Here is a 288,358-nt window from a genome sequence, read left to right as displayed (position 1 = left end):
ACATGTGTGCTTCTTGAGAGTTCAGACCCCCCCGCCTTGTCCCCTAACCTGTTGCATATGCATTGTTTCGCAATAGGTCCATGCATATTAATTTACTAGCCCTGCTTCACATTAAAATTAGTCCTTATCAGTCCTGATCCTGTGCAGAGAGCTCTCTGGTCATCTGTCAGTCCATTCCTCTCCCCGGTATCTTGGCAGCCTCAGTTTTGGTCTGCTTCTAGTTTCTAGGTCCAAGAAGCCCCTCTTATCTCCCTCTAGCTTGGAAGCTCACATTCCTTCCACCTTGTTTGGGAAAACTGTTCTTACCAGAGTCTTGCATTCTTTTGTTGATCTCTGCAGACCTCTGTGAGCACAGCAAGTTACAGACTAAACAAAAACTGCACACTTCATCTAAATCTGAAAATTAATTCATACTCTAAGTTAATTTTTTGAACCCCTCCATGTCTCAGTTAGTGGAGATTGCTTTCTTATATCTTGATTGGACGTCATGTGTTTTTACACCGTGCCTCCTGGTAACAAGCTGGCCTTCTCCGAATGTCCTGGCTACTAAGGCAATTACAAGGGGGAGGGGAAAGAGGACTATGGGAGGACATATTACCATAACATTACTATACATTTTAACATCCACATAATATCTATCTCTTGATTGTGAGAGCAAATTATTATATTACCCATCTATAACACTCCTCAGCAGGGGAGAGCCAACCCAAACAGCGGTTGGGAAAGAATCAGTGTGTTATCAGAGGGACACTGGAAGCAGGAATGTCTGCAAAACCAGCTAGATACTCAAGAGGAGGAAGTCCAGAGGATAATGGAGATGGATTGTTCAAGGTGTCAAGGGCTCCCATTATACCAGGGACCCACCACACTGGAGCCCTTGTTAACTTTTAAGGTGGATCGGGATCAAGAGGAAGTACGTTTCCTGGTAGACACATTTTGAATTTTATCCCTAAAGGGGGAATATTGTCAAAAAGATATTTTGATTATTCAAGGGATTGTGGAAATTGTGTTTTCTTCTGTAGGCTTAGAAGTTTGAATGAGGGAATTGTGGTAAATGGATTTGGGGATTTAATTCCTTTGTCTACATGGGGTTTTGTGTGAAGTCGAAAGGCTCCTGTTTGGAGGGGACCCACACCCCTGTGCTTTTGTGTGTTTTGTTGTGAAAAGCCAGAACTGGCAGGTTTCAGTCCTGAAGCAAATTCTGCCACTCCTATCTTGTGGGGAACCCCCCCCCCCCCCCACCAGTCTGGGGTTTGTTGTGGAGAACTAGAATTGCAGGTACTAATCCTGAGGCCAATTCTGCAGCTGCTGCCTTGTGGGGATGGTGTTGTCCCTATGCAGGCCTAGGTATTTATCATGCAGCATCCTCTCTGGGGCTATAGGGAAACTTTAGGGGAAAATATTTTGTTATCCTTCCTTGGTTAATTTTTAGTCGCCTCCCTACCCCTGGAGTGGACTTGATGCAAAAAAAAATTGGGTTAGGGAGCAGTTGATTACTAAAAGATGACTGACTACTGAAAAAGTGATTGGTTATTAAAAAAGGCTTTGGGCAGTGGCACTGCTTGCAGTCGAACTTGATCATCTCCAAAAGGAAAATCACTGGAACAAAAGGAGCAAACTGATAAGGAGAACTGCTCCAGGAGGAAAAGCAGAAGCCTGATAAAACCCTGACCAAAAAGAAGCAACTCAAATGCCTAATTCACAGACTGCAACTCTTGTAAAACTTTTTAAAAGCAGTCTCACTCCCTCTGCTGAACAATCTGTTGGCGGAAACCCCACTGAAAACCTGTGAGAAACAACAGAAGTGTAGCAACAAGCACTTCATAGTGAAGCCCAAAACTGGGTGTTGTGGTTTGACATTGGTCCAGTGCCAGGCACCCATGACAGTTGCTCACTTACCCTCCCCTGCCACTGCTGGGCAAAAGAGGGAAATGGGAAAAAAAAGTTAACGAAGGCTTCATGAGTGAGATAAGGATCAGGAGAAATATTTCAAGGGCAAAACAGGCTCAACTTTAGTTGCAAAGTGAAATTTATTATAACAGAATCAGAGGAGGATAATGAGAAGTAAAATAAGCCCTTAAAACACCTTTTGCCCCCAGCCCCTCCCTCCTTCCCACTGACATCACAGGGAGACGGTGTGTCAGCAGCTCTCTGGCTACAGAGAGCAGTACAACTTTCCCAGGCATTGTCCTGGGGAAGGCTGTGAGAAGATCAGAGAAAAGAATGATAAACAATTCTTATCTTCAGTTGCTGCACCTGTTGTGAACATATGGAATGTGTTATGGAGATTTGTTACCAAAGGGTGATTTCTTAATTGGCCAATGGTGATGGTGTTTGGATTCAAGGACCAATTAGGAAAAACTGTATCGGACTGTCTGTAAGGGCGATGAGTTTCTTAATGAGTATAGTATAATAAAGCGATTGATCAGCCTTCTGGAATCATGGAGTCAATGCTAATTATTACCCGGCGGGGACGCCGTGCAATGACAAGTGGTGAACCCCGATACTCAGTGCAGGCTAGGCTGAAGAAAAAGGACCCTAATGGATCTGGCTGAGTTCACAGCTGAGGCTGAACCCAGAGGGGTCTGCTGACCCCTCACAGAAATCACATCCAGCAACTCTTCATGGAGTCGCAGGATGGGCGGAGCTGCCTCGGGACCCCGCTGACATCCCACTGGGACCCACCCAGGACTCCGCCGGGACTTCATCGGGATTTCACCGGGACACCGTCGGACCCCCGCTAGGACCCACGGCACCCCACGTAGCCCGCTCATAACCAGACACCTGCTTCCCTGGAAAGGTAACATTAACCTTTCCCCGTGTCTTCCTGGAGAAGATCTGTCCCTTGGGTCCGCGTTTTGGCCTTGTAGCCTAAAGGCTGGGGCGGAGAACAGATTTCCCAACAACAGCACTGCCTGTGAGCCGGGGTGGGCTTGCAGTTGGGAAAAGGTGCCTGCAGGAATGGACATCCCATTTTCTATGTCAGAAGATGAAACCCTTGCAGTGTGGAAATTTATGATTCGTCATAAGAGACTCCCTGTGTCAGAATAGGCTCTCTACAGGCTTTTCAGTTGGGCAAAACTTCATGGTTTTCCTGTGGATGTGGAAACCTCACTGCATCCACGGGCCTGGGACTCACTGGGTCTCTGTCTCTGGGAGGGACTCAGGAGGGGAGATGCGAGCGTACCTCGACTACTACCGATCTGGTCAATGCTTTCCAGAGCACTAAGGGCCAAACCCCATGGGAAAGCAAATCCACCTTGGTAGGCACGTCCCAATCGGACTTGGAGGAGCACCTCCCCCGGGCAGGTGGCCATCAGCCTCTCCGTTGCAGCCAGCCAGGGAACGATCCTTTCATGGACAGCCACCGCTGGTTCCTTCCCCTGAGTTGCGGAGAAAAATCAAAACCTTACAATTCCAATAGATTTGTAAGATTTGGTATGTATTTTCTAGTACAGCGCGGCCGTATGCCTTAAATAAGCATACGCCCCTTGAGGATTCCCGATCCTTTTTATTACCCCATACAATTTACATATACATAGGATCTCACAATAGGTTCATGCATATTCATTCTGCTGATTTCGCGTTACAATTTGCAGATGGCCCTTTGTACAGAGAACTCTCTAATCCCTTTGTTCATTTCTTGCAGACTTAGCTTTGGTTTTTTCTTCTTAGTTTTCAGAGTTCAAGGGGCCCCTCTTATCTCTTCACCTTGGAGATTACATTCTTTCTTCTTGGCTGGGATGGTTTTACAAGCACAGCATAGTTAACAGACTAAACAACATATTTTACCTATGTTAGCAAGCTACTACACAGCACATTTCACCTAAATCCAAATGGATTTCTACCCTGTTAAATTTTATTCTGTTTCACCCCCCCCCCCCACTCCCGCACGGGGGGAGGGGGGGAGCGGCATTGCCCACTGAGCACTCACAGCAGCTCTCTCCTGGCTTCCTGGTGCATGCGCAGGAAGGACTGAAGCCTTCAGTGTCTCCGCTTCCATGGTCAGCAATTGCTCTGACCATGAAATGAACAGGGCTAATGCCTTTATTAATGTTCAGCTCTTTATTAAAAAGATCAGCTGGGCAGGGGGCTCGACGCAGAACTCGCCCCCGTGGTCGTAGCTTTCCCAGGCAGCCGGAAGGAAGGCGGCGTGCAGAGTCGGTCACTGGAATCCCGAGCAGCAGCTGTCCTTTCTCCTTTCCTTGTGGCACACTGGTGGCCCGAGGATGAGGAGGCGTGGTGTGCAGAGTCTGTTGCTGAAGTCCAGAACAACAGCTGTCCCCGCTCCTTCCGTGGTGGCAGCACCAGGGCTCTCTGTCTCTATCGCCCTGCTTCTCAGAGCCTAATATAGTCTGTTCTTTCTTAGGTGATGGCGACGGTTAAAAGCCAGTCAGGGGATGTGTTTCCCTCTTCCTCAGCTAGGGCATTTGTCTAGACTCCTCTATTGTGTTCAGTTTTTGATTTATATTCATTTTTATCTCCTAAAAATACTCCCATGATCCTAAGGGGTTTTTATTTGCATGTTAGTCCCAGAATGGCAGCGTGGAGGGGTGGGAGGCCAGGTAGTTTAGAGAAAACAAACAGAGCAATTAGCTAATTAGCATTTCAATATCGGTACTTAGCTAGAGTTAGTAGTTTTCTTTTAGTGTTGCCATGGGAACTAGGAAAGCCCTGCCCGCGTCTCTGGGGAACACCTGGAAACTGTTCATAACAAATCCCTCCTCTATTTCTTTGTTCGGGCTTAAGTCCGCATCAACTTACAGTCTTTGGCTTTTGAGGGCTAACTTCTTTTGGCATTTGTATGCTTTTACTCAGGCCTGAGGGTAATTCTTGTGTCCTTTAGAAACCAAGTTTTTTTTTAGGTAACTCCTTTGGCTAAAGGACACTTAGTCTTATTAAACAATTACCAAGTACTTAAACCTTTTCTACGGTACTTTAACTCAGAAACAGTTATTAACACCTTACTGTATATCAGCCTCTAGCAAGTCTTCTTTAAAGTTAATTTTAAGTCCTCTGGTTTCTTAATTACTGTCCATGCACAAGAGGAGGCGGGTGACACTGTTGGGTCTGGTCTGGCGTCTGGGGGTGGCACTGGTCCTTTAACTCTGGTGACGTGGGTCCAGCCTTTTTCTTGGGTCCCTACCGCAGTGTGTGTGGTGAGTAGTACCTGGAAAGGTCCTTCGAATTTGGGGGTTAATGGAGTGGTAGTGTACCAGGACTTTATCAGCACCCAATCCTCAGGACTGATGTGGGCATTGGCATCCAGAGGGGAAGTTTGGGAGAGATACCCCTTCTTTTGGAGGCCTTCTAGGGATTTTCCTATGACCTCTAAATATTTCTGAGTTGCTGCCTCCCCTTCCAGATAATCTGCTGTACTGAAAGGGGTGATTTAAAAAAAAAAAGGGAGTCCAAACATTATTTCATAGGGAGAGACCCCTATGTCAGACCGAGGTCTGGTTCTGCTGCACAAGAGAGCGAGAGGTAAACACCTAAGCCAATTCATCTTTGTTTCCTCAATTAATTTAGTTAACACATTTTTAAGAGTTCTATTCATCCTTTCCACTCTCCTAGAGCTTTGAGGATGCCATGGGGTGTGCAATCTCCACCTTATCCCCAGGACTTCTGTTACTTGATGTAAAGTTTGAGTGACAAAATGTGGACCTTGGGCTAAGTCAATGTTATTGACTAGCCCATATCGTGGTATGATGTTTTCTAAGATTATTCTTGCAACTTCCTGCACAGTTTCCTTTTTGGTTGGGAAGGCCTCCACCCAGTGAGTGAGGTGATCTACAATCACTAGTATGTTTGTGCTTGAATTTTCCCATGCAGGATCAACTTTTGGGCTTCCCTTATCAGGATAACTGCTGCTGCTGCGATTACTTTCCCACTTAAATACATTCTTAGGGCTTCTTTGAGCAACTCATTGATGTTCTTTTCTTGCCAGTCCTCTATCTTTTCTAGTTTTTGTCTAATATCAGGTCAGGATTTGGTGACAAACTAGACCTTTAAGAGGACTTGACCCTCTGGGCTATCTGGGTCTCTATTTGAATATAACTGGAAATTTCGTTTTAGTTGGTTAAGCCAAATTGCCGGGGTCTCATCCTTCTCCTGAGTACCATCAAAGGCCAATTTCGTATTGCTTCCCCTATGGATACTCTTTGATCCCTCTTATCATGAGGGACCTATAGTCTCTCATGTTTTGCCTACCTTCTTGTTGGCTGGGACTCCAGTTGGGGTCCACCAAGGGCATCCCCTGGTTCCCTGGGGGTCCCAATCCACCCTCTCTTTCCCATATCTTCACCCCTGCCGCTCAGATCATCTGGACCTTTCTCAGAAAGAACAGAATGCTTAGAATAGCTCAGGTCTCCCCAGGTACAAATACTCAGCCCTCGAAATTGGTCCAACTGGCTAGATATTCCAACGGGGTCTTCCACTAAATTTCTTAGCTCTTTCCCAAATCCCCGGACTTCGGAAGCTGCCAAAGGTGCATCCACAAACCTAACTCCCCCAGCTGCTCTACCCATAGGAACCCCTCTAAGGGGAAAGAGCCCCTCCACCCTTGGTGCTTTGGATTGGGTGCCACAATACGGCCCTTTTTCTAAGACACCAGGCAGGGAAATAGTAGTGGAGACAGACACTGGAGGCCAGGGGGCATGCCAGGTGATGAACCAACCCTGGGCAAAGGTGGCCTCAGCTCCCAAGTGGGAGGAGGCAAGGAAACTCCAGCTGGAGAAGGGGAAGAGGGAGTTGGGGAGATGGTTGAGGAAACTAGGGGAAGGGACGATGAAACAGAGGTGGGAAAACGGGGGAAAGGAATCAGGGACTCAATAGGAGGGGCTGAAGGACCAACTGGGGAAACTGTTGGGGAAGTAACAGGAGCAGAAGGGGACAGGCAATCGAGGGGGTCTCATTCCTTTATTTTTCTAGTCGCCCCCTCTCTATTCCCTTTGTCTTCCTCTCTATTTCTTTGTAACTTGCATATTCTCACAGTCTCATTATTTATAGAATTCTCCAGCCAGCAAGCTGCATGAGATAGTTGTTCTATATCAAGGCCCTCTCAGTTGTTTTTTTTTTGGTGTTGGTTTAACTGATTACACATCCACTGATCTTGGGTTCCATACCACGGCCACTCTCCCTGTAATTCTAACTATGGCCATACTTCCTATACTGTAATGTATCATCTTACTCTTGTCAAGACCCTTCATAGTCTCCCGAGAATCCCATTAGTCTAACAGTTGCCCCAAGGGGCTGTTAGGGGGAATTCTCTTTGCTTTGGAAGGATTTGCTCCTTTACTATAACCTCTTCCCATTTTCAGGCCTCAAAAACAAAACAAAACAAAAAAAAACACAAAACAAAAAAAAAATATATACCTTAAATGGTGCATCTATCTAAAACGGAATATACTGACAGGCAGCTAAAGCGCATCTGGCCCCTCCCAACTTCGTATTTTGAATCACTTGACTAAACTTAATCTCTTTTAACTAAATTCCCACTCTTGGTCCTACCCTCTTGGCACTTTACATTGTCTCTTGGCCAGGACAATCACTAGTCACACTCTCATCTATTGCCGTCTGTTCTTTTTCTCTTTGGCCTAAGTTTTGAACTTCTTGATGGTCTTTCTAGGCTTGTACCCCTGCTAAGTCCTGCCCAAACTCTTACTCGGCCTTTTGCCTAACCTTCTTACTAGGCTTGGGAAGCTTGGTCTCCCTGCCGAGGTAAGGTCGAATCTCCTGCCGAGCCTTACACTCGAACTCCGGCCAAGTCCCCTTGCCTGACTCTCCTACTAGGCTTGGGAAGCTTGGTCTCCCTGCCGAGGTAAGGTCGAATGTCCTGCCGAGCCTTACACTCGAACTCCGGCCAAGTCCCCTTGCCTGACTCTCCTACTAGGCTTGGGAAGCTTGGTCTCCCTGCCGAGGTAAGCTCGAATGTCCTGCCGAGTCTTACACTCGGACTCCGGCCAAGTCCCCTTGTCTGACTCTCCTACTAGGCTTGGGAAGCTTGGTCTCCCTGCCGAGGTAAGGTCGAATGTCCTGCCGAGCCTTACACTCGAACTCCGGCCAAGTCCCCTTGCCTGACTCTTCTACTAGGCCTGGGAAGCTTGGTCTCCCTGCCGAGGTAAGGTCGAACGTCCTGCCGAGCCTTACACTCGAACTCCGGCCAAGCCCCCTTGCCTGACCCTCCTACTAGGCTTGGGAAGCTTGGTCTCCCTGCCGAGGTAAGCTCGAATGTCCTGCCGAGCCTTACACTCGAACTCCGGCCAAGCCCCTTTGCCTGACTCTCCTGCTAGGCTTGGGAAGCTTGGTCTCCCTGCCGAGGTAAGGTCGAACGTCCTGCCGAGCCTTACACTCGAACTCCGGCCAAGCCCCTTTGCCTGACTCTCCTGCTAGGCTTGGGAAGCTTGGTCTCCCTGCCGAGATAAGGTCGAACATCCTGCCGAGCCTTGCACTCAAACTCCGGCCAAGCCCCCTTGCCTGACCCTACTAGGCTTGGGAACCTTGGTCTCCCTGCCGAGGTAAGGTCGAACGTCCTGCCGAGCCTTACACTCGAACTCCGGCCAAGCCCCCTTGCCTGACCCTCCTACTAGGCTTGGGAAGCTTGGTCTCCCTGCCGAGGTAAGGTCGAACGTCCTGCCGAGCCTTACACTCGAACTCCGGCCAAGTCCCCTTGCCTGACTCTCCTACTAGGCTTGGGAAGCCATGGACATCCTACCTGCCCTGTTATCCTGTCCTGCCTGCTGGGGACATGCCCTCTGCCTGGCGGGACTTGCTGCTTCTGCTTGCTAGGACATCCCGCCATACATGCCCTGTTATCCTGTCCTGCCTGGCGGGGACATGCCCTCTGCCCGGTGGGGACATGACGCTCCTGCCTGCTTGGACATCCCACCTGCCCTGTTGTCCTGTCCTGCCTGGCAGGGACATGCCTTTTGCCTGTCGGGGACATGCTTTCTGTCTGCCAGGTACATGCCCTCTACCTGCCAGGTACATGTCACTCCTGCCTGCTAGGACACCCCGCCCTACCTGCCAGGGATATCCCACCTGTCGTCCTATCCCATCCTGCCAGCGCCGGGGACATGTCCTCTAGGACCTCCACATCCCACCGGCCCTGCTGGGGACATTCCCCTTGCCCTGATTACCAGGGACTTACTTTGCCCATAGGGCACCTCCACACGCTCGGAGGAGGGCCTGCTTTACTTCTAAGGAGACGCCTCAGTCACTCCTCTATTCCACTTGCTTCCCCCCGTTCCCGGCCGGCCCCTTCGCAGGAGTCCGGAAACGCGGTACTAGCGGGACCCTCTCGCTTCGGGGATCCAAGCTGCCGGCCCCCGTTTCAGTCACTCACTCATTCGCTCGTCTCACGGTTTTTCTTACCGATCCGATGCTCCTCTGCGTTGCTCGTCTCACGCGGATCCTAGGGTCCGAAGGTAGACAGCAACTCCCGAGGGTCCCTCGAAGCAGGTGGTCGAGATGTCCAGCTGTCCGGGGGTCCTCTTCGGGCGTGGCTATCCCGGACGAGCCCCCAAATTGAAATGAACAGGGCTAATGCCTTTATTAATGTTCAGCTCTTTATTAAAAAGATCAGCTGGGCAGGGGGCTCGACGCAGAGCTCGCCCCCGTGGTCGTAGCTTTCCCAGGCAGCCGGAAGAAAGGCGGCGTGCAGAGTCAGTCACTGGAGTCCCGAGCAGCAGCTGTCCTTTCTCCTTTCCTTGTGGCACACCGGTGGCCCGAGGATGAGGAGGCGTGGTGTGCAGAGTCTGTTGCTGAAGTCCAGAACAACAGCTGTCCCCGCTCCTTCCGTGGTGGCAGCATCAGGGCTCTCTGTCTCTATCGCCCTGCTTCTCAGAGCCTAATATAGTCTGTTCTTTCTTAGGTGATGGCGACGGTTAAAAGCCAGTCAGGGGATGTGTTTCCCTCTTCCTCAGCTAGGGCATTTGTCTAGACTCCTCTATTGTGTTCAGTTTTTGATTTATATTCATTTTTATCTCCTAAAAATACTCCCATGATCCTAAGGGGTTTTTATTTGCATGTTAGTCCCAGAATGGCAGCGTGGAGGGGTGGGAGGCCAGGTAGTTTAGAGAAAACAAACAGAGCAATTAGCTAATTAGCATTTCAATATCGGTACTTAGCTAGAGTTAGTAGTTTTCTTTTAGTGTTGCCATAGGAACTAGGAAAGCCCTGCCCGCATCTCTGGGGAACACCTGGAAACTGTTCATAACAGACTGGAGCCGCGGTCGCTCCTGCCCCTTTGCCTTCACCAGTGCAAAAGGGACCATCTCTCCCTCCTCCTCCTCCTTGTGCGGCATGTGGATCAACCCTGCCGCTGGGTTTCCCCCACCCTGCACCGCAGGAGGGGGCAGAGCTGCCTCCACTGCCAACAAGGGAGGCAGCCGGTTCTGTGACAGTGGCCAGCCCTCCGTGCTGGAGAGCACATCCAGCCCCCCTGCACCGCAGCTGGCAGTTGGTTCATCAGCAGTGGTGCCTGCATTGCCAGCCGGGGATGCCCCCCCGCTGGCTCTGCCGCCTCCAGCTGCCCCGGTTCCCATCCGGGACGCGAGTTGTCACGCTGAATAAGTTCCCCAGCCCGCCTCGCTCCTCCCAGCTTGTCTGCCCTCTGCTGTTTCCCTCAGGTTGCCAGGAAACACGGACAGGGACAGCAGTGAGCACCAACAGCCTGTCCCTCAGCAGGGACGTGCCCTCGTAGCTGGGCGCCGGCCCGACCGTGATGCGAAATCTGAAGATCAACATTCCCCTAGAACCAGCACCTTCCCTGCTGTGCCTTGGGGCACCCCGTGTGTTTCACTCCCATTCACAGGGCGGGAGGAGCGGGATCCTGAGAGTCTGTGTCTTGGTCCATGCCCGAGGGGGGCCGGGGAAGGGCGAAACGCCGGCGGGGATTGCCGAGACATTGGCTGCTTGGTGGGGGTGGGCAGTAAAGGAGAAGGCGGAAGTGAACCCCAGATCCAGGGGCCCCAAATGACACCAGTGCAAAGCTGGGGGAAGGGAACAAGCCGAATGAATCTGGGCTCGGCAGCGGGGGTGTCGCCGCCCCACCCGCTGAGTCTGGGTCCCTTGGCCCACCTGCCGGGGCCGGGTCCCCCGCCCACCTGTGCTGGGTCCTATGGCCCGCTGCTGCTGGCCTTCTGAGAAAACAAACAAACAAACAAAAAAAAAAAAAAAAACCAAAAAAAACACAACAAAGAGGGAAAGAGCTACCATCTTCACTGACTGCTCAATGTGCTGGAAGGCCACGAGTCAGCCTCGGCCCAAGTGGTTGAATTAAAGGCTGTGGCCATGGCATTCCAGAGATTTTCTGAGTACCTCTGAATTTGATAACAGTTTTACACAGAAAAGGTAATCCTGCAAACGCTCCAGTTAGAGCTTGGGCTGTGGCCAGGTCCTTACTCTACCGGGATGGGGATGATTGACAATCAACCCAGATGTTTTCTGCATCCAAAGGATTCAAGTCATTTTGGCTTGGCAATTTGACCATATATATATATGACAGCTGAGCCTACTTTCAAAGGAAGTTTGGAAAATCATGATTCGGACATGATTTCCAGCTCTGCTGAGTTGAGGTTTATCAGCTGTTGCAGACTCTGGGATGATGGTCAGTGCTGATAATTATATAATGTCACATGTGTTACTGATTATGTGTGTTATCTGATTGATTTCTAATTGTTCTTAGTAACCTTCTTCAGCTGTTCTCTATTTCAGGATTCAGCAGTTCTCTGTTTCAAGACCAAGAAGGACATTCAGTGATGTTGATAGTAAAAGGGTTTTAAAATCATGGGGATTTGGGGAGTTAGAAGGAAAATTAAGCTTAGTAGGCCCTGGGAAAATACCCTGGGAAAGTATAGGCCTTGTACTTGCTAGAACTGCACCTGAGTAGCTAGTATATGATAAATGGTATAATTGTTAGATGTGATGATTGTTTAGTAATTAGATATAATTACTGTTTAATCATAAGAATAATCATGAGAAACTGTGGTCACGGGCTTGAGAAAGACCACGAGAAACTCATGCTTGAATAAAGTCAATGTATACAATAGAAAAATATAAGTTTAATAATTAATATGCAAGTTATATAACGATAGAATATAAAACACATTCAGCTCGAAAGCCATGTCGTCTTACGGCTTGGTAGTCCCCGGGGGTCCGTCTGGCCCCCGGGGCAGCAACCGCCGTAGGTGTCCCGGATAGCACTGTGCTGATGAGGCGCAGCCTGTCTGGGCTCCTCGGCTAGCTCCGAGCCGCTGGCTACTTTGGTGAGCACTTGTGGAGTGATTTCAGCTCTTAGTGATTTCAGCTCTTAGTGATTTCAGCTCTGTGCTTGCAAAGTGCTTCGGCAGACGCAGGGATGGAGAGAGGTGAAGGCTGTGTGGAGTTCTGCGGAGATGTCTTTATTGGCAGCTTCTGCAAAGGGTTCCAGTGACAGCTCTTCCATCTGAACTGGGCAATGGTATGGGTTTATATAGGCTGTTGAGGGATCAGGATTTGTCCTGCGGCTGAGGTCAAGGAGCATACGACCTATAGCCTTACAGAGAGATAACAGGGGTCTGATGTGCGGAAGAGGGGCAGCTCTGTTCCACTCATCATGACTCTGCATTTCTTATCTTAGGCTAGTGACCGCCATGGAGGCCTTGCAGGGCCTCTGACTGCTACATTATACAGTGTGAAAAATGCCAATCACTTGTTTAAAAAATTTAAAAGTTTCATAGTAATAAAATGGTTATAAAAATAGAGTAATAAGAATTTGGACAATCAGAGTTAGGACAATAAAGGACAATAAAAAGCAAGGAATTACGGACACCCAGATGCTTTGCTCAAGAAAGCATGTCTGCTAACAAAGGAATAACCCTTAAAAGCCATAGCCTGTTGCATATTCATATATCTCATACATGATGCAAATATTGCCTTCAAACTAGGAATTTTTCTGTTTTCTCTCAACTCTCCCCCTCATCCTATAAATCAATCCTTTTGGCTCTGGGGTGTCTAGAAGAAGTCTGCACAGTCCAATAAAGAGGCCATAAATCCTTGTCTTGAGATTTTTTTTTTTTTTTGTGTCCTGTTGCTGCTATCTCTATGTTAAGAATTTCTTGGTTATCTTATCCATTCCTTGTGCTGGTCACAAAAAGGTATCTTACATCACATAGCTTCTATTTTAATATTATGCTATAGCGTAAAACTATATTTAACACACTACTTTAAAAGGATTAATACAGCACTACAAAATAACTTTAAATTATAACACATATAGTATTCAATTTAATATTTGCGAAGAGCCAATCATTTAATATGCATTTTTCAAAATCCCCCCTCTTATTCTTTATAAATCAGTTGGCTTGAGCAATATTTCTTGTCCACTTGCATTATTTGGACTATGTTGGTAATCAAATAAAATATGGGATTAAACAAGGAAGAAACATCAAAACATCAAAAGTTGTAACACATAAAAGGAAGAATCCTGATTTCTTCCACCATCCTATTCCCAAAACATAACCCCACCAGCTGGTTTCCTAACATTGCTTTTCAATTTTGGACCAGAACCTGGGTTATTTTTCTGATATCTTTTGTTTTTTCCAGGATGACATCCCCATTGTAATCTATTTTCAACAATCTGATTTATTAAACTTTCCACAAACACTCCCTTCTTTAGCCAATAAATAGTCTAAAGCCAACCGATTCTGATACACTACAGGTTTTGTTTGGCTTTGCTGACTTAATATTAATTCCAATGCCTGAGCAGCTTTCTTTGTTATCTTCTCTAAACCTGCTTGGAGTCTTATAATACAATTCAGTATATAATTTGGGACCAATACAAAGTTTGATTGCTGTGCTGGTTTTACCTTTTTGTTTACTAATTGCTTTTTTACTTAATTTTGGACTATATCTCTAAGATCAAATGTAAAACAAATCCATCTCTCTCTTTTTGGACATTCAGTTCCCCATATATTACCACTTTTTCCTAAGTTCCTTGTAACCCAGTATTTTTCCCCATTTTGCCTGCAGGTACTTAATTTGGATGGGTTATAACAGTGGCTGTTGACATGGGTATGTGTAATAAAAGAGGAACTTTGGTTTCTTTCCATGAATTGCTTTCTGTAGCAATTGTGACACGATCTTGCCGGTATCCCAAAAGGGAAAAGACATCGAATAAGTGACTGAAACAGGAATAACAGAGGTTTGGTATTGCTTATACCTCCACCTCCCCTGCCTATGGAGTTGCTTCCCATAGCAGGTGTGTATGATCTTCTCGGTGGCGGGTACAGTGGTCAACCCAGGCTTGTCCTCTTTTTCTTTTGTCACTTCTTTTTTACTAATTTTTAGGCAAATCATTTTTGACACCCTTTAACTGTGATTTTTTACTGTTCCTCAGGTATCTCTCATTCAATAGGCACTAATAATTTTCATCCACAAAACAAAGTAATTACTCCAGTTGTTTTCGGTTCTATGTGGATAGGATAGATTTAGTACTCAACACTTCCTGCAACACAAGTATAGATTTTGTGACCTACAGTATTAATTATTCCCACAATTTAAACATTTATTTATAACCCAGCTAACATGTCCAGTATGCGTTTGAATCAAAGAAAGTATACAGTATGGCACTTGTGAAAAATGCATATTAAATGACTGGCTCTTCGCAAATATTAAATCGAATACTATATGTGTTATGTTGGAAAGTTATTTTGTAGTACTCTATTAATCCTTTTTAGGTAGTGTGTTAAATAGAGTTTTAGGTTATAACATAATGTTAAAATAGAAACTATGCAATGTAAGATATTTTTTTAACTAGCTCAAGAAAGGGATGAGATAATCAAGAAATTCTTCACATAGCGATAACAGCAACAGGACACCCAAAAATTCCAATACAGGATTTTATGGCCTCTTTATAGGACTGTGCAGACTTCTTCTAGACACCCCAGAGCCGAAAGGATTGATTTACAGGATGAGGGGGAGAGTTGAGAGAAAACAGAAAAATTCCTAGTTTGAAAGGAATATTTGCATCATTTATGAGACATATGAATGTGCAATGTTATATGGCTTTTAAGGGTTATTCATTTGTTAGCAGACATGCTTTCTTGAGCAAAGCACCTGGGCATCCGTAATTCTTTGCTTTTTATTGTCCTTTATTGTCCTAACTCTGATTGTCCAAATTCTCATTGCTCTAATTTTTATTACTGTTTTTTTTAATACCTATTTTATTACTATTAAACCTTTACCATTTTAAAAGAAGTGATTGGTGTGTTTCACAATTTTGGTGCTGAAACCCTGAAATAACACCTTGCTACTGAAGCCCATGGGAATTCCGAGTGAGGGAGGCACGCCCTGCCCATTTGGCAGCCCCGCTCTGCTTCTTCTGGGTGGCTGACAGATGCAGGTTGGAAGCCGTGGACAAAAAGAGACAATAAAACAAAGGGGAAATTTCCCCAAAACCGCGGTACTTGGCCCCTAAGACTAAAGTGTACACGAATCCCATGGACAAAGAATAGGTAAGTATTTGTTTGGATGGGGCAGATAAGGGCGGGGGGGCTGAATGTGTGTGAATGAGAGGTGGGCTGGTTATCCCAGACTTGCCAAGTGAGTGATGGGTCTCCCATGCTGCGGTTTCGTCTTTTCGCGAGAAAAGAGGCCAGTAAAGAGATGAAGCGAGTTGCGGCGTCACACTCTTTCTCCTGGGTCCGGAGCAGCTCCGGCGTCCTTCAGCACCGCCTCCCCTCCCCCCGGACGCCCGGGTCTGCCGCTTCTCTTTCGCGTGCTGCTGCTGCTGGCACACCGGTCGGAGTCTGCCGGGTTCTGTTGCCCGTGCGAGGGTCCGAGGCAAAGAGGGAAGGAATGTCCAAATCACCCACGAAGGAAAGCGGGAAGGCTTTATTGTCGTGGAGAGCTGCAGTGGGGGGGTAGCGACCCGCACTTGCCACTCCACATGGGGGAAATGGCGCCGGGACCCGGGAGGGAGCGGGATAATACAGGGGATGTGATAGGGAGGGCAGACACCCCCTCCCCCCCCTCCGCCCAATCCGTGCGGGTGCCGCGGTGATGACGTAAGACAGCGACCAACCAGGACACCACAATGGCGGACACCGAGCCTCGGGCTGAGTGGGATCGTGGGGATGGGGCAGCAGACACGGGGTTCCCGGGGCCGGACGGGAGAGTGGTCACAGGAGTGGCAGGGAGGAAAGCCCAACGGCAGGCAGCCTGGGGCCAGACACCGCGGGGTGGGGGGGAAGACACAGGTGAAGCACGGGGGTACACAGGACTCAACTAGCAAACACAAATAAGAACCCCTAAAACCCAATCCCAGGATGCAACAGCAAGTGAAAAAAAGAGTGAGAGAACCTCCCCCAGGGAAACGGGGACTGAGTCTCAGGGAAGGGCTGGGACCCCTTGGAGAGAGGGAGCCGAGGGTTTTCCTGGCATAATTCACTGGGAAAGCAGAATAAAATAAAGCAACAAGTGTAGAAGGGGCCCCTAAAAATTCTGCTGGGTTGAGGGATGAGAATGCCCGAGAGCATCCAGGATTAAACCTGATGGGTTGAGGGACTGATATTCCCAAGATCATCCAGGGTTGAGCAAAATTCTGCTGGATTGAGGATAATGCCCAAGAGAATCTGGGATTGGACAACACAGCTGGATTGAGGAATATCCAAGAGTACCAGGGCTGGCCAGTATCATCTGAAATTGTAACAGGTGATTTGAAAGTAAAAGGTACCTTATTGTTGTCTTGTTTTGTGTGAGAGTGAGTCACACACAGAATAAGCCTCAGCTTCTCAGGTGGGTGGGGCCTATGGCAGAAGGTGTATGTGACCAGCAAACAAGCCATTGATCCCCCGGGCGTGTGGAGGGGGCCATGGTTAAAGAGTGTGAGTGAGACAAAGACAGCCTCACAGCTGAACTGACATCAGAGGCAATCAAATTCAGGGCACTTCCCAGAGGCCACGCGGTACTGAAGCCCAGAGAGGCTGACCCCAAAGCAAGGGGGGGCTACAGTATCGTAGGACCTTTTAGCACCACGGTTGCAAGGGGTAAACGTGAGACCCATTCCTCATGGTAGGGGGGACGGGGAGTCCAGATCGGGCAAGGTGCGGAGGTCCGAACCCCTGACTCTGAGGCTATCTCTAGGGAAGAGGGATAGCCAAACCTCGGGGAGATGGAAGGGGTCAGGGTGGGGGCCTACACGGACCAGTGATTCTCTGGCAACAGGAATCCACTTTGTGTAAGTCTAAGAGGTTTCCTAAGGTTTCCTTCCTCTGTCCAATAAAAAGGAAATTTACGGAGTGCTGAACCTAAGTCAGTGGGGAAACTTAGGGGTGTCAGTACTTAAGGTTCTGGGATGTTGAATAAAATCTTACACAGTCCAGGTGGGCGAGACACAAGAACCAAAAACTCGGTTAAGCAGAAGTCGAGAAGTATGAATGAACAGGCCTGAGGGTGTGAATGTGAGAGTGAGTGAGAAATAAAGGTGAGTAAATGTAGATGAATGGAAGTATATGTAATGTAGATTGTTTATTTTGAGCTTCACTTTATCTCCTTGGAGGGAGCTGTATTGTATTGAATAGTATTGTGAGAGAAAGGATTTTTTGTGTGGGTAGTTGAAAGAAGGTGGTATTCAGGTTGTTAGAGAAAGTGGGAAACAGAGGCATGGGACGAATAGATAAGATGTTGAAAAATGGGACAGAAAACCAGTAAGTTGGGTACAAAAAAAAAAAAAAAAAAAAAGGCGGGCTGTAAAAGGGTACCAGCAGAGATACCTCAAGATAGCCCTTTGGGGAGTTATGTTAGCTAACAGAGATACATATCCCTATATAAAGAGAAAATACAGGGTATGCAGTTGTTGATGGGAAAAACATGCAAACTATTGAACTATTGAAAAAGGGAAATTAACATTAAACTGGTAAGTTCAAACTTGTGAATTATATGCTCTAAAAAGAGCACTGGAATATGTAGCACACAAGAAAGGAGCTATGGATGCATTGGGATTTTTTTTCGAGTAGCAAGGCAAGTGACTGAAAGTTATATAACTTGCCAAAGGATAAATAAAAAGGTGATGAGAAAAACAACATTACGAGGTCGTGGGTTAGCTCTTCGACCATTTCAAAGTATCCAAGTAGAAGTTTAGATTTGTTAAACTCTAAAATTTATTTATAAATTCAAAAGAACCGTTCAATCCAGATGAATATGCCATATGCTGGACTGAGATTTTAGGAGAATAAAAATCTTTGAAGTATCAGAAACCACTGAGACAATGCAAGAAAAGAAAAAGGGGGAAGAAAAGGGCTGGGAACAGGAGGAGGGGAGGAAAGAAAAAGATTGGGATCCTTTGCAAGTGTTGCCTCCTCCGTTCCCACGCGCCCCAACCACCGCCCGCGGCTAACCCGCCGGTCCCGGTTCCTGTCCCGGCCCCCGTCTCGCCGCTCGGGGTTGCACCGCCAGTCCCCGCCCCCATCCCGGCTCCGGCTCCGCCGGTGAATTTGTCTGCCCCGGTCCTGGCCGCCTGGCCCGCGGCCGCTCCGCCGGCCATGCCGGGGGTCCGTCCTGCCGCATGGTCTGGGGTCACCGCGCTGACCGCGCCGGGGGGGTCCCGTCTGTCCCGGCAGTCCCATCCCCGGCTGCCCCGCCTGTGCTGGCTGCGCTGGGCACCGCCGCTGCTGCCGGGGCCGCCCCGCCTGCTTTGCCTCTGCCGGGAGCTGCGGAATCAGCCGCCATCAGCCATGTGTGGCTCGGTCTCCACCAGAAGATCCCCCTTTGGCGGTTCCGGCAGCGGACCCCGCCTGCGCCTTGGAGGACTACGCCTCGGCGCGGATCCCTCCCCTACACCCCCCTCCTGCCCTGCGTTCCGTTCCCTCGGTAACCACAACTCCGGCTGTTCAGGGAAACTCTCTCTTGAGAAAGCACCTCCTGAGTGGGGTCAAAATTATGAGGAGGGGAGTGTTATAAATTGAGGCGAATAATTTGATTCAGCCTTTTTAAGGTCAATTAGAATTTTATTAATTACAGCAAGCAGTAGCAAGCAAAACAGCGCTGGGTGGGTAGGGGTCTCCTAACTGCCCCTCCTGCAGTGTCCCACACTGCAGTGCCCCACACCACACTCCCTTATTCAGTTTCTTTTTATAGTTTCTTGGAGGTTTCTTCATTCGTGTCTTTTGCGATAGCGGTGTGCGTAGCTTGAGCATCTCTCTGCGTCGTTTCTGCGTTGTGTCGAGGCAGGTGATCGCTGATTTCACAATCGGTTCCGGACAGTGATGGGCGTACCTGGAGCACTCCTACGTTGTCTAGTCCGGTAGCCGTTGCCTGGTGGTCGCTGATTTCATAATCAGCTCCGGCCATCCCCCGACATCCTTAGCCTGTGTCTGCAAAAAAAGCTACAAAAAGCTCCCTATATGGTGATTAATCATACTTGTGATCTTGTGGTTTTGCAATATGTCTATAGCCTTGGGGTTTGTAGCAGTTGCTACAAGCTAGTATAAGGCTAGTCCCTTATACTTTAATTTTTATATTTCCTCCTTTAATATTCCAATTCTTTTGATGAACAAACAAGTTACCACAGTTTATCACAGGAGGAAACCCAAGAATAATTATCGTAATTTGATAATCAAGATGAAACTCCAACTGAATAGTTAGACCGACTTAGGACATTATAACAGAAATTCCACTAATCAGGTAAGGGATCTAAAAATCTTCCGAGAGATCGGCACAGAAGAGGAATAGAGAAGTCATAAGCTCTATAGTTTAGGTTACAAATTTAGGGGACAAATACCATCTGGAGCCAGTGATAACTTAAAAAGTGTGTCCCCAAGAAGAAGAATTAGAAATTGTGGTAGACAGGTGTTATAAATAGAGGCGAATAATTTGTTCAGCCTTTCAAGAGTCAATCAGAAATTTAGTGATTACAGCAAGCGATGGCAAGCAAACAGCGCTGGGTGCAGCCGGGGAGTCTCCGCTCCGCCTACGGCTTACCCCGTTTCCCCCTTCCCGCAGTCTTTTTATACTCTTTCTTCCGTGTCTGCTGTATCTCTGGGTGTACTCTGCGCTTGCGCCCTCTGTTGCTAGGGGGTCGTCTTCTACTCTCTGGTGGTCGTTTGACGAAGGCTCCTCTCTTCTTCCTTGGTGAAAGGCCACGGCCCTGTAATGGTCTTTTCCACCTAAGTTCTAATTACACAACTAGCTTAAGTAATCAACATATTAGCTAGTTTCTGTCTGGCAGTTTTCTGTTATCTACACAAGGCTTCTCCTTTGGCTCTCTGTTATCTTACACAAGGCTTCTCCTTTGATTTTCTGTTATCTACACAAGGCTTCTCCTTTCTGTCTTGATGAACAAAGAGTCTTCTCTAACTTATCACAACAGGGGCAGAAAGAACCTGCCCGTTTAAATATTGCAAAAGGTTATAGTGTGAGCAAAGGTACTGTAAAGGTAGTAGGGGCAAAAGGAGAGAGTTTCACAGTTCCTGTCGTTAAAGATGTGGTAATTGAGGGAGAAAACTAAAATTAAGATAGAGGATGTTATAAATGAAAAATGATCCAGCCAAATTAAAAAAAAAAAATTATTTTAGCAATAGAGATCTAACTTAGCCAGCCACAAGGAAAAGGACAGTGCCGAGCTCGGGATCGGCGCTGGGTGCAAGACACAGAGATCAGCCTCAGCAGAGGTTTCACTCTATGCTCCCACACCACCATCCTGGTACAAGCGATTTTTATAGGGAAAATTTTGCCTGAAGCCATGATTTCGGCATTCAGTCCTTTGTTTCATTCAAAGTCCGATAAGTTTATGAGATTTCCTTCTCGGCGACAAGGCAGAACAATTCAAAGTCCGGTGTCGTTGAAACTCTTGATGAAATTTACGGGAACATGGTATTCACATGTATCGGCCCGGGGGATGTTCCTGATGTCCATCTCGGGTCGTTCACACGATGATCAGTGCCTGGGTATCTTCATATAGCCTCAGATAAGGCCCATCTCCTGGCGAGCCACATCCTTTTGCTTGTAAATCGGGTTTCAACACACACCTGGTTTTGCCTGAGAAGGGGGGCTTCTAATGCCAAAGGGTACATTCTAACAACTATTTAATATTATATATATATTATGCAAAAAAAATGGCGCGAATTATACCTGTTACATATAACAGAGGATGTCTTATTGGTTCCTGGGGTAGGTAGCAACTTATTAAGAAGAAACTTACAGCTAAAACTAGGAATAGGGGTTATACCAGAAGAAGGGAAAATGACAGCTAGAGTTTTAAAACTTGGCCAGGAAGATGGAAAAAAAAATAACAAGGAAATCTGGGCTGGGGAAGGAAATAGGGGAGGTTTAGATATAGACCCTATAAGGGTCACAGCTGAGAGAGAAGATTGTCCCATATGTGTCCTACATCCTTAGAAGGACGGGAAGGTTTGAAGCCAGTAATAGAAGGAATAATAAAGAATGGGACATTAGAACCCTGTATGTCTCCTCATAATACCCCTACTCTCCCAGTAAAGAAGCCCAAGGGGAACTATCTTTTATTATCCGGGGAAGCTGAAGTTGAGGTTAGAGATGCTATTATAAAACTTTTGAATTTTCTGAGGGAAAAAGGATTAAGGGTATCAAGAGGGAAACTGCAATTTGTAGAACCAGAGGTAAAATATCTTGGACACTTAATAAGTAGGGGTAGCTGGAAACTCAACTATGAGAGAATTTCAGGAATTTTATCTCTTCCCCCTCCCTCTTCAAAGAGGGAAATGTGAAGACTACTTGGATTATCAGGATATTGCAGATTATGGATTAATGGGTACACAAAAGCAATAAAATTTTTATATAGAAAATTAACAAAGGAAAATGATGCTAAATTAGAAGAGTTGAAGTTAAAACTGGCCTAAGTACCAGCTTTAAGCTTACCCTTGTTAGAAAAACCCTTTTCATTTACACATAAATGTAGAAAATTGAGTAGCTCATAGAATTTTAATTCAGGAGTAGGGAGGAGTAAAGAGACCAGTAACTTGTTTTTCAAAGGTCCTAGACCCAGTAAGCCACGGCTGGCTAGTATGTATTTAAGCTATAGCAGCTACTGTGATCCTAGTAAAAGAAGGTCGCAAGCTTACTTTTAGAAGTAAACTAGTTGTGTGTACACCTCATGCGGTCCGAGGTGTGTTGAATCACAGAAGGGAAGGAAGAAAGAAGTTGAAAAAGGGGGGAGGGGTGATTGGCAGACTCACCTCTCCAGGATGTTGGAATGTGGAGTGATGATGTCTTGGTGCTAGAAGAGGAGAAGGGTTTGAATGTAGTCTCTCCATAAAGGGCAGAGAAGTGCCTTAGTATATGGTTGTTAGGAAGTTGTTCAATGCCGAACTGGGGTCCAGAAAAAGTTTAGCAGAATGGGCCCTCCTTGAAGGGAAAAGAAGATATGTAGACTAAGGAAATAGAATGTCAAAAGCACCTGGGGACACCAGGTTTAGAGCTGTCAAAGTTGGGAAGTGTTTGGCCACTCTCGTACAAGCAGCGGGGTCTCAGGAGATGCGGCAGGAGCTGATTCATGGGGGTGACCCAGCGCAGCAACTCCCAGTGTTTTGCCCACCCGGTGGAAGTTGCGCAGGGCACGGTTTGCGTGAGGTGCCGCTGGGGTTTGGGGGCTGGCTGGGTTGTGTCAGGGTCCCAGACAGCGAGGGGTTGTCGGATGCGCTCACCAGCCCAGTAGCGGTTCTGGTTGCAGATAGTGTGGGTTTGCCACCCAGGAGTGGGCTGGCTCACTGGCGGAGCTGCCGGGGGCTGCTCCCAGCCTGCCAGGGTCCTGAGTCCAGGATGGTAGCCTCAGCCCCAGCAAGTGAGTCGAGAGAGAGAAAGAGAAAAAGAGTTTGAAAGGGAGGCGAGGTATGCCCCCAGGGTCCCCATGACCATGGCTGTCTATAAGTTCTCCCCTATTGTAAATGCAGGTGAACCCGGTAGGAAGAAATTATGATGTCTGACTCCAGTTCAGAAGGCTGAATGATCTCTTTATTATAACTATACTACAATACATTAATATACTATTTAAAGGAGATACTAAAAATACATACCTAATTTTCTAACTGCCATATCTAACTAACTCACAACTCGTGACCCTCTCGCGAGAGTCCAGACACAGGTGGATCTGATTGGCCATCAGGCTCAAACAATCATCACCAGAATCCAATCAAGCAATCACCCCAGGTAAACAATTCTCCAAACACATTCCACATGGGAAAAACAAGGAGCAGAAATAGAAATTGTTTTCTCTTTCTTTCCTCTGTGCTCCTCTATGAAAAATTCCGGAGAGAGAGAAGAATGTGCCTGCCACACTCCCCCCTCTCCCCCTGCCCTGCTCCCACAGCGGGGGAAGGGCAAGGGACAGGATTGAATGCAAAGCTGTGAAAAAGAGGGAGAGAGGGACCACCACTAGAGATAAGATCAAGGCAGAGATAGCTAACTCTCAAACCTCAATAAGAGGTTTATTTTCTTTAGCAAGATTTCTTTATTCTTTCTGGTTTATTTTTGTTTGGTTTTTTTTTGTTTTTATTTGTTAAGTAGAGGAGGCTTTTGTTCTGAAGAATAGGTCTGTAAGGCTAAAACAGTTAAATGTGGCCCAAAAAGTAAAAAGCAAGAGATGTGATACATCTCGGGTTAAAATTGGCCTGGTCTTTCTTATTTAACTAATTATAGCTCACAGGAAGAAGAATTTGCCTCTGCAGCTATTAGCACAGCTGGATACAAGAAAAAGAAGTGGCTGTAGAAAAAGCTTTTAGTTAAACCCAGAAAGTTTTGAAGAAAACTAATGGTAAAAGTTAATGCATTATTGTCTTTCTTTTATCACTGTGTTATTAAGAAGTCCTTTCCAGGTACTACTAAAGCAGCAATCTGAACCATGGAAAGAGGGTGAATTCATGCCAGCAAAATCAAAGGACTTGTGAAGAAATTGAGGAATGGACTATTAATGTTTTATCTATTCGAGCGAGGTCTTATAGGCTCTCATAGACAAACATCATACCCTTGATAGCTCAGCTACCTCAGGTGGCATAAAAGTAGCAGGATGGCTCCTGTGACAGTGTTGGAAACAAAAAAGTTTTAATAAAAGGCAAAAAAAAAAAAAAAAAAGCTCTTTACAGAGAAATCTGAGCCAGAGCAAAAGGTTCTTGCTCCTGCTAAAACACTTCACAAAAGCGATTTATTTCTTTTGTTCTCTTCTTTTTCTAGTGGATTGCTTAGGCATGACTTTTTGGCTTCTGTCCAGTTAGGTATCCTTAAGTTTGAGGTGAAGTCTCCAAGGTCCTATGAGGTGTCTTTTAACCAAATTGAGGAGAGAAACTTCTGGGCTTTTGTCCTTTTTAAGGAGACAAAGGGTAACTTGTTTACTCTGTCAATATGGGTATTCTCAGTTCAGTCAGAGAGAAAAAGAGTCATTTCTACCAGGCTGGGCCAGGGAGAGAATTGGAAAGGGATGTAAATAATTCTCTATTTCTGTTGTTGTTCACATTGTTTATAGATATGTTCTGCCACTGTGCATCATTCAGAGCGCACCAATGGTGTGAGATCTTTTTACTCTAAGACCGATGAAATTGGTCTGCACGATGTTCCCTATAAATAGAGTGGTGCATTTGAAATAAATCAATTCATTTCTTGCCTTCTGACTTGGAGCCTGACTGTTCCCGTACTGCCTCAACAGCGACATGTCAACAGGGGGCACATTCCTACAGACTATCACATCTAAACCAGGTGATACCAAATTGACTTTCAACTGGGATTGGGTGGTAGTAATGGTTTGGGAAGACCCAAATGATCCAAGGAAGGTACAAAGAATAACACCTAACTGAGAAATAAGGCAAAGCTTACATCACTGCTTTTAACCACTGCCTGAATAAGCTCTGAGATGCCTCCAACACCTCCTTGGGAGAGGAATACTGCCACTTCAAACAGGAGGTATGGGACTGTTTTAGTCAAAGAGTTCTTATATTCTGTCCTTAGCCTGTGACTTGTACAGGGAAGAAGGGAAATTACCATTACTGCTATACTGTATACTTTATTTGATTCATCCCAATACTGGACACGCTAGCTGAATTATAAGTAAATGTTTAAATTATGGGAATAATTGGTATTGTAGTTCACAAAATCTATGTTCTCATTGCAAGAAGTATTGAGTACTGAATCTATCCCCTATACAGATGGAACTCAAGACAACTGAAGTAATAACTTTGTTTTGTGGATGGGAATTATTAGTGCCTGTTGACTGAGAGATACCTGAAGAACAGTGGTAAACTACAGTTAAGGAGTGTTGAAAATGACTTGCCTAAAAAAATTAGTAAAAAAGGAGTGACAAGGGAAAAAGAGGGAAAAATTCGACACACAATTATACAAGCTAAAATTTAAATGCTTAATTCATATTGCTAATGTTATGTGTATCTTGGATAATTCATGCATATAAAAAGATATATATATAAAATATGTTATGCTGATGAGACATATTCTTATAAAGATTTTAAGCACGCAAACCAGAGTCGGGAGATTGCTTCACAGGTGTGTCGAAACCACCGCGGACAAGAGGGAGGAGAACCTCATTTGCAAACGAATGAACGTAGCAGGCCTGGAGATGGGTCGTTCTCCAAGGTGATCCGAGCAACTCCCGGGATGAATACTTGATAAATATCTAAGATTGACATAGCCGGAGCCATCAGAGAGATACATCTCAATACCAGATTTCGGTAACTCAATCATGGATGTACATTGCTCCCCGGACATGGTTTTGTGGAGAAAAGAAACCACATGAATATGTGGGACTCTGAAAGGAAGAAAAGGAACTTCTACCTCAGGCAGAATAAACTGTATAAAAACTGCTCAGACGGGATGGTCAGGGTGAACATAGGAGACCCTATGCTGTAGAAGTCGGACCTGTGTCTCACTGAGCGCTGATACCCAGGCTCGGCACTGACCTTTTGATTTGATTGTGGCTATCTTGGACTGAATCTCAGTCACAAAATAAAAATCTATTTTTATTAAATATTAAATTTGGCTAGATTAATTTTTACCTATAACAATCTTGGTGACCCCGACGTGATCTGATTTAGGGGTCCAGGGAGTCTGCCCCTTTAGTCCGGGCGGCGCCCCGCCAATTTCGGTGGCCAGACAGGATTGGGACACCCCGTGGAACCAATCAGATCTCAAACTCAGAGCCAGAGCCACAATCAAAAATGGGATAAAACGGGCCCAGAGCTCTTGGGAACTTGGAGCAGAATCTCCAAGGCCGCAGTTAATTTTTCACTCTTAAAATCTACATGCACAAAGAATCCACGTGGGAAAAGGACCGTAAGTATCACATGGTTGAGTGAGGTGTGATTGAGCGCGTGTGTGAGACGTGGCAAGTGCAGACCACAAGATCGCAGTTCCACTCTTCCGCAAGGAAAGTGTTCGGTTGTGGGAGAAGCGTACGAAACCGGGTAAACTCATCTCATGCATAAAGCCTGTAACTCGGGGAGTTCAGGGGTTCGATCACGGGCGGATTGAGGAGGGAGGGTACGTTCTCGGGCGTTTGAGAACTGGTAAACCTCTTCGATCCAGGACTTTGGAAGTCCAGAAAGGAAAAAGGTAAGAGAGCTCATTATCAGCCAAAAATCCACAGATCGGTTTGCTGTGCGACTAATAGGCTGGTAATATTAGATCGGAATAGGGATTAGAATAAAAAAATACGGCTAGAATTGTTTTGAGGGCTTCGTTTGAGACTCAGTGCAGAGTTACGGTAAGAGAATTCTAAGAAATGGGCCAGAGGAAGAGTAAGATTCAGGGAAAAACCCAGGGTAAACCTGTAAAAGGGCAGAGGAACTGTTTGCCTGAAATCCCAAGGGATAGCCCATTGGGATGGATGCAAGAACATTGGGAAGACTGCCCTGAAAGACGGAGGAGATCTAAGGAGAAACTGATTCACTATTGTGTGGAAATATGGGGGAACAGAGAAATTGGGAAATATCTAATTTGGCCTATGTTTGGCACTTTCGATACGAGGATGTGTCAAGCATTACATGATTATGTATCCGAAGAGAGTGGGCTGACTAGCGAGGAGAGGGACTATGCCAGATTGTGGGAATATGCCAGTGCGAGACTATTCCTGGTCAAAACTCATGGAGGTACAACAAACCAGGGTGAAACATGGGAGCATTTAGACAACCTTCCACCCTCGTATCAGATTCCTCCCCCTCAAGCTCAGGCTCCTTTGCCCACACCGGCGGGTCACCCGCCTCAATCCGTACGGGCACAGGCACCGCCACTTATCACACAGCCTTCAGCCCCGGCGGTGCCGAACCCACAGGGTCCTTCCCAGCCCCCACCTCCACCGCAACAGACAGATGATTTAGGGCACACACTTCCCACCGGGGAGACCACTTCTCCCCCAGCCAGCAGAATGCGGCACAAGACGCGGAGGGAAAATAATGATGATAGTGAGCAGGAAAGAGACATAATCTTTACCCGCTAAGGGAGGTACCAACCGCTCCTGGGATCATTGGGTATGTAAACGTGCCAATTAACACAGGGGACCTGAGAGCCTTTAAAAGGGAAATGGGAAAATTAATGGACGACCCACTGGGGGTAGTGGAGAGGCTGGATGAATTCTTGGGGAATTGCAACTATTCATATGATGATATCAGCTCTATACTGAGGTTGTCATTCAATGCCGAGGAACAGGACATGATAAGGCAAGCCGCAATAAAAGATTGGGAGCACAGGAACCCCCAGGGAGGGAGTGGCGCCAAGAAATGGCCTGAACAGAGGCCATCATGGAACGCCCAGACAGAGGAGGACAGGCATAAAATGATAGGATTAAGGAATATGGTAACACAAGGTATGCGAGGGGTGGTACCAAAGGGGCAGAATATTACTAAAGCACTAGGAGAATGCCAGGGGAAGGATGAAACACCCACCAAATGGTTAGAAAGGCTAAGAAAAAGCCTCCAAATGTATTCAGGAACAGATCCCAACTCCCCCGTAGGGGGAATTCTATTCAAAACACAATTCATTGCTAAATCATGGGAGGATATGCGGAAAAAGGTAGAGAAAATAGAGAATTGGCAAGAGAAAAGTCTGCAAGAATTGCTCAGAGAAGAGCAGGTCTATCTGAGAAGGGATGACCAAAAACAGAAAGCACAAGCAAGGGTGTTGGTAGCTGCGGTGAGGGAAGCGCAGAAACAGGAGCGGGCACAAAACCCTGGAAAGCCCATGCAAGTACAAAGACCTCAGGGGAAACAGAACCCCTCCCAGAGGAAGAACCCGAACAAGCAGGTAAATGGCCCTGAGTGCTTTTACTGCAAACAGAAAGGGTACTTTAAGAGGGAATGCAAAAAGAGGATGAAAGATGAAAGGATCTTTCAGGAGGAGTAGAGGTGTCAGGGGCTTTATAATTTGGGGTCCGGAACATCCAGAGACCCCTTAATAAAGTTAAAAATAGGACCCCAAAAACAAGAGCTGACATTCCTGGTCAATTCAGGGGCAGAACAGAGCACTGTTCAGCAATTACCACCCGGGTGCACTAAAAGTAAGGACTCAATGGTGGTCATCAGGGCTAAGGGGGAACCCTTTAAGGTGCCAATTCTAAAAAATGTAGAAATAGAATCAGAAAATAAGTTCTGCCTGGGGAATATGCTACTAGTCGAAGAAGCGGATTATAATTTACTGGGAAAGGATTTGATGGTAGTCCTGGGGATAAGTCTAATTGTGCAGGATTCCCAGCTCATGGTGAGTTTATACAAACTGACCACTGAGGATGAGAGCAAAATAAACCCTAAAGTCTGGCACACTCAGGAAGAGGCTGGAAGGCTAGAAATGGAGACAATCCACATTGAAATTGAGAGACCGGAGGATCCTATTAGGATTCAGCAGTACCCCATTCCCATGGAAGGTAGGAAAGGATTAAAACCTGTAATTGAGGACCTAGTAAGAAAAGACACGCTGGAGCCTTATATGTCGAGGCACAACACGCCTATCTCAGCCGTGCAGAAAACGGATGGGAGTTACAGGTTAGTGCAGGATTTGAGAGCAGTGAATCAGAGGACTAAAACCCTATTTCCTATGGTCTCAAATCCTTACACACTACTAAATAACATCTCTCCCGAGGACACCTGGTATAGCGTAATAGACTTAAAGGATGCCTTCTGGACGTGCCCGCTAGCCAAAGAAAGTCGGGATTATTTTGCATTTCAATGGGAGGACCCAGAGACAAATAGAAAACAACATCTTAGGTGGACGTCTTTGCCTCAGGGCTTCGTAGACTCACCAAACCTATTCAGCTAGGCCCTTGAACAATTACTAAGTGAGTTCGTGCCAGTGAAAGGGACTAAACTACTGCAATATGTGGACGACCTACTGGTGGCTGGTCCTAAAGAGGATGATGTACAGGCAGGTACCATAGCATTATTAAACTTCCTAGGGGACAAAGGATTAAAGGTCTCAAAGTCTAAGTTACAGTTCACCGAGCCTGAGGTTAAGTACCTAGGACACTGGTTAACGAAAGGTAAGAAGAAATTAGACCCCGACAGAGTAGCAGGGATTATCACCTTACCCCCTCCACGAACGAAAAGGGAGGTCAGGCAGCTGCTGGGACTCTTAGGGCATTGCAGGCAATGAATCGAGGGTTACAGTGAGAAGGTAAGGTTTCTTTATGAAAAGCTTACCACAGACAGACAAAAATGGACAGAGCAGGATGAGGAGGGTTTCAAGGAGTTGAAAGAAACCCTTATGGCAGCTCCATTATTGAGTCCCCCTGATGTAAAGAGGCCATTTCAGCTATTCATGGATGTCAGTAACCACACTGCCCATGGAGTGTTAACTCAAGATTGGTCAGGTGCGAAGAAGCCAGTGGGGTATGTATCAAAACTTTTAGACCATGCTTGCCACACCCTGTGAGCAGGGGGTGGCCTACTTGTTTGCAAGCAATCGTGGAAGTGGCAATATTAGTAGAAGAAGCCAAAAAGGTGACCTTTGGGGCACCGTTGGTAGTTTACACTCCCCACAGTGTAAGGAGTATTTTGCAGCAAAAAGCGGATAAATGGCTTACGAACACCAGGCTTCTAAAATATGAAGCTATATTAATCCACTCCCATGATTTAGCGTTACAAACAACCACGTCACAAAACCCAGCTCAGTTCCTGTTTGGGGAGGTCTCAGGAATACCTACTCATGATTGTGCAGAAGTGGTGGAGCTGCAAACTAAAATAAGACCCGATTTAGAAGAAGAAGAGTTAGATGAAGAAGAGAAATGGTTTGTGGATGGGTCAGCAAGAGTCATAGATAGGAAAAGGAAATCGGGATATGCAGTAGTGGATGGCAAGACAGGGGAAGTAGTGGAATCAGGACCCCTGAATGCCAGGTGGTCAGCACAGGTTTGCGAACTATACGCAGTATTAAGAGCCCTATGGAGGTTAAAAGGGAAAAAGGGAACAGTTTATACAGACTCAAAATATGCATTTCCGGTGGTACACACTTTCAGAAAGATTTGGGAAGAAAGAGGGTTACTTAATACTTTAGGATGAGGATTAGTGCATGAGGAAATGATAAGACAAATCTTAAAGGCTATCAGGGGATCAGAGGCAATTTTGATTGTCCACGTGAAAGGACACCAAACAGGGATGCAGTTCAAAACATGGGGGAATAACTTAGCAGACAAAGAAGCTAAAAACATGGCTTTACTGAAGTACTCCAGAAATCGGGGAAGGTGAGGTCTGGGAATATCTTCCGCATCCCTCCCCAAAGGAAATCGAAGGATACAGAAAAAGAGGGGGTAGATTAGAAGGAGGTAAGTGTAAATTGCCAGATGGGAGAGAGCTATTGTCTAAGGACTATGCTAGAAAGATCCTGGGGAGATTACACCAACAGACACATTGGGGGGCTCAGGCCCTGGCAGAGCAATTCCTGAAATGCTTAGGGTGTAAAGGGATTTATGAATTGGCTAAACAAGAGGTGCAAGGGTGTATGATTTGTCAGAAGGTCAATCGGGCAAAAGCACAACAGGTAGCATTGGGAAGCCGCCCAGTAGCATACCGACCTTTTGAAAGGATTCAGGTGGATTTTACCGATCTGCCCAAGGCAGGGAGATATAGATTTCTGCTGGTAATAGTGGACAAGCTAACCCACTGGGTAGAAGCCTTTCCAAGCTCTGGGGCTATGGCTCAAGCAGTATCAAATTTTTTACTAGAGGAAATTATACCCCGATATGGGTTAGTAAAATACATAGACTCGGACCAAGGGACATGCTTTACCTCGAAAATCATTAGGCAGCTAGCAGAGGCCTTGGGGATCTGGTGGGAATACCACACCCTGTGGCATCCTCAAAGCTCAGGACAAGTTGAGAGAATGAATCAAACATTGAAAGCCCAATTGGCAAAGTTAATTTTAGAAACCAAAATGTCCTGGATAAAGTGTCTCCCTCTAGCTCTGTTAAATATCAGGACAATGCCTCATTCCGAAACGGGGTTATCGCCTTTTGAAATGCTGTATGGGATGCCTTATGAACATGGTATGCCGGTGGGACATCCGAGAATAGAGGATGGACAGATACAGCCATATCTCATAGCCATAAGCAGGAACCTACAGGAGTTGCGAAAACAAGGGATAATAATGCAAAGTACCCCTTTGGGTTTTGCTATACATAAAATCCAACCCAGGGACAAGGTGCTTATAAAAACTTGGAGAGATGCTCCTCTCTCTCCTCACTGGGAAGGCCCCTTTCTTGTACTTTTGACTACAGGCACAGCAGTTCGAACAGCGGAAAAAGGTTGGACACACACGTCCCGAGTGAAGAGGATCAGACACCAGGAAGAAATGCTGGAGTGGAAAGTCACTTCGCCCCCTGGAGACCTAAAGATAACCTTGCGTCAGCCAAGTAAATGACTGAGGGAGACCAGATAAGGTGCACAGAACCTGGTTGTGAATGTTACCCGTTAGTGAATTTTTGCTGCATCTCGTCCCCACCTCACAAGAGCCGATCTCTTGCCAGCCCTGGCTAACTCCACGGGGAGATAGAGCAGCGAGAGGCACTCTCTTCTGAACCCAACAGGGCTTTAGAGAGTGCCTTCGTGGGTCCGAGGACACTGCTGATCCCACCAGCAAGGAAGGAGGCGACACCCTTCTGGGGATAGGTCCAAGATTTATCGTGACTCCGAGGAGAGCCCCAGAGCCCAACAGCACTTGAATAGGTCCCAGAAGAGAGTGAGCGCTGAGCCTCGAACAGGCCCTGATATAGGGAGGGCGGGGAAACCCAATCAGCCAATGGGAGAAGACATGGGAGTGGCCCTCCGAGGGAAGGACAACCGGGGTATCCACTTAGGAGGGAGGAGGGGAGAGACCCCAGGCCATTGTCCAGTCACCCAGCGAGCCTGGCAGAAGCCTCCAGACAAAGGGGAAGGATGGACAAGTCACCTGGGAGGGGTCAGGGGCATGAGTCAGGGTTTTGGGATTGATGGACACACAGGTGCTGATGGGATAAACCTGGGATGAACCAAAAAGGCACAAGGGGGGGTACAGAGGGATAAACCATTTTGAACATACATACAGTGGAACCTAAAATCACAACTCTACACATTTTAAATGCGAATACTGTAACGAAGTTTGGGTTATGCACTGTAGAAGGGGATATTGGCTGAAGGGCTTGTGTGATAAGTGTCTAGAGGAAGAACTTTGTCTGACTAACCATGTCTTAGAGCTTGCCACCAGTCTGGGTATAATTGAAATAGACTCCTGGCTGTGGTTTCGCCTATTCCAAAATGGGTTGGGAGGAAAACTAAGATCAAAGGCTCAAATTATAACAATAGAGTGCTGGAGATTAAATAAAGTACCCTGCAGCGCTGATGCAGTTAAGCTATCAAGGTGGGGCATCTTTAAAAGGAGGTATGCAGCTCGGTCCAGGTACGGAACCCTGGAAGAAGATTCTTGCTGCCAAGAAGATGGCTGTCGTGGTTTGACATGGAAGTGAATGAGGCTTACCTCATTCACTCACCTCATTACCTCAGTGGTGAGGCTTACCTCACCACTGGTGGCAACCCAGTGGGCATAGGCAAAGGCAGAGGAATACTAATATGGGGGATTCTGATGAGCCTGAGTCTAGCCATGTGCCATACAACTAGTATGCACTTGGAAAACCCGCCCAGCACGGAGTGGCGGAGCCTCAGCAATGAGTGCAGACAGTACAAACAGACTGTCCTGGGAGGACAAGGAGAGGCGGAGGCCCTGGCATACCCAGCCCCAAGAAACTGCAGTAAGGGTAAGCAAAGCAGGTACTGTTCTGTAAATGGCACTCAGCAGGGGATATGTGAATTAAAGGAAAAGATAATGTGTTACTTAAAAAGGGCGACCTCTAAGGACGGGCAGTCAGAGCACAAAATACATGAGGGATATTGGGCAAATATCTATCCCTGTCTGTGACAAATGCAACTGCACGGTATGGATTGGAGGGAAGATGGAGTCAGTATTTGTAGCTTCAGGCTAACCCACTGTGTTATGATAATGATCAACTGGGAATGTCTGTAATGGGGGGGGAAACGTACTGGGTCGGAAGGAATTTGAAATATGAGAACAAACTATCCTTCAAAGATGAGCCTGTTATTCTTGACCTCCTTGAGGATCACAATGACAGAGCTTGTCTACAATTTGATAGGGTATTCTGCTTTTCAAGAAATAAAGAGGGAGTAGACACCAGCTGGAGAAACAATATACCGATTGGGGGTTGCCTGCCTCAGACCAAAACCTATTTGTAGACTTGATGCAGGAAATTGCAAGAGAATTGGGATTGTCCAATTTTTGGATTTGCGGAGGGCTCAAGTCCCCTGAGAAATGGCCTTGGAAAGGTGAAAGTTTAGCTCCAGAGCAGCTTCTAAAATGGGATAATGCTAAAATTTTGAGAACCATCCAGAGACCTGAGGGATGGATTTTAGATAAGAAGGTAATTGGAACGTTTTGCATTAGCAGGGAGGGAAAAGAGTATACTGAAATAGTGGGATATACCCCGTGAGATGGGTCGTTCTCCAAGGTGATCCGAGGAACTCCCGGGCGATGAATACTTGATAAATATCTAAGATTGACATAGCCGGAGCCATGAGAGATATACATCTCAATGACGGATTCCGGTAACCGAATCATGGACGTACATCGCTCCCCGGACATGGTTTTGTTCAGTTCATCGTGGAGAAAAGAAACCACATGAATATGTGGGACTCTGAAAGGAAGAAAAGGAACTTCTACCTCAGGCAGAATAAACTGTATAAAAACTGCTTGGACAGGATGGTCGGGGTGAACATAGTAGACCCTATGCTGTAGAAGTCGGACCTGTGTCTCACCCAGCGCCGATACCCGGGCTCGGCACTGACCTTTTGATTTGATTGTGGCTATCTTGGACTGAATCTCGGTCACAAAATAAAAATCTATTTTTATTAAATATTGAATTAGTCTCGATTAATTTTTACCTATAACACTAACTTAAGCAAACCCCCAAAACCTCAATTTCAGAGTAAAGAGACCAGTAGCTTATTTATCAAAGATGTTAGATCCAGTGAGCCACAGCTGGCCAGTATGTATTCAAGCTATAGCAGCTACTGCAATCCTGGTAGAAGAAAATCGTAAGCTTACTTTTGGAAGTAAACTAGTTGTGTGTACACCTTGTGTGATCTGAGGGGTGTGGAATCAGAGAAAATAGGAAAAGATAGGGAAAAGAAAGTGAGAAGGGAAGGAAGAGAGAAGTTAAAGAATGGTGGTAGGCAGACTAGGATGATTGGAATGTGGAGTGTCTATGTATTGGTGCTAGAGGACAACAGGAGTTTGAATGCAGTTTCTGTATAAAGGGCAAAGAAGTGTCTTAACACATGGTTGTTTAGAAGTTGTTCAATACTGAATTGGGGTTCAGGAAAGTTTAGCAGAACAAGTCCTCCTTGAAGGGAAAAGAGGATATGTTAACTAAGAAAAAAAGAATGTCAGGAGCACTTGAGGTGCCGCTGAGAGTTGAGAGCTGGCTTAGTTATGCCAGGGTCCCAGAAAGTGCAGGGTTACCAGATGCTCTTGCCAGCTCAGCGGAGGTGCCGGGCACAAACTGCACGGGTTCGCTGCCCAGGAGCAGGCATGTTCAGGCAGCTGCTGGGGGCAGCTTCCAGACTGCCGGGGGTCCCGAGTCCAGGATGACAGCCTCTGCCCCAGCGAGTGAGTTAAGAGAGAGAGAGAGAAAAAGAGAGAAAGAGAAAAAGAGAAAGAGAAAGAGAAAGAGAAAGAGAAAGAGAAAGAGAAAAAGGGAGCCGGGGAATGCCCCCAGGTTTCCCCACCCTCGTAGCTGTCTGCGAGTTCCGCCCCCCGTTAGGGCAGGGTCTGCCCTGGATGAAGCCACGGCAGTGCAGTGGTCGCAGCAGGGGAAGGGGGAGGGACAGCATTAAAAGCAGTGCTGTGAAAACAGAGAGAGAGGGGTCAGCACTAGAGATAAGATCAAGGCAGATGTGAAAAACACCAATCACTTGGTTTTTAAAATTTTAAACGTTTATCAGTAATAAGATAATTATTAAAAATAGTAATAAAATTAGAGTAATAAACATTTGGACAATGAGGATTAGGACAATACGAAACAATAAAAAGCAAAGAATTATGGACATCTGGATGCTCTCAGTCACTAAGCCATGAAAAGCATGCCTTGTGAACAAAGAATTAACCCTTAAAAGCAATAGCCTGTTGCATATTCATATATCTCATACATGATGCGTAAATTCTGTCGAAACAAAGAACTCTGTCTGAACAGTGTCAACGTCTTCTTGAGAGCATAGATTTTGTGAACTACAATACCAATTATTCCCATAATTTAAACATTTACTTATAACCCAGCTAGCGTGTCCAGTAATGGGATGAATCAAATAAAGTATGCAGTATAGTACTAATGGCAATTTCCCTTCTTCCCTGTACAAGTCACAGGCTAAGGACAGAATATAAGAACTCTTTGACTAAAACAGCCTCATACCTCCTGTTTGAAGTGGCAGTATTCCTCTCCCAAGGAGGTGTCAGAGGTGTCTCAGGGCTTATTCGGGCAGTGCTTAAAAGCAGTGATGTAAGCTTTGCCTTATTTCTCAGTTAGGTGTTATTCTTTACACGTTCCTTGGATCATTAGGGTCTTCCCAAACTGTTACCATCCAGTCCCAGTTGAAAGTCAATTTGGCATCACCCGGTTTAGATGTGATAGTCCATTCCTCAAGTTTCTTCACAAGTCCTTTGATTTTTGCTGGCATGAATTCACCCTCTTTCTGTGGTTCAGATTGCTGCTTTAGTAGTACCTGGAAAGGACTTCTTAATAACACAATGATAAAAGAAAGACAATAATGCATTAACTTTTACCATTAGTTTTCTTCAAAACTTTCTGGGTTTAACTAAAAGCTTTTCTACAGCCGCTTCTTTTTCTCGTATCCAGCTGAGTTAATAGCTGCAGAGGCAAATTCTTCTTCCTGTGAGCTATAATTAGTTAAATAAGAAAGACCAGGCCAATTTTAACCCAAGATGTATCACATCTCTTGCTTTTTACTTTTTGGGCCACATTTAACTGTTTTAGCCTTACAGACCCATTCTTCAGAACAAAAGCCTCCTCTTCTTAACAACAAAAAAGAAACAAACAGAAAGAAAAAAGGAAATCTTGCTTAAAAAAATAAACCACTTTGAAATGAACAGGGCTAATGCCTTTATTTATGTTCAGATCTTGATTAAAAAGATCAGCCGGGCAGGGGGCTCGACACGGAGCTCGCCCCCTCGGTCGTAGCTTTCCCAGGTGGCCAAAAGGAAGGAGGCCTGCAGAGTCTGTCACTGATGTCCAGAGCAGCAGCTATCCCTTCTTCTTTCCTTGTGGCACACTGGTGGCCAGAGGGTGAGGAGGCGTGGTGTGCAGAGTCTGTTGCTGAAGTCCAGATCAACAGCTGTCCCCGCTGCTTCCCTGGTGGCAGCACCAGGGCTCTCTCTCTCTATCTCCCTGCTTCTCAAAGCCTAATATAGTCTGTTCTTTTGTAGGTGATGGCGACGGGTAAAAGTCAATCAGGGGATGTGTTTCCCTCTTCCTCAGCTAGGGCATTTGTCTAGACCCCTCTACTGTGTTTAGTTTTTGATTTTGGGGCGTCTTTAGCTCCTAAAAATATTCCCATGATCTTAAAAGGTTTTTTTTTTATTTGCATGTTAGTCCCAGAATGGCAGCGTGGAGGGGTGGGAGGCCAGTTATCTCCGGGTAGTTTAGAGAAAACAAACAGAGCAATCAGCTAATTAGCATTTCAATATCGGTACTTAGCTAGAGTTAGTAGGTTTTTTTAGTGTTGCCATGGGAACTCAGAAGGCCCTGCCCGCATCTCTGGGGAACACCTGGAAACTGTTCATTACAAATCCCTCCTCTATTTTTTTGATCGGGCTTAAATCCGCATCAACTTACAGTCTTTGGCTTTTGAGGGCTAACTTCTTTTGGCATTTGTATGCTTTTACTTATGTCTGGTGGTAATTCTCCTGTTCTTTAGAAACTAAGACTAAATAATATTCTAATTAAATTTTTTTTTCAGTTAACTCCTTTGGCTAAAGTACACTTATTAAACAATTACCAAGTACTTAAACCTTTACTATGGTACTTTAACTCAGAAACAGTTATTAACACCTTACTGTATATCAGCCTCTAGCAAGTCTTCTTTAAAGTTAATTTTAAGTCCTCTGGTTTCTTAATTACTGTCCATGCACAAGAGGAGGCGGGTGACACTGTTGGGTCTGGTCCGGCGTCTGGGGGTGGCACTGGTCCTTTGACTCTGGTGATCTGGGTCCAGCTTTTTTCTTGGGTTTGCACTGCAGTGTGTGTGGTGCATAGAACCTGGAAGGGTCCTTCAAATTTGGGGGTTAATGGAGTGGTAGTGTTCCAGGACTTTATCAACATCCAATCCCTGGGACTGATGTTGTGGGCATTGGTGTCCAGAGGGGAAGTTTGGGGGAGATACCCCTTCTTTCTGAGGCCTTCTAGGGATTTTCCTGTGACTTCTAAATTTTTCTGACTTGCTGCCTCCCCTTCCAGATAATCTGCTGTACTGAAAGGGGTGATTAAAAAAGGGAGTCCTGAATCAGGGACTCATAAATTCCGGGAGGCTGGACAGGACAAACGCAGATCCGCACCAATGTGGTGAAACGTATGTTCTCCATTTATTGTTTGTAAGATGGCAGTTTATATACACTTCACTATAGTTTACAATTGTGAGTACAATCTCATTGGCAAGCAAACATTGTTTGTCTTTGTCTTAAGGTGGTTAAAATTTCACACTGCAGACCTATACTACTTCACACCCAGAAAGCTCAATTACGCTGTGACTACCTTAACATAATTTCTAACTGCACCACAGACTGAATTTCCAACTGCGTCAGAGGCTTCAAGGCCGCACCAAGGCCTGTATCTGAGGCCTAGGCTGGGGTAGCTCAACCTTCTAAATGTAAATCATGCCCTCTTTCTCTCAGAAATTCTGCTACAGTGTCCAAACATCATTTCATAGGGAAAGATCCCCTATATCGGACCGAGGTCTTGTTCTGATGCGTAAGAGAGCGAGAGGTAAACACCTCAGCCAATTCACCTTTGTCTCTTCAATTAATTTGGTTACCACATTTTTAAGATTTCTATTCATCCTTTCCACTCTTCCAGAGCTTTGAGGATGCCATGGGGTATGCAATCTCCACTTTATCCCCAGGGCTTTTGTTACTTGATGTAAAGTTTGAGCGACAAAATATGGACCTCGGTCCGAGTCAATGTTACTGACTAGCCCGTATCAAGGTATGATGCTTTCTAAGAATATTCTTGCAACTTCCTGTGCAGTTTCCTTTTTGGTTGGGAAAGCCTCCACCCAGTGAGTGAGGTGATCCACGATCACTAGTAAATGTTTGTACTTTAATTTTCCCATGCAGGATCAACTTTTGGGCTTCTTTTATCAGGATAGCTGCTGTGCGATTACTTGCAGGCAAGTTGGCCATCGTCTGGCTACTGGGTCTAGTAGTTTTGACAGGTAGGCTATTGGCTTTTTTTGTCTTCCCCACATAAATACACTCTTAGGGTTTCTTTGAGCAACTCATTCATGTTCTTTTCTTGCCAATCCTCTATCTTTTCTGGTTTTTGTCTAATATCGGGCCAGGATTTGGTGACAAACTAGACCTTTAAGAGGACTTGACCCTCTGGGCTATCTGGGTCTATATTTGAATATAACTGGAAATTTCGTTTTAGTCGGTTAAGCCAAATTGCCGGGGTCTCATCCTTCTCCTGAGTACCATCAAAGGCCAATTTCGTGTTGCTTCCCCTAGGGATACTCTTTGATCCCTCTTATAATGAGGGACCTATAGTCTCTCATGTTTTGCCTACCTTCTTGCTGGCTGGGACTCCAGTTGGGGTCCACCAAGGGCATCCCCTGGTTCCCTGGGGGCCCCAATCCACCCTCTCATTCCCATATCTTCGCCCCTGCCGTTTGGATCATCTGGACCTCTCTCAGAGAGAACAGAATGCTTAGAATAGCTCAGGTCTCCCCAGGTACAAATACTCAGCCCTAGAAATTGGTACAACTGGCTAGATATTCCAACGGGGCCTTCCACTAAATTTCTTAGCTCTTTCCCAAATCCCCGGACTTCGGAAGCTGCCAAAGGTGCATCCACAAACCTAACTCCCCCAGCTGCTCTACCCATAGGAACCCCTCTAAGGGGAAAGAGCCCCTCCACCCTTGGTGCTTTGGATTGGGTGCTACAATACGGCCCTTTTTCTAAGACACCAGGCAGGGAACTAGTAGTGGAGACAGACACTGGAGGCCAGGGGGCATGCCAGGTGGTGAACCAACACTGGGCAAGGGTGGCCTCAGCTCCCAAGTGGGAGGAGGCAAGGAAACTCCAGCTGGAGAAGGGGAAGAGGGAGTTGGGGAGATGGTTGAGGAAACTAGGGGAAGGGACGATGGAACAGAGGTGGGAAAATGGGGGAAAGGAATCAGGGACTCAATAGGAGGGGCTGAAGGACCAACTGGGGAAACTGTTGGGGAAGTAACAGGAGCAGAAGGGGTAGGCAATCAATGGGGTCCCATTCCTTTATTTTTCTAGTCTCCTCCTTTCTATTCTCTTTATCTTCCTCTCTATTTCTTTGTAACTTGCATATTCTCAGTCTCATTATTTTTAGAATTCTCCAGCCAGCAAGCTGCATACGATAGTTGTTCTATATCAAGGTCCTCTTGGGTTTTTTTTCGTGTTGGTTTAAGTGTCATAGCACAATGCCAGCGCCCCCATGAAAATGCACCTTCCCCAAATAATTTTTTCCTGGAAAAAATTCACTTCCATGTCAAACCACGACATTAACTGATTACACATCCACTGATCTCGGGTTCCATACCATGGGTACTCTCCCTGTGATTCTCGGCGGGTGGTTTTTCCGCGGTACACTTTAACATCTTTCAGCATGGGTGCTAAGCTGACAGTGCTGCAGAGGAGGCTTCATAATCAAGTTTTAAAAAAGGGATGTGAAAAGGTTTACTCAGTGGCTGTTGCAGTGCTTCCCAGATATTTCGTCTTCCAAATTGTTTCAAACCCCTTTTTGGGATCAGGTCGGCAGGGAAATTTTGAAACAGGGAGACCCCTCCCTCTCCAAATTTACCTATTTGGCCCTCCAAATTTGTGATATTATTAAAAATAACTATGAAGCACCGCCATAGCCATCGCTAGATCAATCAAGGCCCAACTCTGACCCCAGTTCTACAAATCTTACTCCTGTTTCCTCTCCCTCTACCCCAAAACCAGGAATTCTTAGACGAGCATCCCGGCTAAGCCCGCAGGATTCTTCTGGCTCCTTTAAGAATTCCCAGGACTGCTGTCAGAACAGTGCAGGCCACACTGCTCTGAATCCTTCCCCTATCCCTATTTCCCCACTCTGTTCAGCCCCATCCGATGTTAGTTTTAATTTCCCTGACCCTGTTTCTCCGAAAAATTCCTTCCCCTTGGAGGCACAAAATGGCGACTGCCACGTGGTGGCTCTGGCCATGTGCTCTCCTCACCATGTGGCACAAGATGGCGGTGGCCACATGGTCTTTCCTGCCGCTCATGCTTTTCCTTCCCATAATCCCCTTCTCGCTTCCTCCCTAAGCCCCGCCCCTCCCCCTGGCCCCTCGCAAGATGGTGGCGGCCACATGGCTTCTCCCAACATGTGGGCTCCTTCTTCCCACAATCTTTTTAGCGTTTCTTCCCGAAACCCCTTCTAGTCTCCAAACCCTCACCCCAGTCCCTCCTCCCCTAATGAATCATGCATGTCCTTGCCCTTCGACTCCACCCCTTGGGGGAGTTCGTCACCAGCCACTCCCCCCAGTCCTGACTCATCTCCCTCTGCCCCCTCCCCCGATCCCCACAACCTCTCTCCCGGTTCCCATGGTCCGGGCTCTGGGGGGAGGGAGGAGGGGGGCGGGGGGGGGGGGGGGGGAGCCACGACCCACCTCATTCTCTGCCTACCTTCACTGCTGCTCCAGTTACCTACACCCCGCGGCGGGGGGGGGGTAGGCCCCTTGTATAGTGGTCCCCCATCCCCCAACAAGTTATAAAGGGTTTATGTAAAGCGCAAAAGGAATTTGGCCAGGAGAGTGAATACTTTCGCGGTCTCTTGAAAACAACGCTGTCTTTGGCAGAGTATGTGCCGACAGATATGCGAACTCTTTTTTCATGTTTAATAACTCAGGCAGAGTTTTTGGTGCAGGAGTCCGCATGGATAAGGGCTTTTGGCTAATCAGGATACCTCGCATGATTCAGATGGGTCAATGATATCTGTAAACCACTTGTGCGGCGCAGGGGGCTGGGATTTGGGTCAAAAGCAGGCAGAAAAGATATCAAGGGAGGCTTTGCTCCAAAGTGCAAATGCGGCGGACAAAGCGTTTTTTAAACTAAAACCCAGTGGTCCAATTATAAACTATTTGTCTATTAAGCAGGAACCGTTAGAGTCTTTTGTGAGCTTTGTAGATCGGCTGCATCGGGCAGTAGATTCACACATGCCAGACGAGGGGCTTCGTTGAGGATTTATTACCGAGATCGCGCGACAAAATGCGAATGAAGCCTGCCGAAATGCCATCTTCAGCCTCCCCCTTGATCCGGACCCCACCCTACAAAACATGCTAGACGTTTGCGCGCGGAAGGTCTCCATCCCTGCAAAGGACTCTAGAGAGTTTCGAGCGGCACCTAAGAGGGTTTCCATCGTTGAAGCCGCTGCACCACCGACACCGAAACCTGCCTCACCGCACCGCTTTCTGGGACTGCCCCCAAAGGGACCGAGACAAGGAACACCGTGTCATCTCTGCCATCAGAAGGGACATTGGGCACAACACTGCCCAATGAAGGACGAATTTTTATAATTTAAAAATCAACAACAGGGGCGAGGGATTTCCCACCAGCAGGGAAATCCAAAAAACTAGATCGCCAGCGCAGTCCCCCCCTGCATGCAGACACAAATGAGGTGGGACAAGTACCATCACTGGAGGGGGAGGGAAGAGACTTGCAGCACCCACCTGAGGACACAGACAATTATTCACCAGACATGACTTTACCAAATGAGACTAATAACCCGGGGGATGATGTGCCTTTTATTTCCAGGTTTTGGTTGGGTCGGGACACCGACCATCCAAAACCCATTCTTAACACCTGTTCCAATTTTTCCCCTTTTAGGCAGGCATTAACTGAGCCTCTGCACCTCAAAGACACAGATTGGCAGTTCATCACAGTCGACACCGAGAACCCTGGAACCTGGCGAAATATTCGCAGTAGGTACATCGTTCTTGGGGACACTCAACACACGCCAGTCGACATAACCATTGCTCCTTGTTTAACCACCACAGACCCAAAACATTTGGTAGTGTGGCTGCACTGCACTCACCCCCCAGTGTTCCTTCCCAAAGGGCAAATCATTGCACAGGCTATCCCAGTGACTGGTCCTCCAGTACATCCAGAGCATCTATGGAAGCTGTCACTGAAGAAGATTCACAAGATATGTCAAGCCCAGGTACTGGGAAAAGATTGCCCAAAAATTGACTGTTATTTGTGGAAAGGGGGTGAGTGCAAACACATGAATAGACTCCTAGACACAGGGGCAGATGTGACAGTCATTCCTTCACGGAATTGGCCGTCTCATTGGGAGTTGCAGGACGTGAACGGCCGCATTCAAGGTGTAGGGCGTGTGCAATTGGCTAGGCAATCAAAGAACATTGTGAAATTCGAGGGGCCAAATGGGCAATCGGCACACTTACGTCCATTGGTTTAGATTATATGGAACCCCTGTGGGGGAGAGACCTGATGGCCCAGTGGGGAGTCACAATTGACATCCCGACCCCCCAGGTTTTTCGGGCAGCGGTCGCTGAGGGGCATCCTACCCAGAAATTAAATTGGCTAACTGATACTCCAATCTGGGTAGAGAAGTGACTGCTCAACAAACAAAAATTAAAAGTGCTCCAGAAGCTTGTGGCAGAGCAATTAGCCAAAGGGAACATCCAGGAAACAACATCTCCCTGGAATTCCCCCGTCTTTGTCCTCAAAAAACCTGGCAAGGACGAGTGGCGGCTCCTCCACCACCTCCGAGAAATTAACAAAGTAATTGAAGATATGGGTCCTCTCCAGCCAGGGATGCCGTCCCCTACAATGTTACCCCAAGATTGGAATCTGGCAGTTATTGATATAAAAAAATTGTTTTTTCCAAATTCCTCTGCACCCTGAAGACGCGCCACGTTTTGCCTTCTCGGTTCCCTCCATCAATCGAGAAGCCCCAGTGAAGAGATACCATTGGAAAGTCCTTCCTCAGGGCATGAAAAACAGCCCGACTATCTGCCAGTGGTATGTCTCCTCATTGCTGGCCCCGGTCCGTGCAGCCAACGATGGCATGATTATCCACCACTATATGGATGATATTTCAGTTTGTGCCCCCAGTGACGATCTACTTACACACGTGCTTGACACGACAACTAATGCATTGGTTGTTGCAGGGCTCGAGCTTCGTGAGGACAAAGTTCAGAGGATGCCGCCTTGGAGGTACCTGGGACTGGAAATTAGTAAGCGGACCATTGTTATGCAAAAATTGGCAATTAAAAATAACATTGAGACTTTAGCAGATGTCCAGCAGCTGTGTGGATCTTTAAACTGGGTAAGGCCCTGGCTGGGTATTACAAACGAAGACATAGCCTCCCTCTTCAATTTATTGAAAGGGGGAGAGGAGCCTAGCTCTCCTAGGGTTCTTACCCCAGAGGCTAGGGCTGCGCTGGAGAAAGTCCAGGAGACAATGTCTGCCCGGCAGGCTCATAGATATGATCCAAACCTGCCCTTTAAATTTCTAGTGCTGGGCAGACTGCCACACCTCCACGGAGGCATCTTTCAGTGGAAAGACACTCGCAGGGAAAAGAACGACCGGGACTGGAAGGATCCCCTCCTGATTATAGAGTGGGTCTTCATAAGTCATCAAAGGTCCAAAAGAATGACACGGCCACAGGAGCTGGTAGCAGAATTGATCCGTAAGGCCAGAGCCAGGATCAGGGAGCTGGCCAGATGTGACTTTGAGTGCATTCACATTCCTTTGAAATTAGAATCGGGCCATTTTACCAAGGCCATGTTGGAACATTTATTACAAGAAAATCAGGCTCTGCAATTCGCTCTAGATAGCTACACCGGTCAACTTTCTGTTTTGAGACCGGCCCACAAAATTTTTAATCTGGATGTTCAATTCACATTGTTAACCAAAATTATTCAAAGCAAAAAACCCTTAAAGACTCTGACCGTCTTTACTGACGCGTCCGGAGGGTCCCACAAGTCCGTAGTGACTTGGAAGAATCCTCAGACTCAGCAGTGGGAGTCAGACATTGCTGAGGTGGAAGGCTCGCCTCAGATAGCTGAGTTGGCTGCAGTCGTTAGAGCTTTTGAGAGGTTCTCTGAACCTTTTAATCTGGTCACTGATTCGGCCTATGTAGCAGGTGTAGTGTCTAGAGCTCAAGATGCGGTTTTGCAGGGGGTTTCCAACCTTGCCTTGTACAACTTGCTCTCAAAGTTAATAAAATTAGTCTCCCACAGAGAGCAACCTTTCTATGTAATGCACATCAGGTCACATACCGACCTGCCGGGGTTTCTGGCAGAGGGTAATCGGCATGCTGATTCCCTTGCAGCCGCCCCCGTGCAGATGGCTCCGCTACCAGACAAATTCCAACAGGCAAAAATCAGTCACCAGCTCTACCATCAGAATGCACCCAGCCTGGTGAGACAATTCCAGCTCACCCGTGACCAGGCCCGGGCCATTGTAGCCACATGTCCTTCCTGTAAGTCGCTCCCAATACCAGCAGTGAGTGCAGGGGCCAACCCTAGAGGGCTGAGAAGCTGCGAGGTGTAGCAAATGGATGTAACACACATCCACTCTTTTGGCAGATTTAAGTTCGTTCATGTCTCTGTGGATACTTTCTCTGGAGCTGTCTTTGCTTCTGCCCACGCAGGGGAGAGAGCTGCTGATGCTGAGAAACACCTGGTACAGGCTTTCTCCACGCTGGGCGTCCCTAAAGGGATCAAAACAGACAATGCCCCAGCGTATACCTCCAAGGAACTCGAGAGCTTCCTGCAACAATGGGGAATAGAACATAAGACTGGTATCTCCTATTCCCCATCAGGTCAAGCCGTGGTGGAGAGGACCCACCAGAGCTTAAAAAGAGTTCTCAAACAACAGCAGCCAGTGATGAAGGCGGAGTACCCCCAGGTCCGGCTTGCTAGGGCACTTTTCACAATCAACTTCCTGAACTGTTCCTTTGAAAATTTAAACCCGCCAATCATCCGGCATTTTCACACCTACCCAGAAGCCAAATTCAAGGAGAAACCCCGTCATGATAAAAAACCCAGAAACGTGGCAGCAGGAGGGACCCTATGACTTAGTAACCTGGGGTTGTGGGTATGCTTGCGTGTCCACACCCTCAAGCCTGAGATGGGTCCCCTCAAAATTCGTGCAACCACACATCCCCAAAGCACAACCAATCATTGTCAGTCCTCAGGTGGAGAATGCAGCCCTGAGAAGGCGGTGGAAACCATCCCTTTCAGATTCATCCTCTCTCTCCAGCTCCCTCAGCTCTCTGTTTCCTTTTGATCTAGACCACCCCTACCTAAATAATTGATTTATATCTCAGTTACTTTGCAGGTTTATGTTGTTTAAATTAAAGTTCAAGGGCTGAGGACATCCATGCCACAATACAAAAGATGCAGAACCTGATCAGCGACCTAATGAAAGAGTCATCGGACTGTCTGGTGTCTCTTTTCCAAGGATGGGGACTCTCGGGTTGGATCAAATCAGTAATTCAAACTGGACTGTTACTTATATTATTTCTTGCTGCATTTATCACTGGTTTTAGTATTTTAAAGGGACTTATCCTGAAGGCTCTGAACTCCACCATCACAGTTAATCGAGTCTGCCTCCCCATCAATGAAGATGAACATCCTGCTCCAGAAGAAGAGCCTCTGAATCAAGATCCCTGGTTCAAAGATCAGATGGACTCAGAAACCCCCGTTTAATCCATTTCCTTCTTTTCTTTTTAAAACAAAAAAGAGGGAGATGTGGAGTTGTGTTTTTAAGTTCCACTGTATGTATGTTCAAAATGGTTTATCCCTCTGTACCCCCCCTTGTGCCTTTTTGGTTCATCCCAGGTTTATCCCATCATCACCTGTGTGTCCATCAATCCCAAAAACCCTGACTCATGCCCCTTACCCCTCCCAGGTGACTTGTCCATCCTTCCCCTTTGTCTGGAGGCTTCTGCCGGGCTCGCTGGGTGACTGGACAATGGCCTGGGGTCTCTCCCCTCCTCCCTCCTAAGTGGATACCCTGGTTGTCCTTCCCTCGGAGGGCCACTCCCATGTCTTCTCCCATTGGCTGATTGGGTTTCCCCGCCCTCCCTATATCAGGGCCTGTTCGAGGCTCAGCGCTCACTCTCTTCTGGGACCTATTCAAATGCTGTTGGGCTCTGGGGCTCTCCTCGGAGTCACAATAAATCTTGGACCTATCCCCAGAAGGGTGTCGCCTCCTTCCTTGCCGGTGGGATTAGCAGTGTCCTCGGACCCATGAAGGCACTCTCTAAAGCCCTGTTGGGTTCAGAAGAGAGTGCCTCTCACTGCCCTATCGCCCCGTGGAGCTAGCTGGGGCTAGCAAGAGATCTGCTCTTGCGAAAATGGGGACGAGACGCGGCACTGAGTGTTCTCAGCCTTTTCTGCTCCATCTTTCTTTTCCTCATTTCTGCTTCCTGTTTTCTCAGCTCTTGTGATACCTGTTTCATTTTGCTCTCTGGGTCCACTCTCTCTTTGTTCCTTGCAAAGTAGAACATTCGGTCATATTGTAAGGAAACTCAGTCATCCTGATCCTCTAAAAGGTCTAAGATAACCGGCTCACCTTTGAGGGATGTCTTAGTTTCATATTTTAAGTTCTCCCCCACCCAGTATGTTTTACCACTCATAACACACATTCTTAACCGGTTATTGTCATGGCATAACAGGTTGGCCTGAAAGTATGCTACAAACACTGACACTATTTTTCTCCCAGTCCATACTGTTCGGTTACATTTATCACAGATCGAGACAGGTACCGGTTTAATATTTCTTTTATGTACCTCGTGCTCTGATCGCCCGTCTTTAGGGGTCACCTTTTGTGTGTAACACTGTTTCTGTTGAGGCAGGACGGGAGCGAAGAGCTCCAGTTTAGAAGGCAAGAAGAAAAACTGATTTATTTCAAATGCACCGCTCTATCTATAGAGAACATAGTGCAGACTAATTTCACTGGTCTTAAAGTAAAAACATCTGCCCTAGGGTGACATTATGGTGCTTGTATCCCCAATTGTGTGTTTTGTTTATGCCTGATATTATGTTCTGTGCCTTCACGACTGACTTTGAAATGTGAAGGTTTATTTTGTTTTGTTATCAGCCGGCTCACCTCCCTCCATGGTCTGTGTCTAGGACAGGTTTTTTGGTTGCTGGCTTGCTTGCTTGCTTTTGTTTTGCCCTTGCTTTTGCTTTTGCTTTTGCTTATTAGTTACTTTAGCTAGGCAGTCCAATTTTTACCCTGGACTGTTTCTTTTTCCCTTTCCCTTTCCTGAATATCATCTAAACCTGCTCCAGACTGGGACCTGGGAAACACGAAGAAACAGCAAGAGCCTGCATTTTGTGACCTGCAGCAGCCATCCCCAGAGCCGGAGACTGATAGCTGGGCGACCCCTCCCAGGAGAGACTTTCTGAATTTGTCATCTCTTCAGAGTGGTGAAAGAGTTTTGTCATCTGGTGTTGTTTTTTTTTTTTTTTTTTTGTATTGGGGAGTGTTTTGCTTGTTAAATAAACAGGTTTTTTTCCACTTCTCTCTGAGGAAATTCTTCCCAAACCAGGTGGGGGAGTGGCCGTGGGGGGTTTGCTTTCTGGGGGCTCCTCCTGGAGGTTTTCTCCCAAATTTGCCCTAAACTAGGACAAATATTTTGGCACCCGAAAGGTGGAAGAGAGAGTGGAAAAAACCCTGTTCTAATCATATTTTGATTGTAATTACTCTGGGTTGGTATAGAGCAGTTACTGGCTATGTTGTTTGAATTCATAATGTCTCTTGGGGTGCAGGCCTGCATGTGTTTCTGGTCCCTAGGGTTTTTTGAGGTCATAATACCTCTATGGTCCCTAGGTTTATTTTCTTATCCAGAAATAGCTCCAGTATTGTCCCTAATACCTAGTTTTTGCAGTAGAGGGGCACTGACCAGAATATCCATCGGGCTAGGCTTGGTTGTAATGGCTTGCAGGAGGTTTATAAAGGTGCTGGAGTCTGTTCCAGGAATGTATGGTTCATGGTTATGGCTGTGCACCCAGTTTGTTAGAGAAGCAGGAGATGAGGCTTTTCAGCCTTTGCTTTCCTTCTTCTCCTCTGAATCTGTTACATCCCTATCGGAGAATGCTCAGTTTCCCCTGAATGTTAAAAAGACCATCTTTCTGGTATTCAATTTGGTAAGCTTTCTCTATACAGTCTGCAGGTTCTCTAGAATGAGGGCTGAGATTTCTAGAGGGGCTGATGAGACCCCTGACCCAGGAGTAGACCCAGGTGTGAGAAATCCTGAGTGGTGTGGGAAATGGGAGGATATGGCCCAAATCTTAAAGGAGTTTTCTGACCCTATAGTCTGGGACTTTTCATGTGAACCCAGCTGAGGTGGCAAAGTACCTGAAAGAGAAGTGCCATGACAACCCTAAGGAGAAAAAGATCATTGCAGTGAGCTGGGCCCTGGCATATGCTTATCGCACCCTGCTAGATACTGTAGGGCAGCAGACAGAGGAAGGGGGGCAGGGAGATAAACCAGCAGCTATCCCAGTCACTCAGGTTGCAGCCAACAGCCCAGGCTTGAAGCCAGCAGCTAAACCAGACAGTAAGCCTCAACCAATGGCTGTTGCTACTAGCACAAGAAGTGGAAAGTGCACAGAGAAGACCGATCGACCAGTGGATGATGAGGATGATTATGATGCAGGAGAAGGACCCTCAACGCCTCCTGACATAAAATCAGAAGTCAGAGCAACTGGTACAAGATCAGAGGCCAATACTGAGTCCTTTTCCCTAAAGGACCTCCATGGCCTAAGAAAGGATTATACTCGACGACCTGATGAGTCTATAATTAGTTGGTTAGTCCGCCTTTGGGATGCTGCAGGGGAAGCTACAATTCTGGATGGCACTGAAGCAAGGCATTTGGGATCCCTGTCACATGATCCCATCATTGACCAAGGAATGATGAGGGGGGCTAACCCTCACAGCCTCTGGGCACGGGTCCTGGACAGTGTAGTACAAAGATACCTGTGTGCAGATGATCTTTATATGCAGCAGACCCAGTGGAAGACTATAGAACAAGGGATCCAATGCCTGAGACAAATGGCAGTGGCAGAGATTATCTTCTCTGATGAAAGAACAACTAGGAATCCGGTTTGGTACCATGTACATCTGTGATGTAGCAAAAACTTGTACGGCTTGGGCCACATGAATACGCTTCTGCTTTAGCAATAATGAAGCAGGACGACAGGGATGAGACCGTGCTTGACATGGCGAAGAAGATCCAAGCATATGCAGATGCTGTGCATGGCCCAACACATGCCAGAATTGCAGCAGTGGAAACATGTCTGCAGAAATTAAAAGATAGAGGATAATCACAAGAAACTCAGGGAGGAGATTAAAGAGGACCTTCTCCAAATCTCGGCAGTACAAATTAGTGGCCCTGGTATCCAATGCAGAGGTTCCCCAGATGGGGAGAGAAGGTACACCCCACGAGCTGAGCTGTGGTTCTTCCTGTGTGATTGCGGAGAAAACATGAGGAGATGGGACAGAAAATCTACTGCTGCTCTGGCATAATGGGTGCATGAATTGAAGGAAGGCAAGACTCAGAAAGGAAGTTCCACCAAAAGGAAAGCAGCCCCAGTTACCCATAGCCAAGCCTCCAGGTATGATGATGATGATGATGACGTCTGATCCTCTGGAAGGAACCTCTAAGACATATGCCCAAGGAAAGAAGGATAACCAGGCTTAGAGGGGCCCTGCCTCTAGCCAGGTAGAGGCGAGGGAAAACCGTGTTTTCTGGACTGTGTGGATTTGTTGGCCTGGCACATCAGAACCACAACAATATAAGGCTTTGGTCGATACTGGTGCTCAATGCACATTAGTCCCATCAAGACATGTGGGGGCAGAATCTGTCTCCATCGCTGGCGTGACAGGGGGATCACAGGACTTTACCTTGGTGGAAGCTGAGGTGAGCCTGACCGGAAATGAGTAGAAGAAACACCCTATTGTGGCTGGCCCAGAGGCCCCATGCATTTTGGGCATAGATTACCTCTAAAGGGGGTATTTTAAAGACCCAAAAGGACTCAGGTGGGCATTTGGGATAGCAGCTGCAGTGACAGAGGGCATCCAGCAATTGAACACCTTGCCTGGACTGTCCGAGAATCCAACTACAGTAGGACTTCTGAAGGGAGAAGAGCAAAAGGTACCAATTGCCACTTCAACAGTGCATCACAGACAGTACAGAACAACTCGAGATGCTGTGGTTCCCATCCATAAGATGATTCGAGAGCTGGAGAGCCAAGGGGTGGTCAGCAAAACCCACTCACCCTTCAACAGCCCCATTTGGCCTGTGCATAAATCTGAAGGAGAATGGAGATTGACTGTGGACTACTGTGCATTGAATGAAGTGACTCCACCACTGAGCGCTACTGTGCCAGACATGCTGGAACTCCAGTACGAGCTGGAGTCCAAGGCAGCAAAGTGGTATGCCACTACTGATATTGCTAACACGTTTTTCTCCATTTCTCTAGCAGCAGAATGCAGGCCTCAGTTTGCCTTTACGTGGAGGGGAGTGCAGTATACCCGGAACCGACTGCCCCAGGGGTGGAAGCACAGTCCTACCATCTGCCATGGACTGATCCAGACTGCACTAGAAAAGGGTGAGGCTCCAGAACATCTACAGTAAATTGATGATATTATTGTGTGAGGGAACACAGCAGCAGAAGTGTTTGAGAAAGGAGAGAAAATCATCCAAATCCTCCTGGAAGCTGGTTTCGCCATCAAGAAGAGTAAAGTTAAGGGACCTGCTCAAGAGATCCAGTTCTTGGGAGTGAAGTGGCAAGATGGACGGCGTCAGATTCCGACGGATGTCTTCAACAAGATCACAGCTATGTCCCCACCAACCAATAAGAAGCAAACACAAGCTTTCCCAGGCGCCATAGGGTTTTGGAGAATGCACGTTCCTGAGTACAGTCAGATCGTGAGCCCTCTTTACCCGGTCACCCACAAGAAGAACGATTTCCATTGGGGCCCTGAGCAGCAACAAGCTTTTGCCCAGATTAAGCAGGAAATTGCTCATGCAGTAGCCCTTGGCCCAGTCAGGACGGGACCAGATGCGAAGAACGTGCTCTACTCTGCAGCCGGGAGCCATGGTCTGTCCTGGAGCCTTTGGCAGAAGGTGCCTGATGAGACTCGAGGCCGACCATTAGGATTTTGGAGTCGGAGCTACAGAGGGTCTGAAGCCAACTGCACCCCAAGAGAGAAGGAAATCTTGGCCGCCTGTGAAGGAGTCCAAGCCGTCTCAGAGGTGATTGGTACAGAAGCACAACTCCTTCTGGCACCTCAACTACCGGTGCTGGGGTGGATGTTCAGAGGAAAGGTTCCCTTCACCCACCATGCCACCAGTGCTACATGGAGCAAGTGGATTGCTCTCATCATGCAGCGTGCCCATATTGGTAAACCGAATCGCCCTGGGATTTTGGAAGTAATTACAAATTGGCCTGAAGGTGAAAGTTTTGGTGTCACAGATGAAGAACAAGAGCCAGTGACACGGACTGAAGAAGCTCCACCCTACAACCAATTGCCAACAGAGGAAACACACTACGCACTTTTCACTGATGGTTCCTGTCGCATCGTAGGGATGAATCGGAAGTGGAAAGCAGCTGTATGGAGCCCCACATGACGGGTCACAGAGGCCACTGAAGGAGAGGGTGGATCAAGCCAACTTGCTGAACTCAACGCTGTTCAACTGGCCCTAGACATTGCAGAAAGGGAGAAGTGGCCAAAGCTCTACCTCTACACTGATTCATGGATGGTAGCCAATGCTCTGTGGGGATGGCTGGAGAGATGGAAAGGGGATAACTGGCAGCATAGAGGAAAACCAATTTGGGCTGCTGAAGAATGGAAAGACATTGCTACCCGGGTAGAGAAACTACCTGTGATGGTTTGCCATGTAGATGCCCATGTCCCCAAGAGTAGAGCTAAATGAAAAGCACCAAAACAATCAGCAGGTAGATCAGGCTGCAAAGATAGGGGTGTCAAAGATAGACTTGGATTGGCACCACAAGGGGGAGTTTTTCCTAGCACGATGGGCCCATGATGCCTCAGGCCATCAGGGTAGAGATGCCACCTATAAGTGGGCACGAGACCGAGGGGTGGATTTAACCATGGACAGTATTTCTCAGGTTATCCATGACTGTGAGACGTGTACTGCCATCAAGCAGGCCAAGTGAGTAAAGCCCCTATGGTATGGTGGGCGGTGGTCCAAGTATAAGTATGGGGAGGCCTGGCAGATTGACTACATCACGCTGCCCCAGACATGCCAAGGCAAGCGTTACGTGCTCACAATGCTGGAAGCCACCACGGGATGGTTGAAAACCTACCCTGTGTCTCATGCTACAGCCCGTAACACCATCCTGGGCCTTGAAAAGCAGGTCCTTTGGAGGCATGGTACCCCTGAGAGGATTGAGTCAGACAATGGGACTCATTTTAAGAATAGCCTTATCAACACCTGGGCTAGGGAACATGGCATTGAGTGGGTGTACCATATCCCCTACCATGCACCAGCTGCAGGCACAGTGGAGAGGTACAGTGGACTGTTAAAAACCACCTTGAAATCATTGGGTGGGGGATCTTTCAAAAATTGGGAGCAGCATTTAGCAAAGGCCACCTTGTTAGTTAACACCCGAGGTTCCACCAATCGAGCAAGTCCTGCCCAGTCTGAGTCCCTGAATATAGTAGACGGAGATAAAGTCCCGGTGGCACATATCAGAGGTTTGTTAGGGAAGACAGTGTGGATCACTTCTGCCTTGAGTACAGACAAACCCATTCGTGGCATTGTTTTTGCTCGGGGACCAGGTTGCACATGGTGGATAATGCAGAAAGATGGAAGAACACGATGTGTACCTCAGGGAGACCTGATTGTGGGGGGAGACTCATATGCAAATATCACTGTTTGCTGGATGTTACTGCCATTGTTTGTACATTAAACCACACAGACATGAGACAGAAGGAAATGTGTAAGCGTCGAAGGTTTGAGCAAGTGAGATGGAAGGAAATGTGTATGAGTAAGTGAAAGATGGAAGTTTTTACTTGATGAAGTTTTTACATGATGTTTGGAAGTTATGTTGACAATTTGGAGATAAGGAGTGGAATGTCCTAGGGTGACATTATGGTGCTTGTATCCCCAGTCGTGTGTTCTGTTTATGCCTGATATTATGTTCTGTGCCTTCACAACTGATTCTGAAAAGTGAAGGTTTGTTTTGTCTTGTTATCAGCTGGCTCACCTCCCCCCATGGTCTGTGTCTAGGAGAAGCTTTTTTGCTTGCTGGCTTGCTTGCTTGCTTTTGCTTTGCTCTTGCTTTTGCTTATTAGTTAGTTTAGCTAGGCAGTCCAATTTTTACCCTGGACTGTTTCTTTTTCCCTTTCCCTTTCCTGAATATCATCTAAACCTGCTCCAGACTGGGACCTGGGAAAGACCAAGAAACACCAAGAGCCTGCATTTTGTGATCTGCAGCAGCCACCCCCAGTGCCGGAGACCGAGAACTGGGCGACCACTCCCAGAAGAGACTTTCTGAGTTTGTCATCTGTTGCGGTGTGTCTTATCCCTCCTAGATGTATAAGCCCTTCCCCTTTCCCCCACTCCAACCCCTGCTGTGAGCCCTACTTGTCAATCTTGGAAGAGGTAGATTCAAAAGATTCCCCCTGCCCCCCAGGGAGTATTGGGCAATCTAGGTGCCTTTTTCTCCCGGGGACCTGAAATGAACAGGGCTAATGCCTTTATTAATGTTCAGCTCTTTATTAAAAAGATCAGCTGGGCAGGGGGCTCGACGCAGAGGAAACTGTTCATTACAGGACCCATCTTCCCTCACCTGGTTGGTTAATCCCCTGCCACTGCCCTCCCCCCTGCCCCCAGGATAAAACCGGGCACCGGCCATGCGGTCGGTACTTCTGTTGGAGCTGTTACTGGGTTCAGAAGCTCGTAGCTGGAATAAACACTCTGGATTTAACCCTCTGGCAGAAGTGACTCCTTCCTTCACCATAGCCCAAAGTCTCTCCACTGAGGAATACCGTCCGCTGGGGTTTCTGGCAAGCTTTCAGCCACCTGCAGCCTCTGGGTGAGCCAAAGAGTGTCGCTGGGGTTAAACCACCCCAGCTGCCGCCATTGAGCTCAGCAACGGGGCAAGCCCGGGCGTGTTCCCGCAGGAAACATTGGTATCGCCAATATTTGGCGCCCAACTGTGGGGCAAATTCGGCCCTGCGACCAGACGGGGACACACTTGAGCTTCACAAGACCACGGAGAGACTTTTTGGCAGCTTGGCGTCCACTGGGGGAGCTTTGAACTCTTAGCTCGCCAGCAGAAACGTGGGATCTGTCCTGGAATCAGTTTCGTGGACGTTTTGCACCTCTGGGAAGAAAAGCTCCTTTCTGGTGAGCCACCCTTCCGAGAGGCTGAACGGGGTAGCCTCCACAGCCCCGGAGGTCCTGTTCCGGTGAAGAGAAAACCCCGCCACACCAAGGAGCCTTTCGCATTGATTGGTGAGTATTCCTGCTCCACGGGGGGGGGGGGGGGGGGGGGGGGGGGGGGGGGGGGGGGGGGGGGGGGGGGGGGGGGTGGGTGTGGGAAGCTCAAAGGGACGTCCCTGACAAGGGATCCCGTCTTTTTCGCCCTTACTGTGATAAACTGTGGTAACTTGTTTGTTCATCAAAAGAATTGGAATATTAAAGGAGGAAATATAAAAATTAAAGTATAAGGGACTAGCCTGCTTGTTTGGAGATAGGGGAGGACAATAAAAAAAAAGCAACTGCTACAAACCGCAAGGCTATAGACATATTGCAAAACCGCAAGATCACAAGTATGATTAATCACCATATAGGGAGCTTTTCGTAGCTTTTTTGCAGACACAGGCTAAGGATGTTGGGGGATGGCCGGAGCTGATTATGAAATCAGCGACCACCAGGCAACGGCTACCGGACTAGACAACGTAGGAGTGCTCCAGGTACGCCCATCACTGTCCGGAGCCGATTGTGAAATCAACGATCACCTGCCTCGACACAACGCAGAAACGACGCAGAGAGATGCTCAAGCTACGCACACCGCTATCGCAAAAGACACGAATGAAGAAACCTCCAAGAAACTATAAAAAGAAACTGAATAAAGGAGTGGGGTGTGGGGCACTGCAGTGTGGGACACTGCAGGAGGGGCGGTTAGGAGACCCCTACCCACCCAGCGCTGTTTTGCTTGCTACTGCTTGCTGTAATTAATAAAATTCTAATTGACCTTAAAAAGGCTGAATCAAATTATTCGCCTCAATTTATCACACTTACTGAAATGAACAGGGCTAATGCCTTTATTAATGTTCAGCTCTTTATTAAAAAGATCAGCTGAGCAGGGGGCTCGACGCAGAGCTCGCCCCCGCGGTTGTAGCTTTCCCAGGCAGCCGGAAGGAAGGAGGCGCGCAGAGCCGGTCACTGGAGTCCCGAGCAGCAGCTGTCCTTTCTCCTTCCTTGTGGCACACCGGTGGCCCGAGGATGAGGAGGCGTGGCGTGCAGAGTCTGTTGCTGAAGTCCAGAACAACAGCTGTCCCCGCTCCTTCCGTGGTGGCAGCACCAGGGCTCTCTGTCTGTCTATCGCCCTGCTTCTCAGAGCCTAATATAGTATGTTCCTTCTTAGGTGATGGCGACGGTTAAAAGCCAGTCAGGGGATGTGTTTCCCTCTTCCTCAGCTAGGGCATTTATCTAGACTCCTCTATTGTGTTCAGTTTTTGATTTATATTCATTTTTATCTCCTAAAAATACTCCCATGATCCTAAGGGGTTTTTATTTGCATGTTAGTCCCAGAATGGCAGCGTGGAGGGGTGGGAGGCCAGGTAGTTTAGAGAAAACAAACAGAGCAATTGGCTAATTAGCATTTCAATATCGGTACTTGGCTAGAGTTAGTAGTTTTCTTTTAGTGTTGCCATGGGAACTAGGAAAGCCCTGCCCGCGTCTCTGGGGAACACCTGGAAACTGTTCATAACAAATCCCTCCTCTACTTCTTTGATCGGGCTTAAGCCCGCATCAACTTACAGTCTTTTGAGGGCTAACTTCTTTTGGCATTTGTATGCTTTTACTCAGGCCTGAGGGTAATTCTAGTGTTCTTTAGAAACCAAGTTGTAACTCCTTTGGCTAAAGGACACTTAGTCTTATTAAACAATTACCAAGTACTTAAGCCTTTTCTATGGTACTTTAACTCAGAAACAGTTCTTAACACCTTACTGTATATCAGTCTCTAGCAAGTCTTCCTTAAAGTTAATTTTAGGTCCTCTGGTTTCTTAATTACTGTCCATGCACAAGAGGAGGCGGGTGACGCTGTTGGGTCTGGTCCGGCATCCGGGGGTGGCACTGGTCCTTTGACTCTGGTGACGTGGGTCCAGCCTTTTTCTTGGGTCCGCACTGCAGTGTGTGTGGTGAGTAGTACCTGGAAAGGTCCTTCGAATTTGGGGGTTAATGGAGTGGTAGTGTTCCAGGACTTTATCAACACCCAATCCCCAGGACTGATGTTGTGCGCATTGGTGTCTAGAGAGGAGGTTTGGGGAAGATACCCCTTCTTCCTGAGGCCTTCTAGGGGTTTTCCTATGACCTCTAGATATTTCTGGGTTGCTGCCTCCCCTTCCAGATAATCTGCTGTACTGAAAGGGGTGATTAAAAAAGGGAGTCCAAACATCATTTCATACGGAGAGACCCTCATGTCGGACCGAGGTCTGGTTCTGATGCGCAAGAGAGCGAGAGGTAAACACCTGAGCCAATTCATTTTTGTTTCTTCAATTAATTTAGTTAACACATTTTTAAGGGTTCTATTCATCCTTTCTACTCTTCCAGAGCTCTGAGGATGCCATGGGGTGTGTAATCTCCACCTTATCCCCAGGGCTTTTGTTACTTGATGCAAAGTTTGAGCAACAAAATGTGGACCTCGGTCCGAGTCAATGTTATTGACCAGCCCGTATCGTGGTATGATGTTTTCTAGGATTATTCTTGCAACTTCCTGCGCAGTTTCTTTTCTGGTTGGGAAGGCCTCCACCCAGTGAGTGAGATGATCTACGATCACTAGTAAATGTTTGTACCCCTGCACAGAGGGCATTTCAGTGAAATCTACTTGTATGTTTTGAAAAGGTCTCAAAGCAATTTTTCCTCCCCCATACGCAATTTTTCTCATTACCTTTTGGTCAGTTTTCAGGCAAATCGCACACCCTCTTGTGACTGCTTTTGCCAGATCATAAACTCCAAGGCATAAATTTTCCCGTAAAAAGTGGTCGCACAAACCTTGGATTCCCCAGTGGGTTAATTCGTGTAACTCTACTAGCACCCTTCGAGCTAGGGCTTTATTTAGGAACCTACGCCCATCAGGAGTTAACCATTCTCCTTGTTTCCCTTGATGTAATTCTAGCTCTTTTATTGTTTTTAATTCTTTTTCACTGAATCTCGGCTCTTTTTTTCTTTCTCTACTTGGTCCTACTTCTATTTTAAAGGCTTTTACTGGGTTTCTTGGGTCTAAGGCTGCTTCTTTAGCGATCTGATCTGCTAATCGGTTTCCCTTTTCTTCACGTGTGTGTCCTTTCTGATGTCCGTTTATATGCACCACAGCTATCTCTGCGGGCTTTTGTAAGGATTCTAATACTAGTTTTATCAGTTTCTCATGTACTAGGTTCTTCCCTTTTGAGTTTAAGTAGCCACGTTCCTCCCAAATTTTTCCAAAGGTATGGATGATCCCAAACGCATATTGCGAGTCTGTGTAAATAGTTCCTTGATCTCCCTTTAACAGATCTAGTCCTCTTTTCAAAGCATAGACTTCACAACACTGGGCTGACCAGTTCGAGGGCAGTTTCCCTTTTTCCGTGACTTTCATGTCCTCCCCATCTATGACAGCATATCCTGAGGCTCTTTTCCCTCCTACTACTCTTGAGGACCCATCTATAAAAAGGGATCTCCCGTATGGCAAGGGTACATCTTCTAAATCCTCTCTCACTTTGGTCTGTAGATTTATGAGTTCAACACAATCATGTTCTAGATCTGCTAGGGGTTCTCCGGTAAGAAATTGTGCAGGGTTTAGACATTTGGAGGTGACTAACTCTAAGTCCCCTGTGTTCATTAAGATGATCTCATACCTCAATATTCTAGAGTCAGTCAACCATTGCTGAGCTTTTTGGCTTAGCACTGTTTTGAGATCATGGGGGGTGTGGACTTTAATTTTCCCTTGCAGAGTCAATTTTTGGGCTTCTTTTATCAGGATAGCTGCTGCTGCTGCGATTACTTTCCCACTTAAATACATTCTTAGGGCTTCTTTGAGCAACTCATTGATGTTCTTTGCTTGCCAGTCCTCTATCTTTTCTGGGTTTTGTCTAATATCGGGTCAGGATTTGGTGGCAAACTAGACCTTTAAGAGGACTTGACCCTCTGGGCTATCTGGGTCTATATGTGAATATAACTGGAAATTTCGTTTTAGTTGGTTAAGCCAAATTGCTGGGGTCTCATCCTTCTCCTGAGTACCATCAAAGGCCAATTTCGTGTTGCTTCCCCTATGGGTACTCTTTGATCCCTCTTATCATGAGGGCCCTATAGTCTCTCATGTTTTGCCTATCTTCTTGTTGGCTGGGACTCCAGTTGGGGTCCACCAAGGGCATCCCCTGGTTCCCTGGGGGCCCCAATCCACCCTCTCTTTCCCATATCTTCACCCCTGCCGCTCGGATCATCTGGACCTTTCTCAGAAAGAACAGAATGCTTAGAATAGCTCAGGTCTCCCCAGGTACAAATACTCAGCCCTAGAAATTGGTCCAACTGGCTAGATATTCCAACAGGGTCTTCCACTAAATTTCTTAGCTCTTTCCCAAATCCCCCGGACTTTGGAAACTGCCAAAGGTGCATCCACAAACCTAACTCCCCCAGCTGCTCTACCCACAGGAACCCCTCTAACGGGAAAGAGCCCCTCCACCCTTGGTGCTTTGGATTGGGTGCCACCATACGGCCCTTTTTCTAAGACACCAGGCAGGGAAATAGTAGTGGAGACAGACACTGGAGGCCAGGGGGCATGCCAGGTGATGAACCAACCCTGGGCAAAGGTGGCCTCAGCTCCCAGGTGGGAGGAGGCAAGGAAACTCCAGCTGGAGAAGGGGAAGAGGGAGTTGGGGAGATGGTTGAGGAAACTAAGGGAAGGGGCGATGAAAGGTGGCCTCAGCTCCCAGGTGGGAGGAGGCAAGGAAACTCCAGCTGGAGAAGGGGAAGAGGGAGTTGGGGAGATGGTTGAGGAAACTAAGGGAAGGGGCGATGAAACAGAGGTGGGAAAACGGGTGAAAGGAATCAGGGACTCAATAGGAGGGGCTGAAGGACCAACTGGGGAAACTGTTGGGGAAGTAACAGGAGCAGAAGGGGACAGGCAATCGAGGGGGTCCCATTCCTTTATTTTTCTAGTCTCCCCCTCTCTATTCCCTTTGTTTTCCTCTCCAATTTTTTTTGTAACTTGCATATTCTCACAGTCTCATTATTTATAAATTCTCCAACCAGCAAGCTGCATGAGATAGTTGTTCTATATCAAGGGGCTGTTAGGGGGAATTCTCTTTGCTTTGGAAGGATTTGCTCCTTTGCTATAACCTCTTCCCAATTTCAGGCCTCAAAACTAAAAAAAATAGGGTGCTTCTATCTAAAATGGAATATACTGACAGGCAGCTAAAGCTCATCTGACCTTTCCCAACTTCGTATTTTGAATCACTTGACTAAACTTAATCTCTTTTAACTAAATTCCCCTCTTGGCACTTTACATTGTCTCTTGGCCAGGACAATCACTAGTCACACTCTCATCTATTGTCTTCTGTATTTTCTCTTTGGATTAAGTTTTGAACTCCTTGATGGACTTTCTAGCCTTGTACCCCTGTTAAGTCCTGCCCAAAGTCTTACTTGGCCTTTTGCCTAACCTTCTTACTAGGCTTGGGAAGCTTGGTCTCCCTGCCGAGGTAAGGTCGAACGTCCTGCCGAGCCTTACACTCGAACTCCGGCCAAGCCCCCTTGCCTGACCCTACTAGGCTTGGGAAGCTTGGTCTCCCTGCCGAGGTAAGGTCGAACGTCCTGCCGAGCCTTACACTCGAACTCTGGCCAAGCCCCCTTGCCTGACTCTCCTACTAGGCTTGGGAAGCTTGGTCTCCCTGCCGAGGTAAGGTCGAACGTCCTGCCGAGCCTTACACTCGAACTCCGGCCAAGCCCCCTTGCCTGACTCTCCTACTAGGCTTGGGAAGCTTGGTCTCCCTGCCGAGGTAAGGTCGAACGTCCTGCCGAGCCTTACACTCGAACTCCGGCCAAGCCCCCTTGCCTGACTCTCCTACTAGGCTTGGGAAGCTTGGTCTCCCTGCCGAGGTAAGGTCGAACGTCCTGCCGAGCCTTACACTCGAACTCCGGCCAAGCCCCCTTGCCTGACTCTCCTACTAGGCTTGGGAAGCTTGGTCTCCCTGCCGAGGTAAGGTCGAACGTCCTGCCGAGCCTTACACTCGAACTCCGGCCAAGCCCCCTTGCCTGACTCTCCTACTAGGCTTGGGAAGCTTGGTCTCCCTGCCGAGGTAAGGTCGAACGTCCTGCCGAGCCTTACACTCGAACTCCGGCCAAGCCCCCTTGCCTGACTCTCCTACTAGGCTTGGGAAGCTTGGTCTCCCTGCCGAGGTAAGGTCGAACGTCCTGCCGAGCCTTACACTCGAACTCCGGCCAAGCCCCCTTGCCTGACTCTCCTACTAGGCTTGGGAAGCTTGGTCTCCCTGCCGAGGTAAGGTCGAACGTCCTGCCGAGCCTTACACTCGAACTCCGGCCAAGCCCCCTTGCCTGACCCTACTAGGCTTGGGAAGCTTGGTCTCCCTGCCGAGGTAAGGTCGAACGTCCTGCCGAGCCTTACACTCGAACTCCGGCCAAGCCCCCTTACCTGACTCTCCTACTAGGCTTGGGAAGCTTGGTCTCCCTGCCGAGGTAAGGTCGAACGTCCTGCCGAGCCTTACACTCGAACTCCGGCCAAGCCCCCTTGCCTGACTCTCCTACTAGGCTTGGGAAGCTTGGTCTCCCTGCCGAGGTAAGGTCGAACGTCCTGCCGAGCCTTACACTCGAACTCCGGCCAAGCCCCCTTGCCTGACTCTCCTACTAGGCTTGGGAAGCTTGGTCTCCCTGCCGAGGTAAGGTCGAACGTCCTGCCGAGCCTTACACTCGAACTCCGGCCAAGCCCCCTTGCCTGACTCTCCTACTAGGCTTGGGAAGCTTGGTCTCCCTGCCGAGGTAAGGTCGAACGTCCTGCCGAGCCTTACACTCGAACTCCGGCCAAGCCCCCTTGCCTGACTCTCCTACTAGGCTTGGGAAGCTTGGTCTCCCTGCCGAGGTAAGGTCGAACGTCCTGCCGAGCCTTACACTCGAACTCCGGCCAAGCCCCCTTGCCTGACTCTCCTACTAGGCTTGGGAAGCTTGGTCTCCCTGCCGAGGTAAGGTCGAACGTCCTGCCGAGCCTTACACTCGAACTCCGGCCAAGCCCCCTTGCCTGACTCTCCTACTAGGCTTGGGAAGCTTGGTCTCCCTGCCGAGGTAAGGTCGAACGTCCTGCCGAGCCTTACACTCGAACTCCGGCCAAGCCCCCTTGCCTGACTCTCCTACTAGGCTTGGGAAGCTTGGTCTCCCTGCCGAGGTAAGGTCGAACGTCCTGCCGAGCCTTACACTCGAACTCCGGCCAAGCCCCCTTGCCTGACTCTCCTACTAGGCTTGGGAAGCTTGGTCTCCCTGCCGAGGTAAGGTCGAACGTCCTGCCGAGCCTTACACTCGAACTCCGGCCAAGCCCCCTTGCCTGACCCTACTAGGCTTGCTTGCCTTCTTGCCTTTCTGCTTACTCGGGTTAATGCCTGCTCTGACGGGGACATCCTGCCCTGCCTTCCAGGGACATTCCCCTATCTGCTCTGATGGGGACCTCCATCTATGCCTGCCATGGACATCCTACCTGCCCTGTTATCCTGTCCTGCCTGCTGTGGACATGCCCTCTGCCTGGCAGGACTTGCTGCTCCTGCTTGCTAGGACATCCCGCCCTACATGCCTGTTATCCTGTCCTGCCTGGCGGGGACATGCCCTCTGCCCGGGGGACATGATGCTCCTGCCTGCTTGGACATTCCACCTGCCCTGTTGTCCTGTCCTGCCTGGCAGGGACATGCCTTTTGCCTGTCAGGGACATGCTCTCTGTCTGCCAGGTACATGCCCTCTGCCTGCCAGGTACATGTCACTCCTGCCTGCTAGGACAGCCCGCCCTACCGGCCAGTGATATCCCACCTGCCGTCCTATCCCATCCTGCCAGCGCCGGGGACATGTCCTCCAGGACCTCCACATCCCACCTGCCCTGCTGGGGATATTCCCCTTGCCCTGATTGACAGGGACTTACTTTGCCCATAGGGCACCTCCACACGCTCGGAGGAGGGCCTGCTTTACTTCTAAGGAGACGCCTCAGTCGCTCCTCTATTCCACTCGCTTCCCCCCGTTCCCGGCCGGCCCCTTCGCAGGAGTCCGGAAACGCGGTACTAGCGGGCCCCTCTCACTTCGGGGGTCCGAGCTGCCGGCCCCCGTCTCACTCACTCACTCATTCGCTCGTCTCCCGGTTTTTCTTACCCATCCGATGCTCCTCTGTGTTGCTCGTCTCACGCTGATCCTAGGGTCCGAAGGTAGCCAGCGACTCCCGAGGGTCCCTCGAAGCAGGTGGTCGAGCTGTCCAGCTGTCCGGGGGTCCTCTTTGGGCGTGGCTATCCCGGACGAGCCCCCAAATTGAAATGAACAGGGCTAATGCCTTTATTAATGTTCAGCTCTTTATTAAAAAGATCAGCTGAGCAGGGGGCTCGACGCAGAGCTCGCCCCCGCGGTTGTAGCTTTCCCAGGCAGCCGGAAGGAAGGAGGCGCGCAGAGCCGGTCACTGGAGTCCCAAGCAGCAGCTGTCCTTTCTCCTTCCTTGTGGCACACCGGTGGCCCGAGGATGAGGAGGCGTGGCGTGCAGAGTCTGTTGCTGAAGTCCAGAACAACAGCTGTCCCCGCTCCTTCCGTGGTGGCAGCACCAGGGCTCTCTGTCTGTCTATCGCCCTGCTTCTCAGAGCCTAATATAGTATGTTCCTTCTTAGGTGATGGCGACGGTTAAAAGCCAGTCAGGGGATGTGTTTCCCTCTTCCTCAGCTAGGGCATTTGTCTAGACTCCTCTATTGTGTTCAGTTTTTGATTTATATTCATTTTTATCTCCTAAAAATACTCCCATGATCCTAAGGGGTTTTTATTTGCATGTTAGTCCCAGAATGGCAGCGTGGAGGGGTGGGAGGCCAGGTAGTTTAGAGAAAACAAACAGAGCAATTGGCTAATTAGCATTTCAATATCGGTACTTGGCTAGAGTTAGTAGTTTTCTTTTAGTGTTGCCATGGGAACTAGGAAAGCCCTGCCCGCGTCTCTGGGGAACACCTGGAAACTGTTCATAACACTTACTAGGGCAAGGGAAGGCTGCGCGGCCCCGCGGGATCGGGAACGGGAGCACGTGTGGCACGGCTTTTTGCGGCGCGGCTCCGTCGTTTTTAAAAGCGGCAAGCGGCTTTGCTGACGCGGCGCGGCACGGAGAGGCGGCAGAGCCCGCCCAGCCCTCTCTCGGCGCGAGTTTCAGTGCGGTGGCAGCGGGGGCGGCAGCTGAGAGGCTACGGCTCATGTTTCTACCGCGTGCCGAGGCGCGGCGGGCGGTGGCAGCTCCCGGGGGCGGCGGGAGGGCGCGGGCAGTGGGGGGACCGCGGCTTGAACTTCCTCGCTGCGCGCGGGCGGCGCGCCTCGGCCATGTGGCGCGCGGGAGTCGGCAGGAGCTGCCGGCGGCAGTTTTAAAGCTCGCAGAGGCTGCTGCTTTGTGCAAGGCTGAAAGCCAGATGTGTTTTTGCTTCCTAACCGCGGTTTTTTGGAATTCGTCTGCGATTTTGGCTTTGTTTTAGGTCGGCGGGAGATATGTGTTGTGCCTGTAACATCTAAGATGGGGGCCAAACTTAGCACTGCACAAAAAGGAGTGTATTATCAGATTTTAGGAATTTTAGTCAGTGGAAATGTGTCGTTTTCTAAGGGAAATTTGAAGCAGTTTATAAGATGTTTTTTTCTGCACTTCCCACAAGTTTCACCCGAGGATGTCCACAGCACCCAGTTCTGGGACAATGTTGGACGCAAATTGGTAAAAATGGTAAAGTCTGGAAATACTTCTGCAAAATTTGTGTTTTGGAGTTTGCAAATCCGATCTGCTTTGCTCAAACAAAGGGAAGTGAAGGAAAAGCCAAACAGCAAAGAATGTGCCTCTGCTCTCAATGTTCCCCCTCACCCCAGTACTCAACCCTGTACCCCAAAGCTTGGTATTTTAAAGAGAGCACAATCTGCTCATGCCCAGGGAGCTGGTCTTCCTGAGCACTTTAAAGTGTCTGATGAAATGAACAGGGCTAATGCCTTTATTAAAAAGATCAGCCGGGCAGGGGGCTCGATGCAGAGCTCGCCCCCGCGGTTGTAGCTTTCCCAGGTGGCCGAAAGGAAGGAGGCGTGCAGAGTCTGTCCCTGAAGTCCAGAGCAGCAGCTGTCCCTCCTGAAATGAACAGGGCTAATGCCTTTATTAATGTTCAGCTCTTTATTAAAAAGATCAGCTGGGCAGGGGGCTCGACGCAGAGCTCGCCCCCACGGTCGTAGCTTTCCCAGGCAGCCAAAAGGAAGGAGGCGTGCAGAGTCGGTCACTGGAGTCCCGAGCAGCAGCTACCACCGCATAACCTGATTTCTTTTTCTCGTCTATGACTTTTGCAGAACTATCCACAAACTATTTCTCACCTTCTTCTAATTCTTTCTCTTCTAAGTCTGGTCTTATTTTGGTTTGTAGTTCCACCACATCGGCACAGTCATGGAAAGGCACTCCTGCTGCTTCCCCAAATAGGAATTGTGCGGGGTTTTGTGCCGAGGTAGTCCACAACTCCAAATCCCAGGAGTGGATTAATATAGCCTTGTATTTTAGGAGCCTGGCGTCAGTCAGCCATTTACCAACCATTTGCTGCAGGATGCTCCTTACACTGTGTGGGGTGTAAACTACCAGTGGTGCCCCAAAGGTTACTTCTTCTACTTCTTCTATCTTCTTCTACTAATATTGCGACTGCTACAATTGCTTGTAAGCAGGTGGGCCACCCCCTGCTTACAGGATCTATAAGCTTTGATACATACCCTACTGGCTTCCTGGCCCCTGCCCAGTCCTGGGTTAGAACCCCATGGACAGTGTGATTACTGACATCTACGAACAGTTGAAAAGGTTTCCTTACATCAGGAAGGCTTAACACTGGGGTAGCCACAAGAGTTTCCTTTATTTCCTTAAAACCTTCCTCATCCTGCTTTGTCCACTTGAGCCTATCCGTGATAAGCTTTTCATAAAGAAACCTTACCTTCTCGCTGTATCCCTCGATCCACTGCCGGCAGTATCCTAGGAGCTCCAGCAGCTGCCTGACCTCCCTCGTTGTCTGGGGAGGGGGTAAGGTGATAATACCAGTTATCCTGTCCGGATCCAACTTCTTTTCACCCTTTGTTAACCAATGTCCTAGGTACTTGACCTCGGGCTCTGTGAACTGTAATTTGGATTTTGAGGCCTTCAACCCTTTCTCCCCCAGAAAGTTTAATAATGCAATTGTATCTGCCCATACATCCTCCTCCCTGGGTCCGGCTACCAACAGATCATCCACATATTGTAATAACGCAGTCCCTTTGACCGGCACAAACTCACTTAAGAGTTTTTCAAGGGCTTGCCCAAACAGGTTGGGTGAATCTACAAAGCCCTGAGGCAAGGATGTCTGCCTTAATTGTTGCTTTCTATTTGTGTCCGGGTCCTCCCATTGAAATGCGAAATAGTCCGGACTTTCCTGGGCTAGCGGGCAAGTCCAAAAGGCATCCTTTAAATCTATTACACTGTACCAGGTATCTGCCGGGGATATGTTATTCAACAGTGTGTACGGGTTCGAGATGGTAGGAAACAAGGTTTTTGTCTTTTGATTTACTGCCTGCAAATCTTGCACCAGCCTGTAACTACCATCCGCCTTTTGTACTTCTAGGATAGGAGTATTATGTCTTGACATACACGGCTCTAATGTGCTCTTTTTTATTAGATCCTCTATTACAGGTTTCAGTCCCCTTCCTACCTTCCATGGGAATGGGGTACTCTTTAATCTTGATTGGATCCTCCGGCCTCTCGATCTCAATGTGAATAGGCTCCATGTTTAACTTCCCCGCCTCTCCCTGTGTGTGCCACACTTTAGGGTTTATTTTATTCTCATCCTCTGCGGTTAGTTTGTATAAACTTACCATTAGCCGGGAGTCCTGTGCTATCAGGCTTATCCCCAGGACTACCATTAAATCCTTCCCCAGCAAGTTATAATCTGCTTCTTCTACTAGAAGTATGTTCCCCAGGCAAAACTTATTTTCCGATTCTATTTCCACATTTTTTAAAACCGGTACCTTAAAGGGTTCCCCTTTAGCCCCGATGACCATCACTGAGTCCTTACTTTTAGTACATCCTGGTGGCAGTTGTTGAACTGTGGTTCTTTCTGCGCCTGAATCCACCAAAAATATCAATTCTTGTTCCTGGGGTCCAATTTTTAACTTTATCAAGGGCTCTCCAGATGTTCTGGACTCCAAATTATAGAGCCCCTGACACCTCTAATCCTCCTGAAAAATTTGTTCATCCTTTATTCTTTTCTTGCACTCCCTTTTGAAGTGCCCTTTCTGTTTACAGTAAAAGTACTCAGGGCCACTTATCTGTTTGTTTGTGCCCTTCCTTTGAGAGGGGTTAGGTTTTCCTTGGGGCCGTGGTGTTTGTGCCGGCTTTCCGGGATTCTGCAGCCACTCCTGTTTTTGCGCTTCCCATACCGCTGCCACTAACACCCTTGTTGTGCCTTTTGTTTTTCGTCATCCCTCCTCATGTAAACCTTCTGTGCCTCTCTTAGCAATTCTTGGAGGCTTTTCTCCTGCCAATTCTCTATTTTTTCTGGCTTTTTACGTATGTCCTCCCACGATTTAGCAACAAATTGTGTTTTCAACAAAATACCCCCGACAGGAGAATTAGGGTCAATGTCCGAACACATCTGGAGACTTTCTTAGCTGCTCCAGCCATTTGGTGGGTGTTTCATCTTTCCCCGGCATTCCTCCAATGCTTTACTGATGTTCTGCCCCTTTGGTACTGCCCCCCGAATTCCCTGTATTACCATGTTCCTTAGCCCTATCATTTTAAGCCGATCCTCCTCCGCCTGGGCATTCCATGATGGCCTCTGTTCAGGCCATCTCTCGGCCCCGCTCCCTCCCTGAGGATTCCTGTGCTCCTAATCCTTTATTGCAGCCTGCCGTATCATGTCCGGTTCCTCGGCGTTGAACAACGACCTTAGAATGGTGCAGATATCATCATATGAATAGATACTGTTCCCCAAAAACTCGTCCAGCCTCTCCACCACCCCCAGAAGGTCATCCATTAATTTCCCCATTTCCTTTTTCGAAGGCCCTTATGTCCCCCATGTTGATTGGCACATTTACATACCTAATGACTCCGGGAGCGGTTGGTACTTCCCTTAGGGGTTAGACACCGGGTCTGTCCCATTCCCCCTCACTATTGTCATGGTTCTCTGTCCACATCTTGCACCGTGTCCTGATAGCTGGAGGAGAGGCAGTTTCCCTGGCGGGGAGTGTGGGCCCAGGATCATCTGCCTGTTGTGCTGCAGGCAGAGGCTGAGAGGGACCCGGCGGGTCCGGCACCGCCAGAGCCGAGGGCTGTATGTTACGCGGTGGTGCCTGTGCCTGTGCGGGTTGAGGCGGGTGACCCGCTGGTGCAGGCACTGGGGCCCGGACTTGGTTTAGGTACAGGGGTGGAAGGTTGTCCAAGGGCTCCCAGGTCTCACCCTGGTTTATTTTACTGCCCTGAGTTCGGACTGGGAATAGCTTGGCACTAGCATATTCCCACAATCTGGCATAGTCCAGCTCTTCACCTTCTGGTCCGCTTTCTTCATATATGTTATCATATAATGCCTGACACATTCTTGCATCAAATGTGCTAAACGTGGGCCAAAACTGATATTTCCCAATTTCCATGCTCCCCCATACCTCCACACAGTAATGAATCATCTTTTCCTTAGATTTCCTCCGTCTCTCGGGGCAGTCTTCCCAATGCTCCAACATCCATCCCAACGGGCTCCCCCTTGGGATTTCTGGCAAACAGTCCTGCTGCCCTTTACCAGGTTTTCCCTGGGATTTTCTCTGAATTTTACTCTTTTTCTGCCTCATACCTCAACAAGCCTGCTTACCTTAATTCCTTGAACGAAGTCCTTAAATCAGTCCTGGTCGATACTGTGGTTTTAGCCTGTTCCGATTGAATGTTACTAGCCTATCAGTCACACAGTGAACCGCTCTGTGGACCTATGACTGGTGGTGAGCTCTCTTACCTTTTTCCCCGGACTTCCAAAGTCCTGGACTGAAGAGGCTTGCCAGTTCTCACACACTCGAGAACGTACCCTCCCTCCTCGATCCGCCCGTGATCGAACCCCTGAACTCCTCAAGTCACAGGCTATACGTGAAATGAGTTTTCCCGGTTCCGTCCGCTTGCCCCGCGACCGACCACTTTCCTCGCAGAAGAGTGGAACTGCGATCTTGTGGTCTGCACTTGCCTTGTGACAATGTCACATCTTACACACACGCTCGATCACCCCTCACTCAACCACGCAATATTTACGGTCCTTTTCCCGCATGGATTCTTTGTGCACGTAGATTTTTATGAGTGAAAAATTAACCGCAGCCTTGGAGATTCTGCTCCGAGTTCCCAAGAGCTCTGGGCCTGTTTTATCCCCTTTTTGATAGTGGCTCTAGCTCTGAATTCAAAATCTGATTGGTTCTACGGGATTCCCCAATCCTGTCTGGCCGCTGAAATTGGCAGGGCACCGCCCGGACAAAAAGGGGGGTCCCTGGACCCCCAAATCAGATCATGTCAGGGTCACCAAGATTCTTATAAATGAATGCTCCAATTTATTAATTAAAGAAAATTTATTAAATGGTCCAAATATAAATTTAGAGAATAACAACGAAAAGCCACTATCTAATAAAAGGGTCAGTGCCGAGCCCGGGTATCGGCACTGGGTGAGACACAGGTCTGACCACTACAGCACAGGGCCCCTGTGTTTCACACCGACTGTCCTGTCCGAGCAATTTTTATATGGTTTTTCTTGCCCGAGGCAGAGTCCCTTTTCTTCCTTTTCGGACTGCACATATTCATGTGGAGTTCTTTCTCTGTGGCAAGTTGAACAAAAATGTCCGGAGAGTGATGAACACCCATGATCGCGTTCCCGGAATTCGGTATTGAGATGTATCTCCCTGATGGCTCCAGCTATCTCAAGCTCAGATATTTATTGTGTATTCATCGTCCGGGCCTTTGGATCACTTTGATGGACAATCCATCTCCGGGCTGGCCACGTTCATTTGATTGTAAATTAGGTTCTCCCTCCCTTGTCCAGGTGTTTTCGACATTGTGTTGCAATCCCCATCACTGGCTTGTGCATTTTAAAAACTTCTTATAAGAGTATATCTTAACAGTACATAACTATAAAATATATGACAATTTTCTTTGCACGAATTATCATATACACATATAACACTCACGACCTCCTAATGTTGTTTTTCTCATCACCTTTTTATTTATCCTTTGGCAAGTTATACATCTTTCAGTCACTTGCCTGGCTACTCCAAAAAATCCCAATGCATCCATAGCTCCTGTCTTGTGTGTTACATATTCCAGTGCTCTTTTTAGAGCATATAATTCACAAGTTTGATTTTACCACTTTAAGGTTAATTTCCCTTTTTCAATAGTTTGCATGTTTTTCCCATCAACTACTGCATACCCTGTATTTTCTCTTGGTACAGGGATTTGTATCTCTGTTAGCTAACATAATCCCCCAAAGGGCTATCTTGGGGTATCTCTGCTGGTACCCTTTTACTCCCTTTTTCTTCTTTTTTATTGGTTTTCTGTCTCATTTTTCAAGATCTTATCTATTTGTCCCATGCCTCTGTTTCCCACTTTCTCTAACAACCTGAATACCACCTTCTTTCAACTACCCACGCAAAAAATCCTTTTTCTCACAATACTGTTCAACACAATACACCTCCCTGCGAGGAAATATAATAAAGCTTAAAATAAAAAATCCACATTACATATACTTTCATTCGCCCGCACTCACTCACTTTTATTTTTCACTCACGCTCACACACAACAAAACAACAACAACAAGATACCTTTTAACACACCCATTACACTTTTAGGTATTACTGGCCAGTCCCGGTGTTCTTGGATATCCCTCAATCCAGCTGTGTTTTTCAACCCCAGATCCCCTTGGACATTTTTATCCCTCAGTCCAGCTGTGTTGTCCAACCCCAGATCTTCTTGGGCATATCCTCAGTCCGGCAGAATTTTACTCAACCCTGGGTGCTCTTGCAATATTAATCCGTCAACCCAGCAGGTTTGAATCCTGGATCCTCTTGGGCACCCTTATCCCTCAATCCAGCAGAATTTTTAGGGGCCCCTTCCACACTATTTCTTCTTTTTTCTTTTTTTTATCTTTTTTTCCCCCCGTGGATTATGCCAGGAAAACCCTCGGCTTCTTCTCTCCAAGGGGTTCCGCTTCTTCCCTAAGACCCAGTCCCAGTTTCCCCGCGGGGGAATTCTCTCACTCTTTTTTCTCTTGCTTTGTCTCTTTACTGGCCTCTTTTCTCACGAAAAGGACGGAAACGCAGCATGGGAGATTCCGCAATCACTTGGCAGGTCTGGGATAACCAGCCTGCCACTCATTCACACACATTCATCCCCCCTTATGTGCCCCATCCAAACACTTACCTATTCTTTGCCCTTGGGTCTTTGTTCTTCATGTACACTTTAGTCTTAGGGGATAATTACCGCAGTTTTAGGGAATCCTTTCCCTTTTCTTTGCTTTATTGCCTCCTTTTGTCCATTGATGGTAACCTGTGTCTGTCGGTCACACTAGGGGAATAGAGTGAGGCTGCCTAACAGGGCAGAACGCATCTTCCTTACCCTGGCTCTCCTAAGGCACTGGTAGAGAGGTGTTAGAAACCATCCTCTGCTACGATAATTGTGAAAAACACCAATCACTTGGTTTTTAAAATTTTAAAAGTAATAAAATAGTTATAAAAAAATAGTAATAAAATTAGAGTAATAAAAATTTGGACAATGAGGATTAGGACACTACAAGACAATAAAAAGCAAAGAATTACAGATGTCCGGATGCTTTCGGGCACTAAGCCACAAACAGCATTCCTAGTGAACAAAGAATTAACCTTTAAAAGCAATAGTCTGTTGCATATTCATATATCTCATACATGATGCATAATTTCTGTAGAAACAAAGAACTCTGTCTTACCAGTGTCAACGTCTTCTTCTTAATCCTGTGGCACCTTCCGGGCTGAGTGAGGCAAGAAGAAGTAAGTTTCTTCTAATTAGGGAGCCATAAATTCTTTTTATCTGAAAGATTTAGGCGTCCTGCGGCTACTATCTCGATGCAAGTGCCTCATTCCTTTCTTCCCACGTACATAGTTCCTATTTTAACTACAAAAGCTCTATTGTAACTACAAAACTACATTTACCGTAGTATTAAAATGTTAATACAGCACTTCTAATCAATATAACATAATACATATAGTATTCAATTTCATATTTGTGAAAAGCCAATCATAAAATATGCATTTTTCACAGCAGAGATAGCCTTAATCTCTCACTAGCTTTCAAAACCTCACAAAATGGTTTATTTTTTAAAAGGCAAGATTTTTCTTTCTGTTTTCTTGCTGTTAAGAAGAAGAGGCTTTTGTTATTAAGAATGAGTCTATAATGCTAAAATAGTTTTATGTTGCCCAAAAAATAAAAAGCAATAGGTGTGATTAATCTTGTGTTAAAATCAGCCTGGCCTTTTTTTTTTGTTTAACTAATTGTGGCTCACAAAGAAGAGGAATTTGCCTCTGCAGCTGTTAGCACAGCTCTATACAAGAAGCAGCAGCAGCCGTGGAAAAAAACTTTTTGCTAAACCCGGAAAGTTTTGAGGAAAATTGATCGAAAAAGTTATTGTGATTTTGTTTCCCTTTTATCACTTTCCCTGTGCTATTAAGAAGTCCTTTTCAGGTACTACTGAAGCATCAATCTGAACCAGGAAAAGAGGGTGAATTCATGCCAGCAAAATCAAAGGACTTATTAAGAAATCTGAGGAATGTGTAATATATGATTTAGAATAAATTCGTGCTCTGGACTGAAAAATACAGTAGCATTCTTAATAAAACCAAGTGACGGGAAAGAGCAATGTACACAGGATTAATTCCTGTCTCAAAAGATGGTTATTCTGAAGGATTATTATGTCTGGAAGATATGCCTTGAACAATAAGATGAATATTCATCACCAGAACAAGATATTCGAGGGGATTACCGTCTAACAGGATTTCAGTGATCAGAGTATTTCGGGAAAACCTCCGTTTAGAAGCACCACCAGAAAAGAACATGCATGAATATGTGAAAAAGGACAAAAGGAAACAGGAGGGCCCCCACCCCCAGAATCCCACTAAGTCTGGAAACAGTATAAAAAAGATCCTGTGAAATCAGTACCTTGTGAACTGCTAGGGTACGGTGCTGCATTAGTCTGGACCCAGCTCACCCAGCACCGATCACCTGGCTCGGTGCTGATTTGCTTGTGGCTTTTCCAATTTTACTTTGATTTAATTTAATAAATTCCTTTAATTATTAAATTAACTGATTCATTTATAACAATGGACTATCACATCTAAACTGGGTGATACCAAATTGAATTTTAAACAGGGACTGGGTAGTAACGGTTTGGGAAGACCCAAATAATCCAAGGAATGTACAAAGAATAACACCTAATTGGAAAATAAGGCCAAGCCTACATCACTGGTTTCAAGTACTGCCTGAATAAGCCCTGAGACGCCTCTGACATCTCCCTGGGGGAGGAATACTTCCACTTCAAACAGGAAGATCAGGACTGTTTTAGAAAAAGAGTTCTTGTATTCTGGCCTTAGCCTGTGACTTGTACAGGGAAGAGGGGGATTTACCATTTTCATCAGTGCTATACTGTATACTTTATTTGATTCAAACCAGTACTGGACACGTTAGCTGGGTTATAAATAAATGTTTAAATTGTGGGAATAATTGGTATTATAGTTCACAAAATCTATACTCCCATTGCAGGAAGTGTTGAGTAATAAATCTATCCTATCCAGATAGAACCCAAAACAACTGGAGTAATAACTTTGTTTTGTGGATAGAATTTATAAGTACCTGTTGAATGAGAGATACCTGAAGAACAATAGAAAACCACAGATAAAGAGTGTCAAAAACAATTTACCTAAAAAATAGTAAAAAAGAAGTGACAAAAGAAAAAGAGGCCAAGCCTGGGTTGACCACTTCTTCTGCTTTGAAAGCAAAACCAATGATAGACTCCAAGTCAGAAATACAATTTATTAGGAAAAGGAAGAAAAAAACAAAATACATGCAATAATTCAAAAGAAAAACCACGGACAGAGTGAGAATACAACCTGACACCCTTTTGGTCAGGGTGTTGGTAGCAGTCTAAATTGGAATGGCTGCAGTCCTCCTGGAGTGGCAGATGTGGTTCTGTTGCAGCAGTGATCCTGTAGAAGGGTGTAGTCTTCCTCTGAAGGTCCCGTCGAAAGACCCCTCTGTTCCTCTGGGAATCCAGTGGAAAGGCTGAGTCTAGTGTCCCAAAAACTCAGATTATATCCAGTTAGGAATGCTTGGCTCCTCCGTGTGGGTGGAGCATCTCACAATGGGATGCTGTAACTTGTATCAGTCATGCAGTGACATTCAATAGGCCATTAACAGCAGATGTCTCCCCGGAGGGAGGATTGGTGTGTGGAAGAGATAAAGAAAACTGCCCAATTAACAGAAGATAACTGCCACACCTCCAACAGATGGCAAATAGAATACATCTTGCCTTGCAATCTTGGACATTATCCACCCCTTATTCTATTTCCATCTGCATCATGATGAAACCTTACACATAGTTCTCACTTAAGACTAGGTTTCCCTGTGGTACACAAGGGGTTTCCCCATCCTTCTGCATTACCCACCAAGTGTCACCAGGTCCTTGAGCAAAAACAATCCCACGGATGGGTTTGTCTTTGCCTGAGGTGGGATTAATCCAAACCGTCTTTCCTAAAATACCTTTCATATGTACCACAGGGACTTTATCTCCATCCACAGTGTGCAAGAGTTCAGACTGGGCAGGACCAGCTCCATTGATGGACCCTCAGGTGTTGACCATCCAGGTGGCTTTTGCTAAGTTCATTTCCCAATTTCTAAAAGTTCCCCTGCCAAGTGCGTTCAGGGTAGTCTTAAGCAGTCCATTGAATTGTTCAACTTTCCCAGCAGCTGATGCATGATAGGGGATATGATATATCCATTCAATACCATGTTCTCTGGCCCAGGTGTTTATAAGGCCATTCTTGAAATGGGTTCCGTTGTGTGGTTCAATTCTCTCAGGTGTGCCATGCCTCCACAGGACTTACTTTTCTAGTCCCAAGATGGTGTTCCGGGCAGTGGCATGAGGCACAGGGTAGGTTTCCAACCATCCTGTGGTTGCTTCCACCATGGTCAGTATGTAGCGCTTGCCTTGGCAGGTTTGGGGAAGCATGATGTAGTCAATTTGCCAGGCTTCCCCATACCTGTACTTCAACCATCACCCACCATACCACAGAGGCTTCACCTGCTTGACCTGTTTGATTGCAGTGCAGGTTTCGCAGTTGTGGATGACCTGTGAGATGCTGTCCATAGTAAGCCCCACCCCTCGGTCATGGGCCCATCTGTCACTGTTGAGCAGGACGGGAACGAAAGACTCCAACTTAGAAGGCAAAGAGAATGAACTCCCATTTATTTCAAATGCACCACTCTATATATAGAGAAGATAGTGAGGACTAATTTCATTGGTCTTAGAGTAAAAACACCTCACACCATTGGTGTGCAGTGAATGATGCACGGTGGCAGAACATATCTATAAACAATGTGAACAAGATAGATTAGAGAATTATTTACATTCTTTCCCAACTGCTTCCCAGGCTCTCACCTGGTTAGAAAACCTTTCTCTTTCTCTCTGACTGAGCTGAGAATATCCACACCCATCGGTATGTTGCATCTCTCCCTTGATGACCAGAGGCATCATGGGCCCAACAAGCAAGGAATAATTCTCCCTTATGCTGACAGTCTAGATCCACCTGCAATACTTTCACCTTGGCAGCTCGGTCCACTTGCTCGTTGTTGTGATGCTCTTCATTAGCCCGACTCTTGGGTACGTGCGCATCCACGTGTCAAATCTTCACAGTCAGCCTCTCTACTCGGGTTGCAATGTCCTGCCAAATCTTGGCAGCCCGGATGTGTTTCCCTCTGCACTGCCAGTTGGCCTTTTTCCAGAGACCCAGCCATCCCCAGAGAGCATTAGCTACCATCCATGAGTCGGTGTACAGATAAAGCCTCAGCCACTTGTCTTGTTCGGCAATATCCAAAGCCAGCTGGATGGCTTTAAGCTCTGCAACCTGATTTGATCCACCTTGTCCCTCGGTAGCTTGTGCAACTCGTTGTGTGGGGCTCCATACTGCAGCTTTCCATTTCTGGCTAGTGCCTACAATTCGGCAGGAACCATCAGTGAAAAGGGCCTATTGTCTTTCAGTCTCCGGTAGCTCATTATATGGTGGGGCTTCCTCGGCATGTGCCACTTGCTCCTCTTCTTCAGAAGATAATCCAAAAGTCTCCCCTTCAGGCCAGTTTGATATAATTTCCAGAATCCCAGGGCAATTCGGATTTTCAATACGGGCGCGCTGGGTGATGAGGGCAATCCATTTACTCCATGTGGTGTTGGTGGCATGATGTGTGGAAAGAACCTTTCCTTTAAACATCCACTCCAGCACTGGTAGCCGGGGTGCCAGAAGCAGCTGCATTTCAGTGCCAATTACTTCTGAGGCAGCTTGAACTCCTTCATAGGCAGCCAAGATTTCCTTCTTAGTGGGGGTGTAGTTTGCTTCAGAGCCTTTGTAGCTCCAGCTCCAGAATCTCAGCGGTCGACCCTGAGTCTCCCCAGGCACCTTCTGCCAAAGGCTCCAGGACAGACCATGGTTCCCGGCTGCAGAGTAAAGCATGTACTTCACCTCTGGTCCCATCCTGACTGGGCCAAGAGCTACCACATGAGCGATTTCCTGCTTGATCTGGGTGAAGGCTTGTTGCTGTTCAGGGCCCCAGTGGAAATCGTTCTTCTTGCGGGTGACCAGGTAGAGAAGGCTCACAATCTGACTGTATTCGGGAATGTGCATTCTCCAAAAGCCTATGGCACCTAGGAAAGCTTGTGTTTCCTTCTTGTATGTAGGTGGAGACATAGCGGTGATCTTGTTGATTACCTCTGTTGGGATCTGACGACGTCCATCTTGACACTTGACTCCTAGAAACTGAATTTCTTGAGTTGGTCCCTTAACCTTGCTTCGCTTAATGGCAAACAAGCTTTCAGCAGAATCTGGATAATCTCTCCTTTTTCGAAGACTTCCCCTGCTGTGCTCCCCGATACAGTGATGTCATCAATATACTGTAGATGCTCAGGAGCCTCGCTGATTTCCAGTGCGGTCTGGATCAGTCCATGGCAGATGGTGGGACTGTGCTTCCACCCCTGGGGCAGTTGGTTCCAGGTGTACTGCACTCCTCTCCAGGTGAAGGTAAACTGAGGCCTGCATTCTGCTGCTAAAGGAATGGAGAAGAAGGTGTTGGCAATATCAGTGGTCGTGTACCACTTTGCTGCCTTGGACTCCAGCTCATACTGAAGCTCCAACGTGTCTGGCACGGCAGCACTCAGTGGTGGTATAACCTCATTCAGGCCGCGGTAATCCACCATCAGTCTCCATTCTCCACTGGACTTACGCACTGGCCATATAGGGATGTTGAAATGTGAACGAGCCTTGCTGACCTCCCCTTGGTTCTCCAGTTTACGAATCATTTCATGGATGGGGAATCACAAAGTCTCTGTTGGTACGATATTGCCAATGGTGTACTGTTGCTGTGGCGATTGGTACCTGTTGTTCTTCATCTCTCAGCATTCCCACAGCAGAGGGGTCATCTGAGAGGCCAGGTAAGGTATTCAATTTTCTGATGTCTTCTGTCTCTACAGCAGCTATCCTGAAAGCCCAACAATGTCCTTTTGGGTCTTTGAAATATCCATTTCTGAGATAGTCTATACCAAGGATGCATGAGGCCTCTGGGCCAGTTCTCGGGGTCTGTGTCTCTGTGAAGTCTTGACAACCCCAAGATTGTAAAAGCCCTTTTTCTCCCAGCCCGAGCCACCAATGAAGAGGTCTGGAATGCGTCCAATTGCTTTTTCAAGGTTGTTTATTTCTTCTTATCTAAACATTCTTTCTCTGATCCGCCGAGCTCTGGCTAGCAAGGAGGCCATGGCCATCTGCCCCGAGTCTTGAGCGGCTCCCACATTATATACTCAAAACTACATGTACCATGTTTACAGTTCCTGTACTAATACCTAAGATCTGTGTTGGACAGTGTGTCCCTACCTTAAACCAATAGAAATGTGTCACTATCACAGCAAGATATGGAGGACAAGAAGAACAAGAAGAAGGTCAGGACATGCCCAAATCCCTCCATCTTGTCCCCTGAACCCCTTATCTTAAAAACCCCAAAATTCTACTTTTCCACCCTGTGTTAGTTCAAATATCACACAACTAAAACCCTTGTGACTTGTAATTCCTCATACAAAATTGACAGTTTTCCACAGGCTAAAATTGAAGCCACAGGTGTTTTTGACTCCTTGACAAGGTCTCCAAGACCACTGCCAGGGTCTCAAGACAGCCAGGGCAGCCAGAGGGATGTCCTGGACTCTGAGAGCCAGTCATGATGGGGTGTTTCTGCCACCCGTTCCCAGTTAAACTCACTTTGGCCTCCAATACAGTCAGCTGCTGGGATCCTCCTGTTACCCCAGAAATAGAAATGGATTCTGCTCCTACATACCTTGATGGCATCAGGGTACATTGGGCACCGGTGTCAACCAAAGCCGTATATTTTTGTGGGTCAGATGTGTCAGGCTATCAGATCCACACAGTCCAATAGATCCGATTGTCCCTGTCCTCTACCTGGCTAGAGGCAGGGCCCCTCTATTCCTGGTCATGGTACACATTGCTGTCTTCCTGTAAATAGGTTCCTGAGGTTCCTTCAAGAGGATCAGTCATATCATCATTCCTGTATTGTCTGGAATTCTCTGTGCGAGAGACTGGAGCAGCATTGACTCTAGATGAGCTTCTTCTGTTAGGTGTTCCTTTTTCATTTCACGTACTTGGGCTGCTAAGGAGGAGGTGGGTTTTCCATCCCACTTCCTCATGTCTTCTACATGCTCCTGAAGAAAAAAACAGATGTTACCTCATGGAGTGTATCCTCTCTCCTTGGCTGGGGAATGCCGGCTCTTAATGGCAGAGAGTTGGTTCTGGTGAGATGTGGTAGATTTCTTCCTTAAGTTCCTTTTTTAGTTTCTGATGGCTCTCTTCAATCAAGCTCCGGACTTGCTCAGCCAACCTTGTTTCCACGGACGAGACATGGGTACGAAATGGGGCGGTGACAGTGTCCTCATAAATTCTTAGTTTATTGACCAAGACTCCCACCCTGTCCTCGCCTTCTCTCCCAAATTTACCCTGAACCAGGACACCTCCATTGCTGTGTTGCCAGGTAACGGGAGTACATCTCTGGTCCAAGCTGCGCAAATCTCAACCACATTTGTGATGTGCACTGGACACAATCTGGACTCTTAGGAAATCTCTCATCTTCTGAGAAAATTATCTCCAGCACAGCCAATTCCCTCCGGCATTGGATACCTTGTTTCATTGTGCTCCATTTTCCTTGGTGCACCTGGAGGTCTTCTTTACAAAGGTATCTGATCCTCACACTTGTCAGCAGTAGCCGCCAGAGGCTGAGAGTTTCTTGGGTTCTCCGGATCCCCTGGTCAATGACCACATCTCGGGACAGCAATCCCAGTTGCCTGGCCTCACTTCCATCCAGAATGGTGTTATTGGCTGCAGCGTCCCAGATGCGGAGCAGCCAGGTCAGGATGGACTCGTTCGTCTAGTGGATGAATTCCTTCCGCAGGTCATGCAGCTCACCCAGGGATAGAGACTGAGTGATGATTTCTGGCTCTGTCTCTTCTGCTGGGTGCGAAGGTCCTGCCGCATCCTCATAAGTCACTATGCGGACTGATTTGCTTTTTGATTTCTTCTTCTGAATGGGGGCAACTGCTACTGGTTCAGGCTGTTCTGGTTTGGTGACGGTTGGTGTGGAGATGCTGCCAGTGCTTTTGGTTCCTTCCTCCTCTGTGACAGTCTGCGTAGACATGGATGCTGTTGTTTTGCTTTTGGTTCCTTCCTCCTGTGTGACAGTCTGCATAGACATGGATGTTGTTATTTTGCATTGGGTTCTTTTCTCCTCTGTGGCATTCTGTGTGGACACGGATGCTGTTGCTTTGCTTCTCTTTTCTTCTTCCTCAAGAAAACACTGCATCACACTATGTAGTGTTTTGTTTCTAAGCATGTTGCAGACTGTGCAAAGAAGACAAAGCAGAACTAACAACAACACTGTGCTGTCCGTGGCATCCAGAGGGAGCTCAACATTTTCAAAAACTGCTCTGTCAAGCCTGAAAGGTCGGAAAAAATAATTCCTTACCCCTCCCCCCAGGGGCTGGGTGCGATTGTTGAGGCCCCAGACGTAGCAGCCTAGATTAGGACAGGCAAACAAAATTGGGTACATATTCCAAAAAATGTTCATTGCCTCAGAGGTTATAATGCAATAGACATAATAGACCAATAAAGCAATTTTTATACCATACCCTGGACTACACAGGAGCATTAAAATTGTCAGATAATTCCCTATGAGTGGAAAAATATAGAGAGCTAGGTATAAGACCCATGTAAGCATGTTGAGCATCATAGCGAATAGGTACCTTCTACAATACAAAATTGTAATTCTGACTTTTCTCAGTACCTTGCAGCCTCGTGCTGGGCGCTAAAACCACTGTACTTGCCACCGAGAAGATCACATACACCTGCCATGGGAAGCAACCCCATAGGCAGGGGAGGTGGAGGTATAAGCCATACCAGACCTCCGGTATTCCTGTTTCTGCCACTTATTTGTCTTCTTTTTCCTTTTGGGATACTGGCAAGATCGTGTCACAAATGCTGCAGAAAGCATTACATGGATAGAAACCAAAGTTCCTCTTTTATTACACACGCCCATGTCAACAGCCACTGTTAAAACCCAGCCAAATTAAGTATCTGCAGACAAAACGGGGAAAAATATTGGATTACAAGGAACTTAGGAAAAAGTGGTAATAGATGGGGCATTGAATGTCCGAAAGGAGAGAAATGGATTTGTTTTACGTTTCATCTTAGAGATATAGTCCAAGATTCAGTAAAAAAGTAATTAGTAAACAAAAAGGTAAAACCAGCACAGCAATCTAACTCTGTATTGGCCCCAAATTATATGCTGAATCATATTATAAGACTCCAAGTAGTTATAGAGAAGATGACAAACAAAGCTGCTCAGACACTGGAATTAATATCAAGTCAGCAAAGCCAAACAAAAACTGTAGTGTATCAGAATCGGTTGGCTTTAGACTATTTATTGGCTAAAAAAGGGGGTGTTTGTGGAAAGTTTAATTAATCAGATTGTTGAAAATAGATGGCAACGGAGATGTCATCCTGGAAAAAGCAAAAATATCAGAAAAATAACCCAGGTTCTGGTCCAAAATTGGAAAGCAATGTTAAGAAACTAGCTGGTGGGGTAATGTACTAGGGATAGGATGGTGGAAGAACATAGGATTCTTCCTTTTATGTGTTACAACAGTTTTGATGTTTCTTCCTTGTTTAATCCCATATTTTATTTGATTACCAACATAGTCCAAAGAATGCATGTGGACAAGAAATATTGCTCAAGCCGAATGATTTATAAAGAATAAGAGGGGGGATTGTGAAAAATGCATATTAAATGATTGTCTCTTCGCAAATATTAAATTGAATACTAGATGTGTTATGTTTGAAAGTTATTTTGTAGTACTCTATTAATCCTTTTTAAGTAGTGTGTTAAATAGAGTTTTAGGTTATAACATAATGCTAAAATAGAAACTATGCGATGTAAGATATTTTTTTAACTAGCTCAAGAAAGGGATGAGATAATCAAGAAATTCTTCGCACAGAGATAACATCAACAGGACACACAAAAATTCCAAGACGGGATTTTATGGCCTCTTTATCAGACTGTACCAAATTCTTCTAGACACCCCAGAGCCAAAAGGATTGATTTACAGGATGAGGGGGAAAGTTGAGAGAAAACAGAAAAATTCCTAGTTTGAAAGGAATATTTCCATCATGTATGAGACATATGAATATGCAACAGGCTATGGCTTTTAAGGGTTATTCCTTTGTTAGCAGACATGCTTTCTTGAGGAAAGCATCCAGGTGTCTGTAATTCTTTGCTTTTTATTGTCCTAACTCTGAATGTCCCAGTTCTTATTACTCTAATTTTTATTACTGTTTTTAATAACTATTTTATTACTATTAAACTTTTAAAAACTTTAAAACAAGTGATTGGTGTTTTTCACAGCACTGATGAAAATGGTAATTTCCCCTCTTCCCTGTAGAAATCACAGGCTAAGGCCAGAATATAAGAACTCTTTTTCTAAAACAGTCCTGATCCTCCTGTTTGAAGTGGAAGTATTCCTCCCCCAGGGAGATGTCAGAGGCGTCTCAGGGCTTATTCAGGCAGTACTTGAAACCAGTGATGTAAGATTTGCCTTATTTCTCAATTAGGTGTTATTTATTTACATTCTTTGGCTCATTTGGGTCCTCCCAAACCATTACCACCCAGTCCCTGTTTAAAATTCAATATGCTATGACCTGGTTTAGATATGATAGTCCATTCCTCAAGTTTCTTCACAAGTCCTTTGATTTTGCTGGCAGGAATTCACCCTCTTTCCGTGGTTCGTGAAATGAACAGGGCAAATGCCTTTATTAATGTTCAGCTCTTTATTAAAAAGATCAGCTGGGCAGGGGGCCTGACACAAAGTCACCCCCGCTGTTGTAGCTTTCCCAGGTAGCCAAAAGGGAAGGAGGTGTGCAGAGTCTGTCGCTGAAGTCCAGAGCAGCAGCTGTCCCCTCTCCTTTCCTTGTGGCAACACCAGGAAATTCCATCTCTTTGTCTTTGCTTCCCACAGCCTACTCTAGTCTAGTCTTTTGTAGGTGATGGTGACAGGGCAAAAGTCAATCAGGGGATGTGTTTCCCTCTTCCTCAGCTAGGGCATTTGTCTAGCCCCCTCTACTGTGTTTAGTTCTTTATTTATGGGTGTCTTTATCCCCTAAAAAACGCTCCCATGGTCCCAAGGGTTTTTATTTGCATTTTAGTCCCAGAATGTCGGCATGGGTGGGGGAAGCAGGTTATCTCCAGGTAGTTTAGAGAAAACAAACAGAGCAATTAGCTAATTAACATTTCAATATCGGTACTCAGCTAGAGCCAGCAGCAGGTCCAGTGTTGCCATGGGAACTAGGAAGGCCCTGCCTGCATCCCCAGGAACACCCGGGAACTTTGTTCATTATGGTTCAGATTGCTGCTTTAGCAGTAGCAGGAAAGGACTTCTTAATAACACAATGATAAAAGAAAGGCAATACTGCATTAACTTTTACCATTAGCTTTCTTCAAAACTTTCTGAGTTTAGCTAAAAGCTTTTTCCACAGCCGCCTCTTCTTCCTGTATACAGCTGTGCTTATAGCTGTGGAGTCAAATTCTTCTTTCTTTGAGCTACAATTAATTAAACAAGAAAGGCTAGGCCAATTTTAACACGCAATGTATCTCATTTCTTGCTTTTTACTTTTTCAGTAACATTTAACTGTTTTAGCTTTACAGACCCATTCCTCAGAACAAAAGCCTCCTCTTCTTAACAACAACAAAAAAAAAAGAAAAAAAACTTGCTTTTTCTTTTTAAATAATTATTTTTGTGAGTTTTGGAGAGCTAGCCATCTCTGCTTTGATCTTTTCTTTAGCGCTGGCCCCTTTTTTTTCTCCCCCTTCCCCGGCTGCTGCCACTGCACCGCAGGGGTTCTGGCCAGGGCAGATCCTGCCCTAGCGGGAGCAGGGCTAAAACTCACAAACAGACATGGACATGAAGACCCTGGGGGAATGCCTCAGCTTCCTTTCTCCCTCTTATTGGCTACCCTGGACCAAGTCCCACAGGGTAACCCTCAGTTAGCTGGTCAACGGGTGCCTGGATAGCGTAATTAAAATCCCCACCAGGAAGACGGAAGGACTCTTGAGCTGCTGGAATCTGAGTGGGTTTATTGAGGATTGATTGACGGAGTAGGGAGGCAGAAATAGGAGCAGGGAGACAACCACACTCAGGGGAAGCAGACTCCGAAAAGCCCCGGGGAAGGAGGGGCCAGAGTATATAACTGGGGAGGGAAGGAGTAACTAGGGTACAAATGATCCAATGGGAAGAGGGTATAAGGGATGGGGTAACATAAACTGGGCCAATGAGGGAAAAGGGAAGGAGTGGTTTACAGAGGGAATCATTAGAAACAATGAGAATGGGGAACTTTCCAGAACTTGGGGAGATGACAGCCACAAACTGACAGGTGATGGGCATGTGCTCATTTGCACTGGGGGGCAGAGGACTCTGGGGAATTGCCTTATGCTAAATGACTGTAGTTTCCCATGGCATTCCCACACTGTCCTCCCCATGGGCACATCCCACATCTCCCCCTTGTATGTTTATTAAATAAACGTCCCCCAAGGTTTTCACAAGAGTCTTTTTGAAGAGAGAGCAATGGAAACAATAAAAATTATAAGTACAATCCAGAGCAGTCCTCTTAGGATGGAGGCCACCCAGCTATGAACACCCCATTGTGTGAGTATCTTATTTATTGCATCCACAGCCTGGTTTTCAGTCTTAAGGTCTTGTATTTGTGATTGGAGTCTCTTGATGTTGGCTTGTATGGAGGTGCTTCTCGAGGAAAGGTTAAAACAACACAGTCCTTCAAAGTCTTCAAAGCTATGGCCATGGGCCATATATACCTCAATAATTTGAGTAGGGGTTTTTTGGTTTGGTTTGGTTTGGTTTGGTTTGGGTTTTTTTTTTGTTGTTGTTTTTCCTCTTTGAAGAGGGAGGGGGAAGAGATAAAATTCTTGCAATTCTCTCGGGGTTGAGCTTCCGGCTGTTATGAACAGTTTCCAGGTGTTCCCCAGAGACGCGGGCAGGGCTTTCCTAGTTCCCATGGCAACACTAAAAGAAAACTACTAACTCTAGCTAAGTACCGATATTGAAATGCTAATTAGCTAATTGCTCTGTTTGTTTTCTCTAAACTACCTGGCCTCCCACCCCTCCACGCTGCCATTCTGGGACTAACATGCAAATAAAAACCCCTTAGGATCATGGGAGTATTTTTAGGAGATAAAAATGAATATAAATCAAAAACTGAACACAATAGAGGAGTCTAGACAAATGCCCTAGCTGAGGAAGAGGGAAACACATCCCCTGACTGGCTTTTAACCGTCGCCATCACCTAAGAAAGAACAGACTGTATTAGGCTCTGAGAAGCAGGGAGATAGAGACAGAGAGCCCTGGTGCTGCCACCAGGGAAGGAGCGGGGACAGCAGTTGTTCTGGACTTCAGCAACAGACTCTGCATGCCACGCCTCTTCACCCTCGGGCCACTGGTGTGCCACAAGGAAAGAAGAAGGGACAGCTGCTGCTTGGGACTCCAGTGACAGACTCTGCATGCCTCCTTCCTTTTGGCTGCCTGGGAAAAGCTACGACCGCGGGGGCGAGCTCTGCGTCGAGCCCCCTGCCCAGCTGATCTTTTTAATAAAGAGCTGAACATTAATAAAGGCATTAGCCCTGTTCATTTCACGGCTACTCTTACTTATTAAGTGTCCAAAATATTTTACCTCTAGTTTTACAAATTGCATTTTCATTTCTTCTGGTATGACCCCTGTTAAAAACGGGAACACAGTCCCGGTACTAAAAGTGATTTCAGCACTTATTGTAATAAAAAAAGAATGGCCTAAAGCATGGCGGCCTGCGGGCTGAGCAGGAGCATTCCTGTCAAGGATGCTGGAGCGCCAAGGATGCTGCAGCGCTGGCCCTGGGTCTTCTGATCAGCGATGTCCCCGATGTTCCAGGTGGAGTGGCACAGGTTCAGTGGGTCAGAAGCCCCCTTTTCATCCTGTTTTCTGTCTGTTTGGATTGGTTTCTTTTTGGATCCTTTATTTTCATGAAGGTTTAAGGTGTATGATTGGCCCATTACAGTTCGGTGCAGGCTGGCTCGTTCCGCTGGGGGGGTGCACTTTACTTAGGTGTAATATGGTACATTAGAGTACCGTATTTCTGACAACTACCCCTTTAAACCCCTTTTACCACAACCAAACTAACAGTACATGCTTAACAAGTATCAACTACTTTACAATAGTTTCTAACCTATTTTTAACAACCCCTATTCCTAGTTTTACTTTTAAGTCTCTTCCCAGTAAGTTGCTACTTGCCCCAGGGACTAATAAAACATCCCTTATCTAAATTCTAGTTTCTCCCTCGATTACCACATCTTTAATGACAGGAAGGGTGAAACTCTCTCCTTTTGCTCCTGTTATTTTTACAGTATCTTTGCTTACACTATAACTTTTTGGAATATTTAACAAGCAGATTCTTTCTGCCACAAATTCTAATTTTTCTTCTTGGGGACCCACTTTTAAAGTTATCACAGGGTCCAGATGGTATTTGTCCCAAAAAAAATAGAGCTTATGAATTCCCTATTCTTCTTCTGTGCCCATCTCTCGGAAGATTTTCAGATCTTTTATTTGATTAGGACAATTTCTCCTATAATACCCTTCAACCCCACAGTAAAAACAGACATTTCTGGAATGCCTCTGAGATTTGGTTTGTATTGGGGTCCTGTTCTTTTCCTTTCCCCTGTCTCCCTCAAAAGCCTTTTTAGCATTTTGCCTTCAAGGTGCTGCCTCTTTTATTCCCTTGATTATCTTGAGAAAAACAGCTGCCGTTACCAAGGGAACGGGACCCAGGGCAGGAAGGAGTTTGAGGGGAGGAGTTCGCACCGAAACTTGGTCCTCCAAGGCGCAGGCGGGGTCGGCTGCTGGAACTGCCAAAGGAGTGGAGGTCTTCTGGTGGAAACCAAACCTTGGCGTGGAGAGTGCGTACGTGGCTAATGGCGGCACCTCCCGGCGCAGACAAAAGAAGGCGGAGTGGCCCCTGCAGCAGCGGCGGCGCCCAGTGCAGCCGGCATGGGCAGAGCAGCTGGGGATGGGACAGCGGGGACAGCCGCGGGAGTAGTGGTCGGGGAGGGGACAGCCGAGACCGGCAGTGCAGCCGCGAGCGGCGAAACCGAAGCCGTGACGGGGGCTGGGGGGGGTGGTGCAGCCGCAAACGGTGGGGGAGCAAGCGGGAACCGAGGAGGTAATACTTGCAAAGGATTCCAATCCTTTTCTTTCCTCCTCTCCTTTTTTTTCTTTTTCCTCTTGTTCCCAGCCTTTTTCTTTTTTTTGCTTTGTCTCGGGGGAGTTTCTCATATTTTAAAGATTTTTATTCTCCCAAGATCTCCCACACAGCATGCGACAAATTCTCCTTCTTCTGGATTAAACTGTTCTTTTGAATTTACAAATAAATTTAGAGCCTGACAAATCTAAATTTCTACTTGGATACTTTAAAATGATCGAAGAGGCAACTCACGACCTCCTAATGTTGTTTTTCTCATCACCTTTTTATTTACCTTTTGGCAAGTTATATATCTTTCAGTTACTTGTTTTGCTAATCTAAAAATCTCAATACCCATAGTTCTATAAAGAACAGTTTCCACGTGTTACCCAGAGATACGGGCAGGGCCTTCTTAGTTCCCATGGCTACACTAAAAAAACTACTAACTCTAGCTAAGTACCGATATTGAAATGTTAATTAGGTAATTGCTCTGTTTTCTCTAAACTACCTGGAGATAACTGGCCTCCCCCCCCCCCCCCCCCCCCCCCCCGCTGCCATTCTGGGACTAACATGCAAATAAAAAAACTCTTAGGATCATGGGAGTATTTTTAGGAGATAAAAAGGACCATAAATCAAAAACTGAACACAGTAGACGGGTCTAAACAAATGCCCTAGCTGAGGAAGAGGGAAACACATCCCCTGATTGACTTTTATGCGTCGCCATCACCTAAGAAAGAAAAGACTAGGTTAGGCTTTGAGAAGCTGGGCAACAGAGGGACAGAGAGAGCCCTGGTGCTGCCGCCATGGAAGGAGCGGGGACAGCTGTTGATCTGGACATCAGCAACAGACTCTGCACACCACGCCTCCTCACCCTCTGGCCACCAATGTGCCACAAGGAAAGAAGAAGGGAAGGCTGCTGCTCTGGACTTCAGTGACAGACTCTGCAGGCCTCCTTCCTTTCGGCCACCTGGGAAAGCTACAACCGCGGGGGCGAGCTCCATGGCGAGTCCCCTGCTCAGCTGATCTTTTTAACAAAGAGCTGAACATTAATAACATTACCCCACTTCATTCCAGTTCCTTAAAGAAATAGTCACACAAAGCCTGAGTACGCCAATGGGTTTTCTGATGCATGTCTTCTAATTTTTCCTATTAAGTGCTTTATTAAGCAATTGTCTTCCATCAGGAAGTTTCCATTTCCCTGATTCATCTTGCTCTCCTTCTATCTTGTTTAATTCTTTTTCCTCTGCTTCACTAAACTTTGGAATTTCTAATTTTTCCTTATTTGGAGTTAAAATTAACATAACTCTTTCGGCCCCATTTTCTGCTGCATCTTTAGTTTCTTGATCTGCCAAATTATTTCCTCTTATTTCTGGGGTCATTCCCTTTTGGTGTCCCTTTGTGAAAAACAACAATTTTTAAAAATTTTTAAAGGTTAATAATAATAAAATGGTTATAAAAATAGTAATACAATTAGAGTAATAAAAATTTAGAGTTAGGACAATTACAAGACAATAAAAACAAAGAATTACGGATGTCCGGATGCTCTCGGCCCTTAAGCCCAATAAGCATGCCTTGTGAACAAAGGAATAACCTTAAAAGCAATAGCCTGTTGCATATTCATACATCCCATACATGATGCATAAATTCCTTCCAAATTAAGAGCTTTTCTGGTTTTTGTCAACTTCTTCTCCTTAATCCTGGTGGTTCCGTAAAAACGGAGATAAGGTGGAAGAATGTTTGTCTTTTCCGATAAGAGGCCGTAACTCTTTATGGGCCCCGTCACTGACATCTCTGTGCGAAGAATTTCTTGATTATCTCATCTCTTTCTTGAGCTAGTTAAAAAGTATCTTACATAGTGTTATAAATAGAGGCGAATAATTTGTTCAGCCTTTCAAGAGTCAATCAGAAATTTATTGATTACAGCAAGCGATGGCAAGCAAACAGCGCTGGGTGCAGCCGGGGAGTCCCCGCTCCGCAAAACGGCCCACACACCGTTTTCCCCCTTCCCACAGTCTTTTTATACTTTTTTTTTTTTTCCGGGGCCGCGGTATCTCTGGGTGTACTCTGCGCTTGCGCCTTCTGTTGCTAGGGGGTCGTCTTCTACTCTCTGTTGGTCGCCCGAGGGAAGCCCCTCTCTTCTTCCCCAGCGAAAGTCCACGGCCCTGCAATGGTCTTTTCCATATGCACCTAAGTTCTAATTACACAATCAGCTTACGTAATCAACATACTAACTAGTTTCTGTCTGGCGGTTTTCTGTTATCTACACAAGGCTTCTTCTTTCTGTCTTGATGAACAAAGAGTCTTTTCTAACTTATCACACATAGTATAGTTTCTATTTTAACATTGTGTTATAACCTAAAAATACATTTAACACACTACTTGAGTAATTACTACAGCATAACTTTCCAACATTACACATATAATATTCATTGTAATATTTGCGAAAAGGCAATCATAAAATATGCATTTTTCACAATCCCTCCTTATTCTTTATAAATCATTTTGCTTGAGCAATATTTCTTATCCACTTGCATTCTTTGGACTCTGTTGGTAATTAAATAAAACATGGGATTAAACAAGGAAGAAACATCAAAACAGTTGTAACACATAAAAGGAAGAATCCTAATTTCTTCCACCATCCCATTCTCAATACATTACCCCACCAGTTAGTTTTTAACATTGTTTTCCCATTTTTGGACTGATACCTGGGTTATAATTTTTTCTGGTATCCTTTGTTTTTTTTTTGCCAGGATGACCTTCCCATTGTCATCTATTTTCTACAATCTGATATATTAAACTTTCCACAAACATCCCCTTCTTTAGCTGTGAAAAATGCATATTATATGGCTCAACGCAGATATTTACTATATGTATTATGCTAGGTTGGAAAGTTATGCTGTATTAACATTTTAATAATAGAGTAAATGTAGTTTTGTAATTAAAATTAAGCTTTAGTAGTTAAAATAGAATCTATGTGTGTGAGATATTCTTTTTATTAGCACAAGAAAAGGAGAAGATAATCAAGAAATTCTTTGCACAGAGATAACAATTACAGAAACCCCTAAATTTTCCAAAGAAGAGAGGAATTTATGGCTTTCCTTATCAACAGAAACAAACTTCTTCAAGCCTGACTTAGACTCGAAGGCGCCTGGGGATTAACAGAAACTTTTTGACAAGTACCAGACGAATTTCTTGTTTTAAATAAAATATATGCATAATCATGAAGTGTTTTGTATATGCAACAGGTTACCCCTCTTAAGGAGTAAATTCTCTTTTAACGGGGTCCTTTTCCTGGCTCATTTTTGTCCAGAAAGAGGTACCCAGCCCGGGCTGTAACTCTTTGCTGTTATTGTCTCATTAATTGTCCTAACTCTAATTGTCTAACCTTTATTACTATACTTGTATTATTATTTTTATAACAATTTTATTTTTATTAAACTTTTATAAATTTTTAAAACAAGTGATTGGCGTTTATTACAACATTGTAGCAGAGGATGGTTATTAATACCTCGCTGTGGGTGCTGTAGGAGAATTAGAGTGAGAAGACTCGTCCTGCCCTGATTAGGCAGCCTCGCTCTGTTCCCCTGGTGTGACCACAGAACGCAGGTAATGATCCAGGGACAAAAGAGACAATAAAGCAAAGAAAAGGGAAAGAATTCCCTAAAACGCGGTAATTAGCTCCTAAGATCAACGTGTACTGGAAGAACAAAGACCCAAGGACAAAGGAGAGGTGAGTAATTGCTTGGATTGGGGGGGCGGACGAAGGAGGGGGGAATGAGTGTGTGTGTGTAAGAGAGGCAGGCTGGGTACCCCAGACCTGCTAAGTGAGAGCGGAGTTTCTTATGCTGCGTTTCCGACTTTTCGCGAGAAAAGCGGCCAGTACAGAGACGAAGCGAGTGATAACAAAAGAGTGCGAGAACCCCCCGGGGAAAATTGGGATTGGGTCTCAGGGAAGGAGTGGGACCCCTTGGAGAGAAGAAGCCGAGGGTTTTCCTGGCATAATCCATTGGGGAAATAATAAGGTAAAATGTGTGGAAAGGGCCCCTAAAATTTGCTGGATTGAGATATTAATATTCGAGAGCACCCAGGATTGAGTAAAAATTTTGCCGGTTTGAGGATAAGCCTGAGAGGATCTGGGGTTGCGAACAACACAGCTAGATTGAGGGGTATCCAAGAACACCGGGACTGGCCAGTGATGCCTAAAAGTGTAATAGGTGTGTTGAAAAATAAAAGGTACCTTGTTGGTTGTGGTTCTTTTGTTGTGTGTGAGAGTAAGTGAAAAATAAAGTTGAGTGAATGTGGACGAATGAAAGTATATGTAACGTAGATTGTTTATTTTAAGCTTTATTATAGTTCCTCGGAGGAAAGTGTATTGTATTGAAAAGTAGTGTGAGAAAAAGGAGGTTTTTTGAGAATATAGTAGAAAGAAAAGTGGTATTTAGATAGTGAGAGGAAAGTGAAAAACAGAGGCAGGGGGTGAATAGATAAGATCTTGAAAAATGGGACAGAAATCCAGTAAGGAGAATACAGGAAAGAAAAAAAGGCGTAAGAAATTATCAACAGAGATACCCCAAGATAGTTCCCTGGGAGTTATGTTAGCCAACTGGGAAAAAAACCCTTGTACAAGAAAAAAGGACAAAGTAAAGAGGATACAATTTTGTATGCTTGAATGGCCAACAAAGGAAATAAGATCTGACCACGTTTATTGGCCTAGATATGGTTCTTTTGAAAGATGGATTTGTCAGGCTCTAAATGTATTTGTAAACTCAAAGGAACCGTTTAATCCAGAAGAAAGAGAATATGCCACATGTTGGACAGGGGATTTTAGGAAAATAAAAAACTTTAAGGTATCAGAAATCCCCGAAACAAAACAAGAAAAGAAAAAAGGGAAAGAGAAGGGAGGAGAGCAAGAGGAAAAAAGAGGAAAAGAAAAAGAATGGGATCCTTTACAAGTTTTACCCCCTCCCTTCCCATTCGCGCCTGCACCACCTGCGGCCCCAGCGCTGGTTTCAGGTCCCAGCGAGCTGCTCCCTTCAGCTGCGCCGGCCCCGGTGTCGGTGCCTATCCCGGTCCCAGCGCCTACCCCAGGTCCTGGCTTGCCGCGTGTTCCTGCCCCGGTTTCCGTCCCAGGCGCGAGTTCGCTGCCCGCGGCGGCGGCTCTGCAGGTTCCCGCCACGCTGCCCGCAGCAGCTACCACGCTCTCTCTTTCGCCGCCCGCCGCTTCGGTACCGGCCCCCCCCGTCGCTGCTCACGGCTGCCCGACCGGCCCCCGCCCCCATCCTGCCCAGCTGGTCCGCGGCTGGTCCGCTGGCCGCGCCTGGCGGGCTCCCGTCGGTCCCGGCCGTCCCGTCTTTGGCCGCTTCTCCCGCAGCAGTTTTCTCGGCCCCATCCCCAGCGGCTTTGCCCACTCCGGCTACGCTGAGTGCTGCTGCCGCCGCTGCCTTGCCTCTGCTGGGAGCGGCTGGCTCTGCCGCCATTAGCCACGTGGAGGCTGACCGCGCTGCCGTCCGGCACCCCCCGGAAATGCTCCCTCCTTCAGCAGTTCCAGCAGCAAACCCCGCCCATGCCCCGCCTCTGGAGGACCAAGTCTCGATGGTATGCCCTTCTTACACCCCCCTCCCTGCCCGGAGTTCCGTTCCCTTGGAAACCGCAGCTCCGGCTCAAAGGAACTCCCTATCCCTAGAAGATGCTCCTTATAAAAATACTAGAAGTGCAGTTAAGAGACAACTTTCTCCTGATTCTTCCTCACCACACGAAAATAAGGCTACAGAAAAAGACTGGGATAAAGAAATTGGTCTATTTCCACTGAGAGAGGTCCCGATGGGAGGGGCTGGGACTGGATTTGTGAATGCTCCCCTGACTTCTTCTGAGGTCAGGAATTTTAAAAAGGAAATCAAAGGGATTTTAGAGGACCCCATAGGCACAGCTGAACAACTTGACCAGTTTTTAGGTCCAAACATTTATACTTAGGAAGAGATGCAGTCTATAATGAAGATATTATTTTCTCAGGAAGAAAGGGAAATGGTTAGAATTGCAGGAATAAAAGCCTGGAATAAAGAACACCCACAGGGGCCCTCTGGAGAAGACATAATGCCAACTGCACCCCCGGAGTGGTGTCAGAATAATGAGGAAGGGAGAAAACATATGAATGACTATCGCAATACAATAATCAAGGGAATAAAAAGGGCAGCACCTCGAGGGCAAAATGCTAAAAAGGTTTTTGAGGCACAGCAGGGGAAAGAAGAGACCCCAACCGAATGGTTAGACAGACTCAGGAGAAATATAAAACAATATTCCGGAATAGATCCTGAAACTGATGTGGGAAAAGCTTTGTTGAGAATTAACTTTGTTACAGATGTTTGGCCAGATATTAAAAAGAAATTAGAAAAAAATTGAGGGTTGGTATGATAAACCATTAGATGACTTATTGAAGGAAGCTCAGAAAGTTTATGTCCGGAGAAATGAAGAAAAAGCTAAACTGAAGGCAAAAATTATGGCAGTCACCATGAGAGAAAACAATTACAAGAAAAATCAAAAACACACAGGCACTACTCCTAAATATGACGGTCATAGAGACAGGGGAACAGAAAAGAATGAAACCCCAATACAAACCAAGCCTCAGGAGCATTCCAGGAATGTCTGTTTTTACTGTCAGGGCGAAGGACATTATAAGAGGGACTGCCCTAAACGGGCAAAAGATCTGAAAATCTTCAAAGAGATTAACACAGAGGAAGAACAGGGGTGTCAAAGGCTCTATTTTCTAGGGGACAAATACCATCTAGAGCCTGTGATAACTTTAAAAATAGGTCCCCAAGAAGAAGAATTGGAATTTGTGGTAGATACAGGAGCAGAAAGAACCTGTTTGTTAAATATTCCAAAAGGTTATAGTGTAAGTAAAGATACTGTAAAAGTAACAGGAGCAAAATGAGAGAGTTTCACAGTTCCTGTCATCAAAGATGTGATAATGGAGGGAGAAACTAGATTTTGGATGGGGGATGTCTTGTTAGTCCTGGGAGCAGGTAGTAATTTATTGGGATGAGATTTTCAAGTGAAATTAGGAATAGGAGTTATGCCAGAAGATGTGAAGATGACAGCTAAAGTGCTAAAATTAGACCAAGAGGATGAAAAGAAAATTAAAAAGAAAGTTTGGGCTGGTGAAGGAAATAGGGGAGGATTAAATATTGATCCCATAAAGGTTACAATTGAGAGAGAAGATTATCCCATACGTGTGCGTCAGTATCTTATCTCATTAGAAGGACGGGAGGGTTTGAAGCCAGTAATAGAAGGGCTAATAAAGGATGGGACATTAGAATCTTGTATGTCTCCCCATAATACCCCTATTCTCCCAGTAAAGAAGCCTGATGGGAGTTACAGACTAGTACAAGATTTAAAGGAGGTAAACAAAAGGATTCGCTACCCAGTGGTACCAAATCCCTATACTCTCCTAAGTAAGGTCCCTCCCCAGCATCAGTGGTTTAGTGTAGTGGATCTTAAAGATGCTTTTTGGGCTTGCCCATTAGCCAAGGAGAGCCGAGATATCTTTGCCTTTGAATGGGAGGATCCACAAACTGAGAGAAAGCATCAATTAAGATGGACGAAATTACCACAAGGCTTCACAGAGTCCCCAAACTTATTTGGACAAGCTTTAGAAACAATATTACAAGCTTTCCCCACTCCTCCTGGGATACAAATTATCCAGTATGTGGATGATCTTTTACTATCGGGGGAAGTTGAAGCTGAAGTCAGAGAGGCTACTATAAATCTTTTGAATTTTCTTGGGGAAAAAGGATTAAGGGTATCAAAAGGGAAGCTGCAATTTGTGGAACCAGAGGTAAAATATCTTGGGCACTTAATAAGTAAGGGTAGTCGGAAGCTCAACCCAGAGAGAATTGCAGGAATTTTATCCCTTCCCCCTCCCTCTTCCAAGAGGGAGATCAGAAAACTACTTGGGTTATTGGGATATTGTAGATTATGGATTGAGGGATACACACAGGCAGTAAAATTTTTGTATGAAAAATTGACAGAGGGAGATGATATAAAATGGACCAAGGAAGATGATGATAAATTAGGAGAACTGAAGTTAAAACTGGCCTCAATACCAGCTTTAAGCTTACCTTCACTAGCGAAACCCTTTCATTTGTATGTGAATGCAGAAAAGGGGGTGGCTCATGGAGTTTTGGTTCAGGAGTGGGGAGGAGTAAAGAGACCAGTGGCTTATTTATCAAAGATGGTGGATCCAGTGAGCCACGGCTGGCCAGTATGTATTCAAGCTATAGTAGCTACTGCAATCCTGGTGGAAGAAAGTCGTAAACTGACTTTTGGAGGTAAACTAATTGTGTGCACACCTCATGCAGTATGAAATTTGTTAAATCTAAAGGCTGAAAAATGGTTGACAGACTCTAGGATGTTAAAATATGAAGCAATCTTGATAGACAGTGACGACTTGACACTAGAAGTAAATGGAAGTTTAAATCCAGCTCAATTTTTACATGGGGAACCAACAGATAATCTAATACATGTTTGTCTAGAAATTATCCAATACCAAACAAAAGTTCGAGAAGACCTTGAAGAACGAGCCCTTTCAGAAGGGGAAATAATTTATGTGGATGGTTCCTCCAGGTGTCTACAAGGAAAAAGAATGTCAGGGTATGCAGTAGTTGATGGGAAAAACATGCAAACTATTGAAAAGGGGAAATTACCTTCAAACTGGTCAGCTCAAACCTGTGAATTATATGCTCTAAAAAGGGCACTGGAATATTTAGCACACAAAAAGGAAACTATATCTACTGATTCAAGGTATGCCTTTGGAGTAGTACATACCTTTGGGAAAATTTGGGAAGAAAGAGGATTGCTTAATTCAAGAAGAAAAGGATTAGTACATGACGGGCTCATTTTAGAGGTTTTAGAAGCATTAAAATTACCGGAAGAGATAGCTGTAGTACATATTAAGGGTCACCAAAAGGGAGTGACTCCAGAAGTAAGAGGAAATAATTTGGCAGACCAGGAAGCTAAGGATGCAGCAGAAAATGGGGCCGAAAGAGTTTTGCTAATATTAACTCCAAATGAGGAGAAATTGGAAATTCAAAAATTTAGTGAAGCATAGGAAAAAGAATTAAACAAGATAGGAGGTGAACAAGATGAATCAGGGAAATGGAAACTTCCTGATGGAAGACAATTACTTAATAAAATACTTACTAGAAGAATATTAGAATACATGCATCAGAAAACTCACTGGGGTACTCAGGCCTTGTGTGATCATTTTCTAAGGAACTATGGGTGTATAGGGATTTTTGGGATAGCAAAGAAAGTAACTGAAAAATGTATAACTTGCCAAAGGATAAATAAAAAGGTAATGAGGAAAACCAAATTGGGAGGTCGGGAATTAGCTCTTCGACCATTTCGAAGTATCCAAGTAGATTTTACTGAACTTCCTCAAGTTCAAAGATGGAAGTATTTATTAGTAATAACAGACCATCTAACTCATTGGGTGGAAGCGGTTCCCACTGCCAAGGCCACAGCCAACGTGGTAAGTAAAACCCTTTTGGAACAGATTATTCCAAGATATGGAATAGTTAATAGGATAGACTCGGACAGAGGAACACATTTTACGTCAAAAGTGTTACAACAATTAATTCAGACCTTGGGGATAAAATGGGAGTTACACACCCCATGGCATCCACAAAGTTCTGGCCGAGTAGAGAGGATGAACCAGACTCTAAAAAGAACTTTAACTAAATTAATAGTTGAAACCCGAATGTCGTGGGTACAATGCCTACCTTTAGCCTTACTCAGGATCCGAACACAACCCAGGTCAGACCTGGGAGTGTCACCTTATGAAATGATGTTTGGGTTACCATTTTTGACCACTCAACATGAAAATGCTACCTATGAGGTAGGGGAAAAGAGTGTTAAAGGATATATTAACACCATTGCAAAAACTCTTGAAAACTGGCAGTCAAAAGGGATAATCCCTCAAACCACACCTTTAGACTTTAAAATCCATAATATTCACCCAGGGGAATGGGTGTTGGTAAAAACATGGAAAGAACAATCTTTAACCCCACAATGGGAAGGTCCTTTTCAGGTATTGCTGACAACCGAGGCTGCGATCTGGACCAGGGAACGAGAGTGGATCCACGCCAGCAGAATCAAAGGACCTGTGGAAGAACCTAAGGAGTGGATGATAACATCTGAACCGGGTGATACAAAGTTAACTGTTAAACGGGGAATGGGTGGTAATGAACTGGGAAGACCCAAATGATCCAAGAAATATACACAGGATCACACCTGACTGGGAAGTTAGACCGAGCTTACATCAGTGGTTTCAAATACCGCCTGGACAAACTTTGAGGCGCCTCCGGTACCCTCCTTGGGAAGGAATACTGCCATCACAGACAGGAGGATCGGGACTCTTTCGGACAGAAAACTCCTGTATTTTGGCCTTAGCCTGTGATTTATACAAAGAGGAGGGTGAATTACAACCTCAAGTCAGTGCCACGTAATATACCCTGTTTGATTCACCCAAATACTGGGCACGTTATTGGGTTAAATGTAAATGTTTGAATTGTGGGAAAAATTGGTATTGTAGTTCACACAATCGACGCCCTTGTTGCAGGAAGTGTTGAGTGCCAACTAGATCCCCTATCCAAGTAGAACTCAAAGCAACTGAAATAATAACTTTGTTTTGTGGATGGGAATTATTAGTGCCTGTTGAATGGGAAATAGCTGAGGAACAGTGGGAGACCACAGTTAAGGAGTGTCAAAAACAATTTGCCTGGAAATTAGCTAAGAGGAAGTGATAAGAGAAGAGAGGGCAAGACCAGATTGGCCTCTATAATCGCCACCAAGAAGATCACATACACCTGCTGTGGGTTGCAACCCCATAGGCATGGGAGGTGGGAGTATAAGCCATACTGGACCTCTCCTTTTTCTGTCACTCATTTTCTGTCTTTTCCCTTTTGGGATATTGACAAGGCCATGCTACAGGTGTTACCGGAAGCTGTATATGGAAAGACACCGAGGCTCCTTTTTTATCTCTCACACTCATGTCAACAGTCACTGTTATAACCCATCCAAATTAGGAAACTGCATGCACAATGGACAAAAGTACTGGATTACGGAGAATTTAGGAATAAGTGGTAACAGTATGGGAAGTGAATGCCCAAAAGGGGAGAAATGGATTTGTTTCACATACGCTATTGGGAATAAAGCACAGGATTTGGTAAAAGAGCAATTGATAAACAAAAAGGCTAATCCAGCAGCACCACCTAAACCTGTACCAATCTCACTTGACGATTTGTATACAAAACTGGAACAACAATTAGAAAAAGAAATAGATATTTCAAGGATGGGTAAAAATCAGTTTGTGGAATTGGGAGAAAGAATAAGTAAGGAACTTAACATAACCAATTGTTGGGTCTGTGGAGTGGCTTTGATGTCAGAAGAATGGCCATGGAAAGGCAGCAGCTTAGGCCCAATTGAGCTCCTTAAGTGGAACCAGACAAGTATAAGGGGAGAAAACCGACCAGAGGGGTGGATTTTGAGTTCAGTATTCATAGGGGAAGAATGTCTTCGTCGCAATGGGAAAAAGCTCCTTCATGAAGTAGGAAAAATTCCCTGTAAAAGATATAAGGTTAGTAATGGAACTTCTGTATAGTGGGTCCCAGAAGAACCTACCATGTATTGGACCCAGGAAAAAATAAAAAAAGGAAATTGTAAGTATAATAATAAAATCAGACTTTTTCAATGTAATGACACAGGCAAAAATCCTTACGTTGGCATCCCAGAGATTTCTAAATTTTGGGAGAATATAGATGAGCAAAAATTTGATTATTGGAAAGCTCCAGGTGGCTTATTCCGGATATGTGGAAAAAGGGCATACCCAAAACTCCCCTCTCAGTGGAAAGGGAGCTGTACTCTGGGAGTCATACAGCCAGGATTTTTTCTTTTGCCAGGGCCTGAAGGGGATCACTTAGGGATACCAGTTTATGAGGATCTAAAAAGAAACAAGAGAGACTTAATTGGAGGATTCCAAAAATGGGGAGACAAGGAATGGCCCCCTGAACATATATTGGAAACATATGGGCCAGCCACCTGGGCACAAGATGGGAGTTGGGGATATCAAAGTCCAATTTATATGTTAAATCGTATTATAAGACTCTAAGCAGCTGTAGAGATAATAACGAACAAAACTGGTCGGGCAATGGCATTAATATCAAGACAACAAACCCAAACCAGAGCAGTCGTGTATCAGAATAGGTTGGCTTTAGATTATCTATTAGCTGAAGAAGGGAGTGTTTGTGGAAAATTCAATACATCAGATTGCTGCTTAAAAATAGATGATAATGGGGATGCTGTCCTGGATATAGTCAATGATATCAGAAAAATTGCACATGTACCAGTTCAAAGGTGGGAGTCAATGCTAAATACTAGCTGGTGGGATAATGTGTTGGGAATAGAATGGTAGAAAAAACTAGGCTTCTTCCTTTTATGCGCTACAGCTAGTCTAATACTCCTTCCTTGTTTAATCCCCTGATTCATTCGACTTATCAACAGTGTAGTTCAAGGCATGCAAATAGTGACCATGGATCAATAGTTGGATACAACAAAAACGGTGCAAAGGATTATGGTATTAAAGAAACAAAATAATATAGAAGACCCCTTTCAAGAAGCTAGATTGATTTATGAAGAAAATGAATGAAAAATGAAGGCTAGAAAGCAATAAATATTGCTCAAGCCAAAGTAATTATAAAAAGAAAGAGGAAGGATTGTGAAAAATGCATATTATATGGCTCTACGCAGATATTTACTATATGTATTATGCTAGGTTGGAAAGTTATGCTGTATTAACATTTTAATAATAGAGTAAATGTAGTTTTGTAATTAAAATTAAGCTTTAGTAGTTAAAATAGAAACTATATGAGTGAGATATTCTTCTTATTAGCTCAAGAAAAGGAGAAGATAATCAAGAAATTCTTCGCAGAGATAACAATTACAGAAACCCCTAAATTTTCCAAAGGAGAGGAATTTATGGCTTTCCTTGTCAACAGAAACAAACTTCTTCAAGCCTGACTTAGACTCGAAGGCGCCTGGGGATTAACAGAAACTTTTTGACAAGTACCAGACGAATTTCTTGTTTTAAATAAAATATATGCATAATCATGAAGTGTTTTGTATATGCAACAGGTTACCCCTCTTAAGGAGTAAATTCTCTTTTAACGGGGTCCTTTTCCTGGCTCATTTTTGTCCAGAAAGAGGTACCCAGCCCGGGCTGTAACTCTTTGCTGTTATTGTCTCATTAATTGTCCTAACTCTAATTGTCTAACCTTTATTACTATACTTGTATTATTATTTTTATAACAATTTTATTTTTATTAAACTTTTATAAATTTTTAAAACAAGTGATTGGCATTTATTACATTAGCCAATAAATAGTCTAAAGCCAACCGATTCTGATACACTACAGTTTTTGTTTGGCTTTGCTGACTCGATATTAATTCCAATGCCTGAGCGGCTTTATTTGTTATCATCTTTATAACTGCTTGGAGTCCTATGATACGATTCAGTATATAATTTGGGGTCAATACAGAGCTAGATTGCTGTGCTGGTTTCACCTTTTTGTTTAATACTTGCCTTTTTTCCGAATCTTGGACTATATCTCTGAGATCAAATGTAAAACAAATCCATCTCTCTCCTTTCGGACATTCAATGCCCCATCTATTACCACTTTTTCCTAAGTTCTTTGTAATCCAGTATTTTTCCCCATTTTGCCTGTAGGTACTTAATTTGGATGGGTCATAACAGTGGCTGTTGACATAGGTGTGTGTAACAAAAAAGGAACTTTGGTTTCTTCCCATGTAATACTTTCTGTAGCATTTGTGACACGATCTTGCCGGTATCTCGAAAGGTAAAAGACAACAAATGAGAGATAGAAACAGGAATAACAGATGTCTGGTATGGCTTATACGCCCACCTCCCCTGCCTATGGAGTTGCTTTCCATAGCAGGTATATGTGATCTTCTCGGTGGCGAGTACAGTGGTCAGTCCAGGCTTGCCCTTGTCACTCCTTTTTACTAATGTGGTTTTTTTTTTTTTTTTTGGCAAGTCGTTTTTGACACTCCTTAACTGTGGTTTCCCACCGTTCCTCATGTATCTCTCTGTCAACAGGGACTAATAATTTCCATCCACAAAACAAAGTTATTGCTTCAGTTGTTTTGAGTTCCATCTGTATAGAGGATAGATTCAGTACTCAGTACTTCTTGCAATGAGAACATAGATTTTGTGAGCTCCAAATCATAATTTGAACTTTTACTTATAACCCAGTTAGCGTGTCCAGTATTGGGATGAATCAAATAAAGTATACAGTATAGTACTAATGGTAATTTCCCTTCTTCCCTGTACAAGCTAAGGCCAGAATATAAGAACTCTTTGATTAAAATAGTCCTGATCCTCCTGTTTGAAGTGGCAGTATTCCTCTCCCAAGGAGGTGTCAGAGGCGTCTCAGGGCTTATTCACGCAGTGCTTAAAACCAGTGTTGTAAGCTTTGCCTTATTTCTCAGTTAGGTGTTATTCTTTGTACCTTCCTTGGATCATTTGGGTCTTCCCAAACCATTACCACCCAGTCCCAGTTGAAAGTCAATTTGGTATCACCCGGTTTAGATGTGATAGTCCATTCCTCCAATTTCTTCACAAATCCTTTGATTTTGCTGGCATGAATTCACCCTCTTTCTGTGGTTCAGATTGCTGCTTTAGTGGTACCTGGAAAGGACTTCTTAATAACACAGTGATAAAAGAAAGACAATACTGCATTACCTTTACCATTAGTTTTCTTTAAAAGTTTCTGGGTTTAACTAAACTCTTTTTCTACAGCTGCCTCTTCTTTTTGTATCCAGCTGTGTTAATAGTTGCAGAGGCAAATTCTTCTTCCTGTGAGCTATAATTAGTTAAATAAAAACACCAGACCCATTGTAACACGAGATGTATCACATCTCTTGCTTTTTACTTTTTGGGTGACATTTAACTGTTTTAGCCTTACAGACCCATTCTGCAGAACAAAAGCCTCCTCTTCTTAACAACAACAAAAAAAAAAAAAACAGAAAGAAAAAATCTTGACAAAAAACCTACTTTGTGAGGTTTTGGAGTACCAGCTGTTTTTGCTTTAATCCTTATCTCTTCTTTTTCACAGCTTTGTGTTTAACTCTCTTCTTGGCCTCTCCCCCTACCCTGTTGTCACTCTACCTAGTGGGGGAGAACTTACAGACAGCCATGGGCATGGTGACTTTGGGGGCTTATTTCACTATCCCCTTTGCTCTCTCTTTCTCTTCCTCTCCCTTTCTCTCTCTTTCTCTCCCTTTCTCTCTCTTCACATTTCAACATCTACATTCCAACATCAGTCCACCTTCCAACATCAGTCTACATTCTAACATCTCGGAGAGGTAAGTCTGCAAATCACCCCTTTCCCCTTTTTCAACTTCTTTACCAATTAAATTACTTTTGTTATGTGCGTGCAATTCACAGCACCCTTCACTAAGGCTACTAGCTAGTCACAGCTGACACAGTGCCAAAACTAAAGACTTGCTTTGCTGTCACATTTTTTTCCATTCACAAGCTTGGAAAGGTTGCAGGAACAAAGTAAAGAGCAACTTAGTTCTAAAGTGACCCTGCCTGCACCAAAAAAATTTAAGGCAATGCTAGTTAGTACAATGCAATTTGCAACGAAGCCAAGGTTTGATTTGGGAAGGGCATCTGAGGACACAGAGCATGAGTTTTACAATTCTATAATTTGAAGAGGGAATGGACAAAATATGGATACAGTGGTTGGGACAGCAAGTAAGGGATTTGTCTCTGCAATATTTTCTCTTTGACTGCTAGGAAGAGGCACTCTTGAATTACTCATTTAAGAAATAAAACTACAGCAAGCAGAGACCCCACCCCCACCCTCTTTTTCATGTGTATGTGTCACACATCCACAGTGATGCTGAAAGTAACAAATTAGCAGCTTACATTAGAAGATACTGAAAACTTTTCTTCATCTAGCTTTGTAGGTTCCTTTTTTTTTTTTTTTTTTATGTAGCCACCTCCAATTCTGGGTCAAAAAATGAGCCCTATTTTTTTTTTTTTTCAGAAGTGCTATGCATGTACAACTCTAGCTGTTGTTCTAGGTGCACTGCAAGTAGTCAGCGCTTCCAGAAGCACTAACAAACAAACAAAACAAAAACTAAGAAAACAAAAAACCACCTTTGGGTACATGAAAAAGGACTGGCTGGAAGGAAAAATGTTTCTCATTGACCTACTAATCAGCTGGTGTTACTTTTAGTTTAACTTTACACACTGAGAACCACTTGATTGAATAACCTGGCCTCAAAATAAAATAAGACTAGGTTTTCCTATGTCACAGCTGTAAACTAGTTTTTCAGTCTTAGAGTACAGCAAGTTACGTATTTGAAGATGAAAAATCACAATGCAAATTGGAATAAATAGTTTAAAGTACTTGTACACAGAAAAGGGAAAAGAATTAGCTGAATCAACAGCTCAATGAAGCCATCTGCTCCGTATGAAGCATCCTCCCCTATTTCCTTCCCCAGCCCAAACTTCCTTGTTAATTTTTCTTTATCCTCTTGGCCTAATTTTAAAACTCTAGCTGTCATCTTCCCATCTTCTGGGATAACCCTTATTCCTAATTTCACTTGTAAATCTCATCCTCATAAGTTGCTACCCTCCCCTGGGACTAATAAGACATCTCTTATTTAAAATTTAGTTTCTCCCTCAATTGCCACATTTTTAATGACAGGAACTGTGAAACTCTCTTCTTTTGCTCCTGTTACTTTACAGTATTTTTGCTCACATTATAACTTTTTGGAATATTTAACAGACAGGTTCTTTCTGCCCCTGTGTCTACCACAAATTCCAATTCTTCTTCATGGGGACCCACTTTTAAAGTCATCACAGGCTCCAGATGGTATTTGTCCCCTAAAAAATAGAGCCTCTGACATCCCTAGTCTTCCTCTGTGCTCATCTCTTTGAAAATTTTCAAATCTTTTACCATCTTAGGACAATCTTTCCTATAATGTCCTTCACTCTTACAATAAAAGCAGACACTCCTGGAATGCTCCTGAGACTTGGTTTGTATTGGGGTTTTTATTCCTTCCTCTTCTCCTGTCTCTACAACTGCCATATCTAGGAGTAGTGCCTGTGTGGTTTTGATTTTTTTTTTTTTTTGGTAATTGTTTTCTCACATGGTGACTGTCACAATCCTTGCTTTTAGTTTGGCGTTGGCCACAGACTTTCTGAGCCTCCTTTAATAAACCATCTAATGATTTATCATGCCAATCTTCATTTTTTTCCCATTTTTTCCTAATATCTGGCCAAGGACCAGTAATAAAGTTAATCCTTAACAAAGCTTTTCACACATCAGTCTCAGGATCTACTCTGGAACGTTGCCTTATATTTCTCCCACGTCTGTCCAACCATTCAGTTGGAGCCTCCTCTTTCCCCTGCTGTGCCTCAAAAGCCCCTTCAGCATTTTGCCCTCGAGATGCTGCGCATCCCCCCCCCCCCCCCCCCGCACATTCTCTTGATCATTAAATTCCTGACCCCGCTCAAGAGGCACTTCCTCTAGAGTTTCCCTGAACAGCTGGAGTTGGGGTTGCCGAGGGAACGGAACGCAGGGCAGGAGCGGGGTTTCGGGGAGAGATCCGCGCCGAGGCTTAGTCCTCTAAAGCGCAGGCGGGTCCCGCTGCCGGAACCGCCAAAGGGGGATCTTCTGGTGGTGACTGAGCCGCACACGGCCGATGGCGGCTGATTCGGCAGCTCCTGGCAGAGACAATGCAAGCTGTGCGGCCCCGGCAGCAGCGGCGGCGCCCAGCGCAGCCGGCACGGGCAGGGCAGCCGGGGATGGGACCGACGTGACTCCCCTGGCGCGGTCGATGGAGGACGACCTTAGAAGGACGGCGACCCCAGACCACGCGGCGGAGTGGCCGCGGGCCAGGCGGCCAGGACCGGGGCAAATTCACCGGCGGGGCCGGAGCCGGGATGGGGGCGGGGACCGGCGTTGCAGCCCCGAGAGGCGAGACCAGGGCCGGGACGGGTACCGGGACCGGCGGAGCAGCCGCGGGTGGCGCGCTGGGGCCGAGTGGGAATGGAGGAGACAACACTTGCAAAGGATCCCACTATTTTTCTTTCCTCCCTTCCTCCTGTTCCCAGCCCTTTTTCTTCCCCCCCCCCCCCCTTTTTTTCCTCTCTTGTGTAGTCTCTGATGGTGGTTTCTGATACTTTAAAGATTTTTATTCTCCCAAAATCTCCCGTCCAGCGTATGGCATATTCTTTCTTCTGGATTGAACGGTTCTTTTGAATTTATAAACAAATTTTACAGCCCAAAAAAACTAAACTTCTACTTGGATACTTTGAAATTATTAGAGAGCTAACTCACGACCTCCTGATGTTGTTTTTCTCATCACATTTTTATTTATCCTTTGGCAAGTTATATAACTTTCAGTCACTTGCCTTGCTACTCAAAAAAAAAATTCCCAATGCATCCATAGCTGCTTTCTTGTGTGTTATATATTCCAGTGTTCTTTTTAGAGCATATAATTCACAAGTTTAAGTTTACCAGTTTAAGGTTAATTTCCCTTTTTCAATAGTTTGCATGTTTTTCCTCATCAACTACTGCATACCCTATATCTCTCTTGGTACAGGGATTTGTATCTCTGTTAGCTAACATAACCCCCCGCAAAGGCCTACCTTGAGGTATCTCTGCTGGTACCCTTGTACTCCCTTTTTTTTTTTTTTTTTTTTACTGGTTTTCTGTCTCATTTTTCAAGATCTTATCTATTTATCTCATGCCTCTATTTCCCACTTTCTCTTAACAACCTGAATATCACCTTCTTTCAACTACCCACGCAAAAATCCTTTCTCTCACAATACCATTCGACACAATACACCTCCCTCCAAGGAAATAAAGTAAAGCTCAAAATAAACAATCTACATTACATGTCTTCCACTCATTTCCATTTACTCACCTTTATTCTCCACTCACTCTCGCACACACATTCACACCCTCAGGCCTGTTCATTCACACTTCTACATTTCCCTTTATTTTATTGCACAGAGGAAGGAAACGTTAGCAAACCTCTTAGAGTTACACAAAGGGATTTCTGTTACCAGGGAATCGCGGATCCTGTAAGCCCCACCCTGACCCCTTCCACCTCCCCGAGGTTTGGCTATCCCTCTTCCCTAGAGATAGCCTCAGAGTCAGGGGTTCGGACCTCCGTACCTTGCCCGATCTGGACTCCCCACCCCCCCCCCCCCCCGGGGGAATGGGTTAGACGACTACTTTACGCAGCCGCGGTGCTAAAAGGTCCTACGATACTGAGCGATCCTTGCTTTGGGGGCAGCCTCTCTGAGCTTCAGTACCACTAGGCCTCTGGGAAGTGCCCTGAGTTTGGTTGCCTCTGGTGCCAATTCACCTTTGAGGCTGGCTGCATTTGACTTACACTTGGTGCGAGTCACAGCTTCCCCCTCCTGCCCGGGGGAACAAGGCTAGGTTTGCGGGTTTTGCCTCAGCTCCCACCCGCGGGGACTTGTTGGTGCGGAACCCACCCTCGCATACACAACAAGACAACAAGGTACCTTTCTCTGGCCAATCCCAGAGCTCTTGGATATCCCTCAATCCAGCTGTGTTTTCCAACCCCACATCCCCTTGGACATTTTTATCCCTCAGTCCAGCTGTGTTGTCCAACCCCAGATCCTCTTGGGCATATCCTCACTCTGGCGACCCTGGGTGCTCTTGGAATGTTAATCCCTCAAGCCAGCAGGTTTGAATCAACCCTGGATGCTCTTGGAATATTAATCCGTCAACCCAGCAGGTTTAATCCTGGATGTTCTTGGGCATTCTTATCTTAATTCTTGTCTCAATCCAGCAGAATTTTTAGGGGCCCCTCCCACACAGTTTACCTTTTATTTTTCCCCAATAGATTATGCCAAGAAAATCCTCTTTTTACCTTTTATTTTTTTTTCCAATTAATTACCTTTTATTTCCCCCCCCACCAAGGGGTCCCACTCTTTCCCTGACACCCAGTCCCGGTTTCCCCGCGGGGGGGGGGGCGGATTCTCTCACTCTTTTTATCACTCGCTTCGTCTCTTTACTGGCGCTTTTCTCGCGAAAAAGACGGAAACGCAACATAGGAGACTATCGCTCTCGCTTAGCAGGTCTGGGGCAACCAGCCCGCCTTTCATTCGCACACATTCATGCCCCCCTTATCCGCCCCGTCCCAACAAATACTTACCTATCCTTTGTCCTTGGGTCTTTGTTCTTCGGGTACACTTTAGTTTTAGGGTCTAATTACCGCAGTTTTAGGGAATCCCTTCCCTTTTCTTTGTGTTATTGCTCCCTTTTGTCCATCAGATAGTAACCTGCGTCTGTCGGTCACACCAGGGGATCACAGTGAGGCTGCCTAACAGGGCAGGACGCGTCTCCCTCACTCTGACTCTCCTAAGGCACTGGCAGAGAGGTGTTAGAAACCATCCTCTGCTACCATAATTGTGAAAAACGCCAATCACTTGGTTTTTAAATTTTTTTTAATTTAATAATAATAAAATGGTTATAAAAATAGTAATACAATTAGAGTAATAAAAATTTGGACAATGAGGACAATTACAAGACAATAAAAAGCAAAGAATTACGGACGTCCGGATGCTCTTGGGCCCTTAAGCCCGATAAGCACGCCTTGTGAACAAAGGAATAACCTTAAAAGCAATAGCCTGTTGCATATTCATGCATCCCATACATGATGCATAAATTCCTTCCAAATTAAGAGCTTTTCTGGTTTTTGTCAACTTCTTCTCCTTAATCCTGGTGGTTCCATAAAGATGGAGAGAAGGTGGAAGAATGTTTGTCTTTTCCGATAAGGAGGCCGTAACTCTTTATGGGCCCCGTCACTGCCATCTCTGTGCGAAGAATTTCTTGATTATCTCATCTCTTTCTTGAGCTAGTTAAAAAGTATCTTACATAGTATAGTTTCTATTTTAACATTGTGTTATAACCTAAAAATACATTTAACACACTACTTGAGAGAATTAATACAGCATAACTTTCCAACATTACACATATAATATTCATTGTAATATTTGCGAAAAGCCAATCATAAAATATGCATTTCTCACACCTTAATATGTACTATAGCTATCTCTTCAGGTAATTTTAGTGCCTCTAAAACGAGTCCCTCATGTACTAATCCCTTTCCTCTTGAATTAAGTAATCCCCTTTCTTCCCAAATTTTTTTTCAAAGGTATGTACTACTCCAAAGGCATACCTTGAATCAGTACATAGTTCCTTTCTTGTGCTAAATATTCCAGTGCTCTTTTTACAGCATATAATTCACAAGTTTGAGCTGACCAGTTTAAGGTTAATTTCTCTTTTTCAATAGTTTGCATGTTTTTCCCATCAACTACTGCATACCCTGTATTTTCTCCTTGTACAAGGATTTGTATCCCTGTTAGCTAACATAACTCCCAAAGCGCTATCTTGGGGTATCTCTGCTGGTACCCTTTTACTCAGTTTTTTTTTTTTTTTCCCTGTACCCAACTTACTGGTTTTCTGTTCCGTTTTTCAAGATCTTATGTATTCGTCCCCTGCTTCTGTTTCTCATTTTCTCTAGCAACCTGAATACCACATTCTTTCAACTACACACATAAAAAAAAAACCCTTTTTCTCACAATACTATTCAATACAATACACCTCCCTCCAAGGAGATAAAGTGAAGCTCAAAATAAACAATCTACATTACATATACTTGCTTTCATCTACATTTACTCACCTTTATTTCGCACTCACTCTCACACACATTCACACACTCAGGCCTGTTCATTCATACTTCTCGACTTCTGCTTAACCGAGTTTTTGGTTCTTGTGTCTTGCCCACCTGGACTATGTAAGGTACTTTTTTTTCAACACCCCAGAACCTTAAATACTGACACCCCTAAGTTTCCCCACTGACTTAGGTTCAGCACTCCGTAAATTTCCCTTTTCTTGTATTTGACAAAGGAAGGAAACCTTAGCAAACCTCTTAGACTTATACAAAGTGGATTCCTGTTGCCAGATAATCATGGATCCGTGTAGGCCCCAACCCTGACCCCTTCCACCTCCCCGAGGTTTGGCTATCCCTCTTCCCTAGAGATAGCCTCAGAGTCAGGGGTTCGGACCTCCGCACCTTGCCCGACCTGGACTCCCCATCCCCCCTACTTTGAGGAATGGGTCACACGACTACCCCTCGCAGCCGCGGTGCTAAAAAGTCTTACCCCTTGCTTTGGGGTCAGCCTCTCTGGGCTTCAGTACCGCGCGGTCTCCGGGAAGTGCCCTGAATTTGGTTGCCTCTGGTGTCAGTTCACCTGTGAGGCTGTCTTTGTCTCACTCACACTCTTTAACCATGGCCCCCTCCACACGCCCGGGGGAACAATGGCTTGTTTGCAGGTCACCTACACCTTTTCCATAGCCTCCACCCACCCAGGAAGCTGAGGTTGATTTTGTGTGTGACTCACTCTCACACACAACAAGACAACAATAAGATACCTTTTACTTTCAAATCACCTGTTACAATTTCAGATGATACTGGCCAGCCCTGGTACTCTTGGATATCCCTCAATCCAGCTGTGTTGTCCAACCCCAGATTCTCTTGGGCATTATCCCTTAATCTAGTTGTGTTGTCCAACCCCAGATTCTCTTGGGCATTATCCTCAATCTGGCAGAATTTTGCTCAACCCTGGATGCTCCTGGGAATATCAATCCCTCAACCCATCAGGTTTAATCCTGCATGCTCTCGGGCATTCTCATCCCCCAACCCAGCAGAATTTTTAGGGGCCCCTTCTACACTTGTTGCTTTATTTTATTCTGCTTTCCCAGTGGATTATGCCAGGAAAACCCTCGGCTCCCTCTCTCCAAGGGGTCCCACCCCTTCCCTGAGACCCAGTCCCAGTTTCCCCGGGGGAGGGGGGATTCTCTCACTCTTTTTGTCACTCGCTTTGTCTCTTTACTAGCCGCTTTTCTCCAAAAAGACAGAACCGCAGCATGGGAGACTCATCACTCACTTGGCAGGTCTGGGATAACCAGCCCACCTCTCATTCGCACACATTCATCCCCCCCCTTATCCACCCCGTCCAAACAAATACCTACCTATTCTTTGTCCTTGGGCCTTGTCTTTGTGTACACTTCAGTCTTACGGGGCCAATTACCGTGGTTTTAGGGAATCTTTTCCCTTTTCTTTGTTTTATTGTCTCCTTTTTGTCCACTGGTTGCAACCTGCGTCTGTCAGCCACCCAGAAGAAACAGAGCAGGGCTGCCAAATGGGCAGGGAGCACCTTCCCCACTCGGAATCCCCTAGAGCCCCGGCAGCGAGGTGTTACTTCCCGGGTCTCAGCACCAAATTGTGAAAAACGCCAATCACTTGTTTAAAAATTTTTAAGTTTAATAGTAATAAAATAGTTATAAAAAAAAACAGTAATAAAAATTAGAGCAATAAGAATTTGGACAATCAGAGTTAGGACAATAAAGGACAATAACAAGCAAGGAATTATGGACATCCGGATGCTTTCCTCAAGAAAGCATGTCCGCTAACAAAGGAATAACCCTTAAAAGCCATAGCCCGTTGCATATTCATATATCTCATACATGATGCAAATATTCCTTTCAAACTAGAAATTTTTCTGTTTTCTGTCAGCTCTCTTCCTCATTCTGTAAATCAATCCTTTTGGCTCCAGGGTGTCTGGAAGAAGTCGGCACAGTTCAATAAAGAGGCCATAAATCCTTGTCTTGAGATTTTTTTTGGTGTCCTGTTGCTGTTATCTCTATGAGAAGAATTTCTTGCTTATCTTATCCATTCCTTGTGCTGGTCACAAAAAGGTATCTTACATCACATAGCTTCTATTTTAATATTATGCTATAGCCTAAAACTATATTTAACACACTACTTAAAAAAGTATTATTACAGTACTACAAAATAACTTTCCAACATAACAAATATAGCATTCAATTTAATATTTGTGAAGAGCCAATAATTTAATATGCATTTTTCACTTAGAGGGGGTATGAATTTCCCAGGCTTAGACAGCCAATTGGTTGGGATCTCTGCACTGCTCAGCTCCTTGACCAGTGGTATGTCTGCATTCTGGATTGAACATGATTGGCTTAGGTCTCTGTTTGAGTTCAGATTTATCCTATGATTGCTCACTCAGGGACTTGTGTACTTCTGAACTAGGCAAGCCAAATTGGATTTATGTTATGGCCAGATTTATCTTGTCCAACTACAGACCGGAAATACTGTGACAGGAAAAGAGATAAGTTTAACCATATTTGGATGTGGAAACTACTGGTGTTGAAGTCCTGACCAAAAAAAAAAAAAGATAATTTTTAACGAACTACCCAGTAGTAAGAGATTATAGCAAAAATTATGTCTGTGTGTGTGGGAGAGGGCAGGTCAGGCCTTGCTCTGGCGAGACAGTGTCCTGCCCCACACCCCCCAGCCCTAGAGCATCCCAGACCCACAGTGCCTGTCAATAATTGGCCACACCGGAGGCAGTGCTCCACTCTGCCTAACCCAGCTCCTGAGTGGCCGGATGACCGGAAGTCCCACCTGGGAAGGGGCGGGCGGGGGGGGAGAGGGGCCACAAAGGCCCAGAGGTATTTAAGGCTGCACATGAGACAAGCACATGTCTTGACCCTACCCTGCTCTTGGAGTTTCTATCTGGACAACACCTTAACCCAGGAGTTGGTTGCTATATGTGTGTTTTTCTATCTCTTTTCTTTCTCTTCTTCTAATTCCCTCTTCTTGGAATATTTTGGGTAACTTAACATTGAATGGGTTTAAGTTTAGAGTTTGCTTAGTTGAATGAGCCAAAATATAGCTGTGAGAAGTGTTTTATGTTGATTGGATGTTGTACTAAAACTTTTGACAAAGTTTCTTGATTTTCTATATTTTGCCAGTAAAGTAATTTTGACCTCTTGAGAATATCTAGACGATATTTCTCCCATGCATCTAACCCAGAGTATAGGAACCTCTGTAAGCCCCTTTCAGCGAGTTGTTTGGGGCCTTACACCATGCTGTTTTGGAGCTCAGCTTACAAGTCCAACAAGTACCAAAAATGGCTTTATTAAATTGTCTAATCCTTGATATTAATGAGCAAGGAATATGTAAAATACTAGACCTCACTGAAGAAGAATACAATATCAAGAAACATGAAGGAAATTAACAACCAGTCTGCTGGACTCCTTGGTCATTGCAGCCAAAAGAGTGGTTTAATGAACTCTCCCCCTGGATCCTGGTTAGCACCACATAAAATTGCCTGCAATTTTAGAGACTCACAGGATGGGGAGCGATGACTTGCATAGAAGGAAATTTTTATATTGACTAGACTTATGCTCTTGATTACTGAAATAGCAATTGTCCGTTATATGATTTCCTGTATGTGGGAATCCAGGGCATCCCTCTCTGGCTGCCCTGGAAAGTCTGGGACCCTGGCAGGGGGTCAGAAACCCCCCTGTACAGAGCCCCAAGAGACACTGTCTCTGATCTCTGTCCATGGAAAAGAGTTTTCAATCTCACAGGATGAATTACAAGCTCTGAGTGTTTGACATAAGTAGTAATTAGTGTGGCATGGGTGCAAAAGTAGAATTTTAGGATTCTAGATAAGGGGTTCAAAGGGGGCAAGATGGAGGAAAATTGGGCATGCCTTGTCCTTCTTCTTCTTCTTCATGCCCTCCATGTTTCACTGTGGTGTTGGCATTTTTCTATTGGTTTACTGAAACAGAGATTTTTAGAGTTAAGTTAACAAAATGAATTAAGCATTTATAATTTAGCTTGTAGAGTTATGTGTTGAATTTTCAACCTTTTAATTAAGAAACCTCTGCCTGGTACAAAGGGCATAGGAAAATGCAAATTTCTAGAGCTTCTTGCATAAAGAACAATACCAGAAGAGGCAAAGAACCCAGACAAAGAAGCTCCTCTGTCTCCAAGCCTATCAAGACTGAAAGACCTACTCAGATAAGCACCAAAGGACCAAAAGCGCACGTGCAGAGAGGAAAAGGTCAAAAGTTCAGCCATGAAGAAGACCACAATCTTCAGCCTCAGGACCACCGAGAGACCCCCGTGCGACCACCACAGCAAACCATGCGTGCCCAGAAGGGCGTGGACTTATTTAGCATGAGAGGCGAGGACAGGCGGGGCCAGGGGTTGAATATGCATGGAAAAGTTGTGCAATGTATTGCGTATGGAACGTCTTTGAGAATAAAAGTGTGGGTCAGACTGAGGCTCGGGGCACAAGTTTTGGAGAGCTATCTCACTTGTGCCGGGCGCTGACATAAATACCCACTTCATAACTACTCCAAGTTATGGAGTCTATTTATTTATTCCGCGTATCGCTTCATTAGGCTGGGGACACACTGTTCAACATGGGTGATAGATATTAACACGTTATTGTAAATATAGCACACGTAGTTTCTAGTATATAATGTTTGTAACATCCCACTGAGGGGCATGCTGTCCTGCAAGACAGACCTGCTGCAGATCAGAGAAAAAATATTTTAGATAAGAAGAAATAAACAACCTTGAAAACCAGCACAGATTAATTACGACTCCTTCTTTGGCAGCAGGGCTGAAAGACAGAGACTTTCTACAATCTCAGGAGCATTTAAATATCACAGATCCCGACATAACTGGCGTCCCTTTGGATGGGCAGTCTGAGGGGCCACAAGCCCGGAGGACTTGAGCCCGGACCATCGAACACCTGGCATCGACCCAGCCTGAGCACCAAAGGGCCCGATTTCCAGAAAGGGCATGAACTAGACACCGAATCCCAGACTGAGGAGAGAAGCATGGCCAGAGAAGGATTCCTGAACAGATAGCTTAAATCTCTGCAGAGATGAGTCGCCTCAACTTCGCCCTGGAAAGGAGAAGAACCCAAGGCGCCTGGCGTTATAAATAGAGGCGAATAATTTGTTCAGCCTTTCAAGAGTCAATCAGAAATTAATTGATTACAGCAAGCGATGGCAAGCAAACAGCGCTGGGTGCAGCCGGGGAGTCCCCGCTCTGCAAACGGCTCACACTGTTTCCCCCTTCCCACAGTCTTTTTATACTCTCTTTCTTCCGTGTCCGCGGGATCGCTGGGTGTACACTGCACTTGCGCCCTCTGTTGCTAGGGAGTCGTCTTCTACTCTCTGGTGGTCGTTTGACGAAGGCTCCTCTCTTCTTCCTTGGTGAAAGTCCACGGCCCTGTAATGGTCTTTTCCATATAAGGTTATATGTTATATGCACCTAAGTTCTAATTACACAACCAGCTTAAGTAATCAACATACTATTTAGTTTCTGTCTGTTGGTTTTCTGTTATCTACACAAGGCTTCTCCTTTGGTTCTCTGTTATCTTACACAAGGCTTCTCCTTTGATTTTCTGTTATCTACACAAGGCTTCTCCTTTCTGTCTTGATGAACAAAGAGTCTTTTCTAACTTATCATACCTGGGAGCTTCCCCATTTGAGACCTCTCCAGATTGAGTTTGCAGACAACACAGTTAGTGGTAAGACCGGTCAAAAGCAAGAACACTTATCCCCAGAAGATAAAATGACCTTGAAGCTTCAAGATCCAGCAAATATTATGCTGGAGGCAACTTTATAACAAACCACGGGGGCTGCTCATTGTTATGAACAGTTTCCACGTGTTCCCCAGAGACGCGGGCAGGGCCTTCCTAGTTCCCATGGCAACACTAAAAAAAAACTACTAACTCTAGCTAAGTACCCATATTGAAATGCTAATTAGCTAATTGCTCTGTTTGTTTTCTCTAAACTACCTGGAGATAACTGGCCTCCCACCCCTCCACGCTGCCATTCTGGGAAAAACATGCAAATAAAAAAACCCCTTAGGATCATGGGAGTATTTTTAGGAGATAAAGAGGAATATAAATCAAAAACTGAACACAATAGAGGAGTCTAGACAAATGCCCTAGCTGAGGAAGAGGGAAACACATCCCCTGATTGACTTTTAACCGTCGCCATCACCTAAGAAAGAACAGACTATATGAGGCTCTGAGATACAGGGAGATAGGGACAGAGAGCCCTGGTGCTGCCACCATGGAAGGAGCGGGGACAGCTGTTGTTCTGGACTTGAGCAACAGACTCTGCATGCCACGCCTCCTCATCCTCGGGCCACCAGTGTGCCACAAGGAAAGAAGAAAGGACAGCTGCTGCTCGGGACTCCAGTGACAGACTCTGCACGCCTCCTTCCTTTTGGCTGCCTGGGAAAGCTATTACCGTGGGGGTGAACTCTGCGTCGAGCCCCCTGCCCAGCTGATCTTTTTAATAAAGAGCTGAACATTAACAAAGGCATTAGCCCTGTTCATTTCAATTGGGGGCTCGTCCGGGATAGGCACGCCTGAAGAGGACCCCCGGACAGCTTGACCACCTGCTTCGAGAGACCCTTGGGAGTCGCAGGCTACCTTCAGACCCTAGGATCTGCGTGAGACGAGCAACGCAGAGGAGCGTCAGATGGGTAAGAAAAACTGGGAGACGAGTGAGTGAGTGAGTGAGTGAGACGGGGGCCGGTAGCTCGGACCCCCAAAGTGAGAGGGACCCGCTAGTACCGTGTTTCCGGACTCCTGCAAAAGGGCCAGCCGGGAACGGGGGGAAGCGAGTGGAATACAGGAGCGACTGAGGCGTCTCCTTAGAAGTAAAGCAGGCCCTCCTCCAAGCGTGTGGAGGTGCCCTAGGGGCAAAGTAAGTCCCTGGCAATCAGGGCAAGGGGAATGTGCCCAGCAGGGGAGGTGGGATATGGAGGTCCTAGAGGGCATGTCCCCGGCAGGCAGGATGGGATAGGATGGCAGGTGGGATGTCCCTGGCAGGTAGGGCGGGGTGTCCTAGCAGGCAGAAGTGACATGTCCCTGGCGGGCAGAGGGCATGTACCTGGCAGACAGAGGGCATGTCCCCGCCAGGCAAAAGGCATGTCCCTGCCAGGCAGGACAGGATAACAGGGCAGGTAGGGTGGGATGTCCTAGCAAGCAGGAGCAGCAAGTCCCGCCAGGCAGAGGGCATGTCCCAGCAGGCAGGACAGGATAACAGGGCAGGTAGGATGTCCATGGCAGGCATGGATGGAGGTCCCCGGAAGAGCAGATAGGGGAATGTCCCTGGAAGGCAGGGCAGGATGTCCCCATCAGACCAGGCATTAACATGAGTAAGCAGAAAGGCAGGAAGGCAAGAAAGCTAAGCCTAGCAGGGTCAGGCAAGGGGGCTTGGCCAGAGTTCGAGCATAAGGCTCGGCAGGACGTTCGACCTTACCGCAGCAGGGAGACCAAGCTTCCCAAGCCTAGTAGGGTCAGGCAAGGGGGCTTGGCCGGAGTTCGAGTGTAAGGCTCCGCAGGACGTTCGACCTTACCTCGGCAGGGAGACAAAGCTTCCCAAGCCTAGTAGGAGAGTCAGGCAAGGGGGCTTGGCCGGAGTTCGAGTGTAAGGCTCGGCAGGATGTTCGACCTTACTTCGGCAGGGAGACCAAGCTTCCCAAGCCTAGTAGGGTCAGGCAAGGGGGCTTGGCTGGAGTTCGAGTGTAAGGCTCGGCAGGACGTTCGACCTTACCTCGGCAGGGAGACCAAGCTTCCCAAGCCTAGTAGGAGAGTCAGGCAAGGGGACTTGGCCGGAGTTCGAGTGTAAGGCTCGGCAGGACGTTCGACCTTACCGCAGCAGGGAGACCAAGCTTCCCAAGCCTAGTAGGGTCAGGCAAGGGGGTTTGGCTGGAGTTCGAGTCAAAGGCTCGGCAGGACGTTCGACCTTACCTCGGCAGGGAGACCAAGCTTCCCAAGCCTAGTAGGAGAGTCAGGCAAGGGGGCTTGGCCGGAGTTCGAGTGTAAGGCTCGGCAGGACGTTTGACCTTACCTTGGCAGGGAGACCAAGCTTCCCAAGCCTAGTAGGAGAGTCAGGCAAGGGGGCTTGGCCGGAGTTCGAGTGTAAGGCTCGGCAGGACGTTTGACCTTACCTCGGCAGGGAGACCAAGCTTCCCAAGCCTAGTAGGAGAGTCAGGCAAGGGGGCTTGGCCGGAGTTCGAGTGTAAGGCTCGGCAGGACCTTCGACCTTACCCTGGCAGAGAGACCAAGCTTCCCAAGCCTAGTAGGAGAGTCAGGCAAGGGGACTTGGCCGGAGTTCGAGTGTAAGGCTCGGCAGGACGTTCGACCTTACCTCGGCAGGGAGACCAAGCTTCCCAAGCCTAGTAGGGTCAGGCAAGGGGGCTTGGCCGGAGTTCGTGTGTAAGGCTCGGCAGGACGTTTGACCTTACCTTGGCAGAGAGACCAAGCTTCCCAAGCCTAGTAGGAGAGTCAGGCAAGGGGACTTGGCCGGAGTTCGAGTGTAAGGCTCGGCAGGACGTTCGACCTTACCTCGGCAGGGAGACCAAGCTTCCCAAGCCTAGTAGGAGAGTCAGGCAAGGGGGCTTGGCCGGAGTTCGAGTGTAAGGCTCGGCAGGACATTCAACCTTACCTCGGCAGGGAGACCAAGCTTCCCAAGCCTAGTAAGAAGGTTAGGCAAAAGGCCAAGTAAGAGTTTGGGCAGGACTTAGCAGGGGTACAAGCCTAGAAAGTCCATCAAGAAGTTCAAAACTTCGGCCAAAGAGAAAAAGAACAGAAGGCAATAGATGAGAGTGTGACTAGTGATTGTCCTGGCCAAGAGATAATGTAAAGTGCCAAGAGGGTCGGACCAAGAGTGGGAATTTAGTTAAAAAAGATTATGTTTAGTCCAGGGATTCAAAATACGAAGTTGGGAGGGGCCAGATGAGCTTTAGCTGCCTGTCAGTATATTCCATTTTAGATAGAAGCACCATTTAAGGTATATATTTTTTCGTTTTTGAGGCCTGAAAATGGGAAGAGGTTATAGTAAAGGAGCAAATCCTTCCAAAGCAAAGAGAATTCCCCCTAACAGCCCCTTGGGGAACTGTTAGACTAATGGGATTCTCGGGAGATCATGAAGGATATAGACAAGAGTAAGATGATACATTACAGTATAGGAAGTATGGCCGAAGTTAGAATTACAGGGAGAGTGGCCGTGGTATGGAACCCAAGATCAGTGGATGTGTAATCAGTTAAACCAACACCTAAAAAAAAAAAAGAAAAAAACGGAGAGGACCTTGATATAGAACAACTATCTCATGCAGCTTGCTGGCTGGAGAATTCTATAAATAATGAGACTGAGAATATGCAAGTTACAAAGAAATAGAGAGGAAGACAAAGAGAATAGAGAGGGGGAGACTAGAAAAATAAAGGAATGGGACCCCCTCGATTGCCTGTCCCCTTCTGCTCCTGTTACTTCCCCAACAGTTTCCCCAGTTGGTCCTTCAGCCCCTCCTATTGAGTCCCTGATTCCTTTCCCCTGTTTTCCCACCTCTGTTTCATCGTCCCTTCCCTTAGTTTCCTCAACCATCTCCCCAACTCCCTCTTCCCCTTCTCCAGCTGGAGTTTCCTTGCCTCCTCCCACTTGGGAGCTGAGGCCACCTTTGCCCAGGGTTGGTTCATCACCTGGCATGCCCCCTGGCCTCCAGTGTCTGTTTCCACTACTATTTCCCTGCCTGGTGTCTTAGAAAAAGGGCCGTATTGTAGCACCCGATCGAAAGCACCAAGGGTGGAGGGGCTCTTTCCCCTTAGAGGGGTTCCTATGGGTAGAGCAGCTGGGGGAGTTAGGTTTGTGGATGCACCTTTGGCAGCTTCCGAAGTCCAGGGATTTGGGAAAGAGCTAAGAAATTTAGTGGAAGACCCCGTTGGAATATCTAGCCAGTTGGACCAATTTCTAGGGCTGAGTATTTGTACCTGGGGAGATCTGAGCTATTCTAAGTATTCTGTTCTCTCCGAGAGAGGTCCAGATGATCCGAGCGGCAGGGGTGAAGATATGGGAAAGAGAGGGTGGATTGGGGCCCCCAGGGAACCAGGGGATGCCCTTGGTGGACCCCAACTGGAGTCCCAGCCAGCAAGAAGGTAGGCAAAACATGAGAGACTATAGGTCCCTCATTATAAGAGGGATCAAAGGGTCTATCCCTAGGGGAAGCAACACAAAATTGGCCTTTGATGGTACTCAGGAGAAGGATGAGACCCCAGCAATTTGGCTTAACCAACTAAAACGAAATTTCCAGTTATATTCAAATATAGACCCAGATAGCCCAGAGGGTCAAGTCCTCTTAAAGGTCTAGTTTGTCACCAAATCCCGACCCGATATTAGACAAAAACCAGAAAAGATAGAGGACTGGCAAGAAAAGAACATCAATGAGTTGCTGAAAGAAGCCCTAAGAATGTATTTAAGTGGGAAACGAATCGCAGCAGCAGCAGCTATCCTGATAAAAGAAGCCCAAAAGTTGATCCTGCAAGGGAAAATTAAAGTACAAACATATACTAGTGATCATAGATCACCTCACTCACTGGGTGGAGGCTTTCCCAAACAAAAAGGAAACTGTGCAGGAAGTTGCAAGAATAATCTTAGAAAACATCATACCACAATATGGGCTAGTCAATAACATTGACTTGGACCAAGGTCCACATTTCGTCGCTCAAACTTTACATCAAGTAACAAAAGCCCTGGGGATAAGGTGGAGATTGCACACCCCATGGCATCCTCAAAGCTCTAGAAGAGTGGAAAGGATGAATAGAACTCTTAAAAATGTGTTAACTAAATTAATTGAAGAAACAAAGATGAATTGGCTCAGGTGTTTACCTCTCGCTCTCTTGCGCATCAGAACCAGACCTCGGTCCGACACAGGGGTCTCCCCCTATGAAATAATGTTTGGACTCCATTTTTTTCAATCACCCCTTTCAGTACAGCAGATTATCTGGAAGGGGAGGCAGCAACTCAGAAATATTTAGAGGTCATAGGAAAATCCCTAGAAGGCCTCCGAAAGAAGGGGTATCTCTCCCAAAATTCCCCTCTGGACGCCAATGCCCACATCAGCCCTGGGGATTGGGTGTTGATAAAGTCCTGGTACACTACCACTCCATTAACCCCCAAATTCGAAGGACTTTTCCAGGCTGGACCCACGTCACTAGAGTTAAAGGACCAGTGCCACCCCCAGACGCCAGACCAGACCAAACAGTGTCACCCGCCTCCTCTTGTGGGTGGACAGTAATTAAGAAACCAGAGGACTTAAAATTAGCTTTAAAGAAGACTTGCTAGAGGCTGATATACAGTAAGGTGTTAATAACTGTTTCTGACTTAAAGTACCATAGTAAAGGTTTAAGTACTTGGTAATTGTCTAACAATACTAAGTGTCCTTTAGCCAAAGGAGTTGACTGAAAAAAAATTAATTAGAATACTATTAAGCCTTACTTGGTTTCTAAAGGACACGAAAATTGCCATCAGACATAAGTAAAAGCATACAAAAGCCAAAAAAAGTTAGCCCTCGAAAGCCAAAGACTGTAAGTTGATGCGGGCTTAAGCCCGATCAAACAAATAGAGGAGGGATTTGTTATGAACAGTTTCCACGTGTTCCCCAGAGACGCGGGCAGGGCCTTCCAAGTTCCCCTGGCAACACTAAAAAAACTACTAACTCTAGCTAAGTACCCATATTGAAATGCTAATTAGCTAATTGCTCTGTTTGTTTTCTCTAAACTACCTGGAGATAACTGGCCTCCCACCCCTCCACGCTGCCATTCTGGGACTAACATGCAAATAAAAAAACCCTTAGGATCATGGGAGTATTTTTAGGAGATAAAGAGGAATATAAATCAAAAACTGAACACAATAGAGGAGTCTAGACAAATGCCCTAGCTGAGGAAGAGGGAAACACATCCCCTGATTGACTTCTAACCATTGCCATCACCTAAGAAAGAATAGACTATATTAGGCTTTGAGAAGTAGGGAGATAGGAACAGAGAGCCCTGGTGCTGCCACCAGGGAAGGAGCGGGGACAGCTGTTGTTCTAGACTTGAGCAACAGACTCTGCACACCATGCCTCCTCACCCTCTGGCCACCGGTGTGCCACAAGGAAAGGAGAAAGGACAGCTGCTGCTTTGGACTCCACTGACAGACTCTGCATGCCTCCTTCCTTTTGGCTGCCTGGGAAAGCTACGACCACAGGGGCGAGCTCTGCCTCGAGCCCCCTGCCCAGCTGATCTTTTAAATAAAGAGCTGAACATTAATAAAGGCATTAGCCCTGTTCATTTCACAAGGAGAAACATTACCCTGGCGGCAGAACACCTTTCACCCTGCCTTCACAGTGTGATAAGTTAGAAAAGACTCTTTGTTCATCAAGACAAAAAGGGGAAGCCTTGTGTAGATAACAGAAAACCAAAGGGGAAGCCTTGTGTAAATAACAGGAATCCAAAGGGGAAACCTTGTGTAGATAACAGGACTTGAGCTTAGGCGCATATAACATATAACCTTATATGGAAAAGACCATTACAGGGCCGTGGACTTTCACACAGGAAGAAGAGAGGAGCCTTCCTCAAACGACCACCAGAGAGTAAAAGAAGACCCTCTAGCAACAGAGGGCGCAAGCGCAGAGTACACCCAGAGATACAGCAGACACGGAAGGAAGAGAGTATAAAAAGACTCTGGGAAGGGGGAAACGGTGTGAGCCGTTTGCGGAGCGGGGACTCCCCGGCTGCACCCAGCGCTGTTTGCTTGTCATTGCTTGCTGTAATCAATAAATTTCTGATTGACTCTCGAAAGGCTGAACAAATTATTCGCCTCAATTTATAACACAGGGAAACAGGCAGAGAGGCGGCGGGGGTGGGCAGAGACAGCGCCGGGAACAGGGGTGCAGGCGGGCTCTGTAGCCCCCAGGGTCGCGGGGGAAGGGCGGGAGCTGCCTTTCCGGGGGCCGCGGCACCGCGGGGACAGTGCGGGGCTGGCCGGGGAGATCGCGAGGGTGCGTGGAGCTGCGGCGAAAAAGCGCGCGTCAGCGTCCGTAATGGCGGGCGCGGGGTCTGGGGCGGCAGGAGGGGGCGGAGCGACCGAAGCGGCCGGGGCCACAGCGGCGGCGAGTGCCGCCGCGGGGAGGCCCGGAGGGCGCACGGGGAACGCCGAAATGGACCGGGCGGGGCCGCGGGCACAGTCAAGGCGGGCACGGCCGCAGGAGCCGCGCTGGCGTCGGAGGGGGCGGCGGACGCCAGCCAGCCGTCCGGAGACTGCGCGGCGGCCGCGGGGGCAGACCCGAGTGGCGCCGGGCCGGGCAGGACGCGACGCGCGGCCATGGTCGCGGCGGCAGCGGCGGGACACAGCGAACGCGCGCTGATGACGTCAGCGGAGCGCGGAACCGCGCCGGGTGCCGGCATTGCCATGGAGCCCGAAGGGAGCGGCCGAGAACGGGACCAGGGCGGCGCGAGGCCCGGATGGGGGAAGGAAGAAGGCCTTCCCGAGGGCGCGGCCGCGCCAGAGCCGGTGCAGACGGGGCGTGGTCAAGGCGAGGGCGTTCCTTCCCACATCCCCATGGCGACGCAGAGAGGGGTCGAATCCAGACTGCGCATGCGTTTGCGAGAGTCATGGCGACCGCGAAAGTGGCTGGGAATGTGAGCGCTGGTTTCGGAGAGGCAAATCCCAGGCGCGAGCTAGGCACAGCAGACACCGGGCATGAGCGGGGAGGAGGCGAGCAAGAAAGAGGCGCAGCCATGCCAAGGCAGGCAGAAGCGGGGCGTGACTGCACCGGAGACATTCCTCTCCACACCCCCATGCCAGTGCAGACGGGCTGAACAGAGCCAAGGCAGGGATTCCCTTTGGTCACCGCCCTTCCACAGCAAGTGCGAGCAACGCACTGCCCATTTCCTTTCATCAGCAGTGGCGGGCAAGCAACAACAGAGCTGCATTGTGGCAGCGGCAGAGCAGCGGTGCCGCAATTTTTCCGCGGCATCGGTGAGCCTGCAATCACATGGTTCAACTGCAGTGCACGTCCAAAAATTAACAATAAATACACAGCGGTGCCCAGAAACCACAGCAGCCAAAGCAAACAACTTTTTACAAGCACACGCATTGCATCGAATGTCCTGCGGCAACGCTGAGCGATTGGACCTCAGCATTCACCCCGAAATGAGATTCAGTCAGTTGTCTTTTGAAACCAGTGCAACACAAAGCCTTCTCCAAACTTCTCCAATGTTTCTAACACCAATCCCAGACTCTTCAGTTAGGTCGACACGACCTGGTCAGCAGCCGCACTCAGCAGGTGTGGCGACAGCGTCATCCAATGACAGAATGGCCAAATCACAACGGTTTTTTCATATCATTGATAATGAACAGATTTCCAGAGACACTCATCTGCCACAGTTTCAAGAAGAACACCAACGGAAAGACAACAGAACTGATGACATTTCTTCTCAAGAGCAACAACAACCTGTGTCATCTGAGATTCCACCGGAATCTTTTCCATTTACAAGAGACTTTTTGTTACAACCTTTCCTCCAATTAACAGGCTATGCTCTGAAACTGTGTTTGCATTTGGCAATGCATTTTTCCCAATCGTTCCTTCCAGCAGAAGGTAGCCACACCCTTCCCATATCATCTGTAAATATTCCTTCTTCATCAGCACCCAGGCTACCTGCTGGATGAACAGCGATTTCGGCCATGGTTTCCCCTGACTGTGCTGCACAGGGACTGTGTGCTGCACAGGGAAGGCAGCTTCCCCTTCCTCAGCCAGGAGGAGAAGAAATGCCAGTGCAGATTCCCACTCATCCAAGAAGGAAAGAGATACTTAAGGTGTCAATACCCCTTGGGAACAGAGGGCACATCTTGGCAAGGTGCAGAAAGGCCAAGAACTTCAGTAGCCCTCAAAGATGAAAGAACCACATCTTGGCAAGGTGCGAAAAGGCCAGAAATGTCAGCGAACTCCGGGATGACAGAGGATGCATCAAGACAACAATTTGCACAAGTGTCTGGTGTCACAGACTGGGCAGAAATCAGAAAGAGGGCATTGAAAGACAAAAACGTTGCTATAGTGAACACAGACAGCATCATATTACCAGTGACTTGTAGTCCGCTGCAAACACGAGATGGAAAAGACTGGACTATGAGGTTGTGAGAGACTTAAAAACAGCACTGCGAGAAGATGGATTGGATTCTAAATATTTTAAAAAGTTATTAAAGGGTACATTTGAAATATATGATCTAACACCGCACGATCTCAAATACCTCATTTCAGTGATTTTCACTGAATCACAGATTTTTATATGGGAAGCGAGGTGGAGGAGGGCTCTTGAGGAGCTCAAAAACAGATATCAGGGAGGACTAAATGCAGCCATCTCCATAGCGCAGATGGCAGGTGAACCCCTGGGACCAAATGATAATACAGGACAACAGATTAAAGAGCTACCACGGGATGTGTTGACTGGCATCAAGAATGCAGCATGCAATGCAATTTTACAAACTCCATCAGCAGGAACACCTGAAAACATCTACACAGGGATCAGGCAAGGACCTTCAGAACCTTTTACTTCATTCCTTGAGCATCTCACACAGGCAGTGAACAGGCAAGTGAATGAAGAAACAGCAAAACCACACGTGATTCGGGGTCTTGCATTTGCAAATGCCAACAAAAAATGCAGACAAATCATCAACACACTGCCTGGTCAACCCTCGTTGGAAGAAATGGTGAGGGCCTGCAGCAAAAATGATACACCTCAACACACTGCATCAATTCAGGCAAACATCTGGGGAGAGCAACTTGAAAGTATCCTCCAAGTTTGGGATGGAAGATTTCTCGCAGCACTTCAACTACTGTTTCAGTGAAACAACTTCACAGAAGACACATGAAGATTGTGGAAGAGGACCAGAAGAAAGAATCACAATCACTTGTTCCTTTGTTGTGTGACAGGTCATCATTGTGTGGGATACACAATGTGAGAAAAGGACATTTTATAATAATGAAAATTGAAATAGAAAATTAAATAGCATGAATTTTTAGTAATTTATTATATTAAGGTTTAAGTTAGGTTGTATTTTAACATTTTATTAATGATGGGATTGATTTTTATATAGTTTGGTTTAAGTTAAGTATTTTTTAATTAGAGTATATCACTTTAAGTTTTATTTTAGGTTTGGGCCCTGAAGAAGTTAAGCTTTATAAAGGTTTAATTGATAATGAATTTATATATTATTAATTTGATACATATGGATTTTATAAAGTTAATATAATTTAGGATTTTTTACAAAGTTTTTTTTTATATTGAGTTTAAGTACTGTTTGATTTAAAAATTGTTTTAAGTTTTTCAAAGATCAAGTTTATTTAGCTAACAAAGTTTAGTTGTTTTTCTTTAAGGATGGGAGGATTTCGACTGAAAAGGAGGTCATGAAACACTGATGAACACTGATTTAAGGAGAAGACACAGTTTGTTGGATCCTTGGTTTTGTTTCAGTCTTTCGTGTTTTACTATAAGTTTATCAATATATAAGAGTTTTAAAGGAATTTGTTTTGGATTTTCTGAGATTGATTTCATTGTTTAATAGTCAGTTTTTATAGTCTGTTATTTCTTTGTATAATGATACAAAAGGTGTTTTTGTTTTCAAATAATTTCTTTTAATTTTTAACTATTTAAGTGTTTTATAAATGTTATTGTTAAGAAAATGTATCATATTATTAGGTGAAGCCTTGTGCTTTGTTTTTTCATAGCAAATTTTCGTATGTTTTATTGTCCTTTATGCAATCTTATCCAGGTTGCATGCCATTTTGAAGTCTCATTTTGGTTTCTAACTGTATTGTGCATTTTTCTAGGTGGACCTTCTGGTTTGTTTTTATATCTCTTGTGAGTGGAATCATTGCATTTCTATTTTTTCTCATTCTCAAATGTTTTTCAGAAGATCTCAGAGGGAGATGCCTGAAACATTTTGACAGCGTTTTGTCAACTGTTGATCTTATGATTCCTTCTGATTGACATCCTTTTTCCCTCAAAGAAGTTTCAAGGAAAATGAATCCTTGTGTCATCTGATCGATTTGTCATCTTGAACTTCAAGTGTTTATTTTATGTGAAAATGTTATGATAGGTTGTTATGTTTTAAGTATCATATATGTATTGTTGGTACAAGCTTTGTTAGGGGACATCACTCCAGTTTAAAGTTTGGGTCCTGGCCAGGCCCTGATTTTAACTTGGACAGATGGGTTTGCCAGCAAAATCCAGAGGTTTCTGCACAAAAATAAATAATATGCAGGTCATTTTGACCTACCGATTCGATCCTACAGATGTAACAGCTGATGCAGCTTTGAAGTGAAACTTGTCAGCCTTGCCTGGGAAAGGATGCCAAGGATTTTCACTGGAAACAATTGTTTCAGCTGTTTGCAGCCTCTGAAGTGCTGACACAATGTTTCTAATGATTGTGCTTTGTTCAATTTTACATATGTTATTTAGAATCTCTTTCTTTTGAACCTTATTGAATTGTTGGCAGTTTTGATAAGTTTTATGCATTTTATCATTGAGGTCTTTTGTCTTATTTTATATTATGTTTTATATTTTTCAACCTTCCTGTTTCAAAAAAGAAGGAAAAAAAGGTGAAGTGCCTGAAATAAGGCTGGAATGAGGCTGGAGATTTTGTGTATTTTAATCTTTTGAAATAATTCTTTTGTAAAGCCCACTTCACTGATCATCGAGTGAAACGTGAGGAGAGTCCCAGACACTGGACAGATCAAATTGAAAAAAACATTCAAATTAATAACTTTGGGCAAGGATTGTGTTCATGTTTTCACAGAGGTTGAAAGTGGGTGTCAGCATGATGCGTGAGATCTTGTCGAGTTCAGAGGAGAGCAGGTCCTGACTCCAGAAGCACAGAAGTCAGCACGCAGACATGAGCAGGTGTCAAGACAGTGGACATCTCTTCGTTCTACGTGCAAAAAGAGGACTCTGGGACTTGGGTTTCTTTTGGGACTCAAGTTGTCGTCTTTCCATTTCAGGAAAGGGAGATGTTGATGTTGCATTCCAGATTCCCACAGGGAATGAGGCCTGCAGTTTGATCAAGTGTTATACTTGTGCCTCATCTTCTCACTGATTGCCTTGGGCAATGGGGTGGTTTTGTCCATGTTTCAACCAAGGGAAATGTTTGGGAAACTCTGAGCAGCACATCAGGGTTGACACCATCAGTCTGAAACACTCAAAGCCAGGAAAGCCCTTTTCAACATGTTTGATTTTGCCAGTGAACAAATGGCTGATTCCAAAAGACACCCCTCCAACAATTTTGCAAGTGCATTCTCAATTTGGAGAATGGAGGTGGTGTTTGGATGAGATTTTTTTCTGTGGCTCCTTATGAGCCTTGAGAACTGGAAAGTTGCTGCAAAAATAAATTTTTATATAATAATTCAGCTTTTCGGAGTGGCACAAAACAAAGACAAAAACATAGAAGTCACTCCAAACCACAGAATTTGTAAAGAAGCATCATCTTGGTGTATCTACACTAAGATGTCGAACAAACCATCCAACCAGGTTTCAAAATAATTGCCATGGGAGATCTTTTTCATTTGTAAGAACACAGTTTGATTTGCTATCCCTACGGATGTCAGGGACAGTCCATGCAGCATTGGGAGATCTTTTGTTAACATGCAGCATGACTTTGATAAAAGAGCAAGAAGGAAAAAAATCTAATGAATGAAGTGATCCAGATTGTGACAATGATAATGTTAACACATGGAAAAAAGGCTCGGAAAACTGGAATGGTTCTGCTTTCACAGCAGGTGGCATCAAAAAGAGCCTTGGCACAGTTGGATCAAAAGAGGTTGTGGGCGGAGTAAAGATGCCCATGCCGTTTCTTTTGCATTGAATGATTTGTTAGCTAACAGTGTGAAATGAGAACAAAGCAGCAATTGAACATCTATTGCAGACACATGGACACAAGAGTGATAAATTTGAAGAGGTATCATGAGAGAAAACACACCTGAAGGAAAACTAAATCTTAGATGGATGGGGTGTTCAATTTGTTTTACCTTTCACAGTTGTAGAAGGAAATTTGAAAAACAGTTATATATATTTATAGGGTATTGTAATTCTCCTGATACTTGTGCCGTGCTTGCTTAAGCGCATGCAGCAGACCATGGACAGAGTTGTCAAAGAAGTGTTCTTGGTTTAAAAAGGAGTGGGAAATGTGGGAATCCAGGGCATCCCTCTCTGGCTACCCTGGAAGGTCTGGGACCCTGGCAGGGGGTCAGAAACCCCCCTGTACAGAGCCCTGAGAGACACTGTCTCTGATCTCTGTCCATGGAAAAGAGTTTTCAATCTCACAGGATGAATTACAAGCTCTGAGTGTTTGATATAAGTAGTAATTAGTGTGGCATGGGTGCAAAAGTAGAATTTTAGGATTCTAGATGAGGGGTTCAAAGGGGGCAAGACGGAGGAAAATTGGGCGTGCCTTGTCCTTTTTCTTCTTCTTCATGCCCTCCTGACATTATCTGTGGTGTAGCATACAAGCAATTCCTCCTCTAACTGAAAAGCTTTAAATATTATCTGACGCTATCCAGCTAGGGACCTGTGATGGTTTTGGCTGGGGAAGAGTTAATTTTCTTCATAGTAGCTAGTATGAAGCTATGTTTTGGATTTGTGATCAAAACAGTGTTGATAATTCAGGGATATATCCACCTCAGGGTGTTAAGAGCTGGCTGACATTGTTGTGAGGCCACTCTCCATGATCTTTGTGAAGTTGTGAAGACTGGGGAATCTGAAGAAGGCTAATGTCACCCCCATCTACAAGAAGTGCTTAAAGGAGGATCCAGGAAGTTATAGGCCCATCAGTCTTACTTCAGTTCCTGGGAAAGTTATGGAACAAATCCTTCTGGGGCCTATCACAAGTCAGATGAAACATGTGATTGGGAAAAGCCAGCACAAGGGCAAGTTGTCCTTGACAAACATGATAGCCTTCTATGACAAAGTAGCCCGCTCAGTTGATGTGAGGCAAGCAATGAACACTGTCTACCAGGATTTCCCCAAGGTTTTCGATACGTTTTCCTAGTCTCTTCCTAGAGAAACTGATGCGTTATGGTCTAGACAAGTGGTCTGTGCGGTGGGTGGGGAACTGGCTGACAGGCCACACCCAGAGGGTGGTGGTAAATAGTTCCTTTTCAAACTGGCAACCTGTCACAAGTGAGGGCCCCCAGGGATCGATATTGGGCCCATTGCTGTTTAATATCTTCATAAGTGATCTGGAGGATGGGATGAAGTGTACCCTGATGAAGTGTGCCAATGATACCAAACTGAGTGGGGAAGTGGACACTTGGGAAGGGAGAACCACCCTGCAGGAAGACCTGGATAGGCCAGAAGAGTGGACTAACAAGAACCTTATGAAGTTCAACAAAGACAAATGTAAGGTCTTGCACCTGTGAAAACATAATCCAGGAGTGCAGCACAGGCTGGGAAAGGGGCCTGGGCGTCCTGGTGGGCAATGAGCTCAATATGAGCGAACAGTGAGCTGCTGTGGCAGAGAGTCAACAGGATGCTGGGTTGCATAAACAAGGGCATCACCAGCAGAGATAAAGAAGTCATTAACCCACTCTACTCAGTGCCTTGTCAGGCCTCACCTGGGATACTGTGTTCAGTTTTGGTCCTTGCTATATGAAAAAGATGTGGACAGGCTCAAGAAGGTGTACAGAAGGTCCACAAAGATCATCAAAGAACTGTGAAACCTGCTAGATGAGGAAAGGCTGAGAGAACTGGCTTCTGAGGAAAGGCTTAGGGGGAGACCTTATCACCATGTTCTAGTATTTAAAGGGTGGTGACAAAGAAAACAGAGACTCCCTTTTTACATGGAAAAGAGGAGGGGGGGTAATGGGTACAAGTTACTCCTGGGGACATGCTGATTGGATGCAAGAGGAAAATTTTTCACAATGAGAACAATCAGCTACACCATGTCAATTCACCACCAGAGCATCTCTTTTTAGCAGTTTGCTTATGCAGCTATATCTTCACTGGGATATATATGTACTTGGCTTTTTATTTTTGTTTCACTTGTCTAGTGCTGACCTAGTAAAAATTTAACAGTCATTACCTCTTAGTATCACCTAAGCAGGGCCCAGATTCCCCTGTCTCAGGACATGATTGTAGCCTTTTTTTTTTTTTTTTTTGGCTACAGTATTTTAGCTAATGAATTCGTGAACGAAAAACAGAATTCTCCTCCCCCAGCCTCCCCACATTTTACCACAAACACAAAATTACTGGCACACTAAGGGGTAAAAAACAGTAATGAAGAGCAGCCTTCTTTTCTCCCTAACACAGATACATTAAGCAACCCTTAGTTATTAAAAATGAATATATATCTCTAATCCCTGTCAGGGGATTACTTAAGAACCTCTACCACATGAGCAGTAATTCCGGTGCTAACCCTAGGAGGAAGGAGGGAATTATTTAAGAAAAGGTATACAGTTACACACATGCATGTGTTTATAAAAAGCCCTTACATCTATCACCTCCTTACAAATAGAGGAGTAATTAAAGAAGCAGCAATTTCAAAACTTCACTTTAAATGCTACTACATTCATTTTGAAATTCTTTGATTTTCACACAATTCAAAAAATGGTACAAAGCAGCAGTATGAGCTATCACAGCTGAAGCCAAGCACTTTGAAAACAGTGTCTTGGTCCTCAAACAATATATTTGCCTGCTGGTGAGTGATGCTCCACAAGAACAGCTTATTTTGACATTACTACTAATGCCCTCTCCAACCTTCCCCCAACACAGTACACCCTTAGTGCTGTCAGTGCAGTCTGTAGAAGAAACAGATTCAGCTTTTAAAAAACATCCTACCAACTTACAGACACCACACAACAGTGCAACAAGTGAGCACAATTGAACAGGACAATATTTCTTAAGACTGCTGTCCTGAAACAAAGTATAAACCAGTTCAAAACAATACAGAATTTAGGAAAAATAAATAAATACATTTCAAGCACAAAGTGGTTTTGTTGGTGGATTTTGGTTTTTTTCAATTTTAGTACATGCATAAACATTCCACATTGCATCATGACAGACTTCAGTTGCTTTTCCAAGTGCTTAAAATGCTACACAGTCTAATACCTTTTCCCCTTTCTTCAAGGAAAATTACTGACATAACAACAACCAAAAAACCCAAACCCAAACCACCACCAAACCAAAAAAACACAACTACTCTAGAACCCATTACACTGCAATATCTATCAGCATCACTCTAAGTTCAGAGAACTTATTTGCCATAGCTTTAAAAATCTGTTTGAGTTTTTAAAGCTTGTAGGAAAAAACATACAAAATCCTCAAGTCCAACCGTTAAAACAGCGCTGCCATTTAAAAGGTAAATTCATGGAAACAATAGCTGTGAGGTAGTCATATTTTAACATCCTTGTCACATTTTCTTTTCCTCCTTTGCCTATGGGCTTCTTTGATTTTCCTGACATTATCTGTGGTGTAGCATACAAGCAATTCCTCCTCTAACTGAAAAGCTTTAAATATTATCTGACGCTATCCAGCTAGGGACCTGTGATGGTTTTGGCTGGGGAAGAGTTAATTTTCTTCATAGTAGCTAGTATGAAGCTATGTTTTGGATTTGTGATCAAAACAGTGTTGATAATTCAGGGATATATTTGTTATTGATGAGTAGTGCTTATACAGAGTCAAGGCCTTTTCTGCTTCTAGTACCACCCTGCTGGTGGGAGTGCACAAGAAGTTGGGAGGGGACACAGCCAGGACAGCTGACCCCAGCTGACCAAAGGGATATTCCATACCGTATGACATCATGCTCAGCAGATAAAGCTGGGGGAAGAAGGAGGAAGGGGGGATGTTCAGAAGGATGGTGTTCTGTATTCCCAAGTCACCATTGCACATGATGGAGCCCTGCTTTCCTGGGGATAGCTGAACACCTGCCTGCCCATGGGAAATGGTGAATGAATTCCTTGTTTTGCTTTGCTTGTGTACGTGGCTTTTCTTTCCCTATTAATCTGTCTTTATCTCAACTGATGTGTTTTCTCACTTTTACCCTTCTGATTGAAGCCCCCATTCCAGGGAAATGTGAGCCAACAACTGTGTGGTGCTTGGTTGTCAACTGGGGTTAAACCACAACAGTCCTTTCTGATACCACACGTGGGGCTTGAAGGGTTTGTGATAATGACAGATTGACTAGGATATGCTAGATCAAATTTATAGCTGTTATTGCTGTTTAGTTATTGATAGACAGGCTCCTGTGCTTGCCATGGTACTTGTTTGCCTCACTGTATATTAGTCTACTGCTCATTAGTGGATGCTTTTTCATAGAATTATATAAACATTTAAGTTGGAAAATACTTCAAAGATCATAGAGTCCAACCATTAACCTAACACTGATCAGTCCACCACTAAATCATGTCCTTAAGTGCCACATCCACAAGGCTTTTAAATACCTCCAGGGATGGGGACTCAACCACTTCCCTGGGCAGCCTCTTCCAATGCTTGACCACCCTTTCAGTGAAGAAATTTTTTCTAATATCCAATCTAAACCTCCCCTGGCACAACTTGAGGCCATTTCCTCTTGTCCTATCCCTTGTTACTTGAGAGAAGAGATCAACTCCCACCTTGCTACAGCCTCCTTTCAGGTAGCTGTAGGGAGCAATATAAGGTCTCCCCTGAGCCTCCTTTTCTCCAGGCCAAACACCCCCAGCCCCCTCAGCCACTCCTCATAAGACTTGTGCTCCAGCCCCTTCACCAGCTACATTACCCTTCTGTGGACACACTCCAGCACCTCAATGTCTTTCTTGTAGTGAGGGGCCCAAAACTGAACACAGGATTCGAGGCATGGCCTCACCAGTGCCAAGTACAGAGGGACGACTGCTTCCCTAGTCCTGCTTCCCACACTATTTCTGATACAAGCCAGGATGCCATTGGCCTTCTTGGCCACCTGGGCACACACTGGCTCACGTTCAGCTGGCTGCTGACCAGCAGCCCCAGGGCCTTTTCTGCCAAACAGCTTTCCAGCCACTCTTCCCCAAGCCTGTAGTGCTGCAGGGGGTTGTTGTGACCCAAGTGCAGGACCCAGCACTTGGCCTTGTTGAACTGAATACCATTGGTCTTGGGCCATCAATCCAGCCTGTTCAAATCCCTCTGCAGAGCCTTCCCACCCAACTTGGCGTCATCTGCAAACTTACTGAGGGTGCACTCAATCCCCTCACCCAGATCATCCATAAAGATATTAAACAGGACTGCACCCAATACTGAGAACACAACTAATGACTGGCCACCAGCTGGATGTAACTCCATTCACCACCACTCTCTGGGCTTAACCATCCAGCCAGTTTTTTACCCAGCAAAGAGTGCACCCGTCCGAGCCATTGAGCAGCCAGTTTCTCCAGGAGAATGCTGTGGGAAACACTGTTAGAGGCTTTACTAAAGTTTAGATAGACAACATCCACAGCCTTTCCCTCATCAACTAAGTGGGTCACCCTGTCAAAGAAGGAGACCAGGTTACTCAAGCCTTTCATAAACCAATGCTGACTGGACCTGATCACCTGGTTGCATCTGACATGATGGCACTCAAGATGATCTGCTCTATAACCTTCCCCAGCAGCAAGGTAAGACTGACAGGCCTGTAGTTCCCTGGATCCTCCTTCTGGCCCTTCTTGCAGATGGGCATCACATTTGCTAACCTCCAGTCAATTGGGACCTCTCCAGATAGCCAGGACTGCTGGCAAATGGTTGAAAGTGGCTTGGCGAGCTCTTCTGCCAGCTCCCTCAGTACCCTTGGGTGGATCCCATCTGGCCCCATAGACAAGTAGTGTAGCAGGTCACTGACCATTTCCCCTTGGACTATGGTGGCTTCATTCTGCTACTCATCCCAGCTGAGTACCTGGAGAACAACTGGTCTTACTATTAATGACTGAGGCAAAGAAGGCATTAAGTACCTCAGCCCTTTCCTCATCCTTTGTCACTATGTTTCCCCCTGCATCCAATAAAAGATGGAGATTCTCCTTAGCCCTCCTTTTGTTGCTGATGTATTTGTAAAAACATTTTTATTGTCTTTTACGGCAGTATCCAGATTAAGTTCTAGTCAGGCTTTGGCCATTCTAATTTTCTCTGTGCATTACCTCACAACATCCTTGTAGTCCTCTTGAGTTGCCTGCCCCTTCTTCCAAAGTTCCTAAACTCTCTTTTTGTTCTGAGTTCCAGTCAAAGCTCTCTGTTCAGCCAGCCTGGCCTTCTTCCCCACTGGCTCATATTTCAGAACATAGGAATGGCCTGCTCCTGAGCCTTTAAGATTTCCTTCTTAAAGCACATGGATGTGTCCTTCCTGAACTCCTTTGTCCTTCAGGACTGCCTCCCAACAGACTCTGTCAATCAGGCCCCTAAACAGGCCAAAGCCTGCCCTCCACAAGTCCAAGGTGGTAGTTCTGCTGACCCCCATCCTTACTTCTCCAAGAATCAAAAACTCTTATCGTTTTGTGACCGCTGTGCCCAAGACGGCCTGCAACCATCACATTGCCCACCAGTCCTTCTCTGTTCACATACAAGAGGTCCAGCCTTCCCTAATTGGCTCACTCACCAACTGTGTCAGGAGGTTCTCTTCCACACACTCCAGGAACCTCCCCTAGACTGTTTCCTCTTTGCTGTATTGTATTTCCAGCAGACATCTGGTAAGTTGAAATCCCACATGAGAACAAGGGCTAGTGATTCTCAGACTTCTCCCAGCTGTTTATAGCATATTTCATCTGCCTCTTCATTCCATAACAAACTCCCATCAGATCTGCCTTGTTGGCCTTTCCCCTTAATACTGACACTTAAATGCTCAACCCTATCAGTGCCATCATTAAGCTCTAGACAATCAAAACACTCCCTAATATACAGGGCTACCCCACCTTCCTTGCCTGTTCCTTCTGAAGTGTTTATAGCCATTCATTGCAGCACTCCAGCTGTGCAAGTCATCCCATCATGTGTCCGTGATGGCAACTATGTCATAGTTTTCCTGCTGCACAACGGCTTCCAGTTCCTCCTGTTTGTTGCTCATGCTGTGTGCATTGGTGTAGATGCACCTCAGTTGGACTATTCTCAGGCACATCTGTAGTTTATAACACATCAATAACCCTCGTGTCTTTGCTGCCACATGGATCTCCATCCCCTACCTCCACTAAGACTGCAGACCAAAGGACCTCACTAGTTTCTTAAACACTGGCATGCTGCCTCCAGACTTACCTCTAGTGAGCCTGGGTTTATCTCTTTCTCCCCTGCAATCTAGTTTAAAGCTCTTTCAATGAGCCTTGCTAACTCCTAGGCAAAGATCTTTTTTCCCCTTTGACACAGGTGTACCCCATCTGTTGCCCACAGGCCTAGTGTCACATAGACCGACCTGTGATCAAAGAACCCAAAGTTGTGCCAGTGACACCAGGCTTGGAGCCAGGTACTGATCTGCTGGCTCTTCCTTTTTCTTCCCTCATCATTCCCTGCAACTGGAAGGATAGAGAAAAATATTACTTCTGCTCCTGATCCCTTAACCAGTCATCCCAAGGCCCTGAAGTCTCTCTTGATTGCCCTCAGACTTCCTGTTGCAACTTCATTGCTGCCTACCTGAAAACTTAATAATGGGTGATAATTTGAGGGCCGTACCAGGGTAGGAAGCTTTCTCTTCACATCTTTAACCTGGGTCCCAGGGAGGCAGCAGACTTCCCTAAGAAGTGGGTCTGGTCTGCATATGGAGCCTTCTGTTCCCTTCATAAGGGAGTCTCCTATGACAACAACCCGTTTACTTTTCTTTATGGAAGCAGTTTTGATTCAGGGCATAGGCTGACTTAACCTCAGCAACACCTCCATGCTAGATGAACTATTGTTCTCATTATCGTGCAGCTCCACTTGCAGAGCCTCATATCTATTATGCAATGGCACTTGGGAAGGTGGGGCAGTCACAGAGAAGATGCACTTGCTGCGCTGGGCAGGCACTTGCCTCCATTGGCCCCTATTCCTTATGTCGCCATGTTCAGCTGGAAGGAGAGAGGATAGGGAATCCTCCATATCATGCACCCTGTCTACCTGTCAGGCCTATCCCAGGGAAGGTAGGGTGCGATTCCAGTAATCTCTCTCTCACTCCCTGATACTCCTCAACCTATTCACTTCCTGCCAGCGCTCTGCCACTAAGTAGAGGAGTGCCTTTACCTGGGCTCACCTCCCACAGGTGTGCTCACTACTGATTCCCAGTACTGGCATAAGAGCAGGGCACACCCTGCAGCCTGATACATGTTCCCACCGGAGCTCTGGGCAGCTGTGTCAGTCACAGTGGGTGCAGAGTTTAGAGAGGCCATAGCTTTCTGCCAGGTAGTACGATTGCTCTCTGGAGCACCTCAAAGCATGTAGCCATGGATGAGCTCACAAAAGAGCAGGTACACCCCTGGAGGACCTGCAGCCATGGGTAAGGCTTTGTTGGAACAAGTACACCCTTAAGGGACTGCAGTTCGTGGATAAGTCCAAGCCAGAACAGGGGCAAGGGGAGGAGTTCATTGCAATATTAAACCCTAGAACCTGGTCCAAAGGGACCAGTGGTGGAGACTGTAGCGGAAATACCTTTAAAATGTTGCAACCAATGATTTGAGTTGCCTGTTATAGGAATTACTATAGCAGGAATCACCTGAACCAAGATGGACAAGATGGAGGAAAATTGGGCATGCCTTGTCCTTTTTCTTCTTCTTCATGCCCTCCATGTTTCACTGTGGTGTTGGCATTTTTCTATTGGTTTAGGCTGGGGACACACTGTTCAACATGGGTGATAGATATTGGCACATTATTGTAAATATAGCACACGTAGTTTCTAGTATATAATGTTTGTAACATCCCACTGAGGGGCAGAGCCCTGCACACTGTCCTGCGAGACAGACCTGCTGCAGGTCAGAGAGAAAATATTTTAGATAAGAAAGAATAAACAACCTTGAAAACCAGCACAGACGAATTACGACTCCTTCTTTGGCAGCGGGGCTGAAAGACAGAGACTTTCTAATATCTCGGGATTGTTTAAATATAACAGATTCCGACACTTTTTATCCTTACCCAACCTCCACATACATAATTTTTTGTTGATTTTAGTTTTGGATTGATTTACTTTAGATTTTAGTCCAATTTTTTCTCAGTGTACTTTAACCATCTAGCAAGTAGTAGAGTCAACCTTGACAATGAACTTTGTTGTGCTTTTGCTTTTATATTAAACCTGATATCGTTGCCAGCAATTCTTTGAATGTGACCTAACACACTCATTTGTGACAAATGTCTATGGAATAAAATCGGAGTATGCTTTGGGGAGATGACAGGAGAGACAGACTTAAAGAAAAACATCACTGGCAAACATTAAAAACAAATGTTCTGTCACAGAGTCACTAGCTCTTTTCAGTAGTCTTAGGTTTAGCTTCACTAGCTTACCTCTTAAGAAAAGGCCCCCCTGATCAGAACACACAACTAGGAAAAGTCAGCTAATTTATACAAGGCACTAGGAAGAGAAACTTCATGACAGACAGTTATACAAGCCATGCTGCAAAAGCACTGTTAGAGCATTTAGACCCCTGTATAAGGTCTATGTTGATAAAGGACCAAAGAGAGGATAATTTATCACTGCTGATTTAGAGGGCATTCATTACATTAAACTGCCTTAACAATCTCCCAATTCAAAACCAACAGGAAACAGTATTATTTTGAGCAAAATAAAAGTTTAACCCATTAAAACCAGAAAAGATTAATTCCTGCAAGGTCTTTGAAAAGCATCTGAGATTACAGTCCACCCTATCTTAATAAACAAGAAGTCCAAGGAAGGTCATGTATTTGAAGAGCCCCTTCCAGAATGAATAGAAGTAACAGACAGTAAATGCCAAGCTCTTAAAACTGAAAGTTTGTAAGTAAGTTTATTTAGCCAAATACAATTCAAGTGAGCTTTTGTTTTCTTAAAAAAAATCAGAACTACTCAATCTGATTTATATGTGTGAAAGACATTCATCTTATTCATCACCACTAATATAAAGCAAAGGGAACAAAGAGTATTACGTTTAGGCTACCAAGAAGTGTTATTTCCTGTCCTCATCTATTCTGAAACATGAACTCTTTTCCTTTTCCCTGACTTAGACTGACAACTCAAATTCGTTTCTTGCCAATTAAAAATAAAGTAGGATGCTGAGACACAAAGACAAAACTAAAACACCTTCCTCCCTCAACCCCCTTCTTTCCAGGCTCACTTTCACTCCTTCATTTCCAACTTTCTACCTCTTCCCCCCCACTTCAGGGGTGGGGAGAGAATCATAGAATGATTTTGGTTGGAAGGGACCTTAGAGATCTTCTAGTTCCAACCCCCTTGTGGAATGGGAGGTTGCAGTCAGTTCTTAAGAGCTTATCTGCCACTCCTTCCTCTTCACACTTTTTCCCCTGCTCCAACATAAGATATCTCCCACAGGATAGTCCTTCACTAACTGCTCCAGCATGTGTCCTCTCCATGGGGTACAGTCCTTCGGGAATGGACTGCTCCAGTGTGGGTCCCCCAGGGGCTGCAGTTCATGACAGAAAACTTCCTCCTCTCCAAAGGTGCGCTCTCTAGAGGCTGCAGCTTCCTCCAGGTCACATCCACCTGCTCTGTCATGAGGCCCTCCATGAGCTGCAGGATGGTTATCTGCTCTGGAGTGGTCTCCACAGCCTGTAAGGAAATCTCTGCTCTGACACCTGGAATACCTCCCACCTCTCCTTCACTGACCTAAGTGTCTGCAGAGCTGTTTCTCTTGCATTTTTCTTACTCATACCTCCCTCCCTTCTCACATGCACACACTGTGGAATATGTAAAAATTTCTTAAGAAAAGATATTTGATCTTTGTAAGCTTTCAAGCATAATCAACAAGATGGGAGATTTAATCTGTGAAACAGGGCACCTTATAAGCTCTAAGTTATGTCCAGGTGTTAGAAAAACAAATTAAAGTTTAGGGCTAGACATGCTTCAGTGATTTCAGACCTAGGGGGGAGGCTAACAAAGATTGGGAAGAAATGCAGAATTTATGGGCTACAAGGACATTTGGCAGAACTCCCAAGATATAGAAGAAACTAATAAATCCAACTCAGCAACTGTGCCCAAATCAGCTCAAACTGGGTAAAAGGTAATTCTAGCAGGGGGAGATCACAACCAGCAACCCAGAGACCACCAACCCAAAAGAGGACAGCAACTGAGCATGTGGATTAATTAGCATGAGAAGCTAGAGAATCATTAACCAGTACAAGATAGAATGTTAATTAATAAGAGAACTATGCAACTTACAGCAAATGAACACTAATTCCTTTGTTTGCTAAATTTTATAAATAATGAAACGTTTTGATAGTTGGTGTGCGTGTGTTAGGAGGAGTGATTACGCCACACACCCGGCACCAAAATAAAGTAATGCCTTCTCTCTGATACTGAAATTACAGTTTTAGAGAGTTTTATTTTCCTGATATTTTCAGTGATAGGGTGGGGGAGAGAATTGGAAAAGTGAGAAAACTCATAGGTTGAGCTAAAGACAGTTTAATACGTAAAACAAAAGCTGTGCACACAAGCAAAGCAAAACAAGGATTTTCATTCAGTGGCAGGCAGGTGTTCATCCATCTCCAGGAAAGCAGGGCCCCATTACATGTAACGGTTACTTGGGGAAGATTGATGCCATAACTTTGAACATCCTCCCCTTCCTTCTTCCCTCACCTTTATATGCTGAACATGATGTCATATGGTCTGGAATATCCCTTTGGTCAGTTGGGGTCAGCTGTCCCAGCTATGTCTCCTCCCAACTTCTTGTGTACCCCCAGCCTACTCCCTGGTCGGGTGGTGTGAGAAGCAGAAAAGGCCTTGGCTGTGTGTAAGCACTGCTCAGCAATTAAAAAAAAAAATCCGTGAATTCTGAACACTGTTTTCAGAACAAATGCAAACCATAGCTTCATACTAGCTACTATGAAGAAAATTACCCCAGCCAAAACCAGCACAATATGCAGGATTCCAAAGAGGACAAAGCAAGTAAATTACTTCATCTTTCCAGCACTCTGTAATTGTGTTGCTCAGAGCTGTCTTTTACTCAGCAGCCACTACTTTTCTTTTGCTACTCTGGGAACAGGCAGACTCTAGCAGTAGGACTTTTAAAATATTTTTTTTTCTGAACATGAGCCACCTTAAACAGTTTTCTCATTAATCACTTCAAAACAACTCGAGTTAGATATCAAGAGAAAGAAAGGAGTGTTCTGCCTCCAGCTAGGGGATGCTTTCTTCATGGAGGCAAGTGTTCTTTGTGCAGCTGCATGCCAAGCCTTCCTAAATATGCCCTAATGCCAACTGTAACTGCATAGGAAGACTAAGAAATGCATATGTGCTTGTTAGGGGGCTCTCATTTTAGACAGGAAAAACCTGAAACAAACAAACAAACAAACAAAAAACCCGCACTGCTCTAAACAGTAACGTGGGGCTTAGGCCAGGTTCCCTGCTATACTGGGTGGGTCATGGGCGCCCCTCAGGCCGGGCCGCGCCCTACCCCCTCACATAGGAGCTGCAAGCGGGCACCAGGAGCGGCACTGGCCCCAGCACCCGTTCGCTGCTGCGGCGGGCAGGCGAGCTCCTACTGCCTCCGGCCCCTGCAGTATCCAGCGCAGCTAGGAAACCGCTTGGGTTCCGCCATGCCCTCCAAGTGGCCCTTCCTGCCGCTATGTCCCGGCGGCGCTGTCCCCTCTCGGCTGTTGCTCCTCCTCCCCGCTCTGTCCCAGGGCGCAGGACTGACATCACGCCCAGGGTTTCCATCCAATTAAGGGAGGAGGAGGTTGAGCGGAGTGGTATCGTGATGGCGGTGGTCGAGAGGACGTAGGGAATAGCGACGGAGCAACAGAGCACTTACCAGGGTTCTCCCTGCCCGGTTTGGGGCCCTAGTGTTCAAGCCGGTGGGGGCTGCAGGCGAGCCCACTGCGTGGGGCTGTAAAGAGCCGGCGGCCCAGGCCTTGTGGTGGCCGCAGGAGCAGTCTTCGACCTTAGGTTGCAGCACAGACCTCTTTGTGGAGTGTAGCGCCGTCTCGGACCAGGGCAGACCTAGGAAAGTCGGGCCGAGTGCACACACGCAGGTAGGCAGAGGCCCGCCATGGCTCCTTTCTCTTTCCCTGGTCCGGAGTTGTGCGGTGATTACCGCTTTCAAAGATGGATGGAGAGGCGACTGGCGCTGAGAAGGAGTTGGATGCCTAGCGTGCCGCTGGGCTCCTAGAGCCGGTCGCTGTTTTCCGAAGAGGGAGGGAGCGAGCTGTGCGAACTGAGGTGGGCAGTCGGGGTTGAGCCTCTTTCGCTGGGTCCAGCGGGGTCTGTGACGAACTGGCTGGGAGGCCTTCGCTCTTCTCTGGCCAGGGGGGGGGCGCTGGAAGAAGCGAGCTCAGAGGACAGCGGCCGCCTTGCTAATACTTCCCGGGAGCCTTGACCAGGAGCAGCGCCTGTGCAGGTCGCGCTACCAGCAGAGGGCCATTTTCGGGGGCGGGAGGTGAACTCGCGAGAGGTAGGGAAGAAGCCCTGGCCTGGACTCTCCTCGGGAGCTGGCAGTCACGGGAGGCCGCGACAGCAGGGTGCGGGTGGTCGAGGAGGATCGTCGCAGAGCAGGGAGTGGCCGACAAGGAGAGTTTCATGACCACTAAAGATCTTTCCTAGGGCCCAGGAAGTACCGGTCCCAGAGGAGGCAGAGTGTTCGTACTCTGGGCGTGGGAGGGCAGCCAGCGCGGATCTTGGCCTCGTTGGGCAGCCAACGGCCTATCTGCGAGGAACCACCAAGCTGCCTAGCTCGCCGCCGCGGAGGCCCCAGCCTAGCTTCGCGGCCTCTCTGCGGTTACAAGGCTCATTCCTATATTTTTTTCCGTCACTGCTTTTGTTTGTTGTCTGGAGTGGCCCTGGTGTCTGAGATAGTCCTTGAGCACAGGGCTTTTACCATCCCGGTACGAGGCGGCCTCCACCTCCATCATGAGTTGGAGCTTGGGCTGTATTAGAGAGCACCTTAAGGCAGGCAACCTGCATGCGGGCCCCTAATCGCTTTCACACCACTACATCTGTGAGAGGTGCTGCTCTTTAGCTTATTACCAGTGAGTTTATACTTGCACTCCATTTAATGTCAACCTAAACTTTTTCTAGGTGCATCTGACACGGTAGAGATCTGATCTGAAGACATTTGAAATAGTGATCACTCCATCTGTAGCATCTTGTTAGCTTGATGTAGTTGAGCCATTTTTTAAAAATGGGACAGTCTATTTTCTTGACTCTACCCCCAACAGAATGTAAACTTTGCGTCTAGAACTGCTTATGATATGTGTTTTGTGCATAAAATGATTTTGCTAATCATATCTTAGAGCATTAATAGTTATAATTTTTATTTATGTGTTTGGGGAGGCTGTTTTCCTTTAAAAGTAAGATCGGGTTGTTCTTAAGACAGGACTATGGCATACCAAAAGCTATTTTTCAGTTAAAAAGAAGATGCCAGATGTGATAGATACTCCCTTTTGGTGGTGTTATTACAGGATAAGTTATTTTCAGTATCTTTGAGTTGCAACCATCAAATATTTCAAATTATGTCAACATTTTTCTTTACTGCTTTAGGCGATTTCAGAAACATCTTGCAGAGTCGTCTGGAAAACAGAGTACCAAGAAGTAATTTCTTGGCATCTGCCTTCTAACCTGAGTGGACTTCTATTTATCTTTTAAACTTCTTAATATTTAAAATGAATGGGCACAGTGATGAAGATGTAAGAAACAGTAGTGGAGAGTCAAGGTAAGCACTTTCAGTCCTTGGTTACATATTCTCCTGTATTTTGTTTTTTAGAACTGGTTTACATTTTAACTTTGTGCTAAAACTTCCTGGTGAGCAAGTGGACTGACCATGCATTTTTACAGATGCTTAATCTGCTTGTTAAAATCAGATAGTTTAATTTAATGACTGTAACAATCGTGTATATACCTCACATAATACAGTTTTAATTCTGTTTAAGCTCTATCAGCATTACTCTTTTTCCTCAAAAGTTGTCTGAAGTGTCAAAAGCTGAAACAGATTAGATTGAAATGATAATGTAAAACTCATGTCTATCTATAGAGGGCATGGCATGCATGCATAATACGTGCTGTATAAACCCTAAACTATGCTATCTCTAAAGTTGGAACAGTGGACTGTTAATTCCAGTGAAGCTTCCTTTTTTTTTTTTTTAATTGAGTTGTCAAAGCATTGTAATGGAAAGTGTTAACTTCGTGTTTGTTTTCCAAAGTGAAAGTACAGTTTTCCCAGCTGTTATCTTAATTTAAAAAGAAATCCACTCCTCTAATGTCGATGCTGGTGTTCTAGGATGTGTAAAGGGTTCACTTGGTTGGAAAAGCCTGGTTAGAACTTTCCTGCTGCAAGATAAGGATAACAGTGAACTTGTAGGGGTGGAATTGAATTCTTGTTCAACTTAGAAGTGTTCTAGAATAAGTATCTACTGCACTAGGAAGTTAACATTTCTAAAATTGGGAATATGATGAATGCTTCAGATTTAAGAAGGCAAGGTAAACTTACAAATAGAAGCTGTTGTGATCATGCTGTCAGTCTACCCATCTGTCTTGTCTGTCTCCTCTTTCTGATCACAGCCTGTTGAACCTGTTAGTTAATTTCATGAATTAGAGGTCATAAAGAAAACTGAGTTCTGTGGGCTTTATGAAAACAGCCAGTTGGGTAAAGGGGGTAGATCTAAATTATTGCCCCAAGTGAAAAAAAATCCAAGAACATAATGGCCAGCTGATCATTCAGCACATGCTGGCACAAGCTTGCATGTAGCATAGTGTGAGTAATGGAGTGGGAAGAAGGGGGAAGAGAGAAGTGTTTAGGTGATATTAGGTGTAAATTTGTAGGAAACCTATGAACAGTAAAACTAAAGAAACTTAAAAAATACACAAAAGTTGTTAATGTCAAGCTTTGATGTTATGCCTAGAAATATTCTAGAAAGTCAGTAAACTTTGAATCTTGTGAATAATTTGTAAACTTTCTTTGCTGTAATTTCTACTTCTAGTAAAGATGGTACTTGTTTAGTTAGTAAACAAATTTTGGGTTTCTTCTAGTAAGTGGCAAAAATATTCCTAATTACTTACATTTAAAAAGAAACCAAAAAACCAAAACCAAACCAAACAAAACCCCCCCAACCAAACCCAACAATAACCTTTCTCAGTTGAGTAGAGGAGCATGAACAAAATAAAAGTGTGACCAAAGCTAGACTTTTGAAATTTTAGTTATAACTAAAGACATCCAATAAACATTAACTTACTGAGGACCCTGACATCATTAACCCTGATGACTTTGTATTTAAGAAGTTTTTTACTACTTTAAATGAGCCACCTAGCTAAAGATAATGTTTGAATAATACTGTATATCAAACTATGACCACTTGTAAATACCAGTATAACAAAGTTACTCAAAAGCTGTAGCAATTATCAGAAGACTAAACCAACTAAATATCAAAAAAGTATTCAGACAACTTTATTATAAGCAAATATCAAGAAGATGCAAATTACTTAAAACATGATAGTTGCCTCTGAAGTAACACTTTGTTATGCATCTTAAATTTGCTGCTGAACACAAAGCTTTAAAAAAGTTTTAAAATGTTAAATGTTTTTTCCCCGTAGGCTTGTATCAGTCAGTAACCCTGTAGCCTAATTCACAGACAGATCTTGGAAAACCTATTTGTGTGCTTGCCATTTGCTATCAATAAACTCTTGAATGGACCTTACTTCTCTGTAGGTAAAAAAAGAGTGTGGTCAGTAGAGCTTATATGGAAAGTAGCTGGCTGGGGTGCAATTGTACTTCCTTTTTCCAATAAGCAGAAAGTGGCTTCTTGCACCAAGGTCCCTTACCATTGCTTATGTTCTTAAAAGCTGATGTTAGTGCAAGACACTAATTTCTGTGGATTGAATTTGCTTTGTTGATTCAATAGTCTGTGGACCATAAAAGATGGTTAAGTAAAGCCAGCTCTTTGTCAGTAAGCTTGAATTTGCTGTATAAACTCGTACCTTCCACAGAAGATTAAAAAGGTAAGTTGGAAGCCACTATTCTAAGTTCCTGCTTTCAAGAAACCTAATTGGGAGTTAAAAACAAAGATTCTACAAGCATAATTAGGGAAGTATTTTCACCTATTGGTTTCTTTTTGGCAGAAGTATGTAATACAAATTAGAAAAAAAAAAGGAAAAAGTGCATATGTATAGATAGAGTTGTATTGGGTTTATGTGGTGAGGTTTTAGTAGTGAGGAGACTGCAGAGGCAGCTTTCATCAGAAGAGACATGGGGCTTCTGCTGTGCTGGACAAAGCCAGTTCCAACTGGCTCCAAAATAGATTTGCCACTGACCAAACATGAGCCAGTCAGTGAAGCTGGGGCACCTTCATGATAACATATAAGAAAGGCTGTGCAGCAGTGTGTGTATGTGAGAAGGGAGGGAGATATGAGTAAGAAAAATGCAAGAGAAACAGCTCTGCAGACACTTAGGTCAGTGAAGGAGAGGTGGGAGGTATTCCAGGTGTCAGAGCAGAGATTTCCTTACAGGCTGTGGAGACCACTCCAGAGCAGATAACCATCCTGCAGCTCATGGAGGGCCTCATGACAGAGCAGGTGGATGTGACCTGGAGGAAGCTGCAGCCTCTAGAGAGCGCACCTTTGGAGAGGAGGAAGTTTTCTGTCATGAACTGCAGCCCCTGGGGGACCCACACTGGAGCAGTCCATTCCCGAAGGACTGTACCCCATGGAGAGGACACATGCTGGAGCAGTTAGTGAAGGACTATCCTGTGGGAGATATCTTATGTTGGAGCAGGGGAAAAAGTGTGAAGAGGAAGGAGTGGCAGATAAGCTCTTAAGAACTGACTGCAACCTCCCATTCCACAAGGGGGTTGGAACTAGAAGATCTCTAAGGTCCCTTCCAACCAAAATCATTCTATGATTCTCTCCCCACCCCTGAAGTGGGGGGGAAGAGGTAGAAAGTTGGAAATGAAGGAGTGAAAGTGAGCCTGGAAAGAAGGGGGTTGAGGGAGGAAGGTGTTTTAGTTTTGTCTTTGTGTCTCAGCATCCTACTTTATTTTTAATTGGCAAGAAACGAATTTGAGTTGTCAGTCTAAGTCAGGGAAAAGGAAAAGAGTTCATGTTTCAGAATAGATGAGGACAGGAAATAACACTTCTTGGTAGCCTAAACGTAATACTCTTTGTTCCCTTTGCTTTATATTAGTGGTGATGAATAAGATGAATGTCTTTCACACATATAAATCAGATTGAGTAGTTCTGATTTTTTTTAAGAAAACAAAAGCTCACTTGAATTGTATTTGGCTAAATAAACTTACTTACAAACTTTCAGTTTTAAGAGCTTGGCATTTACTGTCTGTTACTTCTATTCATTCTGGAAGGGGCTCTTCAAATACATGACCTTCCTTGGACTTCTTGTTTATTAAGATAGGGTGGACTGTAATCTCAGATGCTTTTCAAAGACCTTGCAGGAATTAATCTTTTCTGGTTTTAATGGGTTAAACTTTTATTTTGCTCAAAATAATACTGTTTCCTGTTGGTTTTGAATTGGGAGATTGTTAAGGCAGTTTAATGTAATGAATGCCCTCTAAATCAGCAGTGATAAATTATCCTCTCTTTGGTCCTTTATCAACATAGACCTTATACAGGGGTCTAAATGCTCTAACAGTGCTTTTGCAGCATGGCTTGTATAACTGTCTGTCATGAAGTTTCTCTTCCTAGTGCCTTGTATAAATTAGCTGACTTTTCCTAGTTGTGTGTTCTGATCAGGGGGGCCTTTTCTTAAGAGGTAAGCTAGTGAAGCTAAACCTAAGACTACTGAAAAGAGCTAGTGACTCTGTGACAGAACATTTGTTTTTAATGTTTGCCAGTGATGTTTTTCTTTAAGTCTGTCTCTCCTGTCATCTCCCCAAAGCATACTCCGATTTTATTCCATAGACATTTGTCACAAATGAGTGTGTTAGGTCACATTCAAAGAATTGCTGGCAACGATATCAGGTTTAATATAAAAGCAAAAGCACAACAAAGTTCATTGTCAAGGTTGACTCTACTACTTGCTAGATGGTTAAAGTACACTGAGAAAAAATTGGACTAAAATCTAAAGTAAATCAATCCAAAACTAAAATCAACAAAAAATTATGTATGTGGAGGTTGGGTAAGGATAAAAAGTGTCGGAATCTGTTATATTTAAACAATCCCGAGATATTAGAAAGTCTCTGTCTTTCAGCCCCGCTGCCAAAGAAGGAGTCGTAATTCGTCTGTGCTGGTTTTCAAGGTTGTTTATTCTTTCTTATCTAAAATATTTTCTCTCTGACCTGCAGCAGGTCTGTCTCGCAGGACAGTGTGCAGGGCTCTGCCCCTCAGTGGGATGTTACAAACATTATATACTAGAAACTACGTGTGCTATATTTACAATAATGTGCCAATATCTATCACCCATGTTGAACAGTGTGTCCCCAGCCTAAACCAATAGAAAAATGCCAACACCACAGTGAAACATGGAGGGCATGAAGAAGAAGAAAAAGGACAAGGCATGCCCAATTTTCCTCCATCTTGTCCATCTTGGTTCAGGTGATTCCTGCTATAGTAATTCCTATAACAGGCAACTCAAATCATTGGTTGCAACATTTTAAAGGTATTTCCGCTACAGTCTCCACCACTGGTCCCTTTGGACCAGGTTCTAGGGTTTAATATTGCAATGAACTCCTCCCCTTGCCCCTGTTCTGGCTTGGACTTATCCACGAACTGCAGTCCCTTAAGGGTGTACTTGTTCCAACAAAGCCTTACCCATGGCTGCAGGTCCTCCAGGGGTGTACCTGCTCTTTTGTGAGCTCATCCATGGCTACATGCTTTGAGGTGCTCCAGAGAGCAATCGTACTACCTGGCAGAAAGCTATGGCCTCTCTAAACTCTGCACCCACTGTGACTGACACAGCTGCCCAGAGCTCCGGTGGGAACATGTATCAGGCTGCAGGGTGTGCCCTGCTCTTATGCCAGTACTGGGAATCAGTAGTGAGCACACCTGTGGGAGGTGAGCCCAGGTAAAGGCACTCCTCTACTTAGTGGCAGAGCGCTGGCAGGAAGTGAATAGGTTGAGGAGTATCAGGGAGTGAGAGAGAGATTACTGGAATCGCACCCTACCTTCCCTGGGATAGGCCTGACAGGTAGACAGGGTGCATGATATGGAGGATTCCCTATCCTCTCTCCTTCCAGCTGAACATGGCGACATAAGGAATAGGGGCCAATGGAGGCAAGTGCCTGCCCAGCGCAGCAAGTGCATCTTCTCTGTGACTGCCCCACCTTCCCAAGTGCCATTGCATAATAGATATGAGGCTCTGCAAGTGGAGCTGCACGATAATGAGAACAATAGTTCATCTAGCATGGAGGTGTTGCTGAGGTTAAGTCAGCCTATGCCCTGAATCAAAACTGCTTCCATAAAGAAAAGTAAACGGGTTGTTGTCATAGGAGACTCCCTTATGAAGGGAACAGAAGGCTCCATATGCAGACCAGACCCACTTCTTAGGGAAGTCTGCTGCCTCCCTGGGACCCAGGTTAAAGATGTGAAGAGAAAGCTTCCTACCCTGGTACGGCCCTCAAATTATCACCCATTATTAAGTTTTCAGGTAGGCAGCAATGAAGTTGCAACAGGAAGTCTGAGGGCAATCAAGAGAGACTTCAGGGCCTTGGGATGACTGGTTAAGGGATCAGGAGCAGAAGTAATATTTTTCTCTATCCTTCCAGTTGCAGGGAATGATGAGGGAAGAAAAAGGAAGAGCCAGCAGGCTCCAAGCCTGGTGTCACTGGCACAACTTTGGGTTCTTTGATCACAGGTCGGTCTATGTGACACTAGGCCTGTGGGCAACAGATGGGGTACACCTGTGTCAAAGGGGAAAAAAGATCTTTGCCTAGGAGTTAGCAAGGCTCATTGAAAGAGCTTTAAACTAGATTGCAGGGGAGAAAGAGATAAACCCAGGCTCACTAGAGGTAAGTCTGGAGGCAGCATGCCAGTGTTTAAGAAACTAGTGAGGTCCTTTGGTCTGCAGTCTTAGTGGAGGTAGGGGATGGAGATCCATGTGGCAGCAAAGACACGAGGGTTATTGATGTGTTATAAACTACAGATGTGCCTGAGAATAGTCCAACTGAGGTGCATCTACACCAATGCACACAGCATGAGCAACAAACAGGAGGAACTGGAAGCCGTTGTGCAGCAGGAAAACTATGACATAGTTGCCATCACGGACACATGATGGGATGACTTGCACAGCTGGAGTGCTGCAATGAATGGCTATAAACACTTCAGAAGGAACAGGCAAGGAAGGTGGGGTAGCCCTGTATATTAGGGAGTGTTTTGATTGTCTAGAGCTTAATGATGGCACTGATAGGGTTGAGCATTTAAGTGTCAGTATTAAGGGGAAAGGCCAACAAGGCAGATCTGATGGGAGTTTGTTATGGAATGAAGAGGCAGATGAAATATGCTATAAACAGCTGGGAGAAGTCTGAGAATCACTAGCCCTTGTTCTCATGTGGGATTTCAACTTACCAGATGTCTGCTGGAAATACAATACAGCAAAGAGGAAACAGTCTAGGGGAGGTTCCTGGAGTGTGTGGAAGAGAACCTCCTGACACAGTTGGTGAGTGAGCCAATTAGGGAAGGCTGGACCTCTTGTATGTGAACAGAGAAGGACTGGTGGGCAATGTGATGGTTGCAGGCCGTCTTGGGCACAGCGGTCACAAAACGATAAGAGTTTTTGATTCTTGGAGAAGTAAGGATGGGGGTCAGCAGAACTACCACCTTGGACTTGTGGAGGGCAGGCTTTGGCCTGTTTAGGGGCCTGATTGACAGAGTCTGTTGGGAGGCAGTCCTGAAGGACAAAGGAGTTCAGGAAGGACACATCCATGTGCTTTAAGAAGGAAATCTTAAAGGCTCAGGAGCAGGCCATTCCTATGTTCTGAAATATGAGCCAGTGGGGAAGAAGGCCAGGCTGGCTGAACAGAGAGCTTTGACTGGAACTCAGAACAAAAAGAGAGTTTAGGAACTTTGGAAGAAGGGGCAGGCAACTCAAGAGGACTACAAGGATGTTGTGAGGTAATGCACAGAGAAAATTAGAATGGCCAAAGCCTGACTAGAACTTAATCTGGATACTGCCGTAAAAGACAATAAAAATGTTTTTACAAATACATCAGCAACAAAAGGAGGGCTAAGGAGAATCTCCATCTTTTATTGGATGCAGGGGGAAACATAGTGACAAAGGATGAGGAAAGGGCTGAGGTACTTAATGCCTTCTTTGCCTCAGTCATTAATAGTAAGACCAGTTGTTCTCCAGGTACTCAGCTGGGATGAGTAGCAGAATGAAGCCACCATAGTCCAAGGGGAAATGGTCAGTGACCTGCTACACTACTTGTCTATGGGGCCAGATGGGATCCACCCAAGGGTACTGAGGGAGCTGGCAGAAGAGCTCGCCAAGCCACTTTCAACCATTTGCCAGCAGTCCTGGCTATCTGGAGAGGTCCCAATTGACTGGAGGTTAGCAAATGTGATGCCCATCTGCAAGAAGGGCCAGAAGGAGGATCCAGGGAACTACAGGCCTGTCAGTCTTACCTTGCTGCTGGGGAAGGTTATAGAGCAGATCATCTTGAGTGCCATCATGTCAGATGCAACCAGGTGATCAGGTCCAGTCAGCATTGGTTTATGAAAGGCTTGAGTAACCTGGTCTCCTTCTTTGACAGGGTGACCCACTTAGTTGATGAGGGAAAGGCTGTGGATGTTGTCTATCTAAACTTTAGTAAAGCCTCTAACAGTGTTTCCCACAGCATTCTCCTGGAGAAACTGGCTGCTCAATGGCTCGGACGGGTGCACTCTTTGCTGGGTAAAAAACTGGCTGGATGGTTAAGCCCAGAGAGTGGTGGTGAATGGAGTTACATCCAGCTGGTGGCCAGTCATTAGTTGTGTTCTCAGTATTGGGTGCAGTCCTGTTTAATATCTTTATGGATGATCTGGGTGAGGGGATTGAGTGCACCCTCAGTAAGTTTGCAGATGACGCCAAGTTGGGTGGGAAGGCTCTGCAGAGGGATTTGAACAGGCTGGATTGATGGCCCAAGACCAATGGTATTCAGTTCAACAAGGCCAAGTGCTGGGTCCTGCACTTGGGTCACAACAACCCCCTGCAGCACTACAGGCTTGGGGAAGAGTGGCTGGAAAGCTGTTTGGCAGAAAAGGCCCTGGGGCTGCTGGTCAGCAGCCAGCTGAACGTGAGCCAGTGTGTGCCCAGGTGGCCAAGAAGGCCAATGGCATCCTGGCTTGTATCAGAAATAGTGTGGGAAGCAGGACTAGGGAAGCAGTCGTCCCTCTGTACTTGGCACTGGTGAGGCCATGCCTCGAATCCTGTGTTCAGTTTTGGGCCCCTCACTACAAGAAAGACATTGAGGTGCTGGAGTGTGTCCACAGAAGGGTAATGTAGCTGGTGAAGGGGCTGGAGCACAAGTCTTATGAGGAGTGGCTGAGGGGGCTGGGGGTGTTTGGCCTGGAGAAAAGGAGGCTCAGGGGAGACCTTATATTGCTCCCTACAGCTACCTGAAAGGAGGCTGTAGCAAGGTGGGAGTTGATCTCTTCTCTCAAGTAACAAGGGATAGGACAAGAGGAAATGGCCTCAAGTTGTGCCAGGGGAGGTTTAGATTGGATATTAGAAAAAATTTCTTCACTGAAAGGGTGGTCAAGCATTGGAAGAGGCTGCCCAGGGAAGTGGTTGAGTCCCCATCCCTGGAGGTATTTAAAAGCCTTGTGGATGTGGCACTTAAGGACATGATTTAGTGGTGGACTGATCAGTGTTAGGTTAATGGTTGGACTCTATGATCTTTGAAGTATTTTCCAACTTAAATGTTTATATAATTCTATGAAAAAGCATCCACTAATGAGCAGTAGACTAATATACAGTGAGGCAAACAAGTACCATGGCAAGCACAGGAGCCTGTCTATCAATAACTAAACAGCAATAACAGCTATAAATTTGATCTAGCATATCCTAGTCAATCTGTCATTATCACAAACCCTTCAAGCCCCACGTGTGGTATCAGAAAGGACTGTTGTGGTTTAACCCCAGTTGACAACCAAGCACCACACAGTTGTTGGCTCACATTTCCCTGGAATGGGGGCTTCAATCAGAAGGGTAAAAGTGAGAAAACACATCAGTTGAGATAAAGACAGATTAATAGGGAAAGAAAAGCCACGTACACAAGCAAAGCAAAACAAGGAATTCATTCACCATTTCCCATGGGCAGGCAGGTGTTCAGCTATCCCCAGGAAAGCAGGGCTCCATCATGTGCAATGGTGACTTGGGAATACAGAACACCATCCTTCTGAACATCCCCCCTTCCTCCTTCTTCCCCCAGCTTTATCTGCTGAGCATGATGTCATACGGTATGGAATATCCCTTTGGTCAGCTGGGGTCAGCTGTCCTGGCTGTGTCCCCTCCCAACTTCTTGTGCACTCCCACCAGCAGGGTGGTACTAGAAGCAGAAAAGGCCTTGACTCTGTATAAGCACTACTCATCAATAACAAATATATCCCTGAATTATCAACACTGTTTTGATCACAAATCCAAAACATAGCTTCATACTAGCTACTATGAAGAAAATTAACTCTTCCCCAGCCAAAACCATCACAGGTCCCTAGCTGGATAGCGTCAGATAATATTTAAAGCTTTTCAGTTAGAGGAGGAATTGCTTGTATGCTACACCACAGATAATGTCAGGAAAATCAAAGAAGCCCATAGGCAAAGGAGGAAAAGAAAATGTGACAAGGATGTTAAAATATGACTACCTCACAGCTATTGTTTCCATGAATTTACCTTTTAAATGGCAGCGCTGTTTTAACGGTTGGACTTGAGGATTTTGTATGTTTTTTCCTACAAGCTTTAAAAACTCAAACAGATTTTTAAAGCTATGGCAAATAAGTTCTCTGAACTTAGAGTGATGCTGATAGATATTGCAGTGTAATGGGTTCTAGAGTAGTTGTGTTTTTTTGGTTTGGTGGTGGTTTGGGTTTGGGTTTTTTGGTTGTTGTTATGTCAGTAATTTTCCTTGAAGAAAGGGGAAAAGGTATTAGACTGTGTAGCATTTTAAGCACTTGGAAAAGCAACTGAAGTCTGTCATGATGCAATGTGGAATGTTTATGCATGTACTAAAATTGAAAAAAACCAAAATCCACCAACAAAACCACTTTGTGCTTGAAATGTATTTATTTATTTTTCCTAAATTCTGTATTGTTTTGAACTGGTTTATACTTTGTTTCAGGACAGCAGTCTTAAGAAATATTGTCCTGTTCAATTGTGCTCACTTGTTGCACTGTTGTGTGGTGTCTGTAAGTTGGTAGGATGTTTTTTAAAAGCTGAATCTGTTTCTTCTACAGACTGCACTGACAGCACTAAGGGTGTACTGTGTTGGGGGAAGGTTGGAGAGGGCATTAGTAGTAATGTCAAAATAAGCTGTTCTTGTGGAGCATCACTCACCAGCAGGCAAATATATTGTTTGAGGACCAAGACACTGTTTTCAAAGTGCTTGGCTTCAGCTGTGATAGCTCATACTGCTGCTTTGTACCATTTTTTGAATTGTGTGAAAATCAAAGAATTTCAAAATGAATGTAGTAGCATTTAAAGTGAAGTTTTGAAATTGCTGCTTCTTTAATTACTCCTCTATTTGTAAGGAGGTGATAGATGTAAGGGCTTTTTATAAACACATGCATGTGTGTAACTGTATACCTTTTCTTAAATAATTCCCTCCTTCCTCCTAGGGTTAGCACCGGAATTACTGCTCATGTGGTAGAGGTTCTTAAGTAATCCCCTGACAGGGATTAGAGATATATATTCATTTTTAATAACTAAGGGTTGCTTAATGTATCTGTGTTAGGGAGAAAAGAAGGCTGCTCTTCATTACTGTTTTTTACCCCTTAGTGTGCCAGTAATTTTGTGTTTGTGGTAAAATGTGGGGAGGCTGGGGGAGGAGAATTCTGTTTTTCGTTCACGAATTCATTAGCTAAAATACTGTAGCCAAAAAAAAAAAAAAAAAGGCTACAATCATGTCCTGAGACAGGGGAATCTGGGCCCTGCTTAGGTGATACTAAGAGGTAATGACTGTTAAATTTTTACTAGGTCAGCACTAGACAAGTGAAACAAAAATAAAAAGCCAAGTACATATATATCCCAGTGAAGATATAGCTGCATAAGCAAACTGCTAAAAAGAGATGCTCTGGTGGTGAATTGACATGGTGTAGCTGATTGTTCTCATTGTGAAAAATTTTCCTCTTGCATCCAATCAGCATGTCCCCAGGAGTAACTTGTACCCATTACCCCCCCTCCTCTTTTCCATGTAAAAAGGGAGTCTCTGTTTTCTTTGTCACCACCCTTTAAATACTAGAACATGGTGATAAGGTCTCCCCCTAAGCCTTTCCTCAGAAGCCAGTTCTCTCAGCCTTTCCTCATCTAGCAGGTTTCACAGTTCTTTGATGATCTTTGTGGACCTTCTGTACACCTTCTTGAGCCTGTCCACATCTTTTTCATATAGCAAGGACCAAAACTGAACACAGTATCCCAGGTGAGGCCTGACAAGGCACTGAGTAGAGTGGGTTAATGACTTCTTTATCTCTGCTGGTGATGCCCTTGTTTATGCAACCCAGCATCCTGTTGACTCTCTGCCACAGCAGCTCACTGTTCGCTCATATTGAGCTCATTGCCCACCAGGACGCCCAGGCCCCTTTCCCAGCCTGTGCTGCACTCCTGGATTATGTTTTCACAGGTGCAAGACCTTACATTTGTCTTTGTTGAACTTCATAAGGTTCTTGTTAGTCCACTCTTCTGGCCTATCCAGGTCTTCCTGCAGGGTGGTTCTCCCTTCCCAAGTGTCCACTTCCCCACTCAGTTTGGTATCATTGGCACACTTCATCAGGGTACACTTCATCCCATCCTCCAGATCACTTATGAAGATATTAAACAGCAATGGGCCCAATATCGATCCCTGGGGGCCCTCACTTGTGACAGGTTGCCAGTTTGAAAAGGAACTATTTACCACCACCCTCTGGGTGTGGCCTGTCAGCCAGTTCCCCACCCACCGCACAGACCACTTGTCTAGACCATAACGCATCAGTTTCTCTAGGAAGAGACTAGGAAAACGTATCGAAAACCTTGGGGAAATCCTGGTAGACAGTGTTCATTGCTTGCCTCACATCAACTGAGCGGGCTACTTTGTCATAGAAGGCTATCATGTTTGTCAAGGACAACTTGCCCTTGTGCTGGCTTTTCCCAATCACATGTTTCATCTGACTTGTGATAGGCCCCAGAAGGATTTGTTCCATAACTTTCCCAGGAACTGAAGTAAGACTGATGGGCCTATAACTTCCTGGATCCTCCTTTAAGCACTTCTTGTAGATGGGGGTGACATTAGCCTTCTTCAGATTCCCCAGTCTTCACAACTTCTCAAAGATCATGGAGAGTGGCCTCACAACAATGTCAGCCAGTTTGTAACACCCTGAGGTGGATATTTTCAGGGCCCATAAATTGTCAGGGTCAAGCTCCTGTAATACTTCACATACCAACTCTTCCTTCACTGCTGGTGAGTCTGTGTTTGCATCCACCTGGATTCTTGTTCCCAGGTCCTGGGGCCCATCAGTGCTTGTAAAGACAGAGGTGAAGAAAGTGTTGAGAACCTTTGCCTTTTCAGTGTTGTTAGTGACTAATTCATCTCTCCTATTTAACAATGGGACAGTATTTTCCTTCTGTTTCTGCTTGTTGTTTACAGACCTGAAGAGCCCTTCCTTGTAGCTTTTGATGTATCTGGTCAATTTCAACTCAAGCTGAGCTTTTGCTTTTCTAACTTAATCTCTGCACACCCTGGCAATGCCCTTGTAGCTCTCAAGGTGCATTCATCGGCTCTTCCGTCTCTGGTATGTTTCTCTTTTGGTTTTGAGCAGACTCACAAGCTTTCAATTAAGCCAAGGAGGTCTTTTGCTTCACCTACTTCCCTTACCTTTAAAGGGGACAAACTGTTTTTGTGCTTCCATGAAAGTTTTCTTGAAAAGCTCCCAGCACTCGCTAGGTCCTTTATCCTTCACGGAAGCTTCCCATGGAATCCCTCACAACTGAGCTCTAAGCAAGCTGAAATTTGTTCTTCTAAAATCTAAAACCTTTTTCTTAGTACTAATCTGCAGTGTGCACAGCCAGGTCCCAAACACCACAATATTGTAATCACTGCAGCCAAGGCTATCACTAACCAAGTGTAAGGCCTCAAAAACTTGCTCAGTGAGCCTCTTAAAAGGGCTTATGTTTGTTTTATGTACCCTGAGTTAGATGCATGGGAGAAATACTGACAATATATTCTCAAGAGGTCAAAACAACAAAAATACTGGCAACTTCAGAAAATCAGAGAACTTTTGCAGAAGCTTAGAGCAGCATTCAATCAACATAAAACATTTCACAAAGCATTAACTTTGCCCATTCAACTTAGCAAAATCCAAGCCCATCCAATTTTAAGTTACTCAAAACTCCGAGAAGAGGAATTTAGAAGAAGGAGAAGAAAGAAAGAAAAGATATAGAAAAGAATGAATACAGCTACCACTCCTGGTTCCAGCAGTGATATAAAATCCAAGGGAAGGTAGGGTCAAGACATGTGCTTGCCTCATGCTTTGGTTTAAGTACCCTTTGGCTTTCCTGGGCCCTTCCCCCAGGTGGGAATTCTGGTTATCTGGCCACTTAGGAGCTGGGTTAGGGGCTCCAGAGGTGGGATGTAGAGCATTGCCTCCAGTGTGCCAGTGATTGGCAGCCATTCCAGGGCTGGTATACAGGTCCGGGGGGCGTGTGGGGTCTGTGTGTGTGTGTGTGTGTGCAGAGCAGGGCATCGCCTCACCAGAGCAAGGCCAGACCTGCCCTTTCCCCCCACACATGTACCCAAAATGTTTCAAGCCAGCAATACCATGCCATGGCTCAAGACATTGACCGGGACCACAGTAATGGTACCTTTCCTCTCATGGCAGCAGTGGGGTCCTAATCTAGCAGACAGAGGAGAAAGGAGAGGAAAGTATACAGGAAATCATATAACGGACAATTGCTATTTCAATAATCAAGAGCATAAGTCTAGTCAATATAAAAATTTCCTTCTATGCAAGTCATCGCTCCCCATCCCGTGAGTCTCTAAAATTGCAGGCAATTTTGTGTGGTGCTAACCAGGATCCAGGGGGAGAGTTCATTAAACCACTCTTTTGGCTGCAATGACCAAGGAGTCCAGCAGACTGGTTGTTAATTTCCTTCATGTTTCTTGATATTGTATTCTTCTTCAGTGAGGTCTAGTATTTTACATAGTCCTTGCTCATTAATAACATATCAAGCGTTAGACAATTTAATAAAACCATTTTTGGTACTTGCTGGACTTGTAAGCTGAGCTCCAAAACAGCATGGTGTAAGGCCCCAAACAACTCGCTGAAAGGGGCTTACAGAGGTTCCTATACTCTGGGTTAGATGCATGGGAGAAATATCGTCTAGATATTCTCAAGAGGTCAAAATTACTTTACTGGCAAAATATAGAAAATCAAGAAACTTTGTCAAAAGTTTTAGTACAACATCCAATCAACATAAAACACTTCTCACAGCTATATTTTGGCTCATTCAACTAAGCAAACTCTAAACTTAAACCCATTCAATGTTAAGTTACCCAAAATATTCCAAGAAGAGGGAATTAGAAGAAGAGAAAGAAAAGAGATAGAAAAACACACATATAGCAACCAACTCCTGGGTTAAGGTGTTGTCCAGATAGAAACTCCAAGAGCAGGGTAGGGTCAAGACATGTGCTTGTCTCATGTGCAGCCTTAAATACCTCTGGGCCTTTGTGGCCCCTCTCCCCCCCCGCCCGCCCCTTCCCAGGTGGGACTTCCGGTCATCCGGCCACTCAGGAGCTGGGTTAGGCAGAGTGGAGCACTGCCTCCGGTGTGGCCAATTATTGACAGGCACTGTGGGTCTGGGATGCTCTAGGGCTGGGGGGTGTGGGGCAGGACACTGTCTCGCCAGAGCAAGGCCTGACCTGCCCTCTCCCACACACACAGGCATCCCAAAATGTCTCAAGACATCAATTTTTTTCCAGTCTCTGACACATTGCAAGTTCAATTTAAGATTCTTTATTGCTTGTTGATAGTGTTTTACTCGTTGTCAAAAAATACAAGCTTTAAAGATATGCCAGTTTTCAATAGTTAGGCTGCCTTGCCTTTTGTAATCCGTAATTTTACAGGTCCAGGTATTGTAACCCAAACAAATGTACCTGTTCCAGATAACCACCCTTATCCTTCTCATCAACCAGGTTTCTGGGCCATCCCTGGGACCCATACCCAGGGAAAGAGGAAAAAGTCAGTATGCACCATGGGAAAATTACATTTAGTAAAAATTCTACTACATAGTAGTCTGGATTTCTTCAGGGGTGGGGGTCAAAGATATAACAAATTTCGAGTCATTCCAACCTCCTTAGCATATCATTTCAGTCAGGGTCCTGGGTTTGGACCAAATACCTTTTTCCAACTTTGCCAAACCCTTCATTGGTTTTCAAACCCAGAATCTTGCTGCTTCTCTTTTGTCAGCTTAACCACTTATACCTTCTTCATCTACAGCTGGAGAGAACTTTCCAGCTGTCACTTCAGCTCCTCCGTTAGCCCCTTTTCTCCCTCATTCCAGGGGTCACCAACAGTTCGACATCCCCTTCTTCTGCATAATCATGCTTTACACATTGCTTACCGTTACTACATGCGCTTCCCTCGGTATAGTAATTTTATGCTTTGCTCTGAGGAGATAGGAAGAGGTATACAAATTTGATTCCATAATCATCTGAAAACCTAAGGTAAATTTAGGAAGGAATCTTCTCTATCCACTGTGGCAACCAGAGAGAAAACACATCATTAAACACTGCTTGCAACCAACTTTTATAAAATATGTACAAACATAAATATCTTTAAACTGTCAGGATAAAAACATGTAAACAATCGATGCAGCGAAGAAGAGCAATTCTTCAGTCCTGTTGTCACTTCATCCTCTCATGGAACATGTCTTCTCTTGGAATACTGTAAGAGGAGAGAAAAAGAAAACTCGATCCCACTTGGACCGGTCTTAAAAAGAAAGGACCATCCATCTGTTGGTATTTTGTGTTTTCTACCATAGGCACCTGTGGTCTTTAATCCGGAATGACTTTGTCAATTCTGTTTCTTGCCTCTAGTGGCTGACAAGGCTCTATACTCACTACTACCAGAAGGTGGCAGTGTAGGAGCATTTTGCAACGATTCATTGAGAATACAGGGCAACTGAATTTCCATTTATTTTCAGGGAGCCTTTTAGGGTATTTGGGTTTGCCACCCTCCTCCAGTTCACTTATTGAGGGCAACACCGAGAGTTTGTTTTCTCAGTCTGGATACTTAAAGTTTGCAATAAATAACAATAACATGGGAGAAGGCTGATGGGGCACCAGCTGTTTCTTGTGCATTGGTTGAAAACCAGCCACCTCCCACACTTTCCTGGTAATTTTAGCATATTCTGGAGTGGGGAGAGGGATGGGTTCTCCCTCCTTCAACAAGTCCAAATTTTCACACAACAGATTGATCCCTGGGCAAGAGACCAGGGCTCTTCACCATGTTCTTCCTCCTTGGCAAGCTTTATTTCATTCACCCCCATTAGTGAAATTCCCAAAGCATTATGTTTCATTTTCTTTTCCCACATAACCAAATCTGGTGCAGAGTGAGATACATTATCGCGGTCTCCACCTTAGGGTAAACACATTCCATCTTTTCAAGATGGCAGAACTTGAGGGGAGGAGGAGGTTGGCTTTGCTGAGTCAAACCCCTCCTCCAGGGAGTGGAGGAAGGTGACATCATGTTCGGGGAGGCCCATCTCCTCCTCAAAGCAGAAAAACCCTGGTTCATTCTCCACACTTTCCCCAGCAGTGTTAATGTGCAAATCTAAAGCTCTTTGCCTCTGGATGAGCTCCTTCAGACTAGGCTTTTCAGGTTTGGGGCTAACTTCTGTGCATTCAATTCTCAGTCCACCCTGAGGCAGGCTATTGTTTAGGCAATTTGTAACTCAGTTAGCTCTTTCTGTTGCTACTGGGCAACATATTTCTCTCTTTTTGCAGCTCTGAGTCCAGCCTCCACCCATATGGATACCAGCCCTTTTTCTTTACTATGTTTTTCTTTGTCTTTTCTTTTGCCAAAATTTGGATTTTCTCAGCAACTTACTGCAGATAGTGCCCGATTATAAGCTTTTAGTAACTTTACCAGTGCAGAGCAGTTAAAGACAATTTTTACCTGTGTTTCCATTACTTTTCTGATGGAGAATATCGGTTTCGACCGAAAATTAATTTCTCCTTTATTCCATGACTAGCGGTTATCTCCATATAAAATGGAGATAACCTCTTCATCACCTCAAGAGTACCCTGCTTCACTGCACCAATTAAACTGTAAGGCCCCAAAAACTCGCTTGATGAGACTCTTAAAAGGGCTTTCAGGTTTTTTTATGTACTCTGAGTTAGATGCATGGGAGAAATACCAACAAGATAATTTTTAGTAAATAGTTTAAACACCAGTCATATTCTACAGTGGGTGCCTTGCTTTTATTTTTCAAGTCAGGTTAATTATGTTAATGTAATCGATGAGTAATGTAATAGTTGGCTCTCACAATTAAGAGATAGTTATTATGTAGATGTATAGTAATGTTATTGTAATACGTCACTCCCATAGATCCCTTTCCCCCTTGTAATAGCCCTAGAAGTCAGGACATTTAGAGAAGGCCGGCTTATTACTAGGAGGCGCAGCGTAACAACACCTGATCTCCAATCAAGATGTAAGAAAGTAATCTCCACCAATAGACGGCAGAGAAAGAGTAGACAAAACTTTAGGACGGGCTAAGGATATAAAAGGAAGAGCATCCATTTTGTAGACAAGCACATGGCTGGTAGTCACAGGGGCTCCCAGCGCTGAGAACTTTTTCCCTATTCAGTCCTTTGTTGTAATTTTTTGTTAAGGTTTAATAAACCTTTGAAATTTTAAAAGTGAGCAGTCGTTTCTCACAAATAGGGGCTCATGCTGGGAGATAAAACCTCTTCTCTGTGGCCCAGGAGATTTTGGATGAATAGCGTGCTCCTGCCGATTTCGGCAGATCGAACGAACTCTCCTGTGACCATTGGTGATTGCACGTCAGCACCCCAGAGACAACAAAGACTGGATAACAAAAAAGAAGAAAGAGAAGAAAAGCCCCTGAAAACTGCAGATCTAGAGGATTGTGAGTACTAGTGTGAGTAAGAGCTAAGAGTATGCTTGAAGTGTGAGTAAAGTAGTGTGCTTGGGGTGGGTATGAGACTTAGAAAATCCTCATAACTATTTTTGGCCACATTATAGTTTCCATAATCCCGATGTATAAAAGTCAGCTTCAGACAATACATGGGACCCATCCTGGTCTGTTGAAGCTTTAAGATATTGGATGGTCAGAAGAAAAATGACGGTGGGGCACATGGGGAGAGGAGAGCGGGGACCCTGTGGCTGGTGGGACGCGTGAGATTGAGGGATTTGTAGGGGCTCGAAAGCACCTGGGGGTTGCCAGGTTGAGAGTCACGGTGTTGGAGTGATGGCGGGGCTTGCCATTCCGTGGAGGCCGCGTGGCTGCTCCACGTGGAGCAGCGGCACGCTCAGGGTGGTGGGCTTCCGGTGCGCACTCGACATGATGGCATCCGGAGCTTACCGGCCGAGGCTTGGGGGGAAATGCTGCCACTAGTGGCAGCGACTGGGGAGTGCCGGATGCGGGGGCGTCCGAACTAACCCAGTGCTGCGGTGTTTCCCAGGCGGAGGGACCACGGGGGATGTGCGCGCGCGCCTGCTTGCATTGGCTCGGGGACACCGAGCGGTGGAGCCCAACGGGGCTGACCCAGTAGCGGAGAGCCTGGGGGTGGGGGAGGCTGGGGGCGGCGCTGGCGGGACCGCCGCTTGGGAAAATCTGAGTGAGCAGGATTTTCCGAGTGGAGACCGCGGGGGAGGAGGTGGGCGGGGTTCCCCCGACCCGCTGCAGTGGTTTCCCCAACCCGTCGGCACAGGGGAGGCCAGGGAGGCAAGTCTGCACAAAGTAGCGCTCACAGCCGCGCTGGGCATTGCAAGTTTCCAGTGCACGCTGACCCAGCAAAGGCAGGGGGAAGCGACAGAAGCCCAAAGCGGTCACATAACCAATCCCGTAGGTGGCAGGGGGAGCTGCCGGTGGCAAGTGGGGGGACCCAGCAGGGTGAACCGCGTGCGCAGGGTTTTCCAGACAGGAGCCACAGGCGGGGGCCGGTCTGTGTAAGTGGTGGCCAGCAGAAGCCAAACATAGTAGTTCCCAGCGCTCGCTGCCCCAGTGGGAGCGGCAATGGTGCCAGATGTGTTTCGTACGAGGCTCTGCTGAGAGTCAGGGACTGGCTTGGCTGTGTTGGGGCCTCAGAGACCACAGAGGTCACCAGCCCAGCGGTGGCGTGAGGCACGGTCTGCATAAAAAGCTGCTTGAGAGAAACCGTGTGCGTGGGGTTTCCTGGACGAGAGCCATGGGCAGGGGCTGGTCTGTGCAAGGAGCGGCTAGCGGAGACCCAGTGTAGCGACTCCCGGCGCTCGCTGCCCTGGCAGAGGCAGTGGCGGCGCCAGGCACGATTCTCGCAGCACTGCCGAAAGTCAGGGGTGGGCTTAGTTGTGCGAAGGTCTCGTAAACCGCAGAAGTCATTGGCCCAGAGGCGGCAGAGGGCTGCCAGCGGCGAGTGGGATGGCTTTCGCCGAGTGTGGGGGTGCTTGACAAAACAAACCCAATAACACAAAATATCCAAGCTGAGTGCCGCGCGGGCCCGCATAGGTGGTAGCGGGCCGGGGGTCGGGAGTTGTCTCTGTTATGCGGGGGTCTCGGGGGCCCGCATGAGTGGCCTTCAGCGGTTGCTTCAAACCGAGAAGCACCAGAGAGCTGAACCAATACAGAATTGGTGAATAGCTCCTTTCCCAATCACAGGATTGTGCTGCATCCAGTTCTTACTCCCCAAGGCACAGGGAACCCTGCCCAATCATGTCTGTCTGTGATAGTGTTGGGAAGTCTTTCCCCTCTGTGCTAATGCCTTCACACAGAACCACAGAATAGTTTGGGTTAGAAGGGGCCTTGAAGCTTATCTTGTTCCACCCCCTGCCATGGGCACTCTGCCATGGGCAGGGACGCCTTCCTCTATCCCGTGGTGCTCCAAGCCCTGTCCAACCTGACCTTTAACAATTCCAGGGATGAGGCAGCCACAACCTCCCTGGACAACATCTGCTCAGTGTTTTTCTAGAGGTCTCTTCATTTGCCCGGGGAGACCCTCCCTTGAGAGCTGCCGCGATGATCTGCCTCAGTGCAACACGCAAGTTCCTGAGCTCTGACCAGACCCCATCTGTACTGAGAGCACTAGTCCTGTTGTGGGCTGACAGCCAAGAGCCACACAGGAGCACACAGGCTTAGCTACCAGAATATTTGCAGCTCATAGAAATATTGACTCTAGTTCTAAACACTGACTAAAGCTGATAAATCCTAGCCCTGTTTTTAGTCCCAACATTAACACTACAATATTTAGCTGTTACTTCCTCTTTAATACCTGAGATTAACAAGTAACGGCTAGTCCCTCCTGGGCAGTCAGGGAGCTGTCTGGAACCCCCAAGCTTTACCCTGCTGCTCCACCTTAGCTTCCTCACTTTTCAGCATAACCAGAGAGTACGGACACACCTGAGTGTCTCTGAGCAATGCCCTCACCCTGCTGTGGGGCAAGTAGAGGAGCAGAGCTGAGTACAGCCAACCCCTGAGCTCTTCCTTTCTTCACTTGTTTTTGTTCTTTCTCCTTCTAGCTAATTGGGAAGGTGAGCCTTACTGAAAGGACCTGTAGTTTGCTAATTAAAGAGTCCCCAAGGAAAAAAGGAAGATCCTCTCCCCTCTTCTCTTGCCCTCCTCTGGGCTACTAAACCTCTAGGCTTTTCTTTTTCCTTAGTCTTCAGACTTTTCATCTCATAGTTGCCAAAGAGAAGAGCTTAAGTGTCAAAAGCTTAGACACAGATACCTTTCTCTCCTTCAGTCTGAGATGACAAGCCTGTCTGCTCCCACCCCAAAGGCACAAGACGTGCTCTTTAAACTGAACCACAATGTCCCACCCACACTTCCCTCTCCTATCCCCATCCTTGCCATGACACAGGAGACCCACAGAGGTGTCAGAGCCAGGAAAGCTCTGACAGAGTGCTATACACGTGTGTGCCAGTGTGTACATCTCTGTGTGCACGTGTTTTTCTAGTGTGCCCAGATGTGAGTGTACATGTCCTGCTTTGCAGTGTACATGTGTACTAGTGTGCACAGCACTATTCACATAGATGCACTGAAGTGCACACGTGATGTGTACACTGCTGTTTACATGCATGTTAAATCACACACTCTCAAATGTGAGTGGGTCTGTGCACAGCTCTGTGCTTGTGAGTATACAGAGGTTCTGCTAGTGTGAGCCATGTATATATATTAGTATGTATAACACGGCACACATTGGTGTGCTCAAAACTCTACATGTGAACAAGTCATGCTTGTAGGCACATGTGCATCAGTAGAGACTGTACATAAGTGTCTGTGTAGCATATGTGTGCTGGTGTAGCAAGTTTAGTGTACACAAGTATGTGCTGCTAGCAAGTACCGTAGTGCAGAAGAACTGTGCAAGTGAGCAAGTACCTGTGTGTACGTACACTAGCTCTACACATGTCTCTGTGTGCACATGGGCTAGGCACGCCCAGAGACATAGCTCTAGATTCATGGCTCCATGCATCCGACTGCTGTTCCACCTAGAAAAACAGATGTATGTGTATTTGTGTGTATATCACTACCTAGCTCTGCTAGCTAGAGTAGGCCCTGGCTCTCTGCAGAAAACAGGACTCCTGTACGACTAACCAATATGATTAAGCAGAAGCCATTTATTGTTTACATTATGCACTTATTTATATATTCTAAAACTACTGCACATGCTAGTCATGCATTTCTTCATTGGTGCCTCTATCTTGTCCACGCGTTCTGCACATACTCTTCAGAGTATGAAATTGGTTACAGTCCAGGTGGTTCACCACCCTTTGTTATCTAGTTCTTGCGGTCTTGGTATTCTGTTTCTCAGCCTCTTCTTTCTTAATTTAACACAGTTTATGTCTTAGTAACCTTGATGAATTCCAGAGGGCTTTGATAAGAATAACTAGAGATAGTTTGGCTGGGGCACAATGTTGCCTAAGTTGTTCAGATACATTGCTACAATTCCCCCTTCTTCTTGCACCAGCCAAACCCTTTTTACTGTATTTTCTACCAAGTGGGTCACCAATTTTATTATGCATGGAATAACACAAAGCAGTATAATAATGACTACTAGTAATAACAAAGCTCCCTTTATGATATCTTTCAACCATCCAGTTGTTCCCCATCCCTCAAACCATTCATCCAAACCCCAGTTATTCACTGTCCATGTCTTCATGTTATCTTGTAATTGTTTGAGTTCCCTGTGAATGGATGCAGAATGGTCAGAGAGGTTCATACAACACACTCCTTCAAAATCCTCACACCCGTGCCCATGTGCTAACAACAAAAAATCTATAGCAGCTCTATTTTGCAGTGTGCCGTGTCTATCTATGTCAGTGAGCATCTGATTTAAAATCGCTTGTGGTGGTTTCAGTTTGAAACTGGGCAGAAACACCAATTTCATGTAGTGGTTTTGGTTTGCCAATTTCAGATTTCTTCAATTTTGAGATTTCCTAACTAATGCGCTGATGAGTGTGGTGGGCTTCAGTGCTGGTTAATCACCAATGTACTCATTTCCTGCTGTGAGATAGGATTAGGAGAAAGGTAAAGCAGGCTCAAAACTTTAAAAGGGTATAAAGAAAAAAGTAGTAAGAATTAAAATAAACCCTTCAGAACACTTCTCCTCCCCCTACAACCTTTTTTCTTCTACCGACAATGTAAAGAAACAAAATCTAAAGTTTCAAGTCAGTTTACCTCCTTTAAAATAGTTTTTCTTCAGTTTACTTAGGGAGAGGACTCCCTCTTGTTAATGTAATGGAGACTTCTCCACAAGAGGAAGAAAACAGTTCTCTCGTGGTTCTCTTTCTCTCGGAATAGCAGCCGCCCGGGGAAATTGCTATCGTGGAGCCTCTCCCATTTTCCACAAGCCTTCCCACAGCTTGTTTATGGGTCACATGTTGACTTATGGGGTATTGTTTTAAAGATGAGTTGGTCAAAGGTAAAAGTTCTCATTATCTATTTCTAAAATCATCTTTATCACTGGGAACAAAGATCTCCTCCTCCTGAGGGCACAGGACTACTCATTTTCTCTGTTCAAACTTCTCATGGGATCACAGCTACTTTAACATCTGCTTACTTTAGCATGGAAGCCTTTGCGCAATATCAATTTGAACCCTTCATCTCCCCATAGTTTCATGCATTATAGGGAAGAGTCTTTTGTCCATAGTTTTCAAGAGGATTTCAGCTCTAAAATCAAGGCATCTCCTCCTCCCTCCCATCTGGGACTTAACTTCTTCCTCACTGACCATGATGTCTTCATGTTGTTTCTTTACATGCTTGCATCTTGTTCCTTTCTCTCACTCAAGAGAGGATTGAAGCATTGAAAGGGTTAACATCCTGCCTGGAGCCTGTAGATGGTCAACTTGACCCGGGTTGGGCTGAGTGCTACAGATGGCAGGAACTGCAGCTGGGGAGGCGGCTTGGATCTAATCAGCCAGGCCAGAACTCAGCAGCAGCAGCACGCCAGGGGTGGGGGGGTGATGTCGGCTTCCTCCTTCCCCCTGCCCGATGGTTGTGGATAACTCCAACGGGGGTAAAATCCCGGCACAGACCCGGGGCTGCTCCCGGGGCCCAGCAAGCTCGGCTGGATCCCAGGCTGGGGCGGGGGGGGGGGGGGGGGGGGGGGGTGGTGTAGCAAGCAGCCAGGTGTTAGTAAGGCCAACTCCATCCGGCCCCACGGCAACCCCATCTCCCTGCCCAGCAGCCGATGTTGAGGGCCGGCAGGCGGCCCGGGGAAGGGGGCCCAACCCCATGGCAGGGCTGGCTGGCCCGGCCCCATGGCAGGGGCCACCCAGCCCTGTTACCTCGCTCCTGGCCAGAAGGGAAAGAGGAACTTCCCAGGTTTCTTTCGTTTTTTATATGTGTGTTTCACAGAGGCGTGTGCAATTTCCACTAGCTGAAAGTTTTGTATCACTTCCCTAGATTTCCTCTCATTCCAAACCACGACACAGCTTAAGTTATGTTTAGTTGTTTGACTGTCCAGCATCCCAGCTTGTTCAGTGTTGCCAAAGCCTGAGCAGCAGCAACACCTGGAATAAGGAATGATGCTATTATTTGTACTGGAGCACCCCAAAACTCTACGTGATTGTCTGAATCAGGGACTCATAAATTCCGGGAGGCTGGACAGGACAAACGCAGATCCGCACCAATGTGGTGAAACGTATGTTCTCCATTTATTGTTTGTAAGATGGCAGTTTATATACACTTCAATATAGTTTACAATTGTGAGTACAATCTCATTGGCAAGCAAACATTGTTTGTCTTTGTCTTAAGGTGGTTAAAGTTTCACACTGCAGACCTATACTACTTCACACCCAGAAAGCTCAATTATACTGTGATTACCTTAACATAATTTTTAACTGCGCCACAGACTGAATTTCTAACTGCGTCAGAGGCTTCAAGGCCTCACCAAGGCCTGTATCTGAGGCCTAGGCTGGGGTAGCTCAACCTTCTAAATATAAATCATGCCCTCTTTCTCTCAGAAATTCTGTTACAATTCCCCCTTTTTCTTTTTGAGCTACCCAGATTGATTTGAAGGCGTGGTTAGTCATTTTCTGCATGCACCATAGCAAACAAGGTATAAAAATTAGGATAAGTATAATAATAAGAAAAACTACAATACCAAAACGAACCAAATCTTTGATCCAACCAGTAAAACCTAAAGAATTGTGGCAGTTGGCAAACTGAGAGTCTACCACAAGTTTCTTCATGTTGCCTTTCAATTGCATTAACTGCTTATAAATTGATTGAGAGTGGTCTGATAAATTCATGCAACACATGCCTTCAAATTTTTCACACCCATGTCCTTGTGCTAAAAGAAGGAAGTCAATGGCGGCCCTGTTCTGCCGAACCGCATGACGAATGCTATCTATGTCTGTGGCAAGCTCACTTAACATTTTAGATGTTATATTAATTTGTTTTCCTGTCCAGCAGGCCAGGGTTTTCAATTGTGTGAGAGCTTGCGCTGCAGCAACTCCTGGGGAGAAGATTGAGGCTAGTATTACAGATGTGCGCCCCCATAATGATACTTCGTCTGGGCAATTGGGGTCTAATTGGAGAGCACTCCGTCTGGCTGTCTGGCTCGTTGAGGCTTCTGAGGCAATCCTAGAACCTGATGAATGGTGGGAGCAAACAGGGTTAATTTACCGACATAACATGGGCCTCCCATAGCTTTTTGAGGCACTGCAGACCAGGCTCGATCCCCACAAATGAGGAAAATTCCTGGCGGCAGTTTTCTTGGAGCAGTTTTCGGTGGTATCACGGATTGGGTCCAATTGTTACAATATTCTGAATAACTATAATACAATGAAGATCTGGGAGACAACCAAGTGCTGTCGTCTGTTGGCTGTTTTTCTTTTTGTGTTGGTGCAGCAGCATGAGGTCCAAATATCATACAGTAATTTCCTGGAACAGAACCCAAAAGATCGAATTCTTGAGGTTTAACATTAATAAATATGAGATTTTGCAAAACAGCAGCAGCCTGTGCTCCCAGACCACTTTTTGGATTTATTTTGACCAGAGTCCAGGCCTTGAACTCGGCCATGGAACTCAGTGGAACTCCAATTAAACAATTACGAAAAGGATTGGACGGAGTGGTCAATGACAAGCAGAACGAATCCTGCTTAGTTTGTTGGGCCCAAGTGACCCACATATTTTGTCTTTTATCAATGTCAAGGATTCCAGATACTTTGGTTACCAGAACACTAAATAAAAACACTTTGACCCACCACATCTTTCCCACGTTCTTGATTGCCCTAAAAACCAAACTTAATTCTAAATACAAACTATAACTTATGATAAACTTAAGGTTATGCTTATGATTATTTAACTTATTTTCTGCTATTCTACTAAATTAATTTTCATCAGAATTAGATTTGTCACAGGAGGTTCCAGGTAAATTGTCGTTGTCAGCGCTGTTATCACGGTTGGCAGGTGTCTCTGCCTGTGGACACGCACGCGTAAATCCGGTTGGCACTCAATCTGGACCAGTACCTGTTGAAACACACATATAACCTCTACCATTAAACAAAACAGGACTTGGCCCTTGCCATTCACCTGTTCGCATGTCCTTGTGATAAACATAGAGTCCTGGAATTGCTTGTGGTCTTCCCTCTTTCACCGCTTGGTGATGAATCACAACTGCAGGTTCTTCTCTACCTTCGGCTAAACACAAATAATTCAGGGTAAACAGTACTTTTGACAATCGATTAAATACATCAGTCTCATAATTTTGCTTTTGTTTGGCTAGATATTCTTTCTAGGTACGATTGGCTCTTTCTACAGTGGCTTGACCTGTAGATGAGTGAGGGATCCCTGTGGTATGTTTCACCCCCCACTGTCGCTTTTCGTTCTTTTCTTCTCTCTCCGACTTCCTTGTTTTCACCTGGGCACTCTTTCCCGGAGCGCTGGCCAGGCGCCTCCAGGAGCCGCCGGAGAGAGAGAGAAGCGACAAACACCTTTGCAGGTTCGTTTGATATGGACACAGCTGTTTAGAGAGCGCGAGCAAGACCGAGACAAAGAGACTTAAGAGAGTGGACACTTGTTGTGCAGTCCAAAGTAGTTTGTATTTGCCCGATCGCCGCACGTACAAGTGACCCTGATCTCGGGTCCAAACAAAGGTTTTATAGGGAAAAATAAGAGATAAGGTGAGACCAATAGAACAATGCCCAGTGTGAATACATTATAGGTAAAATCCAATGGGAATAACTTCAGGGGGAAGGATGAATACACGTAAAAATACAGAATAGAAACTCCAGCTTTAGGTTTAGAAAATAGAAACTCCCATCTCAAATTTACAAAGCCCTTTTGCTCCGTTTGCGTAGCTGCACACTGCAACATCTCCCTCTTTTTTATTTAATAAAATGAACGGAGCTTTGGGGGAAGGAAAAACTGCGGCTATCAAACTGCAGTGTTGTTTTGTTTTCCATCTTCCCACCATTGTCCTCCTGTGGAGGCAGCAGCAACCACAACAGGTGCGGAGGCTGCAAACTTGGAGGAAGCAATGTCAAAAATGATTCGCTTAAAAATCCCAAATGATAGCAAAACTAAAAAAATTGCAACTGCAAAATAACAAATGTCCTTTAGAAGGGACAACATCCAAACGAGAAGCAGGAACATAGAAATTGACATCCTGCTAGTCTGAAAGAAAAATGAAACCATACAACAAGGTAAACTAACTATAAAAATTCTGCCAGTATAAAGGAAAAACAGGAATTAGGGTTCTCTTCCTCCCTTGCGGCGTTTCCTGTTTGATGCAATTGCATCATCTGTGGGGTCTCCAACACCCCCCTGACCTACCCCATTTGTATCATCACGCAGGGTAGGTCTGCGCTCCCCAATTAGTTTTTTTGCTGGTTGGAGAATTCTCCGCCCCCCCCCTCCCCCCATGAGGAGGCGCTGTCCCCCGAAAGGGGCACTGGCTGATGAAATGACCTTCCTCACTGCAGTAATAACACCTGCGTTTGGGAGGAGGAGAACTCGATGTTGGAGTTTCTGGGGTTGCTGATGTTGGAGCAACCACTTTTCCCTGAGGACTTTCCACCAAGTCCTCTGCCATCAGGGTGGCTTTTCTTGTGCACTCTTCGATGAGCCGATCCAGCGTAGGTGGAGGTGACGCTGGAAGAGCCATGATGACTCGCTGACAGGCATCATTGGCATTTGTGGTGACAATTTCAAACGTGAGTTCGTCTTGTGCTTCTTGTCCTTCCACCTTTTTCTCGACTGTGTCTCTCACTCGATCAACAAAATCCATGAATGGCTCTGAAACAGACTGCTTGAGAGCAATATAAGGTATTATAGGTTCTTTTGAGGGCATACTGAGAAATGCCCGTTCTGCTGCGTCTTTTGTGAGATCTAACACTGGTTTTGGAATCCCTGCTGCCTGTTTTTGGGCTTGATTCCAATCTTTTTCACCCACAAGGTGTTCGAGGGTGATCTCATCATCCTCTATATCTGTTGCATAATCGGGACTCTGCAAAATTTCTGGAAGAAGGTCTCCTGCAAACCTTTTCCAAGTTCTTTCCCACATTCTGTATTCTGATGGAGGGAGCAAGCAGCTGAACAAGCGCTTTAAATCAGTGGGAACTAAGGTGTTAGAATTGAAAGTTGCTTTTAACATGCTCTTAAAAAATTCGCTTTTTTGCCCAAATTCACGTTTCGTTTTGCAGAGTTCCTTTATGCTTTCGTATGAAAGTGGTTCCCATCTGGGGTTTTACCCTCTCGCGTTGTACAACACTGGCGCGAGAAACAAGGAGTTTGAATCCCTGCCTGCTTTCTGTTTCCCAGCTTCGGCCTCCCCACCTTTCCCATCGCTATGGGAACCAGAGGCTGGGCCCTGGGGAACAGGAGGAGCAGGGGCAGGGTCCGGAGGCTCGGGGGTGGAGCACGGAGCAGAGGTGGTGGTTTATGTGGGAGTGGCTGAGTTTGGTGATGCCGTGTGGAGCGGGGTGGGATTGGGTGGTGCAACCTCGAGGGGTGGAGCTGAAGGAACCACTTGGAGGGGCGGTGCTGTGGGTGGAGGCCTGCAGTAGCAGTTTGGAGGGGTTTGGTCTGCCGCAAGAGAGGAGGAGGAGGGGCCAGGACAAAGGGAAGGAGGGTCAGGGACTGGTGGGGGGGGGGTACCTGGGAAGGAGGAGTTCCCGCCGCGCTTGTTTGTCCATCTGGTGATGAGACAAAGACCCCCGCCACGTGGCCGCCGCCATCTTGTGGCGGATCATCCCGTGGGGGGTGAGGGAAGGGGTTAGAAGGAGCACAGAAGTTTTGGGAACAGCAACAACCCTGGAAAGAAGCAGAAGGTTTAGAAACAGAAGTTTCAACAGAGCGATTAGCATTTTCAGGCTGTGGGGGTCGGGGGGACGAGGGAACTAAAGCAGATGGACTCTTCTCAGTTTCCTGCGTTTCCCAACTGTCTGCACCCTCTTTAACAATATCATAAACTAACAAAAAGATCCTCATGAAACCCTTTTTTCACTGAAGGATCCCCCTTCTGGGTGCCTTCTGTTAAAACTGTGCCAACCCCCTTCCAAAAAACTTTCTGCCTCACATCCTGAGCTGAGACGTTTGGAAACTGTAAAGTCAACCACTTTATAAACTTTTTCACAAAACTTTTAGAAAACCCTTCTCCTGACTCTGTCAGGGTTAATTTTACTTGGTAATAAATCTCTTTGCTGCTTGGACAACTTCCCACCCATGTTGCCCATCAGCAAGCCTCACCCACCTGCTGCTGAAAAAGCAGAGAAAAAAAAACCTAAAAAAGTCTAAAACCCGACGGCGGCTACCCCGCACGCAGCGCGCACGCGTGCCCTCTGCCTCAGAGGGGACGGGGGTTGCCTCCACCCAGATCCACTAATCGGGGCCCTCCCGCATTAGTACTGAATCTTACCTATCCGTCGATCCTTAGAAAACAAAAAACAGCAGCGGTTCTCGGTCTGAAGACGTCTTCTGGGGTGTGCAGAAGTTGCGTCCTCTCTCCGCTGGAAACCCGGAAGTTGGCAGGAGCCGGAGGAGTTTCTCAGCGGCGATAGATCTGCGGAGCTGAGCGGAGGGAGCGGAACCCCCTCGGACTCGCTGTGGTCGAATCGGCTTTTCCTGCCGGGCGGACTCTGGCGCTGGCAGCATGGCGCTAGCAGCCGTGTCTCCCGCGTCTGGAAAAGCCCCAAACCGGAGCGCTATCTGCCGCGCTATGAAAACAGTTTCCGCATCAAAGCCACACGTTGGGGCGCCACTTGTCGCATTTCATTCTTTTCTTCTCTCTCCGACTTCCTTGTTTTCGCCCGGGCACTCTTTCCCGGAGCGCTGGCCAGGCGCCTCCGGGAGCCGCCGGAGAGAGAGAGAAGCGACAAACACCTTTGCAGGTTCGTTTGATACAGACACCGCTGTTTAGAGAGCGCGAGCAAGACCGAGACAAAGAGACTTAAGAGAGTGGACACTTGTTGTGCAGTCCAAAGTATGTTGTATTTGCCCAATCGCCGCACGTACAAGTGACCCCGATCTCGGGTCCAAACAAAGGTTTTATAGGGAAAAATAAGAGATAAGGTGAGACCAATAGAACAATGCCCAGTGTGAATACATTATAGGTAAAATCCAATGGGAATAACTTCAGGGGGAAGGATGAATACACGTAAAAATACAGAATAGAAACTCCAGCTTTAGGTTTAGAAAATAGAAACTCCCATCTCAAATTCACAAAGCCCTTTTGCTCCGTTTGCATAGCTGCACACTGCAACACCCCACTTCTGCATAAATGTAGCAATTTGTTGACCAACATAAGCAGGAGCATTGTCGGTCTTAATCTCTACAGGCACACCCATTACTGCAAAGCAGGCAAATAAATGCCTTTTTATGTGAAGAGCTCTTTCTCCTGTCTGTGCTGTTGCCCAAATAAACTTTGAATAGCTATCTACAGTGACATGAACATATTTCAGTCTACCAAACTCTGGAACATGAGTTACATCCATCTGCCACAACTCTAAAGCTTTCAGTCCCCTTGGATTTGTGCCAAGTCCGAGGCCAGGCCCATAATGACTACATTGTGGGCAGGCTTGAACAATCCCTTGGGCATCATTCAGGGGAATCTGAAATTGTCGGTGCATGGCTCTCGCATTCTGATGAAATGTCTCATGACTGTTGCGAGCTCTCTCAAAACTATTCTGTGGGGGAACATGAACAGCATAACTGACTGCAGCATCTGCCAATGCGTTGCCTTCTCCTAAACCGTTGTTACATTGATGGCTTCGAATGTGCATGATACAAAAGACATGCTGGCACTGTTTCAGCACACTCCGCAGCTGCAGAAAGAGTTCTCCAAGACATTGATTCTGGGCTCTTCTGAGGAGTGCATCTTCAATTCTTTGCACAACTCCAACTACATATAATGAGTCAGAAACGACGTTGAGTGGTTCTTTGTTCCAGTTTTGGAAAGTCCAACACACGGCCTTCAATTCGAGGGTTTGCAGACTATCTTTTGTATCTCCCCTGATTAAATGTTTCAACCATTTCCCTCGTCATTGCCAAACACACACAGCTCTTTTGGTTCTTCGTCCAGCATCAGTAAAAACTGTCTTTCCCTCGACTGGTTTCAATGAACACAAGGGTCTTTCCAACCACTGATAACATTTGATGAAATACCACATTGGGCCCTTTGGCTGTTTGTTGTGCACCACCCCTGTGAAACCCAACAATGCTTCCTGCAGAGCAACGGAGTGTCTGAGCAGCCACTCTAAGTCTTCATTCTTCACAGGAACACTGATGTCTGCTGGTTCTTTTCCATCAATTTCTAGAATTCTGTCTCTGCCCTTTCGTATCAATGAAGCAAGAGCATCTTGTCCTGCTCATCACTCGACTTTTTGGTTGAACTGATAAAAACACCCATTCAAGCAGGATCGCTGCAGAACCAGGTTGGGACTCCCCCTTTTTCTTTTGCCATTGAAAGACAATGGCAAGTGGACAGGCATCAGCGTTGGAAAGGAACAGTGACAACGGCACATGTTCCATGCGACGAGCACTCCAACCATGCCGTAATTTCTCTGAGACTCGAATCAAGGCTTTCTGTTGTTCCAGAGTACAAACTCGAGGGCTGTTGGCATCACTGCCATGGAGCAACGGTAGAAACGGATGTAGATCATCATTGATGATTCTTACAGTGGTACGAACCCACTGTAGGTCTCCAAAAAGTCTCTGAGCATCATGCAAGGTAGAAATGTCAGCGTGTAAGGTAATTTTTTGAGGTCGAATTTGTGCATCTGTGATCAGCCAACCTAAATATTTCCAAGGAGCTGACTGTTGCACTTTTTCTGAGGATACTGTCAATCCCTGATGCTTCAATTGTAAAATGAGCCAATTTAAATCTGCATCTGTCAGCAACTGTTTGGTAGAAATAAGAATGTCATCCATGTAATGATAAATGATTGCGTTGGAAAAATGTCGATGCACTGGTTGCAAGGCCCAATCGACGAACAGCTGACACATGGTTGGAGAGTTGCGCATGCCTTGGGGAAGAGAAATCCATTCATATCTTCTTGCTGGTGCTGCTCTGTTGATAGATGGCACTGTGAAGGCAAATCGCTGGGTATCATCTGGATGAAGAGGAATGGTCAAGAAACAGTCCTTTAAATCGATAACAACAATGTTCCACCCCTGTGGTATCATGGTTGGTGCAGGCAAAACAGGTTGCAAGGCACCCATTGCTTGCATTTGTTCATTTACTTTTCGTAGATCATGCACCAATCTCCATTTTCCTGATTTCTTGGGGACGACAAAAATTGGAGTGTTCCATGGACTGACAGAAGGCTGAATGTGTCCAGCTTCAAATTGTTCTTGTACTAACTGTTCAGCAATTTGCAGCCTTTCCTTTGACATTGGCCACTGCTCAATCCACACAGGCGTCTCAGTCAACCAGGTGATTTTGAGGATGGATGGCTGCTCTGTAGTGGCCATCAAGGAAAATGCTGCTCAGTGGTCAAAACCATTCCAAGCTGGGAAAGCACATCTATGCCTATCAATCCTGGAAGCAGCTTGGGCAAAGGCATGACATATAGTTGAGTCACAATAACTTGATTGTCCTCAAAAATGATGCTGATGGGGTCTCTGCTCACTGAAGGGATTTGCATTCCACCCACTCCTACAATTTGGGAACTCGGAGCCTGCAAAGGCCAGTGAGATGGCCAGTACGTTTGATTAATAACTGAAACATCTGCACCTGTATCAAGGAGCGGTTCTAATTTTATGCAGTGGGAATCTCGTTGCAATTGTATTTTCTTGTGCGGGCGATCTTTCATGTCAATTGTAAAAGAGATATCATGGCCAGTTGACCTGAAGCCTCTGTCTTGTCTGTCAAGTTCAGTTGGTTCTTTTGGGTGTTGTCGATGTGGCAGGATATTTTCAATAGCTATAATTTGTGCAATTTTGCTTCCTTTAGGAATCGTCACAGGACAGGTGGCTGCAAAGCATAAACCATTATTTTCACTTGTCCGGTGTAATCTGCATCGATGACACCTGGAATCACGATCGCACCTTGTTTACTTGTGGAGGATCTCCCCAGCAACAAACCTCCAATTAAAGAATCTGTGCTGTACATTGGTCCATATACATTGGTAGGAATTAAAGTTACCTTTTTATCGTTTAGAGTGACTTCGGTTGCTGTGGCCACATCCACTCCGAGGCTTCCCCAGGTAGCAGGTTGATTGTCCATCAGGAAGCTGTTCTCAGAGTCTGTGGGATCAAGGCATTGATTTATTTCTTTGCACAGTGCCTCAACGCGCTGCGCTGGGAGTTTCCCGACTTGCGACAAACCTCTGTGGCATGGTTGTCATTGTTGCACTTGTGGCACCACACAGTCTTTTGACAGTTCCATCGGAGATGACCTGTTCCACCACATCGAAAGCAGATGATGTTAGTTGACTTGAGGTTGGGTTGACTTTTGCTGCGAAGAAGAGAATTGTTACTGTTGTTGGATGACAAAGCAGCTGCAATGATGTGTCTTTGTTGTTGCATTGCATCTTGGATGGCTGCTGTGAATGCAGTAGTTTGATTGCTCTGCTCGTGTGGCTCTCGTCAACTGGACAGCCTTGAGGAAGGGTGGCCAGGATAGTTCTTGTGTGTGAATTAGCATTTTCAAAAGCAAGAGAACGAAGCAAGTGGCCCTGCACATCTGCTGGCACATCTGGAGCATCTTTCAAAGCAGCTGACAACCTGTCAATGAACTGTCCATAAGGTTCTGTAGATCCCTGTTTTATGGTTGTATAAGGTGCTGTTTTCTTTTTATCTGGTACTGAAATCAAAGCCTGATGAGCCAACTGCTGAGACAATTGATGTATTTCAATTGGGTAGCAAAGTTGCACTCTGGTTGTTGCATAAGGTCCATGCCCTGTCAGCATATCTGGCTGGATACCATAAAAAGGATCCCCCACCACTGCATGTTTGTTGGCTTCTTCAATTGCGAGACGCCTCCATTCCCTTTCAAACATTAGATACTGTGAAGGTGTCAGCAACAAGGATGCAATGCTAGATGAATCAGAGGGACAAAGCACATCAGCTGTAAATATATACTGAATAATGTTCCTGGCTGCCTCTGATCTGATCCCATAATCTGTGACTGTCCGTTTGGCTGATTGGAGAATTTTCCATTCATGAGGTTCCCATACTGCATTATTATTTCTTATGATGACAGGGCAGGCAAAAGATCTGGCAGCTTCCCAGTCCCCATCTAAAATAGCATCCTTCACCACTGAAGCCCACCGGGACTGAATTGAATTTCTTAAAACCACTGGCATTGTCAATTGCTGCTCAGATTCTTCTAATTGAGCCTGTGGATTTGAAAGATCAGCGAGTTTGGCTATTCTGTGCTGTAATGTATTTGTCTTCATTATCTTGTTCTGTGATTGCTTCCTTTTGCGATCATTGGAATCCAAAAGATCGGATTCTGATTCATCCGAATCAGAGTTTGAGGGAAGGGGACATTGATGTGCAGCAGTGTGACGTGGATGGACTGCTGCGGGCTGCAGAGCCATGGTCTGTGTTCTGGCCTCTGCTGTTCCCCCCGCCGCATGGGTCTCTGTTGTCATCTCCGGGCAACGCAGGGTGGCCCTTCCGTGCACACGCAGCTGCTGTTGCTGCTCGCTGCGGGGGTTGGGGGGGCGGCGCCGCCTCACTTTTGTCCCCGCCTTGATCTCCGTCTAGATCTCCGCCCCCATTTTCCGTCCCCTGAGCCAGCCCCCTTTCATCATCATCTCCGCCTGTCTCCTCGAGTTTCACCCCGCCCCCAGAGTGGGGCGGCTGGCTCACTTTCTGTTGCCTCTCATTCTGCCGGGGAACTGAAGGAGGCACTTCCGCTGCGTGCGCACGACTTTCAAAGCGGGCTACAACCTCCTGCACTGACGAGCTGACTGAAGCTTTTTGGCCCCGCACCGGAGGCATATTACCAACACCAAAAAACCTTTCAAACCGAGGTGGCTCCTGCCCTTCGGTCTTTTCCACCCCCGACTGTTCAAAAGCTTGAATCGCAGCCTCTGCTGTCTTCCTCTCCACGGACATACTTTGCAATGTACTTATAACTTTCTTCGAAATCGCTCCTAATTCTAATATAATTTTCTTATCTTTTCCGCATTCCACAGCCGATTTCCAAAGCAACTGCCCCAGATCTTACCACTCGCTCTCGCTGAAGACGAGTGAGGGCTTTTGTAACTTGCCTTTATTTCTGGCCCACAGGACTAATTGTTCTAAATCTGCGTCTTTTACTTTTTCCCCTCTCTTAGAGAGAATATGCAAAAGGAGCCGCGTAGCTGCCTGTAAATCACCATCCATTTTTCTGTTCACTCGCTTTGCCTGCGGCTTATCTTCCAACCACTGCGAGGCGCCCCGTATCCTCCCTCAACACAGTGGCGACACTCGCTCCAGCTCCCTGCTCCGTATCGTTCACCTCCGCCGCGCTTCATCTTGCGCTCAATCTGTGAACCACGGAGACTTTCCCGCTTCCCGTCGAAACACTTGACTCAGAAACTGAGGAGGCTTCAGTGCTCCGGCATCCCAATCCCCATTGTCCTAAAGCGCCATGGGGACCCAAAGAATGGAGATCCCTGCCACGATAAGAACGATTCGGGATCGCAGGCCCCTCTTTGCGCCCTCCTTCACGCGGACCGGGGGCCACCGTCCGGCGCCGTCACAGAGGCGTTTTGATGGCTCATCGGAGTCTTCCAGTCCCTGTTCACAGGCGCCACATGAATCAGGGACTCATAAATTCCGGGAGGCTGGACAGGACAAACGCAGATCCGCACCAATGTGGTGAAACGTACGTTCTCCCTTTATTGTTTGTAAGATGGCAGTTTATATACACTTCAATATAGTTTACAATTGTGAGTACAATCTCATTGGCAAGCAAACATTGTTTGTCTTTGTCTTAAGGTGGTTAAAGTTTCACACTGCAGACCTATACTACTTCACACCCAGAAAGCTCAATTATACTGTGATTACCTTAACATAATTTCTAACTGCGCCACAGACTGAATTTCTAACTGCGTCAGAGGCTTCAAGGCCTCACCAAGGCCTGTATCTGAGGCCTAGGCTGGGGTAGCTCAACCTTCTAAATATAAATCATGCCCTCTTTCTCTCAGAAATTCTGCTACAATTGTCACAATTAGGTCTTAAGCTTGTGATTGCTCTTTTAGTTCTCTTGCTATGTCCCGCTCTCCAAATAGTCTGATTCAGCATTTCACGCATGCTGGGGGTAAACATGGTTAGCTTTCCTAAGTAACAGGGGCCACCAAACAAATTACTCAGAATTGCGGGGCATGCCCTATCCCCACAGATTAAAAGGACACCTGGTGGAAGCTTCCTTACAGTCTCATTTTCACCAGCACTTCCAGGATAAGTCCAATTGTGGCAATATTTAGCCACGTTCTTATACCATAGGGAATTAGGATTAAGGATGACACTATTATTTTTGGGTCGTGGGACTAGAACATTGCTCATATCAGTTGATTTTGGGTTTAAAAAATAGTTGAAAAACAAGCAATAATTTCCAGGTACCGATCCTAGCAAGTCTAGTTCTTGAGGCTCTAGTCCACTTTCATTCAGTGATTGTGTTATCATACTTGCTTGGAAGCCCTTGTTGTTCGGCCTAAACCCCAGCTTTTTGCATATGTCCAATGTGTACCACCTCTGGTTATGTTACACCAACGATTCTCTGTGCTTGGTTTACTTGCTTCCACTTATGCTTTTCATCCAGCTCCTACCCATTTTGCAAAACCAGTAAAGTTACTTATTAAGATACCAATTAAACATATGCGGAAAGGATCTCCTGGCATAGCTAGGGATAAACAAAAGGAATTCACCCCAGTAGCATTGGCCCAAGTAAGCCACATATTCTGTCTATGCCATCCTGGTGGCTTAATTTCTTCCACACTACAAATGTTGTCACATCTCACAAGTAACAGAGGGAGACCCCCAAAAACCCGCACATCTAATTTAAGACTATTCTTCATCCTTATCATCAGTAAAAACCCTTCCCCTATGAGATCAGGGATAAAATCAAAACTGACTGTGTCTCTTGCTCTTTGAGCCCTTCTCCTGTTTTGTCTTCTTTGGTTCTTCTCTTCCTGACACTGTTGAGGCAGGGACGGAAATGAATAGACTCAGTTTAGAAGGTAAAGAATAATCTTTATTACAGGAAGTAGCGTTCCTTTTATAGACAGGATTGCTAAGGTGAAATATGATTGGTCTCAAAGTGAAAACCTTTCACACCATTGGTGTACTATGAATACTACACTGTGGTAGAACATATCTATAAACAATATAAACAGAGAGACAATAATTGTTTTCATTCCTTCTCCTAACTTTCCCAGGCTAAGCCTGGAAGAATTCTCTCTCTTTTCTCTCTGACTGAACTGAGAATATCTACATCTTCCCACCTCCCCTTCGTTTTTTCCCACTGATCAGGTCTAACACCCCAAGTCCCAGGGATAAATATTCCTTTCTCACATTCAAAAGCCTTGATCTTATTTTCTCTCTCTTTTTGCTTGAGCTTTCAGCAATCCTTATGAAACCACCGAATAGCCTTCCCCAATTGCTCCTGAGACTCAAACAAGTTCAGTGCTTCTTGAAAGGTTTCAGGGGAATTAACCATTATTCCTGTCCCTTGGGATAACACCACCCAGGTATCGAATTCTTGGGTGTGGCCATGTCTGCACTCTAAACACCTCTGGAAGTTTCCTCCTTTGTACTTGACACTACCTATCTAATCCACACCCCACACATTCTAATCTCACCCAAGGATAGCAAAAGCGTTCACAGCTCTGAGGGCAATTGATGTTTTCAGGTAGTACTGGTTGCTGCTGGTTCACTACGATTGCCTACTAACCGTAGATGATGCATACCATAAACTGCTTTCAGCACTCTGTCCTGTGGGGTCAGCCCATCTTCCTCTGTTTTTTTTTTTAATCAAGCAGTCTTTTCAATACCTGATGTGTCCTTTCAATAATAGCTTGTCCTGTGGAGTTACCTGGAATACCTGTGTGTCACACTGTGACACGAAACAACTCACAGAAGCAAGCTAGATGTAAAAGGAAAGAAAAGGAACCCAAAGAAGCAAACTTTATTTTCTGACTCCACTATATATACAATAGCAAAAATTACAGTGGATTGGAGGGTGAAACTGCCACCTCTCCAACCACACTGGTCAAACCAACAGTCCATCAATTCTCTCCGCCCACAAAGAAGAATGCAAAACAGTCATTATTTACATGAACAGTGTGTGAGAAAACTCAGTTGAAATATGGAAATATCAGAAGGCATAGGAACTTTTAGAAGAACTTTAAAACTCTCAAAAGAACAGGGCGACATCTCACCCTTTTTTCATTAAAAAAAAAAAGAAAAAATAAAAAAGAAAAATGAACAACGTTAAAAGGGAAAAATTTTGAACAATGTTCAGTGTCCACTCCTAGAGGAATCATCGGAGTGATCACTCGCGTTGTCTGCATCTGAGTCATCACTCAATGATTCATCCACTTGATGACTTTCAGTTTGGTCACAGATTCCATTTTGCCTGTCAGCCGGATTCTGTCTCTGCGGTCGCAGGTCAGGATGAACACACTTCGAAGGTACCCAGCGTACCCCAGTATCTGTGGATATGCACGCATACCCACGCCCCGAAGCCATAAGGTCATAGGGACCTTCCCACTGTTTGGTGAATAAATTGTGCACCCGAACCTTCGCTCGAGGCTGATGTGTCTCATCCAAAGCCTGCAACGAAAGGTGATGATTCAAAATGACAGGGTTATTTGAATTCTGTGGCACAGTAAGATGATTGATGGTATACAAAGCTTTTGCCAATTGGCTGTGTGGGGTTTCACCCTGCTTTCCCCGTTTTTGTTTTTGAAGAACCCACTTCAGAGTACCATGAGCGCATTCTACAATAGCTTGACCAGTCAGAGAATGAGGGATACCAAACTTGTGTGACACACCCCATGACTGCAGGAACTGCTGCACCTTCTGCGATATGTAAGCAGGACCACTGTCAATTTTCACAGCAGAAGGTATGCCCAGAATGGCAAGGGCCTGCCTCCAGTGGGCAAGGACATTGCAGGCCTTTTCTCCAGTGTGAGCAGAAGCCCACATCGCAGGGGAGAATGTGTCCACCGTGACATGCACATACTTGAGCCGGCCAAACTCGGCAATCTGGGTGACATCGGTCTGCCAAAGCTCCAAGGCACTAAGGCCTCTGGGGTTTACCCCTGCCAGCAAAGGTGCAGCAAGCGCGTGACAGTCGTCACATGACTCGACAATGTCACGAGCCTCAGTTGGTGTCAGCTGAAACTGCTTCCGCAAGGTATGTGCGTTCTGATGGAAAAACCCATGCGATGCCTTGGCCTGCGCGAGTGTGTCAGGCTGAGGTGCTACCCATGCTGGGTTAGCCAACTTGTCAGCCCTTGCGTTACCTTCTGCTACAAACCTTGGCAAATTGGTGTGACACCTTACATGCAGAACGTAGTACGGATGAACCCGGGCCTGAATGGCACACCACAAGGTCTTCAGTAAATGAAACAAGGCAGGATTACTGACCTCCTTTCAAAACTGAATAACACAACCGCTGTGCAGTGTTGGCCACATAGGCAGAATCTGTGACCAAACTGAAAGGTTCCTGGGAAAATTTTTCAAATGCCATGACAGCAGCCCTCAATTCAACCAATTGGGCTGATCCATCCTCATGACCTTCCAGAACCTGCCACTCAGATCCATCCCTCTAAGTAACAATGGCCTTTCCTGTTTTCCCCGAACTGTCCGTGAAGACAGTGGGTCCTTGCACTGGCTCCTGACTATTTTTGGGCCGCAAAGAGATTTGTGTGAATTTCGCCACCGGCAGTAGCTTGTGGCTGGGCAGATGATAAGTAATCTGCCCTGAAAAGTTTTCCAGAGCACTTTGCAGGGACACACTGTGTGCAAAGCTCCAGTCAAAATCCTCCCGCTGTACCGGGAGTATGGTCTTGGCAGGATCCGCACCCATCAATTGCAAACACTGTTGCTGGCATTTGATTATCAAGCGAGCAATTAGCTCAAACAATGCGGTTGCCGTCTTCTGCGGCTGATGGGGCAGGAAAACCCATTCCAGGATGTGCAAAGAATCAGACCATTTGTCACTTCATTGGCCAATGATGCCTGTGGGATGTGAATCTGGAGTGGTAATGAACACAGTGACATCAACAGAAGGATCAATGTGATAAACCTGGCAAGCAGAAACAGCTTGCTGAACCTCCTCCAGCACCTGACGTGCCTCAGGGGTCAATGTGTGAGGTGACTTTAAATCAGTCTCCCTTTAACAAATCAAACAGAGGAGACAGTTGTGCATTGGTCAGTCCCAAGTACGGATGTAACCAAGTGATGACACCTACCAATTTCTGGGCATCATTCAGTGTCTTCACCGAATGCACAAATTGCACCTCCTGGTGTCAGATTGTCCATTCCAGAATTCTGACCCCCAAATACTTCCAAGGACGTTGTTGTTGAACCTTTTCTGGAGCCACCTGCAGCCCATGAGAATGCAAAGCGTCGAGCAACTGAGGCTATATCCTCAGCAGCTCATCCTGGGTGGATGCAGCCATGAAAATGTTGTCCATATAGTGATAAAGATGGGCATCAGGAAACTGCTTGTGAACTCCAGACAAGGCATGGGCCACATACCATTGGCATACGGCTGGAGAATTACGCATTCCTTGGGGCAAAAATTTCCATTGATATGGCTGTGCGGGTGCAGTATTGTTGATTGCTGGCACCGAGAAGGCAAATTTTGGTCTATCATCAGGATGCAAAGAAAGTGTAAAAAAACAATCCTTCAAATCCACGATGAGGATCGGCCAATCTGCAGGAAGCATGGTAGGCGACGGCATGCCCGCCTGCAATGTTCCCATGCTTTCCATCACGGCGCTGGCCTTTCAGATGTCTTGTAACAACCTCCATTTCCCAGATTTTTTCTTGATGCAGAAGACAGGAGTGTTCCAGGGACTGGCAGAAGGTTCCAGATGACCCTGGTCCAACTGCTCCTGCATCAGGTTTCGAAGGGCGACTAATTTGTCTTGAGGGAGGGGCCACTGGTTCTCCCAGATGGGTTTGTCCACCAGCCACCGTAAAGGAGGCGTGGGACACTCTGTGCCCTTCATCGCAGTGGCCCCCATAAAAAATCCGTCCCAATGCGCACCCCCCATGCAGACAGAACATCCCTCGCCTAGAGGTTAACACTAGTTGAAATAGCATGAGGCCGAATCATAGCTGTCTGTCTCTCTGGATTCGTGATCAGCACAGGCTGCTGGCTCATGTAGCAACACACTGTTCCTCCCAATCCCGCGATAGCCATCTCTACCGGATCCAAGGGCCACTCCAGGGGCCAGGCGGCAAGGGAGAGTACTGTGACGTCCGCGCCGCTGTCAAGAAGCCCGCGGAGACGAATCGCCGGCAGCGTCGCGCCAGGGATGGACAGGGTACACAGCATCTCGAGATGTTTTTCAGTCAGGACAGCAGACCAGTGAACTTGAGGCGGCCCAGCGGATCCAAAGCCGCCGTCACCTCGCGACCAATCAACCGTCCTGCAAACAGAAGACTTAAAAGGCACAAGTTGAGCAATTTGTGTCCCTTTCGGGATAGTGACGGGGGGGTGGGTGTGGAAACCATGGCACAAATCTGTCCCGTGAAATCTGCATCAATGAATCCCATGTGCACAATGATGCCCTGAAGGGTGGCACTAGATCTCCCCATAAGGAGAGCACTCATGCCCTCACCCAAGCGACCAAAGGCATCCAGGGGAACCTTGTGTATTTTACAAGAATCTATGACAACTGTTGCTGCGGTGCAGACATCAACACCTGCTGAACCACGGGTGCTGGCTGCAAGCCGGCTAAGCAGACTTCCATCAGCTCCAAGGCTTGGAGAGAAGCTTGTGTCTGGGCATCTCTCCATCAGGCTTCGCTTCCTGTTTCCCGAGCCTGGCAACGCTTGGTCATTAGCATGCACAGTCGCCTTACAGACATTTGCAGTATGGTTTGGCCTTCCACACCCACCACACAAAAACAAGGGAGTTGCGACTTGCTGCCCCTTCTTTCTCCGTTTCTTGCTGGCCTGAGCATTCCCCTGCCATCACTGCCCGCTCTGCGGCATCACCCAGACCAGCTGCACAGCAGTAGCCAAGGCAGCCATCTTGTGACCTGAGGTGCCTACCTTTGCACAGGCCTCTGCCATCTGAGGGACAGAAGGATCACCAGGAAGAGCCTCTATGATTCTCCTACAGTCAGCAGTGCAATTGCTTCTTGCAAGGTGTTTAATCAAAAGCTTCCTTGCCTCAGGATCTCCCACCTGCTTCTCCACAGAAGCAGACAGCCTGTCTGCAAATCGTAGGAAGGACTTATCAGCTCCCTGGACAACAGTCACAAATTACCCCTTTGGAGCAGCACTTCTATGGTCTGAATCAATGCTGCCATGCCTGTTGTCTGGCACTGATCCAGCACCAGGGGAGCAAAGCCAGCCTGCCCCTGAGGATCAGCATAATTGTCTGTGCCTAGAAGCACATCAGTACCAATCACACGTCTGGGATTCTGTTGGCCCAACATAGTAGCATTTTGCTCCACTGTTCTAGCTGCCAGCTGAGTCCATTTAGACTCAAAAAGGTCATTTTCTACAGGCTGAAAAAGAACACGAGCCAAGCTTTGAATATCATAAGGTGTCAACAAATCAGCAGCAAACACTCGAAGCATCTGCATGACTTCTACAGAGCCCAGACCATATTTTCCAACCTTATCACTGAGTTCCATCAAAGCTTTCAATGGTAAAGGCTGATTGGCGTTGTTAGCAACGCCCCTGAGCACAGGGAAAGCCTGGAGACCCCCTGGTAAGGCGGCAGCACCTGCTAAGTCCCGCCCCATGGACTCCACAGGGACAGAAGCAGATGCCTGACTGGGAGTCAGCTTAACAGCACCCGATATCGCGCCCCCTGCAGCATCAACCAGGCCAGAGCAGCCATCTGCGCACCCCGGTAGGCAACACAGAGAGGCACAATCAAGCACATTCTCGACCTTAGCTTTGACTTCTCGCCAAAACCGCTAGTATTCCCTCAGATGTACAGTCACCTGACATGGCAGAAGCATCCACAAGGCCGAGGAAGAAGACCCACAGCCCTGGGGAAACACGGGTCTCCTGCCAGCCGTGTCACCTTTCGCAGCAAAGGTAAACACTGCAGTGCCCGCACCTGCTGCCGCCCCGGTACCCACAGGAGGGACGGGTAGTGGAGATGGGCCGGCGCCTGCCGGGCCCCCCCCGGGGCCAGCCTCTCCTGGCACGGGGGAAGAGCAGTGTGCAGAGAGAGACGCAGCTCGCAGAGCCGCGCCATCGCTCCATGCCCCGGCCCTGGGACCCGGCACAGACTGCGCGGCGACGGGGCTGTCAGGCACCGCACCCAAAAGAGTCCCGCCCGGGACGCGAAATCCGACAGCGGACACCGCCTCACGCGGATGGAGCGGGCCGGGCCGCCCACCCACCAGGGCGGGGTCTGACAGAAAGTCGATCAATGTCCCGCCTCCGGCGGCTTCCTCTGCCTGCGCATGCCCAGCAGGGTGCGCAGATGCAGAATAGATCAATGACGTGGGCCCCAAATGGGAGAGTGAGGGGGAAGCGGCTGACCCCGCTCCTACTGTCCCCAAGGGATATGTTGTGGAAACCCCCCAGTTCGAACAAACTGTCGTCACTGAATCAGGCTCCACCAGAGTCAGAGGCTGAGCCAGGGGCTCCTCGCAGCCCCTGAGAGCCGTAAAGGCACACAGAGGAGGTATCCCCGCCCCGCTTCGCCACCCCCCGGGTGCGGAAAGGGATGGGGCTGGCACCGATCCGCGCAAAGACTCAACATTCACCTCTGCCTCCAAAAAGACTTCAGCGTCACCCCGTTCAGAGGCTGGGGCGCTGGAATCCTGCCAAAGTTTATCAATCCATCTCCATTTCAGGAGCATTGCCACCACGCCTACACTATAACCAACAGAGAGAGAGCCCATGAGGTATTCTCCCAGGAGACCCCACGTCTCCCTGGAGAATGCCTCCTCAGGGGCTGAAAAGAGCCCATGATCTCTGCCCCAGTAAAACAGCTGCTTAAAGCCATCCCAAAGAACAGAAGCCCTCTTTCTCTCCAGAAAAGCTTCCCAGACATCCAAGACCAGGAAGTCCTCCATAGAAACCACAAGGGCTGTCCTGACCACAAGCACTGCAGGCAGAGAGAGAAAAAGAGAATTAAAAGACCTCACCCACGGCTGTCCTACACACGGCAATCATCAAATGTCACACTGCGACACGAAATAACTCACAGAAGCAGGCTAGATGTAAAAGGAAAGAAAAGGAACCCAAAGAAGCAAACTTTATTTTCTGACTCCACTCTATATACAATAGCAAAAATGACAGTGGATTGGAGGGTGAATCTGCCACCTCTCCAACCACACTGGTCAAACCAACAGTCCATCAATTCTCTCCACCCACAAAGAAGAATGCAAAACAGTCATTATTTACATGAACAATGTGTGAGAAAATTCAGTTGAAATATGGAATTATCAGAAGGCATAGGAACTTTTAGAAGAACTTTAAAACTCTCAAAAGAACAGGGTGACACCTGTGCTATGCTTCACTCCCCAGCGAGCCAAAAAATCTTGGGTCTGTCGGGCTACATAGCCTGATGCATTGTCTGTCTTGATTTCCTGAGGCAAGCCCATTGTGGCAAAGCAGCTTCACAAGTGTCAAATGACAAAGCGAGACACTTTGCTTGTCATAGGAGTGGCTCAAACCATGGCAGAAAAGTTATCTGTGGTAAGATGAATGTGTCTAAAGTGACCAAAAGACGTGTAGATAGTCACATCAGTTTGCCATAACTGTAAGGGCCCCAGGCTGCGAAGGTTAACCCCAGGACCCAATCCGCCAATCATACCCTGGCATTGTGGACAGGTTGTGACAATTCCTTGAGCATCCTGCAGCGATATTCCAAATTGTTTGTGTAAAACTTTTGCACTTTGGTGAAAAAACTTGTGAGCCCTTCTGGCTTGGCTAAACTTATCAATATTAGGAGAGGCAGAGGCCCAAAGTGGTGCTACCAATTGGTCAGCCTTCTCGTTTCATAAGGCCAGGCCTCCTGTCAATCCAGAGTGACTCCGTATATGGGTAATAAAATAATCTTGTTTGCGAGAATTACGTAACTGCCATAGTTGCAAAAAGAGTTGCCACAACCACTGGTTTTGAATTTCCTTCAGTAATGCTCGCTCCATGTACTCAACAACACCTACCATGTAGAGAGAATCAGAAACAATGTTAATGGGATCATTTGGCCATTTTTCAAACACTCTGATAACAGCACATAACTCAAGAACCTGTAAAGAATCTCCTGGCCCCTCAAGGATTTCACTGAGCCTTTTGTCTTTGTCCTGCCAAGTAAGACCTGTTTATAAGTTTTTTGACTGGCATCAGTAAAAACCGTGAGGCCTTCTATAGGTTGCTTTGATAGCCAAGGTAGTTCTTCCACCTGTTAATGAAAAGGAAAAAGCTTATGAGGGGGAAAATGAGTGCTAATGAGATCTGGAAGTGAAAAATAGGCCCTGATATGAGAAACAAAATATTGATTAGTTTTGTTTTGCAAAATTGTATAGAGATATGTAAGATAACAACATAAGTTGTCATTACTAACATTTTTTGGTTATGAGTATGAGAAAACATCAGAGCAAAACAATACATGTAGTAAAGAAGAAACTGACAGCAATTAAGAATTAATCAGATAATACACACAGTCAATAACACGGGCTATTATATAATTACTAAGCACTATAACACTGAACTGTCGTCCCAGATTCTGCAACAGCTGATAAACCTCAAATCAGTGGAGAATTGGAAAATCATGTCTGGATAATGATTCTCCAAGCTCACTTTAAAAGTAGGTTCAGCTGTCATATTAGTAAAGTCAAATTGCCAAGCCAAAACAACTTGAATCTAGTTTTGATGCAGAAAACATCTGGGTTTGTTGGCAAATTTCCCATCCAGGTAGAGCTAGGGCCTGGCCACAGCCCAAATTCTAATTGCTGGATGTCACTTAATACATTTTAAAACAAAGCTCTGAAGAATAGCACTTATGAGTAAAAACCTTAGGGTTAAAGACTAATCAAACTATCTAGTAATTGCATCCATACAAAGTTTCCTTAAGGATAGAGATGCTTCAAACACAGCAAACCTCTTCTTCACAGATCTGAAAGTGGTCACAGACAGGATTACGAGTCTATATCTGGACACTGAAAGTGTTAAAGTGGAGGAAGTGCAGCTGAATGAGAAACTGGTTACCTAGTACGAAACCCAGAAAAAGAAATTATTATTGCAGCTGGACTCCCTGCTGGAGTGCTTCTGTAATAATAACTGAGGAAAGCTACAAGACTAGCAGTCTGGAGAAGGCTTTCAACGAAGCTCAAATATCTTTTCTTAGAACTCTGAAAAATACTTCAAATTATGAGACAGCATTGGGTCAAACCATAGAGTTAGTGCAGAGACTAGCCAAAGAGCTAACCTAGTCTAAGAGATACATAAGCAGCTAGAGAACAAGAGAAAAAGTAGGATCCTGAAACGACATGTCTTATAGGTGATCACACAAAGAGATGGTATAACATATGAAATCCAGCTGTAAACACTATAACAATACCTTATAAATAATGCTTATTGCAAAAATCCATGAATTCACACTACACAATCAATACATCAGCAGCATCTGAGGAAGTTAAGACATTTTTTAAACACTCATGTAATATTAATAACAGTCACTATTCATCGGTGCTACCTATAGAAAACAGAAATAACAGCGGTTATAAGCTCACTATTAGTAACCCCTAGAACTTTGAATCATTGGGGAAACAGTTGATGATTTTGCTAGTGGGATATGATTCAAGTTCCCCAAGTGTTCTGTCTTTGGAGAAATTTTGGATGGTTAAATCACTGCTACCATTACTTATATTCTCACATGGTGGTTTTACTCACTGGGAAATACTTTTTCCGGTAAAAAATTTCCATCTGTGTCATATTTAGAATGGCACTGATTTGTATAGCCTCTTCCCTTTTTACATGTAGGACATCTATTAGGTTACTTTATATTTTTTGTGGACTCTGAGCAATATTTGTTTATATGTCCAGGCTTCCCACATTTGAAGCATGTTTTGATGGCTTCTGTTCACATTGCGGCAGTGGCTTGTGTGAGGTGGTCTATGGATGAAATGAATGGCTCAGATATCCCTTGTCTTATTTCTGTTTCTGTGCCCTCTGGGCTTCCTGTTATTTGGGTTTGCAGGATTGCTTTTTATGAATGAGCACTTGATTGAAAATTCAAAAAGTCTCCCGTATCTGGAGGAAATAAATTTGGTTCTTTCTTTGGATATAGTTGATCTGCATCCTGTAGATTTGTTTCTTCTGCCTGTATTTCCATGTATAACTATAAATCTTTTTATCTTCCCTTTTCCTTGCAATAATAGACGTGGCCAAAGGTGGTACTGTAGCGGGAGGTCGGCAGTCTCGGTGGTCACAAAATGGCATCTGCGGCACTGGGGGCCACCATCTTGTTGTACGGCAGCTTCCTGTAGGACGCCGCCATTTTTTTTTGTACGGAAACTCCCTGTAAGGTGCTGCCATTTTGTTCCAAGGGAGCATGCTCAATAGTGATATAACAGATCTTGGCACAGCCTTCCGGTTTTGAAACCGGGACCCCTGGGTTTTTGCTCTGATTTTTGGTTAAAAGTTCAGGGAGGCTGCTGCCTGATTCAGGACTGTTATTCCCGACGCCATTATATTCGCGCATAAGGTTGAGGGAGTTACCCGTGGGCTCCATATCACTGGCTACGAGTACACTGGAGCTAGTCTTCCTCTGAAACGATACGCGGAATAAATAAATAGACTCCATAACCTGGGGTAGTTATGAAGTGGGTATGTATGTCAGCGCCCGGCACAAGCGAGATAGCTCTCTAAAACTTGTGCCTCGAGCCTCAGTCTGACCCACATTTTTATTCTTAAAGACGTTCCATATGCAATACATTGCACAACTTTTTCATGCATATTCAACCCCTTGCCCCGCCTGTCCTCGTTTCTCATGCTAAATAAGTCCACGCCCTTCTGGGCACGCGTGGTTTGCTGTGGTGGTCGTACGGGGGTCTCTTGGTGGTCCTGAGGCTGAAGATTGTGGTCTTCCTCATGATTGAACTTTTGAACTTTTCCTCTCTGCGCGTGCGCTTTTGGTCCTTTGGTGCTTATCTGAGTACGTCTGTCAGTCTTGATAGGCTTGGAGACAGAGGAGCTTCTTTATCTGGGTTCTTTGCTCCTTCTGGTATTGTTCTTTATGCAAGAAGCTTCAGAAATTTGCATTTTCCTATGCCCTTTGTACTAGGCAGAGGTTTCTTAATTAAAAGGTTGAAAATTCAACACATAACTCTACAAGCTAAATTATAAATGCTTAATTCATTTTGTTAACCTAACTCTAAAAATCTCTGTTTCAGTCCCCCCTTTTCTTAAAATATAGTAAATTCTTTTACTACAGGGGTCTTGATTTAAATTCTGATCTATCATCATGACCGTCCTCTTTCAGTAAGATTCTATGAGTTCTAGAGAGTGAGGTCAGACTGGCCATGTGTTTTAACATCCTCTAATTCTACATGAGTGTTAAAATAGACATCATTAAACTTACAGTAACTAAAATTAATAGAATTATAATTGGGTGACACAAAGTGTTCTAAACAGTGTATTTCACTAGTTATGACTTGTGTTTATTAGCTAGTGATTGGTGCTGGATACACCAAGTTCAAAGTGGTTTAGCTTTTCTTTAGTCTTGGGTTTGGTTCGGATCTGCAGTAGTGCTAATGGGAGGGATTGAGGCCATGACAAATTAGCCTCTTGTCCCAGTTGTACAATTTGTTGTTTGATCATTTTTCTTTTACCTGACCACTTGATTGTGGGTTATATGGGGTGTGAAGTTCTCAGTCTATGTTCAAGTATTGGTTAACTTGTTGCACTAATTTTACAATAAAATGTGGTCCTCTATTTGAGGAGATTGTGGCCAGGACTCTAAAGCGTGGTATGTTTTCTTGTACCAATACCTTAGTTACTTCTTGAGCTTTAGAAGTCCTGGTGGGGAATGCTTCTGGCCATCCTGAAAAGGTATCTGTTAGCACCAGTAAAAACTTATACCCCCCTTTTCTTGGCAATTCTGTGAAATCAATCTGCCATTGCTGCCCCGGCCCATGACCCTTCTTAATCTGGCCAAGCTTTGGTTTGGGAGTATTTTTTGGGGTTGATCTGGAGGCAAAGGTCACATTGTCGAGTTGTAAATGTCTAGTTATGATAGGGCATCAATACCCCAATGGTTTTCTGGTGTTCTTCCTTTATTAGGGACCATAATAAATAGGAGGGTATAACTAATTTTCCTTCTATGGTGGCCCATCCCTCTTGGTTATAGTCTCCTTTTTGCTCATAGATTAATTTTTTTTCTAGTTTGTTGTATCTTGGTTTACCTTCAGGGGAAATTTGCCCGTCTGGAATCAGGGCTGCCTCAGTTATTACCTCAATTCTTGCTGCTTCTTTTGCTTCCCTATCCGCCAGCTCATTTCCTTCTTCTAATTCTGAGTTTATCTTCTGATGTGCCTTGATGTGCATGATCACTACCTTCTCTGGCAACTGGACTGCTTCTAGAAGTCGCAGCACTTCTGATGCATGTTTAATATTTTTCCCTTGAGAGTTCAGCAGTCCTTTCTCTTTCTAAATGGCTCCGTGAGCATGCACTACTCCAAATGCATACTTTGAGTCTGTGTATATGTTTATTTCTTTCTCTCTTGCCAATTCTAGGGCCCGAGTTAGAGCAATTATCTCGGCCTTCTGCGCAGAGGTATTTGTAGGCAGGGGCCCAGATTCTATTACTTCTTTGCATGTCGTAATTGCGTACCCAGCGTGCCGTTTTCCACTGATGATATAACCACTTCCATCAGTAAACCAGACTTCTGCATTCTCGAAGGGGTGTCCTTCAAGTCAGGGCGGCTGGAGTAGGTGGCTTCGATGGTCTCCAGGCAGTCATGTTCCACTAGTTCCCCTTGGTTTCTACTGAGGAAGGAGGCTGGATTGACAATGTTAGTCACTACTATCTCTACATCATCTTGCTCCACTATGATAGCTTGGTATCTCAGGAACCGTTGTGGGGAAAGCCAATGCCCGCCTTTTACCTCTAGCACTGCAGACACCATGTGAGACACTAGCACAGTCATTTTCTGGCCCAGGGTGAATTTGCGTGCCTCTTGGATGTTCAGTACGACTGCTGCAACAGCTCTGAGGCACCCAGGCCACCCTTTAGCTGCCGTATCCAAGCGCTTAGAGAAGTAAGCCACTGCTCTCTGATATGGGCCGAGGTCCTGTGCTAGTATTCCCAAGGCGATTCCTTGCTTCTCATGGGAGAATAAAAGGAAAGGCTTACTCACGTCCAGCAATCCCAGGGCTGGAGCTGACATGAGGGCTTTTTTCAGCTGGTTGAAAGCTTGCGTAGCTTCCTTTGTCCATTGGATGTTCCTGCTTTCAGTTGCAATTAGTTCATATAAGGGCTTAACAAACAGTCCATAGTTATAGATCCATAACCTGCACCACCCTGTCATCCCCAGGAAAGTTCGTAGTTCTTTTACAGTCTGAGGTTTAGGGGTCTGGCATATTGCCTCCTTCTGGCTTTGGCCCAAGGTACGTTGTCCAGCACTGACTTCGTAACCCAGATAAGTTACTTGCTGTTTTACTACTTGAGCTTTTTTCTTTGACACTCAGTACCCTTGGAGCTCTAGAAAGTTCAAGAGGCTTACCGTCCAGGCCATGCATGCTTCCCTTGTCCGTGCGGCTATCAGGATGTCATCTACGTACTGTAGCAGCTTCCCTTCCTCTGGAGGGGCTTCCCAGGTCTCTAATTTTTTGCAAGTTGTTCTCCAAACAAAGTGGGTGAGTTTTTGAATCCTTGTGGGAGTCTGGTCCATGTCAGTTGAGTTCTTCGCCCGCTCTTAGGATTTTTAAATGCAAAAATTTTCTGGCTGGCTTCGTGGATAGGAAGGCAAAAGAAGGCATCTTTTAAATCTAAAATGGTAAACCAAGTTAGCTCGAGTGTTAAGCAAGTTAATAACGTGTAGGGATTGGCCACCACAGGATACAAATCTTCAGTTACCTTGTTTGTGGCTCGCAGATCCTGTACTAACCGGTATGACCCATCAGGTTTGTGAACTGGTAGAATGGGGGTATTAAAATCAGATTGACATTCTTTTAATAATCCAAGACGCAAAAAGTTCTCAATTACTGGGCTAGTCCCTTCCCTATCCTTCCTCTTCAAGGGATACTGTTTAAGCTTGACAGGTTGCTTTCCCTCTTTTAACTTGATCTGTATAGGGCAGCGTTTTTCGCTCTCCCTGGTACATCGGAGGCCCATACCCTAGGAAATACTTGATTCATTATCTTTTTATCAATTTCAGTTTCTCTCATGACTTCACTGGTGGTTAATATCAAACTCAATACTTCTACATATTTTTGATCATTTACCTCCAGAGTCATCTCCCCATTTTTAAATGTAATAGTTGCTTGTAATTGTCCCAGCAAATCTCTGCCCAAAAGTGGCTCAGGGGAATTGGGCATATATAGAAATTTGTGGATCCCCCACTGCTTTCCCAGTTTGTATTTCAGTGGCCTAAAGAAAAATGCCTTTTCAGTTTGGCCAGTCGCTCTTGTAACTATAGCATAATCATCCCTTATGGGCATCAAAGCTGTATTTAGAACCGAGTATGTTGCTCTAGTATCAGCTAGGAATTTTACTTCTTTTTTTTTTCACTTTTCTTAGCTTTAGAATTACAACTAGAAGGTTTGCTGGGGTAGTTTTTTTTTGTTCTCACTTAAATAACATAAATTGTAACAAGGTATTATATTCTAATGTACTTGTAGGAGGCTATCTTGCCTCCTCCTTTAGACAATATCATGGTCATCAATGGAAGCAATATTTGATTGAACTTTTTCAGTTCTGAGGGTTCGTAACTTGTGCTTGTCGGTCACAGCAGGGAAGCACAGCGAGGCTGCTTAACAGGGCAGGATGCATACATATACTTTCATTTGTCTACATTCACTTAACTTTATTTTTTACTTACTCTCACACACAACAAAACAACCACAACAATAAGGTACCTTTTATTTTTCAACACACCTATTACATTTTTAGGTGTCCCTGGCTAGTCCCAGTGTTCTTGGATACCCCTCAATCTAGCTGTGTGGTTCTCAACTCTAGATCCTCTCAGACTTATCTTCAAACTGGCAAAATTTTACTCAGTCTTGGGTGCTCTCAACAACCCAGCAAACTTAACCCTGGATGCTCTTGGAACATGAACCCCTCAATCCAGCAGAATTTTTAGGGGCTCCTCCCGCACATTTTACCTTTTATTTTTCTCAATAGATTATGCCAAGAAAACCTTCTTTTTACCTTTTAATTATATTTTTTTTCTAGTTAATTACCTTTTGTTCCCCCCCCTCACCAAGGGGTCCCACTCTTTCTCTGAGACCCAGTCCAAGGCGGGGTTCTCTCACTCTTTTTACCACTCGCTTCGTCTCTTTACTGGCCGCTTTTCTCGCGAAAAAGACGGAAACGCAGCATGGGAGACTGCCGCTCTCGCTTAGCAGGTCTGGGGTAACCAACCCGCCTCTCATTCACACACATTCATCCCCCCTTTATCCGCCCTGTAATGCAAAGGATCTCCCAGTGACAGCTTTTAACACTGAAGGGCAGTGCTATTGTATAACAAACACTTAACTCTTAGCCCAGCCGGGCTCGCTACTTTTGCAAGCTTTTTACCAACTAGCGATGCTTGTAAGCGGTGCTTGTAACTCCTAACTTGTACCACGCTCCCACTAGCTGCGCTATCAGCTAGCGGTTGTTCAAAGCAGCTCCTCAAACCGCGGCTTGTGCCCGCGCGCCCGCTGCGCTATCAGCTAGGCTGCGCCTAAAGCACTTTCGCAAGACCCGACTTAAGCCCCGCGCCGCGCTCCCCCCGCTCGCCAGGGACAGCCCGTGCCACGCATGCGCACCACCCGCACTATCAGGTAGTGTGGTTGAGAGCTGCCCCGCGCATGCGCACTACCCGCACTATCAGGTAGTGTGGGCTGAGAGCTGCCCCGCGCATGCGCTCTCTAGCACCGCCGTGCCGCGTCTCTGTATCTTAGTAACGCCGCACCGCGCTCTGCCGTTCCACTCACACATACACACACACACACAAGCACGCACGTCCGGACGTAACAGACACACCACACCGCAATCTGGACACACCACACTGCAATCGGGACACAACACACTGAAATCGCGATTTCGCCCTCCCCGAGCCACGCTATCAGCTGGGGAGGTCCTCCCGCCGCCGGCCTCTCTCCCGGTGGCGGTCTGCTTGCAAGCCCCTGGGCAAACCTGCGCGCAAAAACGTCTTTTTGCGACTTATCAGTGCCAACCTTAAGAAAAGAAATTAATACATACCGCTTTCATCCGCTAGTCGACGGGCCGTGGTCTGCTCCCCGCAGTGTACAGCCGAGGCGCAGAGTCCCTCCGGGGGAAAGCCCCGTGGCGCCTGAGGGTGTCTGCTCTCAACCGGACCCGCGGGTGAGCAGAGCAGTCCCATCTGGGTCGCCAACTGAAACGATACGCGGAATAAATAAATAGACTCCATAACCTGGGGTAGTTATGAAGTGGGTATGTATGTCAGCGCCCGGCACAAGCGAGATAGCTCTCTAAAACTTGTGCCCCGAGCCTCAGTCTGACCCACACTTTTATTCTTAAAGACGTTCCATATGCAATACATTGCACAACTTTTTCATGCATATTCAACCCCTTGCCCCGCCTGTCCTCGCTTCTCATGCTAAGTAAGTCCACGCCCTTCTGGGCACGCGTGGTTTGCTGTGGTGGTCGTACGGGGGTCTCTTGGTGGTCCTGAGGCTGAAGATTGTGGTCTTCCTCATGATTGAACTTTTGAACTTTTCCTCTCTGCGCGTGCGCTTTTGGTCCTTTGGTGCTTATCTGAGTACGTCTGTCAGTCTTGATAGGCTTGGAGACAGAGGAGCTTCTTTATCTGGGTTCTTTGCTTCTTCTGGTATTGTTCTTTATGCAAGAAGCTTCAGAAATTTGCATTTTCCTATGCCCTTTGTACTAGGCAGAGGTTTCTTAATTAAAAGGTTGAAAATTCAACACATAACTCTACAAGCTAAATTATAAATGCTTAATTCATTTTGTTAACCTAACTCTAAAAATCTCTGTTTCACCTCAGCCTCCTCTGGTGTAATATTACAAGATGGTGTGAGCTTGGCAGTGGGGGTCAAAGATGGTACCCGCTATTGCGCAGGAGAAATTCCAGAGATAAAACTGCTAGCTATGCAGTTCAACATAGTCTCCTTAATTACACGACAGGTCCGAAGGAAAACAGCTGCAACCCCATCTCTACTAACAGCAATATCAAAAAGCCGAACACAATGGAGTCCCACAGTTCAGAGAAGTTCTTATTTACCCAGAGTAGTAAATCTTCGAATCGAGAATTTAATCTTGTCAGAGTCTTTAGTTTAGTATAAACATCTTTGTTCTGACACATCTCAGCCGGTGTTTAGTCATCCAGTGCGGTGTTTAGTCATCCAGTGCGGGCTGCCTCTCTCTCCAGCCTCACTCTCCTCTTCAAAGTGGCACAAGCTTTTTGAATCTTAATAGCCGCGCTGCCTCCCTGATGCTATTGTTAACTCTTCAAGGGATACCACGGGGCACCCTGTGGGTAGTCCCGGTGCTGGAGGGGGGAGCAGCACATCCACCTCCATTCTCTCTGGTTCCGGTGCAGGCTGTAGAGCCAGTGCCGTCTGTAGGACCATATTACTGTCTGAGACTGCCTGTTGAGCCTGCAACTCCGGCTCTGCGGGTGCAGAAGGTAGGGGTATAACTGGGTCCACCCCTATGAAAAACTCTTGTGCAAACGCTGTGAAGGCCGCCACAGGGTCGTCTGGCACTAGGGCTGCTGCTGCCCCTGCTGCGGCTGTTCTTTCTGCTTTTAACGCCTTCAACACTGTTATCATAAGTTTTCAAGTTGTGCTAATCTCCTTGGTTTCTTTTAACTTGTCACTGACGGCATCCCAGAGCGCATTTCTTAGTTTTTCCAGCTCAGGGGTATCTTATACGCTTTTGGGGCTGGCAAAAAAAATTCTCTCTCCTGACCCCACCTTAATAACTGTATCAGGACCTCTGGGTCATATTTAATTTCTCTATTAAAGAGACTATGCTGGAGGACTCTTAGAGTGGCCTGCTCTTCTTTTGATAGTCCCTTCCCCATCCTCCAGCCCCCGGCCGCTCACCTTTTCCGGTGTTCCACTGCAGCTTAAGTGTATTTTTCCCGGAGCCGTCCTCCGACCCCTCCCCACCGCGGTTACGCCATGGGGGTCTCCGACCGAGCTTCCCGCTTTTTCACTCCGTAGACACTTCTTCAGAGTCCAAAAGGTCCAAAGGGTTCCGTCTACTTCATTAGCACGTTTGTGTATAACGTTGTGGTTCACCAATAATGCGGGAAACAGGACTTCTGTACGACTAATGAATATGATTAAGCAGAAGCCATTTATTGTTTACATTATGCACTTATTTATACATTCTAAAACTACTGCACACGCTAGTCATGCATTTCTTCATTGGTGCCTCTATCTTGTCCACGCGTTCTGCACATACTCTTCAGAGTATGTGATTGGTTACAGTCCAGGTGGTTCACTGCCCTCTGTTATCTAGTTCTTGCGGTCTTGGTATTCTGTTTCTCAGCCTCTTCTTTCTTAATTTAACACAGTTTATGTCTTAGTAACCTTGATGAATTCCAGAGGGCTTTGATAAGAATAACTAGAGATAGTTTGGCTGGGGCACAATGTTGCCTAAGTTGTTCAGATACGTTGCTACAGCTCTCTGTGTACACTCTATTCTTGTAAGGAGAAGAATTTGCCTCTACGTATAATTTTGCTAAAAAGGTTTATGTAAAATTGCGTACAGCGATTTCCATCAAATTTAATAGGGTTTAAGTTTCCATTAAATCCCTATGAACAGGGGTGTCTACAATGGCTGTGATTCACTGCTGTTCTAGCACACATTCCCTAGAAACTACTTTTAACTAACACTTTGGGCGTGGAGTTTGAACTGTATCGTTTATTGATGTAATTATCCTATTTTACTAGGTAAGAATTACAAGCATCTGTTAAGGGGAGGTACACAGGGAACTGTAAGAAGTATTGGGACAGTTTCCTTAAGAACCAACAAGTAAGGTAAAACAAGGGATAGAGGGCAAGACTGGGTTGGCCTCTGTGTTTGCCACTGAGAAGATTATAGCCCTGCTGCGGGTGGCAACCCCGTAGGCATGGTAAGGTAGGAACAAGAAAGCCATACGAGACCTCTATCATTCCTCAGTTGTCTCTTAATCCAACAGAGACTAAAAAAGCAAGACTAAATTGGCCTCTGTATCCCAATTTGTCCATTTCCAAATAAGATTTTTTTCTTCTTCCCAATGTCCTCACCCACATCAACAGATGCTAGTAAAAATTATTTTTATTTCTTTTTTGAGAAGTAAGGGTAGATTATCAGAATCAAAAATAAAGAGTTAATTGTTTGAGCCAAATGACTTATAGAAAATGAAAAGGAAGAGTTTGTTATAGATGAGTAATGTAATAGTTGGCTCTCACAATTGAGATAAATATTATGTAGATGTATAGTAATGTTATTGTAATATGTCCCACCCCCCTCCCCCACAGACCCCTTTCCCCTCCCCCTTGTAATAGCCTTAGTAGTCAGGACATTTAGAGAAGGCCAGCTTGTTACCAGGAGGCTCAGCATAACAACACCCGACCTCCAATCAAGATGTAAGAAAGTAATCTCCACCAATAGACGGCAGAGAAAGAGTAGACTAACAAAACTTTAGGAGGGGCTAAGGATATAAAAGGCAGAGCATCCATTTTGTAGACGAGCATGTGGCTGGTAGTCACGGGGGCTCCCAGCGCTGAGAACTTTTTCCTTATTCAGTCCTTTGTTGTAATTTTTTGTTAAGGTTTAATAAACCTTTGAAATTTTAAAAGTGAGCAGTCGTTTCTCACATTAGCATTATAGCATCATGCCTGAAGTAGGCCCTTGATGACAGGCATGGGAAGCAACTTTGTTGCTCTCCAGCAAGTATAAGTAAAGCTAGCAGTCATATTTTTTTCATATCCCTCCACTTCAAAATAAGGAAGTTTTATCGTGGTTTGTTTCTTTCCTTAAAAGTCAACAGATGCAAATGGTTGGTTGAGGTGCTGTCTACAGGAATCAGTTTGAATAGCTTAATTTTTTTCTCCCCCTCACTAGTACGATTTAATTTGTGTTAGCAGCAAGGAGAGTAGTGGTTCTGTTTTATGGCTTTAAATGATGTCAATTAAGCGTGTTCTAGTGCAGAAGATGATCAAGCTACCACACACACATTCTTACTGGTTGACAGCCAGGTGAATTGTGCTGGCAGTGATAGGCTTGGACTTCGATATTAGGTTTTGGGTTTTTGTTGTCTTGGATTTTGCTATAATCTTTAAGGTTGTTTCTTTTTAAATGCTTGCAACCCAAGTATACATAATTTTAAAGCATTTTTTTTGTGTGGTGTTGTAATTCCAATGTTTTCCCCCATGATATCTCTAAAGTATGCTAGTGTTTAACCTAATGAGGAATTTGATTAAAGTGTCAGCTTGGTTCCTTTGTAAAATTATTTTAGAAAACCAAATGTTTCTATGCTTTTGAATAGTCATTAAATAAATGTTTAAATATTATTTTATTTGAATATGTTAAGTATAGTGTGAAATTGATGTACAGGTGGCCTAATCCAGTGGCTCAAGAGTATGCTCAGGTCACTGATTATGTATGACTTTGAATTTGTCACTAATTATATGACTTGTACAGAGTTTTTCTGTGGTGTAAAAAACACCAATCACTTGTTTTAAAATTTTAAAAGTTTAATAGTAATAAAATAGTTTTAAAAATAGTAATAAAAATTAGAGCAATAAGAATTTGGAAAATCAGAGTTAGAATAATAAAGGACAATAAAAAGCAAAGAATTACGGATGTCTGGATGCTCTTGGGCACTAAGACACAAAAGCATACCTTGCTAACAAAGGATTACCCCTTAAAAGCAATAGCCTGTTGCATATTCATATATCTCATACACGATTCCAAAATTCTTTTTCAAACAAAGGATGTCTTCTGCTTAGTTTCAACTCCCCCCCTCATCTTGTAAATCAATCATGTTGGTCCCTTGAAGTCTGAGTCTTCCTGATAACGAGGCAATAATTCTCTTGGGATCTTAGTGTCCTGTTGCTGTTATCTCTATGTGAAGAATTTCTTGGTTATCTTATCCATTCCTTGAGCTAGTTACAAAAAGTATCTTATATCACATAGTTTCTATTTTAATATTATGCTATAGCCTAAAAACTATACTTAAAAGAGATTAATACAACATAAGTTTCCAACATAACACATATAGTATTTGTTTTAATATTTGCAAAAAGCCAATCATATAATATGCATCTATAACGTGGGAATTTTACTGCTGTTATTTTAACAGTATAAGGTGGTCTGCATGGATTTATATTATGTGTGACAACATATCTTTGGTTTTCCAGTTACTTTAAAAAACATTTTATTTAATCAAATTTTTGGTTGTATTTTGTATATAGATGGTCCAAATCATGGCATTAAATGTAGTTTGCAAGCACTTCCTTACAGATACTTTTCCCACCTATTTTAATGAAAAAAAATAAAAGCAGGGGAACAAAACAGTTTATATTTGCTTTGAAGAAATGCGTACTCAAAAAATTGGGGGACGATACACTGCTGATCTAAAAAGACTTAAAACAATTGGGTGTATGTGTATATGCAAAAATATGTTGTGTTTGTTAAAGTTAAATAAGGATTTGGGTGGGTGAGAAATAGTCTTGATTTACTCCTCCAAATTAATGATAAATGTTCTTCTTTCTCCTCTCTCCCTCCTTTGCCACTTCCTCTTTCTGCCCCAGCACCCAATGCTTCTTTTAAGGTTTAGTGAAAGGTTTCTGATTAAATTGAATTTTCATTCCTGATTGATTTCATCCAGTGCATTCATTTGTATGCTATCCATGTGTCTGGGCTAAGCTTACAATTAATTTATAGGTGAAGCTACAGGTTTTTTATGTGACTTTTAAAAAAATCCTATTTAATTAGCCACTGTGTAATATCTTGTTAACTTCTAATTGCAGCCAGTCAGATGATGATTCTGGATCAGCATCAGCTTCTGAATCTGGTTCAAGCTCTGGAAGCAGTACTGATGGAAGTAGCAGTCAATCTGGTAGCAGTGACTCTGAGTCTGGTTCAGAGTCTGACACATCTAGAGAGAAGAAACAAGGTCAAGCTAAACTACCACCAAAACTTGATGGATCTGAGGTAAAACAAAACAAATTAACCCTTTATGGGAAAAAAAAAAACCCTCTGTGGAGAATAGTTGCAAAAGTAGTTTTGATTTAAACAAACAAAACTTCCATAATTTTTACTTAGAATGTTAAGTTGATTGGGTTAATGAATTTACATACTTAGCTCTCATAACAAACAAGGCTACTAAGTTCTCATTTTTGTAAATACCTACAGTTAGATAATTACTTAAATTTTATAATGCAGAATACCTATTAACATATTTTATATTTTTGAGGACAAAGCCACAGATAATGTTCCTATTTCTAATATTTTTAAAACTTGTCTCTCTAATGCTGAGGTTCTTCATATCAATAAATGTGCAAGAATTTCAGGGTTAGGTACATCTTGTTTTCTGTATGGGGAAAAAGTCTGCCAAATTTAGAAAAAAAGTGGTTTCTAGAAATCTCTTCAATGCAATGAATGAGCTCTCATCTGTTTCTCTATGTAATATGGCCTTAATTTGGATGATATGATATACATGAAAGGTAGTAAAATATTTCCTACTGTAATATTCAGAGGCTATTAAGGATACGTTTTTGTGTTTGTGTTTTTGGGTTTTTTTTGTTGTTGTTCATATTCATGGTTTTGATACTGTTTCTCACAGTATCCTTCTGGATACAGTGTTCAGCATACAGCTAGACAAGTCCATAAAATGATGGGTGAATAATTGGCTGATGGGTCAGACTCACAATTATAGTAAATTGAGTTACATCAGACTGGTGACTAGTCATTAGTAGGGTTCTTCGGGGCTCAATATTAGGGCCCTTTCTCTTCAGTGTTTTTATAAATGATCTAGGCACAGGAATTGAATGTACGTTAAGTAAGTTTGCCAACAATACTAAACCAGGAGGAGCTGTTGACTCCCTCAGGGGTAGAGAGGCTTTATAGAGAGATCTGGATAGACTAGAAAACTGGGCAATCACAAATTGTGTGAATTTTAATAAGACCAAATGCCAGATTCTGCACCTGGGACAGAGTAATCCTGGGTATACGTGCAAATTGGCAAACAAGCAGCTGGAGAGCAATGCTGTAGAAAGAGATCTGGGGATTTAGGTTGATGGCAAGTTGAATATGAGTCAACAGTATGCCCTAGGAGCCAACTGTGCCCTGGGGTGCATTGCTAGCCAGTCGAGAGAGGTGATTGTCCTGCTGTGCACTGCACTGGTGCAGCCCCACCTCAAGTACTGTGTGCAGTTTTGGGCACCTCAATATATGAAGGACATCAAACTATTAGAATCAGAAAATATTCTGAGTTGGAAGGGACCCACAAGTATCACTGAGTCCAACTCTTTAGAGAATGACCTGTACAGGGATTGAACCTTGGGGTTATTTGCACCATGCTCTAACCAACTGAGTGTCCAAAGGAACAACATGGTGAAAGGTCTTGAGGGCAAGACTTACAAGGAGTGGCTGAGGTCACTTGGCTTGTTCAGCTTGGAGAAGTGAAGGTTGAGGGGTGACCTCATGGCAGTCTACAACTTCCTCACAAGGGATAGTGGAGGGGGAGGTGCTGATGTCCTCTCTCTGGTGACCAGGTCAAGAAAATAGAATGAAGCTGCATCAGGGGAAGTTCAGATTGGACATTAGGAAAATGTTCTTCACTGAGAGGGTGATTGGTCATGGGAACAGGCTCTCTGGGGCAGTGGTCATGGCACCAAATGTGTCAGAGTTCAAGGAGTATCTGGATGAGACTCTTATTCATATGATTTAGTTTTAGGTAGTCCTGCGAGGAGCAGGGAGTTGGACTGAATCCTTATGGGTCCCTTACAACTCGAGATATTCTGATTGTGTGTACTTCAGTATTGCCATATGAAGCAAAAATAGATGAGCAAAGTGGCCTGGAAGGAGTTATCTAGATCAGTTTAAAAAAATTACTTAAAAAAAAAGGAGTTATCTTAATAATAGAGGCCTACACAACTATTGTTATACTTGGTGTACAAATTGTGCCAACAATTCTTGTATAACATTCCTTTCTACAGAAGTCTCACTACTTTAAAATGCTATCCAGTATTATTAATGCATGCAGTATTTTGCAGTGAGTTTTTTATTAATAATGAAATTGAGAATGAAATTGAGATTCATCTTACTAGTGATGATGCTCAGCTTAAGAAAAGTAAGTATATGGTAAAGTTTAAAGTTTCAGTAGGTTTAAATGACTCTTGTATCTGAATTCCAATTCAGTTTTGGAAGTCCAGTCCAAGTATACTTGCTGTGCAGAGATCAGCAGTGCTCAAGAAACAACAACAGAAGGCAGCCTCATCAGACAGTGGTTCAGAAGAGGTGAATAACATATAAGTTAGTAAATAAAATGTAAAAATGCATTTCTCATTACCCCATATGTTAGAATAAAATTATTTAGAGCCAAGTTCTGTTCTCTCTGTGTTTAACAAGTCTGGTTTTAGTCTATAAAAGTAATGTTCAAATAACTGACACATTTATGAGGAAACATGGGGAGAATACTTAGTTACATGTTTTCAGGTGAGTTGTGTCAAAATTATAGCAGTTTAGATTGATATCTTTAGCTAGATATTCTGTGGTGTATGGATACATTTTTCAAGTCATGTTATATTAAATTTCATTATATTTCTTCCTTCTGAGTTCCATAAAGACAATTAAAAATACTAAAAAATTTTCCACTATTGTTCCTATATAAAGGTAGCTGCTGAAGTTTTCGAAAACACTATGGAGTAGAAAGCTGGATTTTTGCAACTTTTGTAACAATTATAAAAGTATTCTTGTCTTTTAAGAACCATACTTCAATTTTAGAGATTTTTAAAACCTAAATCATAGGCTCAACAAAAGTTGACTTTGTGCAATATGAATATCTTTTAAGGGCACTAATGACTGTGAATTAGAATTTATTTGAAAGCAGACTTTCATATTTCCTTCATTATTAAAAAAAAACATTGTAATCACAAGTCATCATTACTCTGTGTATCTCTTTTTTAGTCAGATCTAGCTGCTCATCATTAAAACTGAACACAGGAGTTAATTATATATAGTTAAAATATTAGTTTATAGCTCTTGCTAAATACTCTTTTCCTGAAGACTCTTTTTCAGGGTAAAAATTATTTCAATTTAATCTTCAGATTGGTTTTAGGAAAATAATTTTAAGAGAGTTCATAGATTTATTTATTATTTTTTTTTTGTTTAGGAGTGGAGAGAGAAGAAACATACATGCTATTCTAACAATTTTCTTAGTGGTATTTAAATGTGAGAGTATATGAAAGGTGAGACAGCTCTCAAAGGGCAAGAGGTTTTAATAGGCTTTTGATAGAACCTTCATCTTGATTTATTAACTTGCAGCAGTCTAAACTGACTGTATGTAGGCACAATGATTATATTTTATAACAGTTTTTTGTAGTGGTTTCTAGAGTTCTGCTGACATGGTATGTTTTAGATGGAGAAATATGAAATCAACACCAATCCTGATCTTATTCAATATCAGTAGGTACACTGAGGGGGGTGAAGAGGATAAGACATGAAGAATAGGATTTCAGTTTGAAAGTGGGAGCTGAATTATCTTTTTAATACTAAAAATGCTTCATTCTTTTTGTGGTAATGAATTGTGTATATTCTTTTCTTCATCTGCAGGATTCATCAAACAGTGAAGATTCTGCAGATGACTCTTCCAATGAAGCCAAGAAGAACAAACATAGAGAGTAAGGTGTTTTTAATAAATAATATAATTTTTTGTTATGGCGACATAATGCTTATAATTAGCCAGTCTTAATTTCGCTGCACTTGAAATACAGTCTTGTGCTTCTCAATTTTGATTTACATTTTGAAACATTTTGAAATAAATACTCTGAAAGCAATATATATATAGATCTTAAAGGTCTTTTCCAACATAAATTATTCTATAATTCTATGATATCACTATTCATTTCTGAGCAAGAGACTGTATTACCTACAGTGTTATTGGAAAACATTCATCACCACTTTTTATTTTTAAAATAGTCTTATTTGTGGCATGTTTTTGAGCTGAAGGTCCTCTCTGAAAATTATTGAAGAAATAGGAAATTACTTAATTAGCTTGTCTCAGATAAAATTTGAATTGGAATCCCATAGTTAATGCCAAATTTTTAAACACTTTAGAGGCAACATTCCCCCAGTTATTACAGGTTTGACAGTAATAAACCATCTTGGCTAGTCAATAAATCTAAGTTGAAATTGAGCTGGTTTTAAGCTGTAAATGAAATAGTTTGTGAAAAAGATTATACCTTTTCATTGGTAGTGATCTCTTGTGTGTTGGAGGGGTGTTTTTGTTTTTGTTTTGTTTGTAATTTTGTGAGTTTTGTTTGGTTGTTGTTGTGTTGATTTGTATTTTTTTTAATGAACAGTGTATAGAAATTGAATTCTTTTCTCATTCCTCTTCTCCAGTTAAATGAATCATCTCAGTATTCAGGGTTGTCAATATAATATCTTCAAGAAAGGGGAGAGGGGGCAAAAAGAGCCTGTTATGCAAAATAGTACTTCTCGAGTGAATTGTCATTCTGTCTTTTGTTACTTAAGAATGTGATTAAACCTAATAACATAATCTGTTACAGGAAAGATAGTTTAGAAACTAGTAACCAAATAACCCCATATATCCAGTGCTTCGATTTTGATTTATACCTATTTTGAACAAGTATGTTTGCAGCTGTTATCTGACATGCAGAGCTGATTTCTATATATAAACTTAGTACAGGCTCCAAGCTGTACAGAGTGTGGTGTTCTATATGTTGTCTATATCTCCAAATAAATACAAGTTGTGTATTTGCATAGGGGTGGAGGAGTTGGATGGTTTGGGATGGGTTTTTTTCCTGTTTTTATTGGAGGGAGAGGTTGTTGTTTGGGTGTTTTTTTAATTTACAGCTTACAGAAAAAAAATCTTTTAAGGAGACAGATGTTTCTGTAGCATTTCAACGACACACAGATGTATTGACCACAATGAAAATGTAATTTGAGGACCACTGCATATTTAATTGAAAGAAGTGTCAAAGCCCTGATTCTTAGGTTTCCTCATCTGAAATGGAATGAAAAGGTCTTTGAGTATTATTTTACTTTTGAAGGACATTAGTACTATTTGATCATCTTGGTCAAAGACCCCATAAGACTGGTAATAGGTAGTAGTATAAAGATTTAGCAACCTTTCAAAAATGCATGCCAGACTTTTCTTCCACCTGCACCTAAGCAATTAAGATTAAATTTCTCTGTACAAACAGAGTCTGAGTTAAGATACTGTTGATCAGTGGGTACATCTTTCCTCTTGCAAAGTAGAATATCTCAGCTAAGCAGGAGAACAGAGATACGGCCACTGGGAGTCACAAGTGGCTTACTCATAATATCTTGCATGAGTGTTAAGCACTGAATTGGAAGCTCAGATGGGGCTTTTGGGAGCCAGTGCCTCTGATTGCCATGGTTGAAATCTTTCTGTGTGTTTCTCAGTCTGATTCTGTATTATTTTTTGTTCCTGTGCTGAAGTTGCTAATAATTCACGAGGCACAGGGGATATAGCTATTAGAGAATTTTGGATTCGGCAAAATATAATGTTATGGTTTTTATGACGAGCATAGGTAAGTTCCAGTAAATATGTATCTTTCCAACTAAAGTCATTAAGGGTGTCGGGCTTATTCATGTCAAAATAACTCAATTATTAAAGCTGTATTTTATACAGAAATCCATATTTTTTGTTTATTTTGTTCTTTACATCTGTCTCTTGATAACAGAATTCAATTCCTTTTGAAGCCACTTGGTATTTTTACCTGTTATCCATCCATTATAATTTTCTGTCATTCCAGCTGAAATGACTATTATAACATTTTTATTTCTGTAAAGAATGTTGAAATTAAAGCAGCAAGCCTGTGGTGAATGCTTGATTTAAAAACAAGACAACCACCCCCGAAAACTAATGTGAGTTACTATTTTGTTTCTCAATATGTACAGTGAAGACTGGCAAATGTCTGGGTCAGGGTCAGTATCAGGAACTAGTTCTGATTCTGAATCAGAGGAAGATAGAGAGAAAAGCAGTTGTGAAGATAGTGAATCTGACTATGAGCCAGAAAACAAAGTCAAAAGCCGGAAACCTCCAAGCAGGTAAGAAGGTCTTGCATTTTAGCTACTCTGGTACTATTTCTAATTTGTAATCAAGTACTGTACTACTATACAGGCAAATGAAAACATTAATATTTATTACAGAACTTGAAGACTTTTTTTAATCTACTAAAGATGTTATCATACCAGTGGTTTGTGTTGAATACCTCTTTCCTGTCTGCTCCTACTGAAATTGGTGTAACTGAATAGTCATGAAAAACATGTATTCAGAAACAAATATAGAAGGCTTATAGTTGTCCATGTTGAGACTCCACTGTTGTGTTGTATCTTATTGCCTTCAAGAATTGAGCCAAAAAGTGGCAAAAAGATTGCAGTACAGAAAAAGAGGCAGCTTGATTTGTCAGACGATGATGACTATGACAAGAGAGGATCTCGTCGCCAGGCAACAGTCAATGTTAGCTACAAAGAAGCTGAAGAAACCAAGACAGATTCTGATGACTTGTTGGAAGTTTGTGGAGAAGATGTCCCACAGCCTGAAGAAGATGAATTTGAAACTATAGAGAAGTTTATGGATAGTCGAATTGGCCGAAAAGGAGGTAATTTTGTTATCAGTGTTCTTAAGATGCTGCACTGCATTGTGGTGCAATGTCAACAGCAATTATTCTCAGCTGTAGGTAACCTGTGATGTTTGTAAAGAAGTTTTAAAGTACCAGAAAGTAATCTTATTTTGTTTTTCATACTCATAAGGATGTTTCTTTTGTAAGCCTTATAAAATAAAACATAGCAGAACTTAAGTAACTAGAGAAGTGGTCACAGAGCTAAGCCTGACAGAGCTCAAGAAGTCTTTGGACAATATTCTCAGGCACGTGGTGTGACTCTTGGGGATGGGCCAGGAGTTAGACTCGATGATTCTTGTGGGTCCCTTCCAACTCAGCATATTCTGTGGTTCTGTGAAAGAGAAAAAACGAAGTGGAATATTGCTTAAATGCATAGCATACTGTTATATCACTATTTGTACAGCTTATTGATATTTGATAGGTATAAACTCTATACAGGAGGGTGAAGAGAACATGGAATGAATATGAGAGCTAACCTGTAGCCTGAATGATGAAGGATGATGTTAGGAAGGCTGAACCATTGAGATTGCGATTTCAGTTATTTATTTTCAAATAGTCCCAATACAGTGCAATTGATGGTGGAATATAAAATTTCAGTGATATGCTTGCATGTGCATTTCTAGAACTAATTTTATGGATGATGGTAGGGGTTTCATATTTCCAGCATCTGATGAGATTCAGTGTCCTGCTTGTGTGTTGCTTCTTTTTCTTCCAGTGCATTCTTACTCTAGCCCCTTACTCTAATGCACAGTGTCATCGCTTTTGGACTAAGCTTCTTTATTTTACATGCTTTTTACTATTGAAATGCTCTGTTTCTATATCTGTCCCCTGCATCTGGTTAGGTCCACTTCCTTATTTGGCTCTCCTCACAGAAATGAGCCTATTTCTTTCTGCTAGTGTGCTTCAGCTGTAATACTGACTGTATTTAATTAAAAATTACCCCACATAAAATTCTGAAGATCTGAAGATGGGGGTGGGGAGTAGTAAAATGAGTTTAGGGAGAAATAGTTCAAGAGCAGCCCATCCCAAAGAGCAGGAAGTCAGGCAAAATTGCCAGTAGGCCTGCAGAGATAAACAAGGAGCTCTTGGCAAAACTCAAAACCAAAGAGGAGGTATAGGGAAGGTGGAATACAGAGACACTATCGAAGCATGCAGAGACACAGTTAGGAAAGCCAAAGTCCACTTGGAATTGAATCTGGCAAGGGTTGTCAAGGACAGCAACAAAGGCCTCTCTATAGGTGACAAAAGGAAGACTAAGGAAAATATGGGGATACTACTGAATGACAGGATAACACAGGACATGGAAAAGGCTGAGGTACTGAATGCTTTATTCATCTCAGTCTTTACTATCAAGACCAGTCTTCAGGAATCCCTGGTCCCCAATATCAGGGAGGGAAATCTGGAGCAAAGAATATGTACCCTTGGTGGAAGATGATCAGGCCAGGGAATACTTAGGCAATCTGGACATACATAAGTCAATGGGCCTTGATGGAATGTACATATGAGTACTGAGGGAGCTGGTAGATGTAACTGCAAGGCCACTCTCAATAATTTTTGATCATGGCAACTGGGAGAAGTGCCTGAGGACTAGAGGAAAGCAAATGTCATAGAATCATAGAACAGTTTGAGTTGGAAAAGACATTCAAAGTTCATCTACTCCCATCCCCCTGCAATGAGCAGGGATATCTTCAACTAGATCAGATTGCTCAGAGCCCTGTTCAACTTGACCTTAAATGTTTCCAGGGATGGGGCGTCTACCACCTCTTTGGGCAACCTGTGCCAGTGTTTCACCACCCTTGTCATTAAAAAAATTCTTCCTTATATCTAGTCTAAATCTCCCTTCTTTTAGTTTAAAACCATTACCCCTTGTCCTATGGCAACAGGCCCTATGCAACTAAGCCCCACACAGCTGCTCACTCATTTTCCCCTGTGGAATGGGGGAGAGTATCAGAAAAAATAAAAAGGTGAGAAAATTCATGGGTTGAGATGAAGGCAATTTAATAGGGAAAGCAAAAACTGCACACATAAGCAAAGCAAAACAAACAATTCATTCACTACTTTCCATTGGCAGGCAGATGTTCAGCCATAGCCAGGAAAGCAGGGGCCCATCATGCATAATGGTTACTTGGGAAAACAAACCACCTCTCCCAACTTCTTGTGCACCCACAGCCTACTCCCTGGTGAGGTGGTATGAGAAGTAGCAAAGGCCTTGACTCTGTGTAAGCCCTGTTCAGCAATAACTAAAACATCCCTGATATATCAACACTGTTTCTATAACAAATTCAAAACATAGCACCATACTGGCTACTATAAAGAAAATTAATTCTATCCCAGCTAAAAGCAGAATGCCCTACTAAAAAGGTTGTCCCTATCTTCTTTTTTATAAGTCCCCTTTAAGTATTGAAAGACCACAATAAAGTGGAGTCTTATCCATGCTGAACAACCCCAACTCTCAGCCTGTCGTCATAGGAGAGGTGCTCCGGCCCTCTGATCATTTTCATGACTCTCTTCTGGACATGCTCCAACAGGTCCGTGTATTTCTTGTTCTGAGGACTCCAGAACTGGATGCAATACTCCAGGTGGGGTATCACCAGCGGGGAGTAGAGGGGCAGAATCACCTCCCTCGACCTGTTGGCCATGCTTCTTTTGATGCAGCCCAGGATATGGTTGTCTTTTTGGGTTCTGATAGCACATTGCTGGCTCATGTCCAGCCTTTTATCTACTAGTACTCCCAAGTCCTTCTCCACAGGGCTGCTCTCAATCCCTTCATCCCCCAGCCTGTATTGATATCAGGGATTGCCTCAACCCAGGTGCCAGACCTTGCACTTGGCCTTGTTGAACCTCATGAGGTTCCCATGGGCCCACTTCTTGAGCTTGTCCAGGTCCCTTTGGATGGCACCCCTCTGGATGGCATCCCATCCTTCAGGTGTGTCAATGGCACCACTCAGCTTGGTGTTGTCTACAAACTTGCTGAGGGTGCACTCAATCATTTCATCTATGTCATTGATGAAGATATTAAATAACATTGGTCCCAATATGGACCCCTGAGGGACACCACTCATCACTGATCTCCATCTGGATATGGAGCCAATTCCTTATCCATGAAATAGTCCACCAATTTAGAGAGAAGGATGTTGCGGGGGACCTTGTCAAAGGCTGTACAGAAGTCCAGATAAATTACATCTGTAGCCCTTCCCTTGTCTCCTGATGGAGTCACTCCATCATAGAAGGCCACTAGGTTGATCAGGCAGGACTTGCCCTTTGTGAAGCCATGCTGGTTGTCCCAAATCACATCCCTGTCCTCCATGTGCCTTAGCACAGCTTCTAGGAGGATCTGTTCCGTGATCTTCCTGGGCACAGAGCTGAAGCTGACAGGTTGGTAGTTTCCAGGCTCCTCCTTTCTACCCTTTTTAAAGATGGGTGCAATGTTTCCCTTTTTCCAGTTACTTGGGACTTCACCTGGATGCCATGATTTTTTGAATATCATGGAGAGTGGATTGGCAACTACATCAGCCAATTCCTTCAGGACTCTGGGGTACATCTCATCAGGTCCCAAAATCTTATTTATGTTCAGATTCCTCAGGTGGTCTCGAACCTGATCTTCACTTGCATTAGGAGAGACTTTGCCTCCTCAGTTCCTGCCTTGACTGAGGAAAAAAAGTTGTTGAGTACCTTATCATTCTACTCATCTGTTATTACCAGTTTGCATGTTGGAGTTGTCCAGAGAGATAGTGTAGTTTCCCTCCTTGGAGATATTCAGAAGCTATCTGGACATGGTCTTGGGCAACTGGTTCTAGGTGACTTTGTTTGAGCATAGAGGTTGGACCAATGACCTCCAGAAGTCCCATCCAACCTCAACCACTCTTTGATTCTGTAAATTTTATTTATGGCATCCATAGTAATAATTGAATAGTAGGCTATTGAAGTCTCAAGGCTGATTAAGCACAATTCTCAATATCTTATATTCTCAGTGATGAGAAGGACATAGCAAAGATGACAGCAAGCATTGTTAGTGGAGCAATCTCTCAGGATCATTAAAAAGACTAGGAATGCTAAGAAAATTCTCATGAGAAGACATACTATAGGTTAGATGCAGTGTTTTTTGGTTGCTCTTTTTGAATCTTGTTGGTATACTTGTGCATGTGTTAATATAGCTACATCATAATTCTTCAAATAAGAAGACTGACATAAGCACTGTAGATATAATTAATCAAGTTGCATCTTCATATAAGAGCATCACAAATTGCTATCTGCAGTGTGTTTTTTTACTGGTTAATTTATGACAGTGCATCAAGCCTTATAGTGTTGTTTCTTTATTAGCCACTGGTGCTGCAACCACCATCTATGCAGTTGAGGCAGATGGTGACCCAAATACTGGGTTTGAAAAGTCAAAGGAGCCAGGAGAAATACAGTATCTTATTAAATGGAAAGGCTGGTCACACATCCATAATACATGGGAAACTGAGGAAACACTGAAGCAACAAAATGTTAAAGGAATGAAGAAACTGGACAACTACAAGAAAAAGGATCAGGAAACAAAACGCTGGTGAGTATTTTTATAACTATTTCCATGTTGCATATTTTTGTAACAACATAGATTTTTTAAAGTGCCTGTAAAACAGGAAGACAAAAGCTCTAAAGTTGAAGCTTTCCTAACACCTTATGATCCTGTAAGATTCTGAGCACACCAACTTTACTTGAGCACATGACAATACTCACACAATCTTGTAAAATCAGGGCTTTAAAGAAGCAGCTTCTGCACCTAGATTTTAATATGTGTGTTATAAACAAAGTTTTAACAAGATGAGTGGTGGGTTTTCTGGTTTTGTTTTAAATCTTAACTTTTACTAATTTTGTTATTGATTGTATTTTGATCAGAATTCTTTGGGAATTGCTGCAGAGATTAAAAAATACCAGAAATGGCTAAAGCACTCAAAACATTACAGCATGTAGTTTTCTTGCTCAAACTTCTGTCAAAGCCTCAGAACCAAGAAATTTTAAAATTCCTTACATTTTAGTGCTATGTTATGGTATTCCAGTTTATTAATATGTTTAATATAATCTATGAACAGTGGTGGAATTTTTAGTGACTCCTAAGATAGATTCTTATAGTGAGCCATCTGTGCTCTTCTGTGAAAATGCCGTGTGAAGTACATTAACTGTATTGAGAACAGATATTGTAAATTATCTGCATGACTAGTATAAGGTGTAGCTGATAGTAATTTCTTTATAAGCTTCCTCAGTCATCAGTGATAATGTACCTAGGCCAGATGCAACACTTTTATAGCAGGAATTCCAGAGTTGTAGCTTCTCCAAAGAAGCTCTCTAAGCAGCATTCCTATGGTGCTTACATTCAGAGCTTTAAAATTGCCAGATTTTCTTAATTTTAGAACTGCACAATATAGTAAGTGCTGCAAATGAATTCCCGTTTCAGGCTGAAAAATGCTTCTCCAGAAGATGTGGAATATTATAACTGCCAGCAGGAACTTACAGATGATCTACATAAACAGTATCAAATAGTGGAGAGAATAATTGGTACGTGACAAACTTCCAGATAGAAAACAGTCTTGAGAATATTACACGTTTATTGCTTGCATGTTGAATTTATAGTTAAGAAATTTAGGTTTTTAATATCCCTAGCAGCTTAAGGCAAAACCAAATCTTTGATGAGGAGAAAAGTTATCATACTGTCTTTGCTGTGAAACTAGTTCATGTTGTCTTATCACCTAAAATGAGTGCTTTCTTAAAATACAGAAAGAAAATACTGATCTGGTATCTCTGATGCGTTTCTGCAGCTCATTCAAATCAGAAATCAGCAGCTGGTTATCCAGATTACTATTGCAAATGGCAAGGTCTGCCTTACTCAGAATGTAGCTGGGAAGACGGTGCTCTCATTGCCAAAAAATTTCAGACGCGTATTGATGAGTATTTTAGCAGAAACCAATCCAAGACTACTCCATTTAAGGACTGCAAGGTGAGTGTGTAATTTCAATGGATTTATACAGTTGCAATATTTTTTTTCAAAGCTGATCTATTTTATGCATTCAAAAATGCATATTATAAAATATTTTTGAATGCTGTCCATAACAGTAATAGTGATAGCCATATTTATATATGTAGGAAGTATTACTATTAAGAATAGACTTTGGTGTCCATGCCCATGGCAGGCGAGTTGGAACTAGATGTTCTTTAAGGTCCCTTCCAACCCAACCCATTCTATGATTCTATATTTGCTCCTACTTATTTTATTGCCATTCAAAGATGAAATTGTTTATTACTTTAATTTGTTTTAAAAGTAACCTTTGTAAATTAGTTCTTGTCATTTCTGTTGTGGAATTTAGATCAGCAAACTAATTTTAGCTTGCAAATGGGTGGATATTGTTATATGGCTTAGATGTTTGTCATGAATAAAGACTAAACTTGGTGACCAAACGGAATCGTACAGCTACTTTGTTTCTATAAGAAGATATATTGGTAACTTCACTTAGTAGTAGGACTGATGCTCAATTTGCTTTTGACAGATTCTAAAACAGAGGCCAAGGTTTGTTGCACTAAAGAAGCAGCCATCTTATATTGGAGGACATGAAGGTTTAGAGTTAAGAGATTATCAGTTAAATGGACTGAACTGGCTTGCCCACTCATGGTGCAAGTAAGTAGTCTTAAATTAGTCTTGCTGGTTTTAACTTGAAAGCATTTATAAATTTTGTTTGTTTGTTTGTTTGTTTTTTTAGAGGGAATAGTTGTATTCTTGCAGATGAAATGGGTCTGGGTAAAACAATACAAACAATTTCTTTTCTGAACTACTTGTTTCACGAACATCAACTGTATGGGCCTTTCTTGCTAGTCGTGCCACTTTCTACCTTGACATCTTGGCAAAGAGAGATTCAAACTTGGGCTCCTCAGATGAATGCTGTGGTTTACTTAGGAGATATAACTAGCAGAAATATGGTGAGTATTTCTTTGTATCATTGGAAATATTAGCAGTAAATAAGACTCACTTCATGTTCCCGTCTTATGCTAATCTCCAATATTTTGATTCTGAATGAGCAAATAATTATTTGAAACATTGCATGTGCTTAAAATGCAAATTAAAAGCATAAATTTTGATCTGATATGACTGAATGTGAAAAATTTCATTCTTGCTTAATAATAACAAGGATTAAAAATGCAACCTTGCATTTGAAAATAAATTGTCTTTTGTCATGCGATTATTTAGGTACATAAAATAACTATTTAAGCCAAACAGACATAATCTTAATTTGTTTCCTGAAAGGAAGACTATAAGGAACCTTATTCATTAAAGTTTAAAAACAAACAAAACAACCCAAAACACACAAAGAAATCCACAAAAAAGCCCAACCAAACAAAAGCTAACAAACACCCCACCACCACTGTTTAATAACTTTAAGAAAAAAAGCTTCACATGTTATGTTCTTTGTTCATGATCAGATTCTTGTATGTCACTGTCGTGGTTTGACATGGAAGTGAATTTTTTCCAGGAAGTTGGGTCAAACCAATCAGTGGTCAGGTTTGGATATTTCTATATTGCTATAGTACCTGAAGTCATCCTGAGTAATAAGACCATTTTTCTCTAGCTTATAGTTTGCTTGATTCTTCTTGTAGATAAGAACTCATGAATGGATGCATCCACAGACCAAGCGATTAAAATTTAATATACTTCTAACAACTTATGAAATTTTGCTGAAGGATAAGGTAATGACCCTTACTTCTTCAGGGATATATAAATAATTTGTACAATGTAAAATTCCTTTAGAGTTGGCACATATTTAGGTTCTGGGCTGTTAAATGAATGGGGGAGTATGACAACTTTACTCTTGGAAGTATGAAGGTTGTTTTCTTTAAGCACTTTTAGATTTTATGTATGTGTGGTTAGACTTTCTGCCCCCTCCCTTAACCCACATATCAAGTGGGTAAAACTTATTTTTCTTCAGTTTGCTTGTGCTTTACATTGTTACCAAAATCTGTAAAAATAAAAATCCATAACACCAATGTAGCATGAAGAAGCAGACATTCTTTATTTGGCTGAATGCATGAGGGGATATCTCCTCTGAAATACATGCTAAGTACAGGAAACATCCTGTTTATATGCTATATTTTACATACACATTCATAGGTTTTCCCCAGAAGAAACATACATATGATAATCATTTCCCTGAAGTCATTAACATATGTTCCCTCCCCTTTATGCATGTGTTCTGTTCTGGGGCTCTTTGTCATACCTGACCACCTGGTGAACTAGTAAAAGTTGGCACAACCTGGGCTGGTTGCTTTCCAGCTCTTCTTCCTACAGAATAAGCATTGTGTGGTTCCATAGGCCAATGTTTTTTGAAGGGTAAGCATTGTATTAACCCACCAGCTGCAAGCAATTCTTCATCTGGCAACAACATTTCTGTAGTAATTTCTTTGCATCTCAAAATCTCTCCTGTTAGTCATCCAGGAACTGGAAAAACAAACCAGTCCATAGCTCCAAACACCTGTGATTCACAACTCTGAAATCTCATGTTTTTTCTTTGTATTTGTGTGTGCAGTATTACATATATTTATATTACTACTCTCTTCCTGATGGTAGCATATAAAGTTATTGTTAATCTTAACAGCATATGATAATTATAATAAAAAAGTTTTGCTTGCTGACTTTCTATTTAAATTGTTTGTACATGCTGAAAAGAAGAGAGTCAATAGTGGATTTATGTTGGGATTTTTTGTCAATTGAAAATGTAAAGATCAGCTTTTTGTCTTCTTCCTCACCCTAAGTATAAACTTGGTTTATACTTTCTTTTAATCTTGGGATGCCTGCATAGCCTTTTGTTGAATCTAGCAAACATAAACCCCCTAATTATTATCAAAAACATATAGGTGTCCTTTTTTATATAAAATAAAAGGAGTGATGGTGTATATATAACCTCATGTAAAATGTCAGACATTGCATAATATATTAACTTGTATAATGTCTTTCCCTCTCCCCAATTTCTTGAAGTCATTCCTTGGTGGTCTGAATTGGGTATTTATAGGAGTTGATGAAGCTCATCGTTTAAAAAATGATGATTCACTTCTGTACAAGACTTTAATAGACTTTAAGTCTAATCATCGTCTTCTTATTACTGGAACCCCTCTGCAAAACTCCCTTAAAGAGCTTTGGTCTTTGCTGCACTTCATCATGCCAGAAAAGTAAGGAATGTGATAGGGGGGGTTTGTTGGTGTCGGGGGGGGGTATTGTAGTGATTGGAGAATCAATAAAGAATTGCATTGTGAAATAGTTTTAATATTTTTTATAAAATAGATGCACATATTTTTCATGCTGCTCTGGATAAATTGTTTTGGTAGCAGCTGTCACTTTTTCTGTTTTGGCAGTTCAGAAAAAGGATGGATTGATGTATGGCTCAAAACCTTGAAAACATGTTTCATCTTAATTTAAAAGGAAAATCATATGGATATGCTGTAGGGAAATAGAATGGAGCTGAGGATCTCATCTTTTCTGTGTTAACACCATGAATGAAAACCTCAATGCCCAATATCCAGTAATTTATTCAGGCGCGTGGTGTGATTCTTGGGGTAGTCCTGTGCAAGGCCAGGAGTTGGACTTTGATTATCTTTGTGGGTCTCTTCCAACTCAAGACATTCCATGATTCTATGATTCAGGCAGCCAGTTTCCCCTTACGATTTGCATAGAATAGGTTGACATTATTCTATACTGACCTCTGTTTATATTTAGAATAAATAAGAACACATCTTCCTTTCAAATATCTTGTAAATACAAAGCATTGTAACTCCAATTAATTTCAGTGCTATGCATTGCATTGACTTCTTCAGAACCTTACAAACAAAGCCACTAAGTTTGTTGTCTGGCACCTATTCTTCATTTGATCACAAAGTGCATTCTCTTAATCTGTTAGCACATACCAGAGGATAATCACATTTCAGCTAGTCCATACAAGCTGCAAAAGGTATGTGGTCTATTCTCTTGCACTTCCTCCAGCTATACAACTAATTTTCATGCTGCTCTTGAGAAATATAATTGAATTTCTATATCCTTCTACCTGTGTTTCCATGCAGAAAAGTAAAATGTTGTGTTTTCACTGAAGGAATTAAAATTCAAGACTTTGTTTTGAATTTTCATTCTGCAAAAGTTTGTTAATTTCCATTCTCTTATTTGCAGACAAAATATTTTGAATTTCTTGTGAGATGCAAAGTCAGAAACTTATGTAATAAAACAGAGGGGAGTAGTGAAGAAGTCTGTTTGTGTTTGTGCACATGGTATATTTATGTGTCTGTGTTCATGGTATGTCATTATTTTACCTTTATTCTTTCTGTGTTGAAGGTTTTCTTCCTGGGAAGATTTTGAAGAGGAGCATGGCAAAGGGAGAGAGTTTGGTTATGCAAGTCTTCACAAAGAACTTGAACCATTTTTACTCAGAAGAGTTAAAAAAGATGTAGAAAAGTCTTTACCTGCTAAGGTTGAACAAATTTTGAGGATGGAAATGAGTGCATTGCAGAAGCAATATTACAAGTAAGTAATGGCACTTTTTAATTTCTGCTATTTTAATGACATCTCTATATAAAAATTACTGATGTGTAATAATTTTCATAATGTAGTTTTAACTGATATTTTGAGAGCTTACATCCTTCATATTTCCACAAATTTTTAGAAATTACTTCCATTGTGTACATTTTGTATCATAGGTGGATTTTAACCAGGAATTATAAAGCCCTGAGTAAAGGTTCAAAAGGTAGTACCTCGGGCTTTTTGAACATTATGATGGAACTCAAGAAGTGCTGTAACCATTGCTACCTCATTAAACCACCAGATGATAATGAATTCTATAATAAACAGGAAGCCTTACAGGTAATACCTTTAAAAAAAAAAAAGTTAAGTGATTTTATATCTCTAATATGCATGCAATAATTGTATAGTGTTCTGTCAATTTATTTGTTCTTATTAAATTATGTTAAGAAAGACTGAGTTCTCTATCAAATGTGCATCCTGGGTTTTACAGGTAAGTGAATTGATTGTCTTTCTCTTTGTTTCTTAATTGGAACTGAATAATTGAGAGATCAATACTAAATAGAATATCCTTGGCTTGAATTATGATCAAAATAAAAAGGAAATAGTTTGAAATAGTCTGCATTTTCAGACTAAATAAACTGAATACCTATTTTAAACCCAGAATAAAATAAAACAGTTAAATAAACAGATAAATTGAATATAAATGCAAATGTATGTGACTGGCAGTGGTACACCAACAATCCATGTGATAGCAGAAAGTAATCTGCTGAATCTCTTTAAGCTTAGTCTATTTGTTTTGTTGTTATAAATGAAAGCAATTATAGTATCACTACCAAAGATGGTCTGTGATTGTGTTGTGGGTTTATAGTTGGGTTTTTTGTAAAGGTTAACTAATCTTTGTACTAAAACTGCTGAGAAACACAGCAACAAATAAAAGGACTGTTATAATTGATGCAGTTTATAACACCATAAATGTTTGGAAAGATCAAGGGTTTTTTTTCTGTAAACTTTGAAGTTTATAATGTAGAAACTTTCCCAAAACTACTTGATTGAAATCACAAGTTGTCACTGCACAAGCTTTTTTTTATTATAAAATGCTTTTCAAAGCTAAAGGATGTTTGCAACTTGGCATACTCTAACTATTCAAATTTATAATTAATCTCATCAGAACCATTCAGCCATTATTGCTGGTAATTGCATACTTGTAACAATGATTTCCTTGGCTCATCTGATTAAACTTTGTTAGCTCTAATTATGAATGATACATCCTTCTCATTTCTGGCATAAAGAATAAAAGCACCTAACTCCCAGCTTTTTACTCCCCAAAATTCTATCCTGAGCCTCTTCAGCTAGAGGCCTAATGATTTCAACATTAAATTCAGCATGCCACCTGAGTTTCTGTTCTAATTGTTTCGACTGGAGCTGAGAAGGTTGAACATCGTAACCCAGATAAAGCACGTTGACTTCTATTAACAGGATCCCTCTCACTTTTTTCTTGTCAGAAAAACTTGACTGATTAGGCAAAGTTTAAAAATACTTAGAGGATCAAGTACCAATGCTTAGGTCTGTTCAAAAGACAGAAGGTGAGGAGCAAGTAGGGCTAAGGTAGTCAGGTAATCTTCTTGTTTATTTGGTGGAAGAGAATTTGAGTCTGCACTGTAACTGCTCTAACTCATAGCACAGTATATTTGTTTAACTTTTTAATGAAATGTTACGATGCTGGTTTATGAGCCAGAGCTGAGAAATGCATTTATTTGAAAAACATGCTAGTCGGTACCCCTGTTGATTTCAGTTAGAGCACTTAAAGCTTTTATAATGAGTTTTTACAAGATCAGGACTGACTAAATGCTTATACAACTTTCATGTTCAGTTAATGAATGTCTAACCATCTGCAGTGTATGTTAGTGTTGAGGTGAACTTACTTTGCGATACATGCTTTCTTGTCGTGTAGCATTTAATACGTAGCAGTGGAAAACTAATCCTTCTTGACAAGCTACTGATTCGTCTACGAGAACGTGGCAACAGAGTACTGATTTTCTCTCAGATGGTGAGGATGCTAGACATCCTTGCAGAGTATTTGAAGTATCGTCAGTTTCCCTTTCAGGTAAGAATTTTGCTGGTAGTAGTCAAGAAGCCTTGATTTTTACCATTTTATTTTTTAAAAAGTGTCCTTTTTGTAGAAAGATTTATTAAAGTTTAATTTTTCTGTACAGTAAAAGACTAGCAATTACTATATGCCTAATAGTATTTTGAAATTAAACTGATTAATTGAAAGCATTACATTATTCTTATTTCCCCCCAATTGGTTTGGCAATTGAGAATTCAAGTTGCTCCAGATAGACTATAATAGGAGTTCCTTTTTAACTGTATCATTCAATCTCTTTAGAGACTTGATGGATCAATAAAAGGGGAATTGAGGAAACAAGCTTTGGATCATTTTAATGCAGAAGGCTCAGAGGTATGGTATAAGTAGGTGGTGGTTGTTTTTGTAATCTACTCAACTTTATTTTTTTTTCTTCTAGGAAATATAACAAATGTTGCACAAAAACTGAAGATAGAATAAAGTGAGGGATGTATTAGGTTGACATTTTATTACTTTTGCAGAGACTATAAGGTTTACAACCCATGCAACAAAAAAAAAAAAAAAATCCACAAATTCAACCAACCAAACAACCAAAAAAAACTTTAAAAAGCTAAGAGGAGGTTCAATAGGAAAGACAGAATTTATGAAAATGGTGTTTATAACTAATATAATTACATAGTTATATTTTTAGATTTTTGTCAGTGCTCTTTAGCAAAGTAATTTTAAGTGCTGTTTAGAAGCAGAAGAATTTAATTTGTTGTGTAGGACTTAATCCTTCAATTTTTATTGGAGCACTGAACTTTAACACAAGTTTTTGACATCAAATACCTACTTAAGCAATGGGCAGAATTAAGTTGTGTATATCTATAGTAAAAACTGTGGCGAACCCCGGATGTGGGAAGAAATGATGATGTCTGGCTCCAGATCAGAAGGCTGAAGGATAGCTTTATTAAAACTATACTATATTACATTAATATACTATTAAAAGAGATACTATACTATTCTACATACTTCTTACTTACCTATCTAACTCCTGACTCTCTGCTGAGAGTCCGAGACACAGCTGGATACGATTGGTCATTGAACCCAAACAACCTTCACCAGAATTCAATCAAGCAATCACTTCAGGTAAACAATCTCCAGACCACATTCTACATGGGGAAAACAAAGGAGCAGAGATAAAGATTGTTTTCTCTTCTTCTCTCTGTGCTTCTCCTGAGAGACAGAATTATGTCTCTCTGTCCAGAGAATGTGAATGTCACATATATCCTTGCATAAAGAAAAAAGTATCCTGAATAGCTTTAAATCTGGCTTCTGTTATCTTCATTTATTGCCTCTTATATTCTTGCCGTGGAAGAAACTGAAGAACTTATTTCTAACCATTGTTTGTGTACCACTTAAGATTCCTGGTTTATTTAGGTTTCCTATTATGGAAGTCATTCCATACCTTTGATAATCTTAGGCCTTTTGTCCTATATTGACAGGGTTTTTCAGTAATAGAAGCATAGCATTTGTCAGTTGCTGCTGAACTTATGTTTCTGTTATAGTTGAGGAGGAAGGACTTCATAACATAAACTTCAGTTATTTTTTAAATCCATGTCCTGGTTCAGGGCAAATTTGGGAGAGAATCCCCAAAGAGGTTCCTCTAGAAGGCAGATTCAATTGGCCCCTCCCCCCAACCGGTTTGAGGAAAAATACTTCCTTGGAGAAAAGTGGAAAAATCTGTTTATTAAACAAGAAAACCTAAACAATATTAAACAATGAAACTTCTTCCACTCCAAAAGAGGGACAAACTCAGAAAAATCCCCCCCCACCCCGGGCTGCAGCTCAGCTCACTCAGTCTCTTATCAGTCCCTCCGGCGCTGGAAATGCTGCGGCCCAGGCCCGGCCCGCTGGCCCACAGGTGCGAGCTGCTGGTGCTCTTCTTGGTGTTCAGTCCAGAGCAGGTTTGAGCAGGTACAAAGAAAAGGAAAAGCCACAGTCCAGGGAACTTCTTTGCCTCAGCTAGCTAAAACTAACTAAAAAGCAAAGGAGAGCTCTGTCTCGCTGTCTGTCTGTCCACAGACAACACAGTCCAGGAGAAGGAATGTGGAGGAGTGAGTGCAGTTTCTGAAAACAAACTCCGCACTTCTTCTCCCTCCCTTCACTCCTGGAACAAGTCTTAAAGGTGCAAAACTTATTATTCAGCATAAACAGAACAGATGATTGGGGATAAAAGCATCATACAGTCAACCTGGGACAGAAGTTAGTTCTGTTTTAAATTTCTAGTACAGACATATTTGCCTCTTTCTGGAATCTTTATAGTTGTACTGTACAGTTTTTAAGATGAAGGGGGATCCAAATTTCACATGGTATTCAAGAATGAAGACAAACTGGAGTTGTGCAGCAATAAAATTGTTACCTGTTTTATTCTTTATTTCTTTCCTAATAATAAAATTCATGCCTTTTTTTCTTTTTTTTTTTTTTGCTAATACTGAGTTAAAGTATTCATGGAAATATTTACAACTCCAAGGACTCATTCCTTAGCAGTAATGGTTTCTATTAGCTTTGTACTTAAAACTCAAATTTATTTCCTATTTATCTTTAGTTTAATATGGTTTTTATTGCCTTTCTCATAAGATCATTCTGTAGTCCCTTGTAGTTGACCCTGAATAACTCCATATCATCTGCAAACTTTGTCACCTTATTACACATCTTATTCTTTATGAATATGTTGAAGAGCATTGACCCCAGCAGAATACCTTTGTTTTCTTTACAAAAACACAGATGAACTTGGGCACACATGAGGCTTTAACAATAAGGGGTGGTGGTGTATTTTTTGGCAGTGTTTCGCTTGTTTTTTTTCTCCCCGAGTGGCTTTTGTTCATCTTCTAGAGTGCTGCTTCCTTTAAACTGTGGAGAAGCCGATACCTGTTTGCAAGAGAAGTTGATATCAGTTTGCTTTATACTTATACAAGGTCTGACTGGACTGGAGTTGTCTTCATAGCAGCTCATATGGTGCTGTTTTAGATTTGTGATGAAAACAATGCTAATAACACACCAGTGTGTTAAGCTGTTGCTGAACATTGTTTACATAGTATCAAGGCCTTCTCTGTTTCTCACTCTGCTCTTCCAGTGAATAGATTGGGTGGTTCACAAGAGGTTGGGAGGGGACATAACCAGGCATATGGCCTGAACTAACTAGAGAGATTCCATGCCTTATAACATCATGCTCAGCAATAAAAAAAAAGTAGAGGAAGGGATTTAGGGAGATTAGCTATCTTTTGCTTGGGAATTGGCTGGGCATCAGTCCTGCCTATGGGAAGGTGGCAAGAGATTACATTTGCATCACTTGTTCTGTTTTCTTTCTCTCTTTTTCCGCTTCTCCTTTGCTTATTAAACAATTTTTATCTTGACCCCCAAGTTTCCCTGCTTTCAGTCTTCCTTTCTTCTTCCCTGTCCCACTGGGGGTGTGAGCAAGAAGTGATTGTGTGGCTGCATGGTGCTTAACTGCCTATAAAAAATACTAGCTGGTCTAAAGAAAACAGTGGACTGATACTTGTTGAAGATGAAGGCCATTGATACTGTCCCTCACAGCGTCCTTCTGGACAATTGTCCAACTGTGGGATGAGCAGGTTCATGATGTGCTGGGTGAAGAACTGATGGAAGGGCAGAGCTCAAAGGTTTGTAGTGAATGGAGCTACATCTGCCTGGTGACTATTCACTAGTGGTATCCCTCAGGGTTCAATTCCAAAGCCAGTCAGTCCTGTTCAATATTTTTATCAATGATCTGGATGCAGGAGATGAATGCACCATTAGCAAGTTTGCTGATGATACCAAACTAAGAGGGGCTGTTGGCTCTCTTGAGGGACAATAGGCCTTGCAGAGGGATCTAGATAGGTTGGAGCACTGGGCAACCATCAGTGCCATGAAATTTAGCAAGTCCAAGTACCAGATCCTGTACCTGGGATAGAGTCATGCTGGGCACAAGTATAGATTGGGAGAGGAGTTGTGTGGAAAGCAGCCCTGCAGAAAGGGATCTGGGGATGCTGGTCAGCAGCAGGCTCAGTATAAGTCAGCAGTGAGCCCTGGCAGCCAAGAGAGCAAACCTCATCCTGGGGGGCATCAAACACAGTAGAACCAGTTGGTCAAAAGAGGTGATGATCCTGCTGTATTCAGTGCTGATGTGGCCTCACCTTGAGTACTGTGTGCAGTTGTGGGCCCCACAACTTAAGAAGGATGTGAAAGTCCTTGAATGTATCCAGAGAAGGGCAACCAAGCTGGTGAAAGGGCTGGAAGGAATGTCCTGTGAGGAGCAGCTGAGGAGACTGGGTTTGTCTAGTTTGGAGAAAAGGAAGCTGAAGGGTGACCTCATGGCTCTCTACAGCTTCCTGGGGAGGGGAAGTGGAGAGGGAGATGCTGAGCTCTTCTCCCTAAGATCCAGTGACAGGACACATGGGAATGGTTCAAAGCTGGGGCAGGGGAAGTTCAGAGTTGACAGTAGGAAACATTTCTTTACTGAGAGGGTGGTCAGACACTGGAACAGGCTTCCTAGAGAGGTGGTCCATGCCCCAGGCCTGTCAGTGTTCAAGAGGCATTTGGACAAGGCCCTTATTAACATGCTTTAACTTTTGGTCAGCCCTGAAGTGATCAGGCAGTTGGACTGGATCATCCTTGTCAGTCTCTTCCAACCAAAATAGTTTAGTCTATTCTATTCAAATAGAAAGCCACTGGCTCTAGACATGACAAACAACTTCTTGTATTACAAGTCTAACAAATGTTTATGATAAAGAAATATATGAGTTCATAGTCTGCTCCACAGAGCATATAAAGAAGTGTCATATTGGTTCTTTAAAGGAATATTATAGCTAATATATATAAAGCTATTTCTTCTTTTATAATTTCAGGACTTCTGCTTTTTGCTGTCTACCAGAGCTGGAGGATTAGGTATAAACTTAGCATCTGCTGACACTGTAGTTATATTTGATTCTGATTGGAATCCACAGAATGATCTGCAGGCACAGGCTAGAGCTCATAGGATTGGACAGAAGAAACAGGTACATGCGCTTGTCTTTTAAGTACCAAACCTGAAGGAGGAATTCATTATGTTAGCCATAAGCTGTCTGTCTGGCCCATCACAGTCCTTATGTATTTTGAGAATAACTAATACTTGCTAAAAATATCTAAAAATGTTAATATTAATGATTTGCCTTTTAAATATTTTTTTTAAATCTCCCTATACAGAGAGATAGCACAGCAGCTGTAGTATATAGATGGGTAGGAGAAGAGTTGCGGACTTGTTCCATGTTCATTGGCATTGTATCATTCTAGAAAGTAACTGCTGTATTTCAGGCACGTCCATTTTGCTTTGTTTAATACTTTGTAGTTCTCTTTGGGTTTCTTTCTTGCAGAATACTTCAAGTAGTAATCAGACATAACACATTTCCTTGTGGCCATGCTTGTGCTTAATCATAGAAACTTAGAGGAGAGGTCTAAGAATGTTTTTTAAATATAATTTCTATAGAGACTGTGTAACATGATTGACTGGTTTCATATATGCAATACTAATTCAATAAGATTTAGATTTGTAATAATGGCTAATATTTCTCCCTGTTGTTGCTCAAGGGTTTTTTGTTAACTTCATCTGTGTATTTTTTCATGGGTAACTTGTGAGCAGGCAAATAAAACCTTTTTTGTAATATACATAGGTTAATATTTATCGGCTAGTCACAAAAGCATCAGTAGAGGAAGACATTCTTGAAAGAGCCAAGAAAAAGATGGTGTTAGATCACTTAGTAATTCAGAGAATGGACACTACAGGGAAAACTGTACTACATACAGGCTCTACTCCCTCCAGGTATATTTGTTTATTCTTTCATATTACCTTATGCTTAAGTATACCTGACTATTTGAGTAAAAATGCAAGTCATTTCACTTGGTTAATAAAAGGCAAAAAATATGTGGTAAGGAGTTATGTAAGTAAAGACTGCAAAGTATATTGTCCATGTCATTTATTTTTTTGCATATTAAAACTAGTTTTTATTTAGGACAAAAGGAAATTTGAGTCATGGTTATAGTAAATTGGAACCGTTCACTAAGATAAAGTGTTTATGTGAAACTTTCTGTATTTCAGCTCAACACCTTTTAATAAGGAAGAGTTATCAGCAATTTTGAAGTTTGGTGCTGAGGAACTTTTTAAAGAACCTGAAGGGGAAGAAGAGGAGCCTCAGGTAAATGGAACAGTGCATCTACACTTGGTCGACAGAGAAACATATGAATTGTTTTGTTGTAAAGAGAAACTTCTGTTTCAGGAAATGGATATAGATGAAATCCTGAAGAGGGCTGAAACTCGAGAAAATGAACCAGGTCCACTGACTGTAGGAGATGAGTTGCTTTCACAGTTCAAGGTATTGCTCTGTTCCCTCCCTCTTTCCTTAATTATACTTTCCTTTATTAATGCTATTTTTTTGTTCTTCTTTACCTATTTATCTTTCCTTCATTCTTACATCATTCATACATCATGTGATGGGTGAGCAACTGGCTCATGTGTTGGGCAAAAAGGGTTATAGTGAATGGGGTGACATCAGACTGGCAACCTGTCACTATTGGGGTTCCACAGGGCTCCATCTTAGGCCCTGTGCTCTTTCAACATCTTCATAAATGACTTGAATACAGGACTTGAAGGGATACGAAGTAAATTTGCAGATGATACAAAATTGGGAGGAGATGTTGCCCCCCTCAAAGGCAGAGAGGCCCTGTTGCATCCCGGACTTTGGGTTTAGATTAGGGTTTTTAATTTATGTTAAAATAAGTCAAGTTCTGTAATCCCGCGTTTCCCCCGCGTTGTTCCCCCCCCCCCGCGGTTTCTGGCCCCCTGCTGATGGCTCTTACCCCTGTGCCGCTCCTGTAACCACCCTGCCGTCCGGCCCCGGGAAACCCCATGCTGGCCACCCCGAGCCACACGATCCCGCTCAGCCCAAGGCTCGGTGCCCGCCCCTGCGGTGTTCTCTGGTTGGTCGCTGTTGCTGGCATCACCGCCACGGCAGCTGCCCCTATTGGCCAGCAGGCCGTGGATCCTCTCGCCCCGCCCCTCCATAAAACCCTATCCCACCGGCAGTCAGGCGCCATTTTCTCCCATGCGAGTGCCGGGAGCAGTCGCGTCTTTCCATCGAACCGCGCCATGTGTGACCAATAAACCGTTCCTGCCAAGCACGGAGTAAATGGACAAATTCCTTACCTCTTTGCCGGGTCCCTAGCGCACGGTAACAGAGGCTGGCCAGCCCACGCGCCCGAGACACGGAGCCGTGTCCGGGAACCCGTGGCAGCAAACCCCGGCAGCACGTGGAAGCTACGCCACAGTCGGGCTCCCAAGAGCCGCGTGCAGCCGGGGAGAGCGAAAACCCACGCCGCAAGGCCCTGCAGAGAGACCTCAAGAAATTAAAGAAATGGGCAATCACCAGCCATATGAAGTTTAACAAGGGCAAGTGCCAGATTCTGCACTTGGGATGGAGCAACCCTGGATGTATGGGCAGACTGAGGAATGAGAGGCTGGAAAGCAGTGCCATGGAAAGGGACTGGGTGTCCTGGTTGACAGCAAGTTGAATATGAGTCAGCAGTGCCCTGGCAGCCAGGAGGGCCAACTGTGTCCTGGGGGGAATCAGGCCCAGCATTGCCAGCCTGGCAAGGGAGGTGATTTTCCCACTCTGTTCTGCACTGCTGCGGCCTCACCTTGAGTATTGTGTGCAATTTTGGGTGCCACAATATAACAAAGACATTAAGCTATTAGAGAGCATCCAAAGGAGGGCCACAAGGATGATGAAAGGCCTTGAGGGGAAGCCTTATGAGGAGCAGCTGAGGTCACTTGGCTTGTTCAGTCTGGAGAAGAGGAGACTGAGGGGAGACCCCATTGCAGTCTTCACGAACATCCTCACGAAGGGACATGGAGGGGCAGGCACTGATCTCTTCTCCCTGGTGACCAGTGACAGGACTTGAGGAAACAGCATGGAGCTAAGTCAGAGGAAGTTTAGGTTGGGTATAAGAAAAAGGTTCTTCGCCCAGGGGGTGGTTGGGCACTGGAACAGGCTCCCCAGGGAAGTGGTCACAGCACCAAGCCTGTCTGAGTTCAAGTGTTTGGACAATGCTCTCAGGCACATGGTGTGACTCTTGTGGGTGTCCTGTGCAGAGCCAGGAGTTGGACTTTGGTCCCTGTGGGTCCCTTCTAACTTAGCATATTCTGTGATTCTGTGAAATGTGTGAAACACTAAGTTAGCTCTTTGGCATGCAATGTCTAACATATACAGGTGTCATGGTTTGACACTGGCCCAATGCCAGGCGCCCGCGAGAGTTGCTCGCTCACCCTTCCCTGCCACAGCTAGGTAGAGGAGAGCAAAAAAAATTAACGAAGGGTTCATGAGTTGAGATAAGGACCAGGAGAAAACACTTCAAGGGCAAAACAGGCTCAACTTAAGGTTGCAAAGTGAATTATTACTAACAGAATCAGAGGAGGATAATGAGAAGTAAAATAAGCCCTTAAAACACCTTTTTCCCCTCATCCCCTCCCTCCTTCCCATTGACAGTGCAGGGAGACAGGGCATGGGGGGTTTGGTCAGTTCATCACCCGAAATTTTCTTCCACTACTCCGGGAGAGGAGTCCTTCCCCGTGAGACCATGGGGTCCCTCCCATGGGAGACAATTCTCCGTGAACTTCTCTGGCATGGGTCCACTCTTACGAGCAGCAGTCCTACCACACTTGCTGCAATGTGAATTCCCCCCACGGGCAGACAGTCCTCCCAAAACGGCCACGACGTGGGTCACTCTTCCACAGGGTGCAGTCCTCCAAGGACAGGCTGCTCCAGCCTGGAAGCAAGGGCCCTCTCTCTCCACCGGGTCTTCCACTGGATGACAGCCTCCTCCAGGCATCCACCCACTCCAGCATGGGCACCTCCCCCATGGGCTGCAGGTGGATCTCTGCATCCCCCATGGACCCATGGGCTGCAGGGAAACAACCTGCTTCACCATGGTCTTCACCATGGCCTGCAGAGGGATCTTGGCTTTGGCGCCTGGAGCACCTCCTCCCCCTCCTTCTCCACTGACTTTGGTGTTGCCATGTTGTTTTCCCTCACCTCCTCCTCTTCTCTGACTAGACGGAAAAACTGTGTGCCCTTTGTTTTGATTTTCTTCTTAAATATGTTATCACAGAAGCGTTACCAACCTCTCTAATTTGCCCAGCTTTGGCCAACAGCATGTCCATCTTCAGAGCCATCAGGGATTGGCTCTGCTGGACATGGTGGAAGCTTCCAGCAGCTTCTCACAGAAGCCACCTCTGTGGCCCCCTCCCCCCAGAAAAAACCCAGGCTGTGCAAAACCAATACAACAGGGTAATTACTTCCAGTGCAAGCATGTAAAATACATTATATATTTTGCTAACAAAATGAGAAAGATATTTACAAATACATTAGTCCTTGATTGAATTGTTATCATACTGGGGATATCTGTTTTTAATTTAATGCTTTATGCTGTTAAGCACCTGTATTACTTCTGAAAACAAAGAATGAAATTTGGATTTCTTAGCTGATGACTTTTAAAAACTTCTTTCAGCCCTCATATAGACATAAATGCCAGATATGCTTAACTGGATAATACTTAAAGTATTAAGTGAGTCAAATTGTGGATGGTGAGGTATTTTTGTTGGTTGGGGCATTTTTTCTTTGTTTTTGTGGGTCTTTTTGTTGTTTAGGTTTGGTGTGGTTTTGTTTGGTTTTGTTTAAATCAGGGCTGGACTTCTTTAGATCAGTAGAGTAGTAAATAAATTTTATGTTCATCATTCATTTGCAATATACTGTGATTTCTACAGTTTATTAATGTTTAGTTAGTTCTACCTTATTATACTTTCATATTAACTCTGACATATAGTTAGACTTGCTCTCTGTTTTGAAGGAATTTAAACAACAATCACAGCTATCGGGTATGCATTTTATCGTGGTTTTATAGTTCTCAACTTGTAAAAGAAGAAAAATATTCTTATCTTTATATTCAGCCATGTTGTATGCAGTGTGTGTGTGTTTCATTTCTGAAAATATTTTCATTAGAGACAGTCCTTCATGAAGCATTTTATATGTGTACATTTTGTGTATATACAAATAAATAAAATGTGTCATTCTGAACTAAGTTTTCCTAATATATTAATTACTGGCTCTTTGTATAAGTAAAGGATGTATTGATTTGGTGAAAATACTTATCTTCCAATATCTAAGGTGGCTAACTTTTCAAATATGGATGAAGATGACATTGAGTTGGAACCAGAACAAAATTTAAGAAACTGGGAAGAAATCATTCCAGAAGTCCAGCGGCGACGAATAGAAGAGGAAGAAAGACAAAAAGAGCTTGAAGAAATATATATGCTGCCAAGGATGAGAAACTGTGCAAAACAGGTATCTCTGGGTTTTGACTGACTAACTGATTTTGTTGTTATTATTATTTGGGTTTTCTATTGCAGTTGTTTTGGCTTGTACTTTTGGGTTGGGTGGTTTTCATGTGTGGCACCCACACACACCCCCCTCATTTTTGACAGGCTAGATAACATTAATAAAATGTTTAGTCATGTAGCTTTGAACTACTTAATCTGAAATTCCAGATCAGCTTTAATGGAAGTGAAGGGAAACACAGTAGGAGGAGAAGATATTCTGGATCTGATAGTGACTCAGTCTCAGAAAGAAAACGACCAAAAAAACGTGGAAGACCGCGAACTATTCCTCGAGAAAATATTAAAGGATTTAGTGATGCAGAGATTAGGCGGTAAGATGTGGGGGGACATGCATGTTTAAAGGGAAAAAACTTTTTTTTTGTTATTTTAGAGTTTGAAAATATGGAAACTAGTCTATTTTGCATTTATTTAGTTTAAATTTTTTATTCTAGGCATTTAAGGCTTTACTCTTGAGTAGTTTGGGGTGCTGATGTAAGGAACTGTTATGTGCAGAATTTGAACCTATTTTGGTGAGGAATAACTTGAGTTCAAAAAATGTTCTACAAAAAGGTTCAGCGAGTTTTGTTTTTTTTTTAATTTCTTGCCATTGTATTTGTGTTAATGTTATATGATGCATTTTAAAACTAAACAAAAAAAATTATTTTGATACGTTGTTGTGGTTTAACCTCAGTAGGCAGCTAAGCACCACACAGCTACTTGCTCAGTCTCCTCCAGAGGGACTGGGGAGAGAATCAGAAGGGTAAAAATGAGAAAACTTGTAGGTTGAGATAAAGACAGTTTAATGGGGAAAGCAAAAGCCACACGCACAAGAAAAGCAAAACAAGGAATTAATTTATCACTTCCCACTAACAAGTATTTACTCATTTCCTGGAAAGCAGGGCTTCACCATGTGTACCAGTTATTTGGGAAGACAGATACCATAACACCAAACATCCCCTCTCCCTCTTTCTACACAGTTTTTATTGCTGAGCATGACACCATATGATCTGGAATAACCCTTTGGTCAGTTGGGGTCAGCTGTCCCAGCTGTGTCCCCTCTCAACTTCTTGTGCACCCCCAGCCTACTCACTGGTGGTCATATGAGAAGCAGTAAAGGCCTTGATGCTGTGAAAACACTATTAAGCAAGAGCTGAAACATTAGCATGTTATCAACAATGCTTTGGTCACAAATCCAAAACATATTAGCAGATATGGTGCGCTGAACAAAATTAGCTTTATCTCAGCAAAACCCAGTACATAAGTGAATCTGTGCAACTGGTCCCACAATATTTGATGCTAAAAATACTTCTTTGGGACAAGGAGTAGAAATTGTTTTGCTTTACTTTGGTTTGTAAAATGCTACTTTGCTTCTGTAATTTAAGTATTCATTTTTCTCTAAAATACTGTACAGTTTATAAAATATTTTTGAGTATATAAATAACCTTTAAGAGCCTTGTTTCCTTTTGATTTTATCTAATATATAATGGTTTGCTGCTTTTGTCAGGGGTATTCTTGTGCTTGAATTCCTTTATCTTTCATGTTATGTTTTCCTAAGTCTTAAAATCACCTTAAAATTGCAGCTAGCTTCTCTTTATTATAAGACACCTAACATAATATCTGAATTCTCAATTTACTATAAATCCACATTTGATTTTTATGATTAGACACATCACATTGCTGAATTCTTTGTCATGTGAAACTAATTAGCAAAGTAACTTTTGAAAGAAATTGTATCTTCTGTTGTTTTATTTATATAATTTATTAAAACAAATAGAACTCTAGTTTTAAATGTGGGTTGTCTTCATTTAGTAAGCCGTCCTAGTCTCTCTAGGTCTTATTTTCTTTTCATTGTCCACATAGCCTTGTACTAAGACTTTACACATACATTTTCAAAACCAATGTAGTTAAGCATACATTTTTTAACTGCAAAATTATTTTCTGTTATTAGGTTTATAAAGAGTTACAAGAAATTTGGTGGCCCACTTGAAAGGTAAACTAATTTGCTTATATTTGTATAGCAATTTGGTACCTTGTTTCCATTAAAATTAAACAGTACACCAAGAAACCTTAGGTTAAAGAGGAAATAGTGTGCCTAATCTTTTGATTGTACTGTGACATGAATTTAAATTGTTTTTTTCCTTTCATCATATATGGTATGTATGTAGACAGCCAGTTTGACAAATCTTTACATTTTGCAAGACTGCTTGCTTTTTCTTTATACTTAACCTACTATTCTGTTAATTCTGCATTAGTGAGTCATTCCAGTTTTTTTGTTTGATAAGTGAATAAAACCATAGACTTAATAATAGTTCCTTTTCTATTTAAAAGAATGTGTTGAAATGTAACTCAAAACTGCATCAATAGGATCCTTTATATTTCCTGTTGCATAGTCCTTTATGTGAAATACCCTTTTTTATATTTTCTGTATTCTTTTCTTTAGCTGCTTTTAACTGCATGCATTAAAATTTTATGCAGCAAGTGTGGATGAATGATAACTTACAGGATCACTTTTCTAGTTTCAAAATTGAAAGGAGTCATTCATAATACTAAAGTTTTAGAACTGTAAAAGCATATTTGTTTTCTTCCAGGTTAGATGCTATAGCTAGAGATGCTGAGCTAGTTGATAAATCTGAGCTAGACCTTAGACGTCTGGGAGAACTTGTACATAATGGATGCATTAAGGCTTTAAAGGACAATTCCTTTGGCCAAGAAAGAGCAGGTAAAGTGTGTTTGGGGGTGGGGGAGAGGAATAAAAAGTGTCAAAGAGATATGAACAATTCTTGCACTCTGATTATAACAAAACAATTGTGTTAGGGGAAAACATTAACAAAATGTTAGCATGCTAGGTGATTTAGAAAAAAGGATTTCAGTAAGAAGACTTTTTGGTTTTGTTTTTCTTCCCCCTTTCCCTGAGTGAGTTGTCATAGTAGAATGTAATATGGTTTTGCTTTACCGTGAAATTTAAAATTAATCTGCTACTATTAACTAGAAGACCTTGAGGTTCTGGAGTTTAATTAAAGCATTTGTTTAAGAAAAATTCATTTCCTATAATTGAATGTCTGCTACTATAGCATCAGACTTTCTTTTTTTCTCTATGTTTGTCTATAAGATACACATAAAAGCTAAATATTTTAATAATTTGTTCCTTTATTTTAAGGAGGTAGATTTGGGAAAGTTAAAGGCCCAACATTCCGAATATCAGGAGTGCAGGTGAATGCAAAGTTAGTTATTTCTCATGAAGAAGAGTTGGCACCATTGCACAAATCCATTCCTGCAGATCCAGAAGAAAGGAAAAGGTATTTTTTTTTCTTCCTAAAGGAACCCATAATGTAGAAAGTTATTCAAGGCTTTTATGAATATATTTAAGCAATCCAGACTGAATACACTGGGACATCCATGCCACTCCATTACCTCTAAGAACTGGCAGCAGAAATCTGCTCCACATTCTTTCTTTATTCTTTCTTCCCTCTCCTTAGAAAGCCAGTATTTGCTTTGGCTTCTGAACTGTATTCATTGGGGACTGGGTTCAGTTATTCTTAATTATTCCAGGCTAGAAATCAGACTTGTTGAAGAACTGCTTTGTGTCCCCTCTACCTGAGAAAATGCAATATTTGTCAAAATGGAGCAGATGGTAATTGTTAGTAGTTGTTTAGACCTATGAACTTTTTAGCTTACTACGTTGTGTATCATAGTCCCTAGACTATCTGCTTATTCAGTTAGCAGTTACACGTGAGTAATATTCTAAGCTTATCTTCATGGGTAGCCAGTTCTGACTTAGTCCATGGCCACAGATAGATGACTGTTTTTTATATCTTAATCTTGATCTCCTTTAAAACATGTTTTAGTACTGATTTGAATAAATACTTTATAGAAATTGTAAGAAAGCCTGATAGTTATGTGGATTACTTACTAAATATACCAGGATCTCAGTGATATGTGCCATGTTCTTCTATCCCTTACTAAGTTTGAGAAGTTTGCTTATTTATATTTCTAATTTATTTCTACTAGATATGTCATCCCATGCCACACTAAGGCAGCTCATTTTGATATAGATTGGGGTAAGGAAGATGATTCCAATCTGTTAATAGGTATCTACGAATATGGCTATGGCAGCTGGGAAATGATAAAAATGGATCCTGATCTCAGTTTGACACAGAAGGTATGTCATCTGCAAAATTTCATCAAGGAGTTTTTTTGTTTAGGTAATAATGTTAATAAGAACAGTTACTGAAAGAGTTTATTTTATGATAACTGAAATTGCCCAGAAGTTAGGTCAGTTGTACTTTGTATCCTTTTGGTAAATTATTAGATTTTAAGATTTTGTTTATTCAGTTGAAGTATACCTTCTTAGAGTCTGCTATGTTTCTGGATTTCTTTGTGTCTCTATCACTTGAATTCTCTCTTCCATCTTTTGCTTCCCTAGTTTAAATGCTCTAGTTGTGTTAATTTGAATTAATTCCAGACTTTTGAAAAAAGAAGCAGGCAAATCAGGAAGAGTACAAGGATGTTGTTAGGTGTCATGTAGAGAGAAAATTAGAAAGGCGAAAGCTCAGCTAGAATTCAACCTGGCCACTGCTGTGAAAGATAATAAAAAATGGTTTTACAAATACATTAACAACAAAAGGAGGGCCAGGGAGAATCTCCATTCCTTATTGGATGCAGGGGAAAACATTGTCACCAAGGATGAGGAAAAGGCAAAGGTACTTTATGCCTTCTTTGCCTCAGTCTTACAGTAAGACCAGTTATCCTCAGAACAGCTGACCCCCTGAGCTGATAGACAAGGATAAGGAGCAGAATAGCCCCCCTGTAATCCAGGAGGAGGTAGTTAGTGAGCTGCTGAGCCACTTAGACAATCACAAGTCTATGGGGCCAGATGGGATTCATCCAAGGGTACTGAGGGATCTGGCAGAAGAGCTCAGTAAGATGCTCTTCATCATTTGTCATCAGTTCTGGCTAACTGGGGAGGTTCCAGATGACTGGAGGTTGACCAATGTGATGCCCATCTACAAGAAAGGCTGGAAGGACCATCCGGGGAAGTACAGGCCTGTCAGCCTGACCTCGGTATCCAGCAAGGTTATGGAGCAGATAATCTTGAGTGTGATCACATGGCACATACTGGACAACCAAAGAATCAGTCCCAGCCTCCATGGGTTTAGGAAATGTAGGTCCTGCCTAACCTACCTGATCTGCTTTTATGACAAGGCGAACTGCCTAGTGGATGAGGAAAAGGCTGTGGTTGTGTCTGCTTGGACTTAGCAAAGTCTTTGATACTGTCTCCCACAGCATTCTCCTGGAAAAGCTGTCAGTCCATAGCTTGGACAGGTGCAGTCCTTGATGGGTTAAGAACTGGCTGGATGGCCATGCCCAAGGATCAGTATTGGGTCCAGTCCTGTTTAATATCTTTATGGATGATCTGGATGAGGGGATTGAGGGCACCCTCAGTAAGTTTGCAGATGACACTAAGTTGGGTGGAAGTGTTAATCTGCTGGAGGGTAGGAAGGCTCTGCAGAGGGATTTGAACAAGCTGGATCAATGGGCCAAGACCAATGGTATTCAGTTCAACAAGGCCAAGTGCTGGGTCCTGCACTTTGATCACAACAACCCCCTGCAGTGCTACAGGCTTGGGGAAGAGTGGCTGGAAAGCCGTTTGGCAGAAAAGGTCCTGGGGTTGTTGGTTGACAACTGGCTGAATGTCAGCCAGTGTGTGCCCAGGTGGCCAAGAAGGCCAATGACATCCTGGCTTGTGTCAGAAACAGTGTGGGAAGCAGAATCAGAGCAGTAATTGTCCCCCTGTACTTGGCACTGGTGAGGCCATACCTCGAATCCTGTGTTCAGTTTTGGGCCACTTATAGTGACACCACTTACTTCAAGACAGACATTGAAGTGCTGGAGCGAGTCCAGAGAAGGGCAATAGAGCTGCTGAAGGGTCTAAAGAGTAAGTCATATGAGGAGCAGCTGAGGGAACTGGGGTTGTTTAACCTGGAGAAAAAGAGGCTCAGGGCAGACCTTACCACTCTCTACAACTACCTGAAAGGAGGTTGTAACATGGTGAGGGTCGGCCTCTTTTCCCAGGCAACTCGTGACAGAACAAGAGGACGTGGCCTCAAGCTGTGCCAGGGGAGATTATAGTTGGACATCAGGAGAAATTTCTTCATGGAAAGGGTTGTTAAACATTTGAATGGACTGCCCAGGGAGGTGTTGGAGTCACCATCCCCAGATGTATTCAAGAAACGACTGGATGTGGCACTTATTGCCATGGTCTAGTTGACAAGGTGATGATTGGTCAAAGGTTAGACTCAATGAGCTCAGAGGTCTTTTCCAACCTAAATAATTCTATGAATTCTGTAATTTTATTCTTGATCTTTTGGAGGGAAGTTGGTTTGAGGATTTTGGTTTGGTTTCCCTGTCACTGTTTTCTTTGCTTGAAAGTGACTTTCATTTGCAGCATAAGAATTGCTGTATTTGTCAGATTAGTAGTGCAGTGGCTGCTTAGAAGTAGTGAGAAATACTTAGGGAAATACTGGAGTGAAGCAAACACAATGGTACTGCCAACCTGTAGCTTTGGGATTTGAGGAGCCAGGGTTGTATATAAATCTGTTTAATGATATCCTGCCCCTGCCTTCCATTATTCCATTAATTGCTTGTTTTATGAAACCACTCTTTTTTTTTTTTTTTTTTTTTTGGCTTCTGCATATCCTGTGGTAATGAGTTAATGTGTTCAAAAGCACACGAGAGAACTAGGAGATCTGTGGATGACAGTGGTACAGGAGCTCTGAATTTTTTAGATGAACTATGAGAGTGGAAACAGAAATTTGAGGCTAATTTCTTGAGCTGACTGTAAATTTTGTGAGAATATTTTCAAGACTACATTAGTTGTGTGTTTGAGGAACAATAAAATGTTTAAGTTGTCCATTCCTTGAGGCTGCCTGCATATTGGTCAGGTATAGTTGGAGTGGATTGGTTTTTTACTTATTTTTTAAATTCAACTTTTTCTGTTCCCAGTGCTCCACACTAGCAGCTTCCTAATGTGATAATGTGTACTTATAGTTGATGCTACCATTGCTCTCCTCAGATTTTACCTGATGACCCAGATAAGAAACCGCAGGCAAAGCAGTTGCAGACCCGTGCAGATTACCTCATTAAATTACTGAATAAAGACCTTGCAAGAAAAGAAGTGCAAAGACTTACTGGTGCAGTAAGTTAAGCTTAATATTCAGTAGTGAGATAGCATAATATATCTATGGGAATGTCAGCAGATACTTGTTTTATTCTTAGTTACACTCTTCTTTGTGTCATTTTTCTCTGTATTGGTAATTGTATTATATGAGACTAACTCAAAGAATGTATTGCAAGTTTAATATTGTTTTTTTCTCCCTTATTTGTAAATATTCTTTACTGTTGCATTAGGTTTGGTCTCCAATCCTGAGAAAAGTGGTGGTCATTAGTGGCAATAAATAAATTGAATGCTTTATTTAACATAAAACCCAAAATATTTTTCTGCAACTGTGATACAGACACTTGTCAGTTGACATAATAAAGGTGCTAATTTACATTCAGGGCAATTCAAAGAGGAAGAAAGCAAGAAGTAAGAAGAATAGAGCAACAAAGTCTGCAAAAATGAAAGAAGAAATAAAAAGTGACTCATCACCACCCTCAGAAAAATCGGATGATGATGTGTATAATGAGGTAAACATCATTCATATAAAGACTTGAGCATTTTATCTTCTTGAAATGCAATTTTATTTTAAAATCTAAATATAAAACTAATGTTTCTGACTAATCCATTTTTACTACTGATTATGATTCTTCAGGTAGCAACTTTTGTTCAGGCTCAGGAAAAAAAATCAAGATTGTCTAGAAAGTACAGCATAAATAAACAGTGTTTTGAGACATGCAAGTGAATGCTTCTGTGTATGTCAGGGCTTTCATTATCACAGAATGGGTCAAGTTGGAAGGGACCACTGGAGGTCATCTAGTTCAACCTCCCTGCTCAAGCCAGGTTCCCTAGAGTATGTTACTTGGGATTGTGTCCAGATAGTTCTTGAATATCTCCAGAGAAGGAGACTCCACGCCCTCTCTGGATAATCTGTTCCAGTGCTCAGTCACCTGCACAGTAAAGTTCTTCCTCATGTTCAGGTGGAACTTCCTGTGTTCTAGTTTCTGCCCATTGCCTCTTGTCCTATTGCTTGGCACCACCGAGAAGAGCCTGGCTCCATCCTCTGACACCCTCCCTTCAGATAAGGGGATACTGATACAGTCCCCTCTCAGATCTCTCCCCTCCAGGCTGAAGAGACCCAGCTCCCTCAGTTTTCTTTTCCTAAGTGCAATGCTCCAGTCCCCTAATAATCTTTGTAGCCTTCTGCTGGATTCCCTTCAGGAGTTCCATGTTTCTCTCATACTGATGAGCCCAGAACTGGACACAGCACTCCAGATGCACCTCACTAGGGCTGAATCGAGGGGCAGGATCACCTCCCCTGACCTGCTGGCAATGCTCTTCCTAATGCACCCCAGGATACCATTTGCCTTCTTGACCACATGGGCACTGCTGGCTCATGGACAGCTTGTTGTCCACCAGGTCCCCCAGGTCCTTCTCCACAGAGCTGCTTTCCAGCAGGTCACCCCCAGCCTGTACCAGTACCTGGGGTTATTCTTACCCAGATGCAGGACCCTGCATTTGCCCTTGTTGAATTTCAGAAGATTCCTCCCTGCCCATCTCTCCAGCCTGTCGAGGTCCTTCTGAAGGGCTGCGCAGCCCTCTGAGGTATCAGCCACTCCTCCGAGCTTTGTATCATCAGTGAACTTGCTGAGGAGGCATCTACCCCTTCATCTAAGTCATTGATGAACAAGTTAAACAACACTGAGCCCAGCATTGAATCTTAGAGGACACCACTAGTGACAGGCCTCCAACTAGACTGCAACTGATCACAACACTCTGAGACCTGCCTTTCAGCCATGTTCTCAATCTGCCTCACTGTCCACTATGATATGAGGATGTCACAGGAAGACTGTTGAAAGCCTTTCTGAAGTCCAGGTGGGCAATATCCACTCCTCTCATCTATCCAGCCAGTTATCCCATTGTAGAAAGCAATCAGGTTGGGCAAACATGATTTCCCTTTGTTGAATCCATGCTGACTGCTCCTGATCACCTTCTCATCATCCATGGGGATAGACATGGCCTCCAGAGTGAGGTGCTCCATCACTTTTCCAGGGATTGAGGTGAAGCTGAGTGGCCTGTAGTTCCCTGGGTCCTTCTTCAAAGATGATTGCGAATAACCTAGCAGTGATGTTTGCCAATTCCTTTAGCACATGTGGATGCATCCCATCAGGGCCCACGGACTTCCTGATGTTAAGTTTGACTATTATTCAATAGATATTGTTCTAATAGGCTACTCAACTTTGTTATGTTTTTATTACTTCTGATGTGTTTCTTTAGGACTCTGTTTTTGTTAGCTCATTTATTTATCACACAACAGAAACCACTAGAGAGAAGGAAAAAAAAAAACCCAACAGATTAGGTTTAGGGGCCATGTTGCACCTAATTTTGTAACTTTGAAGGTATCTGAAAAAACATTAGATTCTTCAAAACGTCTCTGAAAAATCAAAAGTTGGAACTCTTCCCTTCTCCTGTGACTGTGACTGTTTAATTCAGGGTCACACAAAAGTTACTGGAACAAAATTACCAGAACAGAAGTCTTTTATCATCACCGTGTCCTGAAAAATCAGCTCATTCTTGTGAGGTCTACTTCCTTATTGCTTTTAGCTTTCAGCTTAACTACTTTTTACAGGAGCAGATTTCTTTGGTAATACAAAAGTTAAATGGATTTTATCTCTCACACAAGGCCATTACCCCTGCCCAATCAATACTTGTTTTGTGTCACATTAAGGAAATGAGTGAGTAGTCCTCATCTTGTTTTGAAACTGCATCCAGCTCCATTTGATAGGTGTTAAACCTAAGTCTAAAGAAATCACACACAGAAAAAAGTACATTTTAATCTGATGGTTGCAAAACTTGTATAGTTAGAAACTCCATTTGATGTGACATATATGCTTGTGTATTTCAGGATGAGATTGTTTCAGTGAAATGTCCACATAAAAAAATAAAAGCAGAAGAAAATGAAGAAAAGCCTGAGCCAGATATTGGTATAAAGATGGAAGCTGTGGAAAAAAGAGAGACAAGAGAAAAAGAAAATAAGAGGCATTCAAAAAAAGAGAAAAAAGAAAAAGAGGATAAGAAAGAGTTAAAAAATATTAAAGAAAAGAGAGAAAACAAACTAAAAGAATCCACACAGAAAGAAAAAGAAGTAAAGGAAGAAAAGGTAACTAGCTTTTTTTCTTATATAGCACTAGAAAAGGCCACCAGGTTTTTGTGAATGATTTTGAGTTGAAAAGATATTTTGGATCAGTAATTTCACTGAAATCTTTTGCATCATGTGAAGTTTTATTTTTGCCACTTGTAAGTACAAGGACAAGCAAATGAAATGGGAAATTATTTTTTTAAAGATCTATAGCTTAGTGGGACTGAGAGTGCAAGTGGTGCAAGAAACTTGTCCATTCTCCTTCTCCATCCCTCCGAGAGAGAAAATAAAAGGTACTATCACTGCATGACAGATTTTTTTCTTTCTTTTTGTTATTATTGAAGATAATGCAGTGATTGCCTAATTACAGTATAATTTCAGCCCAAAAATAAGGTTTGCTTATCAGATAAATTTTCATGTTTTGTTCTTAGGCAAATGAACTCAAATCTGAAAATAAAGAAAAAAATAAAAAAGTTTCATTGTTGGATATTCCAGTTCATATTACTGCAACTAGTGAAACACTTCCAATATCAGAAGAATCTGAAGAACTGGATCAGAGGACATTCGGTGTGGTAAGTCCCTTGTTGATAACTTAGCATTTACACTTGATATACTAAATGAGCACAATTTCTGATGTTTTTGATTCTGCTATTAGGTATTATAATGCAGATATCTATTGCCAGTAAAATCTTAGATCAGTGAAGGCTTATCGACACTATACTAAATTCAGTTTTGTTTTCAGGTTAGCAGTTTTATTTTATTGCATTTATGCAGTATAGTGAAGAGTATTTGTCTAGTTGTGTGTACTGTATAGTTTTAAAAAAGACTGTGAAGATACATCCTCAAGAATAATTCATGGATACTGCTTCTTAAAGAACAGAAATTAATGAATTTTAATGCATCTGCAGTAGTCTCTGACTTGACCTTATCAAATACCCCTTTGTAAGCTAACAAGAGAAAGTTGCTCATGAAGTATTACAGACTTCCTGCATTAGACAGAGGAAGAAACAAATCCTAAAGTCCTTAGAAATATCTTGATGGTGTAATATCTCTGATAACGAAAGAATTTCAGTTATATCACTACTTTTGTCCACAACAAAAACAATATTGGAAGAACAAAAGGGGGGTATGTAACATTTTATAGGTTTATTGGGGACTTTGGAAGGATGCTAAGAATTTACTTTGAGCAGCTACTTTTCTGCTGTAAAAGTTCTATCATTCTGCTTTCAACAGTTGTCTGTTACTGCTAGACAGGTTTACTGGGTCTACTGTGGTGCTGGCTGTAAGAAGCAAATTATCTTGTTTTCTCATCACTATGGTACTGACTAGTTTACCTATGTGGGGGCTGTTGTTTTGCATTTTTTTTTAATCTAAATGATGTTATAAGTGATTCATCTATAATTTCCAGGATATCTTGTGAGTGGCTAGGTGACTGAAAATCACACAATTCCCATGTACAACTGTGCTTCTCTGTTCACCTCTACACTTAAGCAGTGTACTTTGTAAACTGTCTTTTAAAAGTTGCTTAAGCTGTGGTTAGTGCAATAGGTAATGTAGCTGCTTAATTACTTAATGGCATGATCTGGTAATGAAACAGCTTCACTGATTTTTGAGTTGTCCCTAGATGTTGACACAGTGATTGTGATGTTCTCCAAAATCCCTCATATTTTTGATTCTGGATATATAGACTTGTCTTCCTTCCTTAGTGGGAGTAATTATAGATTGGGTTTGCATATAAAACATTGTTTTGTCCAGGCCCTCTGTTCTGGAAGGTATATCTATCATTATGCCATGATCAGATACAATATAATTAGCATGTTTATCTTTTCAAATGGAAATTAGTGCTGTGGGTTGTTGAGGCTAACTCATTTGACTTCTTGTCTATCTTGTGACAGGTAAAAATATGCATTTCATCTACCTTGCCATTGTGATTAAATTGTATTTCCAAGCAAAGGTCTATAATTTAAAACATGCTAACTGGTTTATCTGTATTTACTATTAACATGTTTAAATTAGTGTGAAAATTCAAGCATACACATATGAAATATATCTATGAGTACATGTTGTCATCACTGTTACTAATTTAGGCACACCTAAACTAGCTTTATCCTAGTATCTGCATAGAACTCAGGCTTAAAAGCTGCGCAGAGAAGGAATGCTGATCCTCTGTTGAATGCCAAGTTTAATTGTTGCAGAAAGCATCTACTTAAAATATATTAAACATTCTCATACCTAATCTTGGCACTGAGTCTGTATAGCTTTCAAGGCTCTAAAAAGTAAAATAACTCTTGTCCTATATACTTGTGCTGAAAGTTAAACCCATGATTGTAAAACCTAGTAATTCTTTTCCCTCAGAAAATCTTTTATATTAACTTAGTGCTTTCTTAAATCTTTAATATGTGTTACATACGATTCAATAATTTCATATAGGAGTAAATTTTCAACTGGATTTAAAAAGCTACTTTTCCAAATGAAATCTTATAGTAAAACTAAAAGAGCTGCAAGCAAAGACTTGCTTTTCATTTGTCTTACAACAGTACTGTCTTTGCCTGTGTAAGGGTGTCATGTTTTATGATTTTAATATTTTTATTTTTGAATTAATGTATTCCTTTTTTTAAAATTTAACAGTGCAAAGAAAGAATGAGGCCTGTTAAAGCAGCATTGAAACAATTGGATAGACCAGAGAAAGGCCTTTCTGAAAGGGAACAGCTGGAGCATACTAGACAGTGCCTAATCAAAATTGGGGACCACATTACTGAATGTCTAAAGCAGTACACAAATCCTGAACAAATTAAACAGTGGAGAAAGTAAGTTATTCTGCATGATTTTTCTTGAAAAAGGGAAAATCATAATAGCTTATGTTAAGTAGAATATTTTTAATTATTTCTCATTTATTATTCTCCATTTATTTTATTTTTCTGCTGTATTAAATAAGGACTTATGAAAAGATTATAAGTGGTTACAGCTTTTATTGGTTTCACTTTTTTATACTTGCATAGCAATGCATTTTGTCCAGTAGGTGGAGTCCTCTTACTTTTTAAAACCAAATGCAAAGAGAAAATAACTGTATTTAGAGTATATTTCATGTTTAGTGGAAAAGAGTTCTTATCATTAAAGAATCTGCCTTTTTCAACATTGACGTTTGGTTTTGGTTTCTATTCATGCTAAAACAGGCCATTATGAATGTGTATGTTGAACTTTGAATGATTTTGAGTTGCCGAATCCTTTATTCTTTTAAAAAATATACTCTAAACTTAAATCATATTAACTGACTTGATAAAAAGCATTTATCATAACATACTCAGAAATGTATTTCAAAATGAAATAAGAGTTTTAAGTGTTCTTATGCATCTGTGAGGTGATAACTTTGGAAAAATTGAGAAAAATGTTGGTTTATAAACTTGCTATATTTTGTTAAGTTATTAATGCAGTTAGATTTAGTTTTATCATAATGTGCACTTTAATCCTTTATGATTGCAAATATGGTTGCACTTCCATATACAAAACTCAGACAAGTGTTTCATTTTCTTGCAGACTGTTACCAGAATATTTCTGCTGTTTGTACCTGCTTTATTTTAAAATATTGGGGTGAACTGAAATACAAAAACAATATCCATGTCTTAAAGACACTTTGGTAAATGTTATGTTTCTTTAAATGGAAATTCATAGTAGGATCATAGACTCATAGAATTATTAAGGTTGGAAAAGATCTCTAAGATCATTGAGTCCAACTGTTAACACAGCACTATCACTGTGTTCACCACTAAACCATGTCTCAAAGTGACACATCCATACATTTTTTTAACAGTTCCAGGGATGGTGATTCCACCACTTTCCTGAGCAGCCTGTTTCAATGCCTGATTACCATTTCAGTGAAGAATGAGTATAGTAGAGCTACTATAATATTAATTCATAGTAATGCTACAGTACCATGCATAGATTATTAAAATATGTGTTTTATCTATCTTTAATAAGACATAGAATTTAGTAAAGGTATTCATGCTATATTTCTTATACAGATGTCATTGGGCACACCATTTGCAGGTTTTGTCTAATTTTGCAAACCTCTAGGCCAAAACTATAGTATTTAAATCATCGCAGTAAAAGAGCAGATAGATGCTTCTTGAGCCTACACACTTGAGCTGGTTCTGAACTAAAAACTACTTAGAACAGTACTATTCTTTAGTCTTTTAAGCATTCCACCTGTAAACTTTGCTAAAAGAATTCTAGACTTTAGATCTGGTGTCTGCAATCATAGAAGCAAATCTTGTCTTTAAGGTTTTGGCTCCTTGACACCAGAAGTGTTGTTTTGTTTTGCTTTCTTCTTTCATAGCATAGATTAGGATCAAAGATTTTGGCATGCTGCTTCCACCCTCTTTCAGATTCCTCATTTGGTTTCAAAAGCTTTGACCAGGCTTTGGAATTTCATGGGAAAATCCCATCCCTGATATCTGTAGGAAATTGGGCATGTAGGTCAAATTTCTTATACTGCAAGAGATTTAAAGTTCAGAAGAATCTTCACTGAGTAGTAAATACTCCCATTTTCTGACATATTTCAAGTAATCTTTCAGAAGAATTGCACAACAAATTGAAAACTACATTTTTATGCAATTGCCAAATCATTCTATTAACAAAACTTCCATTAATACTATTTTTCATACAGTTTGCATTTTTCAGTCATTGTGATAAATATCACAAAATGACAAATTATTAAAGTAATTAATTTCTGAAAAATTTGAAATACAGCTAAGTAATGTTTTCTGTGCAGCTAGACAATATTCTGTGTAACAGACTTTACATTTAATTCAGTTTACTGAAGTACTGTTGAAATAATTTCATTTAAATCCATATTCTGTTGTACGACACAATAAAAACTAATACATGGAAGAATTATAACCTCTCTTTCTTTTTCCTCAGAAACTTGTGGATTTTTGTCTCTAAGTTTACAGAATTTGATGCCAGAAAGCTGCACAAGCTGTATAAACATGCAATCAAAAAACGCCAAGAATCTCAGGTAATACTTTCAGACTCTCTAAATATACAAAAATATATTCTAAGTTTTATAATTGTTATTATAAAGTATCAATTGTTTTCACTCAATACACTTTAAATGTATTTTACTGTTCATAGTAAACTAGTTTGTTTTCTTAGAATATTTTCTGAAGAATTCAGATGCAACTTTGGGATTTATCAATGACAATTTTTGTGCTTGTCTCTTTTAGCAGCACAGTGACCAGAATATTAGCAACAACATGAATACACATGTAATTAGAAATCCAGGTAAGAAATCTGGAACATATTATTGTGCTGGATATCTTAAATGATGGTATGTAAAATGAAATAAAACTGTCCCCTAGAACTCCTATACTGATGGATATCATAGGGATAGGCTGACAGCATAACTTCACTAGTTTGCTGATGAAATTCAACTGAGCATGGACTGAATTTGGCACTTAGAGATTTTAGTAGCAAGTTATTTGGCCATTCTCTTAAAGTAAGTAAATTAATTTTTAAAAATCCACACTTTTTTGTATTTAGTTTTGAGAAGGGAGAGAGGCCAACTCAACACTTGTAAACTTCTTGGAGGCTCTATACCTGTTTGTAGCAGTTGTAATGTCACCATATCATAATAAAGATATTCCCTGAATTTATGGTTAGCAATCAGTTATATGGGACGTCTTTTGCTATTGAAAATAATACTGTTTTTCTATGCTCCCACAGTTGCCTTCTTGTAATACTATTTTTTATATCATGTTATATAAAACCTAGAGTATATTATCATGGGTTTAAAATTTATATACAATAACAATAGTATGGTAATAATGGGTATAATGTATTTTAGGAATACCACTAAAAACTCTTCATTAAGAAGGTGTACCTCTAAAACTAGTGTTCTCACTAGGGCTGTCTCCTTAGAGAGGAACTTCCTACCATTCTGTTTCAAATTGCTCTACTAAAGGCACCTGGTTTCTACGCCCTGCTCAATTAGACCGCACTGATCTTCTCCATTCAGTCTGTAAGGTTGAAAAATTTAGTTTCTCAGTCCTACATATCTATGTTTTTAGCTTGCTTGCCTTCTGTTTCCTTCTGAGGTCTCTCTCAGTTTGCTCACATTACTGCATTTATCTTTCACTAATTTAGATATTGTTTCTGTCAAACTATAATGCCACTTTCACATTGCTTTAAATCTGACAGATAGAAGTGCTGTTTGAATGGGTGAAGAAAATAATTTTTACTGTATGAGGCTTCCTTATAACCTCTGCTTTATTAAACAGGTGTTGAAAGACTGAAGGAGAATACAAACCATGATGACAGTAGCAGGAACAGTTCTTCTGATAGACATTTGTCACAGTACTATGATCATCATAAGGACAAGCATCAGGAAGATGCTTATAATAAAAATGACTCGAGAAAAAGGTCCCATTCAGCTTTCAGCAATGGAAAAGACCACAGAGACTGGGATCACTATAAACATGACAGCAGGTAAATTGTTCTGCTAAAAATTCCTTTCCTGGTTTTTCACTATGCTTGTAGTAAACATCAGTGAATCTTTTCTAGAGTAATGCAAAATTGCAAAGACATTTCTCTTATGCAGTTCTGTTGAATTGACATGATTGTAGTCCTTACTATGTGTTCAGTAATAAGTAAATTTTTTCAGATACTATAGTGATGGTAAACATAGAAAGCTGGATGACCACAGGAGCAGAGATCACAGGTCAAACCTGGAAGGAAGTTTAAAAGACAGTCGGCCTCATTCAAATCACCGTTCCCATTCAGACCACAGGATACATTCAGATCACCGTTCCACTTCAGAGTATATCCATCATAAATCTTCCAGAGATTATAGGTACCACTCAGACTGGCAAATAGACCACAGAGCTTCTGGTAGTGGCCCAAGGTCACCATTAGATCAGAGGTCTCCTTATGGGTCAAGATCTCCTATAGGACACAGATCTCCATTTGAACACTCATCAGATCACAAAAGTACACCTGAACATACATGGAGTAGCCGGAAAACATAACAAAGACTGCCATTTTCTGGACCATCTTTTAGCCATATACAGTAAGCTAACACAGTAATTGCCTTATGTGACTTGAAAGATATGGACTGGATATTGTTAGTCACAGTATTGTTACTTCTTTCCAGGATGCAAGGTCTATTATCCCAACAATAGAAAAATATTTTTGTATTTAAAATTTCTGCTGCACTGTGCTGCAAATGTTGGTGGCAGGTGTTTTCTGGGTTTTTTTTCCACTCTTTAAGAAATGGAAAATGTTTACTTTTACAGGGACCTCAACACTGCCCCATTCAGACTGAATCTCATAAAACTGGTTTTAGGGTGAACACAGTTTAAATTATGTTTGCAAATGAGATTTTAAACACAGACCTGTGATCATGTTTCAGGAAGAAATTAGGAGGAGTTTTTTTTTTGTTTGTTTTCTTAGTAAAGAATTCTCAAGGACATTTGTTCACGTTTCAAAGCTATTTATTTACATTGTATACTGCAGTCACCTTGCCATTTTGCATCACAAGCTTGAATATTTAAGTTCTGTACCCATAACTGTAAAATAGACAGGATTTCTTCTGTTTGTGGTCAGTTGTAATTATGCCTTTTTTCAAAATAAAAGAAATCTCTGAAAAATATTGCAAACTAATTAAATGAGATTTTTTTTGCTTGTTCCTTTCCCTACCTACTCAGTCTTTCTTGTCACACAGTCAATATACTAACACTTTTTAATAAAAATATTTTTATGAAATTGCTGTTCAGAATGCAAAAATGGGGACGGGAACCTTTTTATTCCATTTAGTGCCCCTTTTTATTGGATGCTTCAGATACATGTTTTGGTTTTGTTTTTCTATAAAACTGACAATACTGTGATTTGTTGTGATGAAATGGGAAATATTCAGCTAAACTGTGGTCTGAAAAGTTTTTCAGTCCATAGGTTTTAAAGAAGGCATGTTCAATATCTGAACACTTTTGAATCCAAATCAGAAAAAATTTATTGGAAATGTATCATTTTCCCTCTTGAAATGGGCAATAATGTCAAATGTGCTATGCAGCCAGTTAATATTTTAGATTTGAATGACTTTCTATTACAAGAATTATTACAATACACACTGTATATAGATAACTTCTGTTTGACAAATTAAATTTAAAATGAAATGTGAGCTCTTGTTTTCTGCTGGTGTTTTTCTACAGCATACATCTTTCTCATGTAACCATAAAAATATTCAACTCTTAAGTGATGCTGTTGAGCCAGGGACAGACGAAATGACTCGTATGATTTCAGAAGGCAAATGAGTGTTTATTCAAAAGCACTTCTCTCTTTTATAGAGAACATCATGAACATTAATTCCATTGGTCTTAAGGTAAAAGCATTTCACCTGATTGGTACACTGGACTTAGGTCAGTGTGGTAGAACATATCTATAAACAATATGAACGGAAAGCAAGATAATAGATTGTTTACATTCCTCTCTGACTTTTTTCCAGGCTTAGCCTGGCAGAAATCTTTCTCTTTTTCTCTCTGACTGAACTGAGAATATCCACACTTAAGTACTAAATACACAACATAATTAGGGAAGATAAATGTCTACCCTGGCATCATGTGGTTGGAGCTAATATGTTGTTCCAATTTTTCTTCATCTTGCAATGTGTTGATGTCTTGGTTTAAGACTATTTAAGGGGTGGACACTCCAAAATTAGTTGCCTCTCCTTTTAGTTTTAACCACTCCCCTTTCACCAATAAGGTGAGACAAATGCAAGAAGATATAAGTGGGAAAATGGCAGTTTACTAAAAAACAAAACAGCAGCAGGCAAAAATAACAATAATAATCACTAGATACAAAGGTGCTGAGTCTCGTGGACTCCCCAGGAAGAAAGAAAACAAAATGGTGGAGAAACCCCTCCCCCAAGATGGTGCCCTCTGTAGACAACGTCGGGGTCTGAGAGTTAAAGGCAGAAATGGTGGACAACAACCCCCCCCAACCACGTGTGAAGAGAGAGAACAAATAGAGAAAAACAGCACAGCAACTGAACCTCCGCGATAGCAAAAACTCCCTCTTCCCCCAAAGAACAACTAACAGGGAACAAGGGCAAAATTTTAAAAAACCCTAGACTCCAAAAAACAGCCAAATGCCCCTCTTATCTCTCTGACAGTGGCAGCTCTGTTGACTAAGGCGGCCAAAAACTGGCAGCTGGAACTGGATTCGCAGCTGGAACTCGTGAAGGGACTATGCCTTCTCCTCAGCAAAAGCAGCAGGCAGTCAGCTAGGATGACTTGGATTCCGTATCCTTCTGATTCAACCAGGCACTGCTGGTGGGCTGGGGCAACCATATGGAGCAGGGGCTGTTCTGTTTTTCTTGGCATGGCACCATGGCTGGTTGTCCTGGGTGGTGGCAGAAAAAAAGAAAGGAAAAAAACAGTCCAAAGACCTGCCTCAGCTTTCCTGGCAAGAACGAAAGAGAAAGGGCAAGACAGCCTCTGCCTGAGTGTCCCTCACCTGACCTTAAAAGGACCCCAGCATCTGCCAACCTCCATGGTTCTGTTTCTAACCACTAGTTCTTGAAGAGAGAGTAACTATATTGGCATATGAAATCGTACAGATAGATATGGAATACAATAACATTTTGGGTTGCCCAGGACAGTTGAGCATTTTTTCCAATTAACCAGGGTTGCACGAAGGCATTAAAATTGAACCAAAACCTGTTCAGTGTACCTGTTTGTTATAATCTCACTATAGGCATAGCTGTTGCACATTCTAAGTTAATATCATTTAGCCAAGTACAATTAAGCTAATTTAATGTAGGCTGCAACTCAGATAATGCTTCTTCATTTATTAGCTGTCATTTTCCTAGGGTTCAGAGGGTTTTGAACTCTGCTTTTCATCTTAATTACTGAAGCAGTGTTAAGCTAGTGGTGGCTAGTAAAGTTGTGCATGTGTGCTATGCATCTTCTAGTGGTGAAAATCTAGAAGTTGGTGCATCCACATCCACTGCCTAGTTCTTCCAGTTTGGGTAGTAAGCTGGAATCTTGGATCCACTCTAACACATCAATAGAACAGTCCCACTAAGTCTACTTCACTATCAGTAAAGCTAGACAGAACCAGAACATAGTTGGTATCTTTGGTTAGAATCTTTGCTAATTAGGATATTTAGGTTGTGTTAACTTTGATTATGTTATAGCTGTTTAAGACTTAACTGAATGCAGAGGGGAATGAAGTTTGATGGCAGAGGTGTTCTCCATGGCTTATGAAACTGTTATGGGGTTCTCCTAATTACTAATATATGCACCATATCCTTTGCAAATAAACCATTTATCATTCATTTTCCATGCATGCAAATGTGGTGGCCGGACCTTGGCTGGATACCAGGTGCCCACCAAAGCCGCTCTATCACTCCCCTCCTCAAGTGGACAGGGGAGAGAAAATATAACAAAAGGCTGAGATTAAGACAGGGAGAGATCACACACCAATTACTGTTATGGGCAAAACAGGCTTGACTTGGGGAAATGACTGGATTTATTACCAAACCTTAAAAACACTGTCTCCCCACCCCTCCATTCTTCCTGGGCTTAGGTGTAGTCCTGATTCTCTACCTCCTTCCCCTAAGGGCTGGGAAATGGGTGTTGTGGTCAGTTCATCACATGTTGCCTCTGCTGCTCCTTCCTCCATAGAGGACAGACTGCTCACGCTCTTCCTTTGCTCTGGCATGGTGTCCCTCCCACGGGAGACAGTCCTCCATGGACTTCTCCAGTGTGAGTCCTTCCCACAGGCTGCAGTTCTTCATGAACTGCTCCAGCCTGGATCCATTCCATGGGGTGCAGTCCTTCAGGCACAAACTGCTCCAGAATGGGTCTGTTTCACGATCCGCTCGTGCGGGGTGTCGTGATGGTTCGTTAACCAATCCCAAAAGTGCAAAAAGGCAAACAGCAGGGGACCATCAGTTTAATCACACCAAATGCACCTTTATTTAGGTACCAACAGCAAATGCGATAGAGGGGATGGAAAAGGGAAATAAAGAATAGAGAGAAAAGAGGAGAAGGGGAATATAGCTACCACCATCAAGACGAGATCCTCAATGGTCCAGCCACATAGATTCGCTGTTGTCCGTGGGGGTGCACCGAAATCTTCCCAAAAAGTTACAGTTTACATAGCCTTTAGCCAAAGCGACTGGCATCTGGCCAGAAGGTGGGGAAGATTGATGGGCCATTGTAAAGAGCCCCTTGGTCTGTGAAGCAGGTGCAGGCATGCAGGTACAAGCCACCGCTTGTCACAACCTGTTAGAATGCAACATTCTGTAGAAGCACAGCGAGTACACCTGCTAACAGTCACTTGGCAAGCGTCCGCGTCCACCTCGGCCAGGCCAGAACTCCTGTCAGGGGTCTTCAAGGTCCTTGCGACAGTTGTGAGGCAAATGAAGGAAACTTCGGACCGTCTCTCACAGTCTGCCATGGGGTCACAAGTCCTGTCAGCAAACCTGATCCAACACAGGCATGGTGGCCTAGGTTGGTAAGCAAAAGGTTCAGGGTGATGTGGACAAAACACACCTTGACACCAATAAAGCAGGACAGAAGGGGGCTGACTTTAAGTATACATGGACAAATAAGGACATGCTGAGAGGACAGCATGATGGGGGAAGCTCACACCCTTTCTGCAAAAATCAGCATGATGGTGGGCCTCTCTCAAGTGTCTGTACACTAATGTACACAGCATAGGAAGCAAGCAGGAAGAATTTGAGGCCTGTATGCACTTGGGGGTGTAATAATCTCATTGGGATTGCAGTGAGATGGTGTGATGGCTCACAGGACTGTAGTGCTGCAATGGCTGGATGCTAGCTCTTCAGGAAGGACAGGCTGGAAAGGCAAAGAGAGAGCTGTGAGGGAGGAGCAAGGTTGCCTGGAGCTCTGCCTAGGGATAGATGATAAGAGCTCTTGGATCAGGATTAGTGGACAGATCAACATTTGTAACATTGGGATAAGTATTGGCTACGGACTGCCCAATTAGGAAGTAATAGTAGATGAGGTCTTCTTCAGACAAAGGGAAGAAGCCTCATGGTTGCAAGCCTTTGATATCTTGTAGAAGGGCAACTGTCCTGTTTAAAAGACAGGTGTCTGCCAAGGAAGGCAGGAGTAAATTCTTATCACCTCTTGAAAGACTTTGTCAGCCTTCACTGGGAACAAAAGATTAGTTAGCAATAAGGGCAAAAGCTAAATGGTTATTTTCCAACACCTGAAAACGAACACCTTTCTTCCTGGACTTCCTGACAGCTGCCAAACAGTCCAGTTCAATCGCTTTGCTGACTATAATGTACTGCTGAAAAACAGAGCAGGGAGCACAATGAGGCTAAAGAGAACAACTGTTCATTCAGAAGTTATTTTTCCTTTTTTTTTGAAAGCGCCTAATGATTACATTATTGATCTCCAATCCTGAAAACTGTTAAGCAGGTGAAGAAACATGCTTTGATAATGATTTAGGAGTGGTTTGTTTACAATTATAGTGAAATAACTTTCATGGGAAAAATTATTTTGCTTCTCTCAATTTTCATGTACAGCATTTTGCTTCATGTTTGAAAAAACAGCTTAAGAAAGCTATAGCTATATTGATTTTGATTTAAAAGTGTCAAGCACACACTGTACAGTTCCAATAGACTGTCAAAAGCAAGGACCCTGATCTAAAATAGAGCCATATCTTAGGCAAATTGTACCATTTATATGGAGAAGTATACAAGCCTAGGAGCCAGAGCCCCATGATTAAACTGGGCAGCATGGTGACTAGTGAGTTCTGTACCAAATATAAAATGTTCCAGACAAAATTGTTATTTTTTTCTCCTTCTCTCTGTCAGGAAAATTAATCCACAAGCACCAGAGATTTATGTCCAAAAAGGAGACAGAGGAGACCTGTAACTTTATTCGAATAAAAGGAGAGGCCATGGGACATTTCCCCTGGGGTCTCTCATTTTTAGGGGATGCAGCCTCCTTTTTATCTTAATTTGTCTGCTGCATTTCCCTCTCTCTTTCCCCATTGGCCAAGGTACTTGAGAAGTACAGACTTCCCGAAATGCCTAATACCTAAGATCCCTTCTAATGTATACCCCGCCCCATTTTTCTTTTTCTTTGTGTCTCTGGTCATTTTCTCTAAATCCAGAGATTTAGCACATCCTTGGGTGAGCAACAATCTGTGTCAATTAGTGGAATTCCTGTAGAATTTATGGTTCCCCCCATTGCTTCTTTCACCTCTCCATATCTAATATACCCTACATAACATATCCCTGGCCAGTTTGAAGGTAACTTGAAATAGGCATGTTGGCCACCCATGGCCAGCTGTGAGATCTTCCTGGCCCTCTGCAGACCCAACAATTGCTAAGGTTAGAAGTTTTTGCTACTTCTTCTCCTAGGACTAAAAAAATTATTCACCCACCTCTGGCCCAAACTTAACTGACAATATAAAAGTAAGATTATTAAGAAAAACATTCTAATGGTATCATCTAATTTCCTAAACTAATTTTCATGCTGTCTTCTGCACCACCTGTGATGAGTGAAGGCACAGAAACCACCTAACATAAAGAAAACAATGACAGTGAAGATTAGCCCCCAGTGACTGGAGATTCTAAAGGAGGGATGCCCATACAATTTTAGCAGACAGTCTGTGGGTAGGCAAATGAGGCTTCCCCCAGTGCTGGCACCCTTGCTGCTGCTCCAGTCCACTCCTTCAGAGTGTCAGTTACGGCCTTCTGTCCTTCTCCTCCAGCTGAGATGTCCAAACCATTGGGGCTTCAGAGACATTGACCCAAGTGTGATGGGTACACCTGCATTCAGCTGTCTTGACAGATGTTTCTGTGTTCAGTAACACTTGGAAAGGTTCACCTCACTTCGTCACCAGTGGTGCGTCTTTCCACTCCTTAACTAGGACCCAATCTCCTGGTTGGATGTTACGAACAGCAAAGTCCACAGGCAGGGTCTGTGCCAGGTGAGCTTCCTGTCAAAGAGATTTCACAAGAGACAGTATCCTGGCCACATATTGTTTCAAATATACATCACTTATTTCTACCCCCCCCCCCCCACTAGGTTGAGAATTATAAGGGTAAGGAATTCCAAACATCAGTTCAAAGGGAGATAATTGAATATCTCCTCTGGGTCTGGCCCTTATTCTTGCCAAAGCCACTGGCAAAAGCCATATTCACAGCATCTTAGTTTTTATCACCAGCTTCAAAAGGTGTTTCTTTATTTCTCCATTCATTCTTTCAACCCAAGTCCCAAGCTCTGGGGCTGCCAGGGGGTATGGAGGTTCCATTGTATTCCTAAAGCAGTCATAACCCCTTGAAGGATTTTTCCTGTTAAATGAGTTCCCCTATCTGAGTCTATTGCTTCTACAATCCCATACCTTGGAATTATTTGTTTAATAAATACTTTAATAACTGATCCTGTAGTTGCTGAAGCAGTTGGAAATGCTTCTGGTCACCCTGTTAAGTGACATACTATTACCAGAAGATATTTAAACCTTGCCACTCAGGACATTTTGGTAAAATCCACCTGGCATCTTTGGAAGGGGAGTACAGCCCAAGGCCTCCCTCCCCTGGCAGTTTTCTTTGTAACCCTGTTATTGGTTTTAGCATAAATCAAACAACCCTCAATAGCTCGCTTTACCGGAGTAAAAAGACCCACAGTAAGATGCATTTTGAGGAACGCTTCTGCCAGTCCTTGAGAGCCCCAATGACTCCTTTCATGAAGTTGTTTTAATATCTTTAAGGCCAGAGCTGTTGGTAGCCACTGTTTACTATTTCTTGTAAATCAGTTATCCCCTCTTTCCTCTGCCCCACTCTTTTTAATTATCTCAAGCTCCTCTGGTGGTAAAGGCAGTTTCTCTGGCAGTGGTGGCGTTACTGGGAGCAAAGGGAGGATCTTAGAGATTTTTGGCAACAATGCAGCTTTCCGAGCTTCTTCATCAGCCAGTTGGTTACCTGTTGCCTCCTCTGAGCACCCTGCCTGGTGTCCCCTTAACGTGTATTATTGTCGCCCCTTTTGGTAAATTCACCTCCAACAGGCGAGAAATTAAGCTCACATGAGCTAACGTTTTTCCCCTGCAGGTTAATAAACCTCTTTCTTCTCATAATTTCCCAAATGCATCTATCACCCCATATGCAGATTTAGAATCAGTAAAAGCATTCACTATCTTGTCCTGATATAATTCACAGTCTCTCACAAACACATACAGTTACGCCTTTGAGCTGACCATGTGGGTGGCAACCTCCCCCCTTCCTTTAACTCCCTTCCATTAATGATAGTGTATCCTGTAAATCACTTCCCTACTATCACCCTTGAAGGCCCATCAATAAACACATTTTCTTCCTCAGTCCAGGAAGTGTCTTGTAAATCTTCCCTAGCCCAGGTCTGGAGATCTATCACTTGAATGCAGACATGGGTTTCTTCTTGGCCCCCCTCTTCAGGGCCGTTCACAGAGGCTGGGTTTAGTCCTTCCCCACTTTTCACTTCTAAATCTTCCTGCTCCATTAAATAAGATTCATAGTGTAATAGCCAAGTGCTGGTCATCTACTTAGAGGCTCCTATAGTTAACAAAGCTTTAACTTGTTGTGAAACTTTAACAATCAGATATCCTCCTTCTGTCAGTTTTCGGGCCTCAGTTACCATTAAAGCCATGGTTGCACAGTTCTGCAGACAATGAGGCCAGCCTCTGGCCACTGGGTCTAACAGCTTAGAAAAATAAGCAACAGGCTGCTGTGTTCCCCCGTGTTCTTGTACCAAAACTCCTTTATCATGGCCCTGTTTAACATCCATATATAACTCAAGTTCATTTTCTGAGTCTGGAAGAGCTAAGACCGGGGCATCAATCAATTTGTGTTTTAATTTTCTAAAGCTTTTTCTGTCTTTCTGTTGCCCATATCACAACATTAGGACTGTCTTGGGTTAAAAAGTCGTATAAAGGTCTGGCCAAAACAGAAAAATCCTCAATCCATGCTCTGCAGTACCCCACCAAACCTAAAAACTGCCGCAACTCCTTCTTTGTCTGGGGTAATGGTACTTGTAAAATTCCTTGTATTCTTTCTGGATCAATACACTGTAACCCTCTAGTCAAAATGTGTCCCAAATATTTAACCTTTTTCTCCACTGTTATAGATGGGTGGTGTGGTGATTGGCTCGCACAGATGAGGAATGGATATTATGTGTGTTAAAAGAAGCTTTGTTAAGGTTTAAAGTTCTTTTGATGTGTAACTGTTGTTGTAGGTTGTTTTTGGACCCCTTTTTGTCCTCCCTTTAATCCTCTCTTCTTCCCTCTGTATTGTTGCCACCAGACAACCCTGGTCGTCAGGGTTGTCAGACACATGTGGGGGAGGGTGTGTACATGTGCCCCTTGCATGGAGCAGCCAGGAATAGGGGAAGCTTGTCAATGTGAGGACTTGGCATGACAACACCTCACCTTTAATCAAGTTGCAAGAAGGTCTCCACCAATGGATGGCAAAGAAGAGTCAACTGAAAGACTTTGGGAGGCACCAGGGATATATAAGGAAGATGTTTGAATATGTATGACCATTTATGAATATGTATTTGGCTGATGCAACGCCAGGGGTATAAAAGGCGGAGCCACCATTTTGTGGACAAGCCTCTGGTGGTCAGCCATGCTCCCAGCGCTGTCCCTTTTGCTTTGAGAATTTTTTTATTAGTTCTCAATAAAGTTTTTATAACTCATTCCCACTTGGGGTCTGAGTCATTTATAACATCTACCAACTGTGCCTTCTTTTCAGACACACTAAGTGCCTTTTTAGCAAGAAAATTAGGCAGCTTCACAGTAGCCTCTTCAACCACCTTTTCTTGTTCCCCTGATAAAACCAAGTCATCCACATACTGCAACAACCTGACTCCTGAGGGTGGAGTAAACTCTCTTAATATTTTCTGCAAGGCTTGCCCAAACAAAACCAGTGACTGCATATCCCTGTGGGAGCACTGTCCATGTCAATTGTTGTTTTACCATCTTCCCTGGAGCTGTCTACACTTCTGGGTTTATTTCAGCATAAGCCTTCTCAGATATTTTACACAGTTACCACAGTGTTAGCCTCTGTATCATTTTTTTACAATACTAATTTGCATTCCCACTTTAGCTATCAAATCCCTTCCCATAACATTACCATCACAATTAGGAACAAACAGGAATTCATGCATTTCAAACCTATCCCCCACATCTACTAACAGCGGTTGAATAAAACGCACCCACTCATCCTTTCCACTCACCCCTTGAATAATCAATGATCTTTTTGACAATTTTCCCCCTTTAGACATAAAATTCAAGGTGGATCGAGAGGCCCCTGTGTCTATCAGGAAACACACCTCCTCTCGATCTGGACCCACCTTAAAAGTTAGCAAGGGCTCCAGTGTGGTGGGTCCCTGGTATAATGAGAACCCCTGACACCCCTAACAATCCATCTCCATTATCCTCTGGACTTCCTCCTCCTGAGGGTCTAGTTGTCTCTGCGTACAGTCCCTCTTCCAGTGTCCCTCTGCCCTGCAGATAGCACACTGATTCCTCTCCAACCGCTGATTGCGTTGGCTCTCCCCAGGTGAGGAGGGAATGTTTTTTCCACTTCCTTGTGGCTGACCCCGTCCCTTCTATCCTGGGACACCCCTTGGGTCCTGAGGTTTATCCCTCTGGGGTTGTAAAAACTCTTTGCCTTTGCTTTTGCCTTTTCCTCATCCCTTCTTACATACACTTGCTGTATCTTTCTAACCAGTTCATCCAGGGACTTATTCTGTTCTTTCTCTAGTCCCCCCTGCTACTGCCTGTGGGTACTCATTTTCTCACAGCTCAAAACCATTCCTTTTTCCAGTGAACCAAACAAAATCCTTAAAAGAAAATCTTAATCCTTCCACGTACAATCTGCATTTCCCAGATAGGTCTTCCTCCTCCTTGTGCTCACTCTCTTTATCACACAGCATATACCAGAGCCAGTCTCTGTCCTGCCAGAGGGTCCAAACACAGCTCCTCCCCTGGCTCTCCTGGCAGGCAAGGCTGGCAGCATCTCAGGTGGCCAAGGCATCCTGCAGCCTCATGAGGGACTGGTGGCCACTGCTGCCCCTGCCCCAGGGGTGGCGGGGGTCAGGAACTGCCTGGTGCTAAGCCCCAGCTGCCCCACAGTCCCCACAGGCCCCCAGCCCATGCTCCCTCTCCCACACTTCCGTACCTGGTCCTGCCACTCCTTGCCTCAACCATATCTCTCTACATTCCCCTTCAGATAATTTTTCTCAATGTAACAACACTATTTGTCCATCTCCTGTTGTCAAGGCTCCTTCTCGACTCTCCTTATTGCCCCCCTTGGGCATGGATTGTCGGCACTCCTTCTCAACTTTCCCTTATTGCCCCTTTTGGGCATCTGTGTCCTTAATTATCCCTGGGAGAATGCGTAAACCAACTCCACATTCTTCCAAGGGATTCTTCAGAGATATTTTGGGGTCATCATCCCTTTTGCCAGAGCCCCTTCCCGGCTTTACCTTTGCAACCCTCCATGTGTGCCTTCTCAGGTTAACTCCCTGAAGATCCCATTTCACTCACAGGTGAGATTTTCAGTGGTCATTCCCTGTGGACTCTTCACAGACCCCCCTGGTCCACCACTCATCTGTCTCCTGGACAGTCACAGGGCCCCAATGCATTACCCGGTGCTGGCCGCCACCAAGGGGAGCTGATCACCGAAACTGGGTGAGGCGCGCCTTCAGCTCCGCTCGCTGCCTGCTGCCCCCAGACGGTGGAAATATCCCTGACAAGAGCCCCCAAATTGTCAGGAAAATTAATCCACAAACACCAGAAGTTTATGTCCAAAAAGGAGACAGAGGAGTCCTGTAACTTTATTTGAATAAAGGGAGAGGCCATGGGACATTTCCCCTGGGGTCTCAAATTTTTAGGGGACACAGCCTCCTTTTTATCCTAATTTCCCAGCCCCTCTCTCTTTCCCCATTGGCTCAGGTACTTGAGAGGTACAGACTTCCTGAAATGCCTAATACCTAAGACCCCTTCTAATGTGCATGTCCCCCTCCCTTCTTTTTCTTTGTGTCTCTGGTCTTTCTCTCCAAATCCACAAATTTAGCACATCCTTGGGTGGATGTTATAAATAACAAATATAGTTATTGGCTTTTGCATTTATGTATTAACTTTTGTTTTGCAAGTTATTATTGATCACAAAGATACCGATATAGTACAATTTCTAATTACTTTTAACTGCTTTTGATATAGTATAATCTGTCAGTTTATGTATGCACCGTATAGCTTTTATAAATAGAAGTGTAATATATGCTATCTTAGACTGTAGCATAATAGAGACTGTGGGATGTTTAAATGCTTTTTCATGTAACTAACTCAGAAAATGGTGTAAAATAATTAGGTGATTTCCCACATTCGGGGACTATCTTATCTGAAAGACAAGATAACAGAGACAGAAACCAGAGCACCGAAAAAAGAAAACTTTATTGACCCTCATTATCAGGGAGTGAAAATACAACAAGATGGAACCACAAAAATAAATATATTGATCTAATCAACAAGATGGCATGCAGACAAGTCAAAGGTAAAAACCAAACAGGAAAATCCCTAAAACATCTAAAATCACAAGAATGTTTGAATAATGCATGAAACTCATGAGTATGCATGTACCCCCTGTAATGTAACAGTATATAGAGAATATGGTTTTACGTTAACGTGTGCTTTTGCCAAATAGCCAAGCATCTCAGTGTTCTGGTTTGAAAGCAAAACCAGTGAGAGACTCCAAGTCAGAAATACAATTTATTGGGAAAAGGGAAAACAAAAGACAAAAATACACGCAATGATACAAAAGGAAGACCACTGGCAAAGTCAGAATACAACCTGACACCCGCTTTGGCCAGCGTGCTGGTAGCAGTCCAAATTGGAGTGGCTGCAGTCCTCTTGGAGTGGCAGATGTGGTTGCTGTGTCTTCTTGGAAACCTGTGGAAAGGCTGCCTTTCTGTTTAGAAATTCCTGGATTTATCCAGGTGGGAATGCCTAGCTTCTCCCCTTGGGCAGAGCATCTCACAATGGGCTGATGTTATTTTGAGTCACAAGGTGTGTTCTTAATCACCTGTTAAACAGAACTGGCTCTTGGAGAGTGTTACCTCTGAGTCATGAGGCGAGACATTGATGGGCCTATTAACAGGAGATAAGGAAAACTGTCCAGATGCAACTGCTACTCTGATGGTAATAGGAAACATCTTGGTGCTCAGTCTTGGACACTCAGCGTTGAATTTTATCCCTTAATAAACTTTTAAAAATTCTAAAGAGTGAACTTTGTTTTTCACATTGAGCAACAGTCTGTGTCAATTAGTGGAATTCCTATGGAATTTATGGTTCCACTCATTGCTTCTTTCACCTATCAGTATCTGGCTTTATCTACCAGCAGGCCCACAGTTTGTTTGTAAAGATACATCCCTCTCATTCCTTTCATCCAGAACAAAGAGAGACAGAAAATGCTGGGGACCCCCCAAGATGGCGCTCCGAAGCCCAGCGTGTAGTTCAAAGGACAAAGGGAAAGATGGTGTCAGTCTTCCCCCACTGCCCTGCTCCGCTCTGCTTATTTCCCCAACAGCTGGAGCTCTGAATGGTATTCTCCAGATCAAGGGCTAGAAACTCATGGAAGGATTTTGCCTTCCTTGCGGCAGGAGACAACAGGACAGGCAAGGCAAGAAAGCTGGGCTGGGGTGACTCCATAATCATTTTCTTCTCAGCTGGGCGCTGCTGGCTAATTGGAGCTTTGCTGGAGCGGGGCCGCTCCACTCAGTGTGGCGTCGACAGACGGGCATCTGTGGAATTCGCCCCAAGGCAGTCTCTCCAAGATGAAAAAAAAAACAAAAAGGGGATAAAAAGCCTCTGCCCAAGCAAAGACCAAAAAGTCAGCAAGGCAAAAATCACTCTGCTAAAGAGTGTGAGATGCATGCTAGAGCAGACTTTAAAACCGTCCGTGTCTGTGGTACCACCCTGCCTGTTTCCTGGCTGCAGGGTCTTAAAAAGACAGTAACAATTTTGGGCACAGATAGATATAGACTACAATAAGATTTTTGGGCTACCCATGACAACTCCCCATGGAACTGGATTTTCTGCTGAGGTTGGTATTGGTAAGCAATCTGTTACAGAACTCTAAGGAAAAAAAAAAGTAGTAATACAAATTCCCCTCACAATAAATAAACTAGAACACAGTCTTGTATCCTTCATGTTTTCATGCGTAAAGGATTATCCACCAGTTTACAATGATATGTGATGGCTGGTTTTAGCTGTGGCTGATGAACTCAGTGCTTGATTTCTTCTACCCTGAGTGCAGGGTGAGTTTGCGGGCCCCACGTCGGGCAACTCTCTGAGGGCTCCCCTGGCAGGGGGAAACACTCTTGAAGCAGTTCTTTGTCAGGAAAACGCGACGCACAGGACTTTTTCGGTCTTCAGGTTCTTGTTTTATTGTTTTCTTATCAAGACTTCAGCACACTGTCTGCACCCAGACCTTGCATGCGTGAAAACAGCACAAAATGGCTAACAAACTCGTGCTGCAAGGTCTTTTTAAGTCTAATCAAAAACTAAACTACCCAATTAAAAGGTGACACCTAGATTATTTCCCTTTCTAACCCAATAACTGACCCCTAAAGACCTGCAATGCGGATTTTTCTACCCAATTACAAGGTACCACCCAAACCCAAGAAGAAGAAGAAAGAAGAAGGAAGAAGAAGGAAGAAGAAGAAAGAAGAAGAAAGAAGAAAGAAGAAAGAAGAAAGAAGAAAGAAGAAAGGAACTCGAGACAACACCCTGTATCGTCCATCTTGTACCCACCTACAATATGCTAAAAATCCTAAAATCTAAATTTCTCGCCCATGTGACATACTAAACTACTCTCTACAGTCCCTACAATCTATTTCACACTTTTGTGGTCTCTAGTTTACTTTGAGGCTTAGGAGGCCTTCTCCATGAATGAGGGTCAAAGTCAGTGTTTTCCTGGGAGTCAGAGCACCCCAGGGTAGACAGGGGGATATTCCCCTTGCCCTGGGTTCCCACGTCTCCCCCTTTTGTCTGAACCAAAAACACTCCTCTGACAGCCTCATTCATCATCCGTCGGATACACTGAAGTAGACATGGCACAAATATTAAAAGAACAGTGATGCCAATTGGGACGAATATACCTATCTTCAAAAATTCTCTCCATGCTGGAGCAAGATTAAACCATCACTGTTGTGAGATTACACCAAGATGTTGCATTTTTATATATGATATGATTTGGGGTTACATCTACTATTTTTCCTTATTTTGTTTTGACCCCGGAAAACCAAATATTATACAAAAATTCATCTTCATTGAGCCGAGAATTTCCAATTCTTGAGGTTCATGAAGAGCCTTAGGGATAAATTTGGTCCAAACACCGCAACCATCCACCAGATTCAAAATGAGTCGTGACAATTTCAAAGGGATATTTTTTGGAATTGGCCATTCGTCTACCGGTAAACCAACTAAACATGTGGAGAATGTTTTTTTCAGCCTCGAGTGAGTCAAACAAATGGTGTCCAGACCCGACGCATTGGCCAGAGTCTCCCAAACATTTTCTCTCAGTTGACTCACTGGCAAAGCTGCATTGCTTAAAGTAACCAGCAAAGAGATAAGGCAGAAGCATGATACCTGCTCGAGCTTCATGCTTATCCCCCGCAAAAATCTGCAAATCCCGACACAACCCTCCCTCACAAGACCCCAGTCCACAGATTCTGCACGCAAGATGAAAAGATGACTGATGTCTGTGACGTCAACCGCAATCTTGACACTGGTTCACGTCTGTGTGCTCACTTCTGTGCTCTTGGGGTCACCGCCTGCTCGTTTCTGGACTCAAGTATGGTTTCACGTGTTTTGCTGGAATCCACTTTGGTCCCGCACCCGTGGAGACACAAGCATACCCTTTGCCCCAGGTTATTAGGTGGAATGGGCCTTCAATCTGCCCTGTCTCTAGGTTTCTGATCAAAACTAAAGGATTCTCCCTTAGTTTCGCCTGGGTACTATTCAAAAAATGCCTGACAATTGGTGGAGCAGGTTCTGCGAAAGAGCTGTTCAGGAAGTTTAAAACATACAGCACTTTGTTCGACTGCATCTGAGGCGTAGCCTCTGCCTCCCCCCTCTTCTGTTTATCTAAAAGAGATGTTAAAGTGTGGTGTGTCCTCTCAATGATGGCCTGGCCTGTGGGAGAATGAGGGATGCTGAAACTGTGACGAACACCCCAATTTTTAAAGAATGTATCAAGGGTTTGTCCTCTGTAAGTTGGGCCATTGTCTGTTTTGACTTCTTGAGGAACACCTAATGAAGCAAATGCTTGCAGAAAATGCTGACATGCATGCTTTGCTGTTTCACCTGTGTGCAGGGAGGCAAAGACTGCACCTGAGAAAGTGTCTACTGACACATGAATATTTTTGAATCTCCCAAAGGATGGGTATTTTGTGACATCTGTTTGTGACAGCTGCAGACTTTGTAATCCTCTTGGATTGACCGCTCCTGTAGAAACAGGAGGTTGCACAAGCTGACAAACAGGGCAAGCGCTTATGATGACTTTGCTTGATCTTTGGAAATGTGAAATGTGCGCATGAGTGCTTGTGCATTCTGATGAAAGAACGCATGACTCAGTTTTGCCTGTTCAAAAATGTTTGGCAAGGTGTTTGAAACTATCATGGTCAGCTCGTCTGCTCATGCATTCCCTTCTGCTAGAAATCCTGGAAGGGAAGATTGTGCTCTGATGTGAAAGATAAAATATTTATGTTTTCTCTGTTGTAATACTCTTTGCATGCTTACAAGATAACAGTACAAATCTTCATTATCTTCTTCTTTTAGAAGTGACCCTTCTATTCTTTTGACTATGTTGGCCACATATGCTGAATCTGTAATTAGATTGAGGGGTTCCTGAAACATTTGAAATGCTCTGACCACTGCTGCTAATTCTACAATTTGAGGTGAGCCCTGTATTGTTTGGATGTCTGGTTCCCATTCTTTTGTTGTTATATTCTGCCAAGTTATGACTGATTTATGTGTTTTGCCCAAACCGTCAGTGAATAATGTTATCACATCCAACAGCACTTCACTTATCATGGGTTTCTTTCTGAAGCTTAATTTTGTTTGCAACAGCTTATGACCTGGAAAATGACTTGAACAAATACCCGAATAATTTAACAATGCAATTTGTAAGTCTTCTGATTTTTGCTTTGTCCAATCAAGATAGTCTTTTTTCAACAGCAGGTAAATTGTTGTAAAATCTTTGGCCGCCATTGTTTGCAATCTGGTTCTGGCCCTGATTATAATCTGGGCTGTCATTTCTAATGTGGTGAAAATCGTTTTGGGAGATCTGTAGGGCAAGAAAACCCACTCTATTGTTAACAAAGGGTCTTTTTCTGATGAGTCCCATTGGAATATGAGACCCTAGAGTTGTAGATTTTCTCCCAAAACTGCAAGGAAAACTGGTTGCATCATTATAAAGTGATGTGCTTGTCTCTGTTGAAGAGCTTCGATAATCTTCTCAAGGGCGTCTTGAGCCTCAGGCGTGAGAGTTCTGGGGGATTTGATGTTAGTCTCCTTTCAACAGATTGAAAAGCGATGAAAGTTCATCATTTGTGATTCCCAAAATCGGTCTGATCCAATTGATTTCTCCCAAAATTTGCTGTAAGTCCTGTAAATTATTGACTTGAGTCCTGATTTGTATTTTCTGTGGTTTTATCATCTGTTCTGTGATTTTCCATCCCAAGTAGTTCCATGGGGAAACTTCCTGAATCTTTGAGATCGAAACTTCCAATCCTGCATTCTGAACTTCCACAATGACACTGCCACGAGCCTCCCGCAGTTCTTGATGTGTTGGTACTGCAATGAGGAGATCATCCATATAGTGAACAATCACCGCCTTTGGATGTTTCTTCTGCGCTGGAGACAAGGCTCGTGCCACAAACCATTGACAAATCATCGGAGAGTTTTTGAGACCTTGTGGAAGCACGACCCAATGGTATCTCTGCAAGGGTTCACGTCTGTTGATGCTTGGGATGGAAAATGCAAACCAAGGAGCATCTTCTGGATGAAGTGGAATGTTGAAGAAGCAGTCCTTGAGATCAGTGATCACAAGTGGCCAATGTCTTGGAATCATTGAGAGAGATGGAAGTCCAAGTTGAAGTGGTCCCATTTCTTCAACGACTTCATTGATTTTCCTGAGGTCATGGAGCAATCTCCACGAATCAGAAGATTTCTTGTGGATCACAAACACTGCAGAATTCCAGGGACTAGTTGTTGGTTTGATGTGACCTTTCTGCAATTGTTCCTCAACCATTCTCTTGAGAGCACTCAATTTCTTTTGTTCAAAGGGCCACTGATCCACCCAAACGGGATCATCTGTCTTCCATGTCAACTTCGAGGTGGTGAGTGCCGCAGTGACCCCTATTAAAAATCCATTTCTATTTTCATTCCCCATTGTGATAAAATGTCTCTCCTCCATACTGTGATGGGCTTCTGCACAACAAAGGGACGAATGATGGCTGTCTTCCCTCCTGGCCCTGAAAAGACAATGGGGTTTTCACTTTGCAGGCATAATGTGTTTCCTCCGATGCCTGAGAAGGCACCCAAGGGTGTTCTCAAAGTCCATTCTCTTGGCCAAAAGAGGTATGAAAAGACTGTGACATCTGCACCTGTGTCCAACATGCCTCTGATTGAAATAATTTTGTCGCCGCACGTCAAGTTGCAGGCGATCACGGGTCAATCACGGCCTATTTGTTTCACCCAGGTGGCATGAATGTCCACGTCTTCATTGACAGGTAAAACTTGTTGGCCTACCACTGGCATGATCTGTTTTGTCGCATGAGGCGGCAAAGCAATAGCTTTGGCTACTGGAATATTTTCCGGAAGAATCAATGGAGGACATAGAACTCGAGCTAAAACTGTTAATTCTTCATTTTGATTTGCTGAGATAATTGATGGATAAACAATGAGCTCTAAAATGCTGCATCTGTCTTTACCTATAATTAAAAAGTCTTGCCTTTTCCATGTTGTTCTAGTGACCCTGTGGGGATCACTGCATGATCGTAATTTAAAAAGCACACTAATTTGGAGGCTGCCAGTTCACATTGTGCACCTGGGGGTAGTAATTCTGGATCACTGGGGAACTGGCAGATGGTCCTGTTGATGGAATCTGATTGACGTTCCTCAATGGTTGTGTTGCCACTGAGGTTGGGAATCCCTGTGGAGTTCCCTGCAAAGGCACCACCATCGCTTGTGTCGTAGCGTGTTGACATCCTGCACTCTTCTTTGAGTTTCCTGGAATGGGTGGGGGTTTTCCGTCTATGTCTGTTTTGGAATAGCATGGATTTGCATGATGTTTTCCTCTTCTGCATCTGGGACAAAGACTTGATGCCTTCGTGCCTTTTGTTAGTTCTGGACAATTCTTCCTCATGTGCCCATGTTTTCCGCATTTGAAGCACGTTCCCACAGTCGATGTTGCCATCACCTGTGTGGGACTGGCTGGCCGAAGAGTTGGATGAAGAGCCTCAAATGTTTTTGAAAATTCTTCACGCGGCTCTTGAAGGATTTTTCCGACTTGTTCCGTCCAAACTCCTGCTTGAATTGCTGCAATGTGCTGAGGTGTGCCTACCTTGCTGCATGCTTCTATCATGTTTGTTACTGTTGGCTGGTCAGGCAGGGCACTGATGATCCTTTTGCATTCTGTGTTGGCATTTACAAATACGAGGCTTCGAAGCAAGTGTGGCTTTGCTGCTTCATCACTGACTTGTCAGTCCAATGCTTGTGTGAGACAATCGACGAATTAACTGAAAGACTCGGAGGGACCTTGCCTCACTTCTGTGTAGATACCTTCTGGAGTTCTGACTGGCTGAATTTGTAAAAGTGCCTTTTGAGCTGCTTCCCTGATGTCTGCAAGCACGTCTCGAGGTAATCCTGCTGATTGGTCTTCAGGTTTATCATGTGGTGCATCTCCTGCCAACTGAGCCAATGTGAGACCTGTGTGTGGCCCTCCTGCATATCTATTTCTCAGCTGAGTGAGAGTTCTTTGCCATCTCACATTCCACAGCATGAGTTGTGAGTCTAAAAATTGTCGAGGGAATGTATCTGCAGTCATAAGGTACTAAGTTGTAATTGCTGAAGATTCCTCTCAAAAGCTGTTTGAAATATGGTGAACCAAGTCCTTCATTTTTTGAGGCTTGTAATTAGTCTTTCAAGACATCATGAGTCATGGGTTCCCATCTGGGGTTTTCATTTCTTCTGTCATACCTCACTGGCATTGCAATGCTGTCTCTATCTAGTATGTCATAATCTTTATTTTGTAATGCTGTCCTTCTGACATTTGCCCAGTTCATTGACAAAGCATCTCTTTGGATACTTCTGGGAATAGGAACCACATCTGGTGGGATTGTCATTCTCTTGGATGCATCGTCTTTTGGCCCGAAGGGTGCATGCATCCCAGACACCCCTCCCCCTTCTGTTTGAGGGGAGGTGAAAAGGTTGTCAGGTTCTGGATATTGAGGAATTAAAGAGGTATTTGCTGCACTTGCTTTCTGTGTTGATGATGAAGTGAATGGAAGAGAGCGAGTTCGATGCTTTTGTGCTCGAAAGTGATAAGCAAATTCTTGAAGCTGAAGAAAAAGTTGTTTTATAAAATCTTGAGAAAATGAAAAAAATCTTGGCTGAGTTGAGGAACTGGACTTTTGACCTGAAAGCCAAGTCTTTGGAGCAGGCATATAAAAAGTTGAAGTGTCTGTCGATGTCCAGAAGCCAGGTGTTTCTTTGGATGAAATAGGAATGCCTTGCCCTGATGTGATGGAGATAACATTCTCGTCACTGTCCACCTGTGATGTAGGAAATTGGTGTTGTTGTGCTTGAGTGCTGGTGTCCTGTCCAATGTGTGCTGTGGCTTGGCTTGGCATGTCCATTTTTCCTGGAATTATGACTATTGTGTCTTGCTCTTCTTCTGCAAGGCATGCTTTGAGGGCCTCAATTGATTGTGGACGATTCTGCATATCCTGGATTAAAATGATTTTGCATTTTTTTTCTGCAGCTTTTGCAATGCTTGTTGTACTGTTGCTTTTTTATTCCACAAGGTGGCGCTGTTGCTCCACGAATAGGCTATGAACCGCTTTTTCGCCGCGGCAGGACCTGCCGCGACCTGGAGTGGTTGGAAAAGCTGTGCTGTGCCGAAATGTGGTGCTGCGTGTGCCTTCTCAGGACATGGTGGCTGCTGTAGCTGTGTGATGCTTGACCGCATCAGTTGCTGACGAGGGACCGCAGCCGTTGCAGCAGAGGGAACATGGACTGCCGCGGCTTTCGCAGCCGCGGCTTGGGCTGCAGTGGGTGGGCCTGCGGGAGGGTGAATGGGGAGTGCGCAGGGAGCATGCGCCAACCCTGGCTGCGACTGAGCCTGCGCGGACCGGCAAGGGGGGCGGATGGTGATGTCAGACCCACTACCCGCGGGCCCCGCCCCCCTGTGCTGTTGTTCCGGGTCCAGGGATGGGGATGGGTGGGGCTTGGATGACGCTAGCCGGCCCCGGGGCTACTCTGACCGAGCGACTGGGTGGGGCGTGCCCTTGCGACGTCCTTTTTGGAGGCTGGCAGCCGACCGAGGCTGTGGGTGGCCCGCCGAAAACAGAAGGTGTTGCCACGAGAGTCTCGGGAGCCTGTGACACCTCCCAGAGTTGGGACTGGGGCGGGGAAAGCGGAACGGAATGGGACGGCCCCTCCAACCCCCCATCTTCCACCTCAGGGCTATGCAGAGACGTAAGAAATTTTAAAAAAGACGTCTTCTTCCTCGTCTTTCCCAATAAGTAATTTAAAACATTGAATCCGCTGTCTTTCGGGATCCTCCCGAGACGCAGTCCCTCCACTCTCTCCTTCCCCCCCCCCCCCCACCCCCACCCCCGTCTCCTCTTCCGCTTCGCCCTTCCCCTCGGATGTATCTCCCTCCTCCTCAGAGAGAGTAACTGTTTTCCGAGCCTTGGTAGGGTCGCGCGGTGGGTCACCAGTTTCGGGGGACTTCTCCAGAAATCCACTTTCTGGGGCGGCATACTTCTGCCTTTCTTCCCCTGGGGAAAAACTCTCAGGTGTTTGGGGATTTTCTGTGATTGATGTGTAGCAGATTGTGAATATTTCGCGTCATATGTAACTTGATAAAGTGCTCTAGAAGCTGCAAACAACACTCTTGCATTTGGATCGTGGGATGCCACGTCCTCATATAACTTGATGCTAATATCTGCCCAGAAAGAGGGTTGAAATAAATCTTTCTCTTTAAGAGATGGGTAATTTTCCTTTGCCCAAAGTAACAAATTTTCCAAATCCTTATTGTGCAATTTTGATGGGTGCTGTTTCACTAAGGATTCTAATTTCTGGAGTGCGTCTAAATCAATTTTGGCGAGATTCCCTCCCATTTTTGTCCCCTTCAGAGCTTACCGAATTTGGGGTTCAGCTCTCAGTCCTGAGATCTGTCCAGCAGAGCACGGGATGCGACTCCTGTGGCCACCAGGAATCGAGATGTTGAACGGCTGAGTCCTTTCACCTCCAGAGGGATTTTGATGGATTTAGCTCACTTCCAGGGACTTCGTGGGATGATCTCTTCAGAGCTGGATTCTCCTCTCACTGGGGCACCAGTTGTGAGTTTGTGGGCTCCACATCGGGCAACTCCCTGAGGGCTCCTCTGGCAGGGGGAAACACTCTTGAAGCAGTTCTTTGTCAGGAAAAGCAGATGCACAGGACTTTTTCGGTCTTCAGGTTCTTGTTTTATTGTTTTCTTATCAAGACTTCAGCACACTGTCTGCACCCAGACCTTGCATGCGTGAAAACAGCACAAAATGGCTAACAAACTCGTGCTGCAAGGTCTTTTTAAGTCTAATCAAAAACTAAACTACCCAATTAAAAGGTGACACCTAGATTATTTCCCTTTCTAACCCAATAACTGACCCCTAAAGACCTGCAATGCGGATTTTTCTACCCAATTACAAGGTACCACCCAAACCCAAGAAGAAGAAGAAAGAAGAAGGAAGAAGAAGGAAGAAGAAGAAGAAGAAGAAGAAAGAAGAAAGAAGAAAGAAGAAAGAAGAAAGAAGAAAGGAACTCGAGACAACACCCTGTATCGTCCATCTTGTACCCACCTACAATATGCTAAAAATCCTAAAATCTAAATTTCTCGCCCATGTGACATACTAAACTACTCTCTACAGTCCCTACAATCTATTTCACACTTTTGTGGTCTCTAGTTTACTTTGAGGCTTAGGAGGCCTTCTCCATGAATGAGGGTCAAAGTCAGTGTTTTCCTGGGAGTCAGAGCACCCCAGGGTAGACAGGGGGATATTCCCCTTGCCCTGGGTTCCCACGTCTCCCCCTTTTGTCTGAACCAAAAACACTCCTCTGACAGCCTCATTCATCATCCGTCGGATACACTGAAGTAGACATGGCACAAATATTAAAAGAACAGTGATGCCAATTGGGACGAATATACCTATCTTCAAAAATTCTCTCCATGCTGGAGCAAGATTAAACCATCACTGTTGTGAGATTACACCAAGATGTTGCATTTTTATATATGATATGATTTGGGGTTACATCTACTATTTTTTCCTTATTTTGTTTTGACCCCGGAAAACCAAATATTATACAAAAATTCATCTTCATTGAGCCGAGAATTTCCAATTCTTGAGGTTCATGAAGAGCCTTAGGGATAAATTTGGTCCAAACACCGCAACCATCCACCAGATTCAAAATGAGTCGTGACAATTTCAAAGGGATATTTTTTGGAATTGGCCATTCGTCTACCGGTAAACCAACTAAACATGTGGAGAATGTTTTTTTCAGCCTCGAGTGAGTCAAACAAATGGTGTCCAGACCCGACGCATTGGCCAGAGTCTCCCAAACATTTTCTCTCAGTTGACTCACTGGCAAAGCTGCATTGCTTAAAGTAACCAGCAAAGAGATAAGGCAGAAGCATGATACCTGCTCGAGCTTCATGCTTATCCCCCGCAAAAATCTGCAAATCCCGACACAACCCTCCCTCACAAGACCCCAGTCCACAGATTCTGCACGCAAGATGAAAAGATGACTGATGTCTGTGACGTCAACCGCAATCTTGACACTGGTTCACGTCTGTGTGCTCACTTCTGTGCTCTTGGGGTCACCGCCTGCTCGTTTCTGGACTCAAGTATGGTTTCACGTGTTTTGCTGGAATCCACTTTGGTCCCGCACCCGTGGAGACACAAGCATACCCTTTGCCCCAGGTTATTAGGTGGAATGGGCCTTCAATCTGCCCTGTCTCTAGGTTTCTGATCAAAACTAAAGGATTCTCCCTTAGTTTCGCCTGGGTACTATTCAAAAAATGCCTGACAATTGGTGGAGCAGGTTCTGCGAAAGAGCTGTTCAGGAAGTTTAAAACATACAGCACTTTGTTCGACTGCATCTGAGGCGTAGCCTCTGCCTCCCCCCTCTTCTGTTTATCTAAAAGAGATGTTAAAGTGTGGTGTGTCCTCTCAATGATGGCCTGGCCTGTGGGAGAATGAGGGATGCTGAAACTGTGACGAACACCCCAATTTTTAAAGAATGTATCAAGGGTTTGTCCTCTGTAAGTTGGGCCATTGTCTGTTTTGACTTCTTGAGGAACACCTAATGAAGCAAATGCTTGCAGAAAATGCTGACATGCATGCTTTGCTGTTTCACCTGTGTGCAGGGAGGCAAAGACTGCACCTGAGAAAGTGTCTACTGACACATGAATATTTTTGAATCTCCCAAAGGATGGGTATTTTGTGACATCTGTTTGTGACAGCTGCAGACTTTGTAATCCTCTTGGATTGACCGCTCCTGTAGAAACAGGAGGTTGCACAAGCTGACAAACAGGGCAAGCGCTTATGATGACTTTGCTTGATCTTTGGAAATGTGAAATGTGCGCATGAGTGCTTGTGCATTCTGATGAAAGAACGCATGACTCAGTTTTGCCTGTTCAAAAATGTTTGGCAAGGTGTTTGAAACTATCATGGTCAGCTCGTCTGCTCATGCATTCCCTTCTGCTAGAAATCCTGGAAGGGAAGATTGTGCTCTGATGTGAAAGATAAAATATTTATGTTTTCTCTGTTGTAATACTCTTTGCATGCTTACAAGATAACAGTACAAATCTTCATTATCTTCTTCTTTTAGAAGTGACCCTTCTATTCTTTTGACTATGTTGGCCACATATGCTGAATCTGTAATTAGATTGAGGGGTTCCTGAAACATTTGAAATGCTCTGACCACTGCTGCTAATTCTACAATTTGAGGTGAGCCCTGTATTGTTTGGATGTCTGGTTCCCATTCTTTTGTTGTTATATTCTGCCAAGTTATGACTGATTTATGTGTTTTGCCCAAACCGTCAGTGAATAATGTTATCACATCCAACAGCACTTCACTTATCATGGGTTTCTTTCTGAAGCTTAATTTTGTTTGCAACAGCTTATGACCTGGAAAATGACTTGAACAAATACCCGAATAATTTAACAATGCAATTTGTAAGTCTTCTGATTTTTGCTTTGTCCAATCAAGATAGTCTTTTTTCAACAGCAGGTAAATTGTTGTAAAATCTTTGGCCGCCATTGTTTGCAATCTGGTTCTGGCCCTGATTATAATCTGGGCTGTCATTTCTAATGTGGTGAAAATCGTTTTGGGAGATCTGTAGGGCAAGAAAACCCACTCTATTGTTAACAAAGGGTCTTTTTCTGATGAGTCCCATTGGAATATGAGACCCTAGAGTTGTAGATTTTCTCCCAAAACTGCAAGGAAAACTGGTTGCATCATTATAAAGTGATGTGCTTGTCTCTGTTGAAGAGCTTCGATAATCTTCTCAAGGGCGTCTTGAGCCTCAGGCGTGAGAGTTCTGGGGGATTTGATGTTAGTCTCCTTTCAACAGATTGAAAAGCGATGAAAGTTCATCATTTGTGATTCCCAAAATCGGTCTGATCCAATTGATTTCTCCCAAAATTTGCTGTAAGTCCTGTAAATTATTGACTTGAGTCCTGATTTGTATTTTCTGTGGTTTTATCATCTGTTCTGTGATTTTCCATCCCAAGTAGTTCCATGGGGAAACTTCCTGAATCTTTGAGATCGAAACTTCCAATCCTGCATTCTGAACTTCCACAATGACACTGCCACGAGCCTCCCGCAGTTCTTGATGTGTTGGTACTGCAATGAGGAGATCATCCATATAGTGAACAATCACCGCCTTTGGATGTTTCTTCTGCGCTGGAGACAAGGCTCGTGCCACAAACCATTGACAAATCATCGGAGAGTTTTTGAGACCTTGTGGAAGCACGACCCAATGGTATCTCTGCAAGGGTTCACGTCTGTTGATGCTTGGGATGGAAAATGCAAACCAAGGAGCATCTTCTGGATGAAGTGGAATGTTGAAGAAGCAGTCCTTGAGATCAGTGATCACAAGTGGCCAATGTCTTGGAATCATTGAGAGAGATGGAAGTCCAAGTTGAAGTGGTCCCATTTCTTCAACGACTTCATTGATTTTCCTGAGGTCATGGAGCAATCTCCACGAATCAGAAGATTTCTTGTGGATCACAAACACTGCAGAATTCCAGGGACTAGTTGTTGGTTTGATGTGACCTTTCTGCAATTGTTCCTCAACCATTCTCTTGAGAGCACTCAATTTCTTTTGTTCAAAGGGCCACTGATCCACCCAAACGGGATCATCTGTCTTCCATGTCAACTTCGAGGTGGTGAGTGCCGCAGTGACCCCTATTAAAAATCCATTTCTATTTTCATTCCCCATTGTGATAAAATGTCTCTCCTCCATACTGTGATGGGCTTCTGCACAACAAAGGGACGAATGATGGCTGTCTTCCCTCCTGGCCCTGAAAAGACAATGGGGTTTTCACTTTGCAGGCATAATGTGTTTCCTCCGATGCCTGAGAAGGCACCCAAGGGTGTTCTCAAAGTCCATTCTCTTGGCCAAAAGAGGTATGAAAAGACTGTGACATCTGCACCTGTGTCCAACATGCCTCTGATTGAAATAATTTTGTCGCCGCACGTCAAGTTGCAGGCGATCACGGGTCAATCACGGCCTATTTGTTTCACCCAGGTGGCATGAATGTCCACGTCTTCATTGACAGGTAAAACTTGTTGGCCTACCACTGGCATGATCTGTTTTGTCGCATGAGGCGGCAAAGCAATAGCTTTGGCTACTGGAATATTTTCCGGAAGAATCAATGGAGGACATAGAACTCGAGCTAAAACTGTTAATTCTTCATTTTGATTTGCTGAGATAATTGATGGATAAACAATGAGCTCTAAAATGCTGCATCTGTCTTTACCTATAATTAAAAAGTCTTGCCTTTTCCATGTTGTTCTAGTGACCCTGTGGGGATCACTGCATGATCGTAATTTAAAAAGCACACTAATTTGGAGGCTGCCAGTTCACATTGTGCACCTGGGGGTAGTAATTCTGGATCACTGGGGAACTGGCAGATGGTCCTGTTGATGGAATCTGATTGACGTTCCTCAATGGTTGTGTTGCCACTGAGGTTGGGAATCCCTGTGGAGTTCCCTGCAAAGGCACCACCATCGCTTGTGTCGTAGCGTGTTGACATCCTGCACTCTTCTTTGAGTTTCCTGGAATGGGTGGGGGTTTTCCGTCTATGTCTGTTTTGGAATAGCATGGATTTGCATGATGTTTTCCTCTTCTGCATCTGGGACAAAGACTTGATGCCTTCGTGCCTTTTGTTAGTTCTGGACAATTCTTCCTCATGTGCCCATGTTTTCCGCATTTGAAGCACGTTCCCACAGTCGATGTTGCCATCACCTGTGTGGGACTGGCTGGCCGAAGAGTTGGATGAAGAGCCTCAAATGTTTTTGAAAATTCTTCACGCGGCTCTTGAAGGATTTTTCCGACTTGTTCCGTCCAAACTCCTGCTTGAATTGCTGCAATGTGCTGAGGTGTGCCTACCTTGCTGCATGCTTCTATCATGTTTGTTACTGTTGGCTGGTCAGGCAGGGCACTGATGATCCTTTTGCATTCTGTGTTGGCATTTACAAATACGAGGCTTCGAAGCAAGTGTGGCTTTGCTGCTTCATCACTGACTTGTCAGTCCAATGCTTGTGTGAGACAATCGACGAATTAACTGAAAGACTCGGAGGGACCTTGCCTCACTTCTGTGTAGATACCTTCTGGAGTTCTGACTGGCTGAATTTGTAAAAGTGCCTTTTGAGCTGCTTCCCTGATGTCTGCAAGCACGTCTCGAGGTAATCCTGCTGATTGGTCTTCAGGTTTATCATGTGGTGCATCTCCTGCCAACTGAGCCAATGTGAGACCTGTGTGTGGCCCTCCTGCATATCTATTTCTCAGCTGAGTGAGAGTTCTTTGCCATCTCACATTCCACAGCATGAGTTGTGAGTCTAAAAATTGTCGAGGGAATGTATCTGCAGTCATAAGGTACTAAGTTGTAATTGCTGAAGATTCCTCTCAAAAGCTGTTTGAAATATGGTGAACCAAGTCCTTCATTTTTTGAGGCTTGTAATTAGTCTTTCAAGACATCATGAGTCATGGGTTCCCATCTGGGGTTTTCATTTCTTCTGTCATACCTCACTGGCATTGCAATGCTGTCTCTATCTAGTATGTCATAATCTTTATTTTGTAATGCTGTCCTTCTGACATTTGCCCAGTTCATTGACAAAGCATCTCTTTGGATACTTCTGGGAATAGGAACCACATCTGGTGGGATTGTCATTCTCTTGGATGCATCGTCTTTTGGCCCGAAGGGTGCATGCATCCCAGACACCCCTCCCCCTTCTGTTTGAGGGGAGGTGAAAAGGTTGTCAGGTTCTGGATATTGAGGAATTAAAGAGGTATTTGCTGCACTTGCTTTCTGTGTTGATGATGAAGTGAATGGAAGAGAGCGAGTTCGATGCTTTTGTGCTCGAAAGTGATAAGCAAATTCTTGAAGCTGAAGAAAAAGTTGTTTTATAAAATCTTGAGAAAATGAAAAAAATCTTGGCTGAGTTGAGGAACTGGACTTTTGACCTGAAAGCCAAGTCTTTGGAGCAGGCATATAAAAAGTTGAAGTGTCTGTCGATGTCCAGAAGCCAGGTGTTTCTTTGGATGAAATAGGAATGCCTTGCCCTGATGTGATGGAGATAACATTCTCGTCACTGTCCACCTGTGATGTAGGAAATTGGTGTTGTTGTGCTTGAGTGCTGGTGTCCTGTCCAATGTGTGCTGTGGCTTGGCTTGGCATGTCCATTTTTCCTGGAATTATGACTATTGTGTCTTGCTCTTCTTCTGCAAGGCATGCTTTGAGGGCCTCAATTGATTGTGGACGATTCTGCATATCCTGGATTAAAATGATTTTGCATTTTTTTTCTGCAGCTTTTGCAATGCTTGTTGTACTGTTGCTTTTTTATTCCACAAGGTGGCGCTGTTGCTCCACGAATAGGCTATGAACCGCTTTTTCGCCGCGGCAGGACCTGCCGCGACCTGGAGTGGTTGGAAAAGCTGTGCTGTGCCGAAATGTGGTGCTGCGTGTGCCTTCTCAGGACATGGTGGCTGCTGTAGCTGTGTGATGCTTGACCGCATCAGTTGCTGACGAGGGACCGCAGCCGTTGCAGCAGAGGGAACATGGACTGCCGCGGCTTTCGCAGCCGCGGCTTGGGCTGCAGTGGGTGGGCCTGCGGGAGGGTGAATGGGGAGTGCGCAGGGAGCATGCGCCAACCCTGGCTGCGACTGAGCCTGCGCGGACCGGCAAGGGGGGCGGATGGTGATGTCAGACCCACTACCCGCGGGCCCCGCCCCCCTGTGCTGTTGTTCCGGGTCCAGGGATGGGGATGGGTGGGGCTTGGATGACGCTAGCCGGCCCCGGGGCTACTCTGACCGAGCGACTGGGTGGGGCGTGCCCTTGCGACGTCCTTTTTGGAGGCTGGCAGCCGACCGAGGCTGTGGGTGGCCCGCCGAAAACAGAAGGTGTTGCCACGAGAGTCTCGGGAGCCTGTGACACCTCCCAGAGTTGGGACTGGGGCGGGGAAAGCGGAACGGAATGGGACGGCCCCTCCAACCCCCCATCTTCCACCTCAGGGCTATGCAGAGACGTAAGAAATTTTAAAAAAGACGTCTTCTTCCTCGTCTTTCCCAATAAGTAATTTAAAACATTGAATCCGCTGTCTTTCGGGATCCTCCCGAGACGCAGTCCCTCCACTCTCTCCTTCCCCCCCCCCCCCCACCCCCACCCCCGTCTCCTCTTCCGCTTCGCCCTTCCCCTCGGATGTATCTCCCTCCTCCTCAGAGAGAGTAACTGTTTTCCGAGCCTTGGTAGGGTCGCGCGGTGGGTCACCAGTTTCGGGGGACTTCTCCAGAAATCCACTTTCTGGGGCGGCATACTTCTGCCTTTCTTCCCCTGGGGAAAAACTCTCAGGTGTTTGGGGATTTTCTGTGATTGATGTGTAGCAGATTGTGAATATTTCGCGTCATATGTAACTTGATAAAGTGCTCTAGAAGCTGCAAACAACACTCTTGCATTTGGATCGTGGGATGCCACGTCCTCATATAACTTGATGCTAATATCTGCCCAGAAAGAGGGTTGAAATAAATCTTTCTCTTTAAGAGATGGGTAATTTTCCTTTGCCCAAAGTAACAAATTTTCCAAATCCTTATTGTGCAATTTTGATGGGTGCTGTTTCACTAAGGATTCTAATTTCTGGAGTGCGTCTAAATCAATTTTGGCGAGATTCCCTCCCATTTTTGTCCCCTTCAGAGCTTACCGAATTTGGGGTTCAGCTCTCAGTCCTGAGATCTGTCCAGCAGAGCACGGGATGCGACTCCTGTGGCCACCAGGAATCGAGATGTTGAACGGCTGAGTCCTTTCACCTCCAGAGGGATTTTGATGGATTTAGCTCACTTCCAGGGACTTCGTGGGATGATCTCTTCAGAGCTGGATTCTCCTCTCACTGGGGCACCAGTTGTGAGTTTGTGGGCTCCACATCGGGCAACTCCCTGAGGGCTCCTCTGGCAGGGGGAAACACTCTTGAAGCAGTTCTTTGTCAGGAAAAGCAGATGCACAGGACTTTTTTGGTCTTCAGATTCTTGTTTTATTGTTTTCTTATCAAGACTTCAGCACACTGTCTGCACCCAGACCTTGCATGCGTGAAAACAGCACAAAATGGCTAACAGCCTTGTGTTGCAAGGTCTTTTTAATTCCAATCAAAAACTAAACTACCCAATTAAAAAGTGACACCTAGATTATTTCCCTTTCTAACCCAATAACTGACCCCTAAAGACCTGCAATGCGGATTTTTCTACCCAATTACAAGATACCACCCAAACCCAATGTGAAAAACGCTAATCGCTTGGTTTTTAAAGTTTTAAAAGTTTAATAATAATTAAATGGTTATAAAAATAGTAATACAATTAGAGTAACAAAAATTTAGAGTTAGGACAATTACAAGACAATAAAAAGCAAAGAATTACGGACATCCGGATGCTCTCAGGCACTTAAACCACGGCAAGCATGCCTTGTGAACAAAGGAATAACCTTAAAAGCAATAACCTGTTGCATATTAGTCATACATCTCTTACATGATGCATAAATTCCTTGCAAATTAAGAGCTTTTCTTGGTTTTGTCAACTTCTTCCCCTTAATCCTGGTGGTTCCATAAAGATGGAGAGAAGGTGGAAGAATGTTTGTCTTTTCTGATAAGGAGGCAGTAATTCTTTATGGGCCCCGTCACTGCCATCTCTGTGTGAAGAATTTCTTGATTATCTCATCTCTTTCTTGAGCTAGTTAAAAAGTATCTTACATAGCATAGTTTCTATTTTAACATTGTGTTATAACCTAAAAATGCATTTAACACACTACTTAAGAGAATTAATATAGCATAACTTTCTAACATTACACATATAATATTCATTGTAATATTTGCGAAAAGCCAATCATAAAATATGCATTTTTCACACCAAGAAGAAGAAGGAAGAAGAAAGAAGAAAGGAACTCGAGACAACACCCTGTCTCCTCCATCTTGTACCCACCTACAATATGCTAAAAATCCTAAAATCTAAATTTCTCACCCATGTGACATACTAAACTACTCTCTACAATCCCTACAATCTATTTCGCACTTTTGTGGTCTCTAGTTTACTTTGAGGCTTAGGAGGCCTTCTCCATGAATGAGGGTCAAAGTCAGTGTTTTCCTGGGAGTCAGAGCACCCCAGGGTAGACAGGGGGATATTCCCCTTGCCCTGGGTTCCCACAGTGTAGGCTACCAGGATGACTTGGAAAGGTCCTTTCCACTTTTCCTTCAAGGGTTCAGAGTTCTAAATCTTGACATATACAGAATCCATAGGTTACTACAGATGAACAGATGCATCCAAAGCAACAGGTCCCAATAGGGTTATCAACAGACAGAGTCCAGCAAGAGTTTTTCGTAAAGAAATAAAGTATAGATTTAAATCTGTTTCTCCCTTTAAATGTATTTCTCCTGGAATTGATGGTGTTTGATATGGCCATCTGTGCAGGTGAGTCTAGTCCAAATGATCTGTTGATAACAATGTACCTTTTAAGACTTAAAAGAGTTAGTCCTAGTGCTATTGTGAGAAATGAAGCCCACTCCTCAGTTAAAATTTAAAGAAAATCTAATAAGGGACAATAGGGGACAAAATCAGTAAAGCAATAGGAACAGTACTGGGTACTTAGCCACAGCCTGAGGCACACCAGTCAACACAGCAATGCCCCTTATATACCCTGGGTATTGCATTAGCCAAATACATATTTGTGAGAAATGACTGCTCACTTTAAAAATTTTAAAAGGTTTATTAAACCTTAACAAAAATACAACAAAAGGACTAAATAAGGGAAAATTGCAGCGCTGGGAACTGCCTTCGTGGCTGCCTACCATGTGGCTGGTTCATCTTCAAGATGGATGCTCAGTCTTTTATACTCCTGGGGGTTGCATCATGCAACCCTGGCCCCTCCCAAAGTCTGCCAGTCAACTCTTCTTTGCTGTTTATTGGTCAAGTCTACTTTCTTGAAACTTGATTGGAGGATCAAGTGTTGTCATGCCACGCCCCCTTAGCAACAAGCTTTTCCATTCCCAACTGCCCCATGAAAGGGGCACATGTGCACGCCTTCTTTCTACTTGTCCTAGATAACACAGGCTGTCTGATGGTAACAATACGGGGCAGGGTGGGGGGGAAGGGAACTATGGGGAGAACAGAGGACATCTAAACTACAGTAACGTAACTATATATTCATAAAGCTTCTCTTAATATTCACACAATATTCATCTCTTAATTGCGAGAGCCAATAATCTCATTATCTATCTATAACATATTCATAAATGGTCATACATATTCAAACATTTTAGCATAGTTCCTCCTCCATCCCCCCTTTTTGGAGCATGTGCAATTGTCCTAGTTGTGGTCATTTGTTACTTTTAGACACATTCAACAGCTTTTGATTCCTCCATTGGTTGAATGTTAACATTGCAACAACTTATGAGAAATGGCCACTCACTTTTCATCATTTTAGAAAGGTTTATGAAATCGTATTGAAACAGAGATTTTTGGAGTTAAGTTAACAAAATGAATTAAGCATTTATAATTTAGCGTGTAGAGGTATGTATTGAATTTTAACCTTTTACTTAAGAAACCTCTGCCTGGTACAAAGGGCATAGGAAAATGCAAATTTCTGAAGCTTCTTGCATAAAGAACAATACCAGAAGAGACAAAGAACCCAGATAAAGAAGCTCCTCTGTCTCCAAGCCTATCAAGACTGGCAGATGTACTCAGATAAGCACCAAAGGACCAAAAGCGCACACGCAGAGAGGAAAAGTTCAAAAGTTCAGCCATGAGGAAGACCACAATCTTCAGCCTCAGGACCACCGAGAGACCCCCGTACGACCACCACAGCAAACCACGCATGCCCAGAAGGGCATGGACTTATTTAGCATGAGAGGCGAGGACAGGCAGGGCCAGGGGTTGAATATGCATGAAAAAGTTGTGCAATGTATTGCATATAGAAAATCTTTGGGAATAAAGGTGTGGGTCAGACTGAGGCTCGGGGCACAAGTTTTGGAGAGCTATCTCACTTGTGCCGGGCGCTGACATACATACCCACTTCATAACAACCCCAGGTTGTGGAGTCTAATTATTTATTCCACGTATCGCTTCAGTATCAAAAATACAACAGAAGACTGAATAGAGAAAATGTTATGGTGCAGGAGCAAAGGATTTTCCCCACCATGTGCTCCCCCACACAATGGAGGTTTCGACTTTTAACCCTTTAACTCCTCCCAAGGTTCTGTCTATCGACCTAGTCTTTGCTGTCCAGTGGTGGAGATCACTTCCTCAAATCCTGATTGGAGGTCAGATGTCGCCATAGTGACAAGCCGACCATCCCAGATGTCCCAACCCCGGCTGTCTCTTGATAACAACGTGAGGGGGTACAACATAACTATAAATCTATAAAACTTTTCTTAACCTATATACATGATATTTGTCTGTTATTTGTGGGAGTCAATCATCACATTACTCATCTATCACAAACTCTTCACCAACATTGGTATGACAACACAACATTCGCATTAAAGAACTCTCAACTTTAGCAAAACGTCTCTTTAAAAAGTCAACATTATAAAACACATAGTATTCACTCTAACAATTGCAAAAACCAACACTGTAATATATTTATAACACTATTAAATAATAATTTCAGGAAAACTTTTGAGACTTCCCTTACCTCGGTACGACATGGGAAAGGTCCTGGCTGAAATGAACAAGGCTAATGCCTTTATTAATGTTCAGCTCTTTATTAAAAAGATCAGCTGGGCAGGGGGCTCGACGCAGAGCTCACCCCCGCGGTCGTAGCTTTCCCAGGCAGCCGGAAGGAAGGCGGCGTGCAGAGTCGGTCACTGGAGTCCCGAGCAGCAGCTGTCCTTTCTCCTTTCCTTGTGGCACACCGGTGGCCCGAGGATGAGGAGGCGTGGTGTGCAGAGTCTGTTGCTGAAGTCTAGAACAACAGCTGTCCCCGCTCCTTCCGTGGTGGCAGCACCAGGGCTCTCTGTCTCTATCTCCCGGCTTCTCAGAGCCTAATATAGTCTGTTCTTTCTTAGGTGATGGAGACGGTTAAAAGCCAGTCAGGGGATGTGTTTCCCTCTTCCTCAGCTAGGGCATTTGTCTAGACTCCTCTATTGTGTTCAGTTTTTGATTTATATTCGTTTTTATCTCCTAAAAATACTCCCATGATCCTAAGGGGTTTTTATTTGCATGTTAGTCCCAGAATGGCAGCGTGGAGGGGTGGGAGGCCAGGTAGTTTAGAGAAAACAAACAGAGCACTTAGCTAATTAGCATTTCAATATCAGTACTTAGCTAGAGTTAGTCGTTTTCTTTTAGTGTTGCCATGGGAACTAGGAAAGCCCTGCCCGCATCTCTGGGGAACACCTGGAAACTGTTCATAACACTTCCCAAGCTCGCACCGGAGCATCCCCTGCAGCCGTGGGAGAATCAGCACACCTGCCCTGCCCACCGGGAGTGTTCAGCTCCCCTGCCGGCTGTGACCATCACTACACCAAAGGGGAAACTCCCTGCGGCCGGGAAGGTTGTTACTGGGTTTCTGGTTCTTTTTATTGTAACTGCCATAATTGTTGTTTGTTTGCTTGCCTTGTTATACATACTAGTATACTGTTATTCCTATTCTCATATCTTTGTGTGAAAGCCCCTTAATTTCAAAATTTAATAATTCAGAGGGAAGAGGGTTACATTTTCCATTCCAAGGGAGGCTCCTGCCTTCCTTAGCAGGCACCTGTCTTTCAAACCAATACAGGAGGTAAAATTGCCTGCCCACATGAAGTTACCAAACACCTGCTGGTGTTTTCCATAGCTTCTAATGCTGGGGCTAATTGCCTGTCCTGATTGAAATGATCAGGGTTAATGCCTTTATTAATGTTCAGCTCTTTATTAAAATGATCAGCTGGGCAGGGGGCTCGACACAGAGCTCACCCCCGCTGTTGTAGCTTTCCCAGGCAGCCGAAAGGAAGGAGGCGTGCAGAGTCTGTCACTGAAGTCCAGTGCAGCAGCTGTCCCTTCTTCTTTCTTTGTGGTACACCGGTGGCCAAAGGGTGTGGAGGCGTGGTGTGCAGATTCTGTTGCTGAAGTCCAGAACAACAGCTGTCCCCACTCCTTCCCTGGTGGCAGCACCAGGAGCTCTCTGTCCTTCCATCTCCTCTTCCCACAGCCTAATCTAGTCTAGTCTTTTTTAGGTGATGGTGACAGGCAAAAGTCAATCAGGGGATGTGTTTCCTTCTTCCTCAGCTAGGGCATTTGTCTTGATCCCTCTACTGTGTTTAGTTCTTTATTTAGGGGTATCTTTATCCCCTAAAAATACTCCCATGATCCCAAGGTTTTTTTTATTTGCATTTTAGTCCCAGAATGGCAGCATGGGGGGGTGGGAGGCCGGTTATCTCCAGGTAGTTTAGAGAAAACAAACAGAGCAATTAGCTAATTAGCATTTCAATATCGGTACTCAGCTAGAGTTAGTAGTTGTTTCAGTGTTGCCATGGAAACTGGGAAGGCCCTGCCCGGGAGTATCAGGAACTTTATTCACTACAAATCCCTCCTCTCTTTCTTTGATCGGGCTAAAGCCCGCATCAACTTACAGTCTTTGGCTTTTGAGGGCTAACTTCTTTTGGCATTGTATGCTTTTACTTATGTCTGATGGTAATTCTCCTACTCTTTAGAAACTAAGTAAGACTTAATAATATTCTAATTAGAATTTTTTCAGTTAACTCCTTTGGCTAAAGGACACTTATTCTTATTAAACAATTACAAAGTACTTAAACCTTTGCTATGGCACTTTAACTCAGAAACAGTTAACACCTTACTGTATATCAGTCTCTAGCAAGTCTTCTTTAAAGTTAATTTTAAGTCCTCTGGTCTCTTAATTACTGTCTATGCACAAGAAGAGGCAGGTGACACTGTTGGGTCTGGTCTAGCGTCCGGGGGTGGCACTGGTCCTTTGACTCTGGTGACATGGGTCCAGCCTTTTTCTTGGGTCCTCACTGCAGTGTGTGTGGTGAGTAGTACCTGGAAATGTCCTTCAAATTTGGGGGTTAATGGAGTGGTGGTGTTCCAGGACTTTATCAACACCCAATCCCTGGGACTGATGTTGTGGGCATTGGTGTCCAGAGGGGAAGTTTGGGGGAGATACCCCTTCTTTTTGAGGCCTTCTAGGGATTTTCCTATGACCTCTAAATATTTCTGAGTTGCTGCCTCCCCTTCTAGGTAATCTGCTGTACTGAAAGGGGTGATTAAAAAAAAGGGAGTACAAACATCATTTCATAGGGAGAGACCCTTATGTCAGACTGAGGTCTGGTTCTGATGCGCAAGAGAGCGAGAGGTAAACACCTGAGCCAATTCATCTTTGTCTCTTCAGTTAATTTGGTTATCACATTTTTAAGAGTTCTATTCATCCTTTCCACTCTTCCAGAGCTTTGAGGATGCCATGGGGTGTGCAATCTCTACCTTATCCCCAGGGCTTTTGTTACTTGATGTAAAGTTTGAGCGACAAAATGTGGACCTCGGTCCGAGTCAATGTTACTGACTAGCCCGTATCGAGGTATGATGTTTTCTAAGATTATTCTTGCAACTTCCTGCGCAGTTTCCTTTTTTGGTTGGGAAAGCCTCCACCCAGTGAGTGAGGTGATCTATGATCACTAGTAAATGTTTGTACTTTAATTTTCTCTTGCAGGGTCAACTTTTTGGGCTTCTTTTATCAGGATAGCTGCTGCTGTGATTACTTGCAGGCAAGTTGTCCATCCTCTGGCTACTGGGTCTATATTTGAATATAACTGGAAATTTCGTTTGAGTCGGTTAAGCCAAATTGCTGGGGTCTCATCCTTCTCCTGAGTACTATCAAAGGCCAATTTTGTGTTGTTTCCCCTAGGGATAGACTCTTTGATCCCTCTTATCATGAGGGACCTATAGTCTCTCATGTTTTGCCTACCTTCTTGCTGGCTGGGACTCCAGTTGGGGTCCACCAAGGGCATCCCCTGGTTCCCTGGGGGCCCCAATCCACCCTCTCTTTCCCATATCTTCACCCCTGCCACTCGGATCATCTGGAACTCTCCCGGAGAGAACAGAATGCTTCAAATAGCTCAGGTCTCCCCAGGTACAAATACTCAGCCCTAGAAATTGGTCCAACTGGCTAGATATTCCAACGGGGTCTTCCACTAAATTTCTTAGCTCTTTCCCAAATCCCCGGACTTCAGAAGCTGCCAAGGTACATCCACAAACCTAACTCCCCCAGCTGCTCT

The 288,358-nt window shown here is 44.2% G+C and overlaps 1 protein-coding gene across 6 annotated transcripts; it reads left to right on the top strand.

The window, feature by feature from the left end:
- Nucleotides 1–141,077: 141,077 nt before the first annotated feature.
- LOC128782875 (chromodomain-helicase-DNA-binding protein 1-like) lies at nucleotides 141,078–251,169 on the top strand. 6 transcript variants are annotated; one of them, XM_053933374.1, is made up of 37 exons: nucleotides 141,078–141,291; nucleotides 142,796–142,967; nucleotides 202,848–203,031; nucleotides 205,240–205,338; nucleotides 206,653–206,720; nucleotides 208,987–209,136; nucleotides 209,437–209,690; nucleotides 214,032–214,257; nucleotides 215,146–215,246; nucleotides 215,507–215,685; nucleotides 216,233–216,360; nucleotides 216,443–216,659; nucleotides 217,335–217,424; nucleotides 218,710–218,900; nucleotides 220,051–220,239; nucleotides 220,413–220,575; nucleotides 222,188–222,340; nucleotides 222,623–222,694; nucleotides 227,206–227,355; nucleotides 228,007–228,155; nucleotides 228,432–228,528; nucleotides 228,610–228,705; nucleotides 232,552–232,728; nucleotides 232,932–233,092; nucleotides 234,709–234,750; nucleotides 235,349–235,479; nucleotides 235,918–236,056; nucleotides 236,769–236,919; nucleotides 239,833–239,955; nucleotides 240,318–240,446; nucleotides 242,822–243,076; nucleotides 243,487–243,627; nucleotides 245,684–245,862; nucleotides 247,973–248,069; nucleotides 248,281–248,335; nucleotides 249,331–249,538; nucleotides 249,714–251,169. In XM_053933374.1, the coding sequence occupies exons 2-37, from the start codon at nucleotides 142,918–142,920 to the stop codon at nucleotides 250,075–250,077; spliced, it is 5,358 nt and encodes a 1,785-aa protein (XP_053789349.1). In that variant the 5' UTR covers nucleotides 141,078–141,291; nucleotides 142,796–142,917; the 3' UTR covers nucleotides 250,078–251,169. The 6 variants fall into 6 exon arrangements, with proteins under 6 accessions (XP_053789349.1, XP_053789346.1, XP_053789350.1 ...); XM_053933371.1 differs by having other exon boundaries at nucleotides 248,278–248,335; XM_053933372.1 differs by lacking the exon at nucleotides 141,078–141,291 and adding an exon at nucleotides 141,637–141,710 and having other exon boundaries at nucleotides 248,278–248,335.
- Nucleotides 251,170–288,358: the final 37,189 nt, after the last annotated feature.

The sequence above is a fragment of the Vidua chalybeata genome (genome assembly GCF_026979565.1).
Source record: "Vidua chalybeata isolate OUT-0048 chromosome W unlocalized genomic scaffold, bVidCha1 merged haplotype SUPER_W_unloc_2, whole genome shotgun sequence".
Classification (NCBI taxonomy): Eukaryota; Metazoa; Chordata; class Aves; order Passeriformes; family Viduidae; genus Vidua; species Vidua chalybeata.
The sequence above is the reverse complement of the archived record's forward strand: the minus strand, read 5'-3'. Positions and strand labels throughout refer to the sequence as shown.

What these genes read in the sequence shown, in the direction of transcription:
- LOC128782875 (XM_053933371.1), top strand. Translation starts at nt 142,918, where the DNA reads ATGAATGGGCACAGTGATGAAGATGTAAGAAACAGTAGTGGAGAGTCA. An exon ending in AATAGTGGAGAGAATAATTG is followed by an intron (nt 215,247 to 215,506) that starts GTACGTGACAAA and finishes GCGTTTCTGCAG; the next exon opens with CTCATTCAAATCAGAAATCA. An exon ending in ATAAACAGGAAGCCTTACAG is followed by an intron (nt 220,576 to 222,187) that starts GTAATACCTTTA and finishes CTTGTCGTGTAG; the next exon opens with CATTTAATACGTAGCAGTGG.